The sequence below is a fragment of the Liolophura sinensis genome, chromosome 3 (genome assembly GCF_032854445.1).
Source record: "Liolophura sinensis isolate JHLJ2023 chromosome 3, CUHK_Ljap_v2, whole genome shotgun sequence".
NCBI classification, from domain to species: domain Eukaryota; kingdom Metazoa; phylum Mollusca; class Polyplacophora; order Chitonida; family Chitonidae; genus Liolophura; species Liolophura sinensis.
Genome location: NC_088297.1, coordinates 24,721,150 through 24,967,840, shown reverse-complemented (window position 1 = coordinate 24,967,840; position 246,691 = coordinate 24,721,150). Strand labels below are relative to the sequence as shown.

The window sequence follows — 246,691 nt, the reverse complement described above, 5'->3', positions numbered from 1 at the left end:
TTTTGGCAGTACTGGCAGTACCCCCTCAGGTGTAAGCCAGTACCCCTAAGATATTAGCCAGTACCCCTCAGATGTAAACCAGTACCCTCAGATGTAGGCCAGTACCCTCAGATATTACCCAGTACTCCTCAGAAACTAGCCAGTACTCACCAGATGTAAGGCAGTACCCCTTAGATATTAGCCAGTACCCCTCGGATGTAAACCAGTACCCCTCAGACATTAGCCAGTACCCCTCAGATGTAAGCCTGTATCCTCAGATGTAAGCCAGTACCCCCTTAGATATTAGCCAGAACTCTTCAGACATTAGCCAGTACCCCTCAGATGTAAGCCTGTACCCTCAGATATTAGCCAGCACTCCTCAGATACTAGCCAGTAATCCCCAGATGTAAGCCAGTACCCCTTAGATATTAGCCAGTACTCCTCAGATACTAGCCAGTAATCCCCAGATGTAAGCCAGTACCCCTTAGATATTAGCCAGTACCCCTCAGATGTAAGCCTGTACCCTCAGATGTAAGCCAGTACCCCTTAGATATTAGCCAGTACTCCTCAGATATTACCCAGTACTCTTCAGATATTAGCCAGTACTCTTCAGATATTAGCCAGTACTCATCAGATATAAGCCAGTATTCCTCTGAAATAAGCCAGTACTCCTGTGATATAGGCCAGTACTCCTCAGATAAAATCTGGAAGAGCACAGTACTCCCACAAGAATATGTTTATGTGCAGTGCTGTGAATTTGACGTTGTTTTGTCCTCTTGAAATAAAGTTAACAAATCATGATGAATATTGAACAATTACTCCTTGCACAGTCCTTAATACCAACCTGGCTCAACTAGACTGTAGCTAGTGTATGTGAAACTGTAACATGAGACTGGTCATTTTGCTCCTTTTTTTTTCAGATCATGAAGTCCCGTTTGAAGGATCGCTTATCTCCTTTTTCCTGAAGCCTTCCGCTTTTGTCATAACCGTGTCCATCGTGATAGGATCATTTGGGATGGGATTTCTCGACCCTACCTTAGCTGAACATTTTGTGGAGGTAAAAGGATCTTAAAATTCATTCTGTTATATCCAGATACATGGCTGCATTCAATGAATCTGCTTTAATCCACTCATAGTTAGGGTGTCGGCCTCGAAGTCGGGGAGACCCCGGGATCAAACCCGTGTCAGGTCATATCAAAGACGTTTAAAAAGGCACTTGCTGCTGCTCGCACTCAGCACTAAGTGGTCAGGGCAAGGAAATAGGACTGGTTGGTAAGGGCCTGAAATGTGATTGCTTAGTTGGTCGTCCCACTTTCCCAGTATATTCATCAATGATGTCATTTCCAAATATTTCAGATGGAAAATATACATGAAATAAAGAGGTTATTGAGAAATATAAAATATAATCTTTCTTCACATTTTTTTTGTTTTTGTTTGGTATACCTTTAATCAGGTTCCATAACACCATGCTCTGTCATTCTTTAGTACCTTTTCATGTAATACGGGTTGAATTGGAACAGCTGAGGGGGAAATTTTGTGAAAGTGTTTATGTTGGCTATAGATCTGTCAAATAAATGAACACTTAATATCTGTACATCTGCTTTCAGATGATCTGGTTTTTTCTGTAGTAGACAGTCAACCCTCTCATGGGTCTACTTTCACAAAATTGTGCAGGCTTTCGTGGCAAATAATGCTGCCGTCATTTACCTCAAAAGCTATGACAAATCTGATGCATGCAATTTTTAAAAGAAGTCTCAGTATCCGGTGTAAGAGCGGCGACATCTGGTGACCATATGAGGCAAATCTGATGAAAACATACATGATATTTTAATACTTTCACCTGCTATAGGGATGTTTTTTTTATTTTTAAATACAGTTTAACCTGTCTCCTTTTTGGGTTGGATTGATGTTTTTCCTGGCACCAGCCGTCTACGCCCTGACTGCGCCTGTCTTTGGCTGGATTGGAGACAATAAGGTAAAACCAGAGTTCCAGTAAAAACTTGTGTGCAGTTTAAGTAACTTTTCTTACAGTTGTCACTATGTGCATAGAATGTACAGCTCGTTGCTTGAATTGTTGCACCCTAATGAAACCATGTGTCTTATTACCAGCAGATGTCTGGTTCAATCCCAAGTCAGATCTTACAATAGTCTTTTACTATCCTGGTAGGCCTACTTCCCTGGCTTTGTGCTAAGAAGTGAAGAAGAGGCGTTGTGGCGCTTGGCCAGGTGTCAGTTTATACCCGAAATGACCATGTGTCTTATTACCAGCAGATGTCAGGTTCAATCCCAAGTCAGATCTTACAATAGGCTTTTACTGTCATGGTAGGCCTACTTCCCTGGCTTTGTGCTAAGAAGTGAAGAAGAGGAGTTGTGGCGCTTGGCCAGGTGTCAGTTTATACCCGAAATGACCATGTGTCTTATTACCAGCAGATGTCTGGTTCAATCCCAAGTCAGATCTTACAATAGGCTTTTACTATCCTGGTAGGCCTACTTCCCTGGCTTTGTGCTAAGAAGTGAAGAAGAGGCGTTGTGGCGCTTGGCCAGGTGTCAGTTTATACCCGAAATGACCATGTGTCTTATTACCAGCAGATGTCAGGTTCAATCCCAAGTCAGATCTTACAATAGGCTTTTACTGTCATGGTAGGCCTACTTCCCTGGCTTTGTGCTAAGAAGTGAAGAAGAGGAGTTGTGGCGCTTGGCCAGGTGTCAGTTTATACCCGAAATGACCATGTGTCTTATTACCAGCAGATGTCTGGTTCAATCCCAAGTCAGATCTTACAATAGGCTTTTACTGTCCTGGTAGGCCTACTTCCCTGGCTTTGTGCTAAGAAGTGAAGAAGAGGCGTTGTGGCGCTTGGCCAGGTGTCAGTTTATACCCGAAATGACCATGTGTCTTATTACCAGCAGATGTCTGGTTCAATCCCAAGTCAGATCTTACAATAGACTTTTACTATCCTGGTAGGCCTACTTCCCTGGCTTTGTGCTAAGAAGTGAAGAAGAGGCGTTGTAGCGCTTGGCCAGGTGTCAGTTTATACCCGAAATGACCATGTGTCTTATTACCAGCAGATGTCTGGTTCAATCCCAAGTCAGATCTTACAATAGGCTTTTACTGTCCTGGTAGGCCTACTTCCCTGGCTTTGTGCTAAGAAGTGAAGAAGAGGAGTTGTGGCGCTTGGCCAGGTGTCAGTTTATACCCGAAATGGCCATGATCAAGTTGCTCAGTTCATTTGATTTTAGAAAGATGTTTTGAGAGATGTGTGAAAGGTTAGATGAAATCCTGCCGGGAAAATGTCAATTTTAGCACCAGAAGTAATCTCATGACATTTATTGGTCTCCCAAAATGCTCTTTGGTATTTTGGGGATTTTCAGTTTACTCTAAATGACCTCTAAAGTGCATTTTAAATGTCACAAAATATTATTTTTGATGCTGAAACGTACAATTTTCCAGTAAAATGTCATCTCATGTTCCATGCAAACCTCAAAACATTTTTCTAAGATCACTTTAACTGGGAATCATGAAAAATTGGCTTAAAAAAAGTTTGTCATAAACGAAATATGTGGTCATTTAGGGAATATAAATGACGCAATCGTCATTATCTGCAGCATAAAACACGATTCAGATAAAAGAGTCAGTGTATGTTTATTGTTTAGGGCTACACCATCACAATGATTGTAGGCGGCAACATACTGACAGCCGTTGCTTTTGTTCTCATCGGACCAGCACCTTTTCTTAACATTAAATTGTAAGTACACATATATTAGATACTGATAATATACAGGTATCAGAATTTTTTTCTTTGCCTCATCACCTCTTTCTCCTGCCCACATTCTGTCAATATTTTCTCATCCTCTACGCGGGGGTGGACTGTGGTCTGGTGATAATTCATGTATATCTATATTTTATTGTTTGCCTCATACTTCTGCCCACATCCTGTCTGTATTTTGTCATCTCTTACACAGGGGTGGGTCGTTGTCTGGTGATAATACATGTATATCTATATTTTATTGTTTGCCTCATGCTTCTGCCTACATCCTCTCTGTATTTTGTCATCTCTTACATGAGAGTGGGTCATTGTCTGGTGATAATACATGTATATCTATATTTTATTGTTTGCCTCATACTTCTGCCCACATCCTGTCTGTATTTTGTCATCTCTTACACAGGGGTGGGTCGTTGTCTGGTGATAATACATGTATATCTATATTTTATTGTTTGCCTCATGCTTCTGCCTACATCCTCTCTGTATTTTGTCATCTCTTACATGAGAGTGGGTCATTGTCTGGTGATAATACATGTATATCTATATTTTATTGTTTGCCTCATGCTTCTGCCCACATCCTCTCTGTATTTTGTCATCTCTTACATGAGAGTGGGTCATTGTCTGGTGATAATACATGTATATCTATATTTTATTGTTTGCCTCATGCTTCTGCCCACATCCTGTCTGTATTTTGTCATCTCCTACATGAGAGTGGGTCATTGTCTGGTGATAATACATGTATATCTATATGTTATTGTTTGCCTCATGCTTCTGCCCACATCCTGTCTGTATTTTGTCATCTCCTACATGAGAGTGGGTCATTGTCTGGTGATAATACATGTATATCAATATTTTTTTGTTTGCCTCATACTTCTGCCCACATCCTGTCTGTATTTTGTATTCTCCTACATGAGAGTGGGTCATTGTCTGGTGATAATACATGTATATCTATATTTTATTGTTTCCCTCATGCTTGTGCCTACATCCTGTCTGTATTTTGTCATCTCTTACATGGGGGTGGGTCGTTGTCTGGTGATAATACTTGTATATCTTTATGTTATTGTTTGCCTCATCCTTGTGCCCACATCCTGTCTGTATTTTATCATCTCCTACGTGAGAGTGGGTCATTATCTGGTGATAATACATGTATATCTATATGTTATTGTTTACCTCATACTTGTGCCTACATCCTGTCTGTATTTTGTCATCTCTTACATGAGAGTGGGTCATTGTCTGGTGATAATACTTGTATATCTTTATGTTATTGTTTCCCTCATGCTTGTGCCTACATCCTGTCTGTATTTTGTCATCTCCTACATGAGAGTGGGTCATTGTCTGGTGATAATACATGTATATCTATATGTTATTGTTAACCTCATGCTTCTGCCTACATCCTGTCTGTATTTTGTCATCTCTTACATGAGAGTGGGTCATTGTCTGGTGATAATACATGTATATCTATATTTTATTGTTTCCCTCATGCTTGTGCCTACATCCTGTCTGTATTTTGTCATCTCTTACATGGGGGTGGGTCGTTGTCTGGTGATAATACTTGTATATCTTTATGTTATTGTTTGCCTCATCCTTGTGCCCACATCCTGTCTGTATTTTATCATCTCCTACGTGAGAGTGGGTCATTGTCTGGTGATAATACATGTATATCTATATGTTATTGTTTACCTCATGCTTCTGCCTACATCCTGTCTGTATTTTGTCATCTCTTACATGAGAGTGGGTCATTGTCTGGTGATAATACATGTATATCTATATTTTATTGTTTCCCTCATGCTTGTGCCAACATCCTGTCTGTATTTTGTCATCTCTTACATGGGGGTGGGTCGTTGTCTGGTGATAATACTTGTATATCTTTATGTTATTGTTTGCCTCATCCTTGTGCCCACATCCTGTCTGTATTTTATCATCTCCTACGTGAGAGTGGGTCATTGTCTGGTGATAATACATGTATATATATATGTTATTGTTTACCTCATACTTGTGCCAACATCCTGTCTGTATTTTGTCATCTCTTACATGAGAGTGGGTCATTGTCTGGTGATAATACATGTATATCTATATTTTATTGTTTCCCTCATGCTTGTGCCTACATCTTGCCTGTATTTTGTCATCTCCTACATGAGAGTGGGTCATTGTCTGGTGATAATACATGTATATCTATATGTTATTGTTTACCTCATACTTGCGCCCACATCCTGTCTGTATTTTGTCATCTCTTACATGAGAGTGGGTCATTGTCTGGTGATAATACATGTATATCTATATGTTATTGTTTACCTCATACTTGTGCCTACATCCTGCCTGTATTTTGTCATCTCCTACATGAGAGTGGGTCATTGTCTGGTGATAATACATGTATATCAATATGTTATTGTTTGCCTCATGCTTCTGCCCACATCCTGTCTGTATTTTGTCGTCATCTCCTACATGAGAGTGGGCTGTGGTCTGGTGATAATACATGTATATCAATATGTTATTGTTTGCCTCATGCTTGTGCCCACATCCTGTCTGTATTTTGTCGTCATCTCCTACATGAGAGTGGGCTGTGGTCTGGTGATAATACATGTATATCTATATGTTATTGTTTGCCTCATGCTTCTGCCCACATCCTGTCTGTATTTTGTCGTCATCTCTTACATGAGAGTGGGCTGTGGTCTGGTGATAATACATGTATATCTATATTTTATTGTTTGCCTCATACTTGTGCCCACATCCTGTCTGTATTTTGTCGTCATCTCCTACATGAGAGTGGGTCATTATCTGGTGATAATACATGTATATCTATATGTTATTGTTTGCCTCATGCTTCTGCCCACATCCTGTCTGTATTTTGTCGTCATCTCCTACATGAGAGTGGGCTGTGGTCTGGTGATAATACATGTATATCTAAATGTTATTGTTTGCCTCATGCTTCTGCCCACATCCTGTCTGTATTTTGTCGTCATCTCCTACATGAGAGTGGGTCATTGTCTGGTGATAATACATGTATATCTATATTTTATTGTTTGCCTCATGCTTCTGCCCACATCCTGTCTGTATTTTGTCGTCATCTCCTACATGAGAGTGGGTCATTGTCTGGTGATAATACATGTATATCTAAATGTTATTGTTTGCCTCATGCTTCTGCCCACATCCTGTCTGTATTTTGTCGTCATCTCCTACATGAGAGTGGGTCATTGTCTGGTGATAATACATGTAAATCTCTTTGCTTTCACTACTTGTGGACTTTGGTATCAGTAAGCAGTTGACGACAAGCTGTCACGTGACTGTTTGCACAGTCTAATGTTCACTGACGACAGTTGGACTTCCATCATTAAAGTGTGAATACCTGTACGTCATGCAGGTATGTGGTAAAGTTTGTCAGTGGTTTGACATGGCGATGACACTCTGGTTTCCTCCACATAAAACTCTCCACCTTTGTGTATCTGATAAATGCTTGAGTATGGGATAAAAATGATAAATAAATAAATATGTAAATACATTCCACCCCACAGAGAACTTTGGCTGGAGGTTGTCTCCCTTGTACTGATGGGATTATTCCTAGGGTGCGCTTTGATACCCACCTTCAAGGCACTGTTGGACTCTGCAAGGTTAGTTACCTCCCCTTTTTTGACCTTGTCCTATAGCTTCTGTATTAGTACAAATGAACTCTTTCTGTTTTGTTGGTACAGTGGTAGATGGTGGGGGTGTTGGGTAGTCGGGTATTAAGGTGGTAGGGTGGTGTGGGAGTAGGTGTGATGGGTCACGGCTGACTGACTGCGATGCTTGTCTTTCTGTCAGTAGGATGTACAAGTGTTGCTTAAATCCCATGATTTTTTTCACTCACATTACAATGTATCCAGTATAAACGAAGAGCCTGTTTGCAATGTGCGTGATGTAAACAGATGAAGAATAGCGGGACCACAGCAATAGTATAAGAACTAAATGTTTGTATACATGAAAATGTTTATTAAACTTTGTTGATTTCTGTTTTAGTGCCAATGGTTACCCTGAAAGTTTTGCCACATACGGGATCGTGTCAGGGTTGTTTAATTCAGCTTTCTCTTTCGGGTAGGCGACTGCTTTACATGTAACTAGACATGTGAACTATGAGGATATATTGGTTTGGGAGTCTTCTTCACAATTGACAAATATACGAGTACATTTTCTCATCATTTTTATCCCAACCCATGCTTCAACAAATATCAAGGGATATTAGGTTTGTCGTTCTGTCTTTTTTTTTTTTGTCTGTTTGTTTTTCTGCCCATCAATCATGTTGTGGTTCCTCTGTGAAAATTATACAAAGTATTGCCCGAGTTTGCTGAAATTTTGTGTGCAGGCTCACATGGTGGAAATGTCACAGCAAGTTTGAAAAGCAGCCTATTATGTATGTGGGCTGATTTTTGCGTATGTAGTAAATGCGTTGATTCTGATTTGCAGTCAGATTTTTGTGCCATAACTGCTCCAAATATTCTTTGATGTTGGTAAAATTTATGTAGGCATGTTCAATTTGTGTAACCTCAGATCAAGTTCTAAAACCAGTGGAACCCCTGTTTGAGTTTTGTATATTTAATGATTTCCATTGTTCTAATTTTTGTGTTGGTTTCCATGCAATGACTTTTTCATGTGTTGTCTAATTTGATAAAATCCCTGACCCTAACTCTTCAGTCTTTTCAACTGCCTCGCAGCCAATATTTTGAAACATTCTGAGAGAGCTATAGGTTTTAGGGAACTAATTTGCACAACTTTATGAAGCTTGCATCTTCAGTGACAAAAGTTAATCATTTTGATAATTGTATGCTTAAATTCCACTCAGAAAAAGGGTGTTTAGTGAGTGAATAGGCTGAAGACTTACAGTATAAGGCTTTACACATAGCAGGGCAGTTCAGGGTCTTCAGAGCCTGTTCCGATACCTTGTTTTCATATCACATATATGACATATTACTTTTCAGGTCATTTCTTGGACCTACCACACTGGGTGGTATTGTCAGTGACAAACTTGGTTTCCCTTGGACTGCCTGTATATGTGCTTTATGCTATATCATGGCTGTAAGTTATTTTATTTTTGCATATCAGTACAATTGTATTCTAGCTCTGTAGGTGATAAGGTTTGCTGTGTTAAGAATAGATTACATGTATAAATGTTATATCTGAAGCTGGTTGTAGCTTTTCTAAGTTTGATTGCAGGTCAGATTTGACTCGCACATGTATGGGGGTTTTTTTTATATAGAATGGACATTGTAGCAGCCTGCAACATTTTCTTACCTTCGTTTTCTAAAGAGTTCTCAGAGTTGTTATGAGGTCCTAAAGCAAAGAGAGATAAGCGATGTAAAGATTTCATAAGTCACATTCAACAGACATAAAGATTTATATTAAAATAGTTAATGAAATGTTTTCACAAAAAAAAAATCCTATACAGTAAGAAGAGAATTAAGAATGTTTTTGCAAAGTTTGAAGAGCTTTACAGTTCACCTGTAAGCTGGCTTAATCTTAAATGGACGTTTGATCAACCATTCTCAGCAGTGGAGTGGAATGGTAGTAGTATGCTTGTGGTGAGCAAGTGGCTTGATTTTGGCTTGTGTTGTACCATAGAAACGCTCAATATGTTGGAATGCTGTTGAAATAGCATTCATTGTAATCAGGTGTACTTTTTACTGATTAAAACTCACAATCCAACAATTTTCTTTCCTTGGCAGGGTGTTCTGGTGTTACTGCAAGTGTGTATACAACGGCAACATGCACATGTCAAGAATGAGAAAGGTAGAGCAGATGAACGCACACCTATCCTACAGACACAGTTCAGTCCTACAGACCTGCCTGGTCCTCAAAACTACCAGTGTGTTTGAAATCCAACAACATTTATTGTTCGTGTTATCAGTGTTATTAGTCTTTAGTACATGTAGCTTGTAACTTTTACATGGTTCAAACAGTGAGAGCTTAATTTTCGCTATAGTTCAAGTTATCAGCAGGGTTGTTTTCATTGCAGACAATGAGCCAGTGACCAATATCCAGCTGTCTGTCTGGTTAGACTGTAGCTAAATTGAGAATAAGCTTAGTACAATTTACATTTTTCTGTTGTTTGATTTACGAATCAGTTATGAAAAGATAAAAACAAAAAACAAAACGAATCAATTATTGTACTGTAACATATATATAGATATTAAATATTATTTGTATCTTTGCAGACAATCAATGAAGTTTTGTACACCAAAGAGATTCTGTTCAGAGATCTATAATTTTGAATTTGATATGTTCATGTGACTAACCATCATGGGATTATATCAAGTATTATATCTTTGCTTGCTTTGTTCAAGCTGATTTCAAACAGATTTACATTTATGTTTCATATCAAGTGGAATGTATATTTACATGTTGATTTTTATACAGATGTTTTTATATACGTGGTTTATTTTTATTAGACTGCCCTTTGAGAAATATTCTTAAAATTTGTTAATATTTAATCATACCATTATGTAGAAGTATTTTCTCCTCTTGTATTGTTAGATGTTGTATTATTTTTTAAATCTAATTTTAATACGTACTGGTATATATAGGTGTGGAGAAATGGTTTTTCAATATGTATGTAAAGTATGCTCAAGGAACAGGGTGGTACATCCTGGGAAAAGAGTTTAGTTTATGATAAATCCCTCAAAGTACTTGATTTATTGAGTGGTAAGTGTCATAATGCATTATGTTGGACAATGGATTGATAAATAATCTGGCAACTTAGTAGCCTGAAGAACAGAAGCTAGATCAATAGGGGAGTGAGAGGAACAGAGGCTAGATCAATAGGGGAGTGTGAGGAACAGAAGCTAGATCAATAGAGCAGAGTGTGAGGAACAGAAGCTAGATCAATAGAGGAGAGTCTGAGGAACAGAGGCTAGATCAATAGAGGAGAGCGAGGAACAGAAACTAGATCAATAGGGGAGTCTGAGGAACAGAAACTAGATCAAGAGGGAAGTGTGAGGAACAGAGGCTACATCAATAGGGAAGTGTGAGGAACAGAGGCTAGATCAATAGGGGGAGTCTGAGGAACAGAGGCTAGATCAATAGAGGAGTGTGAGGAACAGAAGCTAGATCAATAGGGGAGTGTGAGGAACAGAGGCTAGATCAATAGGGGAGTGTGAGGAACAGAGGCTAGATCAATAGAGGAGAGTCTGAGGAACAGAGGCTAGATCAATAGAGGAGGCTGAGGAACAGAAGCTAGATCAATAGAGGAGAGTCTGAGGAACAGAGGCTAGATCAATAGAGGAGGCTGAGGAACAGAAGCTATATCAATAGGGAGTGTGAGGAACAGAAACTATATCAATAGGGGAGTGTGAGGAACAGAGGCTAGATCAATAGGGGAGTGTGAGGAACAGAGGCTAGATCAATAGAGCAGAGTGTGAGGAACAGAGGGTAGTTCAATAGAGGAGTGTGAGGAACAGAAGCTAGATCAATAGGGGAGTGTGAGGAACAGAAGCTAGATCAATAGGGGGAGTCTGAGGACTAGAGGCTAGATCAAGAGAGGAGTGCGAGGAACAAGAGCTAGATTAAGAGGGAAGTGTGAGGAATAGAGGCTAGATCAATAGGGGAGTGTGTGGAACAGAGGCTAGATTAAGAGGGGAGTGTGAGGAACAGAAAATATATGAAGACGGGAATCTGAAAAAGAGAAGCTAGATCAAGAGGGAATCTTAAGAAGAGAAGTTAGATCAAGAGGGTTGTGAAAAACAAAGCTAGATCTATAAGAGAATCTGAAGAACAAAAGCTGGATTAGTAAGGGAATCAGAAGAGCAAAAGATAAATTAATAGAGGAGTCTGAAGAACAGCAGGTAGATCAATCGTGAAATCTTAAAACCAAAAACTGGATTAATAAGGAAATCTGAAGTACAGCAGCAGCTAGATCAACAGAGGAGGTTGAAGAACTAAAGCTAGATCAATAGAGGAATCTGAAGAACAGAAGTTAGAAATATAGGGTTCTGAAAAACAGATCTAGATCTGTAAGGGAATCTGAAGAACAAAAGATATATCAATAGGAGAATCTGAAGAACAAAAGATTTATCAATAGGAGAATCTGAAGAACAAAAGCTAGATCAATAGGAGAATCTGAAGAACAAAAGCTAGATCAATAGGAGAATCTGAAGAACAAAAGCTAGATCAATAGGAGAATCTGAAGAACAAAAGCTAGATCAATAGGAGAATCTGAAGAACAAAAGATATATCAATAGGAGAATCTGAAGAACAAAAAGCTAGATCAATAGGAGAATCGGAAGAACAAAAGCTAGATCAATAGGAGAATCGGATGAACAAAAGATATATCAATAGGAGAATCGGAAGAACAAAAGCTAGGTCAATAGGAGAATCTGAAGAACAAAAGATATATCAATAGGAGAATCGGAAGAACAAAAGCTAGATCAATAGGAGAATCTGAAGAACAAAAGCTAGATCAATAGGAGAATCTGAAGAACAAAAGCTAGATCAATAGGAGAATCTGAGGAACAAAAGATATATCAATAGGAGAATCGGAAGAACAAAAGATATATCAATAGGAGAATCTGAGGAACAAAAGATATATCAATAGGAGAATCGGAAGAACAAAAGATATATCAATAGGAGAATCTGAAGAACAAAAGATATATCAATAGGAGAATCGGAAGAACAAAAGATATATCAATAGGAGAATCGGAAGAACAAAAGCTAGATCAATGAAGGAGTCACGAGAACAAAAGATATATCAATAGGAGAATCGGAAGAACAAAAGCTAGATCAATGAAGGAGTCAGGAGAACAAAAGCTAGATTAATAGGGGAATATGAAGATAAATAAAGACAGGTAAATAGTGTAATATGAGAAACAGAAGTTGGATCAGTACGGAACATGTCAGAACTTTGATCAGTGGGGGACTGGGAAACAGAATCTGTTGGCTGATGTAAACTGAAGTTTTATGTAAAATGTTGCACACATATATGATGGTTTAGTGTTCTGTATGTCCCTCTGGTTTATGCAATCGTCAGGTTGTATACGGGCTTTACATGCTTATATATAGGTTTTTGCACATAATTTAACCAATGGGCTTTGGTTAATGAGCATTGTTTAGGCCTACAGTAAGTTCCACACATTCAATGTTTTACTTGAAATTATAGAATTTATTTATATAGAAATTGCAGAATTATAGGTAACAAAATATGCACGGATGCTAATTGCAAAACGTCCCTGGTTTTGAACTACTCCAAATCCATGTATTACACGTGTATATGAGATGTTTTATGATAATATTTACTTTGTTTGATGTTTACAGGATTTGTTCCTATGGAAAATTATAAACCTGGAAACTAACAGGGAGTACTCATACTGCATGGGTGCCTCTGAATATTTGATGTTGTCAAATCTGATCTAATCTAAAATTAATCATGCCTTCTTTTACTCCTCAGCAGGTGTTTGCTGAATCTACTCAGTGCCTGCCTGTATACCCGTGTTTATGTATGTATGCAATAAGACTAAATCATAAACTCCAACAAGTTTTTCATTGTTCAAATATAGATTAATCCAAGACATGGAGACATTAACATGAAGTCTGCCCTGACGTTGGGTAGGATAAAACTCAGACGTGGAATCGTCTCAAATTCTGCATAGATATTTTTTTTATCGTTCCACTAATGCTGTTTATTGTTTGTATTGAATTATGAAATTTCTGAAAACCTGAAACTATTAAAAACGTCGTAGAATGTAATCAGTTAACAATTAAAGCTCATTAATTATTTTTTGAATAAGCCATGCAAATTATCTTAATTCAGTTAATCAGTTGTCATTTTCTGAAATCATTCATCTTGTACTGACCAAGGGCTTTGTTGCAAGGTTGTTGTATATATCTGCGCACAACTTTTTTCTCTCTTATTTTCACAGCTACTTAACTTTTCAAAGCGTTTCTGGTTTGCTGATTGCGATCTTGTGTAAAATCTCAAGTATCTCTCCGTGATTGACGGCCAGTTTTCTCTCATTCATAAGGTTTCTCCTCATTTCCTTCCTGATTAAAGTGTTTCATCTCTCAGTTGTCCTCATGGTTAAAGTGTCTCTCAGTTTTCCTCATGATGAAAATGTCTGCCAATTTTCCACATGGTCAAAGTATTGGCGCATTTTATGGTTAACTTGTCTGTTCATTTCCTTTGTGTTAAGCTGCACTAATCATTCCCCTCATGTTTTTATAGCATATACTAGACTGTCCATTTCCCTCATGTTTTTAAAGCATATACTAGACTGTTCATTTCCCTTTATGCTGATAATATGCAGTTCATTCGCCCATGGGCCACATGTACCAGACTTGCGGGTTCTCGCTTGTGTCGTTTGACTCCCCCCTAATGTGTCGCTCGTTTTTGTGTAGTATTAGTTAGCCTACCTACCTGGTGTTTTACTGTACATCTCATTATCATCGTGTTTCAATACCACGGAATTTCTTCTCATATAAGGCGAAGTGTGTGTGTGTGTTTTTTTTTTCTGCATACAAACCTTTTCTTATTCCATTTTGTCGAGAGCATTTCATCGCCGGCTGCTAACAGTGAATCCCTTTTGATCATTGATTAAATGGTTTTAAGTTGATAAGCCAGATTTTATTTGGCCTATTCATAACCCTTTTTACATTTATGTTGTATGTTGTGTTGTGTTGTTGTTGTTGGGATGCTCATACTTAATTTTACGGTATTTTAACGTTAGCAGCATATTTTATTTCAATGATTTAAATTAAGTTTAAACACTTAATCTTTCCGAACTGTAAATCGAGAGCACGAAATTATCCAGTCATAAGCAGTATTGCTGCAAACAGGTCAACCAGATGTCCCACGCATTGGTTGCAAATGTTCTGTCTTTCTGTGACGTGATGCCACACGCAAATGACCAGTCATAAGCAGAATTGATGCAAATAGGTCAACCAGATGTCCCACGCATTGGTTACAAATATTCTGTTTTTCTGTGACGTGATGTCACACGCAAATGACCAGTCATAAGCAGAATTGATGCAAATAGGTCCGCCAGATGTCCCAGTCATTGGTTACAAATGTTCTGTCTTTCTGTGACGTCATGTCCTCACAATTGCCTTCACTGGGAGTGCAATGAAAAGTAACGTCTCGAGAAGAGGTGTTGTGGGACATCAGATATGTTGGATGCATCCATTTGCGCACAGATGACATAAGCAACTCACGTTATTGTACACAGGAGCTGACATGGCGCATTTCTGTGATGTAAGAAAATTATTATTGAGGTATCCTAAAAATATTATTATGTTACATTTTACAGAAAGTCTCTTGTCTTAGTGATACTAGACTCTATTCTTTTAATGCACCACAATATTCAACATAGTATCCTGTTATTCTAATGGAATGGTTATGTTGAATTAATAGAATGTGTGTGTTATATTTAACAGAATAATCCTCTGCAGTAACAGATGCTGAATATAATCTAGCCTCACTCAGATAACAGACTTTCTGTTAAATTTAGCAGATTAATTTTCTTGAGTGCAGGGCATAAAAGGAACCAAACTGTGTAGAGCACTATTACCACTGTGTGTGTATTGTACCTGTTAAGGATGATAATTATCTGTCAGAATATATTCATTTATGGAAATTTAATACATCAAATTTCATTCTGGATTATAACCTTTGTGCGTGTGTGAAGGGAATCCACATGTTTCATATTTATACCAACAGAAATTGTTACTCCTCCATCTTTGTCTATTTTCTGACCTGTATGGTAATTGGTGTCTGCGAATGGAACGAATGGGCGACTTCATTGTCCTTCAGATGCGTAATCCTCGTATATATGCCAGTGTATTATATACTGTACCCTTAAAAGCATGTATTACAAAACATTCAGTCCGTAGAGGTCGAGTATTGTGTAATATACATGCCTGCACTTTAGACTCCGGTGATTGCTCCGACAAACAGGTTTTATAAGAATTTCATAATGTCACTTCTTTTTATATAAACGGAATTGTGAAAAACTTTTAGTGTTTATGTTAAATGTTTTTTTGCTATAGTGCAAAATCATATTCGACCAATACAATGAACTGATTTCTATTCTGTATTCCATTTACTTTCCACGTTGTTGTTGTTTTTTGAGGAAATGGTCAATACATCTTTGAACCCCGGCAGGAAGACTGCATCAGCCAATTCTTCACCTCTACACTCGAAAAATCAATCTGATAATTTTAAAAGAAAGTCTTTTGTCTGAGTGATGTTAGTATACATAGTGTTATTATAAGACAATATTGTCATATTCAACATAATATCCGCCTAATATAATAGAATCTTTATGTTGAATTAATGGAATATAGTGTGTTTTATTTAATAGAACAATCTGCTGCAAAACAGAATACATTCTATCATCACTCAGACAACAGACTTTCTCTTAAATTTAACACATTAATATTTTGAAGTTCGTCAAAATACCGTCTCAAAGTATATAGCTTGATAAAAGAGCACTTTTTAACAGAGTTTGTACATAGTCGTATTCATGCGAGAACGGGAGTGCCCATAAAGGGGCGAAAAAGTTGCTACTTTTGAAGTGTTTTAATGAAGAGTGTCTGCCAGCAACCTGCGGATGGTCGTGGGTTTCCCCCGGGCTGTGCCCGGTTTCCACCCACCATAATGCTGGCTGCCGTCGTATAAGTGAAATATTCTTGAGTACGGCGTAAAACACCAATCAAATAATAAATAATAAAATTTAATGAAGAGTAGGAGTAAAACCCAGAGTGAATTAAATTGAACGGATTTCACCGTTTACGTGTGGTCATTTGCACTTGCCATGAAGCCCGCGCAAGAAAAAGTATGTGCCGAAAGTATGTGTTTCTCTCATATACGCGAGAATACACGCGAACGGCACATGCATACTCGCTTGCAACATGCACGTGTCAGTTTTTGAACATTCGTGCTTGTACATTATGAGTCGTCTGTGCACGCGATCATGAGAAACGTCCATTTTTGGCTTATCTTAACTAAAACAGTAACAAAACACCATGGATGATAACTGGATTAAATGGGATTTACGGATCAACACGTTCTCTCCACAACCCGCACACGTATGTGTTCGCTTTTGGCAGATCTTATCTTCGTACCAAAGTGAGCTTTAACAATAAATCTCCTAAATAGTTCGTCAAAACAAGCATCCCATAATAGCTGTCATGCAGTAGAAGTCTTTGCCCGGCTCTGAAATTTTCAATCAAAAGTAAGTTTCCGCCCCCTGGAACGAAGATGGCCAATTTAGCGACGCTCAATATCATTGTCAGACCGTCTCGCTTTAATGACGGCTTCATGGCCACAGAAGGATGCGCCTCAAAAGAACCACGTGACCTCCATCCGTCTTTTCAACAACAACAACAATTGCGGGTTAAAGGTCGGGGATAGTATTAAATTCTCCGGGATATCAAAAGATCGGGTGTATCGGGTTTGAAGAGTATTCGGTTAGCTGCAAGTAGATGTCATTGTTCGCCACCTGGTATTGACAGACCTAACCATATTCTCCCCCAGTCATTTGCAGGTCTTCTGAAACCCCTTTTTTTGCACCACTTGTTAAATTTCAACAAATGCGGAGGTCATTCAGAGGCGAAATTCGCGTGAAGGCGTATAAAACGGGGAGGCTACAGGAGTGCCACTCGGTGTGTTGTCACCTTGGGAATATACATTCTTGATTCGACTTCCTCAAGTAAGTACTGTTTTATACATTAAACTATTGTAACAGAGTAACTTTCTGCGTAGAGATAATAAAAAAGGTGACCCACATCACATCTACAGTTCATTTTAGCCATATATACGTTTATTTTTTCTTTGATGCCTTCATTCTTTCACTGTAAAGGTAAGAACCTCAGGACTTTGGTTGTGAAAGTGAAGCATTCTCATCAAACTCTATCTCACTTGGCTGCAGCTTTACGTAAGGCGGTTACACAGGTACCAGACAAGGGGATGTGCATGCTTTGGCCATGTGTCGTTACCATCTTTTGAATATAAAATCTTGACAACGGTGCAAAATACCAATCAAAATAAAATAAATGTTTGGGAATGGATGAAAATGGAAAGAACTATTAACAACGTAAGACAAACTCCATGGCGTATTAATGAAAGGTCTTACATTTCATATTAGGCCGATTTTATAACGGTGAGAGTTGTTCTTCCTGGAATTTTTTTCCATTCCACATGATCATGGATTCTTCAGAAACATCACTTGAACGGAATGAGTTAAAAAGTAAGTCATGACTGGAGATGCCTTGTTATAGAGCGGTTTTACTCCATCGCGATAGGCTTCTTTGCAAGACATGCTGAATACACAGTTTGGCGTATCACTTACTCGTGATTCCAACCGCGATATTGCCATGACTGTCTGCTTACGACCTGATACCAATGTATCTAGCAGTTTGTTGTGAAAATGGAACACGTTTGACTGTTTTGCTTCTACGTGCAACCCGATTGTTTGAAACATTGCAGAATGCGATCAGTGACCATGTATCAGAAAACAATTATTCCCCCCCACCCCCCACCCCCACACACCTCCTGTCCCCTGCCCACCCAAACCAGATTTTAAGAGCCTGATCAGCGGACGTAAGAAGAATCAAATTATGTACTGTCTCAAGTTATATACTGTCTCAAGTTGTGTACGGTGTCAAGTTGTATACTGTCTCAAGTTATGTACTGTCTCAAGTCATATACTGTCTCAGGTTATGTACTGTCTCAAGTTATGTACTGTTTCATAGTATCGGCTCATAGTCACGTCGATAATAATAATGAAGGAAGCAATTAAGATGTAGATGTACAGTTGCCCGTGTCTCCACAACACTCACTGCTGACGTCGTTTTGATACGTGTGTCTGAACTTGACATACTTACCCTGTATTGAAGAGTACAATGTGAAAGTAACGCGATAATCTTCCGGTTCGGTAACATTATGATTAGTGGTCCAGTCGGGGAATGTATATATCTGCATCATCGTCATTTCAAATTGCCTTGTTTCTTGATCACACCTCTTGACCACGCCTCGTGACCACGCCAAGCTAAACTATGATACATCCGATTCCATTTTATTTTCATTTTATCCACAGTCATCAAGGTCACGGTTAGTTTTGTTGCCAAAAAAATAGGTAAACGTAATAAAAGTGTGGCTCAGTCGGTTAGCGCGCTAGCGCAGCGTAATAATACATGTATATCTATATTTTATTGTTTACCTCATACTTCTGCCTAGGGGGCCTCCGTGGCTCAGTTGGTTAGCGCGCTAGCGCACCGTAATGACCCAGGAGTCTCTCACAAATGTGGTCGCTGTGAGTTCAAGTCCAGATCATGCTGGCTTCCTCTCCAGCCCTACGTAAGAAGTTCTGCCAGCAACCTGCGGATGGTCGTTGGTCTCCCCCGGGCTCTGCCGTGTTTCCTCCCAACATAATGCTGGCCGCTGTCGTATAACTGAAATATTCATGAGTACGGTGTAAAACACCAAGCAAGCATGTTAAGGTCTGGCAAAAACCTGCGAATGGTCGTGGGTTTTCCACCACCATAATGCTTGCCGCTGTCATATAAATGAAATATTCTTGAGTACGACGTAAAACACCAATCAAATAAATAAATAAATCAACGTAATAAAAGTAACCAAAAATGAAAGTACAGTTTGGAGAATTTTCATTGGAGGTGCATTGACGGTTTAATTTAACACGCTTTAAGAGTGACGGCTACGCCGTCCGATCCCTAATTACGACTGGAGTGGAAAATTGGGACATTGGTAACATTAGTCCTCTGTGGTTCATGGTTTACAGTTGGTTTTATATTTTGAAGAATGCCATCAGAGAGTAGTAAATTACACTCCTATAAACAATTGTAGAAAAATCTGTTTTTACATAACCATGCTGTATAAACAATGTATGTAAGCAACATCACACATGTCTCACAGAGCTGTACTGTGTAACCTCTTTACCGTTTATTAATGAACTCTAATGTTTAAACAAAATACCAAAAAAAAAAATAGTTTTATGCAAATTCCATACTAGAATTTAAGACGAGTTTTTCAGACGGGAGTATTTAAACCGAGCTGTCGTTTCAATCCAAAGTATGTAAAAGTCTTTGTTGTTTTTTTTTCCCTTTCATAGTTTTCCAGCCAGAACATAGCAGACTAGACTGATATGGCTTCTTCACAGGTTGATTTGCCGAAAGAAAGAACAGAGTATGCTTCAGACAATGACGAGGTATAGAACCATTTTTATGTATTTTAACATGAATTTTAGTTGTTCAGATACTTTTTGTTGGTTCCTTTTTTTCTTCAGTGTAGAAAGCAATATGACAGGGTAACTAAGGTATCGCTTCCTTCACAGAACTGAGAATGACTGAAAATATTATCTTTTTGAAGAATAATGTGTGTACTCTCAATAGTGTTATTTTCCCCTGCTCAGTATGATAAGCCTTTTATCCCCGCCTTATAATTCAGGACAATGGGGAATCGGACGACTTCTCTGAAACAGAACTTGTGATTCGCGAGGATTTCGAAGACGGTCACCCAGTTGTCACGAACTATCTCATAGTTGACCCAGCAAAGCACTCCGCGCCGTCTCACTCAGACGTCAACAAGGCTAAATCCGCAACACAACGCAAGGCACCGGAGGCACATCACGCTGTCGAGAAGAAAAAAGACGATCCCCCAAACCAAAAGAAACAAAACCTTGGTGGCATAGAGGTTTGTTTCTCTGATTTGAACAACGTCGCAGCCCTCGATCCAACATCCAGCAGCACGGAACAAATCGCTCCAGAAGCAGACCGGAAGTCAGACAACCTGCGTCCTGCTTCCGCTGTAAATTTCGCCCCGGAAGAGCGACCTCCACTGAAAGGGGCCCTGAAGAAAGCCACTTTCAAGCTTGAGGGAGAGGATAGCCACGAAAGTACGGAGAGCTATGCAGACAGTAGTGTCAGCGTTTTGGAGGATTCCAACAACAACGCTGACGTCACCTCGGGAAGTCCACGCAGAGACAGTTACGGTGAGTTCATTGCTCTGTAAAAGTTGACACTGGTGTCTCCGAGTACATTGACTATTTGGTTGAGAAATATTTGGATACGTCATAATCATAGCTGCTCCCATCTTGTCAGAGATCCCGCCCTTCGACGTTGTGGTGTCGGCCCGAATAAGCTTATCTCTAGCTGCTCAAATCCACATCTTGGCATCTTACCTGTCAATTACCACACGAAATTCTGTAATGATATTTATTTATTTATTTATTTGATTGTTGTTTTACGCCGTACTCAAGAATATTTCACTTATACGACGTCGGCCAGCATTATGGTGGGTGGAAACCGGGCAGAGCAACCTACCAGTCAGTATACTCAAACCAAGAGGAGGTAAATAAAATATATTTACTTTGTTAATAAAATGTCGAGAAAAGGCCTACAGCGAAATTAATTAGATTTAACCACAGAGTATTTGAAAAACATGACTTTAATTTGCTTGTGAAAAAGACATCTTTGGATAGCTGCATTCAAACTTGCAGCACAAGGCCTTATTTCTTAAACATAAAGTATGACTTATAACATATGGTGGGTTATCCAGTTATCAGCAATACCTCAGAAACAAAGTTTCTTGCGTTCCGCGCCGGCCAAATGTAAAACAATGAGCTTAAGATCAGCTAACAATCGGTGAAAACTCCACGAGCCGTTCGCCAACTTTTAACCTAAGTCAATAAGTTGAGGTATCATGATCAGTGTATCGAAACAACTTATTTTAACATGTTGTCTAACATCGGATATATGATGACTTTGGAAAATAAAGAGGCCTCCGGAATGTGCTAGAGCAGTTTTGCGCACACCAATGAAATCGTCGTTTAACTTCATATATACATGAATTCAGTTCGCGTGTGTTAACGTTTAACGTGATACCTCATCGACACTACGGTAAGGTCATACCATTGACCTCTAGAATTACAGTCAACAACACCATAGTCGGGATGTACACGCCGAATAACTCTCAATTCTGAAGAGGTTTCTTGTTAATTCGATGACGGTCATTGATAGTTGAACTTAAATGGGAATAGAGTTGTGCCTAAGCCAGATCGGATTAAAGGTGGCTGGCTTCTCTTGTACATGGGTGTGTATAGGGTTCCACGAAACCCAAGACTCGACCTGCGGCAGGAATTTCCTCAGGTGAATCAGCATCATGGACTGAACAGGTGATTCGTAATCTAGGCCCAGTGTCTTCAGGACAAGTTTATTTCTTTAATGTTTACTCATTTATTTATCTCGGGGTAAATAGATTTCGATACAATGTTCGATATATAGGGTGTCCAGGAAACAACTCATATTGTTATTGAGGGGCATTATTACTTAAGTATACCTGTCAGCTATCTTGAGCGGGACGCCTGAGAAGACTGAGCCAGCGAGACTCCAGGACTGGTGATTTTAAATTTCACGGTCACATATCTCATCATATACAATTTCACTTTCATTGCCAAATACAGGCGACACTTTCGCTGGCAAGTTATGCACGGATCCATCTTCACTTTGTGAAATTCTGGAAAACCTACTATTTCCTTATAAAACTGACAGGCCAACGGCTACGGCTATGGACGCTTTGCCCGTTGACAAATACGGACAGACCGACACTTGTGACCGTAAATACGGACGGACCTACTCTTTCCTTGACAAATATGGACGGACCGACACTTGTGTCCGTGAATACGGACGGACCGACACTTCCCTTCACAAATAAGGACGGACCGACATCTTCCTTGACAAATACTGACGGACCGACACTTTCTCTGACAGATACGGACGGACCGACACTTCCCTTCACAAATAAGGACGGACCGACACCTTCCTAGACAAATACTGACGGATCGACACTTTCCCTGACAGATACGAACTGAGTGACACTTTCATTGGCAAATACTGACGTACGTACACTTCCGTTGACAAATACGGACAGACCGACACTTGTGACCGTAAATACGGACGGACCTACTCTTTCCTTGACAAATATGGACGGACCGACACTTGTGTCCGTGAATACGGACGGACCGACACTTCCCTTCACAAATAAGGACGGGCCGACATCTTCCTTGACAAATACTGACGGACCGACACTTTCTCTGACAGATACGGACGGACCGACACTTCCCTTCACAAATAAGGACGGACCGACACCTTCCTAGACAAATACTGACGGATCGACACTTTCCCTGACAGATACGAACTGAGTGACACTTTCATTGGCAAATACTGACGTACGTACACTTCCGTTGACCAATGCAGACAGACTGACGCTTGTGTCCGTGAATACGGACGGACCGACACTTCCCTTTACAAACAATGACGGACCGACACCTTCCTAGACAAATACTGGCGGATCGACACTTTCCCTGACAGATACGGACTGAGTGGCACTTTCATTGGCAAATACTGACGTACCTACACTTCCGTTGACAAATACGGCTAGACTGACAACTTCGTTGGCAAGTACGGACGGGCCGACACTTTCATTAGAAAATGCAGATGGACCTACACTTTTGTTAACAAAAATAGACAGACCAGTACTTTCATTGGAAAATACGGACCGGTCAACGTTTTCAATCGTTAAATACAAAGAATACATAAGAAGGGTGTCTGATAAGTACATGGCTAAGTGCTGTTTTGATGAATCCTCATGCGTTAGTCAGAACTGAGAGTTAGTGTAATATCGGATATTACACGGGTAGTAGGTGTCCATGTGTTTGTCAGAACTGAGAACTAGTGTAATATCGGATATAACACGGGTAATAGATGTCCATGTGTTAGTCAGAACTGAGAATTAGTGTAATATCAGATATTACACGGGTAACAGGTGTCCATGTGTTAGTCAGAACTGAGAATTAGTGTAATATTGGGTATTACACGGGTAATAGATGTCCATGTGTTAGTCAGAACTGAGAATTAGTGTAATATCAGATATTACACGGGTAACAGGTGTCCACGTGTTAGAACTCAGAATTAGTGTAATATTGCGTATTACACGGGTAATAGATGTCCATGTGTTAGTCATAACTGAGAATTAGTGTAATATCGGATATTACACGGGTAATAGATGTCCATGTGTTAGTCAGAACTGAGAATTAGTGTAATATCGGATATTACACGGGTAGTAGGTGTCTATGTGTTAGTCAAAACTGAGAATTAGTGTAATATCGGATATTACACGGGTAGTAGGTGTTCATATGTAAGTCATAACTGAGAATTAGTGTAATATCGGATATTACACGGGTAGTAGGTGTCCATGTGTTAGTCAAAACTGAGAATTAGTGTAATATCGGATATTACACGGGTAATAGATTTCCATGTGTTAGTCAAAACTGAGAATTATTGTTATATCGGATATTACACAGGTAGCAGGTGTCCATATGTTGGTCAAAGTAAGGATAAGATGTTTTCGTGACAAAAGTATCATGCGTTAGTCAGAACTGAGGATTCGTCGAATGTCGGATATAACACGGCTAGATGTTGTTATGAGAAACTAGTTTGCTATATTGTTCGGCTAGGTGTTTTCCTAGACGTTTTCCTGACAAAAGTACCATGTCTGAACTTAGGATCAGTCGAATGTCGAATATTGCTGGGCTAGATATGGTTATGATAAACTGGTGTGCTATATTGTTCGGCGAGATGTTTTCCCGATAAAGTAACATGCGTTAGTCAGAACTAAGGATTAGTCGAATGTCGAATATTGCACGGCTAGATATTGTTATGGTAAACTGGTGTGCTATATTGTTCGGTGAGATGTTTTCCTGATAAAGTAACATGTGTTAGTCAGAACTGAAGATTAGTCGAATATCGGATATTACACGGCTAGATTTGGTTATGATAAACTAGTTTGCTATATTGCTCGGCGAGATGTTTTCCTGATAAAGTAACATGCACTGGTCAGTATCCAAACGCGTGCCCGGGATAAAGTCCATCACGTGAAAAACTTAGACCAGAGTGAATTTTCCGGTCAAGCGAGCTTATAAATGTACAATTATCTCTGCCTGCTGAAGAATCAATAAATCTCGAATCAATAAATCTCAGATTTCAATAGTAATAATAAGTAATCAGGATTTTCCACCCTTGAAGTGTCAGTGCCAATGAAACGAACGTCACGGGTCGACGGTTGAGTGTAAATTCATGACTGGTGATTTTTCTGGCACGGTGCAAACGAACTTTCCGTTTGACTGAACACTGAGGCTGTAGTACACAGCGTCAATGAACATCATGAACGGGATGAACAAAACTCAGACCTGGGTCAGCAGACGAAGAAGAGGCCAAGACCGCGCGTGAGATGTGATTGTGTGTTACTAAAGCTGAATATAGATCTACCTGATATATAAGTAGCTCGTGTCAAGCCGGTTAAAAGCCAACAGTGTTTACGATTTCACCCCCCTCCCTATTTGTCGCTAGGCACTCTCCCCAATGGGTACCTCCATGGCCTAATGGTTAGCGTGCTAGCGCAGAACAATGACCATGAGCCTTTCATCAAATGTGGTAGCTGTGAGCTTAATTCCAGCTCCTTTTCCGTCTTACGCGGAAAGGCCTGCCATCAACTGCTCGAGTTCCTCCACCATAATGCTAGTCGCTGTCGTATAAGTGGAATATTCTTGAGTAAGACGTAAAAAATCAATCATTCAAATAAATAACTTTCCCTTGTAGCCGTGTTCCCTACCAGGCATTTTCCACACGAACGTTTTCCCTAGGCCACAGTTTCCCCATGAGGCACGTCACATGCAGCTGTAATTCTCCCTACCAGACATTTTCCACACCAACGTTTTCCGTAGGCCACAGTTTCCCCATGAGGCACGTTACTAGCAGATGTAATTTTCCCTACTAGACATTTTCCACACTAACGTTTTCCGTAGGCAACAGTTTCCCCATGAGGCACGTCACTAGCAGCCGTAATTCTCCCTACTAGACATTTTCCACACTAACGTTTTCCCTAAGCCACAGTTTCCCCATGAGGCACGTCACTAGCAGCCGTAATTCTCCCTACCAGACATTTTCCACACCAACGTTTTCCGTAGGCCACAGTTTCCCCATGAGGCACGTCACTAGCAGATGTAATTTTCCCTACTAGACATTTTCCACACGAACGTTTTCCCTAAGCCACAGTTTCCCCATGAGGCACGTCACTAGCAGCCGTAATTCTCCCTACTAGACATTTTCCACACCAACGTTTTCCGTAGGCCACAGTTTCCCCATGAGGCACGTTACTAGCAGATGTAATTTTCCCTACTAGACATTTTCCACACTAACGTTTTCCGTAGGCAACAGTTTCCCCATGAGGCACGTCACTAGCAGCCGTAATTCTCCCTACTAGACATTTTCCACACTAACGTTTTCCCTAAGCCACAGTTTCCCCATGAGGCACGTCACTAGCAGCCGTAATTCTCCCTACCAGACATTTTCCACACCAACGTTTTCCGTAGGCCACAGTTTCCCCATGAGGCACGTCACTAGCAGCCGTAATTCTCCCTACCAGACATTTTCCACACCAACGTTTTCCGTAGGCCACAGTTTCCCCATGAGGCACGTCACATGCAGCTGTAATTCTCCCTACCAGACATTTTCCACACTAACGTTTTCCCTAAGCCACAGTTTCCCCATGAGGCACGTCACTAGCAGCCGTAATTCTCCCTACCAGACATTTTCCACGCTAACGTTTTCCGTAGGCAACAGTTTCCCCATGAGGCACGTCACTAGCAGCCGTAATTCTCCCTACCAGACATTTTCCACACCAACGTTTTCCGTAGGCAACAGTTTCCCCATGAGGCACGTCACATGCAGCCGTAATTCTCCCTACCAGACATTTTCCACACTAACGTTTTCCCTAGGCCACAGTTTCCCCATGAGGCACGCCACAAGCAGCCGTAGTTCTTAAACCAGAAATATTCTCTATCAATATTTTCGATACACTATATGTTACCTACCAAAAACAATTCTTCCCTCAGCCGTATTTATTTCTCCAGTATAATATTTTCCTCTGGCGACAGTTTTCTAACCAGACACATCACAGCCAGCCGTATTTATTTCTCCACCATAACATTTTCTCCTCGCGACGGTTTTCTAACTAGACACATCACAACCAGCCATATTTATTTCTCAACTATAATAATTTCCTTTCGGACAGTTTTCTAACCAGATACATCACAACCAGCGGTAAGGAATTTTTTTATCAGATGGTGATACTAATTAATTAATAAAACTGGTCTTTGGAAATTTGAACTTGGATACTGTTTATACGACTGACAGCCTATTTGGACACTTCCCAACTATGGAAATTTTCCAATTCGTGAGACAGGCGTATGTTTGGTTTTCCCTAGCACTTAACCAAGGAGGATCGGCAGCAGATTTCAGTATATACATTCCATTATAATAAAAGACTTACAGCATAGAGAGTAAAACCAGAGCGGCGATAACACTATCATAGTTGGAAAATGGTGACACATAACCGGTGGAATACGGCATCTTTGTCAGTTTACCCCAGTCAGTTTTTTACTCTAACTACGTAAAAGGACTACGTAAAAAGACGTAAAAGGAAATCATGTCATTTTCTCTGTTTCTTTGTGTCTTTAGTTCGCATGATCAGCAAAGACTCTGACAGTGTTTTCTCGGCAGAGGATGACTTCAGAATCCAGCAAACCGGAAAACGTCTGGCCTGTACAATAGATGCCCCACTAAGGTGAGTACGTCTCTCGGACATCACAGATTCTGGTTGAAACCACGATGATCACTAGGACATGTCATTGATTGAAACCACGATGATCACAGGGACATCATTGACTGATTGAAACCACGATGATCACAGGGACATCAATGACTGACTGAAACCACAATGATCACTGGGACATAAATGACTGATTGAAGCCAAGATGATCACAGGAACATTTGTGACTGATTGAAACCACGATGATCACTGGGACATTAGTGACTGATTGAAACCACAATGATCACTGGGACATCAATGACTGACTGAAACCACAATGATCACTGGGACATAAATGACTGATTGAAGCCAAGATGATCACAGGAACATTTGTGACTGATTGAAACCACGATGATCACTGGGACATTAGTGACTGACTGAAACCACAATGATCACTGGGACATCAATGACTGACTGAAACCACAATGATCACTGGGACATCAATGACTGACTGAAACCACAATGATCACTGGGACATTTGTGATTGATTGAAGCCAAGATGATCACAGGGACATCAATGACTGATTGAAACCACGATGATCACAGGGACATCAATGACTGATTGAAACCACGATGATCACAGGGACATCATTGACTGATTGAAACCACGATGATCACTGGGACATCATTGACTGATTGAAATCACGATGATCACTGGGACATTTGTGACTGATTGAAACCACGATGATCACAGGGACATCATTGACTGATTGAAACCACGATGATCACAGGGACATCATTGACTGATTGAAACCACAATGATCACTGGGACATAGATGACTGATTGAAGCCAAGATGATCACAGGAACATTTGTGACTGATTGAAACCACGATGATCACTGGGACATTAGTGACTGATTGAAACCACAATGATCACTGGGACATCAATGACTGACTGAAACCACAATGATCACTGGGACATTAGTGACTGATTGAAGCCAAGATGATCACTGGGACGTCAGTGACTGATTGAAATCACGATGATCACTGGGACATCATTGAATGATTGAAACCACGATGATCACTGGGACATCATTGACTGACTGAAACCACAATGATCACTGGGACATTTGTGACTGATTGAAACCACGATGATCACTGGGACATCATTGACTGATTGAAATCATGATGATCACTGGGACATCATTGACTGATTGAAACCACGATGATCACAGGGACATCAATGACTGATTGAAACCACGATGATCACAGGGACATCATTGACTGATTGAAACTACGATGATCACTGGGACATCAGTGACTGATTGAAACCACGATGATCACTGGGACATCATTGACTGATTGAAACCACGATGATCACAGGGACATCATTGACTGATTGAAACCACGATGATCACTGGGACATCATTGACTGATTGAAACCACGATGATCACTGGGACATCAATGACTGACTGAAACCACAATGATCACTGGGACATTAGTGACTGATTGAAGCCAAGATGATCACTGGGACATCAGTGACTGATTGAAACCACGATGATCACTGGGACATCATTGACTGATTGAAACCACGATGATCACTGGGACATCATTGACTGATTGAAACCACGATGATCACTGGGACATCATTGACTGATTGAAATCACGATGATCACTGGGACATTTGTGACTGATTGAAACCACGATGATCACAGGGACATCATTGACTGATTGAAACCACGATGATCACAGGGACATCATTGACTGATTGAAACCACGATGATCACTGAGACATCATTGACTGATTGAAATCACGATGATCACTGGGACATTTGTGACTGATTGAAACCACGATGATCACTGTGACATTAGTGTGATTGAAACCACGATGATCACTGGAACATCAATGATTGACTGAAACCACAATGACACTTGGACATTAGTGTGATTGAAACCACGATGATCACAGGGACATCAATGACTGACTGAAACCACGATGATCACTGGGACATAAATGACTGATTGAAGCCAAGATGATCACAGGGACATCATTGACTGATTGAAGCCACGATGATCATTCAGAAAATTTAGAAAATAAGGCGGCAGAATAACGAAAAACTCAGAGAGAGTAAACCAGAACAGCGACGAGAATGCGATGTGGTTAAACAAACCCATGTTTGAAGAAATGTATTCCACGTGTTTGTTGTATTGTATTTGTATCGTGTTTGTTTCTGTGCGCTGTTCGTATGAACATTTAGAATTTGAGACTGAAATCAAGTGTATGAGCGTGGGAAACCACACACAGCTACCAGAAACCATTGCATGTCTGTATAAGAGTGTGTCTAAGAACCCAGACAGAGCCACTGGAAGCCACCGCGTGTCGCCATGTGTGCATGAGTTTGGGAAACCAGACAGAGCCACCAGAAGCCACTGCGTGTCTCCATTTGTGCATGAGTTTGGGAAACCAGACAGAGCCACCAGAAGCCACCGCATGTCTCCATGTGTGCATGAGTTTGGGAAACCAGACAGAGCCATCAGAAGCCACCGCGTGTCGCCATGTGTGCATGAGTTTGGGAAACCAGACAGAGCCACCAGAAGCCACCGCATGTTTGTATGTGTGCATGAGAGTGGGAAACCAGACAGAGCCACCAGAAGCCACCACGTGTCTCCATGTGTGCATGAGTGTGGGAAACCAGACAGAGTCTCCAGAAGTAACTGCATGTTTGCATGTGTGAATGAGCCTAGGAAGCTAGGAAGAACCACCAGAAACGACCACATGTCTGCTTGTGACTTTTTATATTACTAGGCTGCTGGTGCATGCGAATACAAAGGATTAGAGCAGAGAGATTAAAACCAGAACAGACACGAAATAATGTGATATTTGACAAGAGGTCACATGTAACCGGTGAAACCTGGCCTCTTGTCAGTTTGGCTCAATTAGATATCTGTTTTAACGCTTCATGTAAACACTTAAATAATACCCTTACGCGTCGTCTATTATTATTGACAACTTATATACTAGCATGGTACACGGTTTGAATACTGATTTTGAGATATCTGCTGATAATTCTGGCGGATGCAGTTAAGAATGTGAATCGTCGGACTTTCGGACATGTCGTAACTGGTAACCCTAATATTGTAAATAACGATGATCTACGAAGTCTGCTTGTGAGGGGTTCGAAGTATAAACAGCCGAGAAGCATAAATGTGAGAGCTGATAAGAAAACTGTCGGCGCTTGAAAACATCGCCAAAAAAGGTCTAAACAGAAGACCCTAAAACCTTAAGCCGTTGACATCTGGCTTGAGATGATAAAGAAAATGGTTGGAATTCACCGTATCAGTACTAAATCTCATGTGACTGCCAAACAAGTTCTGAACGGTTCTACTGTGCGAAAGGTACTTTCAGAGAAAATGCGTTGTTCTTATTAATAGGCCAGCTTTAAACAACCCATATGTAGGAAAAGTTGTTAAAGATATTTACCCACCTTCTCTGGATTTAAAAGAAAACCACAAACTCTCCAGATCGTACATCTTTTCTGGTCCTATTTTTGTACAAATATCAAAACAGTTTCTTTTCTTGCAGACTTTACGACAAGAGGAATAGTTTCAATTCTGACATTGTAAATTATCCTTACTGGGACAGCAATATACCAAAGGGTCGTGCATATGGCGTGTACCTATCTCGCCTTCTAGCATTTGTTAGACCCTGCTTGAATAATTACTGCAAAAACTAGTGTGTCAAGGTTATTCCATCAAACTCCCTCACTCAAAGTTTCTAAAGTTAAATGAAGATTAATGTTCAATTGTAAGATCGTGGATAATCTCTGGCACTCTGCTTCATGAATGTGTCTAATTGCGCTTAACCCTAGGCTAGGGACTGTATATTCATTGTGTTGAATTAGACCGCCGCATTGGATATATGGTCTGGTGCAATCAAAGCGCAACTGAGATACATATCATAATAGATTACTTATATACTACCATGGTACACGGTTTAAATAGTGATTTCACTTATACGCCTAAAACATACCTTATGTCTTTCCAACATCAGTGGAAACTGCTGAGTGCTTCTTTTTACATGATTCCGTCCTATTTTCGTGCTTTATATACTTTCTTAATTCTTTGTTAGTTTGTGTTAAACGACGTGTTGGGAATTGGCCTTGTGATTATTGACCGGGAACGCCCACCGTGGTTGACGGCAGGTATACGAATGTCCGTTTAGATGCATAGATTCTAGAACCATGGTTGAAGCAGAACTAGGTAAAGACAATATAGTGATGACACGTGCGAACTATTATGCGCTACTGGTCTAGTATTTCTCTAAATGATATGTCATCATATTTCCATGGAGACAGTGCATATGGACCAGAACCTGAGAACTAGTAGACCAGCAGTTCATGCAATACAAAATACATCAGCATGGAGATCAAACTGTGGTGGTTGGCAAATGGTCAATCAGATCCGAAGAACATTTGACCTACAAAGCTTAGTGAAAGTTGCACTCGTCCTTGCAAACGTAACAAGGTATTTCGGGATTAGATGGACTTATAGAAAGCCAGCAACGAGCATCACGCCCCATTCCCCTCTTCAATTGTCTACCCCCTCCCTAGAGTTGTAGAATTGTCTACTATACCCCTTTCCCTCTTCAGTTATCTATCCCCGCTCTAAACTTGTGGAACGCTACCGTTGTCTACTATACCCCCTTCCCCTCTTCAGTTATCTATCTCAGCTCTAAACTTGTGGAACGCCATCATTGTCTACTATGCCCCTTTCCCTCTTCAGTTGTCTATCCCCACTCTAAACTTGTTGAACGCTATCGTTATCTACTATTCCCCTCTTCAGTTATCTATCATCTCCGTATCGCCAACGTGGTCAATTACGTCCCCTTCTCTTTTTCAATCAGGTCCCCTCTCCCTACACTTCTGGAATGCCAGCAATTGTTTCCTACACCCCCTTCCCCTTTTCTGTTAGCCAGCGTTAGCTCTTCAATTGTCTACCCTCTCCCTAGAGGTGTAGAACGCCACTATTATCTAATACACGTACGTTACCCTCCCCTCTTCAGTTATCTATCCCCGCCCTAAATTTGAGGAACGCTCCCGTTGTCGGCTATGTCCCCTGTCCCTTTTCAGGTATCTGGTCCCGTTCTAAACTCGTGGAACGCAACCGTTGTCTTCTACGTCTCCTTACCCTCTTCAGTCATCTTTCATCTCCTTATCGCCAGCGATGTCCATTACGTCCTCTTCCCTTTTCCAGTAAACTACCCGCTCCTTACACTTGTGGAAGGCCAGCAATATCTATTGAGTCCCATTCCCCGCTTCGTCTAGCTACCCCCTCCCTGCACTTCTGGAACGCCAACAATGCCTGCTACATCTCCTTCCCTTTTCCATTTAGCCTAAAACTCGTGGAACGCCAGCAGTGCATACTGTGTCCCCTTCCCTTCTTCGTCTAGCTACCCCCTCCTTACCCTTTTGGAACGCCAGCAGTGTCTACTGTGTCTCCTTCCCCTCTTCGACTAGCTACCCCCTCCTTACACTTGTGTAACGCCAGCAATGTCTACTGTGTTTCCTTCCCCTCTTCGTCTAGCTACCCCCTCCCTGCACTTGTGGAACGCCAGCAATATCTACTGAGTCCCCTTCCCCTCTTCATCTAGCTACCTTCCCTGCACTTGTGGAACGCCAACAATGTCTGCTACACCTCATCCCTGTCCAGTTAACTTCCCCCTCCCTAACCTTGTGGAATGTCAGCAATGTCTACTGAGTCCCCTTCCACTCTCCAGTTATCTTCCCCCTCCATACACTTGCTGAGCGACACCAATTACTCCTAGGCCCCTATCCGTTTTGACCTAATTTGACAGTAAAGAAACCAGATGAGAGCTGGTCACTGAGACATTAATGATGACTATGAAAAGAGTATTCAAGACTTCTGGCAACCTGTTTTATGATTGCAATTCCTCATTTAGGTCTGTTTTAAGCATTTACATGAACAGCTAGAATAATACCCTAACTATGGAAGTAAATTGACAGGAGGTCGTATTTCACCGGGTGCGGCGACCATTTGCCAGCTATCACACTGTCGTCGCTGCTCTGAGTTTACTGTCTTTGCTGTACGTCTTTAATAATATTGATAGGCTGTATATGCAGTATAAGGGTTGAACGTCATCGATTCTTAAATTTGCATTGTTTTTATGTTATTTTTGTTAAATGTGGCAACACATCATGTCGAGTAATTCTAGACCAGTGTCGTCTAATAAATTACTAGCATCATCTCTGTATGTGTTTTTGCCTATCTCTACTTAAGCCATGGTACTCAAGCCTGAATCAGTTGAAGTAATTTTCTAACCGATATAAATTTACAAGAGGTCGGATTTCAAAGGTTTCGTATGACCATTTTCCAACTATTACACTGTCCTGGCTGCTCTGGTTTCACTAGCAATGCTGTAGGCTCTTATACTATTCTGTGCTTTATGGTCTCGTCCTGACGCTCAGGCTGCCCCAGCCTTTGCTTTTACGGTTTATATATATATATATATATATATATATATATATATATATATATATATATATATATATATATCTATATATATATATATATATATATATATATATATATATATATATATATGTATAGCCCATGGGGATGCTGACAGCCTGATGCTTAAACGAACAATCCGGATGCTTTTAGAGGACTATCGTTATGACCGCATGCCCCATCTGTGATTCTTCTGCTGCCTCACCGTGATGCTTATACTGCCCCACCCTGATGCTTATACTGCCCCACCCTGATGCTATTACTGTCACCACCTCCTTCGCGATTATACAGTCCTCTCTCGGCCCGAATGTTTGCGCAGTGACCCTAGTCATAATGATAGACGATAGGCAATCGCCTTAGACATTGCTTGTCGTCATCCTTGCTAATTGCTTCTTCTTCCATGAATCCGTCTTAATTTTTAACGACACAGCATTTTGAGTAATTCTAGACCAATAATACGTCTACTAAATTTAAATTAAGATCACTCAACATATTTTTGACCTAATACGGCTTAAAGCATGGTGCTAGGGGGCAAATAAGTTGGTACTATTTAAACATTTTTAGAAACAGAATAAACCCTAACCTAGATGAATTGACAGAGGCAGGATCGGCTAAGTGTGACAATTTTTCAACCAGTGTTCCCTCCTCCTCCTCGATGATTTAAATACCCCCCTCCCTTCCACAACCAACACATTCTGATGTTTTAATAATAGACCCCCTCGTCCTCCTCCTTCTCACATGATTATATCTCCTCCCGCTCATATGCTCATATCTCCGCCCACTCAGATGCCCATATCTCCTCCCGCTCAGATGCCCATTTCTCCTCCCACTCAGATGCTCATACCTCCCACTCAGATGCTCATATCTCCTCCCGCTCAGATGCCCATATCTCCTCCCACTCAGATGCTCATATCTCCTCCCGCTCAGATGCTCATATCTCCTCCCGCTCAGACGCTCATATCTCCTCCTGCTCAGATGCTCATATCTCCTCCCGCTCAGATGCTCATATCTCCTCCCCCTCAGCTGCTCATACCTCCTCCCGCTCAGATGCCCATATCTCCTCCCCCTCAGATGCTCATATCTCCTCCCACTCAGATGCTCATACCTCCCACTCAGATGCTCATATCTCCTCCCACTCAGATGCTCATATCTCCTCCCACTCAGATGCTCATATCTCCTCCCGCTCAGATGCTCATATCTCCTCCCGCTCAGATGCTCATATCTCCTCCCACTCAGATGCTCATATCTCCTCCCACTCAGATGCTCATATCTCCTCCCGCTCAGATGCTCATATCTCCTCCCACTCAGATGCTCATATCTCCTCCCACTCAGATGCTCATATCTCCTCCCACTCAGATGCTCATATCTCCTCCCACTCAGATGCTCATATCTCCTCCCACTCAGATGCTCATATCTCCTCCCGCTCAGATGCTCATATCTCCTCCTGCTCAGATGCTCATATCTCCTCCCACTCAGATGCTCATACCTCCCACTCAGATGCTCATATCTCCTCCCACTCAGATGCTCATATCTCCTCCCACTCAGATGTTCATATCTCCTCCCACTCAGATGTTCATATCTCCTCCCACTCAGATGCTCATATCTCCTCCCGCTCAGATGCTCATATCTCCTCCCGCTCAGATGCTCATATCTCCTCCCACTCAGATGCTCATACCTCCCACTCAGATGCTCATATCTCCTCCCGCTCAGATGCTCATATCTCCTCCCACTCAGATGCTCATATCTCCTCCCACTCAGATGTTCATATCTCCTCCCACTCAGATGCTCATATCTCCTCCCACTCAGATGCTCATATCTCCCCCCGCTCAGATGCTCATACCTCCCACTCATATGCTCATACCTCCTCCCACTCAGTTGCTCATACCTCCTCCCGCTCAGATGTTCATATCTCCTCCCACTCAGATGCTCATATCTCCTCCCGCTCAGATGCCCATATCTCCTCCCGCTCAGATGTTCATATCTCCTCCCACTCAGATGCTCATACCTCCTCCCACTCAGATGCTCATACCTCCCACTCAGATGCTCATATCTTCTCCCACTCAGTTGCTCATACCTCCTCCCGCTCAGATGTTCATATCTCCTCCCGCTCAGATGCTCATATCTCCTCCCACTCAGATGCTCATATCTCCTCCCCCTCAGATGCTCATATCTCCTCCCGCTCAGATGCTCATATCTCCTCCCGCTCAGATGCTCATATCTCCTCCCACTCAGGCGCTCATATCTCCTCCTGCTCAGATGTTCATATCTCCAGATGCATATACATCACTATACCGTTGAATATGAGTACTTATTTCTGTAACCCCTGCCAAACCTTCCACTTCCCCCTCCCTGCGATACTATACTCACCCTGCAGTCCTCCTTCCCTTCTGGCCTGATTTCTGAAGAATGCCACCAGACCAGAACATTTTTAACGCTATGTGGTCTGTTGGAACTTACAAATACGGCTTAAAAAGCTATGTCTATATATAGCGGGGAGGAATGTGATAGGACATAATGGTAACCTACATAGAGCCCAAGTATGCATCATTGTCAACGACGATCTATTTGGAGGACATTAAAAAAAAGTACGGCATAAATTTATTTATTTATCTAATTATTTGATTGGTGTTTTACGCCGTACTCAAGGATATTTGGCATATACGACAGCGGTCAGAATTATAGTTGGAGGAAATCGGGCAGATCCCGGATAAAACCCACGACCATCCGCAGGTTGCTGGAAAACCCTCTTACGTAAAAAGCCACAGATGATATGATCTACAAAAAGATATAAAGATGAAAAAGGCCTCCTCCCACAATTTCAAACCTGACTAGTTTTCTTTTAGTTTACCAATGGCATTCTGTAGTGCTGATAATGTTTTGATGTGTAACACGGTTTTATGTCGACTTTCGAGATATATTGTTAAACAAAAAAATGTCAAAATTGTCTTCCCCAGGAATGGGTTGTTTATTGTCCTGAGTGGTATATATGGTATGATCATCGTGGTTCTTGGCGGCGTGCTTCCAATCGCGGAGGTTTTTGAAGGCCCGGAGAACACGTACTATATAGAGGTGAGATTGCCACTTTTTCCAAAGCTATTTTTTTAATTCTTTCAAAAGATAAAGAAAAGTGAATGATTAAAAAATAAAACAAAACAGGTAAGTATATAAATCATGGGGAACAAATAAAAATGACGATAAGCTGATAGAGAAAGAAAGTAAATAAAGTGAAAATGTATGTTAAATACTCGGAATTTGTTGTACTAACAGCTGTTATGAATGCCAAAACAGTACAGACATTTTTTGTGATGGCTTTACTTTGTTTCCCAAATCAGATGTTGTTCAAAACAATAACACTGAAATACTGCTGATTTTTTGGTGCATATTAACTGTGGATTTCAGTAATGTTGATAGTTAAAACGAAATTTAAAAAATGGGTTGATTTTAATTGTGCATTTATCCTTCGTATACATAATCTAGGGCTATTACGTGTTCCTGTATGTGGTCAGCATAGCGTTCATGGGTTATGTCTATCTGTATCTGCTGAGAAGCAAACAGCCGTCAAACTCTTCCTGGATTCCTGGATGGCTGCTGACCTCGGCTTCACAGGCGTCCGCAGCAGCGTTACCGTCACCGGCCAGGCATCGCCGACGCAGAATCTCTGTGGACATCCGCAAAAATAAACAGACCGGAAGTTTTTATCTGCGTCTCGGTGCAGTTGGTGAGTAACTGAGTAAACGTGAAAAATGGACGGGTATGAAACAAAAACATTTGGTAAACAATTATTACTCACGTAAATCAAAAGAGTATGTGAGTTTATATAAAATATTATCAGACTGATAATGTCAGACCATCACATGTATTCTAAGGTCTTTGGAGTCATTACTGCTAGTCATTGCTGCTAAACAACCTTGTCTTTGTTCGGTTGAAATATGACCAATTTCGTACTAACAACATCACCAACATTAGTATCAACAACAACAGCGTTACCATTATCAGCAGCAAGATCATCGGCATCATAATTATCGTCATAACTAGCAACATCATCAGGACCATCACCAAGATTATGAGGGGCATCACCAACATCATCAGCGCCATCACCAACATCATCAGAACCATCACCAACATCATTAGAACCATCACCAACATCATCAGGGCCTTCACCAACATCATCAGGGCCATCATCAGGGCCATCACCAACATCATCAGGACCATCACCAAGATTATCAGCGCCATCACAAACATCATCAGCGCCATCACCAACATCATCAGAACCATCACCAACATCATTAGGGCCATCACCAACATCATCAGGGCCATCACCAACATCATCAGGGCCATCACCAACATCATCAGCGCCATCACCAACAGCATGAGAACCATCACCAACATCATCAGGGCCATCACCAACAGCATCAGGGCCATCACCAACATCATCAGAACCATCACCAACATCATCAGGGCCATCACCAACATCATCAGCGCCATCACCAACAGCATCAGAACCATCACCAACATCATCAGGGCCATCACCAACATCATAAGGGCCATCACCAACATCATCAGGGCCATCACCAACATCATCAGGGCCATCACCAACAGCATCAGAACCATCACCAACATCATCAGCGCCATCACCAACATCATCAGAACCATCACCAACATCATCAGGGCCATCACCAACATCATCAGGGCCATCACCAACATCATCAGCGCCATCACCAACATCATCAGGGCCATCATCAACATCATCAGGACCATCACCAAGATTATCAGCGCCATCACAAACATCATCAGAACCATCACCAAGATTATCAGCGCCATCACCAACAGCATCAGAACCATCACCAACATCATCAGGGCCATCACCAACATCATCAGGGCCATCACCAACAGCATCAGGACCATCACCAACATCGTCATCATCAGCAGCAGCATCACCAGCTGCAACTCTCCACGTGCCTCATCATTCTACACGACATTGTGTTTCTTTGAACTCCATACATTATTTTCTGAACGAAATTTAACACAATAAAAGTACACCAAAGTACCACTTGTTCCCTTTGTAAATTTGTAAATCCAACTCATGCTGTTTTCCTCTTCGGCTGCACATGGGAAGGTCTGCCAGCCTGCAGATGGATGTGGGTTTCCCCCGGGCTCTGCCCGGTTTCCTGCTACTATAACGCTGGCCGCCATCGTATAAGTGAAATATTCTTGACTACGGCGTAAAACACCAATCAAGTAAATAAATAAATCAATCGTTCCCTTTAAAACCCCATCCTTTCCTGTTATAATTAGCCTCCAGCAATCAGTGAGAGAAGTTGACGGTTTTTTTGTGCCCCTCTCCTGGATTTGGAATGGGCAGCACAGTGCACAACAGCGCGACGCTTGGCTACTAGTTCTAGGTGCACAGGTATTCACAAAACCACAAATCAATCAGCTTACTTGTGTCAAGCCTAGTCCGGTTTCAATCTGGTTGTTTCTCCGTTTCACGAGTGGTCAGTCAGTCACCCTACCTGTGATTTGGTTTTAGTAGTTTCACGCCCATCGGTCTCCCAGCCTGTGATTTGATTTCAGTAGTGTCACACCCATCAATCTCCGTGCCTATTATTTGATTTCAGTAGTGTCACACCTATCAGTCTCCGTGCCTGTCATTTGATTTCAGTAGTGTCACACACATCAGTCTCCCTGCCTGTTATTTGATTTCAGTGGTGTCACACCCATCGGTCGTCCTGCCTGTGATTTGATTTCAGTAGTGTCACACACATCGGTCTCCCTGCCTGTGATTTGATTTCAGTAGTGTCACACCCATCATTCTCCCTGCTGACACATGTCAGTCAATCAATCAATCAATCAATGAATCATGTAATCATTCAACCAGTGAATTTACCAGCATGCCAAACAATCAACTAACCGCTTATTCGCGGAATAAATCATTTATTCAGTCAGCCTTTCAGTCAGCCAGATAATTAACTTGTCAATCAATAAGTCAGATCAATCAGTGAGTTCAGTCTGTTTTCGCCCACAGGATTCGGTATCGGCAGCATGATTCACAGCGGTCTTCAGTTCGGCGAATACTTCCAGGTGTTGTCCGGTCCGTCGTTGTGTAGCGGACCTCTGCAGGCTCTCAAACCCATTACCCATCTCATGTTCACCTTTGTCCAGCTCTACTTCATCTTCCTCAACGCCAAGGTGGGAATTTCACTTCGTCATTAAGGTTATTGTTTGCTTATAAACTGATTTAGCAGCCCCTTCCAGGTTCGATGATTCAGGTCATGAAGATAACTTACAACTGCTCTTGCCCCTAGTCCGTAAAGTTTTTTTTTAAAGACAACCCCTGGACTTCGAAGATGAAATGCTTAGATAGTGAAAGCCATTTCGAATGCGTTGACGGCAAACATTTATAACTTTAGTTTTGTCATTACAGACTGGTTTTAGATATGCCTTGGTGAGAGAAAACCATGTAGATGATTTGACGGTAATCATTTCTAACTTTAGTTTTGAGAGAAAGGAATCTATCTATTTCCAGTTTTATGATCGAAATATTTGACTTAAAAGTATTTATGTAAAATGTTTTGTTTTCACAACGCGGTTTCCTCTTCAGATGTGCATCAACAAGTTCCAGACGGTGGCTCGATTCGGTCTGATGCACATGATCGGCACAAACATGTGTGTTTGGTTCCGGAACATAATCGTGGAGACCCTGCACGAGATTCACCAGCACGAGAGCCTTCATAACATCCACGGCGACGCCAACAAACATGACGTCACCGCACATGCCGTCCAGTACCCAAAAACTTATGACGTCAACAAATCTGCACACTCTATACACCATAGATCCGTAACCTATGACACTGCAAGTAAGTATATTTATATGTTGAACGTTGCGCTGTCATCATGTTGGACAGTCCGATCCGATATACCCGCAAGAAAATGTTAGCATGTCTCCTTCGTGGCAGTGGTTAAACCAAATCATGATTATGTTGTGTTCAAACAGTGACTGGAATTAGACATTTTCTGAATTTTTGGACTCTGCTAACGACACCAACAATGAAATAAATAAACTAATTATTAAAAAGATAGACAAATACATAAAATAAATTATGTTTGTTTCCAAGGTACAGACCAGAACCTTAGTCATCACGTCGCGACGAACGGAGACTCTTACCACCTGCCGGAAATCTCGTGTCACTTTAATGACGTCATGGGTCGGGTGGTAGAACAGGCCGGTCCCTATCTTTACCCCTGTACTATCGAGTACAGCCTAATATGCGCAGGTAAAACGTCTGAAAATATCACCTGTTTTAAAGAAATCACCCGGTACCAGGTTCCTTGATGAATCTGATCATGTTTTGGAGACTACTAAGAGTTGTCAAATCCCTATTTTAGATACGTTTTTATTCATTACAGTTTAAAAGTTTTCTGCCCAAAACTACAAGTTTTAATTGCGATACACTCTTCGGTGGGTTTTTTTTTTCATGCCTGTTTAATTAATAAATTTATTTATTTAATCAGGTATTTGATTCGTGTTTCACATCATATAACTTTCTGCCCCAACCCACAGGTTTTAAGTCGGTGATTTTTCTTGCCTGTTGCATTCATTAAGTAACAGTCGTCGATCTGAAGACCCAAATGACTACACAATGCTGTGATGTTCTACATACTCTTGTCACGAAAACTTGGGTTTCCTCCACCCACGGGACTGCAACAATGAATCAATCAATAAAAACGATCGAACAGGTAATGGTTGATAAGAATAGGGAGAATTGGAATCGTTGTGGACTAAGGCAAGTCAAATCCAAGTTATTCGTCTGATGATCGATCCTATCTTTGTCATATGACGTGATTCTTGAACACTCGCGAAAGTCACTTTTGCTGTAAGTTTTCTTGAAAGAAATTCTGCTTGGTTTCGCCCAAGCAGCTGAACCAGAAATGTCCGAACCAGTTAATTGTTCCAGTCGGATGATGGTCATGGTACAGACGCCCAGATTAGCACAATTAACATTACTTTTTTTCGTAGAAATAAATGCTTAAGAATCGGACGTTTCTTTTGCACATGTGTGAATGTTGTGATTTTTTTATGTATATATTTTTTGGCCAGGTATTCTCTACGTCATGTGGCGTAATGTGGGTCGTGACCACTCTCGTCATCTTCCTCCTGCCGTCGACGGGGAAATCGGACTTTACAAACACCGCATGAGCGTGGACTGTTCTAACTCTCACCGAGGCCTCTTTATGGGAATCTTCCTGTTCGTTTTCGCCGTGATCTCAATTATAGCGTTCTTCGTGCTCATCCGGAAAGACGGCATGACCTACACTGCCGTGATTTTCGTGAACTTGTGTGAGATCACCACGTACACCTTAGGGACAGTTGCCACCGTGGTGGCATTTCACCGGATGCGGACGTTGTCTTACGTCATGCGCGGCGGCAACTTGGAAGACAACCTCATTCTGATATCTCTCAGCGGTGTCTACGTCTTTGCCATCTTTAGCATAATCGCCGCCACCAACGACACTGAGATGGACGGTGGAATCTTCTTCGTCTTCGCCGATTTGCTGCTGATGCTACAGTCGACGATTCAAACAATCTTCATGGTCAGCGGTATGAGAATGTACGCCACAAAATCGGTGCAGGAAAGAGAGAAACCCGGCCGAGAGATGGTGACCTTCCTGCTTGTGAGCAATATCGCCATGTGGGGAATGACGACGTTCGAGACGCAGAGGGCAGAACACAATCCAATCCAGCTTCATTTTTACGGATACCTGTCTTGGTCTATACTCACCCATATCTCTGTTCCTCTCGCCATTTTCTTCCGTTTCCATTCGACAGTTTGTCTCTCAAACATTTGGAAACAAGCTTGGAAAAAGCGGGCAGCATTGCTTTAGGTCACTCACCATTTTTATTCTAGTTTATTTTTTATATTCACTTCTCAGTGTCCAATAATTTAAAATTTAAAGCAGAATTTCGTAATAACCATTGCCGCGAAGCTTTCATGATGTTTTGTTATGATAATCTTTTTCTCATACATATAATAATGATGCGATAGACGCCCGTGTCTCAATATTCACGGAAGCCAAATACTCGGAAAGCTATATATTACCCTGAATATGAATGCAGAAATTTGTCATAAAATATTTAATTACTTTTTAAATTTATTTTACAGACCCTACCAAGCATTATATATAATTTTAGTTATAGTTATATTTGACGATGTTAACTATACCTTCATCGCATTGAACTATACGTTATTGTCTAATTCTCAGTTGTCTTTTCATTTATTGTGAAATATACTAAATACACCAATTTTGGGGAAACTGTTTTTAGACATAACTTGGTTAGTTTCTTTTAAAAGTTTGCATCAGAAAGTAGTTTACTCCCTGAGCGAACATTCTCAGAACGTAGGGTATAGACATTACCGCTTTATTTGTCTCGTAGTATCTTACTTTTTCTGTTAAAAATCTAAATGCAAGAAGAAAGAATTTCATGCAAGGGTGACGATTGTATGTCACTAAGTGGCTATTTTTGTTAAATTATGGAAAATAAGTGTTTCTGGATTTTTCCAAATTAAATATCTTGTAGAAGTGTTTTACAAAGATACGTGTAAAACAGGACGCGGCAGTGGTTGAAGACGGACTGAAGTGTATAGCTATCAGAAATTGTGTTTGTATACTCAGAGAAATTATGTTATTCAGTCTTTCATTGTGCATACGCCATCTTGCCATTGCAGTGTTTATCGTCGTTATGGAAATTATATTGATCCCTTTTTTGTGATACATTGCATTTTTATAGAGGTTAGCTGTGATCATAGTACACACACATTGCAGCCTCACAGCAAAGAACTACGTAATTTTTTCTTCTGAGCATGGGACGCATATGTAAGGTTACAGCGTTCCCAGCACTACTAATTTGCCGCCTGTAACACTTCATTCTGCATCATATTTAGTGTGCAATGTGACAATAATAAAAATAATCTAAAGTTAGCAATGGGAATATGTAGACCTGTTTGTGGAAGCAAACGTCTGGTTCATGTTTGCACTATTTGGTTCACAGCAGAATGACTTGGTTCGCACGTTATACTAGTATTCTACACTTACATTTTGTTTGTTACCGTTTCACATTGATTTCACACTCCTGTCTTTGTTGGCTTTTTAATAGGTTTCCTGAAATGAGTAAATTTTCGTGCTAATTTACCAATGAAGTCACTGTTATATAAGAAAATACTTTTTGTAGTATATTTTGTTTCATTATTTCATAATTCCTTGTTCCTTTGTTTTGTTTTATGGCGTCATTGGTCTGTATTAGGAAGTTTACGGTAAAAACATACTGCTTCGCTCAGTTAAAACGTGTACATTGTTTAATAAATCAAATCATTTTATAACAGATTGTAGAATTTATGTGTAAATAAAAGGGTCTGTCTAAAAATAATACGCAAAGAAAATCGTCTTTTTAAATGTTTTACACCGCTGATTAGGTTTACCTATACCTATCTTTACTAGTATTTCAAAAATGGTAAGGAATTATCGGACTGTTTTTTTTGTCCGGTTACACCAGGTCGTGATCGTGTAATACACGTTATGTCTTAACGAAACAAGGGTGCCATCCAACAAAAGTCATACTTCTGGCTTTAAAACTGAAAACTTCGCTTGCTAATACAGTAAGTATTGGTATGCGTGTTGTCATTATACTTATACTGTGGATGCACTCATCATTGTGTCTTCCACATGGTAATTTTGTGAGGTAGCATCGTACATTTATCGCCATTGACATAACCGTCGGGATGTGGACGCGTTGTTTGAGAGCATTTTTATATGCTCCAAACAAATTATATCCGCGCTATGAAAATTGTCGTTCTATAGCTTGAGTGGGTGCACCGTTAAGCCGGAAGTCAGTGATTCCTTCCGGGTGGTCCTTCTTCGATCTTCTGCACCCATTAAGCTGACCGTTGCCAAGTGAGTGAACACTTCATGGTATATGTGGCGCTGAGCACCAGTGAGATGAATACGTCCATGGCTGTGACGCATTCTTAACGTAACTTTCTGGCCCACGAAACCAGTATCATGCACCGTTCTGATGACTGGAGCGCTGGTGTCATTATTAAGGATGTATGTGTGTGTGTGTGTGTGTGTGTGCCTGCGCGTGCGCGTGCGTGGGTGCGTGTATGCGTTCTTGTGGTTTAACGCAAAACACACTAAAAATTAAGTCTGAAAGCACTAGACATGACACCCCACCCAGTCACATTACACTGACACCAGGCTAACCAGTTCTTTTTCCTTGCCCTAACTTGTCAGTGCTGAGCGACAAGCAAGGCTGCAACAATACCATTTTTAAGGTCTTTTCTTATGACCCGACGCGGGTTTAATCCTGGGTTTCCCGACTTCCAGGCGGACGCTCTGTAACGATTAGGACATCGATAGAAGCGGTGGTACCTCTTGGTAATGAGAGCTATTGTTGCCGGTACCCTTGTTTTACTCCCCGAGCTTTTGTAAGCTTGCATTAACCGGGATTTTGCCCGTGGATTCAGCACATGGTCCTCGAGGTCTGATTTGTTAATTTTCTTACTCACGTGATGTTGGATATTACTTATTATGACTACGCTGCTTTTGAGTAATGGACCTATGATATCTAATAAATTGCTATTAATACCACTGCGTATTTTTAGCTTAAGTCCCGCTACTATAGTGATTGTGTAAATTGCTTCTATCTAAGCATTTTACATGAGCAGACAGAATAAATCAATCGTCCGCCATGATAGACGTACCGAACACTCAGATTAGCCGATGGGCGCGTGCATGCATTAAGGCGAGTATCGACAATGCCTTATTAGCCACGTGTACCCTATAACATTCGTCTCTCCCCTTTGTTCTGCCGCCTACCAGGCACGGTTTTGTATCTTTTTGAAGGTGTATGTATGCTCAGCTTTCTTCAGTTACTAGTACACAAAACATCATAATACGTTGATATACTCTGTATAATAATATTTCAAACCCTCCGGATCTAAATATTGAATAGCCATGTACTACAGCTCTAATATTTGCTAAATTAATATTTCTTTATTTCATTAATTTTCAACGGTGAAATCAAAACCTATTTGCACTTATCTGACGGCAGAATTTCAGTGAGGCTACAAAAATATAGCCTCAGAGTATTCGCCCACGGTCGCGTGTCCTGTTTCAGTCATCATTGAAAGTTTAGCATTCTTAGAGAAGGGATCGTTGCAGACATTTGATCTGGTGAATACTGCATGTCAGTGATCCTAGAATATGGCCATACACGTGTTTATAGCTGAAGTCGCTTGCTGCGAGCGTGCACAGCGTTTGAACTATGTTTGAATCTCAGCTTCCGGACAAATGTACCGAGCATTCAGATTAGCTAATGGGCGCGTGCATGCATTAAGGCGAGTTATATTTCATTTTCATTTTTCTTTAAATAGCTATACAATGGCTATGCAAAAACATACAAGCATTTTTACGGCTCCAATAACCACACACAAGTAGGGATTTGTGTAACAGAAAGGGTTTTTGTGTCAGTTTCAGAAATATCAGTTAATCCGCCCATGAAGTTTGTCCCGGAGAAATACGATCCTGCGTATTACAAATGTTAAAGTTTAGTTTCTGTGATACATTTGTATTTGAACGCATTAAAAGACAGTAAGTGGATACCTATACACCGATTTTTAAACCTGAAAGGATCGACGATTTTGACGTTGGCGATATCTGTCAATCTTGTGTAGTGTACGAAAATACAAGGTACATTATTGAGGGACAGGTTTCAAATGTCCAATGCTGTACATGTGAAGAAGTGGGTCACATGAAACAACATGAGACTGAAGAGGATACCATGGGGGAGTGTGGGAGACAGCATTGGGGTATGACTATTTTGAGAGGGGATACCCTGAGGGTTAACTAGAGTGAATCCTCATACTAGGACACGGTTATTCAAAACTTATGCTGGTGAAAACGGGGTTCTTTTTGATATCTGCAAACAATGGTAGAGCCGTGTTATTTAAACCACAGCGACGACGTCTTTATTATTCCCAATGTCTGGCCAAAGCATAGTCATATCAATACAGCTACCGGACATTCCTGCTTTACGTCATGGATTTATTCTCAACAGATTCTCAAATTTATTTGATGAGCTTAATTATTTATTTGACTGTACTTTAAAGCCTTAACGCAGAAGTTGCACCTAAAATGGCTGTCAGTTTGTCCTTGGATGGAGAAAACCGGAGCCTCGTGGGATATTAGTAATTTTCGTTATTTTTTAAACCAATTTTAAAACCGTGTCGTTAATGTTCTTCCCACAACCTTGTCGAATATTATTGGATGAACCGTTTAGGGCTCCCAGTGTTAGAAAGCAGCAAGAATGAAACTAGCATACGTACATGTACTAACCGTGTACTAACTTTTCTTCCAAAGCTTGTTATTTATGTATGGTTTTAATTACGGTTTCCGTCATGCATATCGTTTGTCATTCACTGTATATATACATGGTTATAACTAAATTGCCGTACAGGTATATAATTAAAAAAAAAACAAACTTGGTAATTAAATTCTATCCTGAATGGCCCAGCTAGTGACGTTGTTCATGCTAACATCAGAGGACTGCAACCTCGGCCTCACTAATTTGCAGAGAGAATAGATTGTGGCTGGATGTTCAGAGTGATTTGTTTCCCATATTATACTTGGTAGACGACAGGCTGATTTCGAGTAAATTATGAATATAACTCTCGCAAACTAAGGTAGGTAAATAACGTAATTTTACAGTATTTGCTACATCTGCCTGTGGACTCAACGGCGCCTGTTAGTACCTGTCGTAAAATCACATCTTTAGCCACGGCAGTTTGCGAGAGTCTCCGTTTTCTCTCCCCTAAATTTGCATTAACTTCCGAGACCCGTAAAATGTCGATTGAGCTTATTTCTCTTGAATCATTGTATCGTATTTATGATATGGATGAAAAAAAAAATGATTTCATACGTATCCATTTGGTAAGCTATACCTTCAGACGACGCGATCTTTCCGATGCTATAGTTGCATGAAATATCACATGCCCTATTATCGTACGATTTATCGACTCAACATGCGCGCCGTGCAAACGCGCCCTACAGTACATTCAGGTCCAAGTTGTGTAGTCTATTGGTTATTCCTGCCTCTGCGGAGACGTTTTGTAGGTGAAAACAATGGCCTGTTCCGCATGGACCCGAACCGCCATTACACAGGCACACCATTTAATTATCTTGCATCACACACAAAGACGATATCAGAGCGTCTCGGTATGGGTTTAGGTTAGTAGGTCAGTAGTGAGCAGGGCATTTTAATATGTCAAGGGCACGCAGGGGGACTCGTTTTAAGGCGTATGGGTGGTAAGGATTTTGACCTCGGGATATAAATCATACCCAACTACCCAACAGGTGACAATGTAACACCTATAGACCTATACATGTGTTCTTGAAATCTTGAAATAAAAGAAAGTTTTTTTAAATTTATAAAGAAATTTGATTTTCCTATATTCTTACAAGTCAGGGCTTTGGGAAACCTCCGGCATGAGCCATTGGTTCTCTTGGACAGGTACAAATTTTATCTGCATGTAATTGTATCTTGTGGCAAAATTACGAAACATGAAGATGAAATTCAAAATGTATAGAGACAAATTTGATACATCCATTATCTATGAAATTATATAAACTTGAATTTCTCGTTTAGCCTAGTAGGAATCTGGCAAAGGCAAAAGAATTTGCCCATTACAAAAAAGGCTCTTTTGGATTCGAAAAAATAAAATAACACTTTGCTCAGAATGTTTTCAGCTATACGATGGTTTACGGGTGGAAGAAATCTTACTGCTGGGAACATAACCCTTCGCCATCGCTGGCTTCGGCTTTTTCTTCACCATTCTATCATTGAATAACTTTGCCTCTACATTGACCTTCCGAGAGGAAAGGTGTGTAATGAAGCATATGCCTGTATGTATATACACACATCAAGCCTCCCTCGTTCCAATACGTTAAATCATTGCTCCATATTTTCTGATGATATCCTATCCTTGTCTCGTAAACAGAGCAGAAAGACGCATTCATTACTATTGTACATCATAAGAGTATGTAGGCCAATATGGGACACTGTCCTGTATAGGTACATACAAGCCATGGTTATTTAGGACGGTTCGGTCGGGTTTCAGATGCTTGTGTGGCAGTTTAGACAACGTGTTCATTTCTCCTAGTTACAGCCCGTGGTACCCGTCTCAGTTAACTCTCGGGTTGGATAACCTTGTAACTTTCAGATGACAAGGGTATATTCCTTTACAGGTGACTAAATGTTGAGCTTAAGTAAGACCCTTAGCTCACGTGGTGAGTTTTGTACATGCGCGGGTGTCCACGTGGCCTTTCACGTTGTGCATGGCCAATTTTGTGGATTTTAATGTAGCTATTCGTTATATCCTGAAATTGCAGGTTTCATTTATGCCCGAAAACCCTGCTTCATTGAAACGTTCACCAAGCTAAATTTTAAAGCTGTTAATAGGCTCAACAATTTTACCTTCAGGCGCTGGTCATTTTTATTCTTTTATTTCACTGGTTGTTTACGCCAAAAATATTTCACTTATGCACGTCAGCCAGAAATTGTGGCATGAGAAAACCGGGCAGAGCCCGGGGCAACCTACAAGCATGTCCAAGTTGCTGGAAGACATTCTCACGACGGCCAGAGAGGAAGCCAACGTGAGCTTTACTCGAACTCACAGCGACCGCTCGGCCAATCAAGTCTCTCAATGGCTTTTCAGTGCCTTGCGATATCATTTTTACCTTTGGTGGATTTTTAACAGACATTTGACAATACTCAGCACTAAATCATACTTTCGTGGGAAGAGAGACATTAAACGTGGAATTTTACTATAGCACATGAAACATTCATGTTATAAAAATATTTCAACCGCCGTGAAAATAGAGGATTTGCCTCACCTTAGCAGAACAATGGGCAGTTGGCCATATTTGAGTCCATCTAAGGTAGGCTGGTATAACCTCTGTACATCGGCCATACTCCCAGCGTGGCTACCGGAAGTAGGGGAAAGTGGGGCAAAATGGGACACTTAACTTCATGTACTTGTGTGTAGCTAAACTATAAAGCTGGTGTGTAAAAACAGAGGGTTTGTGATGAAGGGTTATAATATCTTTAATTTTTTAATCATTTTTGGTTTGTATACGCGGACTATTCCAATAGAAAATAAAAATACTTTCTGTTCGGTATGTCCCATATTGCCCCACTGGGTGGGGCAAAATGGACCCACATGTCCCATTTTACCCCAACGTACATGAATTGAAATTTTGGTAGTTGTAGGCCTATGTATTGCCACCTCAAACAAAACACACCGTTCAAGATGATATAGTATTGTTTACAGTTTCATTGGTTAGTTACGCAGTTCGCAAATAAAAGCATCATCGTCATCATCTATGCCAGCGCAAGCTGGGTGTGCCCACAGTAAACATGTTGTACACTGGATCATTCCATCGGTGCCTTTGCTCCACAGTTCAGAACAATAGATACATTCTGTATCGGCTTCATCAGTTTCGAGCGAAGGGTGCGTTACATCTGCAACTTCAGGGGTTTTGGCAACTTTAGACACAATCACTGATTTTGGAAGGTGGTTTCGTGTAGGCCTACGCTTTCCTTTACCTTGGGTTGATGTTTGTGCTTTGCGGACGACTTCATGTCGTGAACTAGATGTTGCCCTGAGAGGCTGTACTTTATCACCAAGAAGTGAGGATTTGTACGGGCTGCTGGTGAGAATAGATGCCTTGCCACGGCGGACATTTGACTTCCGAGTTTGCCTGACGGTGACTCTGGGTGGGGGTGAAATGTCAAATGGTGACATGTAGCCTGGCGGAAGTGAATTACCATCCGAGGACTTACTGGTGGAAGACGACACAGGCGTAGACAGCGGCGGAGAAATAGAACAGGTTGGATTTTCGGACTTTCGGTTTCTGAAGCTTCCGGGATCGTGGGTAGGCCTACATGTAAAATAGTCTCCTCGGCATGTATGCCAGATGTTGACGGCTGCGGCTCAACCAAAGCTTCCTGGATTGCGCTCACGCCTGAAACGGACTCCACTTGTCTGTCAGATGTTGGCTCATCAACAATTGCATCTGTTTGGATGCCATGATCATCTAAATCAATCAATGGGTTGACCGTTTGGGAGTTTGGATTTGGAACATCTGTAGGTTCTGCGGCAGCAAACTCGTGTGGTTGGAAAATATCCAACCACAGCTGTGACTGCTTTGACATAGGCTCGGCCAAAGAGATCAGCAAGTTGGAAGGTGGTAATCACTCGACCGGGGTTGTTTCGCAGCCATTTCTCTAACTCCTGGTCGTAATAGGTTGATTGTGGCTTCATGAAACTCACATCTAATGGTTGCATTTTATGGGAGCAGTGTGGTGGTACACATAGTATTTCCACGCCATTCTCTCTGGCCAAATCAATCACTTGTATGTTTCTAGTGTGAGTTGCATGTCCATCCAGAATGAGTAGAACTCGGTTGTCTTTGGAAGCGCCAGAAGCTCGAATAAAGTGCTGGAACCATGTTGTGAATATATCCTTTGTTTGAAGAACTTACCTAAATATAGTTAGGTTGATGTAGGGTGTAAAGCATCCTTATAAATCCCAAATAAACGTTAAGTATTATAACTTTAATAAAGCCTCGAACTAGTTTGAGTTATACTGTAAAATAATGCAGATTATTATATGGGGCAAAACGGGACACAGTGTGGGGCAAAATGGTCCACATGTCCCATTTTGCCCCATTCCAGTGTGTCCCGTTTTGCCCCCAACTGTTAAAATTGAATCATCGCCATCACGGGCTAAAATTCGTTGCTGAGTTCACATTATTTACTTGTTTGTGGGAGCTAATTATGCAAAGTTTCAAATGGATATGTTTAAGGTAGTATTTCTTAGGATAAGTTATGCTCATACCGAGCTTAAAAACATGCTTACCTTAGATCAAACGGGTCAAAATTCATAAACTCCAGCTAAAATGACTTCATGTCCGCGTGAGCTTTTAATGACGACCTTGTTGTTATAAATCGGCCTCGTTCTGATTCTGGACGCGACATCATAGGTGACAGCACCAGTATTATGCGTTTCTGAGAACTGTCCTATTTTGCCCCAAGGGTCCATTTTGCCCCACTTTCCCCTAGGCAATCTCTCAGGCGGTTAAACTTTCACCACGGTCCAAAATATTTTCACTGTCGACAAATGAATCTTTAACCAACAAGAATGTGTGCTTGCTAATACCATTTTCTGTTGGTTAAGTACGGCAATCGTTTATCACATCGTGTATCTTACCATAATACGGACACCTGGCCAACCAGTCATGTTTTCAATGCTCTAACCTCAGTGCTAAGCTCCAAATGGGACAGCAACATGATCCATTTTCAATGTCTTTGGTTTGAGCTGGGACTATTATATACACACAAGTCAAAGGTACGAGCCCTCTCGGGTTTGATAACAGGCCTCCGATTTCAGGTGGACGCTCAAACCACTCGGCCACCGAAATTATGCTCTGCAAGCCATGTGGACTATATATTGTTTTTATCAGTGGAGTCAAAGCGTCAAGTCGGACATCGTAATGTCTTGAATACTGAAGTTTCTTTCAAAGACGATCATCCAACAAATACTTCGAACAAGCAATTCACTTCTGTTACCCGGAAGATTCTCAACGCCAGTTAATTTTTTAACAACGTTTAACATTTCACTTTGAAATTCAAATCCAACAAGTAATGTTTACATGTTGAAAGAACCTGTAACGGTTTGGCTGAATTCTTTTACAAGATCATTTGTTTACCGTGAATGACATTTGGTCATATGGTAGAGAAGACTTAATGCCGATATACGGCATTTCGTTCCGCGTTAGCGATACAAACTATTCGAGTCCTATCAAAGGGGAGACAACAGTACTCTTGGCTACATGTACTGTAACAGGTCTCGGTACTGCAGGATTCAGGCTGTGCGCCACAAGGTTCAGGTCTGACGTCCACGACAGGTGCCGTCGTATTGCTGGATTGACCTCAACATCCTCATAATTACAATGCTGCCTCACTGAAGAATCTGGGACAGACACCAGACATGACAAAATTTCCAGTTATAAGACATATTTTGCACGCAAAATGCAACACCAGACCTGACACCACCTCAGTCTTGACACCACATTAATAAACTCAAGCCTTAAGCCTTTACTCACTCGTAATTATAATGCTACATTACTGAAGAATCAGGTTAAGCTACAGTCACAAGACTGTGTTCATAGAAGACACCAATATTACACCTCAGACACCACATTCAGTCAAAATGTGTAACACCCACACCAAACACTGTGCCTTCTTTCTCACGCATTCTTCCAAGTCCTACTTATATTATGTGCAAGTCAACAAATTCCACAGGAACACAGAACAAGGTGAGCTTGATAATTCTGATGGTTTATTATGAAGTCCAGTTATAGTTCTGCCCGTGTGGCATGGCTGAGGGGTTAGGCAGCTGACTGGCTCTCTGTGGGCATACTTCTGATAATGTCAGAGTCCCCTGAAATCAAAAATCAAATCACACCTTACTACATGGGTACATCACTTCACGGGTAGGTTAGTTTACAGTTATACTTCACTTACATACAATTAGCACCCAGCTGTAGGAGGGAGATCATCCCTGGTCTCCAGGCTACACACAAGTTGTACAGGGATAATTCCTACAGATGTAGGAGGGAGATCATCCCTGGTCTCCAGGCTACACAGAAGTTGTACAGGGGTAATTCCTACAGATGTAGGAGGGAGATCATCCCTGGTCTCCAGGCTACACACAAGTTGTACAGGGATAATTCCTACAGATGTAGGAGAGAGATCATGCCTGGTCTCCAGGCTACACACAAGTTGTACAGGGATAATTCCTACAGATGTAGGAGAGAGATCATGCCTGGTCTCCAGGCTACACACAAGTTGAACAGGGATAATTCCTACAGATGTAGGAGGGAGATCATCCCTGGTCTCCAGGCTACACACAAGTTGTACAGGGATAATTCCTACAGATGTAGGAGGGAGATCATCCCTGGTCTCCAGGCTACACACAAGTTGTACAGGGATAATTCCTATAGATGTAGGAGGGAGGCCAACATCCCTGGTCTCCAGGCTACACAGAAGTTGTACAGGGATAATTCCTATAGATGTAGGAGGGAGGCCAACATCTCATGTCTCAAAGCTACACACATGTTGTACAGGTATAATTGCTATAGGTGTAGGAGGAAGGCCAAGACCTTTGGTCTCCAGGCTACACACAGGTTGTGCGGGGATAAATGATTTAGATACAGGAGACCAACATCCCTGGTCTCCAGGCTACACACAGGTTGTACAGGGATAATTCCTATAGGTATAGGAGGGAGGCCAACATCCCTGGTCTCCAGGCTACACACAAGTTGAACAGGGATAATTGCTATAACCTAATTAAGTTCCGTGCTCCGCTTTTAAATTAAGTGTAAAGCATTATTAACCCAGTTTAAAATGTTGAAACCGACTAACTCATTTTTTTAACACGGTTGCTGTTTTACAGTATGAAGAGATCAGGTTGACAAGTACTGGTAAATGCCATTAATCACTTTGAGACAAGTGTCAACACTGATGATATTAAAATCTTCTGCCTCATTAAACATCGGCTTCAAAGGCTAAAGCTCACAGAATTTAGTGATTATATTGCACTGCATGCAAGGCAGAAATCTATCCTACTGTGTATGAACTTTACAGTACCTGGGTCAGTAATGCTGAGTGTGCCCACTCTGAAGTACTTCCCGCAGGCTGTCCCCAGCTCAATGTTGTTGCCGTTGTAGTGATGGACACCGGTCTTAGCTAACATAGCGTAGTACTCGATCTCGCTCTTCCTGGACACAAAAAAATCAAACACAAATTAGTTGGAAAAACAGAAAATGTCATCGAGGATTTGTACTACAAAGAAATGTCAGAATTTCACTGGATTCTGAACATTTATGTATTTTTGAGGACTTATATTTACATATATGTATACTGGAAACTGCAGCTGAAATAGACAAATTAAGAAGTTTTTTTTTTTTAATACACTACCATTTAACAGTGGACTCCCGCCCTAACAAAATCTACATACAATTTTTGAAATATTACAGAGACTGATGAATTTAATCTGCACTTAAGACGAGGTCTCAATTTACAATATCAGATAAGAGCTTCTCTACTTTACATCGTGTCGAGGTAATGGGATGACAGAGAGAACTGGTCTGCAGTTTTCGTGAAGTGTTTTTCATTTTTTGGTAAAGGATAAAAAAAAAAAGCCTGTATATAAATAGGTTCTGTTTAATGTATAATGAGGATTTAAGTTTAGAAAACCTGTAATACTTATATCTGAATGTGTTCAGAAAGAGTAAATACACTTTAGCATGTCATCCAAAAAGATCAAAGGTAAAATTTTGCTTGACTCCTTGAAAAGGTCATTATAAATGTCTGATTCCTTGAAAAGGTCATTAGGTCATTATAAATGTCTGATTCCTTGAAAAGGTCATTACAAATGTCTGACTCCTTGAAAAGGTCATAATAAATGCTTGACTCCTTGAAAAGGTCATTATAAATGTTTGACTCCTTGAAAAGGTCATCATAAGAACATAATACAACATTAAGCTTTTAATCACAGTGATAGCTTCAGGCTCATTTGCCAAAACCTCTCTGGACAATCTTACCTTGGCAAACAAAACCATGTTTAACATTGCTTATATTTCCGCAATTACAATCACATTATCACCATGGCAACAACGTGATTCAACCGGCAGACAAACAACTTTGGAAAAAAAAAGAGAGCAAATCCAGACATTAAAATGGTCAAAGACTTCTTCTTTGCCCTGCCTCAAATCATCCTTTTAAATTCCAGGATACATGTACCCAAAGGGCTCCGAAGTCAACATTTCAAGTCTTCCTTCCCACCTTTAATTATGGTATTATTTATGCAAATATCATTTTCTTTAAAATATAAGGAATATGTTATCAAAAATCATACTATAATATTGTTTATAACCAAATAATATTAACCATAAGCATCTTTTCATCTGCGACAATGTATCATGTTGTTTTTGACAAAGAGTAACCCACAAATTACCGCTGGAATAGTTCAATACCTGAGAGGGGGGACATTGTTGGCGATGATCACAAGCTTGGCCTTTCCCTGTCGTAAGGTTTTCAGTGTCTCCTTGTACCCTAGGACACATTTCCCACTCTTCATTACCAGGGCAAGGCGAGAATTGATATTCTCAATCGCCTTTTTCTGTAAAAGGAAACATTTAACAATACATTTTAATTTCAGGCTAAGCAAGTTTTAATTCGTCAGTAAATGTTTGTCGAAGACAATCCGCCCATTTTGGGGCTGTTTACCTCTGCAACTCTCGAGTTACCTCTTCTCTGCAACTAAATTCGTATGCTACACACCTGTGTAAAATTGTGTAAAATTATTTACCATTCATAAATGGGTTTTCATTCACATGTAATTTTACGTTCGCTCTAAGGCAGGTTGATCTTTCTGTTTATCGACAGGCCCCTTCTCAGATGTTCGTGAAAAATGAACTCACGGTCGCTCTACCACAGTACAGCAACCCCAACTTTAAATTCCCCATTTCAGTAGTAAATTTAACATCTAGTTTATGCGATCCAAAAGTACATGAAAATAGGAAATTCTCTGACTTAATGTAGACGAAACAATGTCTAACAAAACCATCGGTATTTTCCTATTTGCATTTGGGTCTTCTGTAGCGTGCCCTTCCCGATATTTTCTCAATCATCAATCCCAATCCTCATACTTGTACCGGATCAAAATCAGCTCAAGTTACAATCAGATCAATTCTTTCTAGTCCACGGCCCACCGAAACTTTGCACTTGACAGCCATGTTTGCCACAACCTTAGCCCAGTGGACTATTCTCCACGATGTGGATTTTTCATTTGTCATGCACAGCGGAAGATTTTTATCTGTTGCCTGGTGAATTGTTTTTTACAACAGTGATGTCAAAAGCGAGGTTTGTGCATAACGTCGCCTGATCGGAGATGACTATTTTCGCCTTGGTCAACTGAATGTGATGGTTAATGTGGCAAACTGTTGAGCAATTTAAACATATTTACAGACTTTACTTTGTGTATCAGAATTCAGAGGGGATACAACAATAATTATCATAGGTTAATCACTGTGTTTTAAATGTTGGATGACCCAAGGCATAAGAAGATAAACAAGACTTTTACCAAACCCAGTCAACTACAGCTATGACATCTTTTCTCTCATAAGCTGCATAAAACGTGGTGAACTGCTTTGCCTTCAACTCTGTAGAAAAGCCACCATTTCCCTAGGCATACACGATCACTTCTTCAAACTCTTTTCATGCTTTCATGGGTGCCGCCATGTTGAATAACCTAATATTCATTAACTAATACGCGAGTAAATAGTTCAGATTCATCCTGGATGTTTCTGATTGAGATACAGGTAGGTGTGTGATTTTCATACCATTGTTAGAAATTGTTAGAAACACAAGGAATCTGACAATACTTATTAAATATCTGATACTTGTCTATCAACAACTATCCCCACATTTTGGACAAAACCACCACACTGATGGTGCTCATCTGCACATGACCCTTGTCTCGGTACCGTAAAAACACATACAAAGGGGCGAGATCTTGAACGCATTGAGAACAGAAATATGGCTGCCATTTCAAACTTTTGCCGTCCTTTTGACCTTAAATGACCAATCTGAGCAAAACAGAAGCCGATTGTGGTCCAACAGAAATGTGATCCCTCTCGTTAGGGGTTACTGATTGAGAAAATGTCAGGAAGGGAACGCTACAGAAGTTCCAAATGTGGATAGGAAAATACCAATGGTTTTGTGAATGGACCACTCACGTTATGGCACTTGTTACGACTAGGATGACCCTGTCAGTCAATGAGCTCCTTCTCAGATGTTCAGTTAAATTCATTGACGTCACTTTACCACATGACACCATCCTAAAGTTTAAAATTTCCGTACACTATTTCGTTGGCATACGTCTAATTCATTAGGCTAGACATCCTCGAACTTCTGGCTACGAGACTGTTTTAACCAAACAAACTTTATTGTATCTACCGATTTGACACACTATTCTTCATCGTATCATATATATTACATAACAGGCAGAAAAATGATGATTTATTGACTTTTAAGCTAAGTTGTGGCTAGTTAAAAAAATAGGAATTACAAGGAATTTCACAATGAAACCTTCATATTTCAGACCCTTTGTTTGGTAGGTCGGTGGAAGTTATGCCAAATGAGCGTATTTATACTGAAAGCCTAACCATTCTTAATCATGTCCTCACCACGTTGTTTGATTAGCTCACACAATGACCAAACACGGCATGTCCATGTGTGTTCTGGGAATGTCAGTAGAGTTCAGACATAAATATATTTAACAAGAATAACTGGTGTTTTCTAGAATAGAATAAAATCATTACTACGTCTGATACAACAGCTACATGACCACGTGGTCTTCACTATCCTTACGGGACCAAAACTGTCCTTACCACTTTCTTTGTAGCAACCATTTTGGAGGTTTGCTTTGCTGATCGACCTGAAATTGTAATAAAAACACAACATAAGATGTTTATTCAACGTAAGAAATGCAGTCCATAACGTAAAACGACTCTGACGCACTCAAAACTGAAGATATTGTAGAGAGTGTTATTCACAACCCACCCGTGTGATCAAGCACGTTATACAAAAAGAGGGCGCTGCTAGTCAGATTTTCCTGAAATCGCAATCTCGCGAGATTTCGAGAGACCTTGACAGCATTCCACACGAAACATGGCGGTAAAGTTCATGGCCTGATAGTAGTCGACGCAGATTCCAGCACGCTTTACAGGACTCATCGAATATATCTCCACATTTCAAGATGTTTGTGTATTTAAGTAAAAAGGTAATGTATGCTTCAGTATTATGTCACTGACTGGCTTGTTCCGAATGTTTAATTTGTCCGTAATTTTCGGCCGTTGCTAATGAAGCCAAATGCGAGTTTCCTACTTTTGACACTTCTCATCCGGGATCTCTTTATTATTTCATTTCGTGCATGTTTTCAGAATTTTCCTGAACGTGAACATTGCTAAAATATAATGAATCAACAGGATTATTGTGACCATTTAGATATATACCGTTATCTACTTACTAATTTAACTGAGTGATACAGACGACCAAATTAAAAATATTTGTTTTTCTCCATATTTCTACACAAGATAAAATACCAGTTGGCATTTACGATCCGTATTATGTGTAAAACACCTATCAATCCACGGCGCAAGAACTAGCCTAATGAATTAGTCAATGTATGCTAACGATGCAGTGTCTGACAGGTCCCTTGCCAAAAGGCTGGGTATCTACCTATCCGCATTTGGAACCTCTAGAATTTTTTACCTTAATCAGCAATCCCGAGGTGAGGGGATTGCACTTTTGTTGGACCAATATTGACTTCTGTTTTGCCCACACTGAACATAAGACTGAAAAGACGGCAAAACATTGAACAGGCAGGCATGTGCCCGTCTTGATTCTTTGCTGAGTATTTTCCGCGATGGAGACTTTTTGTTAAGCACATGGCTGTTTGTCACATATGAAACTCATCTGCTGTGCATCACAGACAAAAAATCCACATCGTGGAGAATAGCCCACTCTGCAAAGGTTAGAAATGGTGAGCATGGCTGCCTATTCCAAGTTTTTATGGGGTCATGAACTAGAAATACTTCATATGATCATAACAGGAGCAGATTGTGGTGTAATTAAAGCTTCGTTTGGCGTACGACGTCTAATTATTAAGCTACACAAGAACCATAGATAATGCAGTAACTTCACTGACCTCTTTCAATAGCATTGAGATTTAGATCAAACTAAGGCGGATCACTGTAGATATCTTAAAAAGATCATGAATGAAAACTTCTATAGGACATAGATGAGGTCTATTTATTTGGTATAGATGCTTATATCATTATTGTTTATTATTATTATCTATACTGAGAAATGTCACTTACAGAATAAATGGAAGTTGCCATCCGTAAAACCATCTGTAAAACGTTAGTGGCCTAATTAACAATCCTTCTTGGAAACACTTAAGCAGCATTCACCGATTCAAGAAATAGATACTGTTGAAGTTTGATACTGGAGGGGTGTATACTGACACCGATGTCCCTTGAGTCAGTGGTGTTTACATTAACCTAATCACAGGGGTAAAGCGCCATATCTTGTTAGGTAAAATTTATCAGGTCAGGAGTGTTGTTCATTACCATCTAATTGCATATGTAGGGAGAACATTTAGCTTACTGAATATGTTCAAAGCCCAGCATTTGTCTAACTCTAGAACACAACAGGATATTCCTTGTGATTACCACTTTGCCAGTTGTGACATTAAGGCATGTCAAAGACTTGGGAAATGATACTTGTCACTGAGAGGCTAGAGCAAGAAAACAGGACTTGTTAGCCCGTTGTGAGTGTTAAGGGACTGGGTGGGATAATGTGTCTGGTGTCTGCAGTATGATACTTTAGTGGCAGCAGCACTTTGGCGACATGGACTCGGTGTGCTACAGAGAATACACAGTACACACACCTAATCACTCTTCTTTGTCACATGACTAAAAAATTGTTAGGTAAAACGTATAAACCCAAACATTCATTCATTAAAGAATGGTAAAGACTCGTCATTTGTTTTGTAGATTGCCATTCCCAATAACACCAGACTGCGATGTGTTTCTTGGAACAAAGATCAAGGATACATAGCCTGCGGTGGAGAAGATGGACTTTTGAAGGTGTTAAAACTGGAGACGCAAACAGGTAATGTACCATGAAGCTTGTCACACACACAGACGAGAGATTGTGTCAGAATGAGATTCATTGATTCGTGTTTAACACTGTCGCTAAGAACATCAAGGTGGATACCTTTCATGGGTGGAGAAAAACTTGAATTCTGGGAGTAAACCTGCGTGACTTTGGCAAGTAACTGACGTAGTTTGCAACGTGTAGAACAAAGATTTGAGCTGTAAAGCTACATGTAGATGTGTACTAGTGGCTGCCAAAAAAGCCGGGGCAGTTTAGTTGCCCAAGGTGTACTGTTAACCATTTATTACTACAAGGTCTCAAGAGCAGTAAAAGTATCATAGGTTTGTTGAGTCAAAATTAAATTTCCTATCTTTATCAGAAACAGATTGCTTATCCCATTTACATGATTACATAAATATGTACAAAATCTGTAGCATGTACATGACTGTAATTTTGAAGTTTAATGGGGACCATGACATGCCTGGCAGCAGTACCTTGACAGCGTTTTATTCAAATGAAGCCTTTTTGTCACAGCTCATCATAATGACTTCACATTAAAGACAGTACGATGTTACAGTTGAAACTGATACATTCTAACAGTAAAGACGCTGTGCTGAAAGCCATTTTGGACATAAATTTAGCTTGAGGTCAGGCTTCACACTAGCGCCACCTCGGGAACGAAATGTATGCTGCCTTCCCACTAACATACTACTCAACCAATTGTAACTTCCCCCAATGTAATTTAGAGTCATGTAAAATATGTTTCAGGAAAAGATGTGAAGGTGAAAGGCCTGGCAGCTCCTAGTAACCTGTCCATGAACCAGACTCTGGAAGGCCACAGTGGTGGGTATATTCTATCTCTTTATTATTGAGTTTAAGAAGTTGATTTGTCTTACAGGTTACATGGAGGTTTTGGTGTTGAGTGGGTGAGTGGGTTGAAGCATGGCTGTTGTTGTCTCTTACACACATGGTATAGTGTTTTACAATACGTGTATGTGTAGCTGGAATGACATGCATATGGCTGAATGGTTGATGTAACATGAGTGTAACAATACAGGTTTTGGGGTTGAGTGGGTGGGTGGGTTGAAGCATGGCTGTTGTTGTCTCTTACACACATGGCATAGTGTTTTACAATACGTGTATGTGTAGCTGGGATGACATGCATATGGCTGAATGGTTGATGTAACATGAGTGTAACAATACAGGTTTTGGGGTTGAGTGGGTGGGTGGGTTGAAGCATGGCTGTTGTTGTCTCTTACACACATGGCATAGTGTTTTACAATATGTGTATGTGTAGCTGGGATGACATGCTTATGGCTGAATTGTTGATGTAACATGAGTGTAACAATACAGGTTTGGGGTTGAGTGGGTGGGTGGGTTGAAGCATGGCTGTTGTTGTCTCTTACATGCATGGTGTAGTGTTTTACAGTACGTGTATGTGTAGCTGGGATGACATGCATATGGCTGAATGGTTGATGTAACATGAGTGTAACAATACAGGTTTTGGGGTTGAGTGGGTGGGTAGGTTGAAGCATGGCTGTTGTTGTCTCTTACATGCATGGTGTAGTGTTTTACAATACGTGTATGTGTAGCTGGGATGACATGCTTATGGCTGAATTGTTGATGTAACATGAGTGTAACAATACAGGTTTTGGGGTTGAGTGGGTGTTTGGGTTGAAGCATGGCCGTTGTTGTCTCTTACACACATGGCATAGTGTTTTACAGTATGTGTATGTGTAGCTGGGATGACATGCATATGGCTGAATGGTTGATGTAACATGAGTGTAACAATACAGGTTTTGGGTTGAGTGGGTGGGTGGGTTGAAGCATGGCCGGTGTTGTCTCTGTAAACAATACAGGTTTTGCAAACTAATATACAGCTGTCTTTGAGTAAGTCTTCTATAAACTGCTTCAGCCATGCAACCTCTCTCTCCAACTTTAGATAAATGGCCAGTCTAAAATGAAAGTAGGCATCAGATCAAATACCATTAAAAACTGTCCAGGAAAATAGTTGGATTTATTTTTTTTTGATTTTTTCCAACCAAGTAAGATTAAAAGATAAAATATCATATTCTACAGTGTAGTGTTATGACCAAGACACTATCAATCACGTCACATCTATCCTTTTTGCCTATCGTTGTCATATGACTGAAAAAGTGTTAAGTACAACGTTAAAACTCACTTTCTTCTTTTGCCTTAAATAATTCATTTCAAGGTCAAATCAGCAAATTATATGTATGTGCATTTTTTGAATTATGAGATGTAGCAGTCTAATGTGTGTTAAGTAGCAAAAACCTTTTGTGACCGCACTGGTCCCATTGCAGTCAGAAAAGGCCACCACAGAATAAAATGTTCCAATGCATTTTGTAAGGTTAAACTGTAAAATTGTAAGAAAAAAACAAAATCCAGCTGTTTTCCAGGACAGTTTTTAATGGTCTTTCACATGATACATACTCCATTTTAAATGTTTTCATTGCCTTTAATAAGGACTGTTTGTGAATATAAAAATGATTCAGTGGGTGACTAAAGTAAATCATTTGTGGCGACACACGCCAACTCACTCCTGTTCCCCATAAACTGATTTTGTGTGTCTTCTAGATGAATGCATTCAGCTGTACACCATTGGTTCACATGTGCTTTGTGTTTGTCAGGTAATGTCCAAGTGGTGACATGGAATGAGAACTACCAGAAGCTGACCACAAGTGACCAATATGGGCTGATCATCGTCTGGATGCTGTACAAGGGTTAGTTCTGATCTCGGCTTGTACCACTGATGAGTTTTACCTAATACATCTGATGATGACAAAGTAAAATTGTGTAATGACCCAGGAGTTTCTCACCAATACGGTCGCTGTGAGCTCAAGTCCAGCTCATGCTGGCTTCCTCTCCGTCCGTATTTGGGAAGGTCGGACAGCAGCCTGCGGATGGTCGTGGGTTTCCCCCGGGCTCTGCCATAATGCTCACCATAATGCTGGCCGCCGTTGTATAAGTGAAATATTCTTGAGTACGGCATAAAACACCCATCAGATAATAAATAAACAAAGTTAAAAGCTGAAGTATTGAGTCCAAGTGAAGTTGTCATTTTTTAAAATTACACCTTTTGTAAGGTTATTTGTGAATGTGGAATTACCCAAAGTAACCATAAATTTGGCCCGTGACTAATTTCCCTATTTTTCCTGATTCTGAGAGTTCTGTTGATTTTAGAAAGGTGTTCTGAGATTTTCTTGGAGCATGGGATGATATTCTACTGGAAAACTATAAGTTTCAGCAAAAAATTATATATTGTGACATTTATTTGCCTCTAAAAATGCGCTTTTGTGAACGAAATTTCAGGCCTTTTGTAAGTTCAGCTGTAGGAGCTATCCCATATTTATTGATTTACTTTGGTTTCCTTCAACTTGAGGAGTGGTTTATTTTCAGGATCCTGGTACGAGGAAATGATCAACAACAGGAACAAGTCTGTCGTCCGCAGCATGAAATGGAATTCTGATGGACAGAAAATCTGTATTGTCTATGAAGATGGTGAGTTGTGGTGACGAGTAAAGAAGTTACCATTTATCTCAAGTCTGTGCCTCAGTATTTAAATTAAACATGTAAAAAATAGCATCTCGAAGACTGTTTCTCAGTGTTTTGATTGAGTCCCCAAAAATTGGCAATGAGGTATTTGAAATTCCATGCTTCAATATTTATCTCAAAAGTTGGACCTTACGATTTAATGGTTTAAATTGAAATGCATTTACTGGATATCAAGCTAATTCTGTTTTTCTGTCTACGCAGGAGCAGTTATTGTGGGATCAGTGGATGGGAACAGAATCTGGGGCAAAGAGCTGAGAGGGCTCCAGCTGGCTCATGTGGAGGTAAGCCTGAATTTTAATACTGTGAACTTCGTGTAACGGACACATGTATGTCTATTCCTCTGATGGAAAATGATGAACTACATGAAGTGATATCAATAAATATATCGTGTAGTAATTTGCTTCTGATATTAGGTTACTTATGTGCTTGAGTCAAGACAAATATGTCATGTAGTAATTTGCTTCAGATATTAGGTTACATATGTGCCTGAGTCAAAACAAATGTGTCATGTGGTAATTTACTTCGGATATTAGGTTACATATGTGCCTGAGTCAAAACAAATGTGTCCTGTAGTAATTTGCTTCGGATATTAGGTTACATATGTGCCTGAGTCAAAACAAATGTGTCATGTAGTAATTTGCTTCGGATATTAGGTTACATATGTGCCTGAGTCAAAACAAATGTGTCATGTAGTAATTTGCTTCGGATATTAGGTTACATATGTGCCTGAGTCAAAACAAATGTGTCATGTAGTAATTTGCTTCGGATATTAGGTTACATATGTGCCTGAGTCAAAACAAATGTGTCATGTAGTAATTTGCTTCGGATATTAGGTTACATTTTTGCCTGAGTCAAAACAAATGTGTCATGTAGTAATTTGCTTCGGATATTAGGTTACATATGTGCCCGAGTCAAAACAAATGTGTCATGTAAATCAAAACGCATTGATAAATGTTTTATGTTTTTATATGGACTATGTATGAATTTTGATTTTTCCATCTTTCATGAATTAAAACCGTACTGCTTGGAGATTCTAACATGGTTTCAGGACAACATGACTGAAAAATTGCTCAAATGGCATAAAGCTATTATCTGATATCATCCTTACAGTTGGCACTTATTGGATGTATATCTACCTTAATGAAACAGGAGACAGTAGATACATTTCTGTAAGATTTGTTTGCTGTGTCTCTTTCAGTGGTCACCTGATGGTAAAATACTCCTGTTTGGAATGACTAATGGCGAGATCCACATCTTTGACAACCTGGGCAATTTTATTGTAAGTTATAAACACATACTATTATCATGATTTGTTTATTTTTGTTTGATTGGTGTTTTACGGCGTACTCAAGAGTATTTCACTTGTATGATGGCTGCCAGCATTATGGTGGGAGGAAACGGGGTCCAGTGTAAACCCCCGACCTTCCAGTTGCTGGAAGACCTTCGCACATAAAGGCCTACTGTTATCATGAGTACACAATATTAAATACTACAGTGTTAGTTGAAGACCATTTGTCTTACTGAGTGGGATATGCATCTGTCTGTAGCATATCTGCCTGGTGGGAAAGTTTATCAGTGACTTGCCAGAGGCTGATGGTTTACTTCTGGCTCATCAGTTTCCTCCACCCAGTAAAGCTGACCACCATTGTATACGTGGCAAATTCTTGAGTAAGGTGTTAACAGATGTGATAACTATGTGGATACATCCAAAAAGCTGTGAAGTTCCTAACGAGGAGTGCTTGTGTACTTTTGGCTTCGTCTGGTTTCTTTTTTCCAACCCCACTGTCATTTAAACTAAAATTTTAAACAAATCAGTATTAACTTAACATCACTTCTTTTAATGCAAAGTAGTTACATCTGAACTTCATTTTCAAGCCACGTCCATATAAGATTTTATAATTACAATGGTAATTCCATTGTTTCATGAATCATACTGCCTTATAATTGGACCATAACCTGATCACCAGCTTACGAGAAATGAAAAAGTGGAAATCTCAGACCAAGGAAACATGATCATTGAATAACATGGATGTCAGAGATAAGAAATACGTTTGATAGAGTCATTTGAACCAGCGCAGGTAAGCTGTGTCATATAAGTGAATTATTTTGGAGCATGATATTTAACACCAATCAGACCAAAATAGTGCACTAAATGACAGCCATGGTTTGTTACAGTCCAAGCTACAGGTGTACTGCCTGGGCAGTGTGTCAGGGTCTTTTCACATCTCAGGACTTGAGTGGTACAATTGTATGCACGCCTACCTGGAGCCTAACTGTCCCTTCTCTATCTGTACTAAATGACGGCTATGGTTTGTTACAGTCCAAGATACAGGTGTACTGTCTGGGCAATGTGTCAGGTTCTATCCACATCTCAGGACTTGAGTGGCACAATGGTATGCACGGCTACCTGGAGCCTAACTGCCCCTCCTTCCTTGTCTGTACTAAATGACAGCCATGGTTTGTTACAGTCCAAGATACAGGTGTACTGTCTGGGCAATGTGTCAGGTTCTATCCACATCTCAGTACTTGAGTGGTACAATGGTATGCACGGCTACCTGGAGCCTAACTGCCCCTCCTTCCTTGTCTGTACTAAATGACAGCCATGGTTTGTTACAGTCCAAGATACAAGTGTACTGTCTGGGCAATGTGTCAGGGTCTATCCACATCTCAGGACTGGAGTAGTACAATGGTATGCACGGCTACCTGGAGCCTAACTGCCCCTCCTTCTCTGTCTGTACTAAATGACAGCCATGGTTTGTTACAGTCCAAGGTACAGGTGTACTGCCTGGGCAATGTGTCAGGGTCTATCCACATCTCAGGACTGGAGTGGTACAATGGTATGCACGGCTACCTGGAGCCTAACTGCCCCTCCCTCTCTATCTGTACTAAATGACAGCCATGGTTTGTTACAGTCCAAGCTACAGGTGTACTGCCTGGGCAGTGTGTCAGGGTCTATCCACATATCAGGACTTGAGTGGTACAATTGTATGCACGCCTACCTGGAGCCTAACTGTCCCTCCCTCTCTGTCTGTACTAAATGACAGCCATGGTTTGTTACAGTCCAAGCTGCAGGTGTACTGCCTGGGCAGTGTGTCAGGGTCTATCCACATCTCAGGACTGGAGTGGTACAATTGTATGCACGGCTACCTGGAGCCTAACTGCCCCTCCCTCTCTGTGTGTACTAAATGACAGCCATGGTTTGTTACAGTCCAAGCTACAGGTGTACTGCCTGGGCAGTGTGTCAGGGTCTATCCACATCTCAGGACTGGAGTGGTACAATGGTATGCACGGCTACCTGGAGCCTAACTGCCCCTCCCTCTCTGTGTGTACTAAATGACAGCCATGGTTTGTTACAGTCCAAGCTACAGGTGTACTGCCTGGGCAATGTGTCAGGGTCTATCCACATCTCAGGACTGGAGTGGTACAATGGTATGCACGGCTACCTGGAGCCTAACTGCCCCTCCCTCTCTATCTGTACTAAATGACAGCCATGGTTTGTTACAGTCCAAGCTACAGGTGTACTGCCTGGGCAGTGTGTCAGGGTCTATCCACATCTCAGGACTGGAGTGGTACAATGGTATGCACGGCTACCTGGAGCCTAACTGCCCCTCCCTCTCTGTCTGCTTCGACAACGGACGATGCCAGATCATGAAGCACGAGAATGATGAAAGTAAGCCACCTTTTTGATCTCATTTGTGAAAAGCATTTGAAATATCTGATCATTTGTATAACTCTGTGTGTCAGTCTATGTGTTGTTTATATTGTTTTCAATTTAATAAATTTCTTTTAATTTTGATTGATCTATGTATTTAATTACATATAATTTGGTTTTAATCACCTGAATTATGATAAATTTATTCATCGATTTTAATGATGTGTCTTTTAAATTCTGAAAGTATCTAAAAAAAATTCCCATCAAAATTCTTTTTGCAACATAAATTTTTTTATTTCTTGACTTACATATCATAATTCTGGGTATTTGTGACAAAGTACTGGACGAAAAAGAAAACGTAATTGCATCCTTGTGCAAATGTTTCAGTGGATTTCAATGGCTGGAGATATTGTATTTAGGAGAATGACCTACAGTAAGCTCTGTCTCATGAAAACCCTCCTGGTGACACAGACAGGCACGATTATAGCACTCCCCACACCTAACCTCAACTGTTTCCCCCCCACAGACCCAATCCTCATAGACACAGGGATGCAGGTGGCACAGACGGGGTGGAATCACTCGGGCTCTGTCTTAGCCGTGGCTGGGTCACAGAAGACCTCAGGGCAGGAGAAGGACGTCAATGTTGTACAGTTTTACACCCCATTTGGAGAGGTAAGATAATATCTGGTCATTCCTTTTGGCTGTTGGCATTGCAGAAGCCTATAATAAAATATCTCAGCCATATGAGTCATGACTGCCTAGCTAGCTACATTGTATTATAATTCTGCCTAACTCCGTTAGTGTTTGCTTAGTCTAGATGTTGAAAACCACTCTTCTTCCTACAGTATAGTGTGCATATCTGATCTGCACATCACGTGAGAAAGTTTATCAGTAACTTGCCAAAAGGTTGGTGGTTTACCCTGGGCATAATTCATCCATTGTACTGACTGCCATTGTACGTGTATGAAGTGAAAAAATTATCGTGTGAGTATTGCATTAAACAACAGCGAAATAAATGAAAAAGCTAGTCATGCCTGAATTGATATTTTGTGAGGTAGCAAGAAGGGTCAAATCCAGCCAAGGGGCTGGCTATTTACTTGCTTGAAGTCCAAAGATTTGTCTGATACCTGTCAAAGGGTGATGATTTATCCTTAACACATTGACAATTCTGACGGACGTCATATCCGTGAAAAATTCATGATTATGGCATTTAACAATAAATTATATCATGGGGTCTCTGTGACAAAGGTGATTAGCATACCAGGGTGGTGCAATGACCCAGGAGCCTCTAACCTGTGAGGTTTCTGTGAATTCAGTCAAGTCCAGCTCATGCTGCCTTCCTCCCTAACCATATGCGGGAAGGTCAGGCAGCAACTTGCAGATGGTTGTGAGTTTCCCTTGGGTTCTGCCTAGTTTCCTCCCACCGTAATGCTGACCGCTGTCGTATAAGTGAAATATTCTTGAGTGCAGCGTAAAAAAAACATCAATCAAAATAAATAAAAAAAAATAAATAAACTAATCTTTATCTTTCCACCAGCACCTGCGGACGCTGAAGGTGCCTGGTAAGCAGATGTTCAGTTGTTCCTGGGAGGGGGGAAGTCTAAGAGTAGCCCTCGCCGTCGACTCCTTCATCTACTTTGCTAACATTCGACCAGACTACAAGGTGCGTACTGTAAGGAAATTGGGCAACCCTCACGACCTTGTGAATCCATTTACATTTTACAAGTCAATTCATTCTCCAGAGCAGCTGTGTCTGAACGTATAAATCCTCTCTAGATTTGGAGAATAACGTATCTAACTTACCCACATGACAGGTAGGATGACAAATTCATTTCTTTGTTTTGTCTACATTATGATGCCTTGGCAATGTTGTTGTAAAAGCGTGTTGTGTGAAAGCATCCCTTAGATCGCATTTCATGTGTCAGTGTTGTAGGACAGCACAGTTTCTGTGGTTTGGCAGTGTAATTTGGACTACCATCAGGAAACTTTCCATGTGTAACATTATTTTGAAAGTTATTTCAATTTTGAAAGGTGTTTCAATTTTGGAAGATATTTCAGTTTTGAAAGTTATTTGGAAAGTTATTTCCAACACCTAAGCAGTAGACAGTGCTGATACGAGAGTTGATGTAGTCTGACATGAAGTTTGTGGGCTTTCACTTTGCTTCCCACTGACATGATGTACTCTAAATGACCATCAGTTTCGTCCATGACTAACTTGGTCATTTTTTTCCTGATTCAGAGAGTTCTGTTGATTCTAGAAAGGCATTTTGAGGTTTTGCCATGAGCATGGGATAATGATGTGATATTTATTTGCCTCTAAAAATGCACCTTTGACAGTCAAATTTTAGATCATTTAGGGTACATGAAGTTGTTTTTGTTATATTGATAATTAGTCAGGTACTTGCAATGGGCACTCTTGTTTCCTAGACCCTTAAAACTGGCTGTATTTGTGTAATACAAAAAGAGTTTGGAATTATACACCAATCAAATTACAGAATGTTTGATTTTGAATTTTACTTCCAGTGGGGTTACTGCTCCAACACTGTGGTGTATTCCTTCACCAAACCTGACAGATCTGAGCACTGCGTCATTTTCTGGGACACAAAAAATGGAGAGGTAAGTTGTCATGTGTTGTACTTTGTGGAATAACAAACTTATCATACGGAAAGTAAAGGGGTTTCAGAATTGATTTCATGTCACGGTCGAATTTCAAGTTTGATTCCAATAAGAAATTATTGTGGCCGAGGTTAGCATGCTAGCATGGCACAATGACCCAGGAGCCGCTCTCCAGTGTGGTCGCTTCACTGGCTTACTCTCCAGCTGTACGTAGGAAAGTATGCCAGCAACCTGCAGATGGTCGTGGGTTCCCCCCCCCCCCCCTTCTACCATAATGCTGGCTGCCGTTGGATAAATGAAATATTCTCAAGTATGCCATAAAACCAATCACATAAATAAGTCAGAAGTTATCTTATGAGTTACATTTGGCTACTGAACTGTAAAGGAAGAAATCTCTCAGTGTGTTTGTTCTCCCTTTGACTTTCTCCACGACCATTCATCCCATTGACTTCATATTGGCCCTAAAGAAAAGCCCACGCATGAATTATTTTCAGTGAGCACTGCACTAGTTATTAATGCAAAAGTGTACTCACGTTCACAGACAAGAACGGAAGAATTTGACATGCAGCTGTAGGTCTCTGCTGCCTTAAAGGATAAAATCATTCTAGTTTTATGTTGAAGTGTCACGTGTCATTGCTGTAAAAATTTAGTGATACATCAAATTTCGTGAAATTTTCTGCTGTATTCGATCTTAAAGGAGAAGAAAATTTTAAAAATGACACCACAGGCTGAAAGACCACATTTTTTTCTATCTGGTGGTGCCTGCTGAATATTTTTGCAAAGCTGGCATAAATCTCTGAGTCCATTGCATCGTCCATCTTTAACACCCTGGAATTTAAACCTGGGGTGTGTTGCCTCTCAGCCAGTGAAAGTCGATAAAACTGCTGGCTTGTTCGTGTAAACTAGGAACCTACACCCAAGATTTTGGTTTCCCGATCGTCAAGCAGAAATCACCAAAGCAATGTGAAGTATGAGCAGTTGGCAGGTCATGCACATTTTCTACTGGAAATGTACTTCGGTGGTTGCCGACAGAAATTCTCCTGCTAACACAGAAGAATTCAGGAATAGTTCTTAGGCAAAATGGAGATGCGCACAGTGGATTTTGGCGCTGACTTTATTTATAATTTATCAGTGTGAAGTACAAATTTTTTTAGAATTTTTTTATGGCATGCATATGTGAGAAAATGCATACTCTTTTGAGTGGTATTTGTTTGATATTAAAATTTTCTTCTCTGTTAAGTTTTGCATTTTGCAGTAAGTGACACATTTTGCATGATTCTGATTGATTTACCCACCTTATGGGGCCATTTAAGAGGTTTTTGTGAAGTTTGATTAATTTCTTTTTGATACAAATCAGGTGTTATCATGAAAATTATCTTTTTAAGGCATTTATGTGAATCTGAAAGAGCAGTGTTACATACCAAGCTTTAGGTGAAATGCAGTAATTGTAACAGTAATATTATTATATGTCAAGCTCTGATAACAAGGAATGGTTTGATTATGAAATCTTCCTGGGACATTCCTGACTCTACATGGTTTTCTGTTGTGAGAAATATGTCAAGCTCTGATAACAAGGAATGGTTTGATTATGAAATCTTCCTGGGACATTCATGACTCTGCATGGTTTTCTGCTCTCAGAAATATGTCAAGCTCAGATAACACCTAATGGTTTGACTATGAAATCTTCCTGGGACATTCCTGACTCTACATGGTTTTCTGTTTTTAGAAATATGTCAAGCTCTGATAACAAGGAATGGTTTGATTATGAAATCTTAAAGGGACATTCCTGACTCTACATGGTTTTCTATTTTCAGAAATATGTCAAGTACGTGAAGAACCTGATCTCTATAACAGCGTGTGGTGATTACTGTTGCCTGGCAACAAAAGCAGATGAACTTCCTGGACAGGTGTGATTTCATCATACTCATTTGTAATTTTTTGCCGTTTTAAAGTGTGGAAAAATTAGTGTTGTGTCTAAAATAAAACAAACTTTTGAATGTGTTGTTTATTACAAAAAATGCTCATATGGTATGTTTAAATGTTAACCGGCTCTTACTGGGACCTGTCAAACCCTCGTCTGCAGGCCCAGGATGCCATTATATTGATGTTAGATGCTCTTTTCTAAACTCGTCATAATAATGTCATTATAAAAGCAACAGAAAAAAACTGACGTATTGTGACACTGCAGACATTGTGCTAGAGTAAAGTTTTGAGGTAACAATGACTTGAGGTGATGCTTCACGCTGATGCCACCTTACAGGGTTACAGAAATTGCATTTCTTTTAAACCAATGCTGAAGCCATGCTGACAGTTGAGATAGGATTTTCGTGGTTAAAGGCTAGTCTCGGTCACACATGGATAAACCAACCCTACCTTATATGGAGCTTAGCCTAGGCATGGATGCCTGTTTCTCACACCAGCCAATCAGCAACTGTATCACTTTGAAATGTAAAGCCAGATTGATGGTAAATGATTTATTTCTCTTTATTGACAGTATGTACTAGTGCTGTGTAACTCAATTGGCACGCCTCTGGACTCTAAGTACATTGAGATTGACCCCGCCTACCTGACGATGACACGGTCGCACATCATCGCAGCGTCAAAAGAAGCCTTTTACACCTGGCAATTCAAAAATCCCAAGAAAATGGTGGCTTTGGAAATGTCCGGCAAACGAAAAACTGGAACAGAGAGGTTAGTGGCGGAGGCTATCATGTACTCTGTTGTGTAGTGTGCTTACTTGTATGTGTGTGTTAGTGTTCCCTTGTGGAGATGCGTTTGTCATTAATCCGTGTGACATTATGGAATGTACAACATTCTCTGAAATTATTCATTCACATGTAAACTGAAATTATCACATTAAAATATCATTGAGCACATAAAGGACTGCATTTTTCATCACGATCAAATATAATGTGCTTATTTTTTTTTTTGCGTTTATAAGTGTGCATGTATGTTTTTTTCTTTATTTATTTATTAAGTTTAACTCTTTAGTTGTTTGTGATCCACATGTGCAATGAGGGAATTGCTTGATTTGACATCGTGACATCCTTTTGTGCCGTGACATTACCACTTATGGCACTTCAGGGGATGCAGGGTCAGCTCACACCTAAGGCCTTAAAAGAGGAAGTTGCAGCTTCCTCGCTAGGCATTCAGGATTAAGGGGGAAGTGCAACGACTGGTTGACCTGTATCAGTATATGGTTGGGGTGGGGCAGCTTACTTGCCTTTGGTAAGTTGTCTCAGTGCGGCAGCACTAGGCAAAAGAGCAGTGGAAATGCAACCTGCAACAAGTAGGCACATTACATGCACTCTAAGCACTCCTTCGTCGTCATATGACTGAGGAATTGTTAAGTACGATGTTAAACCACAATCCCGCACTCACTCACTCACTCACTCAAACTCGAAACTAACCTGTAGGTATACTGTAGTTTTCCTCCTGTTTTAGTCTCTGTCCTCCTTATTTTCCAGGTTATATCACATTGATGACTTGCCCACAGGTGGGCCACAGGATACTATAGATTTCAGCAAAGCCTTTGTGGTGAGTTTAAAGCCAGTTGTTGTTTAAATATGACCCTGATACAGTGTGGTTGTTGTTAGGCAAAGTTTATATATTAGTGGCAACCATTATCGTTTCAAGTCAGGAATAAAAATAAATAAATAAAGGAATATTTTTATTATCATTTCATGCCATGAACAAAAGGAAATATTTTTTATTATCATTTCAATCCATGAACAAAAAATATCGAAATACTTGCAAATGCATAACAAAACAAATTATAGGAGACTGTAAAGATATATTTAATGTTTTCAAGTGACAAGGGTACATGTATGGCCACTGTTTTCAGTATGGATCAGTAACTTTGCATGAGGATTTTTCTTAACTGTAACATTTAACTTATGTCCACCTACCTTCTTATGCATGTAAACCAACAGGTAAATACAAAATCTAATTTGATTCAAAATGATAATATGAAATGGATTTACTGGCTATTGTGCTCTGTCTTTTGATACATGGTTTTTGGTTTTACAGAACACAGAGGATCCAATCTCCTGTATATGTGCCTCTGATAAGGCTCTCATTGTTGTAAGTACCCTAATTCCTCAACATTTTCAACCCCATCTGCCACCAATATTTTGAAACATTCTGAGAGGACTGTGGACTGTAGAGAAACCATTTGCACAGATTAATCAAGCTTGGATCTTTAATAACACAAATTAATCATTTCTTATGGTCATTTTCATAATAAATGTATTCAGAAATTCCACTGAAAAACATGCTTTAGCAATGGAAAAGGTTGAAAATTTACAGTTTATTGTGAGATCTCTCTGTGTAGTCTGCAAGTTTATATGTGAGTTGACCCAAGGCAGTTGCCCTTATTAGAGAAGCTAAGATCATTGATGGAATGCATTAGAATTGGGGAAAACATGACTAAGCTATTCATGTGACAGGTTCGATGACAGAATTTCGTGAAGAGGTATTTCTCTTGTTTTCATGTTTTCATGTTTTGAATGTTACAGTACATGTTTAGTTATCATTTTTGTTCATGAGAGGAAATAGAAAATACGCACCATGTACGGTGCGGTAAATGACCTGTAATTTCACGCATGGTTGAGATGCACGTTGCGTGATTCTGAAAGGTCTGGTGATCTTTGGAACATTTGGAAGGCAGGATTACAACCATGGGAAAAGTGTAGGTTTCAGTATCAAAAGTAATATATTATGGCATTTATTTTTTCACCTAAAATGTAATTTTTGGAGGCAAAATTTTAGGTTATTTGCTGTACTACTTTACAGAAGTGGTTGATGACAACGAAATGCATGTTCAAATACAAGCCTGTACTGGATGGTGATAGTAAACAGTGAATGTGTGGTTTACAGGGTCGTGAATCAGGGACAGTGAATCGCTACGGCTTGCCGATGGTAAATCTGACAAACAAGCATCTGCTGAACTGCCGTCCTCATCAGCTCTCCATCAATTGTAACACCACGTAAGTACAGGCCTTGGGTTGGATACATACTGTATCAGCCAGCCACTAGCTCAGTATTGCAACAGCAGAGCCATGCATGCATTGTACCATCCGTTATTACCATTCATTTAGCCCTCATCCGATGAGGGCAGAAAGATCTTGATGTGGTCATCAACTAAATGTAACGTTGTTGCAGTTTAAGTGTCTTAGAACCGTTCATTCAACGAGTACACCACAGGCAAACCACTGGCAGGCTAGTGGTGGACTGCTAGCTTGTGGAGATGTTGTAAAGGTGTTTGGCTGGTTATGAACCAGCCCTCTGTATCGACATACCATGACAACAGGGCAAGTGGATGGAACTTGATAGTGGTACTGCATGTATTTTGAGGAGGGAATAGAGATTTAAGTAGAGAGGAGTTAGTCTGTTGGTGTCTGGCTGTCTGCTGTCCAAAGGTGAAATTCACTAAGAAAGAAAACTCTTGATTCATTGCAGACTGAAGACTAGTATGAAAAATAATAGTTTCTGTTGTATCATGAATTATTTGTATAAAGAGCACATTGTTGATTAAAACTGTGCCACTGGGATTGATCATTGAACAGAAGAAAAAGAATTAAGCATGAAACTACATGTATGTTCAAAGTTTGAATCTCTACTGGTTTTGTGTTTCAGGCGCCTTGCTATCATCGACATTGCTGGGGTTTTGACGTTCTTTGATCTTGAGTCACGGGTTCATGATGCGGATGGGAAGGAGGTCACCGGGGAACACCTCAAGTTTGAACGCAAAGACGTGTGGGACATGCGCTGGGCAGATGTAAGTGTTGTCTCTAGTTGCCCAATACGTCCCCAGGTTGTAGTCTTCATTGTGAAAACAGGCTGTAGACAAACCAACAAGAGATGGATTTGAACTGGCAACCCTTGAGGTCAAGGGCTGGTGGTCTGGACTGTACACCAACCATGGCCTTTTTCCAGCATGTCATGTTAGGTGGTGATGTGTTGTTGCTGTTGTTGTTGTTGTCGTGTAGAACGACACTATAGCTATTCAGCAAAAACAGGCGTGTAATGAACAACTAAGGTTAAATGCATGCCGTCAGTCTACAAGCTGAAATAATCATGAGTACCGTTCTCATTCAGTTCAACATTATAGGAATAAGAAAGCTCGTGGGTAAATCAGTAAATGTTTATGGTGCTGCTGTTGTTGCAGGATAATGCTGAGCTGTTTGCCATGATGGAGAAGACTAGGATGTACATATTCAGGGGACTGGATCCTGAGGTAAGGGGAAATAACTCCACAAACTTGTATTATATTGTAGAACAAAAATGTTTTGTCATTGGTGATAAATCTCATCCATAACATGCTCTGTGTTATACCTGGAAGATTTAAAAAAAAAAAAAATCTTTTTTGTTACGTTTACCAGTTACATCTGCCAATTAATATGATATTGTAAACAATTGTTAATCTCTTTAACATACTTTCACTGTTTTGGTGACGTTTGCTATCTAAAATAAAAAGAGATACAGCATCCATTCTCATTGGCTGATGTGATAGGCTATGCCTTGCCGAAGTTGAATTTTAGTTGGCAGATTTATGCAAGCTTGACCAAGGCTGCAGGGTTTAACACAGGAAACCCTATTTCTGCTGCCAGCCAGTTATGCAAGCATGACCAAGGCTGCAGGGTTTAACACAGGAAACCCTATTTCTACTGCCAGCCAGTTATGCAAGCTTGACCAAGGCTGCAGGGTTTAACACAGGAAACCCTATTTCTACTGCCAGCCAGTTATGCAAGCTTGACCAAGGCTGCAGGGTTTAACACAGGAAACCCTATTTCTACTGCCAGCCAGTTATTCAAGCATGACCAAGGCTGCAGGGTTTGACACAGGAAACCCTATTTCTACTGCCAGCCAGTTATGCAAGCTTGACCAAGGCTGCAGTGTTTAACACAGGAAACCCTATTTCTACTGCCAGCCAGTTATGCAAGCTTGACCAAGGCTGCAGTGTTTAACACAGGAAACCCTATTTCTACTGCCAGCCAGCTATGCAAGCTTGACCAAGGCTGCAGGGTTTAACACAGGAAACCCTATTTCTACTGCCAGCCAGTTATTCCAGCTTGACCAAGGCTGCAGGGTTTAACACAGGAAACCCTATTTCTACTGCCAGCCAGTTATGCAAGCATGACCAAGGCTGCAGTGTTTAACACAGGAAACCCTATTTCTACTGCCAGCCAGTTATTCCAGCTTGACCAAGGCTGCAGTGTTTAACACAGGAAACCCTATTTCTACTGCCAGCCAGTTATGCAAGCTTGACCAAGGCTGCAGGGTTTAACACAGGAAACCCTATTTCTACTGCCAGCCAGCCAGTCAGCATTGATTCTGTACCCATTTGAGAAAGTATGTGTGAAAGTATGAGACATGTATGTACTTCAATGTTTGACTACTCTTTAAGTTTCCCATAGAAACCCTCAATATTTTGGAATTTTTAACTCAATTTTGACTGGTTAATCTTTGGTTTATTTCAGGAGCCAATTGTCAGCAGCAGTTACATCTGCCAGTTCAATGATCTTCAGATCAAGGCTGTTTTGTTAGATGAGATAATGAAAGACCCAGAGAATCCCACGAAAGAGAACGTCATAGAAATGGAAATTAAGGTGAGTACTTGTGCTTTTATCATGTGTACAAAGAGCAGTCACGCTGATTAAAATTCAATATACACATAAATTATAATGAAGTCTCAGGCTCAGTGTCAAGATTTAATCAAAAATGTGTTTTATTGATGAACTGTCAATGCAGAATTTAGAAGTTATGACAAGAGAGTTGTTGAGTAGTGTGGCGATTTTGCTATAGACAGTATATTATTTCATATAAATGAACGGCAGTTTAGGGGTTAATTTACTGCCTTGTCCATAACGTAGACATGGGTTTTACTTGTAGAGTGTGAATTTTTATGGGTTAGCGATATCCTTAAATTAAATTAGAACAAATACAGAATTTAGAAGTTACGGCATAAGAGTTGTTCTAACACATTTTAGGTTATCCATGATATTGTGTCTGCCTTAAATTCGGGAGACTTGGGATCAAACCCGGGTGGGGTCATAACAAAGACTTCAAAAATGGTACTTGGGCCTGCATCGCTTTGCACTCAGCACTGAGGGGTTAGAGCAAGGAAACAGGACAAATTGGCCCTGTGACTGAGTGAGGTGTCATGTCTGGTGTCTTCAGCATGATACTTCAGTGGTCCCTGAAGCAAGTCCCCTGCCACAAGAACACAAAATATGTGGTAGAAGTAGGAGTTCAGAAAAACTCTTGAATTTTCTACCATAGTTGGCTAATAGATGTATGTAGATGTGGAAAAAATGTCAAAGAGGTGTTCAGCTGTCAACATGGGGATCAGTTAAGACAAAAACGAGGTAAAATGTCTGCTCTTTTGTCCTGGACACCAACTAGATGAATAATAATACCTCAAAATGGTCAGACTTTCTTCTGCAAATTGTCATATACATCAATAATATTAATCAGGCAACAAATATCTCCTAAATCTATCACATGACCTATGGCAGCTTACTGAAAATAAGAAAGTGCATTGAACGAAACACAATTTTTAGGGGCATATATCTCAAAAAATATTGAAGCTATTTATTTTTTCCATATTCTGAAAGCCAGGGTAGTAAATTCCCCGTAGGTAGATTTTCAAACTTCTAGGCGCATTGAATTGGAAGTCATGGTTATCCAAATGCCTCCAGAATGGATATCCTTTGCGACTGTTGAAAATGAACTTTACAGGGTGTTGTTAGATGGTCATATCTCAAAAACCACTTGGAATTTGGGGCTTTAACTTGGGAAACCTTCCTCATATATGTTAAGGAATTTTTAAGAATTCTTTCAGCAAAATCCAAGAGGGTCACCACAAAAAAAAATTTTTTTGGCTGATTTGATGTGGAATGACCCTTTTATATAATGTAGGTAATGGAAAACTGCTAAAAGTGTTTCCCAGTTTAGTAATGGAATGCTTCAGATTGGCTGTTTAGCTCTTTTGTGTAGTTTATCATTCTTTTTGGAGTAGGACTGTGCTCACAAAACACTTTGGGAGTACATATGCACTGCAACTTTATACAAGAAAGCAGTGTGTTTTGTGGGATTTGGACCTCTTCATATAGCCTGTCAGAGCTCTCCATAGCCCTGCTGTGCCATCAACAGAGACGTCACAGCCAGCGCTGTGTGTTTGTAACCATAAACTCTATTCCCTGCTCTGATGTGTTTGTGCTGTGTTCTTGCAGTCATTACGTGACACGCGCGACCTCTTGGACAAAGTGGGTATTCACGATGCTCAGCAGTTCATTGAAGACAACCCTCACCCAAGACTCTGGTGAGTTGTGTGGCTGGCAAACAGAAACCAAAAAGAGATATTGCCAGGTGGGAAGGTACTCATCCCTGATGTGTCCAGTTGGACATCTTAGCCTGATTCCGCAAAGCCAGTTTGGACTTATGTCAAAAATTTAAAATTTGATTTTAGAGCCCTGTAAATGAAAATTTTGATCAGCTCATCAATGTTATATTAAGATATACGTGTCAAAATTTCATCTTCCGTAACTGAAAACTAAACATTGTGACAGTGTTGTAAGTTTTGACTTAAGTCAGAAATGTATTTGTGGAATCGCCCTCTTGGACCCAACCGGGCTTTTGTGCAGTCGGTTTTATGGGTGGAGGTAACCATGGTGCTTGGGGAAAACCACTGGCCTTTGGCAAGTTACTGATCAATTTTCCAGGTGTGAAAAGACCATTTCTTGTAGAATACCAATAGCCATATGTGCACTGTCGTTATTGCTTATTGCTTAGTGATAATTGAAAGCAAGGAAATCTAGAAAATCTCTGTCTTATTGTGCATGTAGCTCTTGATTTTGTAGTTTGGTAATTGAAATGTATGTGTATATTTCTCACAGTGTTTTCACTTTTTTTCACCTGTAGGAGGCTATTAGCAGAGTCTGCTCTAGAACACCTGAATCTCAAGGTGGCTGAGCAAGCTTTTGTCAGGTGCCGAGACTTTCAGGGGATTGAGTTTGTCAAAAGACTGGCCAATTTGCAGGTGAGATTCAAAGACTTTGAAAATGACACTCTGGCTAACAAGGTAAATCAGAAAACAAAAGGATAATTAGTTACTGTAACAACAATACTTGTTACAGTGGCTGTAAAGCTGAAGGGAAATAGGTTGAAAATCTTGTAACATTGTTGGGTTACAGCTGTATACCGTGCAAGATGAACAACACAATGCACATGGTCGCTGAACATCTGACAAGTGACAAGCGGGAGTAGTAATTATGTTGGTAACAGCCAGTTGTATCTGCATACCGTGCAAGATGAACAACACAATGCACATGGTCGCTGAACATCTGACAAGTGACAAGCGGGAGTAGTAATTATGTTGGTAACAGCCAGGTGTATCTGCATACCGTGCAAGATGAACAACACAATGCACATGGTCACTGAACATCTGACAAGTGACAAGGGGGAGTGGTAATTATGTTGGTAACAGCCAGGTGTACCTGCATACCGTGCAAGATGAACAACACAATGCACATGGTCGCTGAACATCTGACAAGTGACAAGGGGGAGTAGTAATTATGTTGGTAACAGCCAGGTGTACCTGTATACCGTGCAAGATGAACAACACAATGCACATGGTCGCTGAACATCTGACAAGTGACAAGGGGGAGTGGTAATTATGCTGGTAACAGCCAGGTGTACCTGTATACCGTGCAAGATGAACAACACAATGCACATGGTCGCTGAACATCTGACAAGTGACAAGGGGGAGTAGTAATTATGCTGGTAACAGCCAGGTGTACCTGTATACCGTGCAAGATGAACAACACAATGCACATGGTCGCTGAACATCTGACAAGTGACAAGGGGGAGTGGTAATTATGTTGGTAACAGCCAGGTGTACCTGTATACCGTGCAAGATGAACAACACAATGCACATGGTCGCTGAACATCTGACAAGTGACAAGGGGGAGTAGTAATTATGCTGGTAACAGCCAGGTGTACCTGCATACCGTGCAAGATGAACAACACAATGCACATGGTCGCTGAACATCTGACAAGTGACAAGGGGGAGTAGTAATTATGCTGGTAACAGCCAGGTGTACCTGCATACCGTGCAAGATGAACAACACAATGCACATGGTCGCTGAACATCTGACAAGTGACAAGGGGGAGTGGTAATTATGCTGGTAACAGCCAGGTGTACCTGCATACCGTGCAAGATGAACAACACAATGCACATGGTCGCTGAACATCTGACAAGTGACAAGGGGGAGTAGTAATTATGCTGGTAACAGCCAGGTGTACCTGTATACCGTGCAAGATGAACAACACAATGCACATGGTCGCTGAACATCTGACAAGTGACAAGGGGGAGTGGTAATTATGTTGGTAACAGCCAGGTGTACCTGTATACCGTGCAAGATGAACAACACAATGCACATGGTCGCTGAACATCTGACAAGTGACAAGGGGGAGTAGTAATTATGCTGGTAACAGCCAGGTGTACCTGCATACCGTGCAAGATGAACAACACAATGCACATGGTCGCTGAACATCTGACAAGTGACAAGGGGGAGTAGTAATTATGCTGGTAACAGCCAGGTGTACCTGCATACCGTGCAAGATGAACAACACAATGCACATGGTCGCTGAACATCTGACAAGTGACAAGGGGGAGTAGTAATTATGTTGGTAACAGCCAGGTGTACCTGTATACCGTGCAAGATGAACAACACAATGCACATGGTCGCTGAACATCTGACAAGTGACAAGGGGGAGTAGTAATTATGTTGGTAACAGCTAGGTGTACCTGCATACTGTGCAAGATGAACAACACAATGCACATGGTCGCTGAACATCTGACAAGTGACAAGCGGGAGTAGTAATTCATGCACATCTTTCACTATAGGAAAACAATTATACTGCCTCCATTCATCTACTGTTTGGACTTTAACCATGTTGTATGGTAGATTGTCACACATACCCTTGTTGAAATATTTACTCTTTATGTGTACATCGTCATCCTTGCAGCTGAGCAAAAGGATTTCGAGGGAGAGGGTCACATTGGTGGGTTCTGTGGACTAAATTTTATTTCCTTCGTCTCCATCAATAAATTTCATCAAATATCATGACCACAAGTCTTAAAAAGAAAGTTTATTCACTTAAATTTACTTCACCACCCTTTAAAACACCTATATAGACTAAAACACTGTAAACCTTGTGGAGCCATCTCTTATATTACTCAATCATGCGTACATGTACACCCTCAGTTGTCTGTTAGTCAACTCTCCCTTTTTTTTTGGATCAAGCAGATTTGACTATAGAATTAGGTATGCATCATTCACAACACCCTCTCTCTTGGAGAAAGCCACTCAGGATTGAAGGTTTGTCTTGGTGCACATACACACATTATATCGTAAACATGAGCCAACCCTCTGTCTTGGAGAAAGCCACTCAGGATTGAAGGTTTGTCTTGGTGCTCATACACACATTATATCGTAAACATGAGCCAACCCTCTCTCTTGGAGAAAGCCACTCAGGATTGAAGGTTTGTCTTTGGTGCACATACACACATTATATCGTAAACATGAGCCAACCCTCTCTCTTGGAGAAAGCCACTCAGGATTGAAGGTTTGTCTTTGGTGCACATACACACATTATATCGTAAACATGAGCCAACCCTCTCTCTTGGAGAAAGCCACTCAGGATTGAAGGTTTGTCTTGGTGCACATACACACATTATATCGTAAACATGAACCAACCCTCTCTCTTGGAGAAAGCCACTCAGGATTGAAGGTTTGTCTTGGTGCACATACACACATTATATCGTAAACATGAGCCAACCCTCTCTCTTGGAGAAAGCCACTCAGGATTGAAGGTTTGTCTTGGTGCACATACACACATTATATCGTAAACATGAGCCAACCCTCTCTCTTGGAGAAAGCCACTCAGGATTGAAGGTTTGTCTTGGTGCACATACACACATTATATCGTAAACATGAGCCAACCCTCTCTCTTGGAGAAAGCCACTCAGGATTGAAGGTTTGTCTTGGTGCACATACACACATTATATCGTAAACATGAGCCAACCCTCTCTCTTGGAGAAAGCCACTCAGGATTGAAGGTTTGTCTTGGTGCACATACACACATTATATCGTAAACATGAGCCACAGTGCAACATAACGGTAGAACAAAAATCCCATGACGGTATTCGTTCATGTTCAGAACAAGGTAGCGCCAGACGAGGATCACAGTGACTGGTGGTTGTAATGTGAGACGTACAACATACATATATTTTACCGGACATCACATTTTTGTAGTCACCATTATTTTGGGGGCTGAGCAAAATTCACAGCATTTATGACGGCTTTTGCCAAATGGCGAGGGCTGGTCTATGGATTTCATTGCTGATAGGCCAAAATGGCCCTTTCCTAAAATCTGCTTAGTGTTAATGTTTGGGGAGATAACCTTGAGGGCAGATATTGACATATTTAATCTAAGTGATGTTGAGAATTTAAAATTAAGTGACTGATGCGAGGGCTTACGGCAGCTTTAAATATGAAATTGTCAACAGTTGCCCCATGTGTGAGTTTTTGGTTCGGTGATGGGATTGATGCTACTAAACCAATCAGACATGATGCTTATTTAGTTCTTTGATTGGTGTTTTACACCGTACTCAAGAAAATTTCACTTATGTGTTGGCAGCCAACATTATGGTGGGAGGAAACTAGGCAGAGCCAGGGTGAAATCCACGATCATACGTGGGAAGGTTTGGCAGTAACCTGCGAAACCAGCAGGAGCTGGACTTGAACTCACAACCACCGCATTGATGAGAGGTTCTTGGGTCGTTAGATATGATTCTTAGGTTGCCTACTATAAACGTAGTTCACCCATGCACACCACTTTCAGAATGAGACGATGAAGCAGGCTGAGGTAGCAGCGTACTTCCGGAGGTTTGAGGAGGCGGAGAGGATGTATTTAGACATGGACAGAAGGTTAGTTCAGACGCTCCACACTCCACAAGTTTGCAGTTTGACCTGACACTACCATACCGTCATTTGGTGTGATTCTCATCATAACCAATCATCACAAGCTTGCAGGCTTCAGTCCCCTTGATCAGCTACTGGATTAAGTCAGAAGATTTTGTCTGTCATTGGACATTATCAAGTAATGATAAAAGAGTCATGAATATGAAAATCAAAAACTGTCAGCCAATCATCAGCTTTCTTTCCGTGGTTTGGTTGTACAAACTGTTGAACCAATCAACTTTGATGTTACTTTAGAGACCTCGCCGTGAGCCTGAGAAAGAAGCTTGGTGATTGGTTCCGTGTGGTTCAGCTTCTGAAGACCGGGGCAGGAGGGGATGACATTCAGCTGGAGGAGGCATGGAATGCCATTGGGGATTACTATGCTGATCGTCAGAAGTGGTGATTTCTCTTGTCACTTTGGTCAGGGGTTTCAAATCTACGCCAGACAGATACTTCATAGACTTTTCATAGTTCTAGTTATCTTGTATGGTGTCTGGTTATAATATGTACTGCGTGTTTTTTGCAATATTTAACCTTTATCCTGCCAGATTATTTAAGAAACATTAACATTTATTTTATTTGATTCTTGTTTTATGCTATGCCCATGAATATTTCACTTTTACAACTGGAGTAAGGATTGTGGTGGGAAGAAATTGGGCAGAGCACAAGAGAAACCACGACCATCTGCGGGGAGCTGCCAGACCTCCTCTTGTACGACAAGAGAAGAAGCCAGTATGAGCAGCGACCACGTTGCAGACAGGCACCTGAGTCTGTGTACTGTGATAGCGAGCTAATTGGGCAGAGCCCGGGAGAAACCACGACCATCTGCGGGGAGCTGCCAGACCTCCTCTTGTACGACAAGAGAAGAAGCCAGTATGAGCAGCGACCACGTTGCAGACAGGCACCTGAGTCAGTGTACTGTGATAGCAAGCTAATTGGGCAGAGCGCAAGAGAAACCACGACCATCTGCGGGGAGCTGCCAGACCTCCTCTTGTACGACAAGAGAAGAAGCCAGTAGGAGTAGCGACCACGTTGCAGACAGGCACCTGAGTCAGTGTACTGTGATAGCAAGCTAATTGGGCAGAGCGCAAGAGAAACCACGACCATCTGCGGGAATCTGCCAGACCTCCTCTTGTACGACAAGAGAAGAAGCCAGTATGAGCAGCGACCACGTTGCAGACAGGCACCTGAGTCAGTGTACTGTGATAGCGAGCTAATTGGGCAGAGCGCAAGAGAAACCACGACCATCTGCGGGGAGCTGCCAGACCTCCTCTTGTACGACAAGAGAAGAAGCCAGTATGAGCAGCGACCACGTTGCAGACAGGCACCTGAGTCAGTGTACTGTGATAGCGAGCTAACCAGTTGGCGATGGATGCCCCTAGGGAACATGTATACAGTAGGGGCAAGCTGACGTGGACATCAAGTCTGTCCATTTACAGGCAGCAGGCACTGACGTACTACGTACAGGGCAGGCATCAGGAGAGGCTGTCAGAGTGTTACTACACTAATGTCTTTTTGTATATCTGTCCATCTACAGACATCAGGCGGTGACACGCTATGTCCAGGGCAAGAATCAGGACAGGCTGTCAGAGTGTTACTACAGGCTGTGTTTCTACACTAATGTCTGTATGTCTGTCCATTTACAGGCAGCAGGCAGTGACATAGCACGTGCATGGCAGGAATCAGGACAGGCTGTCAGAGTGTTACTACACTAATTTCTGTATGTTTGTCCATTTACAGGCAGCAGGCAGTGACGTACTATGTCCAGGGCAGGAATCAGGAGAGACTGTCAGAGTGTTACTACATGCTGGAGGATTACATTGGCCTGGAGAAGATGGTGCAAGCGTTGCCAGAGAACCACAAACTCCTTCCTGTAAGTACCTTACCTTCTCAATAATTTTAGACGATGTTTTGAATAATTATGGCTTTGCACCATCTCAGTTTTATTTGAGCCATATTGTGGTGAGTTTGTAAAGAAAAGAACAGAAAACACTGTTTTGTCAACTTGGTCTTGTTGATCTTTCAGGAGATAGCCGCGATGTTTGTGACAGTGGGCATGTGTGAACAGGCTGTGGATGCCTTCATTAAGGTCAGTCAACAACAACAAATAATGCACAAAAAATGCAGTAGTGAGTTGAATGAAATATGAAATATGTTGATTTGTATAACTTAATGAAAATTTGTAACAATTACTAACCCATCTAGAGCATCGCCATGTGTGGGTCATCAGTCAGATACAAAGTTATTTAGTGGAGTTACTCCACTTCTTCACAAAAGTTCCCTGACTAAATCAAAATTTGATTGAATTTCATTGTAATGGTTAGTGTGTTTGAATGCTCAGATTCCGACGTAGTAGTCTTGGCTTAACATGTGGGCTAGAATCTGATCTTGTAATTATTAAAAATTAGGCATTCGTGTAAATTTTGAGTTGTCACTCATAACTTTTTGTGAAGTATGCCTCAAGTACGGTTTGGTTCATTAAAAAAGGTTTTAGAATTTATCTTGCAAATAACTTATATGTAGTTGCTTAAAATGTGATTGTTTGGTTTATTGATTTGAGTCCTTTTAAATCTCATGAAAATGCTTATTTTTCGGCACTGTAAATTGAAACTTTTATAAGGTTACATTTATAAAGTCCTCTAAATTTTTGGTCCAAGAATGAGGTCTTAAATTGTATTTAAAATGTTCACTGAAGTTAGAAATGGCTTTGTGGAACTGACCCCTTACTAGTCACTTGATTTTCATGTTAAAATTGTCTTTTATTTTCAGTGTAACCGCGTGAAGGCTGCCATTGACTGCTGTGTCCAGTTGAACCAGTGGACAACAGCCATAGAGCTGGCAAAGAGCCACAATGTGAAGGAAATAGATGCCTTGCTGACAAAGTATGCACAGCATCTCTTACAGAAGAAAAAAATCATCAATGCAATAGAGCTCTACAGGAAAGCGGGCAACTTCCTGGAGGCGGCAAAGCTGTTGTTCAAAGTAAGCCTAATGTATTCACTGGCCTTCTCTGAGTTGTTAAACATTTTATGTTCTTAAAATTGGTTAAAAGCATTTTGGGGCAGTTGGTGGTGATCACACTGACTATGAACAGCTAGCAAATGTATTTTTTTCCTACCACTGATTTTACCCTAATTCAACTTTTTCACATATGAAAGAACAACTTTCAGTGGAATTAAGGCACATTTTTAATTAGATTTTACATGCGAATTTACATTTTTGGGATTGGTCAGTTTCAGGGCTTCACAAAAAGTATAATTATCAATCAACACAGAATAATACCTTCACAATATGTTTGAATGAGCACCTTGCAAACTTGTGAAAAGGTTGAAGAATTGCAGTATCACTCAATTATTGTGTATTTTGTTAATGTCACATGTGTTCTGTAGCAAGTGCATGTGGTAGCTACGACTGGCTTTGTGAAGGAAATCAGCTGTACTGGTACGTTGTTGTTGTTGTGACATGTAATCCTCATTCATGTGTATTTTGTTTGGCAGGTGGCAGAGGATCAGGCAAAGCCCGTGCCAAACCCCTGGCGGTGAAAAAACTGTACGTGTTAGCGGGTCTGATGGTTGAAAACTATCACGAGCATATGAAACTGACGTCCAGGTCAAAGGTGAAGGGCAAGAGAGGCGCAGAGGTGAGGGTTTAATGTGGCATACCCATGAAAAGTTGTCTACAACACATCTGAGTAAAATCCAACTCCAAAGGTGATGAGATCAAATTAGACTAAAAGAAAGCAAATCAAGTTTATTTTCAGTGTATCCAAACTGCCATAGAGTGGAATGTCTCACATCCTCACCCTAACCAATCAGCCATAATATAGGACAAGATAGAGAGACCATTTTTGAACTCTTTCTTCTATAAAAGATAACACTATAAAACTGTTCTACTGGACAATGTATATTATTTACTGACGTTGTGTGACAACCTATCACCTTCAACAGAGTAAGGTGTTAAACACAAAGAATTCCTATTCATACAGAAACAAGCATGTACAAGTTTCATGGTGAACATAGGTCACATTCACGGTTAAAGATAGAATGGGTGTATACAAATTTAAAATAATGCGACAACCGGAGCTGGTATATAGCGACAGAATTTGAATATAATACAGTTTTACACGAGTGAACAAATTTCACCATGCTGAGGTACATTTTTTCAATACCTTGTCTCAGGTGTGTGATAAGTTAAACCTGAGTCCTCCAGTGCGGTTGAGAGTGGGATTTTTAACCTTTACGAAAATGGCTTCCTTAACCCCTCTCTCAAAGCAATTGGGCTCCGTAGATAAACTATTTATGTTATCCACATTAAAACTGTGACCTGAAATACATATGTGTTGGAACACAGCAGGATCATAACCACTAGATGCCGGTTTTTGATGTTGTTTAACTCGGTTACTTAGTGGCTGCTGTGTTTCACCAGTATATGAATCCCTGCACGTGTTTTCACCACATTTTAATTCATACACCACATTTTAATTCATACACCACACCACTTGTCTTGCTTTTGATGGGTTGTCCTGGTCGAATAAGAGATGTTCTTAGTTTCTGACATGGTTTTAGGACATTTTTATAGAACGTTCTGCGAAATTCTTTTGATTTTTTTTCCGATAAACCTTGTACATAGGGCAGGAGTTATAGTACTAGTAGTACTTGTTGTTTGTATGTCAGTGGGGGTCTTAGGGACTTGGGGAGATTAGTGTTCAGGGCATTGTGAATGGCCCAGTTTTGATAGGCATTCTTTTTCTTCTAGTTTAATATTAACAGGCAGATTGTGTATTGACCAATGCAACTCTTAATTCAATCAGTCTATGAATTGATTAAACCTAACAATATATATTCCTCATTATTTCGTTCTCTCTCCTCAGGCCTCCTCTGCTCTGGCTGGGCTACTCGAGGAGGACGCAGCATCCATCTCAGACACCAAGCTGATAGACAACGCCTGGAGAGGTGCCGAGGCCTTCTTCCACTTCTACCTGCTTGCTCAAAGACAGCTGCATGCCTGTGAGTAGACTCAGCAAACCAGCTGTTTGGGTCAGCACTGTACATGAGAAGGCTCTGAGAGGCACCAGTGTGACTTATTATGAAAGTTTCTCCTGGTTCCTCAGGCCCTGTCAATTTGAGCTATAACCCTGTATGTTCATCAGTTTAATTAGAGTTTCTTATCAGTTTATTTTACAGGGTTGGTGATGGCTACACAGTTATAATGTTTGTTTTTTAAACTGTTCAGTCACAAGAGTTGCTGTTTCAGTCTCAAAACCAGAAATGGTAATATTCAAGAATCCTGTACCATCTCTGTGCCTTGAGCCTCGGTGGCAATATACGGTCGACCATGCTGGTGAGGCTGCTTAGATGGCCTTACATCCAGTGAGGCTGCTTAGATGGCCTTACATCCAGTGAGGCTGCTTAGAATGGCCTTACATTCAGTGAGGCTGCTTAGATGGCCTTACATTCAGTGAGGCTGCTTAGATGGCCTTACATGCATTGAGGCTGCTTAGATGGCCTTACATTCAGTGAGGCTGCTTAGATGGCCTTACATGCATTGAGGCTGCTTAGATGGCCTTACATGCATTGAGGCTGCTTAGATGACCTTACATCCAGTGAGGCTGCTTAGATGGCCTTACATCCATTAAGGCTGCTTAGATGACCTTACATCCATTGAGGCTGCTTAGATGACCTTACATCCAGTGAGGCTGCTTAGATGGCCTTACATGCATTGAGGCTGCTTAGATGGCCTTACATTCAGTGAGGCTGCTTAGATGGCCTTACATGCATTGAGGCTGCTTAGATGGCCTTACATGCATTGAGGCTGCTTAGATGACCTTACATCCAGTGAGGCTGCTTAGATGGCCTTACGTCCAATGAGGCTGCTTAGATGGCATTACATCCATTAAGGCTGCTTAGATGACCTTACATCCATTGAGGCTGCTTAGATGACCTTACATCCATTGAGGCTGCTTAGGTGGCCTTACATCCAGTGAGGCTGCTTAGATGGCCTTACATTCAGTGAGGCTGCTTAGATGGCCTTACATCCAGTGAGGCTGCTTAGATGGCCTTACATCAGTGAGGCTGCTTAGATGGCCTTACATTCAGTGAGGCTGCTTAGATGGCCTTACATTCAGTGAGGCTGCTGAGATGGCCTTACATTCAGTGAGGCTGCTTAGATGGCCTTACATCCAGTGAGGCTGCTTAGATGGCCTTACATTCAGTGAGGCTGCTTAGATGGCCTTACATGCAGTGAGGCTGCTTAGATGGCCTTACATCCAGTGAGACTGCTTAGATGGCCTCACATTCAGTGAGGGCTGCTTAGATGGCCTTACATTCAGTGAGGCTGCTTAGATGGCCTTACATTCAGTGAGGCTGCTTAGATGGCCTTATACCCAGTGAGGCTGCTTAGATGGCCTTACATTCAGTTTGTTGGAGATCTCTTGACATGTGTACTGAGCTTGTTCTCCTCAGAGGGGAAGTCTCTGCATCACATGTGAGAAAGCTAATAACTCACTTGCCACAGGCAAGTGGTTTATTCTGGTTTGCGCTGCCTGTGAAAGTGAATGCCATCACACAAAACAGAGTACTTTGAACTCAGCACTTAACACCAATGTATAAATCAATCATTCATTCACTCATTCATTCACTCAGTCAGTGAGTACAGTTGTTTCTCCTGCTGCTGTAGGTTACGTGGATGCTGCCATGAAGACTGCTCTTCATCTCCGAGATTACGATGATATTCTCAATCCGGTGGACATTTATTCCCTGTTGGGTGAGTTCCTCAGACATGCAGTGAGACGTGAAATGATAGGGACAGTTGTGTACATGTCAGAGAGATGTGAATTCCAACATTTTGATCCTAGCAATCTTCTCATGTACTAAGTATGCATACCTGGAACATGTGTGTCATAATTGCTCAGAAGTGGGTAGCATCACATGAGAATGTCTGCCTGTCTTAAAGAGCTACTCTAGTTCCCAATTCTTTTAGAGTGTATGAAGGAAGATATACAGAATAAATCTGATGCCATGTTTCTGTAAGGAGATTTTATACAATGGGTAACACAGTTATAGATATAAATAAAATGTCCTCAAATACAAAAGATACATGCGAGGTAAAATGTCAGTAATTAATGTGTGGCATGTTTTTGTTGTTTCAGCCTTGACAGCAGCGGCTAATCGAGCATTCGGCACCTGTTCTAATGCCTTCATCAGGCTGGAGTCCTACGAGCCTCAGCCTCAGGAACAGAAGCAGCAGTTTGAAGAACTGGCCTTGGAAATCTTCACCAAGTAAGAACCAAGCTTTGTGTGGCTAGCAGTAAGAACCAGGCTTAATGTGCTTAGCAGCAAGAACCAGGCTTAGTGTGGCTAGCAGAAGTGGTATAAAGTTTTGCAAGTCTAGCACCATTGGTTATTGGCCCCTAGCCTTTCGTAGAACATGACATTTAGAGAGTAGAATTGAGTTATTTAATCTTTCGATCTTTTACTCCAAACTGCTGTAAAATTTTCCAGACTGCTTGTCAGGTGCATATGTACGACATTTGTTTATGGTTGTCAGATCTTACTGATGACACAAAGCTCAGATGATAAGCTTGATAACTCTTGGCTTTATCAGTTAATTTGCTTTCAAATGACGTGGTTATCTTGTTTTACAAGGTTCATACTATTTATCCAGAAGAGCTTGCTGTCAATTTCTCTCTTCACTCTCGTGAATTTCAGACATAGCCCCAAGGACGGGAGAACCAATATGATGGAATGTAGCGGATGTGGATGTGATTTGCCCGATTGGTAAGCTTTTTGTGAGGGTTTAGAAGGGTTTCATCTTGGTCGCACTGGGATTTGAACTCACATCTCAACATCTTTCACTGGGCATATTTTAACAAAACTTAAACACTTTGTTAGCTTTTCTAAAAAATTTCCGAAACTGACTTTGGCATGGACACTAACGAGAGGATACTTTGGTGTACTTTTAGGCACGTAAAGTTTTTCCACTTCAGGTGTATTAGAGTTAAGTGTTGATTTGGGCCCCTCTTCAGGATATGAATTTCGCTGGGTGCCAAAATTTGTGTCTTTCCTGTCTTAAATATTAAATTTTTTCACCTATAATTAAGCTTTTCATGTACTCTATTTCTCTAATTTCAGGTCAACCGTCTGCCCCAGCTGCGATACAAAGTTTCCCACTTGCATCGTGACAGGAAAACCTTTGCTAGATTACCAGTTCTGGATGTGCGGGACATGTAAACATCGCGCATATGAGGGAGAAATTGGCCAACGACAGACCTGCCCACTATGCCACTCAGCTGTGTAACCAAGGCAGTTGTGAACTTCTGGCTGTTTTTGTTGCACCTGTTCTGTGTTGTTTTGATAACAGTCATGTTGATCTCCGTCCTTGATATGTGATAACAGTCACATTGATATCACACATTTTGTACAATGTCATTTTTATGAAAGCCAAAGTTTCCATGTGGAACAGACTACCTGTCTTGCACTATTGTTACATTTAGTAATTTTGATTGTTGTGGTGTGCAGTTGATATTCCAAGCCGCTGCAAAACAGGATGTTAGAAACTTTTTATGGTAAATAATCCCTTAAAGATGAGTATGTGGTGAATTTTTTCCTGTTGTTTCTGTGACATATCTCACATCTCTTTTATGAGGTAATGTTATGTATGAAAGTGCATGTTTTTGGTACAAATAGGACAGATAGATCTTGACAAGGAAATGCGGAATCAATGAAAAAAAAAAAGACAAATCCCAAGATGTATTTATTTCAGTAAAAAAGTTTTGAAATACTGTTTGCTAGCAGTGATGAGGACACAATGTGTAAATTCCTATACCATATATATTTGCAGATTCTGTTTGATTTGGACACCACCTTAAACTACATGTACATGGACATATAAATGTACCTGGGCATTTGGGACCAAAGTGACCCCTAAATTCCTCACTGTTTATCAAATTATTATTATTACATTAGGTCTAGTTTTTCATTGGAAGTGTTTGATATTTGTGTTTGTGTACGACATAATTTTATATTGCTGAAGATCAATGGGGGAACTCATAAAACGCCATCCCACGTGTATCAAGACGGTCCAAAGCTGTGAACTCATGTGTTCTTTCCTTTATTATGTCACAATTATCGGTGTAAGTGTGCTTATAAAACACATATGAACTGCAAAGTCACTGAAGAAAATAATGCATTCTACTGTCATTTGGACCTTCTGTGTAGCTCATCCTTGAGTGTCCCATTTTCGGAGATAGACATCCATGGCCTGTGATGCTAATGCAGCACAGTGACCCAGGAGCCTCTGAAAAATGCTGGCTTCCTCTCTGGCCGTACACGGGAAGATCTGGCAGCGATCTGCAGATGTTGATGGGTTTCCTGCCACCATAATACTGTCTGCAGTCATATATATGAGGAATATTCTTCATTACAGTGTAAAACACCAATCAAATAAATAAATTCCTGGGGCGGTTACACTTGGGATTTTACCCAAAGGAACATCTGTGAATTGTGAAAAAATGAAGAATATACGTTAAAATGTTGGTTTGATCCACAGATATAATCTCTAGGTGTGTACATGGAAACAGTTCTGTGTAAACCCATTACAGTCCACAGTTCTCTAGCCAGTGTTTTTTGTGAGAACAACCAAAAAGAAGTTGACTTTCCATTAGTTTTAATTTTAGGCTCACAAGGTGTATTTTAAAAAAGTAGAGTTTGACAGTAATTTTTCCAGGTCTTGAAAATCCTGGAAAATATGAATTTTAAGCCTGGAAACATCCTAGAAATTTAAAATCTTGAGATTTATGTAATGGGCTGGATGCACTTCGGTGTAATGGGGTAGTGCATTGGTGGTTTTTCAACCTCTGCTATAGTTGTTGGTGCATCAGTTTGTATATCTGGGAATGCATCATGTACACCTCATTTGAGCATTTTAATTGAGTTGTGCAGAATGAGGATCTATGATTGGTTGTGAAAAACAAGATATTTAACTGTAAGAATCTCTATCTGTCACCATAGTAAATCAGAAACTTGCTATCTGTGTTGTGGATATTATTTGGCAGCATCTTGGCTGTGAAGATCAATTTTGTTGCTTCACATTAGCCTCCCTCCCCTCACACAGCGAAGAAAATTGTCAGAGCTCACCTGGTCATGTGGACCTTCAAAAAAAGCCTAAAAGATATTTGGTATTTACATGTGTTTTGAAATTCTACTGAATGTGCCATGCATTTCTGCAGGGTCTTTCTTTTACTTTGGTCAGATGTATAAGCATTTGGAAAATAACTGCGCCATTTCAGTACAAGCTGAGGTGAATTTCATCCATGTTAGTTAAGTAACGTATCTGTGTTAAAAGTGTATTATCATTATACATATATAATGATATGCAAAAATATAACTATTCTTCTATGTGAAAGGAAAAAGAGTGATGATGAGTGATGTTTTAGCATGTATCTGGATTATTTATTATTGAAATTAGCTTGAAACGCATTGTTTCATAAAAGAAAAAGAAATTAAAATTTCAGTATACAGGTGAAAAGATTACCTGTGTTGTTTTGTGATGTTAACATTCGTTTTTAATGTATGGAAACCTAGGTGTGCAAGTTATTTTTTTTTCTTAATTGTTAGAGTGTGTGTCTTGAAGTCTGAAGAGGTGGGATAAAACCCTAAGCATACATACATAAACCTAGCTGCAGTCATATAAGTGAAAAATTCTCACAGGTGTATGTTTGGCGTGTGTACAGATGTTGCATCTTGCTAGTCCAAGCAATCAAAGTGCTGCTGCCTGAAGTGTCCTATCAAAGACACCAGACATGACACCTCACCCTGTCACACTGTACTGACGCCATTTCCCTTGTCTAACCTCTTGGTGCTGAGCGCCAAGCGAGGCAGCAGCAGGTACCATTTTACAGGTACAAGTCTTTGATATGATCTGACCAGGTATTGCTCTCCGAGGTCTCATGACTTCGAGGCGGACCCTTTAACCATTTGGACACCGTGGTGGCATGTTTCTTTTACCCATAAACCTGACTGCCATTGTAGAAGTGAAAACTTCACGAGTATGATTTTCAACATGAATGAAATAAATAATGAGGGGTATCCAATGGCCACTTATGTGATAACCAATGGCCTATTATGTAATAACTAATGGCCAATTATGTGGTATCCAATGGCCACTTATGTGGTAACCAATGGCCCATTATGTGATAACCAATGGTGAATTACATGGTAACCAATGGCCAGTTATGTGGTACAGTTACCAATGATCAATTAAAAATCCTTTCTTGGTTGAGAGGGTTAGCATGCCAGCACAGTGCAATGTCCCTGAAGCGTCTCGTGTGAGTTATGTCCTCTCCGACCGTACATAGGAAGGCCTGCCAGCAACGTGTGGATGGCTGTGGGTTTTCCATAATGCTGGCTGCTGTTGTATAAGTGAAATAAACTTGAGTACGAAGTAAAACAAGAATCAAATAAATCAATGAATAAAATCTTTCCAACTGTTTTTATTTTGCAGTTATTTACACCTTAGTTATTCTACTGACCTGAACAAGACTTAGGATAAAGGAAGAGTATAAGAAATATAATTTCTCATTCTCATTTTCGGTATGTGATTCATAACTTTCTTTTTTTTTTTTTAACAAATTTATCATTTATTTTTAGCAAATTTTTCATGTGAAGAATGTTGATGTAGTACACCTGCAAACAAAACTAAGTAGCACCCAGACTATAATGTTTCATTCTATAAACAGCGTATTTGACCCATATTGTCATGGATAAGGTTTCAGGATAAGCACAAGATAAAGAAGGTTGATAAATTTACATGCAACACGAGAATCACGGTAATTGACACCTCCACTTGGGACCCTTATAAAAGTCCACGTCGTGCAAACATGCTATTTCAGCGTTTTCCACCAATCAAGGGCGTTGTTACAAGTGTCATCGTCTGTCTCTTCCAACTTCCGGTCTCGTCCGTCCAGGACGAAACTTCGAACATCAACTCTTAAATCAGGAAACTTCGGGAGATTTTTTCCTCCCTGGAATAAATTTGAAGGTAGGACAGGTAAAAGTTGTTTATGATTATTAAAATGCAATCTTTGTCAAAGTTGTGACTATCGCACTTCACACCGAAATCGCTGTCAAAGTGAGCGACCCGGCATTTGTTGGGCCGTTTCATGTGGCTAGTGGCGTGGTGATGTGGCAGTGCAACAACAACCGTGTACAAACTTCTGTTCATCTCAAAGTAATGACTTAATGAATAATTAATGGCTCGTTTTTTTGTGCAAAATTTGATTTTTTACAACGCCGAGAGAACAGCTTGGCTTATGGTTAAAGGTGTGCATAACTACACCCCATTTGAAACACAAAATACGCTGCTCGTGATGCTGTGTGAGAGAGTGAGTGAGACAACTGTATTAGACGGATACAACTGTGGAGACTGAGGAATAGATTTTGCAGTGGTGTGTTTATGCTGGTAAAAGTCTTTGCTAAAAACAATGTTACAATTGTGAATTACGTCCAGATTGTGTTGCATCTGTCTTGTGAAAAGTTACAGGAGCATTACAATGGTATCTGTCAGGTAGAGACCCTGTGTCATTCTCCCATTCTTTTGACCACCATCGTGATGAAACCACATGGAATCGTTCACTCAAAAACATTATCACTGACTCTTAACTCACCTGCAGCAGGCCAAGAGGATAAGGTGTGGAGAAATGACCAACCAAAATTATAGCATGTTAAACAACAGAACAATCTGAATAGGTTAGACAAATTGTGAACATCTCGTGTACTTATGTAGCTGTGGAGCGGAGTTTTGTATTCTTCCATGTTGTTTTGTACAACACAGCACATTTGTTAGCCTTTCAAAATACCCACGACCATAGCAGGAATTGATTTCTTCAATTGGTCACTGTTTCCCAAGCAGGTTAATCACAGCAACTTTCAGTATTATACACATCACAACACACCGAAAGTGAAATCATTATGGGAAGTGACATCTGTCCTCTGATGTCTTCACCTCACAGTACAATTTATGTAAATGCTGTGTGTATGTTTTGACTGAGCTCCTCAATACTGAAGATAAATATGATGTTCAGACTTTGACATGATGAAACATTTTCATGAAAAATGTATTCTGTGAGCATGACATGACTCGGTATCCCCAGGAAGTATTTTGATTAAGGGGACAAAACCACCATGAAGTGCTGCCTACATGTACATCTGCTAGATGAGATTGTCATCATGCTTTCATAGTTTCACTTTATTGTGAATTTTACATTGATTTTGGTGTTTCAAACAGTCATGATTTTAAAATATGCCAAGAAAACATGCGAAAGAAGAAGAAAAAACAAAGAAAAAGAAAGTAGAAAGAAAACATACAGTAGTTCTTCAACCTTTTCACAGGTATTTATTCAAGCATATTCTGAAGGTATTTTTCTTTCTTTTTTGTGAAACCCTGATACTGGTCAGTCCAACCAATGTAGTTTTGTCTCCAAGTTCAAATTAGAAGTGTGCAAAAGTTGCACATTCATATGTGAAAGTGTTTAGGAATTAGGATAAAAATATATAATGAAATTATAATGAAACTAAATTTGCATGGATATTTTTGTTACAGAGGACTTTGAACTGATCAAGAAAGATGAAGACGGCGCCGCACAAAGGCCCTGGCTCATGGCTGTTCAAGATGTCACCAGACAAGCAGGACACGCTGCTTAAGTTGGCCATTCTTACCATGGCTGCTATTCTCTGTGAGTAAACTATAAACTCAACCATTAACCAAGTCTAAGTAAGCTTTGTCTGTTGTAAGGCTCGTCTAGCCCTGCTGACAAATCTGCAGATGACCAAACTTTGATCGACATACAGTGATTAGAATTAAGTAACATCAATCAAGAAATATCTGCTCAACTTCTCCTTCCCAAAGTCATCTCTCCAAAATAGTGAATGATCCAGAAATCTGTGTTTTCTCGCAGCATTTGCGACTCGTCTCTTCTCGGTGTTGAGATTTGAGAGTGTGATCCACGAGTTTGATCCGTACTTCAACTACAGGACAACACGATTCCTCACTGAAGAGGGCTTCTATAACTTCCACAACTGGTTTGATGACAGGGCATGGTACCCCCTGGGCCGTATCATTGGAGGCACCATCTATCCAGGTGAGAAGATTTGGTAACACAACAGTGGTATACGCAGTTTCATGGGGTAAATATATATAAATACATAAAAATTTCTGGAACAGAATTTGGAAGAGAGATACCTGAAAAAACAACTGGACAACAAAAATTTTTTTTTTTTTGTAATGGACCAGCACAATAAAAAATATGCACATTAACTAATTTGACCTGCTCCATATATTTCAATTGCAGGCTTGATGGTGACTTCGGCCACTATTTATCACTTTTTGAGGTTTCTGAACATCACAATAGAGATCCGTAACGTATGTGTGTTCCTCGCCCCACTCTTCTCCAGCCTCACTACGCTTGTTACATACCAGTTCACCAAGGAACTTAAGGTAATTCCCAAAGTGACATAGGTTCTCTCATTACAGTGACACAGGCTTTACAAAGGGAATTTGCGTTCAGTGTTACAGTTAGTGGGGCCTTGTTGATGATGGATAATCTGATGCTTCTGTGGTAGTTAGCACAGTAGTCTTTCACCACCCTGATTTGTATATATATGCATCACACGTGGGGAAAAATGACCCGAGAGTCTCTCACCAGTGTGGTCGCTGTGAGTTCAGATCCAGCTCATCCTGTCTTCTTCTTCTGCTGTATGTGGGGAGATCTACCACCAACCTGCAGATGGTCGTAGGTTCCCCCGGGGCACTGCCCAGTATTCTTCCACCATAAATGTTTTCCCAGGGCACTCCGATTTCCTCTACCTGTAATATTGATTAATTATGCTATAGTTTGTTTAGCCTTTCAACAAAGCCATTCCACAATAAGATCTGTAAACACAAGTAAACAAGTGTGATAGTTGAGTGTGTGTGTTTTCAGGATGCTGGTGCGGGCCTGGTGGCTGCTGCCATGATTTCCATCGTCCCTGGTTACATCTCGCGTTCCGTGGCTGGGTCGTATGATAATGAGGGTATCGCTATATTCTGTATGCTGCTGACCTACATGTTGTGGATCAAGTCCGTGAAGTCCGGCTCCATCTTCTGGGCATCGCTCTGCTCTCTGGCGTACTTCTACATGGTAACAGGATTTAGTCTCATACACTGGTCCCGCTTTACTACATGTCTCAACAGTCAAGAAAATTGCGCATTTGGGAAGGTCTGCCAGCAACCTGCAGATAGTAGTGGGTTTCCCCCGGGTTCTGCATGGTTTCCTCCCACTATAATGCTGGCCGCCGTCGTATAAGTGAAATATTCTTGAGTATGACATAAAACACCAATCAAATAAACAAATAAATCAAGAAAATTGGGTATCAAATAGGTCATTTTCAAAGTTAAAAACTTTATAAAAAACCCCTGTTATGATATTCTGTTACTTAAACTTTATCCCCAGTAAGGATATTTTGGTCCACATTCTCAAAATGTTGTAAATCAAGTTTCTCATGACATTTTTTTGCACACCTCATCATCATAAATTTGACCCAAAACACAATCGTGGCGGCTATATATAAGCATCACATGTGAAGCGGTTTTGGGAAAGTATTTCCTTACAGATATGGCTAACTTTTCCACACCAGTAAAGACAAATTTAATTGTAGTTTGTGAGGTGGGACAAGTTCAATTACTTTACTTTTAGATTTTATAGCTACATATCATGGGAGACTTAATAAAAAAATCACCAATCAATGACTGTTGGCGATTGGTTGAAAATAGCGAGGCTCACGATGAGGTAGATTCATATCTTGATCTATCACAATCACAACCTCGCAACACTAATCTCCATAGCTGGCTCTGAGAATGATTTCATCTCTTTTAGATGTTTTATTCTTGTCAACTTTGGTACATTGTACATTATATCTGGATATTTTGTTATTAAAATATTTTATGACTTCAGCAGAAGCCACATCAGCATTCCAGATAAACAGCAAGGGGCCTGTTTTACACGACGGAATCTGAAGCAGAATGAATCAAATGGAAGCGAACAGCTGATAAAAATGAGCATGGATTTGATTGGATGTAATTCAGAGTCTACCTCCATCAGCCAGGTCACCCTCTTCATTCTTACCTCTCCACAATTTGGCTGAAATATGCCGAAGAGGAGTTCAGCCATAATCATTCATTTATTGCTTATGTGGAATGCTGATGTGGTTTGTTAACGATAGTAGATATGGATTAATGAAAATAAATGATATGGCCTGTGCTTGCCTGAGGTTGTCTCCCTTTACAGTGTCCTCTTCTGTCTGTAGGTGTCGTCCTGGGGAGGTTATGTGTTCCTGATCAACTTGATCCCTCTTCATGTCCTGGCGCTCATGTTCACTGGCCGATTCTCACACAGGGTTTACGTCGCCTACTCAACGGTAGGATCAACTCCTCATATTTAGTTGAATTAAGTTGAAGTTTTCATTTAAAGAGAACCTATTCAGCGAATCATTGGGGGAGAGACTTGGTGAAGGAACGGAATAAAAACATAACTGAAATCCAGATATTTTGTCCAGTCTTAATATTTTTATATTTTCGTGTTGTTCAAAGCTTTCCCATCATGTGAATGTGTGTTCAGTGGAAAACTTGCAGAAAAAGTCCATATTTACCGCAAATTTGACGATTTTTTAAAAAAAATTTTATTTGTATATTTTCCTTTGAGATTGGAAAAAGATTTATTCTGCCCGCAAAACAACAACAACTTAAATTAGCGTGGCCTTGCTTCTGGGTGATATTGTCAAGGTACATGTATGGGGATGAGACATTTTGTTACATGTTATATTGCTCTTTCTTGGGATTTACTTCTCATGTATTTTTCCCTTGTCACTCTCTTTGTGTTTTCAGGTGTACTGCCTGGGTACCATCCTTTCCATGCAGATCTCGTTTGTGGGATTCCAGCCTGTGCAGTCCAGTGAACATATGGCGGTAAGTCCTTACTACCATTAAGGCAAATGACAGTAAATTTTGTCCCAAAAGGTGCACAGTGAAATAATATACGCCGTAAAATACTACCTCTAGTGCTGAAAACTGTCGTCCTAGCTTTCAAACTAATCTTTTAAAATAAGCCTTACTAAGATTAATAAGACACAGAATCCAGCAAAATGTGCCACTTTGTCGTGATCAAAATTTGAGATTTTTCACTGCATACACAGTTACCATTTTCACCAGACCTGCTCTCTCTACGGCTGTTTCTAATTATCAGCTGCAAGGAAAAAACAAATGAACTTCACATCCATCGTTTGAGTGTTTGGTGGTTTCATTCATTTTAACCAAGGCCGAAGCAAACAATTTATGAAAGACTGTCCCCTTAAATCATTATTAAATGGTTGAAGAATAACAGAAATATTTAGATATTGACTATGGGGTATAAAATCTCAACTCATTGAATCAGAAATATCTGAAACATCTGTTGAATCAGTCGTTCACTTGAAGTTATTGTATAAAGACCTATTCACATGTTTTGTTTTGTTATGGTGTGAGTAGAATCTTAGTTGAAAGAAAAATAAAGGCACTTTGCTAACAAGTTTCAGTGAGTTATTAAAACTGTTGCTCAACCTTCACCAACCAATAGCTTTGAAATCACCTTCATGGGACTTGAATTAACCTTCCACTTTCAAATCCTAGCAAATTTATGTTCACCTTCAAGCTGTAAATCCTTGGGGAGATTTTCTAGTGTTTTTATTTGACAAATCAATACAACAAAGTCCTGACAGGATATCTCTTGCTAAAAATCTTTCAGTTTTGGACTAGCTGTGTGTCAAATATGTGATTTCTTTCTTTTTCCTGTCACTATTGTTTAATTCTTGTGGAATGTGTTTGTGTTTTCCCAGGCATTGGGAGTGTTTGGTTTATGTCAGATTCATGCCTTTGTGGACTACGTGCGATCCAAGATGACCTACGAACAGTTCAATGTTCTTTTCCGCACACTTGTGTTCGCTGTTGGGGCTGTTTGCACGGCAACAGCTGCCGTTTTTACTGCAACTGGAAGTATCCTTTTGTGATGCGGAAGAAATTCAGCCAGTCTTCTCATTGTTAATACCATTGTCCTGCACTACATGTAACTGGTAAAAAAAAACATATAGGAATATTTTGAAATGTTAAAAAATGCATCTGAGATGTGCGTTGTTTTACTTTGAATTGAGGGTAATCTTCAATTCACTCTCCTGTAACTTAAGTCACATCAAATTCCTTGGATACAAGTTTCAGTTGACCTTCACATAATCTTGAATAAACCTTCACATAACCATGTATTGACCTTCACCCATCCTTGAATTGACCTTTACCCATACTTGAATTTACCTTCAAATACTCTTGAATTGACCTTCAAACACCTTTGAATTGACCTTAACCTTGTGACGAAATTTCTCCATGGACCGGCCGTTTTTACTCTCTCCTCGATCCGTCTTACGCCAAGAACAACATTCCCATCATCGCATCTGTGTCAGAACATCAGCCCACTACATGGAGTTCATTCTACTTTGATCTTCAGATGCTTGTTTTTATGTTTCCAGGTAAGATGTCCCCATGTGTCTTTCGTACTTGCTTATTATTATTCAATTTTAACAGTGCTGCTAAAGAGTACTGCTGCTTGTATCTATCTATCATATATATATATATATATATATATATATTTCTAAATGATTTTTTTTATTCTTTGCTTGTACTAAGAAGTTGAGAAATTAGAAGATCTCATGTGACATCTGCTTGACCCTAAATTATACCTGATCTGTTTTTGTGTTTTTACAGCTGGCCTTTACTTCTGTTTCAACCGCCTGACAGATGCTAACATATTTATCATAATGTATGGAGTAACCAGTATCTATTTTGCCGTAAGTAAGCTGGTTGTGATGTGTAAAATTAATGATGATATCAGCTTGCCATCAGCTTGATGTGTGTCAGAAACATAGACATTCTACATTGATTGATTCCTTTTGCTATCAGAGGTCATGCTCAATCAGTCTGGCTTGTTTCTTATATCTCTTGAACATGTTTAGCCATATCTCCAAACACTTACGCTTATGTTCGTCATGCACCTGTGCGGGGTGCCGTTAGCTCTTTGTTCTGACCTGTCTGCCATCATACATATTGACAAGTACAAGCTGTGCTGAAGGTAATTGCTTCTCAATAAATTATCAGTGATTGGTTGAGAGTTTGTGCATTGCATCTGCTGATTGGCTGATTTGATCATACGACAGGGAGTGATGGTGCGTCTGATGTTGGTGCTTGCCCCGGTCATGTGCATCCTGTCTGGAATTGGGGTGTCTGCTACACTCAACTCCTACATGAAAAATTTGGACTCGTCCAAGAGAGACAAAAAGTCGAAGAAGGTTGATGGCACTTACCCAATCAAAAACGAGGTGAGTACATGGAATCTGTGATGCAGGTTTGTATCCTTTAAACTGATTTCAGCTTCATTTGCATGTTTGGTAGGAATTCTAGTTCTTTGGTACAGTTTAATTGTACGCAGGTAACATTTAATGATGCAAATCAGGTTTAGTTTGTTACTCTCATTGAGTAATACTGGAGCAAGTAGAGGTTAAGGCAATTGGAAAGTCATTTGTTTTGTTTTGGCTGCATTTCAAGTTTATTGACAGAGAGACAGAGGACAGACAAAGTGCCTTGTTGAGCGGCATGTTACAGCTGACATATTATTTGTGAACATCAAAGGAAAGCTTTGAAATGCTTGAGTAACCAGATAATAATATAAACCAAAGTATCAAAAGAGACACCTGTCTGACAAGCTAGTATTGTGATTCTGTTACCTCTGACACAAGCCTCTGCAGCGAGTACAAACTCTGTGCTGGACTTTTCTCTCAGTCCAGTTCATTATTTCTGCTTGCTACACAAACCTGCCGTCGGCTTTCCGCTCTTACTAGTAGCGTAGGAGGGGGTCATGATTGGCAGAACAAAATGAGTTGTTCACAAATTTCAGCTTTTAAAGGAGAATAAAATTTAATTATCAGTCAGATACCATTGAAAAGAGTATGCTTTTCCTCGCAGGTGCATACCATAAAAAAATTTTAATATGTACCTCAAGTTGACAAACTATAAATAAAGTCAGCGCCAGAATCCGCTGTGGGCGACTCCATTTTGCCTAAGAACTAGTCCTGAATTCTTCTGTGTAAGGAGGAGAATTGCCGTCGGAAACCGCCGAAGAGGAGTTCGTACATTTCCAGCAGAACTCTTCTTCCCAGAAGGTAGTAAACAGTACATTTCATTTTCCGCTTGACGATCAGGAATCCGGAATGTTGGATGTAGGTTCCAAGTTTACAAGAACAAGCCGGCAGTTTTAATGACTCTCATTGGCTGAGAGGCAACACACCCCCCAGCATAACTTACAGGGTGTGAAAGATGGAGGACGCGAAGAACTTGGCGATTTATACCATCTTTGCCATTTTCAGGCTTTACGTGGGGCAAGGAAAAATCGCAAAATTATGCAGCAGGCACCACAAGATAGAAAAAGCGTGCTCTTTTCAGCCTATAGTGTCATGTTTTTAGGTTTTCTTCTACTTTAAACCTGAGAAAACAAGACTTGTGCGTGGTTATCTGAAAAGAAAAAATTTACAGCTATAGTTTTGATTCTGTGAATGCTTTCTGTGTCATTGACAGTTTAATTGATTAAACTGTTGCACCAAACATTTAAGAGTTATGGAAGAGTTATATATATATAACTGTAAACCTTTTGGGTGGAGATTTCTAGGGCTTGGGGGCAACAAATGATAGTTATATACCTTGATCACAAGAACCTTTACACTTCTTTCTTTTTGAAAGGTTGACGCAAGCAAGTACACACTCTGTGTTGGACTTCATTCCATTGTCCATTTCACTTTATCTACTTGCTAGAAGAACCTGCCTTCCTCTTTCTGCTCCCACTGGTCAGTGTGAGAGGAGATCATGATTGGCAGAACAAAATCCCCGAGTACATGCCCCTAGTTCACTTCTAGCAGACCTTTAGCGTGCCACTGGCTCACCACTAGCATACTTGTTGAAGGCTTCTACCATTCTTGTGCCATTCACTGAGCCATTCACCGAGCCTTCGTCTGCTGGGAATATAAAGTAAACACTGTGATCTGTGGATATGGTGCCTAATGCCACTGGCTCACTACCAGCACACTTGTAGCAGGCTTTTACCATTCCACTATCTTCAGCTAATCAATCAGTCCAGTGTGGATTTGAAAAAGAATCTGTTGTCTACCCTCTGCTTGACTCAATAAAGAAGTCCCTGGATCAGATGGGTTTCCATTGGCAATGCTACGAATAGTTAGCTTATACATTGATGTGTAAGTATACTTTGATTTTATCTTTCATTTTGATTGGTTGTTTCAGATAGCTACAGGTGTGGTTGTCATGGTGACCTGTTTCTTGATCACGTACACCTTCCACTGCACCTGGGTGACTTCAGAGGCGTACTCTAGTCCTTCGATCGTCCTCTCTGCACGATCTGGTGATGGAGGCCGAATCATCTTTGATGACTTCAGAGAGGCGTACTATTGGCTTAGACACAACACCCCCGAGGTGAGAAAGTCAGCATTAAACTTAACTCAGCGAACACTGAAAGTGTGTGAATGAAAATGCAACAATTGTGTGAAATTTTATTTAACAGACCGATTAGACCTATGTTCCTATTAATCCGAGATTGCTCTGACATTAGGTTTGACCAGCCACATTTACCCAAAACCAATGCCAGAGCACGCTCTATTCAAAAACCTCATGCAGTTATCTGCCGTTGTCAAATATGTCAAGTCTGTCAGCACAGCCGTTTGCTTTGAGCATCACCAAGGAATCTTGAGCCAACACAGCCTAGGAAATAACCGATTGACAAACTTATGATAAATCAAGAGATGAAAAGATGAGTAACTTAATTGTCCTCAAATATAAGTCTGTGTAGACACATTTAATATTTAATTTATTTCCCAAACACAGTGACAGACTGCTACTGCAACTGCATCAGATTTTTAGATGGAGCATGTTCTGACGTTGGTTTGAGGCCATCGTACACGGCACAAAATATTTGCCAAACCTAATGTCAGAACAATGTCAGACTCATCAGTACGCAATCATTGGTACACAAATGAGGATTAGAGCAAAAATTTGATTGGATGAACAGCAGACAAAAGCTGAAAGTAACTGAGCTCCCAAAAAAATTTGTATTAGTTTAGCTCATGCTTGCTTCCTCTCCAGTCTTACATGAAAAGGTCTTCCAGCAGCCTGTGGAGGGTCGTGGGTTTCCCCCAGGCTCTGCCTGGTGTCCTCTCCTCATAATGCTGGGCGTCGTCATATAAGTGGGAGATGTTTGAGTACAGCATAAGACACCAATCAAATAAGTAAATAAACCCAAGAAAATCTTCAGGGCTGATAATCACTAAATGTGTGACTCAAAGTGTTTGTGCTCAGTCCGGCAATTCCAAAATGATTAGTTTGCCAGGATGTAGTGAATTTTCTACGCAATTGGCGAGTTTGTCTCACAACTGTGAAATAAAGCTAAACTTTCGAAAAGCTAAGAGAGGCCTTTCTTGCATTAATTTTTTTGAAAACCATAGCACGTGTGAAAATTGGAAAAGCAAACCGGAATATATTTTGAATTTGGAAAAAACAAGTGAGAGATATTTACTGGATAATTTTTCTTTTCCTCAGGATGCGAAAGTGATGTCGTGGTGGGATTATGGGTATCAGATAACGGCCATGGCAAATCGGACGATTTTAGTGGACAATAACACATGGAATAATACACACATATCAAGAGTTGGCCAGGTAAGATAGAGGTGACCTACTGGCAGATAAGATAGAGTTGACGTACTGGCAAGTAAGATAGAGGTGAAGTACTGGCAGGTAAGATAGAGGTGACGTACTGGCAGGTAAGATAGAGGTGAAGTATTGGCAGGTAAGATAGAGGTGATGTACTGGCAGGTAAGATAGAAGTGACGTACTGACAGGTAAGATAGAGGTGAAGTACTGGCAGGTAAGATAGAGGTGATGTACTGGCAGGTAAGATAGAAGTGACGTACTGACAGGTAAGATAGAGGTGAAGTACTGGCAGGTAAGATAGAGGTGACATACTGGTAGGTTAGATAGAGGTGATGTACTGGCAGGTAAGATAGAGGTGAAGTACTGGCAGGTAAGATAGAGGTGAAGTATTGGCAGGTAAGATAGGGGTGATGTACAGGTAGGTAAGATAGAGGTGACATACTGGTAGGTTAGACAGAGGTGAAGTATTGGCAGGTAAGATAGAAGTGATATACTGGTAGGTAAGATAGAGGTGAAGTACTGGCAGGTAAGATAGAGGTGACATACTGGTAGGTAAGATAGAGGTGACATACTGGTAGGTAAGATAGGGGTGATGTACTGACAGGTAAGATAGAGGTGAAGTACCGGCAGGTAAGATAGAGGTGAAGTACTGGCAGGTAAGATAGAGGTGACGTACTGACAGGTAAGATAGAGGTGAAGTATTGGCAGGTAAGATAGAGGTGATATACTGGCAGGTAAGATAGAGGTGATGTACTGGTAGGTAAGATAGAGGTGAAGTACTGGTAGGTAAGATAGAGGTGACATACTGGTAGGTAAGATAGAGGTGATGTACTGGTAGGTAAGATAGAGGTGAAGTACTGGTAGGTAAGATAGAGGTGATGTACTGGCAGGTAAGATAGAGGTGAAGTACTGGCAGGTAAGATAGAGGTGACGTACTGACAGGTAAGATAGAGGTGAAGTACTGGTAGGTAAGATAGAGGTGACGTACTGTGGCAGGTAAGATAGAGGTGAAGTACTGGCAGGTAAGATAGAGGTGACGTACTGACAGGTAAGATAGAGGTGAAGTACTGGTAGGTAAGATAGAGGTGATGTACTGACAGGTAAGATAGAGGTGACATACTGGTAGGTAAGATAGAGGTGACATACTGGTAGGTTAGATAGAGGTGAAGTACTGGTAGGTAAGATAGAGGTGACATATTGGCAGGTAAGATAGAGGTGACATACTGGCAGGTAAGATAGAGGTGAAGTACAGGTAGGTTGGTGGTTGCGAGTGGGAAAACGGTTTTGTGTAACAGTACTGTTGTCAGTAGGATTACATTTTCTTAGCAGTGCACAAATTCTAAACATTGGTTGATCAGATGCTGATTCAAAAATATTGAACATTTTCATTCAGTTCTTTTAAAGTCGTTAAGTATGCTCATTTTATGTTGAGTAGGAAGTCTGTCAGAAGTATTAAAACGCTGATTTCGCAGTACTATTATCTCGCCTAAAGCATTTTGATTGATTCTGATTAATTCTGATTGATTCATCCAGCTTTATGTAGCCAGGCTTTTTTGACATTTGATTCATTTTATATCAGAAGAACTGAGATGTGGGCATTTCAAGGTCCTCGTGTGCTTTTGAAAGTGTGTGTTTACTTGCTAACCTTGAAAATCCAGTATTTTACTCAGTTATTCCCCTTTGAAGGAATCTTGCCAAGGAACAGAGGTTTTGGTCAGCTAAACTTCATGGTGTATATTCATGTTGTTGTTGTTTGTAGGCCATGGCGTCACCAGAAGAAAAAGCTTACGAGATAATGCGCGAGTTGGATGTGAATTACGTGCTGGTCATATTTGGTGGTTTAACAGGCTATTCGTCGGATGGTAAGTTACCCATGAAGGACAGCTGGACTGAGCAAAACACAAATAATGGCAGCTTCTAGTCACATTGGCTTATGTGGTATGAACGTACGTTGTAATCTACAGGCATTCTGATGTTCCAGTCCAGACAGCTAGTCTGGAATTTTATTTGACGCAACGGAAAAAAGTTTTAGTCAAATATTTACTTGACATTGGGTAAACTTTGAAGTCTACAGTAAATATATTTTAATGTTGAAATGTTTTCACAAAAAAATTTCCCACTGGAAAGTGTGCATTTTTTACTCTTAAATTTCAGTTTGCTTTATTAGTCAGTTGGGTAAAACGTATGAATTAAGGACAAGATAGGCCTGTTGACAAAGCTGCAATGCAAGCCCACAAAGAACCGGACACCTGTTCGTGTTCGTGATTAATCTTGCTATAGAGATCTCAACATCTGATCTTTCAGATTAGCAAGGGTTGCTAGTTTGATCTAATATGTTGATACAAGTGTTTCACAGAATCCTGTTTGATCACAGCACTTTGCTAAACTCTTCTAGTGGCGTGTTGCGAGGTAACTTTAGTCTTGTGGCCATTAAATGGTAATTTCAGCAGGCCTCCGTAGCCGAGGTGGTTAGCACGTCATCGCGGCATTGCTAACCGAAGCCTCTCACCAGTGCGGTCACACTGGGTTAAATGTCCAGCTCATGATGCTTTCCTCTCCTGCTGTACCTGGGAAGGTCTCCCAGCAACCTGCAGGTGGTGGTGGGTTTACTCCTACCATAATGCTGGCCACCGTTGCACAAGTGAAATATTGTTTAGGACAGCATAAAACACGAATGAAGTAAATAAATAAATAAATACTCTTTTCAGCATGGTTTGAGGGTTGGAATTCTCAGTTCCAAACGTCTTTGAGTAGGGATTGAAATTGATCAAATGACTAAGGTTGAATGCCGTGTTGCAGACATCAACAAGTTCCTGTGGATGGTGCGGATAGGTGGCAGCACAGACCGCGGGCGACATATAAAGGAGCAGGATTACTACACGCCCCAGGGGGAATTTCGGGTAGACAAGGAGGGTTCCCCGGTACTTCTCAACTGTCTGATGTACAAGATGTGTTACTACAGGTTTGGGGCAGTCTACACAGAGCAAGGTAATGACCACATTTACTGTACGAGATCTCCTGGGTATAATTCTGCTATAACCTTATTTGTGAAGCCCGTTGTCAAAAGAAAAAAATATTACCGTACATCTGTCAGTTGAGTCTACTCATGCAAGCCTCTAGTCTGTTATGGTGGCTAAAATGATGTCATGTCCTCACTTCATGAACATTGTTATGTATGTCAAGATGTCGTGTAACCATAGTTTACAAATAAGTGATTTTTCTCTACCTCGAGCATTTGAAAACTGCACACTGTGTGCACTGTGAAATTCTGTCACAGGTGGGCTAAGTTTATAAATTAAGGTGTTAACAATTAAACAGCAGATTCATAAAGCAGGGAAACCTCATATCATATTTCTCTAGCTAGGTCAGCTCCTCAGTTGACTTCCAGCTCATGTGCAGCCCATCTACCCTTGACCTATAATAGCTGGACTCCTGCTTTCACTGGATTGGCTGTAGCTTTCTGTCAGAAAGTTTGTCAGCTATCAGGTGAAGAACAGTTGTTTTCTCGGGGCACTGTCCAGTTTCCCTCGCTTGTAAAATGAAATATTCCAGAGTATATTGTTCATCTCCAATCAGGTAAATAAATTAAACATGCATGAAAAAGCAGCTATGAAAAGAAACAAATTTTTCGTGATTTTCTTGAGTGCAGCAACTTCACTACATTTGTTGTCTTTGTTTTTTCTCCGTAGGTAAGCCGACTGGGTACGACAGAGTTCGTAACACGGAGATTGGTAACAAAGACTTTGAGCTGGACATTTTAGAAGAGGCTTACACAACAGAGCACTGGCTTGTACGCATCTACAAAGTCAAAGATTTAGAGAACCGAGGAATTTAATTCCAGAAAAAAAAAAATATTCTATAATCATGAAATAAATATAGCCATTTTTTTTTAAAACATCATAGTGTAGCATGACATTCCCTGCTGGAAAGGTATGAAATACATTGAATATTAAGATTATTAAGATTGTGATAATTTTGTAAGAATTATCACAGAAATTCAGAGATTTTTGGCTTCTGCCATAAAGAATAACTTTAGATTTCTCAGAGCAGTTAATCTAATATGGCAGTGAATTTAAAAGAGGAATGTATGAATATCATGATTTAAGCTTAAATGACCAGTTTTAAGTGTAAAGCTGTGTTAAATATGGAAGATTGTCAGTATTGTAAATTAGAGATCCATCATCAGTTTTTATCCAGCTGTATAACTTAGCAAAAGCTTATTTCAACTTGGTGTGTGTTAGACCATGGACCAAAACCAGGACATTGTCGCCACTGTGAAGGCATAGATTTCCTTGTGATGTAAAAAGGCCTGGCAACACCTACAATGTATACGTTGATACATACTACAGCGGCTAACAAGTGGAGAACCATTTATAGCGCAGGTTTATTTAGTCCTCATGTCATGCTGAATTTTGTACAGGTAACTGTTAAAAATGACACATAACACATTTCAAATTTGAAAGTATGAGTGGTTATATTGTACACACATCTGTAGTTAACATACATCTGTAGTTGACATCTGCCTACATTTACACTGTGTGGTGTATTTGTGACAGGAATGCCTTCATCAGGATTACTGTATATACTCTATATATGTCTACATGCATATTACTGGTATGGATTTCACATTGGTACTGCTGACTACCCAATAAAAAAAAATGGAAATATAATTCAAGTTTTTTTGTTCTAAATAGAAAATGAGCTGAAAGGTTTTTCTTGTTTTGAGTTGAATAGTTTTTATTAAGTAAACAGTGATATATCTTTGGATGGATTGTGGTTTATAACATGCTTATCTTTGCATCACTAGAACATGAGGATGTTGGTTCAGTCCCATTCTCAGACTGGTGATCCTCAAGCTTCCTCGTGCATAAGGAGGTTTATGTAGTCTTGCATGAAGTTCATTTGGATCACTTCCCTTTCAGCAGTATGGCCTATACCTTGAGCTCTCTCAGAGTGAAAATCTGTGGTTCGCATATGGGAAAGTTCATTAATTCCTTGTCAAAGGCCGATGGATAACAAATGTGTGAAAACTTCTTCAGTAATGGTGTTGAACAGCATACAAATAAATAATGCTCATCAACATGAGGCAGATACATCCAAGGCTCTCAATGTTATTAGGCAGCATTGGTGACCTTATTGCAGCAAGCATATGTCTGGTGTTTGTGTATTAGATCGATGTTTTACTCTATGCTCTGGACTATTTAGTGCCAGAAAGAGGAAACTTCTCTCTAGAAACCTGACATTATTCTGATGTAAAGTCACAGCTGGGCAAGACACCACTGGTCACTGAAATGGGGTGGTCATTTCTTGGGATGATCCATTGGAAAGTTTGACCAACAACGGTTCAGGTCCTGTCTTCCCTGCATGACCAGCTGCGGATTTGAACCAGTGATCTGTACGACCGGAGTCCATCTTTTTAACACTAGACTAAGGGGAAATGCCTTCCAAATAATTTTAAATTGCTTAAACTTACACTGTTGTATTCTATAGTGAAATGAGTTTCCACAACATGTCTGTGTTCAGAAGTATTGAGACAGATGTTACAATTAACACTGTCACAGTGTCAACGTTGCAACTTGGCTCCTCAAAACATGCGACACAGGAAGGTCCTGTTGACAAGACAAGACAAGCATTCCTATGAAGATGGCACAGGCGAATCGCACCAGCAAACTACACCCGACATTGATCGAAACTCTTACACTATGGACTCCCAAGAAGTCCATACCATTTCTTTCAGACAGTATGGTTGACACATGTCAGATAGTACTGCAAGCCCAATAGATTCAGATGCCTCAGCCAAGAGTAAGGGAGGTAAGTCTGTACAGCCATAAGGTTGCTCAGTAATTGAATCTCATCCACCTGGCATTGCTTGGTGATGAGGTTGTGCTGGAGTTCTGCTTCAGGTTTTGGGCAGGTGGACGGGGCACATACATGTACCCTGTCTCCCCCATAGGCACTAGATCTTCTGATTCTAGGGTAGCCTCTGTTCTTCAACCATTTACTTGTCGTTACCATAGCAATCCTGTACAAATGAAGGAATAGTACATTTGTATGCTTGGGTTTTAATGTTAACAGTATGTCAGTTAAATGATGACAAGGAGTTAAATGGTGTGTGTACAAACACTGGGCCTTCTTGAGGCAGGGTGGGGTCCATGCTGCCAAAGTGCTGCTGCAACTGTTGTATCAGGCCAAAGACACCAAACATGACACTCCAACCAGTTACTTTATCCTGACACAAGAGCTACTAGTCCTGTTTATTTGCTCTAACCTCTCAGGACTGAACGCCATGCCAGGCAGCAACAAGTTCCATTTTTAAATCCTTTAGTCTGACTCAACCCTGGTCTGATCCCAGGCTTCCCAACTTTCAGGCAGCCACTGAAGCAGTCCCACGAGTGAACTATGATTGGTGATACATTGAATGTTCACGTCCTCATGCCAGAATGAATCAAGTTGGAAAGTCCGTGATGTTCAAGTGATCTCTCATTTAACTCACCAGTTGCTATGGAAACATTACTCCAATACTGGCAGGACTGTCTCTGTATCCAGAAGTCCTTCCCTATCCTCTCAGCCGTCTGGTGCTTTTGGACTAGAATGACGCACAAATTTCAACACGGACAGAAATTCAGGTCCAGATCTTCTTGACAGAACAACGGTTGTGGAAAACCCAGAAGATTTCATAACCCGAGCAAGATCATCTAGTAAGAACAAAAAATAAAAACACGGCACACCATCGTTAGTTGAAATGTGATAAATATGCATACTACTGAGACGATCAGTGCAATGACAACAAGGCATCTTTGCACATAATTTATTTATAATTATTTGAGTGTTTTATTTCTTCACTCATTTAAGTTGCGTTTTATGTTGTACCAAGCAGTACGAGGAATTTTTATGCTTGTTCAACACCAGTTAGGCTTATTGTTGGAAGAAGGTGGAAGATCACAGCCAAACTGGCAAGAGCTGGATTTGAACTTGCGATCTTGTTCCGGCTCTGATCAGCTGATCCACTGGGAGGTCCACCGAATGAAGAAATGTCATGGTGAACACTATTTAGTTTGTCTTCCAAAAGTTTCAGATAGTAGCACACTGAACACCAACCTTTGTCATTTTCCTTGATGATCAGCAGGTAAAAAGCGCCTCCTGGTGAGAGAAGTTTCAGATAGTAGCACACTGAACACCAACCTTTGTCATTTTCCTTGATGATCAGCAGGTAAAAAGCGCCTCCTGGTGAGAGAAGTTTCAGATAGTAGTACACTGAACACCAACCTTTGTCATTTTCCTTGATGATCAGCAGGTAAAAAGCGCCTCCTGGTGAGAGAAGTTTATTGACATCAGGTAAGAGCCTATCCGTGACTTCTCTCCCTTTGATACCACCAGCCCAGGATGCCTCTATTCCTGTCCCACCCACCTGTAAATATATGTATGTTAACTTCACTAACTGACTGCTATTTGATAAGCAGTTGCATTTGGAAGAGTTCCTTGTCTGAGCAATTTATCACCCAGATATGTCAGAAATATTGCAGATTTGGCAGGAGGCTATAATTATTTATGAGTATCCCAGTATAAGGGAAGGAATCTCTGTGTGTGGATATATGTCGGTTGTTTCATATGAAGGTATTGGCAACTGTTCATCAGATTACATCACTCCCGTAAAATGAGGACCTAAAACACTGAATGGTACCATCTGTACAACATTGTACAGTTTGAAGGCGATATTTCCAACAATGTTGTGCAACAGTTCTTAGGTTTTCTCTGAAGAAACTGAAGAGTGGGTGATTTGGCTGTAACCATCACAGTTCTCTGAAGAAACTGGAGAGTGGGTGATTTGGCTGTAACCATCACAGTTCTCTGAAGAAACTGGAGAGTGGGTGATTTGGCTGTAACCATCACAGTTCTCTGAAGAAACTGGAGAAAGGGTGATTTGGCTGTAACCATCACAGTTCTCTGAAGAAACTGGAGAGTGGGTGATTTGGCTTCAACCATCACAGTTCTCTGAAGAAACTGGAGAGTGGGTGATTTGGCTGTAACCATCACAGTTCTCTGAAGAAACTGGAGAGTGGGTGATTTGCCTGTAACCATCACAGTTCTCTGAAGAAACTGGAGAGTGGGTGATTTGGCTTCAACCATCACAGTTCTCTGAAGAAACTGAAGAGTGGGTGATTTGGCTGTAACCATCACAGTTCTCTGAAGAAACTGAAGAGTGGGTGATTTGGCTGTAACCATCACAGTTCTCTGAAGAAACTGGAGAGTGGGTGATTTGGCTGTAACCATCACAGTTCTCTGAAGAAACTGGAGAGTGGGTGATTTGGCTGTAACCATCACAGTTCTCTGAAGAAACTGGAGAGTGGGTGATTTGGCTGTAACCATCACAGTTCTCTGAAGAAACTGGAGAGTGGGTGATTTGGCTGTAACCATCACAGTTCTCTGAAGAAACTGGAGAAAGGGTGATTTGGCTTCAACCATCACAGTTCTCTGAAGAAACTGGAGAGTGGGTGATTTGGCTGTAACCATCACAGTTCTCTGAAGAAACTGGAGAGTGGGTGATTTGCCTGTAACCATCACAGTTCTCTGAAGAAACTGGAGAGTGGGTGATTTGGCTTCAACCATCACAGTTCTCTGAAGAAACTGAAGAGTGGGTGATTTGGCTGTAACCATCACAGTTCTCTGAAGAAACTGAAGAGTGGGTGATTTGGCTTCAACCATCACAGTTCTCTGAAGAAACTGGAGAGTGGGTGATTTGGCTGTAACCATCACAGTTCTCTGAAGAAACTGGAGAGTGGGTGATTTGGCTGTAACCATCACAGTTCTCTGAAGAAACTGGAGAGTGGGTGATTTGGCTGTAACCATCACAGTTCTCTAAAGAAACTGGAGAGTGGGTGGTTTGGCTTCAACCATCATAGTCCTCTACAGCCATCACAGTTCTCAAAATCAAAGTTCTCAACATAAATCAACATCAATCCTCAAGGTTTGAAACAATGTCAATTCTTATTGAACTAATCAGGAAGTCTGAACTGCACAGTCATCTGGGCCAACAGGGTACCCACTGTGTCACAATACCTCGCCTTACTTCATAACTGAGAGTTGAACACATGCTCTATGATCTCACCTCTTCTGATGGCGTAACGACATAGGGAGGGTTAAATATCATCACATCCACACAGCCATGTAACCGTGGAGACAATGCTGACACCTGTTTGCAGAAATAATGACAAAGTTATCGATGTTAATATTAATTAACGAATAATTACATTATCTTCATGCACTGACAACATAAATCCTGAACAAATTCAAGTAGTAAAGTATAACTTTAGATGGAGATGGAATTCCTTATTGACAAGATTTTGAAGACTAACATGTATAGCCCAGGTAGAGGAACACATGAACTGCACAGAAATAATAAGATAACTTGTCCACATCAGACAATATTCCTTTAATGACACAAGGTTAGAAGCATAGTCCTCCAGGCTGGAGGTAGATAGCTTAGTCTAGGGATGGAGGTGTAGACTGACAATCCTGAGACTGTCGTTTCAAATCCTCAGCTGGTTATCCCGGTGACACAGCTGCAGCAATTCCTACTGGAATTGAACTCTTAACCTTATTGACTATGAGCTAGATGGGTGAACTGAGGCAAACTCAGAGATGACTGGCTCCGAAGACACTTACCAGGTCCGTAACGATAGATTGTACCATTGTAAGCACACTTACCAAGTCAGTAATGACAGGTTGCACCATGTAAGCAAAAGTACCAGGTCAGTAATGACAGGTTGTACCCATGCAGGCATACTTACCAGGTCCATAATGACAGGTTTGTACCGATGCAGGCACACTAAACAGGTCCATAATGAGAGGTTGTACCAATGCAGGCACACTAAACAGGTCCGTAATGACAGGTTGTACCAATGCAGGCACACTTAACAGATCAGTAATGAGAGGTTGTACCGATGCAGGCATACTTACCAGGTCTGTAATGACAGGATGTACCGATGCAGGCAAACTTACCAGGTCCGTAACGACAGGTTGCACTGTTGTAGGCACAATTACCAAGTCAGTAATGACAGGTTGTACCAATGCAGGCACACTTAACAGGTCAGTAATGACAGGTTGCACTGTTGTAGGCACACTTATCAGGTCCGTAATGACAGGTTGTACCGATGCAGGCACACTTATCAGGTCCGTAATGACAGGTTGTACCGATGCAGTCATACTTACCAGGTCCATAATGACAGGTTGTACCATTGCCAGGTCCGTAACGACAGGTTGCACTGTTGTAGGCACACTTACCAGGTCAGCAATGACAGGTTGTACCGATGAGGGTACACTTACCAGGTCAGTGATGACAGGTTGTAAAACTGTAGGCACACTTATCAGGTCTGTGATGACTGGCTGCAGGGACACTTATCAGATTAGTGATGGTTGACCCCGGGACATTTACCAGGTCAGTGATGACTGGCTGCAGGAACACTTACCAGGTCAGTGATAACTGGCTGCAGGGACACTTGCCAAGTCAGTGATGACTGGTTGAACTGCTGTAGGTACACTTATCAGGTCAGTGATGACTGGCTGCAGGAACACTTACCAGGTCAGTGATAACTGGCTGCAGGGACACTTACCAGGTCAGTGATAACTGGCTGCAGGGACACTTGCCAAGTCAGTGATGACTGGTTGAACTGCTGTAGGTACACTTATCAGGTCAGTGATGACTGGCTGCAGGGACACTTACCAGGTCAGTGATGACTGGCTGCAGGGACACTTACCAAGTCAGTGGTGACTGGTTGTACTGCTGTAGGTACACTTATCAGGTCAGTGATGACTGACTGCAGGGACACTTACCAGGTCAGTGATGACTGGCTGCAGGGACACTTACCAAGTCAGTGATGACTGGTTGTACTGCTGTAGGTACACTTATCAGGTCAGTGATGACTGACTGCAGGAACACTTACCAGGTCAGTGATAACTGGCTGCAGGGACACTTACCAGGTCAGTGATGACTGGTTGAACTGCTGTAGGTACACTTATCAGGTCAGTGATGACTGGCTGCAGGGACACTTACCAGGTCAGTGATGACTGGCTGCAGGGACACTTACCAAGTCAGTGATGACTGGTTGTACTGCTGTAGGTACACTTATCAGGTCAGTGATGACTGACTGCAGGAACACTTACCAGGTCAGTGATAACTGGCTGCAGGGACACTTACCAGGTCAGTGATGACTGGCTGCAGGGACACTTACCAGGTCAGTGATGACTGGTTGTACTGCTGTAGGCACACTTATCAGGTCAGTGATGACTGACTGCAGGAACACTTACCAGGTCAGTGATAACTGGCTGCAGGGACACTTACCAGGTCAGTGATGACTGGCTGCAGGGACACTTACCAGGTCAGTGATGACTGGTTGTACTGCTGTAGGTACACTTATCAGGTCAGTGATGACTGACTGCAGGAACACTTACCAGGTCAGTGATAACTGGCTGCAGGGACACTTACCAGGTCAGTGATGACTGGTTGTACTGCTGTAGGCACACTTATCAGGTCAGTGATGACTGGCTGTAGGTACACTTATCAGGTCAGTGATGACCGACTGCAGGGACACTTACCAGGTCAGTGATGACTGGCTCCAGGGACACTCCATTCCTCTGCGCTGTCTGATGACTGACTTTTGCAGCCTGAGGATTAATATCTGTGCCACTGGATCAAGACAAGGTATTTTATATCTTAACATGAGGCATACTACTCCAGGAGGTTTTACTTATGTAAACATGTCTACATTTATGTGTGGGCAAAATGTGGGCTCTGCCCAAAGAAAGTCAATGCTATTGGCTTGGCACCTGACAATTCTTCTGACTTAAAGCTGCAGAAGGTAGAATAACGATGAAGGTTTTTTTATTTATTTATTTGATTGGTGTTTTACACCGTACTCAAGAATATTTCCCTTATACAAAGGCCGCTTGCATTATGATGGGAGGAAGCTGGGCAGAGGGAAAACCCACAACTGTCATCAGGTTGCTGGCGGAGTGAGGTTTTAGCAAACTAACCGACCAAGTTTCACATGTAATAAGTATTACTCTAGCTATCCAACTGGCAATTGGATGGGATTATTTTGTATATATCTGAATTGCACCCAGCCCTGAAACTATGGTGTTTCCTGCCGAATTTGGTCCCATGTGTCTGCACTATATCACATGATAGATCGCGTTTTGTTTTCATCTACAATTTTTTATTCTTTACAAGATGTGCGTTTTCGTCTGAATATCTGCACTGGTATGTCATTGTCCCTGTGTGTATTGCCATCTTAGTTCCTAATCCTCATAGCTGCAAACGCCCTAAAACCAGGATGGCCTACTACTTTGTGAGCATACTGGTACTCGACCTTTCACAAGTATCGATGCTCCACATTATTACTGGTACTCAACTTTTCACAAGCATGGATGCTTCACATTATTACTGGTACTCAACCTTTCACAAGCATCAAGGCTTCACACTATTACTGGTACTCGACCTTTCACAAGCATCAAGGCTTCTCATTATTACTGGTACTCAACTTTTCACAAGCATCAGGGCTCCACATTATTACTGGTACTCGACCTTTCACAAGCATCGATGCTCCACATTATTACTGGTACTCAACCTTTCACAAGCATCAAGGCTTCTCATTATTTCTGGTACTCAACCTTTCAAAAGCATCAGGGCTTCACATTATTACTGGTACTCGACCTTTCACAAGCATCAGGGCTCCACATTATTACTGGTACTCAACCTTTCACAAGCATCAGGGCTTCTCATTATTACTGCTACTCCACCTTTCACAAGCATCAAGGCTTCTCATTATTATTGGTACTCAACCTTTCAAAAGCATCAAGGCTTCTCATTATTTCTGGTACTCAACCTTTCAAAAGCATCAGGGCTTCACATTATTACTGGTACTCGACCTTTCACAAGCATCAGGGCTCCACATTATTACTGGTACTCAACCTTTCACAAGCATCAGGGCTTCACATTATTACTGCTACTCCACCTTTCACAAGCATCAAGGCTTCTCATTATTATTGGTACTCAACCTTTCACAAGCATCAAGGCTTCTCATTATTAAGCATCAAGGCTTCACATTATTACTGCTACTCCACCTTTAACAAGCATCAAGGCTTCTCATTATTATTGGTACTCAACCTTTCACAAGCATCAAGGCTTCTCATTATTACTGGTACTCAACCTTTCACAAGCATCAAGGCTTCTCATTATTTCTGGTACTCAACCTTTCACAAGCATCGATGCTCCACATTATTACTGGTACTCGACCTTTCACAAGCATCGATGCTCCACATTATTACTGGTACTCAACCTTTCACAAGCATCAAGGCTTCACATTATTACTGGTAATCAACCTTTCACAAGCATCAGGGCTTCACATTATTACTGGTACTCGACCTTTCACAAGCATCAAGGCTTCTCATTATTACTGGTACTCAACCTTTCACAAGCATCAGGGCTTCACATTGTTACTGCTACTCCACCTTTCACAAGCATCAAGGCTTCTCATTATTATTGGTACTCAACCTTTCACAAGCATCAAGGCTTCTCATTATTAAGCATCAAGGCTTCACATTATTACTACTACTCCACCTTTCACAAGCATCAAGGCTTCTCATTATTATTGGTACTCAACCTTTCACAAGCATCATGGCTTCTCATTATTACTGGTACTCAACCTTTCACAAGCATCAAGGCTTCTCATTATTACTGGTACTCAACCTTTCACAAGCATCGATGCTCCACATTATTACTGGTACTCAACCTTTCACAAGCATAGATGCTTCACATTATTACTGGTAATCAACCTTTCACAAGCATCAAGGCTTCTCATTATTACTAGTACTCAACCTTTCGCAAGCATCGATGCTCCACAAAAGTAACAATGTTTCTGTATTATTATGATGACTGCGTTCGTGTACAAGTAACAATGTTTCTGTATTATTATGATGACTGCATTTGTGTACAAGTAACTATGTTTCTGTATTATTATGATGACTGCGTTTGTTGTTGACTTTCAAATGTTCATTTCCAATGAACTGCTGTCACTCTACCATGTGACATCACCCCATACTTTGCAACTTTCCAGGTCCATCATACCACATCTCCCATGTACTTACACATACAGACAGCCGCTACCCAAGAGTTGTCCCAGAAATGTGACGCAGATGCCTGATCCTAGACCCACCTCCAGGCACACTGAAGGCCTGAAAAGATTCATGCTCATTGACAGAAATATAACAAAAAGAAAAAAGCTGACAGAATTCCTAGTTGTTATTGTACTATGGGTAATGAGTTTTATTTGTCTTAATCTTTTTTCATTTCTGTTAGCGTATTACACTGGAACTTGGACTTTTGCAGTCACAAAAGAGTGGTGTTTTCTGTACAGTGAACAAGGATTACACAGACCCCAATATTCGACACCGAGTTCGGTGATATTACCCGAGATTTTTCAAGTACTCGGCCTCCTTTTCAAGCGCATCCAACAACACAAAGGAATCTTCAGCAGGTTCATAAACATTCTGATAATCTGCAGATGCCAAATGACTGATGTCTGGCGTTGGCAACATTGCGACGACACAGCGAATCACCAAAAACACCCTTTCCTATCTTTTTACCAAGAAGACTTCTGCCAAGAAAGACTACTCACGTTTTCCAACAATGTTAAAGTTTCGAGTTAGGGTAAAGTTCTTATAAATTCTTTCAAGATTCATACCTGAATAGTTGTGCAAATTGATTTTTTCTCTGTCAAAGTATTCACTTGAAATTAAACAAGCACAATTTCTATGTCTGGATTACGAAACAGAGCGCAGTGCGAGGTTGCCCCCCTTCTCGGCACTAGATGGCACTGTGAAACTAAAATGGCGATGCAGACGAATTTTGTTTTTCGCTAAGGTGAAACTACTTAAAACATGTGTGGTTAAGAGAAGCATTCCTCTGGTAAGCAACTGTGGTCGGATAAAGTTGTAAGAAGAGTTTAGAAATTTAACTGTTATATATTTTTTTCAGCAGAAATTGCTGGTTTGTCTGTTTGAAATCTAATCTCATCTCTCAAATATATTTACGTGAACCTGCGAAGTGAAAAAGCATCTTAGAAAGTCACCCGTACGAATGTAGTAATCAAGGTCGCTGTCATCTTGTGATCACCTTGACTGCACCTTCATGGAGAGTCTCTGGTTTGACTTGGGACGTCTTAACATTCAGAATTTGTTAACTGTTGAAACATTTGAAATGCAAGGGAGTGCTTTTTTGTTATCTGTTTTATGGCCATGCATGCTACTTATTTATTTTGTGTTCTCCTCTATGGTAATTAGGCATGTCGTTGATGTCATCACAGGGCATGAGAATATTCTTCTGCTTGGCAACTTTTTTGTTTAAAATTCGACAACACAAAAACTGTTGATTTTGTCTTCACAGGTGATTGCTAATGTATTTTGGAGGTAGGGTGAGGTATTTTCAGACCTTTTTCTGGCCATCAGTTCCTGTGCCTGCATCAGCACTAATAGGGCGTACTCATTAGGATTCCAAAATGCAAGATAAAATTAAGGGCTTGTAAACAATGTGAGCATTGTTTTGTAGAGAGAGCAAAGTAGAAAGTGTGTAAAAGTTGACAGAATCGTTTTATTTGACCTACAAAATAATGACAGCTTGTGCCAAAAGATAGTGAAATATTACATGTAAAGAATGGCATTTCTGGAGTATGTGAGATCTAGTCATTGTGATATGCCTGCCCTGACCTTTTATTTACAATTGATGATACTGTAATTCTTAAATCTTTTAGCATGTTTGCAATGGTTTATTTAAGCATATTCTGTGTTGACTGAGAAAATTATATTTTTTGTGACGCCCTAAACCTGACCAATCCATCCAGTGTAGTCTTGTCTCCAAAATCAGATGAAAGATGTACATATATGACAGTGTAAGCTTCTCTTTCGTATGCGAAAATGTTGGGGAAATGGGTATTCAAAAATTACTTAAACTGTGAAATAATATTAATTAAATTTACTGTATTAAAAATATTGAGTGGAATGTTCAAGTTTTTGTTATTTACTAAGAAAATTATTGCTATCAAAATGAAACAAAGGTTTATGTGTGAATTAATTATGTTATTGATACTTTGCAATCTTTCGTGTTCCAAAATAATAAAAGTTATCAAATTTAACCACAGTTTGGGTAAAGAGAGTTATTCCCCTTACATATTTGAACTGATTTTTTTGGAGTGTACTGGAAATTTGAATGATAATTGATTTTAACTTTCTTTAGTAATTGTTAATTTTTGCTCATTATATTGTATTAAGTTTTAGGAACTGTCTGGTGAAGAAGAAACACTGATTGTGGAAAAGAAGTACATGTATGGGTGACTTGAATAAGTGCAGAGTGTACTGTCTGTTGAAGAAGGAACACTGATTGTGGAAAAGAAGTACATGTATGGGTGACTGGAATAAGCGCAGAGTGTACTGTCTGGTGAAGAAGAAACACTGATTGTGGAAAAGAAGTACATGTATGGGTGACTTGAATAAGTGCAGAGTGTACTGTCTGTTGAAGAAGGAACACTGATTGTGGAAAAGAAGTACATGTATGGGTGACTTGAATAAGCGCAAAGTGTACTGTCTGGTGAAGAAAGAACACTGATTGTGGAAAAGAAGTACATGTATGGGTGACTTGAATAAGCGCAGAGTGTACTGTCTGTTGAAGAAGGAACACTGATTGTGGAAAAGAAGTACATGTATGGGTGACTTGAATAAGTGCAGAGTGTACTGTCTGGTGAAGAAGAAACACTGATTGTGGAAAAGAAGTACATGTATGGGTGACTTGAATAAGCGCAGAGTGTACTGTCTGGTGAAGAAGAAACACAGATTGTGGAAAAGAAGTACATGTATGGGTGACTTGAATAAGTGCAGAGTGTACTGTCTGTTGAAGAAGGAACACTGATTGTGAAAAAGAAGTACATGTATGGGTGACTTGAATAAGCGCAGAGTGTACTGTCTGGTGAAGAAGAAACACAGATTGTGGAAAAGAAGTACATGTATGGGTGACTTGAATAAGTGCAGAGTGTACTGTCTGTTGAAGAAGGAACACTGATTGTGAAAAAGAAGTACATGTATGGGTGACTTGAATAAGCGCAAAGTGTACTGTCTGGTGAAGAAAGAACACTGATTGTGGAAAAGAAGTACATGTATGGGTGACTTGAATAAGCGCAGAGTGTACTGTCTGGTGAAGAAGGAACACTGATTGTGGAAAAGAAGTACATGTATGGGTGACTGGAATAAGTGCAGAGTGTACTGTCTGGTGAAGAAGGAACACTGATTGTGGAAAAGAAGTACATGTATGGGTGATTTGAATAAGCGCAGAGTGTACACATTGTACTATGATCACTGTTAATGGTATCATAAACTGGCAATGCCAAAAGCAAAAACATTCTACATGTACTTCATTTCTGCAGTTTAATAAATGCTTCAAAAAGAGAAAGTGTTTACACACAGCATGATTTTAAACACAGGTACCAAGGCATAGATAAATATGCAAGTGTGCAGAAACAGTTGGAGCAAAATGAATATTTAAAACAAGAAAGAAAAGGTATTAATAAAGTGCAAGTATTTACCAGTTTAATTTTATGGAAACTCATGCAGGATATGGGTATACATGTATTAAGAGATCTACTTACAAAAATTTTTGTTAGAATTTGGGCTGAAGATACTAAAAAAAAAAGAATTGTATTGTTTTCGTTTTTTTTTTTTGACCTTCAAAACGGTCAGTATGATAGACTTAGAATTCCTTAAACAGCCAGTTCTTCATTGGTGTTCTGTTGATGGTGGTGTTCTGTTGATGGTGTCCTGTTGATAGATCAGTCACTGTAACGGGGCCCTTGCCGTTTCCTTGGAAGTGTTGTTCTCACCATACCCCAAATGTTCAGGTTTTTTGATTTATTTATTCATTTATTTGATTGGTGAGGGGCCTCCGTGGCCGAGGGGGTTAGCACGCCAGGTAGGCACAATGACCCAGAAGCCTCCCACCAATGCTGTCGCTGTGAGTTCAAGTCCAGCTCGTGCTGGCTTCCTCTCCGGCCGTACGTGGGTAGGTCTTCTAGCAGCCTGCAGATGGTCATGGGTTTCCCAGGGTTTTGCCCAGTTTCCTCCCACCCTGATGCTGGCCGATGTAGTGTAAGTTAAATATTCTTGAGTACGGTGTAAAACACCAATCAAATAAATAAATAAATAAATAAATAAATAGATAAATTTGATTGGTGTTTTACGCCATACTCATGAATATGGTTTAATCTAGATTATTGATGCTGATTGTTTCATTGATTTTTTCTACGGGTTTGTAATGTGAACAACTTTTAGTTGAGGTGGAAGAATTCACCGGTTACTTAGTTGGAAGAAGAATTTTCTCTTTCTATCTTCAGGAATGGTGATTTGTACCTAGACAGAGCCCTTATTCATGTGCTCCTGGGTTCCCGTGACAAGTTTGGCTACTGCTATGTTGTGATCCTCAATGGCTGTGAGATTTAAACAAGGTTAGATAATAATACATTGGAAATGAAAGGGTTTCCAGTTTCCAGCTGTGACAGCAATGCTTTTGAAAGACCTTATGTTTGAACATGTTGTGAAGAACGGCAGAAAGTTAACTGATTGCTGAGCTTAACCTAGATTGTTGTGAGTATAAAATTTAAATATGTGCTGTCTGTACATGAAATTGTTACAGTGTAAGGGAATGATGTTTGATGTACTTATCCTTTGCACCTGTCATTATGTAGGTAAAATACCTGACAATCCTCTTATTCTGAAACCCAGCTGATTCAACCAGATGGTCACATTGTTGAATGGCTTACCTAGTTCTTCAACTTTATCACGTATGAAAGAACAACTTTCAGAGCAATTTATGCTCATTTTATTTGTTACAGTGTAAGGGAATGATGTTTGATGTACTTATCCTTTGCACCTGTCATTATGTAGGTAAAATACCTGACAATCCTCTTATTCTGAAACCTAGCTGATTCAACCAGATGGTCACATTGTTGAATGGCTTACCTAGTTCTTCAACTTTATCACGTATGAAAGAACAACTTTCAGAGCAATTTATGCTCATTTTAAATCTGATTTTGAAGACAAAACTATGTTCGGATTCGTTCGTTTCAGGGCTTCACAAAATGTAGAATTATATCAGTGTGTACAGAATATTCAGATTGTGCTGAATAAACCTTGCAAACAAGCAAAATATTGAAGAATTACAGTCGCCCTTTTCCTGGGTAGAAACATTTGATGTCACTTTAAAACTATGGTACATGTGTTGTAGATAAACTGCTTGTCAGGTGTGATCACACAACTGTATGGACCAAGTGCTATGTAACCTAAATAGCTGTTTCTGGTGATGGTAGAAATTGTTTTTTCGTTTTCTTATAAACAGGGTGAAAGCTGGAGGTGCAAAGGGGATACAATGGCTCGTAGTAGCTTGATGGATGGTTCAGTGCTGGAGGATAAGGGGAGACAAGCCAGCACAAGTCATGGGTTTGGGCGGCCTGCGAGTTTTCCTCGCAGTGGTGACCCTCGAGAGTTTGCCTGTGGGTGGGGGGCTGCTCTTATTAACATCACAGTGACTTTCCCGATCAACAAGACCATGTTTCGTCAGCAGTTGTATGGAGTGCGCGCCCACACGGCCATCAGTCAACTGAAGAAAGAGGGGCTGTCACAGCTGTACCGAGGACTCCTCCCTCCACTTCTGCAGAAGACTACCTGCATGTCGATAATGTTTGGGATGTACGACTTCTTCCGCGGCACGATAAACACACACTACCCACAGCTCCGTCCAACAACCAATCAGGCGGTGGCCGCTGTTTTGGCAGGATTCACAGAGGCCATTTTGACCCCGTTCGAGCGAGTTCAGACGTTGATGCTGGATAGAAACTACCAACACAGATTCAATAACACTCTCCATGCATTCAGGGATATTAGGCTATATGGCTACCGAGAATTTTATCGTGGCGTCACGCCTATTTTATTTCGGAACGGGGTCAGTAACATGATGTTTTTCGTTGGGCGGGAAAGAATTCAGTTGGCACTGCCTCACTACCGATCCAATTCAGCGATGTATCTCCAGCATTTCATCAGTGGTGCTTTACTGGGTGCTTTTATAAGCACCGTATTCTACCCAGTTAACGTGGTGAAGACTAAAATGCAGTCACATCTGGGAGGGAAATATCACGGATCCTTCCGAACATTTTGGTACATCATGAAGCATCGGAACTACAGTGTTAAGAAACTGTTTCGAGGTGTCCATCTGAACTACACGCGCGCCTTTATCTCCTGGGGAATCGTCAACGCTTCGTATGAACTACTCAGAAGTATTTTATACGGCGAGAACAGGGTCAAGTGAAGGGAATTTGTTGTAAATAGGATTTTGTGGGGATTTAGCTAGAGTAGTTAGCAGCTTCTAAATTCCCAGATGTATAATTTCCACTGCATGGCACTGTACAGCTACTGCAGTGAGCAAAGCTGAAAAGTCACCTGCACAGTACCACAGAGTTTTCAGCCTACCACAGCTGCTATACAGTACTGTGCGGCAGGTAAAGAACCGTGTTGAATCTTCTATGTTGTCATTGATTTTTGCTTGCTTTGAATCTTAAAATGAATTCCTGTTTAAGATGCCTTGCCTATATAAATTTACCTACTTCCCTGTGGAAATCATGGTAAAACTGTTAATGGAATATTTTTTTGATCTAATACGTTTTGATTTCTTTCTTTTAAAACTAAACATTTCTGTATCCCTGGGAACAATATCACTCCCCTGGCCTTGTAAAATGGCCCTCAAATTGTGCCAATAATACTGTCTTGCCCTGACTTTACTTTCTGGTGCATCAGCAAAACAGAGTTGGAATTTATCTGCTTCTAAATTGAGATAACCATGATGTTAAGTTAGCATACAACCACAACCTGTTAAATTAAGAAAGAGACAATAGTAATTGGGTAACAGTAGAGATGGGTGATTGTAGGTTAAACTAGTGCATCTAGATGGATTTGATGCGCTGTTTTAAATTTCTGACAATGATTGTAACATGGTTACGATGAATGTCAGCATGTGAAAATATCACGCAGGTCAAACGTTAAATTTTTGCCATGGTAACAACTGATTGTGCGGAAGTAAAGCTGTGTACTGATTTTGATTTATATAATCCAAACTTGCAGTTCATCTTGGCCTGGCCTCATCCAGACAATCTGTTAAATCTTAAAGGACCCATGAAATGCCTTTTTTTTTTTTTTTTTTTTTTCTTATAACGTCCTTCATGATGTGGCCTAACATGTACGATTTCCAAAAAAGCTGACTCCTGGGTAAGCAGCCTCCTGTGGTGGCATTAACAATCATAGCTGTCTATTCAGCTGTCCAAAACTGCAAAACAACTTTGTTGATGGGAGAGCCCAATGAAGAGGGGGGGGGGGGGGGTGCTAAGGTTGTCCTGCTTTCATGTATTCTGTGATAGGCAGGAGTTTTCCCAATGATTACACATACTTATGATACATATATATTTTAAATCCATGTGCAGTATATGTATTCATATATTTGTTCAAAATGTTCGCTCCATATTGTGTGGACATTGCGGCGTGTGAATCATCCACAACAAACTGGCACAAGTTTATTGTGACTAGCCTCTCACCTAGGCAGTCGATGTGAGTTCAAGTCCAGCTCATGCTGGCTTCCTCTCCGGCCGTACATGGGAAGGTCTGCCAGCAACCTGCAGATGGTCGTGGGTTTCTCCGGGCTCTGCCGGCTTTCCTCCCACCATAATGCTGGTCGCCGTCGTATAGGTGAAATGTTCTTGAGTATGGCGTAAAACACTAGTCAAATAAATAAATGAATAAATAAATATTGTGCCAGGTACATATATCTGGTTTTGAGGCTTTTTGTTTTAACAGGCTGTGAATTACAAATGGATAAAGATTGCAATCCCACAGAAATGATACACGTGCATAGTAAACACATATGTAGTAAAGTATTATTAGTCGACTACTATTTAAATAATCTTTAAAACAGACTGAGCTGTGGGATCATCTTTATACGACTACAGTTATACAGTACTTAAACAGGAATCATAATGGACTCTACCCTTTGCTGTCCAAGCGGTGTATGATTCCTTGCTTGAGACAGGTACACCCTGAACAGAGATGTCACAAGGATGAATCCAGGTCTGGCTGGCATGGCTGTAGTTTTACGTCAGGAGGTACATCAGGTGTGTGTTTTGGTGCTGTGGTTTTTTCCAGGCTGGACTGTGTTTCCTCTAACCATGACCTATACAGACCACCATAATACCTGTGATTAACATAGATGTCTATTTTAGCCCCATATCATACTCGTGTATAGGTGTATCATACCTGCGAGTGTACAGCTTATAGCACAAATCAGATTGATAACCATTAGTAACCATGGCAATCTTTAGTATCTCGCATCCATGTATGAATCAAGTACCTGTTAATACCTTTTGTAAATAATAGGAATTCGAAGTTGTGAATACACAGATCCATAATGTATTTCTATAGTTTCATTGGTACAACTGTTGTAAGGGATGTACTTTCTGGAAGTTCACAGATTTATGGTCAGACATACATGTGCATGTTATGGTGTATGATGATGAGTGGTGTTCATTTTCCTTTTGCACACTGATTTCACCACTAGTGCTGTCACCATTATGCAGTATTAACGATTCTCTATTTCTTTAGTGCCATATTTTCATTTTTGTAAGGTGTGCCATATAATGACATGTGTAACTGTGGTCACACACATGCATTGCTCTGTGAGTTTGTGAAAGAACTCTTGTTGACTTTGTTTATGACACCAAGTTTGCTTGTAAAGCTACAGATTCCTCTTACAGAATTAATGAGTGAATCATTTGCATGGTGTTGGTTTTTTTTTTGTATCTGCTTCTTGTTTTTTCCCTACCGAGCACAATCTTCATAGTCAGATACATTGTGGTGATTATGTCTTGTTATGGTGATCTTTCTTTTTACAATGAGGGAGGAACAACAACTCTGTAAAAACAATGTTATCGCCATTAAATGGCTTATATGAAATACCTTCTTTCACCAGAAGAAAAGCCCAAATCTTGTGAATCCATCCCTAAACTTTCTGGAAGCATCAGGTATTGACTAGCCTGTTTGCTGGCACATGAACTGATGCTCAGCCTTCTAGTTCTCAAATACACAGAAAAATTTGTACTACATGGTAGTGCTACTTCAGAATTATCATCAGGTATATACCAGAGCATTATTCCACAAGTTTATGTCTTGTGGCACAGCACCGCTGTTGTTATCAGCCTCATAACTGTAGCGTTATTGCATGGTACTTCACAGCTGCCTAGCACTGTGTGGTTTTGCATAATACCAGGCATGTGTTTTTTTCCCTCTTCAGTACTGCTGGGTCACTGACATGAAGTTGTCTGATCCACGACTGCCTCTCGGTTCAACCACTGTTAGGGCGCTGTGCAGTTCAGGACCTCCTACAACAATGATGTCAGTTCTGCTATGTAATGTTTGTCACTAGAGACTGAGTGCTATACTGTGTACACCTCTTCTTTGTCCACCTCATGTTCTGGGGAAAATTAGGGTTCGGATTTATAAGGGAAAAAATTATGAGCACAATTTGTAGTTGAGCAAAAATGAAGAGTGGAATGGTGTCACAGAAACCTGTTTCTGCATTACTCTTAATTCCTCAACCTTTTCGCATATGAAAATAGCAACTGTCAGTGCAATTTATGCACATTTTTAATTTGATTTTTGAGAGAAAAGTACATTTTTTTTTGGACTGGCCAGTTTCGGGGCTTCACAAAAAGACTAATATCATAAGTCACAGAATGATACCTTCCTAATATGCTTGAATAAACACCTGGCAATTATGCGAGAAGGTTGAAGAATTACTGTAAGTACGGGGTGCGAATTTTGGCTGTGGTTACCGTGTGATTTGACGTGGCGAAACAAGGAATTCAGAAATATCTCCCATGTGTGAACGGTGATTTATTTGTGGGGGGAAATTTGCCAGCTTTAAGCTGAAATCCAACAAGTTTGTGCTACATCTCAACGTGACCTCGGGAATAATCAAACTATAATATCAGCATCATGTGCCAAACAAAACTTCTGTCAAGGACAAAATGGTCGTTGTCTGCTTTTACTTTTTATCTCAACTTAACCATCAAATCTCTGATGTTCTTGTCTTGACTTAACAAATAGTTGGCTTTAGAAAGTTCGTACCTTTGTCAGAGTATGTCTTAGCAGACGTTTATTAGAGTGGCACTTCCTCTCTCTCATTTACATCATCAACTCACGTGCAGGAAGTCAACTACTACATGTGTGAGATGGGCTAAATTTCTTAATTTACATATATCGTGCTGAATTACTCGTTTTCCTCGTGTACATTTACATTTATTGTTAGGTTGCTGTTTAAACCTAGATGTATTAAACTTAAGTGTGTTAAGTTGTTATTTTCGCCCCATTTACGTCCACTATCGGGTTATTCTCTTTAAGGCCATTGAAATTAAGAAGTTTGGAATGTGTTGTAATCGTAAAGCTGCCCATTTATACTGTCTGGTAGCTTTTGGAACCTTTTGGCATCAAGAAATGTTAACTGTATGTAAGTGTAGAATTTTTCTAGGGTATCTACGGCCAGGCTACTTTTTAAACCTAGTTAAATCCCAAAATTGGAATATGCCAGTTTGTGAAGTTTTCTACTTTCATTTACTGTCAAGATACTCTTCAACCTCAATGGAGTGGGGAAATGTGAAATGTGAAATATGATTTTTATTTTTTATGGCTTTATTTTTCCGAAAAGAGGTTGTAATAATCTAGTTAATGAACATAAACTTCCACTTTTATATTGAACATCAGGCCCCCAACACGCTTAATAATTATACCATTAACGAATAAGTATTTCTACTTTGTGGACAGGTTGTCATTTGTCATTTTGTGCAAGAACTTGGGAATTTTTTAAATATTACGTTAGTTGATGTTTTTCGTACTTTTGGTTGCCGCTAGTAGTCACTGGCCTGTCTGTGAGGTCTGTCGTCCAAAGGACAGTGGCGCGCACAGAACCAGTGATTTCTTTATTTTTACGTTATCAGATGTATTTCGTTCTTTGAGTTGCCGCTAGTAGTCACTGGCCTGTTTGTGAGGTCCGTCGTCCAAAGGACAGTGGCGCGCACAGAACTGGTGATTTCTTTTAAGTTTACCTTAGCAGATGTTTTTCTACTTGGGTTGGCAACTAGTAGTCACTGGCCTGTCTGTGAGGTCTGTCGTCCAAAGGACATTGGCGCGCACCATGGCGACTCGGTATTAAACTGACTGGACCGTTGCTCTCTTGCAGTCACTGAGTCGGTATACTACGTTACCAGTTTGACCACTAAACGCCATCTGAAAGGCAGGAATGAACCGCAGACTACGTGTCATAGGCAAGGGTTACTTTGTGGGCGGGAAATATTAATCCCTATAATGGCTGTCAATTTTGTGTCTGTGAGCCATAATCTTCGGTTTCAGTTTCACTTAGTATTGTTGGTTATGGTTCTGCGCTTCGTTTTCCCAGATTCCATCGTTTTGGTGGTTTCCATGGAGAAGTCAGTTGCTGTTATAAGCTTATAAATGCTTGTGTCCACACTTCTGTCCGATAATATTGTTGAATTTGTTGCAACCAGAACCTGGAATTATACATGTACGCGCGCAAATCTGTCAGGTAATCCTGTCGGATAATACAAGTCTTGGAACAGAGCTGGATTTGTATTATTTTGATTAGATGCGTCAATAGGTCGCATCTGCATGATTGTTTGTTTTACAAATTCATCACATTCAGTTTTTTAAGGAATCGGCCTGTATTGTATGACCTGCCCGTTACAACCCTGCTAACCTAGACCTCGGCGTGGGAACGTCAGCTCTGTTTTAATAATTTACGTCCAGGTTATACTCCACTACTCTTAAGGACACAGTTTTATAATAAGGAATTTGAAATGAATTTAGCCCAAAGAGGTATTTGGTGATTTATCGTGGCAGTTTATACAGTCACGAAGAACTTCAAAATAAGTATAGATTTCATGTCAGACTATTTGTTACAGAATGTTTGGTTAGATGGGGAATGGGTGGAGTATCCACCAGGATGGAATATGTGAACTCAAGGATGTTTTAGGGGGAAAAACTTGTTAAAGAGATTCTTGTATGGAGAATTCTTTTATGTTTATATCTCTGGTTTTGTTTTCTGTTGGCGGAACTTCAGAAAAAGAAGATCTAATTTGTTGTAAAATAGGAAATGGTTTATTTTATATAGAATTGGAATCAAAGAGCTGTGAGCTAGTCAGGGTAAATACTCCCAAACATGTTAAATGCATGCACAAGAATGGACAGCGACGTGTAAATCTGGTGGTAATTGCGTTAATTATGCCACTGGTATAAAGAAGACGGAAACGTAAGCCTGTAATTAATTACAGACAAATTACGAAGGAATCACGTTCAAAGTTCTTATGTTGGGCAGATAGGTATACGTCTATAAAGAAGATTTCACAGACTGTTACCAAGATTTCTTTGTTTTTTTATCTGGTGTATATGTTTTTCATAATGAGCTACTGGATTTATAAATTCAAGCCTTTTAAAAGTTGGACACGGTTATATGTTCATATACTATGTGTTGTTTAAAAAAAAACAGAAATCAAGTTTCTCACATACTCTGATATAGAATACAAAGTCGCTTTGCATGCAGGACTATCGGGCAGTGAGTGCATGCAAACTGCCATCGGTTTTGGAAATGGTACACTTGAAAAGATGTAGAGATTATGCATTTGCGTGTAATAAAATTGTACACGTCACACGCTTGTTTTTGTGTTCTGTGATTGAGTTCGTGTGGTTTTGTAACATACTGAGACTATAACGTCATCGCGCATAACAACGGAGTCCATACATCAGGTTTTGTAACATACTGAGACTATAACGTCATCGCGCATAACAACGGAGTCCATACATCAGGTTTTGTAACCTACTGGGACAATGACGTCATCGGGCATAATAACGCAGTCCCTGCATGGGGTTTTGTAACCTACTGGGACAATGACGTCATCGCGCATAACAACGCAGTCCATGCATCAGGTTTTGTAACCTACTGGGACAATGACGTCATCGCGCATAACAACGCAGTCCATGCATGGGGTTTTGTAACCTACTGGGACAATGACGTCATCAGGTATAATAACGCAGTCCCTGCATCAGGTTTTGTAACCTACTGGAACAATGACGTCATCGCGCATAACAACGCAGTCCATGCATGGGGTTTTGTAACCTACTGGGACAATGACGTCATCGCGCATAACAACGCAGTCCATGCATCAGGTTTTGTAACCTACTGGAACAATGACGTCATCGCGCATAACAACGCAGTCCATGCATCAGGTTTTGTAACCTACTGGGACAATGACGTCATCGGGCATAACAACACAGTCCATGCTTGGGGTTTTGTAACCTACTAGGACAATGACGTCATCGGGCATAATAACGCAGTCCCTGCATGGGGTTTTGTAACCTACTGGGACAATGACGTCATCGGGCATAACAACACAGTCCATGCATGGGGTTTTGTAACCTACTAGGACAATGACTTCATCGGGCATAACAACACAGTCCATGCATGGGGTTTTGTAACCTACTAGGACAATGACGTCATCGGGCATAATAACGCAGTCCATTCATAGGGTTTTGTAACCTACTGAGACAATGACGTCATCGGGCATAATAACGCAGTCCCTGCATGGGGTTTTGTAACCTACTGGGACAATGACGTCATCGCGCATAACAACACAGTCCATGCTTGGGGTTTTGTAACCTACTAGGACAATGACGTCATCGGGCATAATAACGCAGTCCATGCATGGGGTTTTGTAACCTACTGGGACTATAACGTCATCGCGCATAACAACACAGTCCATGCATCAGGTTTTGTAACCTACTGGGACAATGACGTCATCGGGCATAATAACGCAGTCCATGCATGGGGTTTTGTAACCTACTGGGACAATGACGTCATCGGGCATAACAACACAGTCCATGCTTGGGGTTTTGTAACCTACTAGGACAATGACGTCATCGGGCATAATTACACAGTCCCTGCATGGGGTTTTGTAACCTACTAGGACAATGACGTCATCGGGCATAATAACGCAGTCCCTGCATGGGGTTTTGTAACCTACTGGGACAATGACGTCATCGCGCATAACAACACAGTCCATGCATGGGGTTTTGTAACCTACTAGGACAATGACTTCATCGGGCATAACAACACAGTCCATGCATGGGGTTTTGTAACCTACTAGGACAATGACGTCATCGGGCATAATAACGCAGTCCATTCATAGGGTTTTGTAACCTACTGAGACAATGACGTCATCGGGCATAATAACGCAGTCCCTGCATGGGGTTTTGTAACCTACTGGGACAATGACGTCATCGCGCATAACAACACAGTCCATGCTTGGGGTTTTGTAACCTACTAGGACAATGACGTCATCGGGCATAATAACGCAGTCCATGCATGGGGTTTTGTAACCTACTAGGACAATGACGTCATCGGGCATAATAACGCAGTCCCTGCATGGGGTTTTGTAACCTACTGGGACAATGACGTCATCGGGCATAACAACACAGTCCATGCATGGGGTTTTGTAACCTACTGGGACAATGACGTCATCGCGCATAACAACGCAGTCCATGCATCAGGTTTTGTAACCTACTGGAACAATGACGTCATGGCGCATAAGAAAACAGTCCATGCATGGGGGTTTTGTAACCTACTGGGACGATGACGTCATCGCGCATAACAACGCAGTCCATGCATCAGGTTTTGTAACCTACTGGGACAATGACGTCATCGGGCATAATAACGCAGTCCCTGCATGGGGTTTTGTAACCTACTGGGACAATGACTTCATCGGGCATAACAACACAGTCCATGCATGGGGTTTTGTAACCTACTAGGACAATGACGTCATCGGGCATAATAACGCAGTCCATTCATAGGGTTTTGTAACCTACTGGGACAATGACGTCATCGGGCATAACAACGCAGTCCATGCATCAGGTTTTGTAACCTACTGGGACAATGACGTCATCGGGCATAACAACACAGTTCATGCATGGGGTTTTGTAACCTACTAGGACAATGACGTCATCGGGCATAATAACGCAGTCCCTGCATGGGGTTTTGTAACCTACTGGGACAATGACGTCATCGGGCATAACAACACAGTCCATGCATGGGGTTTTGTAACCTACTAGGACAATGACGTCATCGGGCATAATAACGCAGTCCCTGCATGGGGTTTTGTAACCTACTGGGACAATGACGTCATCGGGCATAACAACACAGTCCATGCATGGGGTTTTGTAACCTACTAGGACAATGACTTCATCGGGCATAACAACACAGTCCATGCATGGGGTTTTGTAACCTACTAGGACAATGACGTCATCGGGCATAATAACGCAGTCCATTCATAGGGTTTTGTAACCTACTGGGACTATAACGTCATCGCGCATAACAATGGAGTCCATGCATCCGGTTTTGTAACCTACTGGGACAAAGACGTCATCGGGCATAATAACGCAGTCCATGCATAGGGTTTTGTAACCTACTGGGACAATGACGTCATCGCGCATAACAACGCAGTCCATGCATAAGGTTTTGTAACCTACTGGGACAATGACGTCATCGCGCATAACAACGCAGTCCATGCATGGGGTTTTGTAACCTACTGGGAAAATGACGTCATCGGGCATAATAACGCAGTCCATGCATGGGGTTTTGTAACCTACTGGGACAATGACGTCATCAGGTATAATAACGCAGTCCCTGCATGGGGTTTTGTAACCTACTGGGACAATGACGTCATCGGGCATAACAACACAGTCCATGCATGGGGTTTTGTAACCTACTAGGACAATGACGTCATCGGGCATAATAACGCAGTCCATGCATGGGGTTTTGCAACCTACTGAGACTATAACGTCATCGCGCATAACAACGCAGTCCATGCATCAGGTTTTGTAACCTACTGGGACAAAGACGTCATCGGGCATAACAACACAGTCCCTGCATGGGGTTTTGTAACCTACTGGGACAATGACGTCATCGGGCATAACAACGCAGTCCATGCATGGGGGTTTTGTAACCTACTGGGACAAAGACGTCATCGGGCTTAACAACGCAGTCCATGCGTCAGGTTTTGTAACCTACTGGGACTATGACGTCATCGGGCATAACAACGCAGTCCATGCATCAGGTTTTGTAACCTACTGGGACAATGACGTCATCGCGCATAACAACGCAGTCCATGCATCAGGTTTTGTAACCTACTGGGACAATGACGTCATCGGGCATAACAACGCAGTCCATGCATGGGGTTTTGTAACCTACTGGGACAATGACGTCATCAGGTATAATAACGCAGTCCCTGCATCAGGTTTTGTAACCTACTGGGAGAATGACGTCATCGGGCATAACAACACAGTCCATGCATGGGGTTTTGTAACTTACTAGGACAATGACGTCATCGGGCATAATAACGCAGTCCATGCATAGGGTTTTGTAACCTACTGGGACAATGACGTCATCGCGCATAACAACGCAGTCCATGCATCAGGTTTTGTAACCTACTGGGACAATGACGTCATCGGGCATAATAACGCAGTCCCTGCATGGGGTTTTGTAACCTACTGGGAGAATGACGTCATCGGGCATAACAACACAGTCCATGCATAGGGTTTTGTAACTTACTAGGACAATGACGTCATCGGGCATAACAACGCAGTCCATGCATAGGGTCTTGTAACCTACTGGGACTATAACGTCATCGGGCATAATAACGCAGTCCATGCATAGGGTTTTGTAACTTACTAGGACAATGACTTCATCGCGCATAACAACGCAGTCCATGCATCAGGTTTTGTAATCTACTGGGACAATGACGTCATCGGGCATAATAACGCAGTCCATGCATGGGGTTTTGTAACCTACTGGGACAATGACGTCATCGCGCATAACAACGCAGTCCATGCATCAGGTTTTGTAACCTACTGGGACAATGACGTCATCGCGCATAACAACGCAGTCCATGCATCAGGTTTTGTAACCTACTGGGACAATGACGTCATCGCGCATAACAACGCAGTCCATGCATAAGGTTTTGTAACCTACTGGGACTATAACGTCATCGCGCATAACAACACAGTCCATGCGTCAGGTTTTGTAACCTACTGGGACAATGACGTCATCGGGCATAATAACGCAGTCCATGCATGGGGTTTTGTAACCTACTGGGACAATGACGTCATCGGGCATAACAACACAGTCCATGCTTGGGGTTTTGTAACCTACTGGGACAATGACGTCATCGGGCATAATAACGCAGTCCCTGCATGGGGTTTTGTAACCTACTGGGACAATGACGTCATCGCGCATAACAACACAGTCCATGCTTGGGGTTTTGTAACCTACTAGGACAATGACGTCATCGGGCATAATAACGCAGTCCATGCATGGGGTTTTGTAACCTACTGGGACTATAACGTCATCGCGCATAACAACACAGTCCATGCATCAGGTTTTGTAACCTACTGGGACAATGACGTCATCGGGCATAATAACGCAGTCCATGCATGGGGTTTTGTAACCTACTGGGACAATGACGTCATCGGGCATAACAACACAGTCCATGCTTGGGGTTTTGTAACCTACTAGGACAATGACGTCATCGGGCATAATAACGCAGTCCATGCATAGGGTTTTGTAACCTACTGGGATTATAACGTCATCGCGCATAACAACGCAGTCCATGCATCAGGTTTTGTAACCTACTGGGACAAAGACGTCATCAGGCATAACAACACAGTCCATGCATGGGGTTTTGTAACCTACTAGGACAATGACGTCATCGGGCATAATAACGCAGTCCCTGCATGGGGTTTTGTAACCTACTGGGACTATGACGTCATCGCGCATAACAACGCGGTCCATGCGTCAGGTTTTGTAATCTACTGGGAAAATGACGTCATCGGGTATAATAACGCAGTCCCTGCATGGGGTTTTGTAACCTACTGGGACAATGACGTCATCAGGCATAACAACACAGTCCATGCATGGGGTTTTGTAACCTACTAGGACAATGACGTCATCGGGCATAATAACGCAGTCCATGCATAGGGTTTTGTAACCTACTGGGATTATAACGTCATCGCGCATAACAACGCAGTCCATGCATCAGGTTTTGTAACCTACTGGGACAATGACGTCATCGGGCATAATAACGCAGTCCCTGCATGGGGTTTTGTAACCTACTGGGACAATGACGTCATCGGGCATAACAACACAGTCCATGCATGGGGTTTTGTAACCTACTAGGACAATGACTTCATCGGGCATAACAACACAGTCCATGCATGGGGTTTTGTAACCTACTAGGACAATGACGTCATCGGGCATAATAACGCAGTCCATTCATAGGGTTTTGTAACCTACTGGGACTATAACGTCATCGCGCATAACAATGCAGTCCATGCATCCGGTTTTGTAACCTACTGGGACAAAGACGTCATCAGGCATAATAACGCAGTCCATGCATAAGGTTTTGTAACCTACTGGGACAATGACGTCATCGCGCATAACAACGCAGTCCATGCATGGGGTTTTGTAACCTACTGGGACTATAACGTCATCGCGCATAACAATGGAGTCCATGCATCAGGTTTTGTAACCTACTGGGACAAAGACGTCATCGGGCATAATAACGCAGTCCATGCATAGGGTTTGTAACCTACTGGGACAATGACGTCATCGCGCATAACAACGCAGTCCATGCATCAGGTTTTGTAACCTACTGGGACAATGACGTCATCGCGCATAACAACGCAGTCCATGCATGGGGTTTTGTAACCTACTGGGACAATGACGTCATCGGGCATAATAACGCAGTCCATGCATGGGGTTTTGTAACCTACTGGGACAATGACGTCATCAGGTATAATAACGCAGTCCCTGCATGGGGTTTTGTAACCTACTGGGACAATGACGTCATCGGGCATAACAACACAGTCCATGCATGGGGTTTTGTAACCTACTAGGACAATGACGTCATCGGGCATAATAACGCAGTCCATGCATGGGGTTTTGCAACCTACTGAGACTATAACGTCATCGCGCATAACAACGCAGTCCATGCATCAGGTTTTGTAACCTACTGGGACAAAGACGTCATCGGGCATAACAACACAGTCCCTGCATGGGGTTTTGTAACCTACTGGGACAATGACGTCATCGGGCATAACAACGCAGTCCATGCATGGGGGTTTTGTAACCTACTGGGACAAAGACGTCATCGGGCTTAACAACGCAGTCCATGCGTCAGGTTTTGTAACCTACTGGGACTATGACATCATCGGGCATAACAACGCAGTCCATGCATCAGGTTTTGTAACCTACTGGGACAATGACGTCATCGCGCATAACAACGCAGTCCATGCATCAGGTTTTGTAACCTACTGGGAGAATGACGTCATCGGGCATAACAACACAGTCCATGCATGGGGTTTTGTAACTTACTAGGACAATGACGTCATCGGGCATAATAACGCAGTCCATGCATGGGGTTTTGTAACCTACTGGGACAATGACGTCATCGCGCATAACAACGCAGTCCATGCATCAGGTTTTGTAACCTACTGGGACAATGACGTCATCGGGCATAATAACGCAGTCCCTGCATGGGGTTTTGTAACCTACTGGGAGAATGACGTCATCGGGCATAACAACACAGTCCATGCATAGGGTTTTGTAACTTACTAGGACAATGACGTCATCGGGCATAACAACGCAGTCCATGCATAGGGTCTTGTAACCTACTGGGACTATAACGTCATCGGGCATAATAACGCAGTCCATGCATAGGGTTTTGTAACTTACTAGGACAATGACTTCATCGCGCATAACAACGCAGTCCATGCATCAGGTTTTGTAACCTACTGGGACAATGACGTCATCGGGCATAATAACGCAGTCCATGCATGGGGTTTTGTAACCTACTGGGACAATGACGTCATCGCGCATAACAACGCAGTCCATGCATCAGGTTTTGTAACCTACTGGGACAATGACGTCATCGCGCATAACAACGCAGTCCATGCATAAGGTTTTGTAACCTACTGGGACTATAACGTCATCGCGCATAACAACACAGTCCATGCATCAGGTTTTGTAACCTACTGGGACAATGACGTCATCGGGCATAATAACGCAGTCCATGCATGGGGTTTTGTAACCTACTGGGACAATGACGTCATCGGGCATAACAACACAGTCCATGCATGGGGTTTTGTAACCTACTAGGACAATGACGTCATCGGGCATAATAATGCAGTCCATGCATAGGGTCTTGTAACCTACTAGGACTATAACGTCATCGCGCATAACAACGGAGTCCATGCATCAGGTTTTGTAACCTACTGGGACAAAGACGTCATCGGGCATAATAACGCAGTCCATGCATAGGGTTTTGTAACCTACTGGGACAATGACTTCATCGCGCATAACAACGCAGTCCATGCATCAGGTTTTGTAACCTACTGGGACAATGACGTCATCGGGCATAATAACGCAGTCCCTGCATGGGGTTTTGTAACCTACTGGGACAATGACGTCATCGGGCATAACAACGCAGTCCATGCATCAGGTTTTGTAACCTACTGGGACAATGACGTCATCAGGCATAACAACACAGTCCATGCATGGGGTTTTGTAACCTACTGGGACAATGACGTCATCGAGCATAACAACGCAGTCCATGCATGGGGGTTTTGTAACCTACTGGGACAAAGACGTCATCGGGCTTAACAACGCAGTCCATGCGTCAGGTTTTGTAACCTACTGGGACTATGACGTCATCGCGCATAAGAACACAGTCCATGCATCAGGTTTTGTAACCTACTGGGACTATGACGTCATCGCGCATAACAACGCGGTCCATGCGTCAGGTTTTGTAACCTACTGGGACTATGACGTCATCGCGCATAAGAACACAGTCCATGCATGGGGGTTTTGTAACCTACTGGGACTATGACGTCATCGCGCATAACAACGCGGTCCATGCGTTAGGTTTTGTAATCTACTGGGAAAATGACGTCATCGGGTATAATAACGCAGTCCCTGCATGGGGTTTTGTAACCTACTGGGACAATGACGTCATCGGGCATAACAACACAGTCCATGCATGGGGTTTTGTAACCTACTAGGACAATGACGTCATCGGGTATAATAACGCAGTCCATGCATAGGGTTTTGTAACCTACTGGGATTATAACGTCATCGCGCATAACAACGCAGTCCATGCATCAGGTTTTGTAACCTACTGGGACAAAGACGTCATCGGGCATAACAACACAGTCCATGCATGGGGTTTTGTAACCTACTGGGACAATGACGTCATCGGGCATAACAACGCAGTCCATGCATGGGGGTTTTGTAACCTACTGGGACAAAGACGTCATCGGGCTTAACAACGCAGTCCATGCGTCAGGTTTTGTAACCTACTGGGACTATGACGTCATCGCGCATAACAACGCGGTCCATGCGTCAGGTTTTGTAACCTACTGGGACTATGGCGTCATCGCGCATAACAACACAGTCCATGCATCAGGTTTTGTAACCTACTGGGACTATGACGTCATCGCGCATAACAACGCGGTCCATGCGTCAGGTTTTGTAACCTACTGGGACTATGACGTCATCTCGCATAAGAACACAGTCCATGCATCAGGTTTTGTAACCTACTGGGACTATGACGTCATCGCGCATAACAACGCGGTCCATGCGTCAGGTTTTGTAACCTACTGGGACTGACGTCATCGCGCATAAGAACACAGTCCATGCATCAGGTTTTGTAACCTACTGGGACTATGACGTCATGGCGCATAAGAACACAGTCCATGCATCAGGTTTTGTAACCTATTGGGACAAAGACGTCATCGCGCATAACAACGCGGTCCATGCGTCAGGTTTTGTAACCTAATGGGACTATGACGTCATTGCGCATAAGAACACAGTCCATGCATAAGGTTTTGTAACCTACTGGGACTATGACGTCATTGCGCATAACAACGGAGTCCATGCATCAGGTTTTGTAACCTACTGGGACTATGACATTATCGTGCATAACAACGCAGTCCATGCATCAGGTTTTGTAACCTACTGGGACTATGACGTCATCGTGCATAACAACGCAGTTCATGCGGCAGGTTTTGTAACCTACTTGGACTACGGCGTCATCGCGCATAACAACGTGGTCCATGCATGGGGTTTTGTAACCTACTGGGTCTACGACGTCATCGCGCATAACCACGCGGTCCATGCGTTAGGTTTTGTAACTTACTGGGACTACGACGTCATCGCATATAACAATGTGGTCCATGCGTCTGCTTTTGAAACAGACTGGGACTATGACGTCATCGCGCATAAGAACACAGTCCATGCATCAGGTTTTGTAACCTACTGGGACTATGACGTCATCGCGCATAACAACGCGGTCCATGCGTCAGGTTTTGTAACCTACTGGGACTGACGTCATCGCGCATAAGAACACAGTCCATGCATCAGGTTTTGTAACCTACTGGGACTGACGTCATCGCGCATAAGAACACAGTCCATGCATCAGGTTTTGTAACCTACTGGGACTACGATGTCATCGCGCATATCAACGCAGTCCATGCATCAGGTTTTGTAACCTACTGGGACTACGACGTCATCATGCATAACAACACTGTCCAAGCGTTAGGTTTTGGAACCTACTGGGACTACGACGACATCGCGCATAACAACGCAGTCCATGCATCAGGTTTTGTAACCTACTGGGACTATGACGTCGCGCATAACAACGCGGTCTATGCGTCAGGTTTTGTAACCTACTGGGACTATGACGTCATCGCGCATAAGAACACAGTCCATGCATCAGGTTTTGTAACTTACTGGGACTTTGACGTCATCGAGCATAATAACTCAGTCCATGCATCAGGTCCTGGAAAAAAAAACACCTCGTGCTGACTGACTATGTTATCATTTAATATACTTGGAAAAGGCTATAAACAACTCGACTATCTGTTTTACCATTTTATACATGGAAAAGATCGTAAACAGCTCTTGTTGACTGGCTCTGTCACCATTTAATACTTGGAAAATACTGTAAACGGTTTGTGCTGACTGGCTCTATCAACTTGTAATACATGTACTTGGAAATCACCTTAAACGGTCCTTATTCAGTGGCACTAATATTGACACCTGGAAATGGCCAATGCTTACTGACTGACTGTGAAAGCATTTAATACTTGAAAAAGGCTGTACACAATGTCTGCTGACAATATGTAATACTATTTTCATTTGGACACTACCAGTAGAGTACAAGAGTACTATTTTGTTTAAGGACTAGGAGATTACCAAATGCACGAACCTGAACTGTGAGCAGTTAAAAGAGCTGCATTTTGTTTAAGGGCTAGGAATTTATCAAAAACTAGGAGGTAAATTGCGCATATCCAGGAGCTCTATTTCCAAATTCTTACTCCGAGACAAATCTACGAAAGTCAATTCCCTTAACAGCATCAGGCGACAGTCTTTTAGATCGACTTGGAAAACGTCATTGAATTTTGTTTTGTTAAAAACTAGCCTTTCTGTCGTCTTCCAGTTATTACTGCTGGCTTTTTGGCAAAACGAGCTCACTTTTGGCAACATGGACTTTAAAAGATCGACCTCTTCTTGGAAATCGTTTCTTTCAGCTTGAAGTTTCTCATTCAAACGATTGGTGAAGTAATCATAAAGCATATTATCGGCCAATGAAAAGTCTCTGTGATACTTCATTTCGTCTGCTGAGAAATGTACACTGTCCTTCTGATCGTTTTTGTTTCTCGTAATATATAATACATCTTTCAACTGCCAGCACATCAGTCGCTTTAGAAGTACCAGAGATTCGGAGAATTTCTCCACGACCAAAACTAGATCCATTTCCGAGTCGAGCTGGAAGAGAAACTTCTTAATGGCTGCTTCATCGTGGAATGACTTCTGCGGTAATCCAAAATCATACGACATGCGGTTGTTTGTATAAGACATTGACGCCTGCTTAGGCTCGTACATTGCCCTGTGCTGCAAATACTCCCGAAGTTTCTCTTTGCCTGGTACATTTTTGTACAATCCGTAATTTCTGTGGTAATACTCAAATGCCGAGATGCTCAGCATCAAAGGCTCACGAATGATCCCGATATATTTGGTGTCAGCGGGCAAGACACTGGCAAATAGTTTCCGGTCGTAGTGGTCCACATGAGTGATCAGCATGTCAAAGGGGGAATTTTTCGGGCGAGGTACAATGTTTGAAAATCCATAATGCAAAATGTTGGCTTTTTGTGGCAGAGCCAGCAGGAGATTTCTCTTGTAGGCAAATCTCTCCAGAATGTTCATTACGGTCGTAGATCCTGCCTTGTGCACCTTCACAAACGCCAAGTGCCTCACTTCTGGACCGCACGGAGATGTCTTCATGTTGTTTTCGTTATCCTGATCGTAAATTTTCACTGTGTCATTCTCCGATACGGTGTCTCCGGCGCCAGTGCTGTTGTTGTTGCACTTGCAGCCGTGGTTGTTGTGAGAACCGTTGTTGTTGCTGAGGACCTTGATGTTGTTGCTACGGTTTGTCTGTCTGATGTCCAGGACGTTATGCCGAATTCTTGGCAGCTCCATCGGGGTTATAATGTAGATTTCTCTCCAGATTCCGAACCCAAAGAATGCGATGCATGTCGACACAAAAATGCAAACTTGCCTGATAAAAAAACAAACAAACAAAGCCATCAATGCGGTCGGTGTCAGTTCAAGGCCAGCTCATGCTGGCTTCCTCTCCGGCTGTACGTGGGAAGGTCTTTCAGCAACCTGCGGATGGTCGTGGGTTTCCACCGGGCTCTTCCCGGTTTCCTTCCGCCATAATGCTGGCCGCCGTCGTATAAGTGAAATATTCTTAACGTCGTAAAACACCAATCAAATAAAAAAAATCAAATACAACTAAAGCTAGTATACAAAAACACAGCAGATAGAGTAAACCAGAGCAGCGACAACATTGTGATAGCTGACAAATGAAAGCCGGCCTGTTGTCAATTTACCTAAGTTAATTAGGGTTTTCTTCAAACTCTCTTGTAAATGGTTAAATGGTAGCAGCTTAGACACATCCGGAAACTATGGCTTAAATAGAATTACATTTAGGTGAAGACAGTGATATTAATTGCATTTTTGTTAGAAATCACTGGTCAGGAATGACTTGAAATGCTGTGTTGTTATCGCATTTATTTATCTCCGCCAGATCATTTATTTTTAGTTGTAAATTTCAGAAGTTAATTACATGAAGGCCTACTTTTTACCGCTAAATATTTTCTATCTTCCTTTAAATTCAATACTCCCTTTCCCCTTTACACATATTGTAAATATTTGTCGTACATTTGAGTTTTGCGGGCCTGTGAGGATTACCGGGCATTGTACTGAAGCTTGCAGCGTCTGATGTCTTTTAGCCATCGATTCTCTGCAGCTGTCGTTAAGTCATGCGCAATCATTGCGTGAAACGTGAACTGCATCTTTTTTGTTAAACATAGATGTTTGACAACGGTACAAACAGCTGAATGACTAAAAAGCATATGCTTTCGCCCTGACTTTTATCGGCGCTTTTTAAGTTTAAGTTTATTACATATTTATCTTCATTTACCTCTAAACATTTTATCTCCTTCTTTCTATTCAATATTTCCTTTTCACATGTTATAAATATTTATCCTTCAATATCCCAAATGGGGATATTTATCGTGCTGGTTCAATGGAGCGACATGCCGAAGACACCAGACGTGACGTCCCATCCAGTAACATTATACTGACACCAGCCCCATACTGCAGTACTTGGCCTATTTCTCTCTTGTCGAACGGCAATCAAGGTAGTGCCAAGATAACTGATACCTAAAATCTTAGGTATAACTTGATTTTGGATTGAAGCTCGGATCTACCGTGTAGGAGGCAGACGCTCTGTCTACTACGCCATCCCGGCCGGTACTCCTGTTTGAAAATGCCACACAATTAAAATTATAACGAAGACAAATATTTAATTAGCTCTCCTGTCACGCGATACAAGCATATAAAATTGTGCAGTAAACGCCGTTTTAACATACGAATGTACGTTAGCCACTTTGATGTAGCACAGGCATGTAGTTTTGTTAACCAGTGTAAAGTTCGTTGGAAAACTGCCCAACAGTGAAGGTGAAGGAGTACCGGGTAGTCTCACTCCTCTGGGACAGGTAACATTCAGAGATAACAATTGTCTCACTGTTGCAGTGTTTCGGGTACAAAACAATTTGTCAAGAACATTTGTTCATGACATCTTTCCTCTTTTACTGAGTTAGAATCTGAAAAAAATAATCTGTTAAATTTTTAACAGAAAATTCTGTGGTTTGAATGATGCTCAAATTTTGTTTGTTATTAGGAGACAGTTCTGTGTTATATTCTACAAAATCTCCTGTTAGTGTAGTACAATTTTTAAATTAATAGAATATGTGTGCTATATTTAACAGAGTAATGTGCGACAATAACAGAATACATATAGCTTCATTCAGAAACTCTCTGTTTAATTTAAAAGCTTATCTTATTTTTTTAGAGAAACATGCAGAAATCTATAAATTTTATCGATTTATTGATTTTTTATGTATTTGTTTGATTGTTTATAGTATTCAGTTAAGTGAGTTGTACTAGACTGATTCGGTTATATATATATATATATATATATATATATATATATATATATATATATATATTCTTACAAGAACAGAATCGGTCTCTCTCTCTCTCTCTCTCTCTCTCTCTCTCTCTCTCTCATGAAAATTACCTTTATGTTACAAACATTTACACTGGGTGTTACACGGAAGAAATGTAGGTGGGGTGGCTATTGAAGACAGGCTGTTTTGCTCTGAGCAGTTTGATTCTGTCTTCTCACAAACCTACTCTCTATAAACTACTGTGTACTAGTGTGGCAAAAATGCCCATCCACATAAGTTTGTGTACCAGCAGTACACAGATTGTGTAATCTATACACAAGCGTTTTACAGAGTAATCGTCTGCCATTGTATAACTTTTGAAAACAATATGGCTTTAACTTAAAACGTGCCAAATAAATAAATAAAGAAATAATGTTCACGGATTTCTGATGGTCACAGCATGGTCAAAGAGAAACAATCTATAAATTTTCAAGATAATCAAAACGGACAAGCGTCAAGAGAAATTTCCCCCAAAACTATGAATTCCGCTGGGCGAAAGATTTGTTGACTGAACAACAACATAAAGGTTATTTACTTAGCAAATCTAAACCATGGACTTAGGCAACTGATAATAGTTTATGACGTATTGGCTCAATCTGTCATCTGATGTAGCTTAAGTTAGAATGGAGTTTCTTGGCAAATCCAGCCTGGAACACTCGTACATTTCGGTTTACTTCACTTATTGTAAACGAATAAAAAACGGGTCGGAGCTCAATTAAGAAAATATTAAAACCCGTATTAAAACTTATTGAGAAGATCTTACCGTCGTCCAACATTTTGACAGCACATTTTTACGCCGAAAAGCCAGCGGGCTAGCTCTGTATGCTCCCTCTGACGAGTCTAGTGTTAACTCTTTTATTGTTGGAAAGATGTATGACGTGTTAATATTTACACCTGACCAAACTGACCTTGATATAGATTCTACCATGACTATGACCTTCAAATACCACGAGGGTCCACATTAGGTACGGCGTGCAATATGGCCAGCCTTGACTAGGTGTATATCGAGCACACACACATGCTGACATACAAATCAGTGCGGAAGAGGTGTGTGGAGAGGTGGGGCTGGAATAGGAGGTGGTGGTGGGGGAGGGGGCGATGCGTTATGCGTCAACATGCCTTAAGACTTTGTGAGATCGAAGGAGTCTTCATGTAGCATTGCACAGTACACCAGGTACACACACGCACATGGACATATCGACCACACTACGGCCATTATCACGCTATATACACGATATAATACATTATACGTACGCTATTTACACATGAGTGGAAGGGACAATGCATGCTGCTATGACTTGACTTACTTAATGTGTGATCGCTTTATATTTTCATCGCTTCGTTCAGTTCTTCTCATTGTAGGATATGATAGGGCATGATTTTGGTGGAATCAGTGCCTTCGATGTGGGCATTCATGGGGGGAAATGATTTAACCTGTTCAGGGCTACCAGCTGGTTAGTTCAGTACAGGCCGGTTAATAGGTGTGGGAAATCTGAACAATTCTGGCGTCCCGGGCCCCCCGTTCGACTATAAAGTAATTATAGGCTTAGTCAATTGTTGTTACCAGGGCGACACATGTTACAGTCTTGTTATTTACGACCAACTTAACCTACGATTGCTTTAAAGTCGGCCAGTGCATGGCTGATTCCACAAAGCCAGTCAAAAAGTTAAACTATTAACTTTAAATTTTGCGAGTTAAAATTTTGAATAGTAGGAAAGGGTTATGATAAGACAAACATAATCGTATTTGAACCACAGCGACCATACATTATGCATTATATTAAGGTTTTAATTTTTGAATCCAGTGAAAAATCTTTTCGTGGAATCGATATAAGGTTTAACGAAGAGTTCGCAGTGTTACATGAACGTAATTACCTTAGCACCCAATAATAAAGGCAAAACGTCCAGATTGTAAATAGCTCTACGAGGACTTAACTATTATAGTAAGGTACTCGGTATCGAAGGCAAAACGTGACCATGTAATGTGCTTGTTGCGTGTCGACTGATGAAATTATACTTTTGATGAAACTTTGAAAATGGCCGACACAATCATTGCAATTTCCAGGATCAAAGTAAAAAGGCACGTATATCAGTAACACTTTTCATTTCTGAAAAGGTTGAAGAATTTTAGGTTGCTGAAAGAGAAAAATGTGATTTACAAACCTGTAATCCGTCATGTCGTAGATACTGACGTGCGTTCAATGACCACCGCTGATGTCAGGTTTAATCTTCACCGGAGTATACACGGTGCATATGAAAATACTTCTTACTGCGCATCTGCCGATCTCTACACTCGCTTTACATCACTGCTACCTCTAGACAAGCTTGGTATTTGTATCCTCTACAAGGCACATATGCCTGTTTACGAAATGAACCACTTAAATTGAACAGAAAGGCTGAGTGATGCTGTTATATCTCATATTCAACATTATATCATATTAGTCTAATAGAATGGTTATGTTGAATTGATAGAATATGTGTGTTACATTAGTTACAGAATAATCTGCTGCAATAATAGAAACCTACAACATTCTAGCATCACTCAAATAACTGGTTAATTTAACAGATTTATTTTTTTGAGAGTAGGCTTTGTATTACCAATGATGTTGTTTGGTGTGTTTGTTAGAATCATGTTTTGTATATCTTAGATAAAGATAACACCTGTATTATTGATTGAGACCGAGTGATTGTGTTGTCTGACATTACTTCCGGCATTATAGCCCTGACCCCAGTGATCTGGGCATTGTTCAAGAGTTCTGTACCAAATGTGGTACTGGTGGCAGTGATGTAAAATGAACGTAGAAAACGACGCATGCGCGGTAAGGAGTATGGCATGTGACATCCAAATGCACCGGAAGTCACGCCAAATCGCGTGATCTAAGACGCTATGCAAATCTAGGCCTCTCAACAGACGATAACCAAAGCACGCCTGTGCCAACCATAGGCCATAAGGGACGTTCCTGGTCAATGGGCACAAGATCAATTTACAAAACAACAGGCAACCAAAGAACTAAGAAAGAATATAAAGTAAGATGTTATAGGACGGAGTCATGAATACTAAAGAGAATCAGTCACCAGTTTTCAGTGATGTCGGAGAGACTGGAAGAATGTTTCAAACTTCCTCCTCAAATTACCTTTAATCAGTATCTAAATCGTGCGGCATTGTATAGTTTATCGTTAATAAAGAAATATGTGTGTCATTTGTGCTATGATTAAACATGATAACCTCATGGCGGTGTTAGTCTATACGATGTAATCCTGCCTCTGATCAGAACAGACGACTATCCCGTTATGGGCCCTGGCTAATTTCTATTAAGCAACTTAAATTGTAAATGCTTTAAAAGACAAACTCAGATAAGGAAAGAACTAAAACTGTGGTTGGTACATTGTTTTGCACTAAAGAATCGGTGTACAAATTTTAAACTTCCTAAAAGCAATATACTTTAATTGCAGCTGTATTTGAGTTTTTTAAATCATGGGAAGGTTGAAAATATGACGACTACCGCCGTGATGGCTAGGCTTATATCGACCGTTTTGTAATCACCGAATAAAGAGATTATATTGATTTTAAAAACGTTGTTATCGACGATAGACTGAATACTGGAGCACACTGTAAGAGCAGTGGGTCCACAAAATGACGAAAAGAATGTGCAATCAAACGACAGTGTTTTACAATTTGACAACATTGTTGTACAGCCAGACTATATGGTTTGCAAAAGAATGAACCCTAAACAATCAAGCCATGAACGATAATGTGATACAAACGAAGGACAACCTTACACAATTCGACGGTTATTTTATTCAAACTGTAAGCCCTAAACCTCACATTCAAGGCCAATGATGTTAGACAAACGAACGATAATGTCACACAAACGAGTTATAATGGTATACAAATCGGCAATAATTTAACACAAACGACTGTAATGATAGTGTACAGACAGACTACAATGGTATAGAAACGGACTACAGTGGTGTACAAGTGAACTACAATTGTATACAAACGGACTACAGTGATATACAGACTACAGTGGTGTACAAACGGACTACAATGGTATACAAACGGACTACAATGATATACAAACGGACTACAGCGGTGTACAAACGGACTATAATGGTATACAAATGAACTACAATGGTGTACAAACGGACTACAGTGGTGTACAAACGGACTACAATGGTATAAAGACGGACTACAGTCGTACACAAACGGACTACAATGGTATACAAACGGACTACAATGGTGTACAAACGGACTACAATGGTATACAAACGGACTACAGTGGTATTCAAACGGACTACAATGGTATACAGACGGGGTGGGAATGCATACAAACGAACTATAATGGTATCTAAGGGAGTGATAACTCAATACAGAAGGGCAATAATGTTCACACTAGACTTTTCGTGGTGAGATCAAGTCCAGTTCATGCTGGCTTCCTCTCCGGCCGTACGTGGGAAAGTTTTGTCAGCAACTTGCGGATGGTCGTTGGTTTCCACTGGGCTCTGCCCGGTTTCCTCCCACCACAACGCTGGCCGACGTCGTATGAGTGAAATATTCTTGAGTACGGCGTACTCCAAAACACCAAACAAATAAATATTTAAATAAATAGACTTTTTGTGTTAATGATGTGGTAACTTTCAACCAAAAACATGGTAACTTTTTATAAAACTGATGCTGCCTGTTGTCACTTATACCGTAAAGAAGACAATTCACGCTCGCTGACACATACTGGGTCGACAGTTGGTACAATATCTGTTCATTATAATGTTATTTTGCATTATCGATGGAAACTTCCCATATTTATTCGTTATTCTGCTGGACTTGTAGGTGTAGGGCCTGCCACGTTATGTGTTGTAACACTGGGCTGTAACTCCTCAGTCTCAAACGGAGACGGTTCTGGCATATTGCATGAGATCCCTATATCAGATGGTTATGAGAGCAATAAATCACTCCGAGCACAAACATTGTCAAATACATCCTGCGGTAAAATTTATGACAGAGATAGTGTTTCACTTCGGACAATGGGCTTTTATTTTTAACCGGTGATGATTGCAAATTATATGGGTCATGCTCATGGTCAGCACAGACCTTAGACTGTTAAGTCATAAAACATTTCCCTTATACTTATCAAACTCACGTGAGACCCAGATGTTGACATTGGTCTCATTCATGGCTCGAAATTAATAAGCAACTCAAAGGAGAAGAAAATTTAAATATCAATGAAACACCTATGAAAAGAGTATGCATTTCCTCGCAAGTGTATACCATAAACATTCTAATATGTACCTCAAGTTGATAAATTATAAATAAAGTCAGCGCAAAAATCTGCTGAGGGCAACTCCATTTTGCCTTAAAACTAGTCTTGAAATCTTCTGTGATAGGAGGAGAATTACCGTCGAAAACCGCCGAAGTGCAGTTCGTACATTTCTGGTAGAACACTTCTTCCCAGAGGGTAGCGAACAGTACAGTTTGTTTTCCCCTTGACAATCGGGACACCGGAATGTTGGACGTAGGTTCCGAGTTTACACGAACAAGCCGGCAGTTTTAACGACTCTCATTGGCTGAGAGGCAACACATCCTCAGCATAAATTACAGGGTGTTAAAGATGGAGAAAGCGATGAACTCCGCGATGTATGTCAGCTTTTCCGTATTCAGGCTTTACCTTATCTATACCCACATTCTATATACATTTAACCATTTTACTGTTAACCTGATTTCAATACTTCTTTTGTCAACAAATTTTATAAGCCAGGTAAATCTCCATATACCCTCAGCCTTTGAAATCCCAGAAAAAAGTTAAACTTGGATCAGATCATATTTGTAAGCGTGTCATTAATGTCTTAATATTTGGACTGTAGTCTTGGGAAAACTTAATTCCAAAATAAACAGTCTACTTAACAAGTGGAAACCAACACTTGCTTGAAAACTTGAATTTACTATTTATTCTCATAAGGTAAGTTTTTTGAGTGTTTTGAGCGCGAGATCGCTTATGTTTTCAGTACTCTTATAAAAATCTATTGCGGAGTTAGTGTTGAGTCATCTGCAAAATAAAGAAATAAAAAAACCTTTCACAATGTCCTCGTATATCCTTTTCCCTTCAATTTGTGTCATATGAGTTCTTCTTGTTTCGCTTCGACTGTGATTCTTATAGCCCTTCGTTTGCAAACCGCGCCAAAACGAAAATGGGAAAGAAAATATCGTCTTTTTTGTCTTACTTATACACAGTACTTCAATTTATGTATATTTTAAAGCTAGTTTAACAATTGCCATCAGGGTTCTGCCAGTTGGGTTGCTGCAGAGCGGCCACATAGTCTGCTATGGTAAGTCGGCCATGGTAAGTCGGCTAAGCTCTGGACAGTTTTACTTTTGTGAATTGTTAAACGGGTTCTTGTGCTACAAGAAAAGACTGAGCTTTATGAAAGAAAAAATATAAAAAAGCTTAACAAAGGCGGTTTGGGGAAATTTGCCTACCGTTTTTTAGAAATCCCCTTCATGCTATTCCCTGTAAGCTGTGAGTCACAAACCTCTCCACCTGGACGTTACAATGGCGATCTGACAGTCACCACCCCACCCCCACCCCCCCACAAACCCCACCTTCTTTATCGAACCTTCCAATAAATCTCCCACCAAGCGGTTAGATCTTCTCTGTTGATAGACACAATGATGTGACAGCTTGTAAGAGACAGAGGCAGCTAGAGACCTGACTAGAGAGGTGATGCACGCCACGTCTAATGAACTGCAGCTAAAATCACCACAATATTCTTATTTACTTGATTCATCTTAGGGGGCGTCTAATTTGCTACTATTTACGCATTTGTGTATGAGCGGTTAGAATAAAACCCAAACTGCATGCTGTACATTGGTATATTTTATTTGATTGGTGTTTTATGCCGTGCTCAAGAATATTTTACTTGTATGATTGCGGCCAGCAATATGGTGGAAGGAAACCGAGCCAAACCCGGGGGAAACCCACGACCATCCGTAGGTTGCGGAAAGTTGACAAGGCAGTATTTCGTTGTCATTTATCACACTTTCGTCACTGCTCTGACTAATCTCTGAAGTGTCGGTCAGTTATGCTGTATCACACTGTCGTCACTGCTCTGACCTTACTCTCCGAGGTGTCAGTCAGTTATGCTGTATCACACTGTCGTCACTGCTCTGACCTTACTCTCCGAGGTGTCGGTCAGTTATGCTGTATCACACTGTCGTCACTGCTCTGACTTTAATCTCCGAGGTGTCGGTCAGTTATGCTGTATCACACTGTCGTCACTGCTGTAACTTTACTCTCCGATGTGTCGGTCAGTTATACTGTATCAGTCTGTCGTCACTGCTCTGACTTTAATCTCCGATGTGTCGGTCAGTTATGCTGTATCACACTGTCGTCACTGCTGTAACTTTACTCTCCGATGTGTCGGTCAGTTATACTGTATCAGTCTGTCGTCACTGCTCTGACTTTAATCTCCGAGGTGTCAGTCAGTTATGCTGTATCACACTGTTGTCACAGCTCTGACCTTACTCTCCGAGGTGTCGGTCAGTTATACTGTATCAGTCTGTCGTCACTGCTCTGACTTTACTCTCCGAGGTGTCAGTCAGTTATGCTGCATCACACTGTCGTCACTGCTCTGACTTTACTCTCCGAGGTGTCGGTCAGTTATGCTGTATCACACTGTTGTCACTGCCACTGTTGTCACTGCTGTGACTTTACTCTCCGCGGTGTCGGTCAGTTATGCTGTATCACACTGTTGTCACTGCTGTGACTTTACTCTCCGAGGTGTCGGTCATTTATGCTGTATCACACTGTTGTCACTGCTCTGACTTTACTCTCCGAGGTGTCAGTCAGTTATGCTGTATCACACTGTTGTCACAGCTCTGACTTTACTGTCCGAGGTGTCAGTCAGTTATACTGTATCGCACTGTCGTCACTGCTGTGACTTTACTCTCCGAGGTGTCAGTCAGTTATGCTGTATCAGACTGTTGTCACTGCTGTGACTTTACTCTCCGAGGTGTCAGTCAGTTATACTGTATCAGACTGTCGTCACTGCTCTGACTTTACCCTCCGCGGTGTCGGTCAGTTATGCTGTATCAGTCTGTCGTCACTGCTCTGACTTTAATCTCCGAGGTGTCAGTCAGTTATGCTGCATCACACTGTCGTCACTGCTCTGACTTTACTCTCCGAGGTGTCGGTCAGTTATGCTGTATCACACTGTTGTCACTGCCACTGTTGTCACTGCTGTGACTTTACTCTCCGAGGTGTCGGTCAGTTATGCTGTATCACACTGTTGTCACTGCTGTGACTTTACTCTCCGCGGTGTCGGTCATTTATGCTGTATCACACTGTTGTCACTGCTCTGACTTTACTCTCCGAGGTGTCTGTCAGTTATACTGTATCAGACTGTCGTCACTGCTCTGACTTTAATCTCCGAGGTGTCAGTCAGTTATGCTGTATCACACTGTTGTCACAGCTCTGACTTTACTCTCCGAGGTGTCGGTCAGTCATGCTGTATCACACTGTTGTCACTGCCACTGTTGTCACTGCTGTGACTTTACTCTCCGAGGTGTCGGTCAGTTATGCTGTATCACACTGTTGTCACTGCTGTGACTTTACTCTCCGAGGTGTCAGTCAGTTATACTGTATCAGACTGTCGTCACTGCTCTGACTTTACTCTCCGAGGTGTCAGTCAGTTATGCTGTATCACACTGTTGTCACAGCTCTGACTTTACTGTCCGAGGTGTCGGTCAGTTATGCTGTATCGCACTGTCGTCACTGCTGTGACTTTACTCTCCGAGGTGTCGGTCAGTTATGCTGTATCAGACTGTTGTCACTGCTGTGACTTTACTCTCCGAGGTGTCGGTCAGTTATACTGTATCAGACTGTCGTCACTGCTCTGACTTTACCCTCCGCGGTGTCGGTCAGTTATGCTGTATCAGACTGTCGTCACTGCTGTGACTTTACTCTCCGAGGTGTCGGTCAGTTATGCTGTATCAGACTGTTGTCACTGCTGTGACTTTACTCTCCGAGGTGTCGTTCAGTTATGCTGTATCACACTGTTGTCACGGCTGTGACTTTACTCTCTGAGCTGTCAGTGAGTTATGCCGCATCACACAGAAGAAGCTTATGGAATTATCCACTGGCTACTCCCATAAGAAATTAAAGATCAAACCTTGTACATTAACTAGAAGTTTAACCCTTTGAGCTAGTACGAAACTCCCGTTCTTTTATTGATTTTTTTATTTATGGAGAAGTATGTATATACGCGGAAGAAGATTTCGGGGACATCATACAAGAATATTGTTTTGGTCTCTTTCAACGTCACGCAGGTCGCATAAACCACTTAAAGCACTCTAACAAGCACAAGTCAACTTAAATTGGTACACGCACAACATACCTTAGTTTACAGACTTATCCGGTATATCCACAAGTACAAATGGTCGCACAGATCTGTAGTTTTTGTTAATTTAGCTCTCTAACACTTACATTTGCACAGTTGTTGAGTTTTGTAACCCAGAAAGCGGCGTACAGACACCATGCACCTGACATGTTCTTTTATGCATGTTGGCATATTGCCAAGACTAGCTACCTTTGATGAGACGTTGGAATCGTCCAAAACAAGGTTGGAAAGGTTAAGGTTACATGTAACTATCGTCTGTTTCAATGAAAACCTAAACAAATCACACACAGTTCTCGAAGAGGGCCTTGAGATCATTGAACAAGATCATGTCAAATTCCATTGAAAAGTACAGTTCGGATATTTAAAGAAAACATTCTAATTAGTCGAAAGGTTGTCTCCCCTATTGTGTTCAAATTAGAATCGCCCGAGCCCACATTCGCTATACATATGAAGTTGGTGTGTACTTCATGTGTATGGGGATGAAAACTGTGCGGTGCAACAAAATAATACAATTTTGGTGAAATCTGTTAAAACCTCGTTCATCAAACAGCGTGTGCATCCATTTCACCGGCATCTGTCTCACGCAATACACAGCAAAAAAGCAAACCATTATATCTTAATTTAGATTCATTGATAACTAAGGTTTTATTTCAGCCTCTCATATATACCAACTTCATATTTGTCATTTACAAAATAAATGGTTTCTTATGCCCTTGTATAAATATATATCCAACGTTGACAAAGGTGGGAAAGTTAACTGAGACTACAGACTTCTGTTCATTTACAAACTATCACCACAAATATATAGCCAAACATATATTATTATACAGAAATTTTCTAGGAACAACATCCTAATCAAATTTCCAACTCGCTGTCGGTTGATATTATCTAGATTAAATGCAGATATAGGTATGCCTTTACCCTTTGACTGCAACTGTTCATTAAAGGGATACAGAATCGATGCTGATTGGCTGACAGTGGAGATAGTATTCCGTGGGTTAAACCCAGCAGCCTTGGTCACACTTGAATAAATCTGCCATACCTAAAATTCACCTTACGCCAGGTATAGCCAGGACTTGCATGTCTGTAACATCAGCCAATCAGAATCGATTCTGTAGCCTTTTGAAGAACCACGCTGATATAATAAAGATGGGTACTTATACATCCCTTTACCCCTGGTTGAACGGAATTAGAAATCAAGACTGCACGTCTTACATACATAAGCACAGAAAAGAGTATGCCACGAAAAAGCTCACTAAAATTAATGTTGAAAATTATAACCTCGAGATACATTCGAAAAAGGAAATGATAGTTCTAGGATTTGCAAACTTTGTTATTCCTATTTTAGACCGAAGTCAAGGGCACTCCTCAGTTTTAATTTAGTCAGATATATAGTAGCCTCACTGTTCATGTTGCCATGGTAACAACGTGCTGTTGACGGTATGTGCGTGCATGGTGTGATGTTCGTTGAAGACAACTTGTCTGCCACCTACATGGCGACCAAGTCGGTACGCCACAAGTGAAAAACTTCGTCAGTAAAAAAAGTGGCTTAACTGGGAAACTCCGGCTTGATCAAGCAATAAAACTGAAAGCTATTGTGTAGGTGACAACAACCAAATGCATAATTTGGCCTAGTTTTGTAACTTAGTTCTGTCGTGTACAGGGTAATTCAGTTAAACTTAAATGGAAATAATTTTGAAAAATGTTGTATGAGAATATATCCTTTTTTGTCTCATTCACCAAGTGTAGCTTGTTAACGCCGTCGAAATTGCCATCGGTAGAAGGTCTTGTTAGTACATAGATCAAGATCTTTCAACATAAAGTCACAGAATTACGCAAAACCATTCAAGTGGGGGATTATATGGGCTACATGTGAGCAACATTACCTGTCCTATAAGCGATATGATATTTTGTCAGAATTGTGTTTGTGTTGTGAAATTGAGAATAGTGTCATGGCCATATTGGAATAAATCCTAAGTTCATCTGACCAGCGTTCAGCCATTCCTTACGCATCGATACATAGGACACAACCAAACTTGTTTCGGTAGTCATCCATTTCATGTTCTCGTCCAAGAGTCTTTAAAGCGTAACCGTTCAATCTGTGTTCTTGGTCAAATGTGCTAGCCTACTGTGCTTCAAAGCGTAACCGTTCATTTCACCGTCCTGGTCAAGTGTGTTACTGCACTTGAAATCGTAACCATCCATTTCACGTTCTTAATCAAGTGTTTTACTGCGCTTCAAATAGTATCCGTCCATTTCACGTCTTTGGACAAGTGTGTCACTGCGCTTCAAAGCATAACCGTCCATTTCACGCTCTCGGTGAAGTTCCTTACTTACTTGGAAAAGCATAACCGTCCATTCCACGTACATGAGAGAGGCATCAAAGAACACATCAGATAAATAACAGATTTTACTAGAGGGTGAGAGCTTTTTTTCAACGATGTTGTCACAATTCTCATCTCCATGAATGGAGATAGCACTGTGTTTCTTAACTCTGTATCCATTAAGGATTGAACAACTCCACTGTACATTATAACTTATCCCGGTGCTGAGAATGATATATGGGGACATAAACCCGGAGTAAAAATTTCAGCCCTGAGGGTTAATTCCCCTACTCAAAGCGCAGATAACGATTTTGTCCCTGCAATATTTATCAACTAGAAAGTTAGCCTCGCGTATATGTAAAACTTAACTAAGAAAACTCATGGTTACTTTGTTGACTGCAGACAGCGCTGGTATAGAGACGTGACATGGAATGTAGCGCCATAAAGAAAAATGAGGCCAGCTTAAGCAGCAATTTAATGATGCATGGTATAAATTTAGCGTACCAAGGAAAAATGACGTCTCATGTCAGGTGATGCTGTACTTTAACGTACCTACGTAAATAGCTGTAAATTTAAAGTCAAAAAGGGCGTTGTTTTACTCTGCAGATAAATACAAGTTGTTACTAGACTGTCTCAAACCTATGGGTGGAGGAAACCTGAATGTCTGAAGTAAACCACTGCTCTACGCCAGTCTCCTGACAAACATCCCAAGATAAAATCTCAACGAAGTCAGCTAAAGCTGAATTAGGGCCTGTGACCTCATCGATCAGAGGTCGATTGACTGTGGTGAAAATACGAACTTTAGCCAGCTGAATCAAGTTTCTGGTTTTAAGGAGGCAATATAAAGATCGAAACTACCCACGTTTATTTCATATGGTGAAGAAGATAGATATTGCACGTATTGCTTGGTTTACCATCTGTGACTGTTTAAAGAAAATCACAGGGGCCTCAATCTGTGCTTATGGTTGTTATGATAAGTGGTCAGAAGCGGCGGCTTTATTTTTGCGAAAATCAATGGAATAAATTAAAGAACGCAATCTCCTTCTAAGTTTTTGTGGAAAGGTTTTGTTACAAAAATACGAAGAGTCACGGGTAACGACTTATAAACTATATCTCTGTGTATGTGTTCTGCTGGAGTCAAGTGACTAACACCTCCATTGTTATACCTATAGTTGGGGAATGTCTTGGCCAGTATGAGAGTTACGCGTTCGAACTCTTTTGTCACTGGAGATAAAAAATAGTCCTTTTGTAGCCTGTAATCTGTCAAAATATTAGTATAACCTAAGCGCCTGAAGAAAGGCTTCGCTTTAAGGTAATTACAGCAGACGACGAAGAAAACTGACAAGCTGAATGTTTAATGGTGACCTGAAGATGTTCCTGATGGAAAGAGGTGTCACTTGTGTCTCTGGAACACGGTGAGACAGCTTACCGGTATATTTAATATCGACAGTTGCCAGTCACATGATACAGTGACGTTTTTATCTTCAGCGACAAAAGAGTTTGAACTTCACTTACCCCCTTACAGGAAGTGAAGAAAGAAAGCCGCTTCGCCGGACAGATCTTTCTTTTCAAAGGTGCTGAGGCCATAAATATCGACTTTACAAATGATGTTGTTGTGCTCATTAGGCGATACAAAATATGTCAAACTTACAGGAGCATATTTATACGTGAAATTTAGAGAACTAGCCTCTGTCAAGTAATCCCTAGCTCATACACCTTACAGCGTAAGTACCGCTTTCTACGCTCAATTTACACCGCTGCCACTATCAGACAAGTCTGACCTTTAGAGCATGTGCTTAGCTTCACCACTGGTGTCCTCGCGCGGAACTATTTAATCATCATTCATATACAAAAGTGATTTGGGTGCTGGTTAGAATCACCTTGTGCATGCTTTAGATGAAGAGAATTGGTGTGTATACGGTATTATTACACCCAAATGTTGAGAGAAAATTCTATTGGTTTCTGGCATCACTTCCTACGTCATCACCTGACCCCAGTGACCTCGGCGTTGTTCAAGATTTCTGTTCAAAATTTGCTAGTGGTGGCAGTAATGTAAAACGAATGTAGAAAGCGGTCCCTGCGCTGTAAGAAATATGACCCCAGCCTTCGTTTGTTTCTGTCCAACCAGACAGAATGTCCTAATTAAGGCTGCCAAGGTGAGGCAATAATAGTTCACTTTAGTAATAAGAGGTTGTACCTGAGATTTTTGACCTTATTCGCTAGCCAAATCAAATTTTCGGTATCCCCCAAAGATAGATCAAATTATTGCCTTTCAGTAAATATTAAACTCGTACCTTTTTAGCTGTGGTGTTAAAATGACTCTACTGTTTGAAAAAAATTTTAATGTGACCAGCTTGATAAATTTTAGGAAGTTTATCACCAATTTTGAACTGTAACTCGTGCAGAGATGAGGCTAATACGTTGTGACAGGTAAAAAAAAAAAAAAAAAAAAAAAAAAAAAAAAAAAAAACAAAAACAAATCACGCTGAGGTTGTTTTATACGCAACACTTTCTTTGATCCCGTGACTGCATAACTGACTGTAGATCTAAATTCAAAAGAAAGCGGTATACATACAGGAAACAGTATTATAGCTCACAATTCATTCATATTTTACTGCAAAAATATACTGTTTGTTATTTTACAGCATACGTCAACAAATTTTTGATGAGCTATTAACATTCACTTATGTGAGATACGTTTCGCATCCCTGTCAAAATGTACTTTAGTCAGTGTATTTGTTTGCCATATCATGTCAAAATGTACGTTAGCCGGTATGTTTGTTTGTCATATGATGTCAAAATGTACGTTAGCCAGTGTATTTGTTTGCCACATTATATGTCAAAATGTACGTTAAACAGTTTGTTTGTTTGACACATCATGTTAAAATGTAGGTTAGCCGGCTTGTGTGTTTGCCATATCATGTCAAAATGTACGTTAGCCAGTGTGTTTGTTTGCCATATCATGTCAAAAAGTACGTTAGCCGGTTTGTTTGTATGCCATATCACGTAAAACTGCACATTCGCCGGTTTGTTTGTTTGCCATATCATGTGAAAATGTGCGTTAGCCAGTGTGTTGTTTGCAATATCATGTCATAATGTACGTTAGCCAGTGTGTTTGTTTGCCATATTATGTGAAAATGTACGTCAACCCGTTTGTTTGTTTGCCATATCACATAAAACTGCACATTCGCCGGTTTCTTCGTTTGCCATATCATGTCAAAATGTACGTTAGCCTTTTTGTTTGTTTGCCATATCATGTGAAAATGTGCGTTAGCCGGTTTGTTTGTTTGCTATATCATGTGAAAATGCACGTTAGCTTGTGTGTTTGTTTGCCACATCATGTCAAAAAGTGTGTTACCCAGTTTGCTTGGTTGCCATATCAAGTCAAAATATTCGTTAGCCTGTGTGTTTGTTTGCCATATGAGGTCAAAATGTACGTTAATCGCTTTGTTTGTTTTCCATATCATGTCAAAAAGTGTGTTACCCAGTTTGCTTGGTTGCCATGTCGTGTTAAAATATTCGTTAGCCAGTGTGTTTGTTTGCCATATTATGTGAAAATGTACATTAGCCTGTGTATTTGTTTGCCATATCATGTGAAAATGTACCCTAGCCGGTTTGTTTGTTTGCCATATGATATCAAAATGTACGTTAGCCATTGTGTGTGTTTGCCATATCATGTCAAAATGTACGTTAGCCATGTGTGTGTTTAACATATTATGTCAAAATGTACGTTAGCCAGTGTGTGTGTTTGCCATATCATGTCAAAATGTACGTTAGCCAGTGTGTGTGTTTGCCATATCATGTCAAAATGTACGTTAGCCAGTGTGTTTGTTTGCCATATCATGTCAAAATGTACGTTAGCCAGTGTGTGTGTTTGCCATATCATGTCAAAATGTACGTTAGCCAGTGTGTGTGTTTGCCATATCATGTCAAAATGTACGTTAGCCAGTGATTTGTTTGCCATATCATGTCAAAATGTACGTTAGCCAGTGTGTGTGTTTGTCACATCATGTCAAAATGTACGTTAGCCAGTGTGTGTGTTTGCCATATCATGTCAAAATGTACGTTAGCCAGTGTGTGTGTTTGCCATATCATGTCAAAATGTACGTTTGCCATTGTGTGTGTTTGCCATATCATGTCAAAATGTTGGTTAGCTGGTGTGTTTGTTTGCCATATCATGTCAAAATGTGCGTTAGCCGGTTTGTTTGTTTGCCATATCATGTCAAAATGTGCGTTAGCCGGTTTGTTTGCTTGTCATATCATGTGAAAATGTGCGTTAGCCGGTTTGTTTGTTTGCCATGTCATGTGAAAATGTGCGTTAGCCGGTTTGTTTGTTTGTCATATCATGTGAAAATATTCGTTAGCCATTGTGTTTGTTTGCTGTATTACGTCAAAATGTACGTTAATCGCTGTGTTTGTTTGCCATATCATGTCAAAAAGTGTGTTACCCAGTTTGCTTGCTTGCCATATCAAGTCAAAATATTCGTTAGCCAGTGTGTTTGTTTGCTATATCATGTCAAAGAGGCTAATCGATATCCATGGAACTTGGTGGAAAATCGAACCAACGACACAGAAGCGAGACATTAATATCCCCGTGCACATGAAGCTGTTCTCTTAGTGAACAGGAATTTTGTGAGAATCTGGCAAACGGAGGTAATTTCTGCTTAAAAGATACATTTGTGCTGCTATTTTAAACGTCATCTACATAATGTTAAGACTTCCAGAGGTCTATTGGCATGTGTCTAGCTTTGACTGGACAGTCGAATGTTCAGTTTTATCCGTGGACCAGTCACTCCAGTCATTATATTTAGAAACATGGCCGATGATCGACTTTGGGTTACCGCCCCTTGAAGTGTAGACACTGGAGACATTCAGCGAAATTCAAGTGTCAAAGATGGCACTGTGTTGTAATTATGCAGCCTACCTTGTAACTTTGCGAATTACGAATACTTTATAATACATGGTCGATAGAAATGAAGATTGTATTTGGTTTACCAGACTTGTAATTCGCTTTCAATTTTTGTTTACATGTACGATCCACAAAAGTAGTAAACTAAATTGCAAACGTGTAGGATTGCGGCGATGTTATTGAGCGAAGCAAGTTATCCGCCAAAACGGAGCAATGGTTGGCACGTATGTTCCCGCACGAAGGTAGTAGAGGTTTGCGCTGGTGAAAGTCCAAGTGTCCGGCTTGTAGAGTTGGGTGTTGAGCTTTTGCAGGCTAAAACGGACCAATGGGTGGTTTGAATTTTGCGGATCAGATTTCGTTGGCGTCTGCACAGCAGGACGAAGCATTGGGCGACGGGTGAGCGAAATGTCGCTTTGTAAAGTTGCGTTGAGCAGTTCACAAAAATGACCACCAGACGACGAGCAAATAAGAAACACAAACGCTGGGGGAAAAATCGTCTCGGACTTGGCGCTGGCGCTCTAATTTTGTTGACGTCCGTGCTGACGGCATAAATAGAGGGTTGAGGGATAGGGGGGATCGTCAGGTTTGAGCCGTAAACAACCGCCTCAGAACTATCTAGGGGGGATCACGTTTACTGTACAGCCGTTTGAAATCTCTGAACAACCGGCGAACATCATGCCGAGAGCTGGTCTGATAAAACTTAACGGCCTTACCTTGCAAACTTTCTTTGAAGCACCTTAACCTATCTCGATCGGACGACTTGTATCGATTAGCCGCAGTCTCAAACTGAAAAATAAAGGTAGCCCACTCACTAGCCTCACCACTAAAAGATGCTTACGACAACTGTCTGAACGTCTAAACGTACTCGCCCTGGAGCGACTCCTGTACCTAGGCACGGTCTCCGGCAGTCTAATTTGGCGAGTAATTAAACGTTTCCCTACCACTACCAGAGCCACCGAGCCGGGGTCCCCACTCACAGCCCCGACTACTAAAACTCTGGGGTCGTAACGTAGGCTTATGTATCTTACTCCCTTTAACCTCAGTCCCATCCTGGGAACAGCTGCTATCTCTTAAACCTACACCTGCACTAGGGAACGAGCTTGCCATAGACGCCAGCCAAGCCCGATCGTCGACACCACGGTCTGTTTCCTAATCAACAGATCGTCCAACCCCCTGTCTGACTTCCTGACTAAGTCTGTTAAAACTCTGCTCAAAACGATCCGCTACCTTATCCACAAGACGATCCACAAACTCATCAATTCACAATGGCGGCCGCGCATCAACGTAATCCGAATTATCCCCTGAAGTAGCCATGCTAACAAGAAAACAACTATCACTATCAAGTAACTAACCAAGCCACGTAGTTCCATTGGCTTAATATACATATGACTCAGCATACATCCCTGAACTATAATTACCAGCTAAGCTAGGGTGGTTATGACTAGAGAGGACAAGGGGCCGACAATACCGGACAACGTGCATACATTGACGGGCATAACAGAGACGACCGCCGTAACACTATTGCAACACCACATGAGCTATCACCCATACAATGAATAGCTCAGCCCGAAAGTCACCGAAACAACCTACCGTATGTACAACACTATTGCCCTGAAGCACATAGCCCTCTCAAATACCATAACCAAACCAAACCAAACTACAACACAACGCATCTACAGCTGCATAAGCATAAACCAATACAAACAGTGCTATAATACACAAATTATTAAGCATACAAGGATTATATGTTGTACGCAAAAAACAGCACAAAAAAAGAAATAGTCTGAATTTCTCCCTATGTATATAGAGCTAGGACCAAAGGCCATTGCCACTTCAATCAGTAGTACTGCACCACCCTTAGCATTACACACAAAAATGCAGTCAGAATTTCACAGCCCCAAGCACGGACACAGAAGAAAGTCTAATGTAAGGGAGCGGGACACATGTAATAAGTAACCATAACAATTTTGGAAAATATCTTCAGAAATATTTACATTAAACCAGGCTAACTGAATGCAAGCTAGGTCCATTCAGGCAGACGAAAATCACCACGAGGTAGCACGTACACAAATTTACCCTTAATTTTTTTCTTTTTATGAGTTACGCCAAACTAACAACAATAACAAACTACTCACCAACTAGAACTACGCAACAATAATATTCACTTCAAACCAGCGCAAAGAAACTATGTACATGATACAGCAGATTACGACATGAGCTAAACGCAGAACTGAACGCACGCGCTTTCAGAGCAGAGACAGTCGCGGGGGGGTCCGAAAGGGAAGATAAAGCAGTAGCCAATGCTGGGAGTAACCGCTCAGCTCGCCCAGGGCGGCCAAAGAGAATTTAGACAAACGTTACGTTGTTGGACATAGCACTACCACCGCTCTCCCCTATCGAAAAGCAAAAAGAAAAACACACCAAGTTATAGAGTTCGAAATGCTACACTTCTGACACCAGTGTTGTGCAAGATGACCGAACGACTGCAGGCCTTACCAGAGGTTCATCGGGCGGAATTCCTCGCTCCGATGCTCCTGGCTCTAGAGCTTGCTTGTTCGCTCTGCTGTCTTGCTCGATCTCCTCTGGTGGTGGGGGGGGGGGGGGGAGGGATTAATTTGTAATGGCGTTTCCTCATCAAGGTTGAATGATGCACGCCAATAACGGAACGCTGAATAAATTATTTTCCCAAGAGAACTAAGCCTTTACACAGCTGTCGTAAAGAACACCGATGGTATAAGGATACACGCGTGGACAGTAAAGAGGGGGAATGTTAACACATTGAGTCCACAGAAAATGCTAGGGTTTGACCCTTGACAAATTACGCATGTTCAAACAACGATAGATAACATTTCAAGACATGCTTGGGTACACCGTTAAGTACACATTTTAGGTGTTAGAATCTGTAGCAGCGAGTGAGAAAATTGGCAACAGCCTGAAAAACTTTGTTGTGATTTCTCCCCGGTTTTAAAACCGTGTCTTCTGACAGGTTCCTACAACCCACACGAGTTAATTCTGCCTAAAATACGCGCCTGGCTTCAATATGAGGTCTACAACGAAAAAGAACATGCGCAACAGTATCTTCTACAAAACATTCCTCACAATGACCCGTGTCATGGAGATTGCATTTATGCAAATAGCTGTTTGCTTTAATGTGACCAGACAAGAGTCTAAATACGAGTATTTCGTCACAGCGACAGTTGAGAGAGAGATTGTAGCTTACGGAGATTTGAGGGTTGTGAGAATAAAAGAATCTTCATGTAACAGAGTTATCCCATTCATTTTGCCATACTGGTATAAATTTCGGTCTGACGTAACTAATAGCTTCTTGTACAGCCTCTGGTCTTCAGTGATGGCAGAACTAGATATAAGGGCGCGGAAGGATATTGGTTGTGACGAAGTGCCGCCCGGCACTACAGCATCATAAAAACTTTTCAATGGCGGACACCATGTTTTAGGATAACTTTCTCTAGCAATTTAAGCTAAAACTGGAACGAGCAGACACAGTATTTTGGGAGGCAGTTGATGTGTTCAAGTTTGAGCGTCTGAAAGTACAGTCTCTTTGTCTTGATCTAGAAGCAAAAGGCGGTTGGGTCATCGCGAATGGTACCTTGCTTTTCCCGGAAACAAAATTCAGCGAGATTTTTGTGGTGAATGCCGAAGACTGTAAGCTTGTGCTAATGTGGGAAATACCACTCGAAAATAAGTCAAGGGAGAGACAGAAAGCAATGCTTACAGAGAAATGAGCAGGAGATCCGGAACTTAGAAACAGAAAGACAATAAAAATAATAATAATAATAATGACTTTATTTCCGGCTTATTTATTGCAAGAGCAATTCCTTGAATAATTATGCAAATTGTATGAAAAATGTTGTTGTTAAAAGAGCATTCATTTATTTATTGATTTATTGAATTTGCTTATTTAGCTTTTATATTCTTGGGAACAACGTAAAACATCAATAAATAAAATAAATAAATTTAGCAAAAATAAGTATTATTTCTTTCGACCGGTGTTTGACCTTGTAAAAGTTTCACGAATTTTTCTCTTATACGCCGACAATGAGGTTTGAGGGTTAAGGAAACACGACTACCTGAGATCAACCACTGCACTGGTACCATAACAAACCTCCTCACTGAAAATGATACAGAATCGTTACTAACTGGTTGAATGAGAGATAGGCAATTAGGTAGGGCAGATTTTTGCAAACGTGACTAAAGCTGGAAGGCTTAACCCAGGAAACACGTGTCAGCCATTCAGTGTAGTTTCAGTATCACTTTATTGCCTCAATCGATCGTCCGATCGGCTGGGGCGAGAATAACAGTTTTAACAAATAAGCCAAGAAGGCCCCATAAATCAATACAACCAGACCACCGCTTGTTTAAAAGACAAGGGGACGACATGAAAGCCAGAATGTGCCATTACTGTATATTAGTTGTCCTCAAGGTCTTCACATCTTTTGGACATTGTAACGAGTACGTTTCCCTTTCCCATTTGTCAACAAATCGAGATGGTAAAGGTAGGCGAAACAAAACGCCATAAGGAAGTGGATAAAAAATGGGCAAACGGCCAGAAGGCTGCATGGTTTCTGCGATGCAAGTTGAATGTTCTTTAAAAGAAAGGAATTAAAAAGAAAACGCCGGAGGTGAATTCTGTTACTATGCAAAAATGATAGCCTTAAGAACATAACTTTATGCGCAAAGCCTTTGCGTAACATAAGAAAAAGAAAGTGAGAGACTAACCAGGCATATCTCTTTTAATCATGACAGCGTTTTAGCGAACAGGTCAGATTTTTGGGGATCAAATCTTTCGGGAATTGCCCACAAACATGGCTGTACAGCGCCGGTAAAGTCACACGTATTAGAATCATGGTTATGACACTCATCCCCTCCTGATCTAACATTTGTTCTTAAAACAAGCCTGTCAAGCGAATTATTCGAAGGTGTATTCAGATAACTGCTGTATATTGTGTACTGGCCAACGAGATACGGAGAATCTTTCTTTTTCGAAATTATCCCCTACCTGAAGAAAGAAAAGTCTCATTTACATTTCGGGGGGCTGTCACAGTTGTTACCCGTCATGGTTGTGTTACTCGCCATGATTCACCCAGGCCTACATGTACATGTCCTTTACATGTGTCAAACCCAAAAAGGATTCCCGTCTCTGTGTAAACTAAGCGCACTCTCCGAGTATATGTATTATAGCACAGTAATGCTTCTGACAGGAGAATTCTCAAGCGATGGCGCTCTCCGCAGCGGTTTAAACTTTTAAACTCAGCATGACTGCGTTGAGAATATCTCAGCCAATGAAACAACGGGAAGTTATGCTGTTTGAACAGGCGAGGTAACGTGGGTTCAGGTACTGGAATAACCGGAAACCGAGGGCTACCCTTGCTCGATAGAAGTGTGTCTGATCTCCACTGGTCTATAAGGCCTCCTAACCCGCCTCACGAGCGTTTTCTACCACTTATCACCTCCAAGGCCTAGAGAACAGTGTGTCTTGGGGAAGCTCGATTACGAGACTTATTTATTTGATGGCTGTTTAACGCGGCAGGCTGCCGAAGAATTATTCTACTTTCACGATGTTGGCCAGTTTTACGGATACAGGGAATGCAAGGTGTAACCCACCTACCTGGGTAAAGATACTGGTAGGTTTTCTCATATGTTAACCAACAGATCTGGGCCCGCTTGTACAAACATATTGTAGCTAGAATCGATTGTATACCCTACAACTGAGTTTTTACAATTGGTTGTAAAAATTAAAAGAAATGCACAAATGAATTGTAAGGCGATTGCAATTTTTTCGTCCGTGGTCAAATTTTTCGTACATAAAGGCTAAATGGTCGCTGTTAATGGTCGCTAACTTCAGTCCAGCAAAGGTGGCCTGTGTAAACAGACAATGTACCAGTCAATAACTGTCCTTGCCTTCATTTTCTACACCATACTGATTCAGCAGTTATCAACAAGATGTGAAAGAAATACTCGTAACATATTTATTATGACAAGTACATTGCACATCTTGGCAAATCGAGTCCTTAAGTACTAACTAACAGTCTACCTAGGGCAAGTATTTGTACTTAATGTTAATTTTGGGGCGATTGTAAGTATTTACTGCCAGGTCTACCTGATGGTAATTTCTGATTCTAAGTTACAACTATCGTGGCTTATAATCCTTTCGTGCAAGATGGTGTCAGTTGTAATCCAGGGCTATACTATTCAGATCTTAGTGATTTACAATCAACTTAGGCCTTCGATCCTTTTGTGCAAGCGGCCCCAGGGCGTCAAAACGACATTCGTACACCATCCGTCAACCAAAATGAACGTTCCGGGTCAATAACTGCATGGCCAGTTCTCAAAACAACTAAGAAAATATGTATAAAGTACAAAATTAGGACGGAATCATGCAAGGGGGAGTTTCAGGGATATAAGGAAATTGTACAAAACTATAGATCGCATAAGAGCTATATTTTATAAAAAAAACTAAATTTTGGTTATTTTAGATGCCTTTAAAAGCAGCTAAAACAACAGCTGTCCTCTAATATAAGAGAGATATAAAAACTCTCCGTAGTTTTGGAACGTACTATTCTCTTGATGGCTGACCATTTAACTCTATCGATTTGAAGCTCTATCGAAAGACACCTGGCCGGATTTCTGATTCGAGTAAAAAGTCACATAACCGGTGTTACGTGCGACTATTTTACCGTGTTATATGTTCAGCTATATTAAATTGAGTCTTCTGTCCTAGGTGTTGAAGTTATGTAGCTTGTTATATACATTAGGTATAAATAGCGTTTGGACGGTTCTGCCACCTATGGTTTCACGCAAGCTTTTTAAATCTACCACTGGCGTTGATAATAAACCAGGGCGTCTCAAAGCCAACGTACTGCTTCGCGTAAAACGATCAGAACCTTAGGGAATATACAACATTTTCATATGGGTTGACGGAGAAAATTTGTAAAACATGTTTCTTATGATAGAAATGTGCCTAACACCAGACCTCCGCGGACTGGAGAACCGTTCGATAGTTTCTGTACACACCTAAGGGATACATCTAAAAGCTGCGAATTAGTGACGTAACTGACCGAATTATTGTGAGTGTCGCTAGTGATCAGATCAGGGGAAGTGATTTTACTCTGCAGAAAGCAGTTGACATTTGCAAAGGACTTCAGGTCAGTAATGCGCCAGCCCAAGGATTAGCCGTTATAGCTGACAGTTTTGATTCCCAACAGTTTCGCCCTAAGAAACAGCAAACTAAGGCATTGTCATCAAAACAGAAGAAATCTGCGCGCTATCAGACAACACAACAATCTTAAAAAGATAAGCCACGTGATGGTTACTATTTTTGTGGACACCAATACCATGAGAGTAAAAAGTGTCCAGTACGTCATGCAGCTTGTGACTATTGCCGTGAAAAGGGACATTACTTTTTCAGTTTGCCTGTCAAAACAGAAGACAGGCAAGACCGTTTAATGTTTACAGGGAAAAGCGTTAACTGATGCATATTTCGGCTCTGTGCGTGCAACTTATTATGGACATGGCGTCATTGTTGTTGGACAGTACACAGAGATGGCTCACAGTCTGTGTCCACGCTCGTGCGGATGTGTCAGTGATTTCACATCAACTGTAACAGAAACATTTCACAAAACACTGAACACACCGATGCGTTCTCCATGGGACCCTGATCAGGAACCCTTGGATATTGTGGGGATGTTTCCTGCAACACGTCAGAAAAACACAGCGCTCTAACACAGAACAGATCTATATAATCAGAAAGATGTGTACCTCGATACTTACGCAGGCGGAGTGCCCGGAGTAGCTCAACGCTGTTTGTTGGAGGTTTCGTCTCACACATTCACGGTATAGGCCTGCTGATGCTCGACCTTTAGCCTCACCCATTCACGGTATACTGACACCAGACTTTCACTCCACCCATTCACGATATACTGACACCAGACGTTGTGCCTTACCCTTCATGGTATACTGACACCAGACGTTTCGCTCCACCCATTCACAGTATACTGGCACCTGACGTTGCGCCACACCATTCACGGTATACTGGCACCAGACGTTTCGCTCCACCATTCACGGTATACTGGCACCAGACGTTGCGCCACACCATTCACGGTATACTGGCACCAGACGTTTCGCTCCACCTCTCACGGCATACTGGCACCAGACGTTGCGTCACACCCATTCAACCATTCACGGTATACTGGCACCAGACGTTTCGCCTCACCCATTCACGGTATACTGGCACCAGACGTTTCGCTCCACCACTCACGGTATACTGGCACCAGACGTTGCGTCACACCCATTCACACTATACTGACATCAGACGTTTCGCCTCACCCATTCAACCATTCACTGTATACTGGCACCAGACTTTCGCCTCACCCATTCACGGTATACTGGCACCAGGCGTTTCGCTCCACCATTCACGGTATACTGGCACCTGACGTTGCTCCACACCATTCACGGTATACTGGCACCAAACGTTTCGCTCCACCACTCACGGTATACTGGCACCTGACGTTGCGTCACACCCATTCACACTATACTGACATCAGACGTTTCGCCTCACCCATTCAACCATTCACGGTATACTGGCACCAGACGTTTCGCCTCACCCATTCACGGTATACTGGCACCAGACGTTTCGCTCCACCATTCACGGTATACTGGCACCAGGCGTTGCGTCACACCCATTCACGGTATACTGGCACCAGGCGTTTCGCTCCACCATTCACGGTATACTGGCACCAGACGTTGCGTCACACCCATTCACACTATACTGACATCAGACGTTTCGCCTCACCCATTCAACCATTCACGGTATACTGGCACCAGACGTTTCGCCTCACCCATTCACGGTATACTGGCACCAGGCGTTTCGCTCCACCATTCACGGTATACTGGCACCAGGCGTTGCGTCACACCATTCACGGTATACTGGAACCAGACGTTTCGCCTCACCCATTCACGGTATACTGGCACCAGACGTTTCGCTCCACCCATTCACGGTATACTGGAACCAGACGTTTCGCTCTACCATTCACGGTATACTGGCACCAGATGTTTCGCTCCACCATTCACGGTATACTGGCACCAGGCGTTGCGTCACACCCATTCACACTATACTGACATCAGACGTTTCGCCTCACCCATTCAATCATTCACGGTATACTGGCACCAGACGTTTCCCTTTCCCTTTCCCATTTATGATATGATCAGGGCTTCTGACGACGAAACAAGCTTACCCGACATGGGACTAACTGAGAAGGTAGAAAAATTACAGAATTCTGATTAAGTCTAGAAGTTATATTAGCGTGTTGCGTCGGTATACGGCCTGATATTTCTTCGAGATGATCAATATTTTCACGAAGCCCGAAGAAACGGATAATATTTCTTGAAATAATACTGGAACTTCAGGCTGAGGCTGACTACACGGCTAGCGCGATGACAAGAGCTCCCGCCCTGCTCGGAAACCTGACAACGTGTAAAAATGTATCTGTTCATTTCGAAAATTTGAGGTTACGTGCACTTTGTGATACGGACCCCTAAGGTCCATAACTATCAAATGTCTTAATACTTAAGTCAAAACTTCAATCATAGCTACTCGGGAGTTTAATTTTTTTACACTGATTCTTTACTGCAAAACAATGTACTAAGCAAAGTTTGAGCGGTTTCCTGTTCTAAGTCTGTTTTTAGGCACTTTTTTAGGCACGGGACACAGTTTACAAGTTTCAGTTCATTGCTTGAACACGATATTAACAATTCCAGTAGAACAGTTGTGAAAAATTGGGCCTCGGTTTTAGGTAGTTGACTGTACTAGTCGGGAATCATTGTGTACTGTGTGACAGGGCGGCTGACTAGAAAGGCATTCAAAGTCACAGAATAGCTGCCCTATCAGGCCAGAAGCATATGCCGGCTGTGGTTAGCATTTAGATGACCTACCTGCGGGAAAAACAGGTCTGACCTGTTCATTTACAATGGAGTTCTGAACATGTTCCGGTGTACGTTGTTAAGCAACGACGATGTAAGAGTCAGACGACAAACCAACACAGTTCTATAAAACAGCTCCACCCATTTCCAACTTCTCGCCTGGGAATACCTGTTGATACACGGACAGGACTGTACAGATTTATGACCATTTATTGCCATAATCTGTGCTGAGGAAAAATAGGCCTGACCAGAGAGTGTGTGATCCCGGTTGATCGAATGCTGTGGTTGGTGTACAACTGGGATAGACCACATTTTGTACTTAGGACACTCATGAATTTGCCCATGGGATTTATTCCCTTTGACCGGTTTTCAAACCACACTTCCTTATTGTGAAGGACACTAGCTTGGAGATACTGCCAAAGGCGCTCACAGCTTGGATGCACCTTCTGCGTGTATTTCACAAAGGATTTCACAGGGCCAAATTCAGAGTCTGGAATTTCTGGCATAAATGCGGAGAAATTTCCATAATGACAACGTTGTCAACAGTGAAAGTGTTTTTCGTCATGGTATGCGTATTTTCACAGCCTCGACAGCAAAAATACAGCCGGATATCAAATTGACTTTTATTTTGCCAATCCACTCAGTGTGTTTGGACACATGTGCAAAGATGAATACAGTTTATATCTGTCATCATCTGTGACGCGAAGGTGGTTAGCTTTGGCGCCCATTCCCATGGACTTCACGATTTTAAAACACTTATTGGCTTCGTGGAACTCCCTGTCCTTTACTATATCAGACAGTTTTAAGTGTGGTGGCAAGTTTCAATACATGTTTAAGGAATGACAAAAATGTTCGATTGTGGACACTTTATACCGCTGCCCATCATCCTTCCTGACATCATACCGCTGCCCATCACCCTTCCTGGCATCATACCTCTGCCCATCATTCTTCCTGACATCATACCGCTGCCCATCACTCTTCCTAACATCATACCGCTGTCCATCACCCTTCCTGACATCATACCGCTGCCCATCACCCTTTCTCTGGCATCATAGCGCTGCCCATCACTCTTCCTAACATCATACCTCTGCCCATCACCCTTCCTGACATCATACCGCTGTCCATAACCCTTCCTCACATCATACCGCTGCCCATCACTCTTTCTCTGGCATCATACCGCTGCCCATCACTCTTCCTAACATCATACCGCTGTCCATCACCCTTCCTGACATCATACCGCTGTCCATCACCCTTCCTGACATCATACCGCTGTCCATCACCCTCCTGACATCATACCGCTGTCCATCACCCTTCCTGACATCATACCGCTGTCCATCACCCTTCCTGACATCATACCGCTGCCCATCACCCTCCTGACATCATACTGCTGCCCATCACCCTTTCTCTGGCATCACCCTTCCTGACATCATACCGCTGCCCATCACTCTTCCTAACATCATACCGCTGCCCATCATTCTTCCTAACATCATACCGCTGCCCATCACTCTTCCTAACATCATACCGCTGTCCATCACCCTTCCTGACATCATACCGCTGCCCATCACCCTTTCTCTGGCATCATACCGCTGCCTATCACCCTTCCTGACATCATACCGCTGTCCATAACCCTTCCTCACATCATACCGCTGCCCATCACTCTTTCTCTGGCATCATACCGCTGCCCATCACTCTTCCTAACATCATACCGCTGTCCATCACCCTTCCTGACATCATACCGCTGCCCATCACCCTCCTGACATCATACCGCTGTCCATCACCCTTCCTGACATCATACCGCTGTCCATAACCCTTCCTGACATCATACCGCTGCCCATCACCCTCCTGACATCATACCACTGTCCATCACCCTTCGTGACATCATACCGCTGTCCATCACTCTTCCTAACATCATACCGCTGTCCATCACCCTTCCTGACATCATACCGCTGTCCATAACCCTTCCTGGCATCATACCGCTGCCCATCACCCTTTCTCTGGCATCACCCTTCCTGACATCATACCGCTGCCCATCACCCTTCCTGACATCATACCGCTGCCCATCACCCTTCCTCACATCATACCGCTGTCCATAACCCTTCCTGACATCATACCGCTGTCCATAACCCTTCCTGGCATCATACCGCTGCCCATCACCCTTCCTGACATCATACCGCTGCCCATCACTCTTCCTAACATCATACCGCTGCCCATCACTCTTCCTAACATCATACCTCTGCCCATCACCCTTCCTGACATCATACCGCTGTCCATAACCCTTCCTAACATCATACCGCTGCCCATCACCCTTTCTGACATCATACCGCTGTCCATCACTCTTCCTAACATCATACCGCTGTCCATCACCCTTCCTGACATCATACCACTGCCCGTCACCTTTCCTGGTATCATATCGCTGTCCATCACCCTTCCTGGCATCCACATAGAGGTGACACAGCACTTCACATAGTTGTTCAGAAGAAAAGTTGGAAAACTCCTGGTCCTATCCTTTTTTTCCGTAAGTACTCTTTTAACATGTTTGATGCATTCTCGTTGGCTTTCTAAGCATTTTTGGGGAACTACACTAGCCCGGTATTCGATAATTTCGATAAATTGTGACTCACCAAACGTTTTCTACCTGTCGTCGACGCCATGTTTATTGTTGATAATTTTTTTAGGAAAACAGCGTTGCTGCTGACCGGCGGGTGATTTCCTATACTACAAGAAAACGTAAATTTAATAAAATTTACTAATTGTGGTGCAAATATTGCATATCTTGAAGATTTATTTGCCACAATGTGCTTTGTTTGTCAAACTTAAACATGGGGAGTACAGGTAAACGAATACTGAATATATTATATGCTATGTTCAGTTGTGTTAAAGGACAGTGTTTCATACAGATTTAGCAAACATTTACAATGAATTTTAGTTATATTCATATTATTTCACACTAATTCATCCAATATTGTGAAGGCTGCAACTTCACAAAGTTTTAACAATAGTAGTATGTCAAAGCAAATATATTACATTGTATTTTATATGTGCTACGCAGATATGTAAATGTAACCATTTCATGTGCAAATGTTTACCATGCAATGATAGCCACTTGACACTGAATATCAATAATTACCAAGAAACCAATATCACCCTAAATATTTCCACAAAATCTCGAAATATTTGCAGTGAATGAAAGTGGTTGTTTATATTAGTCCATGATACTCATGCATTTGCAACTGTTATTAAGACCAAATGTTTTAGATGTACGTGTTTTTGTTTTGAAAATGTAGCAAAGCAAATGTAATAAAACTGTATTCCTTTGCAAATATTTACTAAACCTTTTGGATTAAATTGAATACATGTCTTTTATTTCATAGCATTTAACCTAGTGCGCGAAGTTCTGGTCATGAAAAGGAAGGTTTTGATAATATTTGTCATATCTGTATAGTGAAACTAGATATAATTGTTATATTTCGGAACTTTAAATCTGCTGGCTAAAACAGTTGCATCTGGCTGACCATTTTGCAAATATTTCACATAATGCTTGAATAAAAGCTTAGATTTGAGGCATATTTAAATGTATTTAAGCTTACTTGGTGATGTATCACATCCTGTTTTGCACACATTCATTTCCGATATACGCATAATAAAACCGCACGAATCTGTTATATTTACAAGTATATAAACTTCTCACAGAAGAAAAAAAAATAAATCTAACAGTTTTACACACATTTCATTTCGGTGTCGGTCAGGCTTGTATATGTAATTGCAACACTTTGTATATGGTATGGAACGTCGATGACTACAAACATTTTCAGAGGTGGTTAGAGAGCTCGCCCTGCGCAATGACCTAGGAGGCTCTCACCAATGCCCTACGTGGGAAGGTCTTTTAGCAGCCTTTGGATGGTCGTAGGTTTTCCAATCCCCCCCAACCCCCACCACCACTACCCCACCAACTTATGGTGGTCGCCGACATGTAAGTGAAGTATTCTTGAGTACGGCGTAAAACAACAGTCATATAAATAAATAAGCAAAGGCTGGTGGGAAAACGCACGTGCTAAATAACCTTTGCCTAAATATTAACTTTATGAAGCATTTAATCACCACAGCAACTTTTAACGAAATAAACTGTGCACTTTTGGAGTGCGTCTATTGTACATGAGAGCACGTGGTGATAAACGTATGGCAGCTGAGCTAGTTATACACAGATGATCGAGACAATCTTGAAGTCTTAAAGTTAGACATACAGAGTTAAAACTCGTTCTTCAACTGAAAGGGCAAATACACATTGTACATTCTTACTTCCTCAACAGTCGAACCGTATCAATAAAAAGTCTGATGGTGAATCTGTGTTTATAGTCCCGACTTTTTACAGTTAATCAGTTTGAAAATAATCAGTGTAACTATCAAAATTCAAAAACAAGATGAAGACGGTAATAATTTTGTTGAAAATGGAAGACACGGCACAGTAAAGGCCTGTAGTAAGTTCCAATTCAACACGATGAACTGTTTTGAAAAAGAGTCTGGGAAACTGTTGAAGTCCACAACTGGACAAAAGCGTGCGTAATTTTGTAGAAATTGGACTAAAGGGTCCAAACTGGAAATTGGTTTGTAATTGTTACGAGTAAGGCATGTACCAAGTTTCAATTCAAATAATGAATTGTGTTAAAATCAGTCTGGAGAAAAATTACAGACAGCCGTAATTTTGTCTAATTTAGACATAGAGGTCCGAAAATTATACTTGATCTACAGCTTATTATCGTATTACCATGTACCAGGTTTCAGGCAATTAAGAGGCCTCCGTGGCTCAGTTGGTTAGCGCGCTAGCGGAGCGTGACCCACAAGCCTCTTGCCAATGCGGTCGCTCCAACACATGCTGGCTTCCTGTCGGATCGTACGTGGGAAGATCTGCTAGCCATCTTCGGATGGTCCTGGGTTTCTCCCGGCCTTTGGCCGGTTTTCTCCCACCATAATGCGAGTACGGTTTGAGTACGGCGTAAAACACCGATCAAATAAATAAAGTAAATAAATCAGGGGACTAAAAAACTATATAGTCGGTGAGTGAATTGGTAGAGCATTGCGTTCTTGCTGTGGGAATGTGGTGCGCATTTTTGTACGTCAAAAAAACCTTAATCACTAAGGGGTGCCCAGCAGGCCATTGATCAGGAGTTAAAGAAAGCCACTTCCCGACCCACCAGTGAATTAAGAAAAGTTTTAGTAAAACACAAAACCTATCATACCTCTGGTAACTATGTACATTCCTAACAACAGATTTTCCCATTGTCATTCATACTTTACCCAAATTGAATAATAGTGGTAGACTGAACTATTATAATCCAAGTCATTTATTGTCGATAGCCCCTGTAACTTTTCTTCTGATAATCCGTGTAAGGCACACGTCACGATATCTAACAATTAAACCAAGAGCTCGGGTCCAAATCGTGATAGATGTTAAAGAAATTGTATTTATTGAACTACACAAGCCTTTTTATTAAATGGAAATCACTTTCCTTAATTCGTGTTTAGCAGATACAAATTTATACCGGGGTTTTTTAGACCTGTTTATCAAACTAAACAACTGTCCTTGTATGTGCTACATTATAAGGATTATTTAATCTCTGCATTGTGAGATTGTTGTACTAGACCGATCTGATTTTGTGTTTATGTTGTTGATGTCAAATAAATGCCTACCTTACTTTTCAAAATCATTCATTTACACTATTAGTACTTCATATCTCTGAGAAGAACGAAAGTTCGAAACTGGTGTTGGAATACAATGATGTAGAAATCCAGGCTTTCTTTTTATTAAGCCCATATACAATACTCCAACCAAGGCAACATAAAAGCAATGTCTGATACTAGTGTGTTTCTTTTTAAAATTCCAGGTAAGATATCTGGTTACTTATACAGTCAAAACGATTAAAACGGATATCAAGTTATACACCCTGAAACGCTCTGGAATTTGATGTATATTATGTATACAACGATTTAGACACGTTAACATTAGTAGCGCAAAACCCTCAAAATTCATTACTTTTACTTCGTTTAACCTAGAAATAAATGCAAATTCGAACATCCGGGTGTCTCTGCGCGAGTCTACCAAACGATACTATCGACAAGGTCCGCGCTTACCGAATAAATAGGGCGTCTTATAGACACTCCATTTATATGATTTCGCAGAATGAACCGGATGGACGAAGTGCCGAACACACACGAGGACGGTGCACTTGGAGGGAAAGCACGGATCTGTATTGTACAGTTTGAGGCTTAAAGCGATGAACTTCGAGCATCTTATGTCGAACACCGGATATGTGGATTTGGAATAAGTGGGATCCTTCAACTTCCGACTATTCCAGAAGCATGCTCGGGCCAGGTAAGATTTAATTTATTTACTTATTTGAATGGTGTTTTACTCCTTACTCAAGAATATTTCACTGATATGACGGCGGTTAGCATCATGGTGGGAGGAAACAGGGGTAAACCCGGGGAAACCCACTGCCAGATCAGATTTAAAGAAAGAATTTTAGACTATTGAATCTTACCGAATGTTGAGGCATGGTTATAAAGAACACATACGTAAGGCATTATTAAATAAGTTGCATTTAAATATATATCACTTACAGTTTGTAATGATTTACTATGTGAAAACACTGGATTCGTACATCTAGTAGGTAAAACTATGTAAACACAGGAGTACAGCCACGTGACTATAGTACACGAAATATTATCAAGTGAAATTTGTTTACCACCTAAAATCATGTACACTGGAGGTCAGTGTATATGAAGGATATTGTATACAACAATGAAGGGTTTGAATATAACTGTACTTTAAAATGACCTGTGACATAACTACCATATTGAAAGATAACATATTTGAAGATTTTGTACATGCATGTGAAATGTTTCTTAGGATATGAAGTAAAAGCCACAATACAACGAATTTGTATTTACTACTAACTTTCACAGGACTACATTACATTTACCCGGCAAAGTACCAGCAATGTATTGGTATGCAATGGTGTACAATAAAGAGTAAATGCATGGGCATTTGACGATTTGTATGTGGCATGTCATCTGTAGCAATTTGTTAGTGTTAATTCCGTAGGTTACAGAAAACTCATTTTAACCTGAGCTTTCCAAATAAGTTTACAAACTTAAAATCTGTCTTAATGTTAGTTCTTTAACTAGCAAGTCGCTTTACCTCTTGAACTTATCCATTGTCTATCCGTTGCTTATCCCTAAAAACGCACCTTTTAAACGTGAGAGTGACCTCAAGGGAGGTAATTCGGTGCAACCCTGATGGTTTTGAGAGAAAACCACCAGCCTTTTGGTATTTTGCAGGAGATTAATGTAACATATAACGCCATTTTTAGACGCCCAAAAGACTTCAATCCTATATATTCAGAAACAGATCAACCTAAAGACAATCAATTTGTTTCACATCAAACATGTCTCAGCACACCGCTTTCGGTACCTTAAATTAGTGAAATAAAAATAAAATAATTATAAATGTACGAGATGAGCCTATTTTAACATTAGAAAACACTTAAACAGCGTAAGGATTATTTGGGTTCCAGCTCTGCTGACCAAGGGACAATACATTTTTGGTGTGTCCGCTAGCGGTTGAAAATCGATCCCCATCAACACCTTAATTTACTGGATCCATCATCAGCACGAGACCAATCTGCGCATAAAATTTCATTCAAATGCCTACATAACTATTCCTGTAAACTTACAGATCGAGAGACGGACGGACGGACGGGCGGACGGAGGGACGGAGGGACGGAGGGACGGAGGGACGGAGGGACGGAGGGATGGACGGACGGACGGACGGACGACGGCATAAATATAACCTCCTTAGCGTTGGTCACCACCCAAGTGATCCTCTAAACTCGTGTGTTCGATCCATCTCTGGCTTTTTCTGTCGAAGCTATAAGTCAAGAAAGTTGTCAAGCATGAAGTAATGGAAAACGGCAATCCTGTCTCCCCCACCCATAAATACGACTGCCGGTGCCATAAATGAAAAATTCAGAAGAATGGCGTTAAACACTAATGAAATAAGCAAATAATTCAATTAATCTAAAGAAATGGACATTCTTCTTTAAAAAAATGAAAAACACACAAAACAGGGACAGAAAATGATCGATATGTTCGAAAACTGGGTAACTGGTGACGATGAACTCCCCCTTTTATACCTGTGTTTCTGTTAATACAGAAGAAAATAAAAAGTCGTTATTGTCTTGTACACTCCCATATCACAAGCTATGAAAATAGCAATTAGGGTTTTGTTGAACTATATTTGAACAGGTGTTACGGTCAATGTGGATGAGACGGCGGCGATAAAGAATTGTCGTGATCAATATTATAATCCTGGGAGAAACCTACGACTATCCGTAGGCTGCTGGGAGACCTACCCACATACGGCTGGGGAGGAGGCCAGCATGAGCTTTTACTTGAACTCAGATCGACTGCATTGGTGAGAGGCTCCCGGGTCACTCCGTCGCGCTGGCGTGGTAACCACCTCGGCCACGGGGGATCCCCCCCGAAGAAATTCATGAATTCTATGGAATGTTTAAACTGTAGAAGAGAACAGGTCGTTTGGCGGCCATATTGAACAGATACTTGTATTTACTTGGCGTCCAAGCTGAAAGCTGGACACTGGACCTTTCCGAACTGTCAAGCAAGAACATGCATTTGGCCATTCATAATCAATATTGTTGCAAGCAGGTTAACCGGATTTCCCGCACATAGGTTACAAATGTTCAATCTTTCTGTAATATCCTAACGTCACAATGGGAACCTGTCCTACACCCGGCAGCAGGACCTTGACGTCATTTCATTGACGTCAAATGTTCCTTTCCCAGCTCCTCACTATGGAGTTACATTACAGACAATACGATATTACAACAGAAACTGATACATTGTAACCGTGTAGACGTTCGCTACAATCCATTTTTGACGTAACAATGGCTCGAGATCCTGTTTCACATTAGAGCCGCCTCACGGGATTAAAAAAAATATACCGATTCACTTGGAATGGAAAAAAAATGTAACGTTGTAACGAGAAATTGTTTAGTGACAATGTCTTTTGTGGGTTTTTTTCTAGAAAACTGTAGATTGCGGCTGTTGAAAGATGGTAGCAAAATTCTCGAACATGTTGTCTTGAAATTTGTTCGTCTGTTCATAATTCTTCGCCAGCCCTGCCATCGTAGCATCTTGCAAAAGCCTGCGCTGCACAGCTTCTCCATCATTCGGTTCGCTTCAGTAGGACCCTGACTAAATTAAACACTCCAGGTAGTCGCACCCAGTTACAGGTTCGTGCCCCAGGTCTTCCAATGAAATCTCTTCGGTCACATGTTGAGTGATCACGTGACCTGAGGTGGGCGGTATACACACAATACGGACCTCGGCGGTGGCCTAATGATTAGATCCGGATCCGGTCATACCAGACTTTAAAAATGATACTTGTTGGTGCCTTACCTAGTGCTCCGCACTGAGAGGCGAAAGGAAGTAAACAAGTACAATGTGACTGAGAGGGGTGTCATGTATGGTGTCTCCGGCATGATACTGGTGGCATCACTTTGGTGGCATGGACGCGCCTTGTCACAAGAAGACACAGTATATATATACACACCTAATGACTCCTCGTTGCCATATGACTATATAATTGTTAAGTACGACGTAAAACGCCCAGTATGCATATGTGCACTTAATACGGGCACTCAGTACGGGCACTTGGTCAGCAGTCCCTCCCCTGTGACACTTCATTGATCGAAGCACTACATGTATTTCAACTTCACTGGAATTACCCACCAAAGAAGCCTGCAGATTCAACAAGGAATTAAAAAAAAAAACTCAAGAGATGAATGGATGGCCACTGGTGTAACGAATTCATCCAAACAAATCATCCTGTTTCGAGACAATGTCTGACTGACAAATTGACTGTATTGTCTTCATATCTGTCGCCACACACACATCGATCGATATACATACAAACGTCCATATTTGAATGTCAGCATTTTATTATTTGTTCTTTGCAATCAATACTTTGTAACAATATTGAGCCAACGTCTTAAAAATCCATCGCACCTAACAATGACCAGGAGCATACATAGAGAAGCGACATGTACGGCTACACAGCCAGTGCGCAGACTGTATACTCTTTACCTAATTATACCGACTTTTACACGTTGGCGCGTGGCTTTTCATGTGGTGATTCAAAGTTCACTTTTTACAGTGTATACGACGACATTGGATTTCTCTAAACGAGTCTGCTGTGTACAGAGGAGAAGGCAGTTATTCGGAGAACAAAGAGGATGGAAAAGATAACTATATCAAGGTAAGACGAGCAAGATTTTTGTTTTAATTTAGCTCGGCGAATTACAAATAATATTTAATTATTTATTTCATTGTTGTTTAAAACAAGGCTGAAGTATGTTTCAGTTGAAGGTCATTTTATAAAAAGAACGAGAATGCCTGGCGGAAACCACGGACGTTTGGCAAGTGATTGACGAACTTCTCTACCTCTGGCATACAGATATACACATCATAATGGGGAAAGACAAGCGATCTTTAACGAAAGTTAGAGTGCGCAAACGGTCAAGTGAGCATCGTCAACCTCTTTTTTGTTGTCACTAACACAGTGAGATTGGGGGCGAATGATAAAGGTAGATCGACGACAAAATGCGCTAAACGAGGAGGTGTATAAGGAAAAATAAAGTAGAAAGAAAGAAAAAATGTGTACAAATTAGCTTGTAACGTTTAAACTTACAGGGTGTGTGTAATGCTGGATTTTACGTGAAATCGTGTGCATGTTCCTTTTGCCACTATGCTGTGCTGACACGAATCGTATGCACAATATGGTTTTTATCCTAAGGCACGCTATAGTCGGACGCCATTTGCCGAGAGCTGAGCGACATTTTCCACAATAACAGTTTGTAGCCCGCATTTTGATATCCTAATCCCAAACGGCGTGAGATAATTTTCAGTGCAGTACTTTAAGCCTTTTAATATATATTCTGGGGGTTTTGTTAAAGGTTATCCCGCTAACATTTTGACATGCGTTCTTCTCACAGGCACCTAAAGTCAAGCTTGTCTAGTAGTGGCAGTGGTGTAAAGCAAGCGTACAGGGAACGGTAAATTTTCTGTATGTGTGAATGCTGGGGGGTTTACGTCGTGCTTAACAATTTTTCATTCATATGACGACGAGAAGTGATTTTGTGTTTGAACATATGCAATGTGTTCTTTTGGCAAGGCGAGTTCATTCCGCCAAAGTGCTTTCATCATGCCGAAGACACCAAACATGACACCCCAGCCAGTCACATTATACTGAACCGCCCCAACCAGTCCCTGTTCCTTGATCGAACCTATCAGTGCATAACGCCAATCTAAATATAAACAACTACACGTTTTTGGTATGACCGGACCCGGATTTGATCCAGGGCCTCCAGGCTTTGAGGCCATTAGGTCACAGAAGGGGTCACGTGCTAAAGATCTATCTAAGTCTATCGATCTGGTTAACCTGTCATATGACCTTCGTGCTAAGACAGTATTCCTGCCATAGTGGCAACTTTTATTTATTTATTTGATTGGTGTTTTACGCCATAGAGGAACATTTTAGTTATACGACGGTGGCTAGCATTATGGTGGGAGGAAACCACGACCATCCGTAGATCTGGGAGAAATCGCACAGTCTACATGGGGAAACCAGATGACCATTAACGCGCCAACAGTAAAAAAGCTTTGTTCCTTAAAAATGTCAGAATTTTTCTTTACGAATATATTTTCAGAACTATTATGTTTGTATTCAGCCTGACTTTAATTATTTTGTTTTGTTTTTCTTGTCTTCAGTAGAACCACATTTATTGGTCTTGCAACTGCCACTGTTGCATGTGTTCTACTCTACTCTCAAGATTTTCTTCCCTTACAACGGGCACATATAACGTGGCAGAATGTGTTTAAGGGCCAGAAGCAACAACAACACCTCCAAGCTCCACCATCTCGTGCATCTCATACAAAATGCACGCTTGCGCACACCAGCCTAGCGTTTCTCAAGGTGCACAAAGCCGGGTCCACTACCATCATGAACATCCTACAAAGATTTGCATGGGACAATAACCTGTTGGTAGCCCTGCCTTCTCCTAGCCACATAATACACAGTAACTTTAAGAATTTGCTGTTCCTTCCAAAGGGACGCAACTCGTACGACATGCTGTTCAACCACGTGCATCACTATGACCGGAAGAAGTTCGCTAAACTTTTACCAGCGGACGCAAAGTACATCGGCATCGTTAGAGAGCCGCTTTCGCTGACGATATCGGCGTTCGAGTATTACAGAGTGGTTTGGCGTTTGAAGCGTTATACCAAGATTCCAGGAAATGATAAGTTAAGAGAATATTTACGTCACCGGGAAAAGTACGACAATTCACCTGGATCCTTCACCAATAATCGCATGGCTTTTGATTTCGGGTTACCTGGTCGCATGTTCCGTAATCGAACTTTTATCACTAAATATCTAAAAAAACTGGACTCGGAATTTGACCTGGTGATGATATTGGAATATTTCGCCGAATCTCTGATTTTCCTCAAACGCTTGATGTGTTGGAAGCTCAAAGACGTGCTCTACATCAAAAGGAACGCCATGAAAAATAAGAGACCCCATATTGTTTTCAGCAAAGAGGAATTGTCGTATCATAAAAACTTTTCAATGGCGGACACCATGTTGTACGACCACTTCCTGAGTCGATTCAAGCTAAGACTAACACAAGAGAACAGGGAATTTTGGGAGGAAGTTAGTGTCTTTAAGGGTATGTTGGGGAAAACAGAATCATATTGTCTTAGTGTAAAAAACAATGGCACGGACACTCATGCCAACAGCTCTTTGTTATTCCAAGAAACAAAATTCAACGATGTTTTCGCAATAAATAGAAATGACTGCAGCCTCATGCTTATTTCGGAGATACCATTTGTGAGAAAATCACGATGGAAACATGCCCAAATGCTTTCCGACGCAAACAAGAAAACTTTCACCGGTTAAAGTTGCAGTTTACGTGAAATTAAAGGTGTGAATACCACCATTATTGACGTCATCGTTTTGAACCTCCGTTATTGTCTTTATACTGCCAGACTGTTCGCTGAACCTCATGTGACGCAATACAAACGGAAATCTCATTGTGAGACTAGCCTACTATAAAGAAATCCTGGTTCATACGTGACCTTTGTGACCATGTGCACGTACGAGGCATGGCCCAGCGTTGTGTTTTCCAGTACCATCTACATATTCCCTGTAAAACTTCTCTGGTACTAAAATACTGTATTCATCTTTTCAACTTTTTGGTATTAGTTTTCATGTGATTCACGAATAACTGTTGAACAGACTTCTGCTGTAAGTTATTCCTTTGAGATCCTAACTTAATGTGCGAAGTTTTTGTATATCAAAGGAAAATATTTAAATCCGCCAGGTAAGTATACTTATTCAAATCTGTGGGCCGACATTATAGGAAAAATGATGACGTGTAGAGGACATTCTTACTAACACATCTTATTTAGCCGCTGCTACAAAGAAATGTTATTTTCTTCGGTTCCAGGGCCCGGTTGTTCAAACTGGTTTAATATTTAATACCAGATTTACCTATAAGCCAAGCCTTCAATTTTGTACTTAGCTGAAAAAAATTGTATAACAGTATATTAAATATGAACTAAAGCTGCTGTTGTGTTACTTTGACTTTGCAGAGCTGCGTCGGCTGCTGAGCTTAGTTAAAATTTAAATTATAGAATATAGCTAAATACCAGTATTGTCTGATACACTTTCAAACAACTGGGCCTAGAACACGAAAAACTTTTTGCTTTACCTGACGCGTTTAAAGACTGTTTGTATATTCTTAGCACTCAGGGGCCGGTTTCATTAAGTTTAACGGTTCACTTAAGTGAGGTTTATGAAATCGGCCCCTGGCATATTGTCAAAAAATTATAGTTGTGATGGCATCAGTAAGTTTTATCAACTCTCTCATCTTTTTATTAAATTTCTATCCCTGTTCAAACTTTAATAAACTTGGTTTTAATGGGATTGAGATAAAGGTGAAAATAAGTAATAATGTTATGCTTACAAATACAACTGCCTATAGAGTACAAAAACAAAATATTTGTAGACTAAGCCCCCATTTTAAGTAAGTACAGATTAAGGTTCCTTTTGTAAGCAGATAAATAGGGGCATACTTTAAGGCTTTGAGGAAATTAATTCCATTGGTGGGGTGGGGGGGGGGGGGTGGGGGGGGGGAGGGTTGGGGATCATTGGCACACAAGAAAAAAAAAGACTTGTTCTGTTAGATGGCCAAAATGTTTTGAATCCTGTCAAATATCGAGGGGAAATTTACAGGTAGTAGATATGGGTCATAAAAGTATTCATGCACAAGTAGGAGTAAAAGAAAATCATTTATTGACTGAAACATTTGCATGGTTTTAACATTCATCAGTAGGAATATATCAAGGAATAATACAAGATATGCAGGGTTTTAACATTCACCAGTAAAGATATATCAAGGGGTAATACAAGATATGCAGGGTTTTCATATTCACCAGTAAGGTTATATCAGGGAATAATGCAAGAAATGCAAGGTTTTCATATTCACCGGTAAGAATATATCAAGGAATAATACAAGAAATGCAAGGTTTTCATATTCACCAGTAAGAATATATCAAGGAATAATACAAAATATGCAGGGTTTTCATACTCATTAGTAAAAATATATTAAAAAATAATACAGTAGATGAAGGGTTCTTATAATCAGCAGCAAGGAAAAATTAAGGAATAATACAAGAAATGCAGTGTTTTAACATTCACCAGTAAGGATATATGAAGAAAAAATACAAGAAATGCAGTGTTTTGACATTCACCAGTAAGGATATATCAAGGAATAATACAAAATATGCAGGGTTTTCATATTCATCGGTAATGATATATCAAGGAATTATACAAGATATGCATGGTTTTCTTATTTAGCAGTAAGGAGATATTAAGGAATAATACAAGAGATGCAGGGTTTTAACATTCACCAGTATGGATACATCAAGGAATAATGCAAGATGTAAAGGGTTTTAACATTTACCAGTAAGGATATATCAAGGAATAATACAAGATTTGCAGGGTTTTAACATTCACCAGTAAGGATATATCAGGGAATAATACAAAATATGCAGGGTTTTAAAATTCATTAGTAAGAATATATATTAAGGATTAATAAAATATATGCAGGGTTTTAACATTCACCAGTAAGGATATATCAAGGAATAATACAAGATACACAGGGGTTTCATATTCACCAGTAAGGACATATTAAGGAATAATACAAGAAAAGCAGTGTTCTAACACTCACCAGTAAGGATATACCAAGGAATAATACAAGATATGCAGGGTTTTAACATTCACCAGTGAGGATATATCAAAGAATAATACAAGAAATGCAAGGTTTTCATATTCACCAGTAAGGACATATCAAGAAATAATACAATAATTGCAAGGTTTTAACATTCACCAGTAAGGATATATCAAGGAATAATACAAGATATGAAGGGTTTTAGCATTTACCAGTAAGGATATATCAAGGAATAATACAAGATATGCAAGGTTTTAACATTCACCAGTAAAGACATATCAAAGAATAATACAAGAAATGCAGGGTTTTAACATTTACCAGTAAGGATGTATCAAAGAATAATACAAGGTATGCAGGGTTTTAACATTTACCAGTGAGGATATATCAAGGAATAATACAAGATATGAAGTATTTTAACATTCACCAGTAAGGATATATCAAGGAATAATTCAAGATATGCAGGGTTTGAACATTCACCAGGAAGGACCTATGAAGGAATAATATAGGAGATGCAGGGTTTTAACATTCACCAGTAAGGACATATCAAAGAATAATACAAAAGATGCAGGGTTTTAACATTCACCAGTAAAGATATATCAAGGAATATTACAAGATTTGCAGGGTTTTAGCATTTACCAGTAAGGATATATTAAGGAATAATACAAGATATGCAGGGTTTTAACATTTACCAGTAAGGATATATCAAGGAATAATACAAGACGTGCAGGGTGTTTATATTCACCAGTAAGGATATATCAAGGAATAGTACAAGATATACAGGGTTTTCATATTGACCAGTAAGTATATATCAAGGAATAATACAAGATATGCATGATTCTCATATGGAGACTTTCTTTAATTTGTTAAAAGCTGATGTTTCTCGAAATTGTTTTTGAAATTTCTTTAATTTGTCTAGTTCAATTTAATTTGTCATTAAGATATACGCCAAAAAAATTATAATTGCTGACTCCTTCCAACAATTTGTCCGATATGTAAAAGGTTACACATTTTTCAGATTAGGAACCTTATTTACCATTTCTGTTTGCGTGCATGGCTCAAAAACAAAACCTGACCTGAATGGTTCTGGGAGATAGCCCTAAAAGCTTTTACTGGGCTGAGGTAAACTATGATCCAGTGTTAGAGCTGTATTTGAGAAGTGATCATTTAAGCCATCAGCTGTTGTTTGGGATTCTGACGTTATACGATTGGTAAAGTATTAGATCACTTACTTGATTTGGGGGGCCTCCGTGGCGCAGTCGGAAGCGCACTAGCGCAGCGTAATGACCCAGGAGCCTCTCACCAATGCGGTCGCTGTGATTTCAAGTCCAGCTCATGCTGGCTCCCTCTCCGGTCGTAAGTGGGAAGGTCGAAAGCAACCTGCGGATGGTCGTGGGTTTCCCCTGGGCTGTGCCCGGTTTCCTCCTACCATAATGCTGGCCGCCGTCGTATAAGTAAAATATTCTTGAGTACGGCATAAAACACCAATCAAATAAATAAATAAATAAACTTGATTTGGTTTTGTTCATGAGTTTATTAACTATTTTCCAAGTACCTTATATATTATTATTGGCTTTAATCAGTTGTTCTTCGAAGTATTTTATTTTTCCTATAAGCAGGGTATTATTCTATTTGTTTCTTTACTTTTTAGGCTGAACAGTTTGTATTGATGATTTCATTTGATATATGTAATCTATATATAGCCTTTTATTTGTATAGAGGTGAGACTGGAAACTGAGGACTTGGTAATTGTAGCTTTTTTTGATTGCTATTTTGATAAGGGGTTGACATTCATGACATGTATTTGTGAAATCGAGGCCTAAAGAGTCTAGAGCGTTATTTACATCCACTATTTCTGAGAAATGAGTCCAGAGTTTCTCAGATCTTTAACAACCTGTAATATTGATTCGTGAGTTACCCTCCTATACATAATATCGCACCACCTCCGTGGGATAGGGATATTTTAGTGGTCAATACGGAAAAGCGGAAATGATCGGTCACGTGCGATACATAATATCGCACCACCTCCGTGGGGTGGGATTATTTTGGTGGTCAGTATGGCAGACGGAAAAATGATCGGTTACATGCGATACATACTATCGCACCCCCTCCGTGGGGTGGGGTTATTTTGGTGGTCAGTATGGCAGACGGAAAAATGATCGGTTACATGCGATACATAATATCGCACCCCTCCGTGGGGTGGGATATTTTGGTGGTCAATACGGAAAATGGAAAAGTGATTGGTAACATGTGATAGATAATATCGCACCCCTCCGTGGGGTGGGGATATTTTGGTGGTCAATACGGAAAATGGAAAAGTGATCGGTAACATGTGATAGGTAATATCGCACCCCTCCGTGGGGTGGGGATATTTTGGTGGTCAATACGGAAAATGGAAAAGTGATCGGTAACATGTGATAGATAATATTGCACCCCTCCATTGGGTGGGGATATTTTGGTGGTCAATACAGAAAATGGAAAAGGGATCGGTAATATGTGGTACATAATATCCCACCCCTCCGTGGGTCAATACGGAAAAACGGAAAATGGAAAAGGGATCGGTAATATGTGGTACATAATATCCCACCCCTCCGTGGGGTGGGGATATTTTGGTGGTCAATACGGAAAATGGAAAAGGGATCGGTAACATGTGGTACATAATATCGCAGCCCCCTCCGTTGGGTTGGGATGTTTTGGTGGTCAGTTCGGAAACGGAAAAATGATCGGTTACATGGGATACATAATCTCGCTTTCCCTCCAAGTGGTGGGGATAATTTGGTGGTCAATACGGAAAACGGGTAAATGATCGTTTACATGAGATACATAATCTCGCCCCCCCCCCCCTCCCCGTGGGATAAGGATATTTTGGTGGTCAATACGGAAAACGGGTAAATGATCGTTAACATGAGATACATAATCTCGCCCCCCCCCTCCCCGTGGGATAAGGATATTTTGGTGGTCAATACGGAAAACGGGTAAATGACCGTTTACATGAGATACATAATCTCGCCCCCCCTCCCCGTGGGATAAGGATATTTTGGTGGTCAATACGGAAAACGGTTAAATGATCGTTTACATGAGATACATAATCTCGCCCCCCCCTCCCCGTGGGATAAGGATATTTTGGTGGTCAATACGGAAAACGGGTAAATGATCGTTAACATGAGATACATAATCTCGCCCCCCCTCCCCGTGGGATAAGGATATTTTGGTGGTCAATACGGAAAACGGGTAAATGACCGTTTACATGAGATACATAATCTCGCCCCCCCCTCCCCGTGGGATAAGGATATTTTGGTGGTCAATACGGAAAACGGGTAAATGACCGTTTACATGAGATACATAATCTCGCCCCCCCTCCCCGTGGGATAAGGATATTTTGGTGGTCAATACGGAAAACGGGTAAATGATCGTTTACATGAGATACATAATCTCGCCCCCCCCCCCCTCCCCGTGGGATAAGGATATTTTGGTGGTCAATACGGAAAACAGGTAAATGATCGTTTACATGAGATACATAATCTCGCCCCCCCCCCCCCTCCCCGTGGGATAAGGATATTTTGGTGGTCAATATGGAAAACGTGAAAATGATCGGTTACATGCGATACATAATATAGCACCCCCTCAGTGAGGTGGGGATATTTTGACGGTCAATTTGGAAAACGGGAAAATGATCGGTTACATCTGGGAGAATTCCTGACAAGATGTTGGTTTCGGGAAAGTTGGTAAAAATATTGCCAATTAAGGTGGCACTATTAGATTTGATTCTGGTCGGTTTTGCAATTTGGGGGAAATAATAATAGGATTTGATAGTTTCTAGAAACTGTTTAGATGGGCGGTGGGTGCCGGTTTTGAATAGGTCGATATTAAAGTTTTCTATGATCACACTTTGTCATTTTTAGGTGCGAATGTGTTAATTTCAAGTTCAGGTGTTAAAATGGCCAATGCGTTGGGAAAGAAAAAATCAATAATACACCCTTAAAAAACACAGTCCCCATCGTAAAACTAAGTCCGTCTTTGCCTACATATATTCACAAGATCACCCAGGTTTGGGGGTGTGGATAGGGGGCAAGGTTGTTCCCCCTGGCCGAATGGTTAACGTGCAAGCGCAACACAATGTTAGTTTTCCAGAGCCCTCACCTTCCGATTGTCTCGTCCACAGCTGCGTGATGTGGTTTAAGGTAAACCTTCGTGGCAGACGACATGGAAGACGTAAACACTAAATTTCCCACGTGTTAGATTTGGAGTTACAGGGCTTCAAGTAAAGTTGATTTTTCACCTAGGATTCCGCATTGACGTGTTTATATATACTCAACAAAAATATTAACGCACGGAGCAATGTTATATTGTTTTCTCTCAGTATTAAATAATGCGTTTACTCAACAATTAGGGTAGGTAATCATTATGGATTGTGGCTTCAATTTCCACCAGATTTTCACATTTTAGGGCAATAATCCAGGAGCTATAGCAGCGTGAAAACTGTGGTTAGCGTTAGGGAGTGATCGCTAACCACAGTTCACGCTCTTCGTGACGCTAACGGTGGGCACTCTCGGTACTGAGTGCTGAACTGTGACTATCGACCACTCTTTTTTTCAAGCTGCCGTATCTCCTGGAATGTATTTACAGTGTCCTTAAATTCATCGTTTCTGAGTGCTGCATATAATATTATTATACACCTAAGTGTCCAGCGCCTACTATATTATGTAGTAAACACAACTGTCCAATATTTTTAATATATTGGACAATTGTAACTGTGACGTCACGCGTGCGGACTACTTTTTGTTTGTCAACAAGCGCACGACACAACAAGCATGGCTGCCGATCAATCAGATTCTGACCCTTTTGATCTCACCGACGCTGAAATTTGCATGCTACTTGATCCATTTGATGACCCAGAGCTGGGCAACATTTAGAAGCAACACCAAGTACCAGTAGAGATGAAGTAGTAAATGATGTAAATGCCTTTATTGATTCGCAACAGAAGAAAAACACAGTTGTGAGCACAAATCGCGATGTTAAAAATGTGCAGAGATGGTTGTGGCAAACAAATCTCAAACCTGATGCAGCTGTGTGGTATTACTCCACTCCAATGGGAGAGCATCGTTTGGGACAGCTAATGAAGAGGGCAGCCGAGGCTGCTGGACTGAAAGGCCGGAAAACTAATCACTCGGTCCGAAAAACAACCGTTCAAACCCTTGTAAAATCTGGCGTCGCTCCACATAAAATTATGCAAGTCACGGGACACAAATCCCTTGCTAGCATCCAGGAGTATGATTCTAAATTAGATCACGTAGAGCAGAAGCAAATGTCGCGCCTTCAGTCAATCATCTCCCGCGCTGGCCGGTCAGTTTAAGTGCACACAAAGGAAGTTTTCACGACTCCCGCGCTGGCCAAGTCAGCAAACTCTACTTCTCTTTCGTCCTCATCCTGTAAAGATTACACTAGTCTGTTCGGTGGCGCAGTTTTCAATAACTGCACTTTTAATTTTCACTGAAACGTCTACATTCCTTTTCTTTACACTTCTGTATGTAAAATACCGCTTCGGCCACGTGCGTCTGGCCCAGTTTTCCGTCAGCCGATGAAAGTGCTCCATTCAGTATTCCATATTCATCCGCAACCGGCTGTCCGCTATTGTTACGCGATATGAAATAATTAGCACGGTTTTACCCAATTTGTTTAGCGTTCGAGTTTATTTACTTACGTTTTTGACAAGTGGGCACCGGAAAGGGACGAGCTGGGCTCCCAGGACTCGTCCATACAGGACCATACAATCCAATAACCTATAAATATAATTATTTCTTTTACCGTGTGATGTGTTATGCGACCTCGTGCATATTCAGTATAGTTTGTAAACTGGAAATAAAGTTGTTGGCGTGTAGGGCCTACCTCATGGCGGCCGGGTTGTCAAGCCTGTGTGGAGACATTACATACCCACAGATGCCGCTTCTTCTAGAAACGGCGTCAAGAAAATGCGTCAGTGCTGATGCACGTTATGGTCTGAAAAAAACTTCTTTTCAGACCATAACATGGTGTACAAAGCCCATGTATATGAGAAATCCACATTAAGCGCCAATCCGATCAAGGGAGATAAAAGGCAAATTTATTTTGATACTTTAGAGTTCTCTCCCTTGGTTGCGTACTTTCTGTTTTTATTTTAAAGTTTTATCAACAGCCTTGCGTACGGGTAAACCATGAGTCGCTGCAACCAGTAAGTATATGTGACTACGAGGGGTTGTGTAAGAAATTTCGTAGATACTTCTTTAATTGATTGATTCTTTGATTTGTGTTTAACGTCGTGCTCAAGTATTTTTCACTTGTGACGGCGGTTTGATGGCCCCTGGCGCGCTACGGGAGAGCCCTCAACTTAAACTCACAACAACTGGCTGTTTTTGGTCAACGGCCTGATAATCAGAGCGACATACTGCTGTAAGATGTGCACTAGGACACACCAGCAAACTGTGTAGGACAAATTAAACACGGTTCCTGGGCTCAGCACCATCCTAAGTGCTAAGTCCGAGTACACTGACTGTTGGTTGAAGAATATTTGGATGTGCCACATTCATTGCTCGATCTATAGTCAGGGACCAGCAATGTCTCAATGGTGGGACACAGGTGATGGCGCAAAAACTGCAAAACCCGTTTTTGTGCACGTTCCCAAAATTGCATTCACCCATTTTAAATACATGGCGGATGTCCTGAAAACTCGACGGTCCCACATGGCCGGGAGGAATTTTACTCGTGAAATGATAGTTTATACGATTATCATTACAAAATTTGGTGTGGGAATTGGAAAGGACGGCACGTTATGATGTGGATTTGACCAGCTAGAGGTTAGTGGAGTGGTTATTCAGGCCGCTACCTGTTTCCCACCCGTGAGACAACATTGCTGGTTTCTGACCGTAGGTTGAACAGCCATGAATATCGCGTATCCAAATACTCCTCAAATAACAGTAAGTGTGCGCGGACTAAGAATTCCTAAGATTTCACTGTTTCTTTTGTTCTCAGGGCCTTGGTGGCAATTAGCCATCAATGCTTATCTTTAGTGTAGTCTTATCTGAAGTTGGCTAGAGGTCACTTGTCTTCAACCAGTATGAATCCGCCATTTTAACTTGCCAAAGGCCGATGGTTTACTCCAGTCACTCCGGGTTTCCTCCACCCATAACACATTCTTGTTTCCTCCACCCATAACATATTCAGGTTTTCTCCACCCATAACATATTCAGGTTTTCTCCACCCATAACATATTCGGGTTCCCTCCACCGTTGACATATTCGGGTTCCCTCCACCCATAACATATTCGGGTTTACTCCACCGTTGATATATTCGGGTTCCCTCCACCCATAACATATTCGGGTTTACTCCACTCATAACTTATTCGAGTTCCCTCCATCCATACCATATTCGGGTTCCCTCCACCGTTGACATATTCGGGTTCCCTCCACCCATAACATATTCGGGTTTACTCCACTGTTAACTTATTCGGGTTCCCTCCACCCATAACACATTCGGGTTTACTCCACTCATAACTTATTCGGGTTCCCTCCATCCATACCATATTCGGGTTCCCTCCACCCATAACATATTCGGGTTTACTCCACTCTTAACTTATTCGGGTTCCCTCCACCCATAACATATTCGGGTTTACTCCACTCATAACTTATTCGGGTTCCCTCCATCCATACCATATTCGGGTTCCTTCCACCGTTGACATATTCGGGTTCCCTCCACCCATAACATATTCGGGTTTCTTCCACCGTTGCCAAATTTGAATGTCCTCCACCATTGACATATTCGGGTTTCTGAATGTTCTCGACATATTCGGGTTTCTGAATGTTCTTTGACATGGTATCATACCTGTCATTCATAAAACCAAGACGTGTTAAAATCGAGCTTCTGATGTACGAGTTATACGTCAGCACGAGAAGAACGCCTATCGTATATTCTCTAAAAACTGATCTATTAAATTTTCATAATACTGTGTTTCTCTAATTGATGGCAGAAATGATTATGTCATTGCTACAAACTATTATGTATTAAATGATAGATTTGTTGGGTTATTTCATCCGAATACTTTTGTCGGACCCATGGCCGATATGCGTGAATATATGATTCTACCTCACTAAAACACGTTCCGATAGCACAGTTGGTGGAGTGTCCGCTTCGGGCGAGTCGAGACCTAAAAAGAAGAAGTTGTAACTTCCTCCCTAGGCGTTCAGCATGAACGGAAGAGTTCACTCTAATTATTCCTTCGTCGTCATATGATTGAAAAATTAAGTACGATATTAAACCCAAAGCACTTACTCGCTCACTCACTAAAACACCACCTCACTAAAGATGACGCGTACCCCACCCAGTCACATCTAGATCACATTATCCGCCTGGGCAGGACGTCAAGCGAGTAAATACCGAGTTGTCAGTTTTAAATTTCAAATGACTTTGTCCAGAATGGATTTTCACAGAATACCAGTAGAACAGTCATCGATTTATTCAGATCGGTGTTTTACACCGTGCTCAAGAATATCTTACTTATACGACGGCGGCCCATTAGAACATTATGTGTTAAAATATTGCTTGAAATGGGTTTCTTGTAATGCATTTATTTCGATCATGAAATGCAACTTTTGAATCCGCCATTTTATGAGCGAAAATAGCCGTCGTGTTATATTCCTTTATAGGCCTATAGATTAGGCATCATGAGTCAAATGGCCAGATTAAAGACGTGAAATAACTTACACTGATTTTATCGACGGAGACAATGAATTGAGATTATTCAAGTATAGAGTGTTCCCTGTCAGAGCTGTGTAAAGTTTAAACATTGCTCTACGCCCGTTAAGCTCTACGGTCTAGTACTTCGAATGTTAGACAGACCCAAACGCTTGATGACACTTTATCAATAATTATCAGCCGTCTAGCGTGGGAGAAACTGGGGTAAGGTAGAAGCGAAGAAAGACGCAAATAACGTGAAAAAGGGGTCATGGCAACCGTCCCCATGGCAACATCTCGCACCAGAATCTCGTGTTTGATGATACGACGTCATTCGCCGTGTATGTCATCGTCCGTTGTGTTTTCGGGGACGAGAGGAAAACAGATTTCCTGTTGATATGTCTCCCATCCATTTTTTCATACAGGTGATCACTTACCTCATGAATGATGTTGCATTATAACATGATGCGTCATGCTTTACGAGCAAGGTTATGAAAAATTGGAAAGGAAAGTTTTGTGAAATGATATGTATAGACCATGAATTTTAAGTAGTTAAGCAACTTACCAGCCCAAATACTAAATACACAAATAGGTGATAGCAGGGTTTGAATGCGATTCGGAAATTAACAGATGGGTGTTTATATAGCTTCTTGTAAAAGTAATAATAAAGCCAACGGCTAGCGATAAGAAATGGTATATCCTTAATTATTATATCTTATGAAAGTTTCTTTTCCTCTCATTGGAGAAATTCGCGCTACCCAATGCAATGACGTCGACTGCGTGACAAATCCAATTTATTTTTGATGGCGTCTTGTGTCGTCCTGGTTTGCCAACAACCTACGAATGGCCGTTCGTTTCCGGTGATAAGTTAAACATTTTTGAGTACGGCGTAAAACACCAAGCAAATACGATCAAGAGCCTATTAATTAGTTAAAAGCTATATATGCATTGTACATTGCCGTGTTTTTATGCTATCTTAATTACATTTGTATGTATGTACAATACAGGATAATAAAACAGATATCAAAATATGTAAATTACTCATTTACTCGCGAGGGCTAATCCAAGTCCTTGAAGAACTAAAACTGAGTAAAGCCTGCTATTACTGAATGCCCATCTCCACTGAACATGGTTTGTTTAGGATTTCTATATACAACCGTTACGAGAGCTTCTATTCAATATTTTGTCAGTTCATTTTAAAGCTATCAAGGTCTTTTAGGAATTGGAAACAATTCGCCCGTCACAAATGAACATAAGTGAATGAATACATTATTTGGTTACGAAAAAGTGAAAAGTAATCAAATGTGCTGTGTGCGCAAACATAAGCGGAGCTACATCTAAGTGTAGTCAAAGGAGGGTGTAAAACATTCACAGAAGTACTAGAGAAGCACAAAGATACTCTTTCATCTTTTTCATCTGTAGTAATTTATAAGTAGGTTCCTTGTCTAAATAGATAGTAAAGATCCGGTCTGCGGCAGATGGCATATGTTTGTTTCTTACCCGTGCGAATGCAAACGATGGGCATGAAACTTTGCATGTATAGTTTTTAGAGCGAAAAAAAAAATAGCACAGAAATAAACGCTTACTTGATTACAGGTAATTGTGACATTTAATCAGCGCTGTTCAGGTGTATAGCCTACACGTACAGTGGCAATCTGCTGAGGCTGCCGAGTGTGACAACATTCTTTTGATGTGTACTCCCAGGTATATAGGCAACCTCTGATTCATACCTGTGAAGCAGAGCGCTGCAGTACCGTCAGCGAATCGATCGTGTTTGCCACGCCTGTACAGAGGAACCGGGTTTCTGTCCGCGCTAGAACATCGTACTGCAATCAACGGGTAATTTCCATCGCTTATTTCTCTTAGGCCGATTCCATACACAAGGCATTATACATTGTAATTTTGTGACACGGACCTGAGCAGATCACAGGGTGCTGCATATAGACTTGATTACCCAGGGCACAGGCAAACAGCACAAACAACTCAGACGCACCTGAGAGGTTTTTTACCTGGCCGATACAAGAAGGCTTTCAGGTAAGACAGAGAGTGTGTGTTTATGCTGTGTAAGATGGCCATGTTTATTGAATCCTGAGATCGCGTACATGTTTATATGTGTATGTGTGTATAACGTTAACGTTTTGTGTATCTTTACACGTTTTGTGTATCTTTACTCGTTTTCTGTACTGCTGTAATGCGGTCGTGTACACGTAGAACAATGGACGTTTCTAGACCATTATTCGTGTACACTGACAATATCTGTGTTCTTATACGATAGAATCGTAAGTACCGACGTAAAATTCCGTGCATACACGTAAATGAAAACTACTCATACCTTGTACCAACAGAATATGGGTAACGAAGTGTAATTCTGTACGCGTAGAATATATATAAACTGCATGTATAAAAGGAGAGACTTGTGGAGTGTTTCTGAATTTCGTGTACACGATTTAGCCTCTGCTTGGGGTTTCACGTCGTTCTTAACAAATTTTCAGTCATATGACGACGAAGGAATCCTTAGAGTGCATGTTATGTGCCTCCTTGTTGCAGAACGGATTTCCATCCCTCTTTTATATAGTGGTGCTTCACCGAGACGCCTTAACGGAGGCAAGTAAGCCGCCTGCCCCGGTCAACCAATTGTCGCACTATCCCTTTCATGCTGCATTATCCCCTTCATGCTTAACGCCAAGCGAGGAAGTTATGACTTCTTCTTCTCAGGTGTGGCTCGACACAGGACCGACCCTGGATCTACCGCTCCCGAATCGGTCGCTCTACCAACTGTGCTACTTTGGCCGGTCCCATGTTTAAGCTTGGGCAGTACTTAAGGCTACATTCATATCAAGTGCCCATTTTCTCTTGAAGCCACAGACAGAACTAGTCCTATATACACATGACGTGCTTCGCGCAAACCAGCATCCCTACTAATGCCGGTGCTGCCATAGAAAACCTACAAACCAGGTCCAATCTTCGATCACGCATCGCTCTTCAAGCTTGTCATTTACCACAAAGGTTTTCCAAAATGAACCGCGCGGTAGGTTCGTGTAGCGAGATGCTTCTATATGATCGGTCAATGACCAGCGGCTTTCTTACGCCCTCGTGTTGTTGTAGTAAAAGCGTTGAATTAGTCTTCACAGAGGCCAGCAAACTCCTAATGTGACACTCTAGCTACAATCTGGGGTTAAATATACGCTTGGCATGTTGTATGTTCAATGTGTTTATTAACCGAACTTCTGTGCTTCTCCAAAAGGAGTAAAACACGAAAGTCCCATCGACTGGCAATTATCACATTGTTAACTGTTGACTGAAGACCTGTACTTATACAGAACGTCATCAGTGAGTAAAACTGTAGACCAACACTTATACAGAACGTTATCAGTGAGTAAAACTGTAGACCAACACTTATACAGAACGTTATCAGTGAGTAAAACTGTAGACCAACACTTATACAGAACGTTATCAGTGATTAAAACTGTAGACCAACACTTATACAGAACGTTATCAGTGAGTAAAACTGTAGACCAACACTTATACAGAACGTTATCAGTGAATAAAACTGTAGACCAACACTTATACAGAACATAAACTGTAGACAAGAGACCAACACTTATACAGAACGTTATCAGTGAGTAAAACTGTAAAGAGACCCACACTTATACAGAACATAAACTGTAGACAAAAGACCAACACTTATACAGAACGTAAACTGTAGACGAGAGACCAACACTTTTACAGAACATAAACTGTAGACAAGAGACCAATACTTATACAGAACATAAACTGTAGACAAGAGACCAACACTTATACAGAACATAAACTGTAGACAAAAGACCAACACTTATACAGAACGTAAACTGTAGACGAGAGACCAACACTTATACAGAACGTAAACTGTAGACGAGAGACCAACACTTATTACAGAACATAAACTGTAGACGAGAGACCAACATTTATACAGAACATAAACTGTAGACAAGAGACCAATACTTATACAGAACATAAACTGTAGACAAGAGACCAACACTTATACAGAACATAAACTGTGGACAAAAGACCAACACTTATACAGAGCGTAAACTGTAGACGAGAGACCAACACTTATACAGAATATAAACTGTAGACGAGAGACCAACATTTATACAGAACATAAACTGTATACAAAAGACCAACACTTATACAGAACACAAACTGTAGACGAGAGACCAACGCTTATACAGAACATAAACTGTAGACGAGAGATCAACACTTATACAGAACATAAACTGTAGACAAGAGACCAACACTTATACAGAACATAAACTGTGGACAAAAGACCAACACTTATACAGAACGTAAACTGTAGACAAGAGACCAACACTTATGCAGATCATAAACTGTAGACAACAGACCTACACTTAAACAGAAGATAAATTGTAGGCAAGAGACAAACACTTAAACAGATTTTATTTTATTTATTATTTGATTAGAGTTTTGCTCCGTACTCAAGAATATTTCACTTCTACGACGGCGGCCAGCATTATGGTGGGAGGAAACCGGGCAGAGCCACGACCATTCGCTAAGAGACCTTCCCACTTAGCTTGACTTGAACTCATATTGACCACACTGGGCAGAGGCTTCAACGCTGCGCTAGCCCGCTAACCAACTGAACCACGGAGGCCCCCTTTTAAAAAGAATGTAAGCTGTAGACAACAGACCAACAGTTAAACAGATCGTAAACTATAAACAAGACCTACACTTATATGTAAACTGTGGGCAACAGAACGTATACGGTTAACAACAGAAAAACCCTGAACCGAAAAGTGTACGGTGGACAGAACAACGCCCGCTAAACAGAACGTAAACGGTGAATTTCTAATACGCACGTGAAGATTTCTGAGAGGAAAATGCCCTGCCATTCTTCACACAAGTGCTTTGCGACACTCACCACATGCGTTGTACATTGTATCTTTTAAGACTATCTTCGGGAGATACAATTGTGTAAAAACAGAGCAATATATAAACAGAACTTAAACCTCTGAGCAACAGCAAAACATTTAGCCACAGCGAAATTGGTGAATTTGTAACGCGCACTTGAAGATTTCTTATGCTTGCTTATGGGTTTCACGTATTATCACCTTTCCCTAGATAAAATTGTGTGCCATTATAAATTATCGTCAGTGTGGACCGTGTTTTGTAAATCACGTAGGTCTTCACGACAAAAGCATGTGACCTTAATGATTTGCTATGGTATACAGAGATGTATGTTGGAAATCGTGTCAAAAATGTGATTCTAGACTGCATAAAGTCTTAAGTACAGCCACCCTTTCCAGATAAAGCAGCACCATGACTTCAAATAAGATCACATTATGTAAACACTTGTCTAAACACTTAAACAGTGGATTAGTATTGAACACGTGCATTCGGAAACCTCTAAGGTTTACATCGCATGGAGTTATACAACAGCTTATGACAGGTTGTTTACTGAGAGAAATGAAGTTACGCTGAGAAAACACTGTGATAAGTTACGATATAATGAGTTGTAAATATTGTCGTCTGTATCCATAAACACGGCAGAAAGGACGACCTAGTTACATCGGCAGAGCAATCACCCCTGAACCCTAGTCTGTATGCCTCACTGGTAAAACTCAGACACAGATGCGCCGAGCAAAATGAGTCAAGCCCAAACTGGACTCCTTTATTATCACGTGGTAATATAGCCTAACTGGGTCGGACAACGTTCCACGTGACTAACTCGCTGCGATATATGTGTGATAAGATAGTTGTGTGGACGGGGTTTAGGGTCAAGGGTTTGTCTTGTCGAAAATTAATGAATGGTTGAAAAAATCAGCTATAACAGTGTTTGAGACGTTCACATGGGCTGCAAGCTAAAAGCTGGTGTCATTCCCGGGAACCTGCGAACAGTGGAGCTAAAATGCCTCCATAATGTGTCAAGACCCGTTTCGGGTTTACCTGCAGGCGTAAGCTAATCAAGCTGCCGTAAGAGATTAGCGCCTCATCAGATTTCACATGTTTTTAAAAAGCTTTAATATTATTCTGTGTTAAATGTGATGATAATACAGCACCAGTTACGTCCTGTAAATTGCATTTGTTACCTAATTCTGCGTGTAATTTTCGACTTTTAAGCATTTACATGAATAGTTAGAATGAAACCCTTAGTGACCTAAATTTACAAGAGGCCATGTTTCACCGGTTAGGTATGACCATTTGCCAGCTATCACACTCCCGTCGCTGCTCTGGTTTTATCCTCTTTGTTGTAGCCATGTTTCACCGGTTAGGTGTGACCATTTGCCAGCTATCACACTCCCGTCGCTGCTCTGGTTTTATCCTCTTTGTTGTAACCATGTTTCACCGGTTAGGTGTGACCATTTGCCAGCTATCACACTGTCGTCGCTGCTCTGGTTTTATCCTCTTTGCTGTGGCCATGTTTCACCGGTTAGGTGTGACCATTTGCCAGCTATCACACTGTCGTCGCTGCTCTGGTTTTATCCTCTTTGCTGTAGCCATGTTTCACCGGTTAGGTGTGACCATTTGCCAGCTATCACACTGTCGTCGCTGCTCTGGTTTTATCCTCTTTGTTGTAGCCATGTTTCACCGGTTAGGTGTGACCATTTGCCAGCTATCACACTCCCGTCGCTGCTCTGGTTTTATCCTCTTTGTTGTAGCCATGTTTCACCGGTTAGGTGTGACCATTTGCCAGCTATCACACTGTCGTCGCTGCTCTGGTTTTATCCTCTTTGCTGTAGCCATGTTTCACCGGTTAGGTGTGACCATTTGCCAGCTATCACACTCCCGTCGCTGCTCTGGTTTTATCCTCTTTGCTGTGGCCATGTTTCACCGGTTAGGTGTGACCATTTGCCAGCTATCACACTGTCGTCGCTGCTCTGGTTTTATCCTCTTTGCTGTAGCCATGTTTCACCGGTTAGGTGTGACCATTTGCCAGCTATCACACTGTCGTCGCTGCTCTGGTTTTATCCTCTTTGTTGTAGCCATGTTTCACCGGTTAGGTGTGACCATTTGCCAGCTATCACACTCCCGTCGCTGCTCTGGTTTTATCCTCTTTGTTGTAGCCATGTTTCACCGGTTAGGTGTGACCATTTGCCAGCTATCACACTGTCGTCGCTGCTCTGGTTTTATTCTCTTTGTTGTAGCCATGTTTCACCGGTTAGGTGTGACCATTTGCCAGCTATCACACTCCCGTCGCTGCTCTGGTTTTATCCTCTTTGTTGTAGCCATGTTTCACCGGTTAGGTGTGACCATTTGCCAGCTATCACACTGTCGTCGCTGCTCTGGTTTTATCCTCTTTGCTGTAGTCATGTTTCACCGGTTAGGTGTGACCATTTGCCAGCTATCACACTGTCGTCGCTGCTCTGGTTTTATCCTCTTTGCTGTAGCCATGTTTCACCGGTTAGGTGTGACCATTTGCCAGCTATCACACTGTCGTCGCTGCTCTGGTTTTATCCTCTTTGCTGTAGTCATGTTTCACCGGTTAGGTGTGACCATTTGCCAGCTATCACACTGTCGTCGCTGCTCTGGTTTTATCCTCTTTGCTGTAGTCATGTTTCACCGGTTATGTGTGACCATTTGCCACCTACCACACTGTCGTCGCTGCTCTGGTTTACTCTCTATTCTGTAGCCGTATTTTATTATGTTATACACCATCAGCTGAACTAGTATTTTACGTTTATCTAAAAGGGAAATATATATATTTTCACTATTTTAACGTCATAATGTTTTGTGTTTTGGTTTTGCACCTGTGTTAGGTCTGATGTAAACAGCAGATTTTTATAGTTTAAGTGGCCTAGAGCTTCGCTAAAACCGCTAACACTGCTTCAGACTGATACAAGAGCATTACTAATATGTCCACCGAGACTAAAATGTCCGGAGAAGGTCTGACCGGCGGATTGTCCTGGGTTTCCCTCAACCTTTGCCCGGTTTCCTTCCACCATAATGCCGGCCGATGTTGTGTAAGTGAAGTATTCTTAAGTGATCGGACATAAATCCTCGACATCTTCGTTTTTTATCTGTTTATACCAATCGGATACGATTTCCTTGGTGTACACTTCTGTTACTTACATTGATAACCAAATTTATATGATGTATGATTTGGATTATTATGTGTGAGGTATCAGTGTCAATACAGGATCCAACTGAACTGCGGCAGTTTTAAACCCAGTATATGTAATGGACAGTAAAAGTGAAAAGTAAAACATGAAGAGTACCAAGGAGTTATCAACTGATAATCTAGCAGAATCCAAACGTGACTCGTCCAGGTTACACATAAAAAATCACAAATCAATAAATCGATGAATTAACCTAGAAGGACAAGCGTCTAGAGCAATTATGAAAACGCCATTATTCCATTAATATTGATTCGTTGATTGACTACTGATTAACGAGATACTCAATTAAGAATTCTATTAAATACTGAAAGTCAATTACAGGAGACATGGAAATAATAGGGCACCGACGGGCTGATTTCTTTATTACGGCAGGGGCTCCATGTAGTTTATACCTCATATACATGCTTTAGGGATTTCAATAGCTTTACCTGGAATGTATACAGGTAGACTCTTGATTACAATACAGCACTGAGCAATTCTAGACCACTGACATCTAATAAATTGTAATTAAGATCACTGCATTCCCATTTTTTGGTTTCCTAATTCTGGCTAAGCCATTATGTTAAGGATCATTGTGTTATTACTTCTTAAGCAATTACATGAATTGTTAGAACAAAATCCTAAATTAGGTAAACTGACAAGAGGCCGAATTTCACAGGTTTGTGTGCCAGACATCACACTCTCGTCGCTGTTGTAATCGTTTGTATTATGTATCACAGTACCTCACCGGCTTCCTAAACACCCTAGTGTAACGGGGTTGACTATCGTGACGTAACTACCATCGAAACGTCTTGTGAATGAATGAATGAATGATTGATTATGACTTAACACCACATCCAGTCATATCGTGGCGAGAAACGTTGCGTAGCCTAATGTAACTACCATAGTAGCGCTCCGTACATGTATCTACCATAGTAACGTTGTGTAATGTAACTACCATCGCAACGTTATTTAATGTAACTACCATCGCAACGTTATGTGCATATAACTACCATCATAACGTTACGTGCCTGTAACTACCATCATAACGTTATGTAATGTAACTAACATAGTAACGCTATGTAATGTAACTACCATCGCAACGTTATGTGCATGTAACTACCATCATAACGTTACATGTCTGTAACTACCATGGTAACGTTATGTAATGTAACTAGCATAGTAACGTTATGTAATGTAACTACCATCCTAACGTTAGGTACATGTAACTACCATCGTAACTTTATATGCATGTAAGTACCAATGTAACTACGTACATGTATAGGAGTCATACTGGCAGTACTCATCTTACTAGTATTCTATGATAAATCTTACATAATTCAGGCTTTTACAATATCACTTGTAAAGATGTCGTAGACTGAATTAATTGAACTGTTACACTCCATGTAACATGTGTAATATTTGTTATTTGTGTAACATCACTATACTCAGGAATTTCTCACTTTTATGTTAGTTCTATGGGTGGAGGAAATCGTATTACAACTATGACGTATCCGATCAGATCAATATTAGACCCGCAGTTAGTGCTTGGTGTGTGGGTGGAGCGGGGATGGTGGGGTGGGGGGTGGGGGGGTGGTGGAAGTAAGTATGGTATGTACATATGGTAACAGCCCGAACAAATATCTACATATGAGGGTTGGAAAATTATTTAAACATCACAAGCATGGAGCTAATCAGCATCATCCCCTGGAACACGACACGAATCTGATGATACGATCAGTTTCAGTATTGCCATTGGCCTTAAAGCTACGCCCTGGTAGGTATAGCTTACACCAGCAAATCTGGTGTATTGACACCACAGAGTAAGCTATTCTTTCATTATGCATATCACCGCTTATTACAGGAATAACGGTATATCATGGTTTTGTGTATGCAAACCAACTGTGTTTATACGTTCAGGGGATAATCCACAACCCCCTTATTCCGCTTTTTTGCATTTGTGCCTCGGGCGTTTAATGAAACAAATATTATTTCTGCTAATTTTTCCGATCATTTGTAATTTTTTTTGTAATTGCTCGCCAACATCTAGAGGTTAAATAGATGTGGGCGAGCAAAAAAACGAAACACAAAAAAACAAAACAAAAAAAAACAACAACAACACAACAACAACATGTAACTCTGACCATTTAAAAATGAAGGTCAAGTAAAACTAATAAAGTTAACCGAATACATTAATACTCTTTATAGCAATGTATACACCGGTGACCTACTTTTTTGTCTTATCGTTAAAAAAAGAAAACAATTAAAAAAAAGGCAGACCTAGGTCAGTATTTGCCAAAGTGGTGTTGAGTGTTACAAAGCACAGAGGAGTCGCCCTTTAAACTAATATATGTATGTATGTACAGAGCACAGCTGGTGGATAGGAAGCTCATGTATGAATAATCATGGGGAGCTGCTGATATAGGTCAATGCCAGTTCACCTTTTTGCGTACGAATAGCAAAGCGGGCCCTGGTCGAGTGGTTAAGGGGCAATCATCAAATCACAAGAATGTTAAGTTTTCGAATTTTAGGGCAAAGTGATCTGTAGTTTTTCAGTGTTCCGCGGTGTCATTAAGGCAGCAAGTAGTCGACAGGTGTGTATTTTGTGGGCTTATGTGAACTCCACGGGAGATCGCTTGATTTCCAGCCCCAGGAGTCACAGGTGAGAGAGTTCACCAGTAACTCGCCAGTGGTTTATTACAAGTACTTTTAATAAAATTGATCACTATCGTATAAGTGAAAAAGTGAAAAAGTCTTGGCGGGTTTGGGGTTAAGCAACAATCAAACAAATAAATAAAATTTTGCGTTTTTCTGAAATTTGCACTTTTACACCTGTAAACCCATGAAACAGACAAGCATCGCTCATGCGAAAGTGCCAAATATATGTATATTGTATTGTGGTGCTGAGCGTGTTAGCGCGGTGCAATACATGACCCAGGAGCTTCTCACCAACGCGATCGCTGTGAGTTCAAGTCGAGTTCATGTTGGCTTCCTCTGTGGCCGTACGTGGGAATGTTTGCAGCAACCTGCGGATGGTTATTGGCTTCTCCCGGGCTCTGCCCGGTTTCCTCTCGCCATAGTGCTGGCCACAGTCGTAGAAGTGAAAAATTCTTAAGTACGTCACAAAACGCTAAATAAATAAAAAACCGTGAGTTTGCACCTATAGGAAAATAAGATTTTTCACCGTTGTATAAAAAATAATATGTATATTTCCCCATATCCCGTGAGAGTAAAGGATAACACAATCCTGCAGTCTAGATTCCATTGCAGAAATTACTTTTAAAGTTTTCTTTAAAGTGTTATCCAGTCATTAGGGCAGACCGAGACTGGCTTTACACCTGAAAGACACAAGTAAATAAACCGTGTACGTGATACGTTGTGGAGTCCGTTTAACAAAGAATGTATAACGTTACGCGGACGTATAATTACCGTTACGTTACGACGTAATACTTAACTATTCCTAACCTCCGTACTTAAACAAAACGTCGCAAATCTATTCTCTCTTTTTGTTTTTCTTTCTTCTTTGTTTTATACTGTATGTCAGCACACCTGAGCCCCTGGGTAAACAAAGAGTGGATAATTTAAACGTCAAGTCTTAACATAATTCCACCTGCATTTACCCTGGGAATGCATGTAACCTGAGCACTAGTTATGGGCTTTGATGTGAGGAGGGAACAATGGATGTCAAATCCAACAATGTATAGGGCATAAGCCGTGTGCCAGACACAAACAATTTGTTTGTATTCGTTTCAAAGCCACATTCAAGAATTATTAATTTGAAAGACCATATGGATCAAAAGGTGTACTCTGAGTGGCATAGAAGGTTTTTCAGCTTTTTAATGGCAGTGGAGGAACTTAGCTGTAGGTTAAATTTAAACAAGATATACAAACATCAAGTCTAATATTTAATGCCCTGGTCTCTGAAGCGTTTTTGTATATCGCAAAAGCCTGTAGGCAAGTACGACGTAAAAGTTGTGATACTTATACAAAATGCCTAGCCCCAGGGGAAGGGGGAAAGCCTTAGAGCAGCAGTTAAGTGTTTGGTGTGGCTATAACAAGTAGGTTTACCTAGACGTTATGCTTGGTTTGTGTTGTGCCTGATTTGTGAATGTTCAGGTCGTGATAAAGTAGCTCCTCAACAACCACCCAAGCACTCACTCACTCACTCACTCACTCAGCAACAAAATAGTTCTTCTCTTCCCTTATTTATTGTAACGTGTGTTTTATGAGATTCATGAGACAAACAATTATTCCGATCGAAAGAAAAATGTTGACAACTTGCAAAACGCCTCGTATTAAGGTTATTTTTTTAGCGAAGAGCTCAATGGTTAGAGCCTTATTGCTGTTGTTGTTTTTGTTGTTTGGGACGGTGTACTTTATCTTCGTGGGCTGCATATCATTTTGTGACTTGCATGCGTTGCCGCCGTATGAAGTTAAGCAATATCATGCATGTCATGGGGGTAAGAAATGCTGTAGAAATTCGCTGTTTCATATGCTAGAAATGCTGAACGTGGCTTTGCTGATGTTTGCATGTTCCCTATCATCGGTAAACACACATTTCAGATCATGGCAGAAAAACGTCTGTACAGTCACCTCTATCTTACTTAATTACCTTGCTTTTTTATAAGACGGAGTGGGTGTTGAGTCAAGTCTATATTCAGTTTTCGCGGTGATATCAGACAGAACGTGCGTCAAACCGGTTAGGAAACCTCTGGAACTGAACGCAGATAATAAAGTAATGCTTGATCTAGAAAACCGTTAAAAAAATCCCGAATAAAAATCTTCTCGGTTTCAACGTCCGCCATTTTGGATATTGGCGATGTAGTTATCTCGTGGAACGGAAGTAGGTCATCACGCTACATGTCTCTTTTTTTGACCGGTAGAAATAATACCTGGGCTAAAACAAATCCAGTTGAGGCCTAAGGTGCATGTAAAGCCAACCAGTTCATGGACTCATTTACAAATGAAAACGATAACAAAGACGACGACACATCTAACGTCTAGATTCCAGGCGTACATGTGAAGTCATATTTTGTAGCATAGCAAAACCTGCGGACTCATTTTCCGCCATTCTGCAGCTATAGGAAGGCACACAACCATCGCGAAAAGTTGATTTATTTATTTATTTCATTGTCGTTTTATGCCATACTCAAGACGTTTTCACCTATACGATGTTAGTTTTATGGTGAGCTTGAGGAAACGGGAATGCCCTTCAAAAACCATTGACCTAACGAACATTCCCAAGTATGAAGTACAGATATGTACACCATTTTTGATGGAAGACTTGGCCCCGGAATAACGAAGCAATCTTAAACTTAAGTCAAACTTTCAAATGACTTTGAAATTCGTGTAATAATAAATAATTTTTCTGATGTAAGAAGGTCAAAACATTGCTTGGCAACGTAAATTCAGGGTAAGTTTTTGTACAACAAATTTCAGTTAAAATAAAAGAAAGGACCCTGCCGAATTTAATGATTAAAGTCATTAAAAGTCCAAAGTCGCCTCGTGGGGTCAGTGGTGTTCAGCGAACCCAAGGTTGCCCAAATGGCGACGTGAGCGTCAGCGGTCACTTTATGTTCCCAGCGAACCCAAGGTTGCCCAAATGGCGACGTGAGCGTCAGCGACCACTTTATGTTCCCAGGATGCCTCGAGCACCTTTAATGACTGGTTTATAGACGAAAATAAAAAAGATCATTTTTCTGTTTGTGTTAAGAACCTCCACAGCTCCGGCTTAGCAGGTGTACGCCATACCGTCCTTCTGGTACAGACACAAAAACACCAGGATGTCACACCTGAGGTGATGTAAATTCCTTCCCTACATGTCCCTTTCCGGCCGTCACCCCTGAAGTGATCTTTATTCCATGCTTATATGTCCCTTTCCGGCCGTCACACCTGAAGTCATCTAAATTCCTTACCTACATGTCCCTTTCCGGAGGTTACACCTGAAGTAATCTAATGTCCTTCCTAACTTGCACAAATAATAATAATAACTTAATTACTCAAAAACAACAACAACAAAAAAACAACAACAACAACAACAAAAAAAAAACAACAAAAAAAAAACAAAGAAAAAAACCATCAACAACAAAAACTTCCTGTTTCTGATTGCGAAATATATATCGCGTAATCGGATTGTAATATATCTCCCTATCTAATCATTCTGGTATTTAATTTGTACAGGGGCCGATTCCGCAAAGCTCTTTCTGTCTTAAGTCTAAATTTAAAAACTCTGTATGATTCTTAGTTTTGGGACCTCGCTGTCAGTTCAAGTCCCTCCCTCCCTGGCTCCCTCCCCGGCCATACGTGAGAAGGTCTGCAGCAACCTGCGGATGGTGCTAGGTTTTTCCCGTGCCTTGCCCGGTTTCCTCCCACCATTTTGCTTGCCGCCGTCGTATAAGTGAAATATTCTTGAGTACGGCGCAAAACACCAATCAAATAAATAAATAAATAAATTCTTAGTTTACGTCACTGGAAGTTTTTCAAATTTTGACTTAAACCAGAAATGTTTTTTTTTGAATCGGTGCCCGATCCACCTGCATTGTTTTCTTATTCATTTATTTATTTGATTGGTATTTTATGCCGTAGTCAAGGATATTTCACGTATACGACGGCAACCTGTGTTATGGTGAGGGGAAACCGGGCATAGTCCGAGGGGAAACTCCCGACCATGCGCAGGTTGCTGAAGACTGTACGAAGTACGACTGGAGAAGAAGCCAGCATGAACCGGACTTGAACTTGCACCGACTGTATTGATGAGAGGCTCCTGGCTAGTGTAATAGATTAGCACGCAATTGCTAACCACTAGCCCTTGTGATGTGTAGGTCTATATTTAACACTTTGGAGGTCAACAAGAGAAAATTTAATTAAAATTCTTAGCACAGGCTACTTTTTATGTTTATTTGGAAGGGGAACAATATCACTGAGATGCGAAAAAAGAACTCACCAATATATAGGTCATTGACCTCTCTGTGTTTCCTTTTATTTATTTATCCTCTACAATTCAGATCTAGACTAAGGTTACTTTTGTGTGCACTTTGTGCAGAATCCATGTGAATCCAGGGGGTGGGCGTCGACGAGAGCATCCGTGGTTAGGAGGGCGTTAACCTGTGCAGTTCGCCCCTCTCTCAGGTTAAGTTTTGATATGGTTCGGGAACCTATCCGTTTCGTTTTTCATTTTTGGGGAGTGGGAAGAGAGATTTGTTTGGGAGAAGGGAGAATGTATATTTTTTTGTAAATATTCACCCGAGGCATATCATCACTCCTGGAGTGTAGATTTTATCTGTTATTTATTATTATTATGGCGGGCTGCAAAGCAGTCGAATACCTGTCATAGATGACAGAGAGTCACAGCTTTTTCGCGCGAGACTTGGGGTCATCAGAGCGAGACGTGTAGAGGGCGTGTCGATACAGATAATGACTCGTCCGCTCCCACATTCTCTGAGCACTGCGCTACGTGCTCTGAAAAGTCAGGAGAAATAACACACAGTGACGTGTGACCCAAATACCGGAAGTCACAATCGGAGGGAAACAAAGAAACGATTTTGTATTTCAGTACAAAATAATAAAAAGCATTATAAACGCCCCATTTTACCCAAATCTTCACATGCGCGGAGACCCAAAATCCTGGTCAAACCATTCTAATGACTGGTTCGTTATTTGTGTATGAGTACACAGTGGCTGGGAGGGGCACCAGATTAAAATACACCACAACACTGTCAGGATATGACCCCAAACTGTGCTGAAAGCGACATTAATCTGTAACAAAAACTAACAAAAATTGAAAACCTCAGGCCTTTATATGCGTGTGTTATCATTCATGTACTTCATTCGCGCAAATGTCGTTGAGCATTGTCGTCATATTTGAGAAAACGTTACAGCGGTCAGGTTTACAGTTGAGAATTCCAGACAGAGTGTGAAGAAAAACAACACATCTCGCTAGGTAGGCCTGTACCTGACTATTTGTTTTTTAATTTGATTGGTGTTTTAGGCCGTATTCAAGAATATTTCACTTAAAAGCCGGCAGCCAGCATTATGGTGGGAGGAAACCGAGCAAAGCCGAAGGAAATCCACGACCCTCCGTGTGGCCGGAGAAGAACTCACAGCGACTGCATTGTTGTGGGCCATTGCGCCGCGCTGGTACACTGAACCCTGCGACCGCATTGGTGTGGGCTATTGTGCCGCGCCGGTATATTGAACCCCGCACATTGGTGTGGTCCATTGCGCCGCGCTGGTACACTGAACCCTGCGACCGCATTGGTGTTGGCCATAGCGCCGCGCTGGTACACTGAACCCCGCAACTGTATTGCTGTGGGCCATTGCGCCGCGCTAGTACCCTGACCCCTGCGACCGCATTGGTGTAAGCCATTACGCCGAACTGGTACACTGAACCCCGCGACCGCATTGGTGTGGGCCATTTTGCGCCGCGCTAGTACACTGAACTCCGCGACCGCATTGGTGTGGGCCAGTGCTCCGCGGCGGTACATTGAACCCCGCACATTGATGTTGGCCATTGCGCCGCGCTGGTACATTGACCCGTGCGACCGCATTGATGTGGGCCATAGCCACGCGCTCGTACACTGACCCCTGCGACCGCATTGGTGCGGGCCATTGCCCCGCGCTGGTACACTGAGCCCCGCGACCACATTAGTGTGGGCCATTGCGCCGCGCCGGTACATTGAACCCCGCACATTGGTGTTGGCCATAGAGCCGCGCCGGTATATTGAACCCCGCACATTGGTGTGGTCCATTGCGCCGCGCTGGTACACTGAACCCTGCGACCGCATTGGTGTTGGCCATAGCGCCGCGCTGGTACACTGAACCCCGCAACTGTATTGCTGTGGGCCATTGCGCCGCGCTAGTACCCTGACCCCTGCGACCGCATTGGTGTAAGCCATTACGCCGAACTGGTACACTGAACCCCGCGACCGCATTGGTGTGGACCATTTTGCGCCGCGCTAGTACACTGAACTCCGCGACCGCATTGGTGTGGGCCAGTGCGCCGCGGCGGTACATTGAACCCCGCACATTGGTGTTGGCCATTGCGCCGCGCTGGTACATTGACCCGTGCGACCGCATTGATGTGGGCCATAGCCACGCGCTCGTACACTGACCCCTGCGACCGCATTGGTGTGGGCCATTGCCCCGCGCTGGTACACTGACCCCCGCGACCGCCATTGGTGTGGGCCATTGTCCCGCGCTGGTACTCTGAGCCCCGCGACCACATTAGTGTGGGCCATTGCGCCGCGCCGGTACATTGAACCCCGCACATTGGTGTTGGCCATAGAGCCGGGCCGGTACACTGAACCCCGCGACCGCATTGGCGTGGGCCATTGCCCCGCACCGGTACACTGACCCGCTCCCTTATCCTAATTTTCAGTGTTCTAAGGCATATTAATATAAAAATATTAAAGTAAAAAGTCCCTGGAATAAGTCACAGTACTAGATCAGTAAACTGTTTTGAATTAAGGATTAAGTCCATCTTAACACTGCGATAGTTTCTTGATCACTGTAGTAAGCCTACTGTACACCGCAGGGTGCCTTCCTTGGCAATTTAAGTAGAATTTAAAAGATATATTTTCATGGGTTCCGTGGAGGTAAATTTCGGCAATTCACGACATAACCCGATGAGGCATATTTCTGACATCTCATATTTTAGTTATTAATAATTAAGTTTAGATCAAATATAGTTTTAACCGGTGGCAAATTAACTTCCTGAAACTTTACCATGTTATTTTGTTTTTCTGTTGGCTGTTTTTTTTTTTCATATTTAACCCCGACTGCAATAAAACTATAAACTTACCCATCTGAACATTTCGGTGAAGAGCTCCAGGGGACAAAAAAAATTAATGTTAAAGTTATTAACTTGAGGGTAAGCGTATTTCGTCTAATTAAATGGGGGGGGGGGGGGGGTGGGGGTGGGCTCCGTGGCTGAGTTGGTTAGCGCGCTAGCGCAGCGTGTTTGACCCAGGAGCCTCTTAAAAAGGCGGTCGCTGTCAGTTCGAGTCCAGCTCATGCTTGCCTCCCTCTCCAGCCTTACGTTGGAAGATCTGACAGCAACCTGCGGATGGTCGTGGGTTTCCACCGGGTTGTGCCAAGTTTCCTCCCACCACCGTATAAGCGAAATATTCTTTAGTACGGCGTAAAACACCAATCAAATAAATAAACAAATCTAATTAAATGACATTTTATAATTAGCAATTGCTTATTTATAACGGCGTCAGACTGTGTGTGTCAGCATGGAAATTATGTTTATTAAATACCCAATAATAATATGTGTACAGTCAAATGATATTAAAGGGTACGGGGGAGGGGTCCGTGGCTCAGTTGGTTAGCGCGCTAGGGCAGCGTAATGACCTAGGAGCCCCTTACCAATGCGGTCGCTGTGACTTCGAATCCAACTCATGCTGGCTGCCTCTCTTGCCTTACGTGGGAAGGTCAGCCAGTAACCTGCGAATGGTTGTGGGTTTTCTCCGGGCTCTGCCCGGTTTCCGCCCACTACAATGCTGGCCGCCGTCGTATAAGTGAAATATTCTTGAGTACGGCGTAAAACACGTCAAATAAATAAATAAATAAATGTTAAAGGACACGTGAAACATTTGGTTGTGATTTCTTAATATGGAGTTATGTGGCATAATATATAAAAGCACCGAAAAGCTTCTCAGTTTTCTTCTTGGGCGTAAATATATCTTATCCCAACGGTCAGTTCGAACATTACATAGCCTGCTTTAGTTCACACGTGTAATTAACTTAGGAGGGAGAGTCCGAACTGAGGATGCGAGTTTCAATTATGTTCATCGATGACGTCATTTCCGTTTAAGTCTGGTATTCTATTTAAGAGGGAGGAGAAAGTTTCTCACATGTTTTGCCTGGTTCACTAATTTCAGAAGCAGGAATTCTGTATAACACAATCCAGAACCGATGGTTTTCCGATGGAGTCCGTGTTACATGATCACAAAGCTCATGTTCGAATCCAGCTCTCGCTATAGCGTGTATCCGGATTTTACATTATTATGTAGAACAGTATTGTATAGCTAAATAATACAATACTCACTTGGAATTCAAACCGGCTGAAGTAAGGAAATTCTTTGGATGAGGCAAACAAACATACAGACTTCTCAGTTGTGCCACGACTGTTGCATGTACCAACCGCATTTTGATCTGGAGTCAAAAGTAACAAAAGTTAGCAATTAGCTTTCCGTTAGCATCACGGGCGAACTGCATATTTGCGTTTGCCTGGGAGATTGCGGAGTGATGGGTTTATTTGACTGCTTTATTTCTGTCTATCTGCTGTGAGTCTGCGTGTATGTCCGTATGCTTGTCTCTCTGCATGCCTGTATGCTTGTCTGTATGCCTGTCTGTCTGTCCGTGTGCTTGTCTGTCTGTCTGTAAGCTTGTATGTCTGTATGCCTATATGCCTCTATACCTGTCTGTCTCTCTGTATGCCTCTCTGTCTGCATGTCTGTCTGTATACTTGTCTGTCTGTATGCCTGTCTCTCTGTAAGTGTGCTTGTCTGTCTGTCTGTCTCTAAGCTTGTATGCCTGTATGTCTGTATGCCTGTATGCCTGTATGCCTGTCTGTCTCTCCGTATGCCGCTCTGCCTGCATGTCTGTCTGCCTGCATGCCTATCTGTCTGCATGCCTGTTTGTTTGTTTGTCTCCGATTTTGTCAACGACTTCAGATGAAAGGTTATGAAGGGATTTTGTTGAAATTTTTTGAAAGTAAGTTATTGAAGGAGCAATCACTTAAATTTTGTTGGTGATTCGGATCTGAATGTGGATTCACTAACAGACTGGGCAGATATTCAGATATTGTAGTGTGGGAATTTGTAGATTTGACGGAGGACTACGCCCCCAGAGTACAAGTACTTTTTAGTCTTGGTTTATGTGGAAATGCTGGATCTTTCTAATTAAATACGTGTCTGATTTCTGGTAGGACACAAATCGTATTTATTTCTTTGGTGTTCATGGAACATTACCGATTAACGTTAAAATCCTACGACGCCGGTTAGCTGTACAAGAGGAGCTGCATTCGCACCTAATCATACGACTCCGGTTAGCTGTACAAGAGGAGCTGCATTCGCACCTAATCATACGACGCCGGTTAACTGTACAAGAAGAGCTGCATTCGCACCTAATCATACGACGTCGGTTAGCTGTACAAGAGGAGCTGCATTCGCACCTAATCATACGACGCCGGTTAGCTGTACAAGAGGAGCTGCATTCGCACCTAATCATACGACGTCGGTTAGCTGTACAAGAGGAGCTGCATTCGCACCTAATCATACGACGCCGGTTAGCTGTACAAGAGGAGCTGCATTCGCACCTAATCATACGACGCCGGTTAGCTGTACAAGAAGAGCTGCATCCGAACGTAATCCTACAGCGACAGGTCTTCAGACAGCGTCTGTAGCACTGCATATGTCAAAAGCTGGTACATTTAAACGAATTAAAGGAAAAGGCCTCTAAAAATCGAAGTATTTATCACTAAATAAACTACTTCAAACTATGCACAAATATACTTTCATTTAATTTTTTTGATCTTTGTGAAAAGAGTTAAGGGTGTTTAAACATTTGAATTCTAAGTTGGGCTTTATGGACCGTGTTGTCAAGCTTTAAGAATTTTGATGTCACAGAAAGTCTTTCCAGCTCAATTCACGACATCAGGAAAGAAAGGTGATGTGACGTCAGAGTTCCTAGATACCGTCAGTATGGTGAAATATTTGAATGCTTTTCAGCAGTCTTAAAAAAATCTGAAAAAAATGAAAGTATTTTTACGCATAGTTTTTAGTTGTCTGTACGATGATCCTTACTTCATACTTTAGATTTCTTTTACTTTAATCTTGATTGCTTGTTTTAGAGGTTAATGACATCATGTTCTATTTTTTCATCTTTTAGGACAAGTCTGATACATCACCATGGGGAACTCTCTGATGACGTTCTTCAAGTACTTGTTTGTCTTTCTCAACATACTCTTAATTGTAAGTATACTCCTGGTCCCGGGATCACAAGCAATCTTTTTTCTTACGTAACATGGGCACAATATTGCATGACAGCATAAATTCTGGATAAGTTCTTGCTCAACAAATTTCAGCTAACAGAAAAGAAGATACCAAGTTTAATGATTGAAATTTTGACCTAAGTCTAAGATTACTTTGTGCTCCCGGAACCAGTTCCCTTATTTCACTGTCATATTTACCATACATTCGTACTTTCTTCGTCACCACGGTGTAACTGCGATAGTGTTCATCAAGCGTAAAGCTATGCACTATCATTCATGCGTGTATTCATACCTTCATTCATTACTTTCATTGGTTCCTTCATTCCTTCCTTTATTTATTCATTCATTCATTCCAGTTCAAAGTTAATATTCTACATTAGTCATCGTTTTTATTATTTCTTTAAGAGTAACTTCTAATTTCACAAGGGGAAATGATCACAAGCAATACACTCGAGGCACCGAGTCTGTTTGGATGTTTCGAAATTAAAGTTTCTTAGAATTATCTCACAGCACCTTCTCCTTCATCATTCAGATTTTAGCACACAGTTCCCTTTCTAATAAGGTGTTTTCATCGTTAAAGCATACATCTGGAAGATAGACTTTTATAATCTGCCTAGTGTTTTCGTAACTGTTGATGACAAACATTGACGTGCAGTAAACGGTAATGCTCTCCATGGAGTTTGGAATATCTACTAAAAGGTAGCCCCGGATGAATCTTCTGAGAAGTCGTGTAATTCACTGCTGTTCACTGAATGGTTTTTGTACCGAGACATGCCTTCTCCCTGGAGCTCAAAGCCTATGCTGCAAGCAACCTGCGGATGGTCGTGGGTATCCCCCTGACTCTGACAGGTTTCCTCCCACCATAATGCTGGCCGCCGTCGTATAAGTGAAGTATTCTTGAGTACGGCGTAAAACACCGATCAAATAAATAAATAAATCAAAGCCTATGGGATATTCACTAACCAAGGTTTCCAGCATCACGAGAATAAAAGTCAACATATGAAATGCTTTATCCCCAAGACTGGTTGTCTCCAAGCTCTTAGGCATATGCTTAGCTCTTTACTACCAGGTGTTTCACCCTTGATGTTCAATAATAGTCGAGAACTAATTTGTTTCGACCTTAGAAAAGTATATAGCCTGACGTAACATATATGGCTAGTTTCTTCTTGTTTGCGTTCACCGTGAAAACACCGCATTAGCGCTTTAGGGCTGAGGCGATACAAATTAAAGATAGCAATGCCTAATCACAGTAAGTTAAGTGCTCTGTATTTGCTGAGTACGGGTGGACAGCTTGGAAAATATCACTTGAAAAGCATAACATCTGAAAACGTTGAGCTCTGAAAACGTCAGATTTGCTCTCTGCTCTTAATAAAATAGAAATTGCTTTTCGTAAATGTAAGATGGAACAGTTTATGAGCTCAATGAGAGCTCAGTGAGAAGTCTTAGAGCTCAATGAGAAGCACTACACTGTGCTGTCCGAAATGTTAGAAGATTAAGAGTAATCTAGACCCGGTGACAGATATCTGTACACCAGTCATCAATCGTAATGGACGTTTTCAGATCAATGATCGCAAATCCAATTTCCAGATCAACGTTCAACACACAGCACCATGGAACTACTAGACTGTATACAGGTATGGTAAAGAATCAGGTCGGATTCTAGTGAGGAGAAGCCATCAACATTTCTGGATGACGTAAGAGGCGTAAAATTTCTGGATGACGTAAGGGGCGTAAATCTAACAATTGTTTAAATTGTGTACCATACTAGTTCACGAGTCTCCGTTAACCGCAGACATTGTATCTCAGCAGTGCTCTGACGGCATATGTTCTTATATCCAACTAAACGTTTTTTTATCATCTTTTTTTTTGTTTTTCCTTGTTCAGTTGGCGGGTGTAGCATCTCTGGCTGGAGGGATATACCTAGCAGCGGCTCCCCAGCACTATTTAAGACTTACAGAGCTAGGTGCGATAGGACTGGGTCAGGTGGGACTTGTCAGAACATGCGGTTATCTCCTCATTGCGGCAGGGGGCACTGCCATACTCATAGCCTTCGTAGGATTGGCTGCTGCGAAGACCGAAAACGGCTGCTTGTACATTCTGGTAAGTGTCTGTAACTTAGCATTTAAAGGTATTGTTATAATGCAGAAACCTGGGGAATAAGGGCATTATAACGGGAGTCAAGTACATCGGAGGTCAAGTACACCTGAAGTCAAGTACACCGGAGGTCAAGTAGACCATTTATTTCATATTTTACCACAGTTGATTTTATTCTGACTGTTTTTGACGAAGTTTTAATTTCATCATTCCGAGCCCTAAATTTAGCGCATGCGTTTATAGGCGAATTAAGTAGAAACACGGTACGTAAAATAGCCACATTTTCAAGTAGCAGCTGACATTATCTGCATATAAATCTCATCCTTTACTTGATCATATTGACGGAAAGAAAATGTTCCTCTGATGTCAGTCACACTGATCAGGGTTTAAAGGGCGGGATTTTCAGTGAAAGTCCGACAAATGACTGTATAAAATGGTGTATTTTTATTTCTTCTTCAGTACGCCACAATTTTGATGGTTATTCTGGGAGCTGAGTTAGCCGCTTTGATCCTGGGGATCTTATACAAGGAAGAGGTGAGTAATTTGGTTTTGTGGGAAAATAGCTCCAGAACCATGGAGAGGGTAAGCATGTCCCGTGTTCCCTGTAAGGTTCCAATTTTCAAATGTTAGATAATTGAAGAAAAATATGCATAAAATTGTGGGGTTTTGTTTCAGATATTTAAATTATGACTCAAAAGTGAACATTTACAAAATACCATAACTTTCTTCATTTGCTTTAAAACCATATCCTGATTTTAGAGTTCCTTTACACACGAATATTTCAGGGGTAACCGTTAGCAAGCCAGCTCTAGTGGTTCACATGGTTTGAGCACAAATCACATGCAAACGTATAATTAGTCTAGATCTGAATGGTAGATGATAAGGAAACACGGAGAGGCCTAAGACTAATACATTTTTTTCACACGGGTGGTGAAAAAACGCTACAGCCTTCAGCCAGGTCAGTGAGATTGCCCGCCTTTAAAATGGACGTAACATAAAACGTAGATTGTGCTAAGGATTTTAATTAACTTTTCTCTTGCTGCCATCCAAAATGTTAAACATAGACCTACATGTCACAAGGGCTAGTGGTTAGCAATAGCGAGCTAATGTGTCACTCTGACCCAGGAGTTCTGATCCTGGCTTCCTCTCCTGTGTTATGTGGGAAGGTCCTACAGCAACCCGTGGATGGTCATGAGTTTCCCCATGCTCTCTGCTCTCTCCACGATAATGCTGGCCGCCGTCGTATAAATGAAATGTATACGGCGTAAAAACACTAATAAAATAAATAAACAAGAATATTATTATTAATATTTATAATAATTAATATTAATAAGATGAAAGCCTTACGGATGGAGGGAAGTCCGAGCAGGCTCCGGGATCACGAAGAGGACTTAAGTCGAAACTCCACATCACTTTAAGATTGTTATTTCTTACGTAACAAGGTCAAAATATTGCTTGACAACGTAAATTCTGGTTATGTCTTTGTGAAACATACCAATTTTAATGATTTAAATTTTGACCTAAGTCTAAGATCGTTTCGTGATCCCGGGGACAGACTCTCAAGAAAAAAAAAACACCGCTCTTCACAAGGCACCTGACTAGATACCTGACGAAATGCCGTGGCCCGGCCAGTATAGAGTTTGATTATAAAACGAAGATTTATTAACTTAAGTCTTGGAAGTCTGAATAGACATCGGGATAAACCAATCAGACGGCCCAATCAGCCATGCTTAGCCCGAGATTGAACTAATGATGCGGTTGTTGTGTAACATGATATATTTATATATCAGTCGTAGCTCAGCGCAGATACAATCCCTGGATCGATGAAGCTGTGGTACTGTTAGACACGTGCGTATAAAGTCTTACTGTGAACTCATTGCTGATGCAAGGCTTGATGTAGCAGGTATATGTGTGTACATGAGTGTACATACATGCCCGTTCCGTATATTGAACGGCACCGTTCATAATTTTATTGTGCGAACCCGTTACATTTGTTGCTTTTATATGGTGTAAATTGTTACCATCTCTGTAATAAGGAACATTACGTACAAGTCACAGAGAATGAATTAAATTTTATTTATTTACTTGCTTGTTTTTAAGGCTAGTCTCTAGATTTTTCACTTATATGATGGCGGTAAGTTTCGTGAGTGATGGAAACCGAAGCACCCTGTGTAAACGAACCACCTTTGGTCAGTTCTTGAATAAAATATAAAAGAAATAAATAAATTACATAGCAGTAAAATAAATTATGATTCTGTCTCACTGTTCATTCTTCAGAACTGCTGTATTATACATGTATTTCAGTAAATTTGACGATTAAATAATATCTTGCAATAATTGTTTTCAATGCAAATTAGTTTTATCCACATTTCAGTGGATCATACGCCTGAGAAATTCATTGGAGAGCCAGATTTCCACACGGTTTGACGGCAAACTGGACTCACCGGACATCGTCACAGCCGCCATTAACAAAATCCACCAAGAGGTATACCTAAATAATCTGTCATTAGTGACTGTAATTACCTTTTAGTGATTTTATATTTTTTTTCATTTCTTTTTTTGCCTTTAGTCAGTTATTGCTGTGAACGTAAATTCGCCATAAAGTGAATGGGTTATATTAAAGTTGAATGATGAAAAATGTTAATTAAGATAAATACAATTGTATTGTATGCATTGAGTTATATACTTCAGTGTATGTACTCACAATTAATGCCTGTGTTCGCAGCTTAGACCCAAGACAATCGTTTGTTAAAGTTCATTTCCGTCTCTTGCGCAACTTTAAGTGTTTTCAAGGTTACGTTTGCAAAATTAGTCATTTGAAGGTAAATAAAGTGGAAGTTTATTAAAAAGGGTACAATACCTTACGAGTTGTGGGACGAGTTATTGTGGATGTTTTGGGAATCTCTTCTGTCACGTTTGGTTAGCCGTACTTTTGTGTGTGGAGTGTATTTTTTATTGTTATCAATGAGCAGTTAAAATGCTGATATCACTGCTTTGTGTGACAAGACAGCTCATTAAAACAAGCTCAAAGACAACTTTGAGCTTGTAGACTCAAAGGCAAGTCTACTTGCTGTGAAACAAGAAGTGAAAGACTACGTTGTTCTTATAACTGGTGCATCATGAAATGAAATTTTAACAATTCGTTACTGTGGTGTCATTCTTGAGTAATAATTCGTTAGTTCTTTCAAAAGAAAAAGAAAGAAAGAAAAGAAAAAAAAACATAATTTAACTGGTAAATAAATAGCAATACAAAAAGTTTGTATTACCCCACACTGGAAAACTAATTACGTAAATAAATCACGGATTTGTTTTCCGTTTCAGTTTGATTGTTGTGGAGTACACAACTACAGTGACTTCGATATGGCTACCAAATGGAATAGGACGACGGCTATGGGAGACGAAATGCAGATACCGCCATCTTGTTGTTCTAACTACAAGGCAAACAAAACTTGCGTCACCATGCCCACGCCACAAAACTCTTACATCGATACGGTAAATTTACATTAAAGGTCACCGACAACTCTCCATGCTTTAGCGTTGCATTTTTGAATGCTAATCGATCATTTTTTTGTTTATATTATGTATATTTATAATGACGCCTTCGGTAAGTTGTCTCATTGAAGCACCACAAGATAAAACTTTGAGTGCACATGACATACACTCTTAGGATTCTTTCGTCGTCGTATGACTGAAAAGTTGTTAAACTCTCAGCGCTCACACACTCCTTGGCGTTTATTTTGCGTACATCTCCAGGACAGCTTTCTGATTAGAGCGAATTGAAGTAAATAAATAAATAAATAAATTCCGTTTGTCAGTCTATCACACAGACGACCTGTCTGAAATCCAACCTATTAATCGTTTAATAGATCCAGTGTGGGATTCTATTTCATCTGGCTAAAGCTGACGAGTGTCATTCTGGGGATGAATAATTGAAAACTACTGGTGGTTGTCGTGGCAACGCACAGAGACAAACTCCAGCGAAGGGAGACAACTTCATCCAGAAAACAGCTATAAACAATAATAACAGGATAAATATAGCATGCATCGTCGTAAAATAATAATCCCAACCATGTAAATTATCTGGTTGATTGCCAGCCCATTTGTCCCTTTGTCCGTATATCCTTTGTCTATGGCTTCCTGTTATACAAATAGACTTATACTTTTTTCAATGCAGTCCAATGGAAACTCAAATATCGTACATACACACAGCTTGCCAAGGACATGTCATTTTTTATACACTGCGATGCGTATAGCGTTGACCACTTCAGGGTTCCTTGAGCACGAGAAAATGAATGAATGAATGCTTGGGGTTTAGCGCCTCACTTAGCAATGTTTCAGTCATATGACGACGAGGTGTGTGTCGTCACGTGTGTGGACATATACTGTGTCTTCTTGTGGCAGGGTGAGTGCATGCCGCTAAAGTGCTGAACCCACTGAAATGTCTTGTAAAAGACACCAGACTTTACATTTTTTCAAAGTCTTTGGTATGACCTAACCCGGGTTTGATCTCGAATCTCCCGACTTCGAGGCCGTCGCTCTAACCATTCCCGACTTCGAGGCCGTCGCTCTAACCATTAGGCCACCAAAGTAATTTAAGTTATGAAACGTTACAATGAAAAGAGAGACGATTTGGGTTTCTCCTATCAACATGCTTGTTTTATAACTAGTGTCGAGACGTCTTGGAATCGTAACTAAACAGTAACGATTGAGGGCATTATGCACCTTAAAGCTCATGGAAAATTGTATCTAAAAACATTTGTACTAATATTTTTGCCACTTTTTATGGAGAAAAATGTTAAATGTTCAGGTTGTTTAATGTTTATGGCTCATGCTATACTGACTCTTTCTCATTATATCGTGATCATTTATTTGACTTGTGTTTTACGTCGTACTACAAACATTTCACTCTGTTGTTGTAATTTGTGTACAAGACTAAATATATAATATTAGGCTACGCATGAACAGATTCTTATCAAAAATCTTTATCACAAGTCAAAAATAGTTTGTAACTTTTGCTGACATTGGCAAAACGCTTGGAGTTTGGGAACGGGGGAGTTTCTAGTTTGAACTCTTTTGGTGTTAAAGGTAAACACAGTACTACTGTATCATGTGAGTTGCGGAAAATATCAGACAAGCTTTATTGACATTAATTTAACTGTCACCTGTTTCACCTTGATCCAGGCATAAATGTCACCTCTTGACCTTAGCAGCTTCTCATGTTCATAAATGCTCAGCTCTTCAATTATCTCCATGATTCATGCATTGTAAATGACAAATAGTGAAGGCCTACTTAACGTCGTGGTGAGGCCTTTGACGACGAGGGGTTAGCGTGCTAGCGCAGTGCAATGAACCAAGAGCCTCTCACCAATGCGGTCACAGTGAGTTCAAGTCCAGCTCATGCTGGCTTCCGCTCAAGCCCTACGTGCCGGCCACCTGCAGATGATTGTCGGTTTCCTCCGGGATCTGCCCGATTTCCTCCCACCACAATACTATCCACTATCATATTAAATGAAATATTTTTGGATAGGTCCCAACGGAGTAAACCGCCAATCAAATAATTCATTTATATAAACGTCGTTGTAGTGAGGCAGACAATGTGTGCTGGGAGTAATCACTGTAAAAAAATGTAATCACTGTGTGCCCAGTGTATGTGCTCGCTGCACATTTCAATCTAAACTCTCCGACTATTTTGTTACTCCATTTGAGATCTATCTTTTCTTCGCCAGGGTTGTTGGTCGTCGATTGAGAGCCTCATGGAGCAGTACACGTTGATAATGATTATCATAGCCGCAATCACGTTCATTTTGGAGGTAAGATTTAAAAGTCTCCATTTTTTAGTAGAAAACATTTATTTGACTAGATAGAGCTCTTTAGCTTTCCTACTGGTAATTTGATGAATGGAAAGCTCTTAAGATTGATCCACAAAACTAACGAAGTTGGGTCCGGTAGATAACCTTACTCGCTGTGACACGAATCCTTGAGTAAGCATTACTGATAAAAGTTCATTAAAAACGCCTGTTTAAAAAGCAAGATGTGTTGCGCTGCCTTTCCACCGCTTACTTATGCTGATAATATTCATCCTCCAAGTCCGCCATATTGCCTCGTTTTCGATTTTGTCAGCCGCGGGAGTTAGCTGCCCCATTTCTCCTAGTTCTTACTCTGTAGCTCTCCGTCCATCCGGTTATCAGTAAGAAAGCGTCGATCTTTATTGAATCTACCATTTGAGCAGCTTTGGCTGATCAGTCATGGAAGAAGTGTGACAGAAAATTCAACCTGATTGATATAAGGGTTTATGATGCTTACATCTTCAAAGGGAAGCAACTTGTGCCCTACAAAGTCAAGTAATTATAGTACTTACGGAACAACACACATCAGTCTATCGTATTGAAAATTATTTATCACATTTAAGTTTCTGTGTTTATGTGAAAAGTTGTTTAAAAATATTCGAATACTATTGTTGAACGGATTATTCAGAGAGTTGCTGCCCTTTGTTGATGGTGAAATTTGCAATCCATTTCCAGATTCAAAATTTCCCCATTTATTTAAACTTGACAGCTTTTCCTTACCAAAACTTTTGGTTTAGAGGAGTGAAGAAAACATTTTTGTGAAATATAATAATGTCCAAATGAGAGGAAGACAAAGCCCCAACCCCCACCCTCATAAGTTATACATATGCGTGGGCTTCCAGGACATTTCTAAAAATGCGCTTATTTTTCTTTTTGTAGGTTTTCTTGATCGTATTCAGTATGTGCCTCGTTGGGAAAATCCGGTCTGGTTACAGCTTAGAAAAATGATGAGGGTTGTGTTAAGTTTAGAACTGCTGGTACACGTTTCCGGGGCTGTTATTTTGTGGCCTGATGACGACGACTTGAGAGTTCTAAAGAAGGGAGACAACGATTTTGTGTCCTGATGACGACGACTAGAGACTTCTAAAGAAAGGAGACAACAATGGGCGACAGTTCTGCGTTTAGCAAACAGTTAGTACAGATTCATGCGCAGTCGTCCGAGAGGAAACTTTGTGAAGCTAAGGATAAAAAATCACTTAAATGTGGCCATATGTATGAGATGAAATTCCGTATATGTACTTTTATAAATTATGAAATTAGCTAAGTATTGTATAAATAAGCAAGAACGTCACACAAAAAAATGTTCGTGACATTTAGTCTAATAAAACGTTAATTAGGTGCTAACACATTCGCTTTGGCAGGTTCTTTAGGTTGCATCGTTTAGAAAATGAATGTAATTTACCACTGTAAAGATATATGAAAAAACGATGTTGTAATGAGGGTCGATACGAAAAAATATCCTGTTGTGTGATAATGAGCAATTGTTAGCTGTGCCAGTGTCTGTTGTAAAGGGAACTGAGGATAATACTTGCGAGTATCAATTTTGAACGTTTTTTTGTGAGTGGGATAGTTATATTTGTCTATTGTTTTCTTTGCCCTGTAAACGCCATGTTCATATGCATTTGCTACAAAATTCATTCATCATCACTTGGTTTTAGTCAAACGTTTCTGTAAATATTCAGAAGTTAAAAAGGTTAAACACCTATCGCCTTTAGGCAGCGATGCACTGCTTATTGACAGCAAGGTGTGCTAAGGCCAGTGATATGTTTGAACACATTTTTCAAAAACAACGCAAAAAGTGCGTAATCTGTAGATTATTTTGCGAGGTGAGATTAGTAAGATATTAGTTTGTTGAGTACATTTAGCGTCTAATTGTTTATGCAATGTAGAGACATAATCTTTTGTTTCATTTTTATGCCTTTCCCTTTTTTTCATCCATGCGTAAACTAGGTTGCCAGGCAACGTAGACGTGCTGTATGATATAATAATAAGTAATTTGTATAAGAAACATGTTTTGCTTTGTCTTGTTGTGTAAGTTCTCACATCAAAGTGCTATTTGTATGTTTTGGGTTCATCATACGTCAAAATAAATAATGCAGTACTGGTTGCTATGCAACAAAATGTTGATGCTGAAATATTGTGTAAAATTTGTGCGTTTTTTTATCAGTACATATTATGAAAACGATGCAGTGATGTCGATCCTATGGAAATCCAGCGAACTTGTTCCGGCGAACGCATGTAGAGTTGAGCACAGATAGTTGTCATGACAATGAGGCAAATAAAGTACTAGTTGTCATGGTAATCGAGTCCGCGTAGCAACTCGTTGGATTTATGAAAAGAGGCCTAGTCCCATGGGAATCCGTTTTGCCAAAGATTTACCTATATAGTCAATTTCAAAATGATCATTCCATAGATATTTCTGTCCCATCAAGGTTCTTCTGTTGCTCAGAGCTTGACCTTTAAGGCGGCTGCTTTGTAATAAAGGACATGTTTACTATAAAAGGCATTTTTGCATAGGTGGCACTTTATTAAGTTTTCATTGTTGCCTTTTGTGTCCGTGACTTCAAAAACAACTACATGTTAGAAAACGCTGATAGATAGGACTTTTCTAGAATAAAATGCCCTATTAATTGTTTCCCTTTGCCCTTTGGTGCCCGATTTCTATAAAGTACATGTCGTTATCAAAGTCATGCTCATTTGTTTCCTGTAGGAGTTTAAGAGTCATTTAATAGGGTATTCAAAATTTACAATATCCGTTGCTCGAGTTGGCTGTAAATGTCTGTTTCCCAGAAACTGAGTCCACAAGAAATAACTTTTTCCAGAAAAGTGTGTTTTGTTTTAGTGGCGTTTTATTGGCAAAACGTCTTGTTTTAGAGGCGAAACGCCTTGTTTTAGTGAAACGTCTTGTTCTTGTGGCAAAACGCCTTGTTTTAGTCGCAAAAGTTGATAACCATTTCTTGCCAAATTGGAAGACGGATTATATGGCTTATCGCTGCCTGGATAAGCTAAAAAGCCTAAATGATTCCCCTTTAATGTCGATAGTACATCTAAGTCTGCCCGACGTAGTGGTCCATCAGACGGACCAAATGTTAACCATAATTGGACTTTCAAGCATTTAGATCGCGTTTTAAGTCAATAAGTTCTTATATGTCATTAAGATGAGGTACCTTTGTTCAATGCGTGCTGTCAGATGTGTTTGTTTGCAAGAACTGACCTGAAACCCTACACAGTTCTATAGCCAAATGATATTAACCAGTTTGCTGTGGATATTGTCAAACCATGCAGTGAATAAAATAAAGCATTTTTCTGTACGACGTGTTTTTGTGGTATTCTGTGTGTGGAGCGTTACAGGGTGAAAAAATACTTCTGATAACAAATGGTTGGTTACGAAAGGACTTAGTCAATGGTTAATTAGCCTTCTGTTTGCATATAAGCGGTTGATCTTCATGGCTGCCTACAATCTGATAGCTCTGGCTCAATGGCTTGACGGGATACAGAATGGAAGATGCCTGGATTAAACTGTGCAACTTTGGTCACGGTTGTATAAATCTTCCATACCTAAAATTCAGCTGTGGCTAGGAATAGTTTGGACACGCTTATCTCTCACACCAGCCAATCAGAATCGATTCTGTATCCCTTTAAAGCGCTGTTTCGCTGGTTCCTGACCAATGAGAATGCTTGCTCGAGTCTTGGCAGCTGTCGTTGTTTTGGCTGCGTCATTTAATCAGGAATTTTGGCTGATACCTGACGAAAGGCAGTGATTTATACTCCCTCCACACCCGGCACTGCGAGATCTCCGACATCTCTGACCACACCCGGCACTACGGGATCTCCGGACACTCCGGCCAATCCGGACATTCCGGTTTCCTCCGCCTTTAAACCTGACCGCCATTATGTAACAGAAAAAAATTCTTTCCGTTCTTTTTCTAAACACAAATGGAATAAATAACATGAATAAATAAATGAAAAAATAAATAACACGAATAAACAAATAAATAACATGAACAATAAATAAATAAATGAGTAAATCGTGTGTGGTTGTTTGCACAGTCTAACATTCGTTAAAATCACTTGTCTTCCACCGATATGGTGTGCATACAGTGTCTGTGCGTCACACGTGGGAAATATTGTCAGTAACCTGCCGAAAGTCGAGGGTTTAACTCACGTTTCCTTCACGTAAGAAAGCGACCACCTTTAAGTATAAGTAAATAAGCACTGAGTAAGATTAAACAGCAATCAGATAAATACATAAATAAAATGTACGGCTTGCGGTACACAATTGCAATTAATTTCATTTTATATAAGGTACAATGTTTCCCCCACAAAGGACGAGTGTAGCCGGAAAATGTCGAAGTTAGAATAATGGGAGGCTAATGTCTGTCACTTATACACGTTGTGGAGATATCTGACACGGGGTACCACTTAGCACGTGGGCTAAAAATAGACCCGCAATCAACGAGAAATTACCTTTCTAAACAATACTAGCCCAAATGTCAGAGAAATGCGGCCACTTAGCTGTGCACATGCTTGTCGGAAAACGAGGGCGAGCCGATTTTTCACAGAGGTAAAACTGGCAGGTCGCGAAAACTATTCCAAAAAGGAAAGGAAAAAAAAATAAACCAACTGTTTGACTATAATTATTAATGATGTCATTTAATACTAATATTTTAGATAAGCATGTACGCTACCGAGGACATTACACAGTAACAACATTTTTGTTGTTATTGAGGCATAAACTCGGGTCTCTTTGTAGCATGCGGTACCTCAGTATTTACATATTTGTGTTCAAGCTATGCAAATGTTCGGTCTTTTACTTCATTCTTAAGATTATTTCATCTTTGTTCCTATCCATACCGGCATCCAGGTGGATAGTAGAGGACAAATGTTCGACAACAACAAATGGTCAGCGTCCATTAAACTTAACCAACGATGTTTAAGCCGAAAACTGGCACGAGGCTTAATATAAAGGTTAATCAGTTAAACCGTTATTACATCGCACGACAAGTTATAATACCGGACGTATTACATTAGACAACAAGTTATAAGACGCTTCAAGAGAAAAAAGGGGCCTCCGTGGCTCAGTTGGTTAGCGCGCTAGCACAGCGTATTGACCCAGGAGACTCTCACCAATGCGGTTGCTGGCCTCTCCGGCTGTACGTTGGAATGTCAGCCAGCAACCTAGTGATGGTCCTGGGTTTACTCCGGGCTTCGCCTAGTTTCCTCCAACCATAATGCTGGCCGCTGTCGTATAAGTGAAATATTCTTAAGTACGGCGTAAAACACCAATCAAATAAATAAATAAATAAATCAAGAGAAAAGAAGATAAAAATTAAATTACTCTAACAAGAGCGAAAAAATATACTAGCAGCGCTAAGCGATATTTCAGTGGCTTCTTCCCTCCCATTCCTTCTCATTCCCTCCCATTCCCTTTCGTCTATTCATCAGTCATTTTGGCAATCCCAGTCGTCTGCTCTGACCGTATCTTTGCACTCATGATGCACTCCACCCCCGCTATATATTCACTTAATCTAAACTAACCACACTATGCAACTCAAGTCTTCAGCCAGTATCCATTTCCATTCTTCACTTAGCCCTCCAGTCATTAACCTACAAACCTTCAAACAAGTTAAGAATTTCTTCACTGTTTCACGACAATTCCACATGGTATCCTTTCATCACGAGAGTTTAAATAAGTGGGAACTCTAATTAAGTAAAATTGTCCATTGGATACATACTCATCATCTGTATCAACCATCATTCAGTCTTTCTCACTCATTCAGCTGATTAACCGGTGAATACGTCCTAACCCCTCAATCAATCGATCATTCGATCAATCAATCAGTCCGACGTTGCGCTCACATCAGTCCGGCAGTCCTTTTTTTATTTGAAACATTGCCCTCATGTATACATGAGTTGACTTCTTTGTTATAGAAGAGAAAATACAAAGATTGTTATTGTTTTTCTTGTTTTTGTTTTTCTTTCCTAATTCCTGCGTTCATGTTAGCCCCACTCGTTTATAATGAAACGTGTTACCCGCGAAGATAGAGATAAATGCATAGCAATAAGACACCTAAAGAAAAACAAAGGAAAAAAAAGAAAAGAAAAACCTCGGCGTGAGCTAGTCACCTTGACGTACGCCGCGTTTGGGTTGTATGTGTAATAGCGTATCAGTCAAGCGTAAAGTAACCCGAGTTGGCCGCCCATAATCAAGTCGGTGCGCATTCCACCTGTGCTACTCCGAACGTATCTCGCAGTCACATCACGTCAGAGTTTTACTTCAAGGGTAGACGAATTGACCGTTCACAGTACTGAATTTACCCACCTTCCCGATTGATGGCTAACCGACCGTTTTGTAAGTATGTGGGTTTTTTTTCTTCCGCACTGTTTTGTTTGCATTTTTCTCACCTTGCCTATAACTTTGACCTGGTTTATAAGCCCTTAGCGTGTAAAGTTATGGTGTTACCTGTTTCTAACAGGTGCGCTGTATTTACCTTCTGTAAATGATACTACACGTTTCCTGGAATGTTTACTCCGGCTTGCCATGTAATATAAAAGCGATGGCTAATTTCAGTGGGGACGTCACGTTTGAAGTTTGAGAATTATTACACATTGCACAGCCACATCTGGTTGCTTTCTTAATACACAGACGACACGCATTTCAATTGTGAGTAAAACACACGCCAGCCTGTTGTGCTGTAAATTGAGCGTGGGTGTTCTCGGTGCACCGTGTAAGTTTTCAATCATTTACTATTCACATTTTGTCTGTATTACATTTTCACGCGATGTCTTTGGCTGAGAGCTTATTCGAAATCTGCATTGTGTTTAATGTTATACATGCAGTACAGACAAAAAGTAGTTCATGTTGCAGAAGCGGTTCGTTAGCACGACAACTTTTCATATGGTCACACCCATGTTTAGTGAACCCGTCATTATGCCCATACACGACATTGCGTAGGCCGTCAAATGCTATACGAAGTAATCCACTAGAATGTGTTTACAGCTTTGTCGGAAAACAAGTCATCAGTACATAATACTAGGTTTTGCACATGTCAGCATTCAATAGACGTCCAAGAATGCCCAAACATGTACATCTACAATTCCATATTAGGTGAAGTTATCTGTAACAAATTCTACACATGTGTTCGACTCATTCAGAGAAATCGCCCTCTTTTGCCTCTAACTTGTCATGCATGTTTTTTTTTTTAAAGCATGTACCCGTGCCTGGGTGTATGATAGATCTTAATCCCTGCCCTGTTAGCAGCCATATTTGTTGTCATCTTTCAGCCATTACCTTTGAACGGACACCTTTAAGCAGACAAAAGTAACCCGCTGTGATAACAATCGAACTTTCGTAAAAGATAACGTGATAGGTTAAGAGATAATGATTAGAAACTTTTCAAAGGTTTGACTCATAAATCTTTTTTGTTTTCGTGAATCAAATTGTAGGAAAGCTATGCCGGAAATTGACGAAGATGCCGAATGACCCAATGTATAATATAGCATCTTAAACGACCTCTTTCTTCAATCGGTGAACATGCTTCAGCCTAGCACATGAACAATAGACTAAAGTCACGGAAACTGGTTAAACTGGATATCCTGTAATGTCTAACTACTTGACCAGATTGCCCTGCATTGTATGAAAAAGCCTAAAAGGTTGTCGTTGATACGAAGATGTATTGCTTCTGTTGGAGGAAGAAGTGGGTGGCTTCGCTGATTTAGAGGGCAAATGGGGCAGTATAAATAGATACACACTCGCAAATACATGTATTTAAGGGCTTATTTTAACAGAGAAAAATGTCAACATATAAATATAATATAAAAGACTACGTCGTAGATAGTAAAACCAGGGCACCCACGACAGTGTGATATATAAGTACTGTTGGCAAATAGTCACACGTAACCTGTCAAATCTGGTCTTTTGTCAGTTTACCTATGTTAGGTGTTATATGTTCATATTAATGCTTAAATAGCAGCAATTTAAACTCCCCCAAAACGTTAGACGTTCTCATAGTTTTGATTTGAATAAAAAATGTGGGTTGTCAAAAGTAGTATTCCAAATAATCTTTCCCTACAAAAACATATTAGAAAACAACCACTGTTGCTTGTAATGATGACACTACAGTCGGAATGGACATTTACCGATTCAAAACTGTACCGCGTCACAACATCTTGTGTTATTACATAGTCTGTTTAGTGGTATTTTGTGTTATTTTTTCTGTACGACGCGAAAGCATCGCCATTTATAAAACTTTTCCCTTACATAATTCTACAGTCTCTGTAGAAATGTTTGCTGCTATGGAAATGCCAATGGGCACTTTATCCTGACATATTCTAAACATCGGTAACGCTTTATCACTCACTGGACAAATCTCGTTCAAGGTGTTTATTCTGATCTTATCATCGATCACCTTTACGATCAACTGTTCAAGACCTAGTTATCGGCACCAATGCTCTTGGTTGTGTTTACCATCAATCATCAATTAGGTCACGTACTCAAGACAAGATCATCACCATCACCATCATCACCATCACCATCATCACCATCACCACATCATCATCATCATCATCATCATCATCATCAACATCATCATCATCATGTGTTTGCTTTAGTTTACAATCGATCACCAATAAGTGTTCGTTATTAATGTTTTTTCTTGAGTTCATACTCAAGTTTGGGTGTTTCTTTTTTTTCCCCTCAGCTTTGTGGGTGAGGTGGGACTTTGAACTTTCTCTTTGGCGATTTTGTGAATCTGTTCCACGTCTTTCCTCTGCGTGTTTTGGACGCTTTGTCTGTTCCGTTATGTATCAGGGTAGATTTAACGCCATGGATGAAGGCGGGCCATTCTCAACAATGTTCTGTCGGAGTTAGAGTTTATAAATCACTCCATTTGATGGTGTTGATATATATTAAGTTTCACAAAGTGTTATAATACAATGGGCATGTCACAGCCTTGTTGAACCAGTTTATACGGTTGACTATCAGGGTATACAATTAGGAATGATTCATCGGTTTGTACAAAGACCCATTCTCCCCCTCACAAAATCTTACTGTCGCGAGGCAAAGTTAGGCGGGAAACTACGGTTCAGCACTTCTGCCATATAGCAAGCTAATCAAATGAAGTCAAGCTGAAACCAAGTTAATTCTTTCAGAACCTCATTTTGTGGTATTTTCAAGCAGCCGGTGTAGAGTTCCGTAAGCTGATTGCTGCTTGGATTATGGCCATTGAGTCATTGTAGTAATATAACGAATGATTTCTAGGCGTCACAAGAGATATCTATACAGCAGTTGTCACCCATAATGAGAGCTTCTGTGGCCCGTTTCACAAAACGCATGCAGCGTTAAGTGCACGTGCGTCTGCATGACGACTGGTACTGTGGGCATTACGTCGCCATGGTAGTTACGTGGACGTACTGCTACGTGCGCAATATGATGCTGGCCCCAGGCCAATAATCACTAAACTAACTTGCAAATAAACAAATCACCCAAAAAACGAAGAACGTATGTAAAATAAGAAACTAGGAGGCTGTCGTATAAAAGAAATCCACAGTTTTTAGCGATGCCTGGACTCTATGCGTCGAAGTAGATATATACCAGCTGAGATTCCAAATGGACATCCCCCGTCAATACTGGCACGGCCATATTCCATAATGACATGACGCTCAACTTACACTACTTAAGAACTAAGAAAGTTCATAAATACGAAATTAGCAAGGATTTATGCAAAGAAAAGCAGTCAGCAGTTTACAATGATGCTGAAAGGGCGCAAGAAATGATCTGCGTGAGTGAATGCAGTCAGTTTCCACATCGTGTACAAGTATATAATTACATAATGAAACATAATGCTAGTATATAATTACATAATGCAACATAATGCTAGTATATAATTACATAATGCAACATAATGCTAGTATATAATTACATAATGCAACATAATGCCAGTATATAATTACATAATGCAACATAATGTTAGTATATGATTACATAATGCAACATAATGCTAGTATATAATTACATAATGCAACATAATGCTAGTATATAATTACATAGTGAAACATAATGCTATTGTATAATTTGTCGGAAAGACAGAAAATTTTCTAAGCCCGTAAATTTGATCATTATCAAACACAACTACCAAGCAATATGGCATTACGTCAACAACAACGTTACTTGTTATTCCTGTGACAAATCCACATATTCCGTATCAGTTCACCAAAACAAACCAAATATCGCTGTTGTTGTTGTTTCAGAGTCCATCACGCACAGTCTGACCATGGGTGGCCGCACAGACGCTGTCCGCTATATCCTGTCGTTCATCAACGCTCTTTTTTTGGTGAGAAAAAAAGTATCTTACCTCAATCTGCTTACTGACCAGCATAACAAAGAATGGAACACAATACAGGTTGACCAGGCTTATAAAGCTGGCTTCAGACAAGCATCCAGCCGTCGAATCCGTCTCTGTAATTTGTTTACGGCTATGTATTGGATTTTTGGTTCTGCGCGATCCGATTCTATTCCTTGTCTTTGATGGACTTAAGACCTTAGTCCTCTGGCGTCAATTGAGTTTTGTCGAGTTCCCCAAACTTTAGACACTTATTCCTCTGGCGTCCACTGAGTTTTGTCGAGTTTTGCTAAACTTTAGACACTTATTCCTCTGGCGTCAATTAAGTTTTGTCGAGTTCCCCGAACTTTAGACACTTATTCCTCTGGCGTCAATTAAGTTTTGTCGAGTTCCCCAAACTTTAGACACTTATTCCTCTGGCGTCAATTAAGTTTTGTCGAGTTCCCCAAACTTTAGACACTTATTCCTCTGGCGTCAATTGAGTTTTGTCGAGTTTTGCTAAACTTTAGACACTTATTCCTCTGGCGTCAATTGAGTTTTGTCGAGTTTTGCTAAACTTTAGACACTTATTCCTCTGGCGTCAATTGAGTTTTGTCGAGTTCCCCAAACTTTTGACACTTATTCCTCTGGCGTCAATTGAGTTTTGTCGAGTTCCCCAAACTTTAGACACTTATTCCTCTGGCGTCCACTGAGTTTTGTCGAGTTCCCCAAACTTTAGACACTTATTCCTCTGGCGTCAATTGAGTTTTGTTGAGTTCCCCAAACTTTAGACACTTATTCCTCTGGCGTCAATTGAGTTTTGTGGAGTTCCCCAAACTTTAGACACTTATTCCTCTGGCGTCCACTGAGTTTTGTGGAGTTTTGCTAAACTTTAGACACTTATTCCTCTGGCGTCCACTGAGTTTTGTTGAGTTCCCCAAACTTTAGACACTTATTCCTCTGGCGTCCACTGAGTTTTGTGGAGTTTTGCTAAACTTTAGACACTTATTCCTCTGGCGTCCACTGAGTTTTGTCGAGTTTTGCTAAACTTTAGACACTTATTCCTCTGGCGTCAATTGAGTTTTGTCGAGTTTTGCTAAACTTTAGACACTTATTCCTCTGGCGTCAATTGAGTTTTGTGGAGTTCCCCAAACTTTAGACACTTATTCCTCTGGCGTCCACTGAGTTTTGTGGAGTTTTGCTAAACTTTAGACACTTATTCCTCTGGCGTCCACTGAGTTTTGTCGAGTTTTGCTAAACTTTAGACACTTATTCCTCTGAGTTTCCCCAAAGTTCAGGACCGGCCCTGATAGCACAGTTGATAGAGCCTCCGCTTCAGGAGGCTTTAGATCCAGGGTCAATCCTGGGTCACACCTAAGACCTTAAAAAGGAGAAGTGCTAACTTCCTCGCTTGGCGTTGAACATTAAGGGGATAGTACAACGACTGGCTGACCCGTATAAAGGCTTCGGGCGGTACTGCTTACTTGCCTTTGGGTAAGTCGTTTCAGTGAAGCAGCACTAGAAAAGAGAGCGGTGCAAATCTGCCCTGCAACAAGGAGACACGTTACATGCACACTAAGGACTCTTTCGTCATCATATGACTGAAAAATTGTTAAAGTACGAGGTTAAACCCCAAGCACTCACTCACTAAATCAAACTTAAGACACTTATTCATCTTGTGTCCATTGAGACTGGTCGAGTTCCCCCAAACTTTAGACCTCTATGGCTCTGGTGTTCCTTGGGTTTTAATGGTTTTCCTCAGTCTTTAGACCTTATTGCATTTGTGACCCCTGCGTTTTGTCAGATATTACTTTGTTACCCCTTGTTTTTCCCCAAGCTGATCCTTTAAGTTTATCTCCAAATTCTTCAAGCTTGTCCGTTGAGTTCATCTCCAGATTTCCCGCCTTTAGATTTATTTATTTATTTATTTATTTGATTGGTGTTTTATGCCGTACTCAAGAATATTTCACTCACACGACGGCGGCCAGCATTATGTTGGGTGGAAAGCGGGCTGAGCCCCAGGGAAACCCACGACCATCGGCAGGTTGCTGACAAACCTTCCCACGTACGGCCGGAGAGGAAGTCAGCATGAGCACTCCTGGGTCATTACGCTGCGCTAGGGCGCTAACCAACCGACCCACAGAGCCCCCCACCCACCTCCCCTCCCGCCTTTAGAGAAATGTAGTACCCTTAACAATATCTTGAATGATACACGGTGTAAAGCGAAATAACAGAAAAAACGAGGATTTAGTATCAGGTCTTGACCGATGAGGTCACAAGCTCGAAACCAGCTGTCGCTGTTTAAGCTCTTGCTGTTTCAGCTGAGGTTTTAAGTCAGAAGGTTTGTCAGGCACCAGGCGAAGGTCAGTGATTTAATCCGGGGATCGGTTACTTTCAACCACTATACTGCTTGTATGAGTGCCAAATTCGGGTATTTCACGCGAATCAAACAGCAACTTAATGCAAATTAATCAGTCAGTTAATGCCAAACTCAAATTACAATGGGTTCCTTTTCAGCTGGCGGGACTTGCTACCGTCGCCGTGGGACTATGGCTCTTTTTCACCATGCACGACATCTGGATGTTCGGAGATGTCGCCGAATACTCGGAGAGTCAGAGTCTGCGCAACTTCTGGATTGCGGACGTCATCTTCTTCTCTGCAGGGGTCGCTGTTGTCGTCTTCGGCTTCACCGGCATATGCGGCGTCTGCGTCCGGAACTCCTGTATGTGGGCTTTTGTAAGTGGTTTATTGGAATTGATGATTATGGCTTGACGTGACGTCACTCCTAAATCCAGGCTAAGAGTTTGTTTACGTTCGGAAGACTGATCAAGTTGACCGTATATTAATGGGACACTGTAAATTCGTGTATTCCATGCAAATCGTAACGCTGCCTTATTGGAAGCCGTGTAATAAGGTTGGGCATATCTTAGACAGCGTCACGTTCAATCCAGGCTCCTGACGTATTAATAATGTTTGTACCTTGAAATAACTGTCTTTAATCTTTCTTACACTTTTCTTTTAACTAAATGAGTTCAAGTGCTCAGATTTGAGAGGGTTTAATGATCGTTAACGTCTAGCAGACAAGGAAATGTTGATTTAATGTCACAGACTCGCATCACACACATCAAAGACTCACGTCTTCGGCTCTACACCAGGACAACTTTGATAACACTGAAGTTTAGGGTCTAGGGGTATATACCCTTAGGCCAAAATATCAACCTTTACTCTTCTTCATTGTATTAAACCGCATATAACTATTTTTACTTCCTGGATCCAACCATAAACAACCGATTCACCGACTCTCTTGTTCATGAATATTTAAAGAGAAGAAAACATAAAGACGATGACAAAATCAGCCGACAGAGAGTGAAAACTTGCAAAATAAAATGGCTTTAATATTTTTTTTCGATACTTCCGTTCAGGAGAAAAAGGTATTTGAAAACAGTTTTGTATGGTGGATATTTGGGATCACCTCTTACTACAGTACTGCCCCATTGTAATAAATACTGTCCTACGCGGATCTTACGTGGATCTTGATTAATTAATACTATCAGTCCCACTAATTTCCTTTAACAATGTAATTCATGAATTATAAATTAAAGGATTTTTAGAAAAATTAAAATTCTTAGCAGATAAATTAAAAGTATTTTCCAAATAGTTATTTGAACTAACAAGAAAAACAGTACCCTAGGTGAAAATCTGCGAAAATCTGTTCTGCTAAAGTAATTTACATTTCATGTTCATGTTCCTTCATACACTCGTAAAACAACCGTCTAGCTTCTTTCGGAAGTAGTGTGAAATCTTTAAACTCAGTGCAGTATATCCACAGGTTCACGGACGTTTGAATCAGAATCTGTGATTATGATAAGATTCTTTTCTGCTTTTGTGTTTTTTCTTCAGCAAGCTGTCTGCTTCCTCTTGGTGATTGGTGTACACATTGCCGCCTTGATATTCGCCGTGGACTCCTTCGCACAGGTTTGTGTCAATCCTGGTTTAATCGGATGAATTCTATTCGATTAATGTCACAGTCTGACACTCTAAAAATAATTTCTTAATTTTATCAGAAAGTCTGCTCTCTGAGTGATGGTAGAAGGTATTATACCAGTATTATTGTTTCATAACACTGTGTGGCATTCAACATAACATCCTGTTAGTCTAATATAATGTTGAATTTATTGATCATGTGTGCTATATATAACAGGGTAATCTACTATGTATAACAGGATAATCTGGTATATATAACAGGATAATCTGCTATGTATAACAGGATAATCTGCTATATATAACAGGATAATGTGCAATATATAACAGGATAATCAGCTATATATAACAGGATAATCTGCTATGTATAACAGGATAATCTGTTATGTATAACAAGATAATCTACTATGTATAACAGGATAATCTGTTATATATAACAGGATAATGTGCAATATATAACAGGATAATCAGCTATATATAACAGGATAATCTGCTATGTATAACAGGATAATCAGCTATATATAACAGGATAATCTGCTATATATAACAGGATAATGTGCTATATATAACAGGATAATGTGCTATGTATCACAGGATGGTCGGCTATATATAACAGGATAATGTGCTATATATAACAGGATAATCAGCTATATATAACAGGATAATCTGCTATATATAACAGGATAATCTGCTATATATAACAGGATAATCTGTTATGTATAACAAGATAATCTGCTATATATAACAGGATAATCAGCTATATATAACAGGATAATGTGCTATATATAACAGGATAATGTGTTATGTATAACAGGATAATCAGCTAAATATAACAGGATAATCTGCTATATATAACAGGATAATCTGCTATGTATAACAGGAAAATCAGCTATATATAACAGGATAATGTGCTATATATAACAGGATAATGTTCTATGTATAACAGGATAATGTGCTATGTATAACAGGATAATGTGCTATGTATCACAGGGTAATCTGCTATATATAACAGGATAATCTGCTATATATAACAGGATAATCAGCTATATATAACAGGATAATCTGCTATATATAACAAGATAATGTGCTATGTATAACAGGATAATCAGCTAAATATAACAGGATAATGTGCTATATATAACAGGATAATCTGGTATGTATAACAGGAAAATCAGCTATATATAACAGGATAATGTGCTATATATAACAGGATAATGTGCTATGTATTACAGGATAGTCGGCTATGTATATCAGGATAATCAGCTATATATAACAGGATAATGTGCTATATATAACAGGATAATGTGCTATGTATTACAGGATAGTCGGCTATGTATATCAGGATAATCAGCTATATATAACAGGATAATGTGCTATATATAACATGATAATCTGCTATGTATAACAGGATAATCTGCTATGTATAACAGGATAATCTTCTATATTTAACAGGATAATCTGCTGAATATAACATTATATTCTGCTGCAAAAACTGAATACATGCTAGCATCACTCAGACTAGAGGCTTAAGAGTACATTTAACACAAAAAGCCTAGTTCTCTTTTCTAAAACAAAAACGCATGTAGTGAGATGTGGGATGAAAAGGGGGAAGGAGGTGACTATTTCCTTCCGTATTTTTTACTTTTTACTTATTATGGAATAATAACAGCTCGATTGATTGCTCTCTTGCTACCAATTGTGAAAAGATGAAATATCCTTAAAATAGTAACTAGCCCGTAATCATCAGACTGCACAAATCCATTAAAGAGATTTTTTGTTGGAAAAGAGGAAATTTGTTACAACAGCTGTATATGGAAAAATCGTAACAGGAAAATGTAGCGGTCTTTCAACTCAAAAGGAAATAGTGAACAATGAAGGTGCTAACTTTAACAAGAAAACCACGACAACTTGTTGGAGAAATATGGAATTTGCAATTGCATCAGGAACTTGTAACTCAGATAAATGTTTTTGTCTGTAGCTTGAAGAATTCTCCAGATTTTATAACTGCGATCATTGATATTATTGTAGCACGAAAAGTCGTCATCGGCGATGAGAAATGAGCTCCGTCAGAGATACGATGGGGTGGGAGTCAACGTGTACAGCCAGAGGTTTGGTCAGCTCCAAGAGAGTGTAAGTGGTTATGCTATCCCTACGGCAGCACGCGCCTCACTGGCTCAGTGGTCTAAAGTGTTCCTCTCGTAGCAAACGATCATAAATTCTGACCAGTGAGACCGTTGACTCGATCGGGGTTCTCGCTGTTTCGATTGCGTATTTAAGACACGACATTTGTACCTGGTTTAAGGCTCCTGGCACTGAACCTTGGTTTTCTCCATTCATAAATTTAAAATACCGGTAAACATCGTGTTCAATAGAAGTGGTTTACTCTCCTGTCAAATCTGTCTCAATTACGAGACCATGGTTACAATAGTGTGACGCCACAACTGTTTTGCCAGGTGGGAGCTGTAGTATTTTAACGCATTGGAGACCAATGGATTTGCCGAACTGAGGTTGACGCAAGATCCTTCTATCTGTTTGTGGAATCCAGATAAGCAATTGTCAGATTTGTCAAACTAGACTAAACTAGGCGTCTCTCTGACAACGGCTCGCAAGCTCTAACCTTTTGACCATTCTGTGGTTCTCCTAATTTAGTTATCATTTACTAGAATATTTCGCTTAATATCAGAGTTTATTGCCTAAGGACATGCCTATTTGCGCTCAGACTTTGCAAACTAGAAATGATTTATCTATTTATTTGAGCATCATACTCAAGAGGTTTACACATACACGACTTCAGCCAGGTTTGCCAGTGGATGAAACCTGAGTGATCAGAGGAAACAGGGGCGGGGGCGGGGAGGGGCGGGGAGGGGCGGGGACGGGGGCAGGGTCCATGGACTCGTGGTTAGCGCGCGCTAGTGCAGACTCAGGGGCCTCTCACCAATGCAGTCACTGTGAGTTCGTGCTGGCTTCCTCTCCGGCTTTACGTGGGAACGTCTTCCAGCAACCTGCAGATGGCCATCGGTTTCTCTCCACCATAATGCTTTTCGCCTTCGATCATATAAGTGAAATATTCTTGCGTACGTCGTATAACATTAATCAAATAAATAAATAAATATCCGAAGCAAACCTCCTGACTTAAAGAGAAGCATCAAGCGATGCGTGCAAATGACGTCATTGGTCAGTGGGTCGATAGTCGCGGCAAATTACCTCATCATTTTAACTGATATTTGTTTTACCGTAACTTACCCAGAATTTACTTTGTTAGGCAATATGTTGTCCTTGTTACGTGAGTGAAGTGATTTTAAATTTTGGCTTAAGTCTGGGATCGCTTCGTGGTCCGGGCTCTGGTATCATGGCGTTATCTTGCAACAGCTAAAACTTCCTCCGAAATTGTAAGCTATATTTGTACTGTGAAGAAACCAAGAGTTGGTACATTTTGTCTTTGGAACTCATTTGAAAGATGTTACATTGCACATGTACACATTAGCTTATATGTAGATGAGGTAACGTAGCCACAGGTGATGACACGAGCAAATGCAGTTGACATCACCTGTCGCCATATCTGCCGAATTTTACGCCACGCTCCGAATTTGTCCACAACTCATCTGGCAAATGGTATGTACACGAGCGTTGTGAATCTGTAACAGTAGGGCATGTTTTTCCTCCCACAGTATGAGTGTTGCGGCGTGAACGGGGTCACGGACTACACGGCCGAGTTAGAGGCGTTTGAACGTTACAATGCTAACCTCGGGACTTTACGGAGCTTTCCGCCAAGAAGCTGTCTCGGCGCCGACGACGAAGTTTCCTCTCAGGTACGATTAGCAGACGTGTTCCAGACGTGTTGGCTACTTGCATCTAAAACGTGACTACGTAACGAATGAGCTCTTGTGATCAGTGGATCAGTCTGATGACTACTAAACCACAGTGTTCCGGATAGGCAAAATGAAGTCGACTCAACACATGGGATCCATTTTGATAAAATCTCAGTGGTCATTTTCCAGACGGCTTCCAATACAGGGAGAAAGTATAAGTAGTTTTCACTTTCAAGGCGTTTGACTGGCCGCCGTGAACCATAAAAGGATAAGAATCGACGCTGATTGCTCAGTGAAATTCCAATTATGCTGTAGTGTATGACGGAATGTCGCAAACTCATTGTAGAAGAAAACACTAGATGTTGGGCGGATGGAGGTAATGAAGTGGTGTGATACAAAAATAAACAGTGGAGGTAGGATGAGACTGAACCAACCGTTTGTGAGTGATTAAGAGAGTGCTTGGGATTTAACGTCATACTTACCAATTTTTCAGTCATATGACGACGAAGGAATTGAAACTATGTAATGTGCCTCCTTTGAGACAGCTCATCGAAGGCAAGTGAGCCGCCCCACCCGAACCATTACGGGTTGCGTTACACTATCCCCTTCATGCTGAACGCCAAGCGAGGAAGTTAC

General features: G+C 40.9%; 12 protein-coding genes and 2 long non-coding RNA genes across 18 annotated transcripts in view; 10 read left to right on the top strand and 4 right to left on the bottom strand.

The window, feature by feature from the left end:
• Positions 1 to 10,948, top strand: part of LOC135463498 (MFS-type transporter SLC18B1-like) — a 20,828-nt gene extending 9,880 nt beyond the window's left edge. Inside the window, exons 6-13 of the mRNA XM_064740756.1 lie at positions 10 to 31; positions 900 to 1,036; positions 1,856 to 1,954; positions 3,631 to 3,722; positions 7,250 to 7,345; positions 7,731 to 7,805; positions 8,687 to 8,783; positions 9,431 to 10,948. Of these exons, the coding sequence (XP_064596826.1) occupies positions 10 to 31; positions 900 to 1,036; positions 1,856 to 1,954; positions 3,631 to 3,722; positions 7,250 to 7,345; positions 7,731 to 7,805; positions 8,687 to 8,783; positions 9,431 to 9,580 (768 nt within the window). The 3' untranslated portion in view covers positions 9,581 to 10,948. The remainder of the gene's footprint in view (positions 1 to 9; positions 32 to 899; positions 1,037 to 1,855; positions 1,955 to 3,630; positions 3,723 to 7,249; positions 7,346 to 7,730; positions 7,806 to 8,686; positions 8,784 to 9,430) is intronic.
• Positions 10,949 to 16,950: 6,002 nt separating this feature from the next.
• LOC135463497 (proton channel OtopLc-like) lies at positions 16,951 to 44,294 on the top strand. Its single transcript, XM_064740755.1, has 9 exons — positions 16,951 to 17,085; positions 20,155 to 20,698; positions 27,282 to 27,387; positions 36,835 to 36,949; positions 37,358 to 37,598; positions 39,906 to 40,069; positions 40,482 to 40,737; positions 40,996 to 41,154; positions 41,979 to 44,294. Exons 1-9 carry the CDS (start codon positions 16,951 to 16,953, stop codon positions 42,761 to 42,763), a joined length of 2,505 nt encoding a protein of 834 aa, XP_064596825.1. The 3' UTR covers positions 42,764 to 44,294.
• Positions 44,295 to 53,316: 9,022 nt separating this feature from the next.
• LOC135463792 (large ribosomal subunit protein eL30-like) lies at positions 53,317 to 58,526 on the bottom strand. Its single transcript, XM_064741230.1, has 4 exons — positions 58,451 to 58,526; positions 56,033 to 56,178; positions 54,645 to 54,775; positions 53,317 to 53,436 (listed from the first exon to the last, which is right to left on the bottom strand). The coding sequence occupies exons 1-4, from the start codon at positions 58,469 to 58,471 to the stop codon at positions 53,384 to 53,386; spliced, it is 351 nt and encodes a 116-aa protein (XP_064597300.1). The 5' UTR covers positions 58,472 to 58,526; the 3' UTR covers positions 53,317 to 53,383.
• A 197-nt stretch (positions 58,527 to 58,723) lies between these two features.
• On the top strand, positions 58,724 to 95,178 carry LOC135464177 (WD repeat-containing protein 35-like). The gene is given in 33 exon segments (XM_064741677.1): positions 58,724 to 58,842; positions 60,620 to 60,737; positions 61,491 to 61,565; positions 63,374 to 63,466; positions 64,143 to 64,244; positions 64,500 to 64,579; positions 65,497 to 65,577; positions 67,803 to 67,968; positions 68,477 to 68,622; positions 69,488 to 69,613; positions 70,474 to 70,566; positions 72,381 to 72,473; positions 73,061 to 73,257; positions 74,034 to 74,103; positions 74,596 to 74,649; positions 75,445 to 75,554; positions 76,204 to 76,345; positions 76,736 to 76,804; positions 78,048 to 78,176; positions 79,803 to 79,891; positions 80,491 to 80,608; positions 84,478 to 84,563; positions 84,852 to 84,995; positions 86,337 to 86,469; positions 86,623 to 86,685; positions 87,366 to 87,578; positions 88,094 to 88,106; positions 88,109 to 88,236; positions 89,467 to 89,602; positions 91,272 to 91,358; positions 91,744 to 91,873; positions 92,303 to 92,371; positions 92,726 to 95,178. Coding segments are annotated over 33 exon segments (3,543 nt in total). The 5' UTR covers positions 58,724 to 58,818; the 3' UTR covers positions 92,892 to 95,178.
• A 1,365-nt stretch (positions 95,179 to 96,543) lies between these two features.
• LOC135464176 (dolichyl-diphosphooligosaccharide--protein glycosyltransferase subunit STT3A-like) lies at positions 96,544 to 113,456 on the top strand. Its single transcript, XM_064741675.1, has 16 exons — positions 96,544 to 96,632; positions 98,193 to 98,325; positions 98,548 to 98,730; positions 98,941 to 99,086; positions 99,571 to 99,768; positions 100,934 to 101,044; positions 101,511 to 101,591; positions 102,497 to 102,653; positions 103,025 to 103,177; positions 103,413 to 103,495; positions 103,862 to 104,023; positions 105,993 to 106,181; positions 107,301 to 107,417; positions 109,171 to 109,273; positions 110,211 to 110,399; positions 111,101 to 113,456. Exons 2-16 carry the CDS (start codon positions 98,217 to 98,219, stop codon positions 111,244 to 111,246), a joined length of 2,127 nt encoding a protein of 708 aa, XP_064597745.1. The 5' UTR covers positions 96,544 to 96,632; positions 98,193 to 98,216; the 3' UTR covers positions 111,247 to 113,456.
• Positions 113,457 to 113,675: 219 nt separating this feature from the next.
• LOC135464084 (methyltransferase N6AMT1-like) lies at positions 113,676 to 122,039 on the bottom strand. 3 transcript variants are annotated; one of them, XM_064741572.1, is made up of 7 exons: positions 121,876 to 122,039; positions 121,554 to 121,640; positions 119,004 to 119,094; positions 116,518 to 116,601; positions 114,678 to 114,819; positions 114,510 to 114,635; positions 113,676 to 114,106 (listed from the first exon to the last, which is right to left on the bottom strand). In XM_064741572.1, exons 1-7 carry the CDS (start codon positions 122,001 to 122,003, stop codon positions 113,976 to 113,978), a joined length of 789 nt encoding a protein of 262 aa, XP_064597642.1. In that variant the 5' UTR covers positions 122,004 to 122,039; the 3' UTR covers positions 113,676 to 113,975. The 3 variants fall into 3 exon arrangements, with proteins under 3 accessions (XP_064597642.1, XP_064597641.1, XP_064597643.1); XM_064741571.1 differs by having other exon boundaries at positions 114,510 to 114,819; XM_064741573.1 differs by lacking the exon at positions 114,510 to 114,635.
• A 249-nt stretch (positions 122,040 to 122,288) lies between these two features.
• LOC135463990 (mitochondrial nicotinamide adenine dinucleotide transporter SLC25A51-like) lies at positions 122,289 to 128,732 on the top strand. Of its 2 annotated transcripts, XM_064741461.1 has the most exons (3): positions 122,289 to 122,373; positions 125,840 to 125,950; positions 126,841 to 128,732. In XM_064741461.1, exon 3 carries the CDS (start codon positions 126,871 to 126,873, stop codon positions 127,804 to 127,806), a length of 936 nt encoding a protein of 311 aa, XP_064597531.1. In that variant the 5' UTR covers positions 122,289 to 122,373; positions 125,840 to 125,950; positions 126,841 to 126,870; the 3' UTR covers positions 127,807 to 128,732. The 2 variants fall into 2 exon arrangements, with proteins under 2 accessions (XP_064597531.1, XP_064597532.1); XM_064741462.1 differs by lacking the exon at positions 125,840 to 125,950 and having other exon boundaries at positions 122,296 to 122,373.
• A 15,838-nt stretch (positions 128,733 to 144,570) lies between these two features.
• On the bottom strand, positions 144,571 to 154,826 carry LOC135464143 (galactose-3-O-sulfotransferase 2-like). 2 transcript variants are annotated; one of them, XM_064741639.1, is made up of 2 exons: positions 154,765 to 154,826; positions 144,571 to 146,275 (listed from the first exon to the last, which is right to left on the bottom strand). In XM_064741639.1, the coding sequence occupies exons 1-2, from the start codon at positions 154,785 to 154,787 to the stop codon at positions 144,976 to 144,978; spliced, it is 1,323 nt and encodes a 440-aa protein (XP_064597709.1). In that variant the 5' UTR covers positions 154,788 to 154,826; the 3' UTR covers positions 144,571 to 144,975. The 2 variants fall into 2 exon arrangements, with proteins under 2 accessions (XP_064597709.1, XP_064597708.1); XM_064741638.1 differs by lacking the exon at positions 154,765 to 154,826 and adding an exon at positions 149,056 to 149,184.
• Positions 154,827 to 176,685: 21,859 nt separating this feature from the next.
• LOC135463496 (ribosome-binding protein 1-like) lies at positions 176,686 to 177,502 on the bottom strand. The gene is made up of 2 exons (XM_064740754.1): positions 177,487 to 177,502; positions 176,686 to 177,308 (listed from the first exon to the last, which is right to left on the bottom strand). The coding sequence occupies exons 1-2, from the start codon at positions 177,500 to 177,502 to the stop codon at positions 176,686 to 176,688; spliced, it is 639 nt and encodes a 212-aa protein (XP_064596824.1).
• Positions 177,503 to 181,171: 3,669 nt separating this feature from the next.
• On the top strand, positions 181,172 to 188,351 carry LOC135464183 (galactose-3-O-sulfotransferase 3-like). Its single transcript, XM_064741687.1, has 3 exons — positions 181,172 to 181,218; positions 185,083 to 185,184; positions 186,696 to 188,351. Exons 2-3 carry the CDS (start codon positions 185,162 to 185,164, stop codon positions 187,879 to 187,881), a joined length of 1,209 nt encoding a protein of 402 aa, XP_064597757.1. The 5' UTR covers positions 181,172 to 181,218; positions 185,083 to 185,161; the 3' UTR covers positions 187,882 to 188,351.
• Positions 188,352 to 200,825: 12,474 nt separating this feature from the next.
• Positions 200,826 to 222,027, top strand: LOC135463714 (uncharacterized). The gene is made up of 3 exons (XR_010443581.1): positions 200,826 to 200,950; positions 219,904 to 219,986; positions 221,891 to 222,027. It is a non-coding gene; the product is annotated as an uncharacterized LOC135463714 (long non-coding RNA).
• Positions 222,028 to 222,065: 38 nt separating this feature from the next.
• On the top strand, positions 222,066 to 229,084 carry LOC135464196 (tetraspanin-18-like). Its single transcript, XM_064741701.1, has 6 exons — positions 222,066 to 222,106; positions 222,560 to 222,634; positions 224,475 to 224,585; positions 225,422 to 225,592; positions 227,827 to 227,910; positions 228,826 to 229,084. The coding sequence occupies exons 2-6, from the start codon at positions 222,575 to 222,577 to the stop codon at positions 228,892 to 228,894; spliced, it is 495 nt and encodes a 164-aa protein (XP_064597771.1). The 5' UTR covers positions 222,066 to 222,106; positions 222,560 to 222,574; the 3' UTR covers positions 228,895 to 229,084.
• A 5,106-nt stretch (positions 229,085 to 234,190) lies between these two features.
• Positions 234,191 to 240,873, top strand: LOC135463681 (uncharacterized). The gene is made up of 3 exons (XR_010443576.1): positions 234,191 to 234,298; positions 238,195 to 238,277; positions 240,783 to 240,873. It is a non-coding gene; the product is annotated as an uncharacterized LOC135463681 (long non-coding RNA).
• Positions 240,874 to 241,651: 778 nt separating this feature from the next.
• The window catches only part of LOC135463495 (uncharacterized), an 11,853-nt gene continuing 6,813 nt past the window's right edge, over positions 241,652 to 246,691 (top strand). The window contains exons 1-4 of the mRNA XM_064740752.1: positions 241,652 to 241,696; positions 242,166 to 242,240; positions 244,275 to 244,376; positions 245,915 to 246,055. Coding sequence (XP_064596822.1) covers positions 241,652 to 241,696; positions 242,166 to 242,240; positions 244,275 to 244,376; positions 245,915 to 246,055 — 363 coding nt within the window. The remainder of the gene's footprint in view (positions 241,697 to 242,165; positions 242,241 to 244,274; positions 244,377 to 245,914; positions 246,056 to 246,691) is intronic.

Coding starts and splice junctions, on each gene's coding strand:
- LOC135463497 (XM_064740755.1), top strand. CDS start 16,951: ATGGCCAATTTAGCGACGCTCAATATCATTGTCAGACCGTCTCGCTTT. Junction 27,388..36,834: donor ACAATAGATGCCCCACTAAG/GTGAGTACGTCT, acceptor TGTCTTCCCCAG/GAATGGGTTGTTTATTGTCC. Junction 40,738..40,995: donor CGTAACCTATGACACTGCAA/GTAAGTATATTT, acceptor TTTGTTTCCAAG/GTACAGACCAGAACCTTAGT.
- LOC135463792 (XM_064741230.1), bottom strand. CDS start 58,471: ATGGTTGCTACAAAGAAAGTG. Junction 56,179..58,450: donor TGGTTGCTACAAAGAAAGTG/GTAAGGACAGTT, acceptor TTCCTTTTACAG/AAAAAGGCGATTGAGAATAT. Junction 54,776..56,032: donor AACAATGTCCCCCCTCTCAG/GTATTGAACTAT, acceptor TTTTGTGTCCAG/GAAGAGCGAGATCGAGTACT.
- LOC135464176 (XM_064741675.1), top strand. CDS start 98,217: ATGAAGACGGCGCCGCACAAAGGCCCTGGCTCATGGCTGTTCAAGATG. Junction 102,654..103,024: donor CGTTTTTACTGCAACTGGAA/GTATCCTTTTGT, acceptor AACCTTGTGACG/AAATTTCTCCATGGACCGGC. Junction 109,274..110,210: donor AACAGGCTATTCGTCGGATG/GTAAGTTACCCA, acceptor GCCGTGTTGCAG/ACATCAACAAGTTCCTGTGG.
- LOC135464084 (XM_064741571.1), bottom strand. CDS start 122,003: ATGTTGCCAACGCCAGACATCAGTCATTTGGCATCTGCAGATTATCAG. Junction 116,602..119,003: donor AGCCAGTCATCACTGACCTG/GTAAGTGTCCCT, acceptor TTCTGCAAACAG/GTGTCAGCATTGTCTCCACG. Junction 114,820..116,517: donor TCGTTACGCCATCAGAAGAG/GTGAGATCATAG, acceptor ATATATTTACAG/GTGGGTGGGACAGGAATAGA.
- LOC135463990 (XM_064741461.1), top strand. CDS start 126,871: ATGGCTCGTAGTAGCTTGATGGATGGTTCAGTGCTGGAGGATAAGGGG.
- LOC135464143 (XM_064741638.1), bottom strand. CDS start 149,081: ATGTGCTGTCAAAATGTTGGACGACG. Junction 146,276..149,055: donor TGTCAAAATGTTGGACGACG/GTAAGATCTTCT, acceptor TTTTTTTATCAG/GCAAGTTTGCATTTTTGTGT.
- LOC135464183 (XM_064741687.1), top strand. CDS start 185,162: ATGGAAAAGATAACTATATCAAG. Junction 185,185..186,695: donor GAAAAGATAACTATATCAAG/GTAAGACGAGCA, acceptor TCTTGTCTTCAG/TAGAACCACATTTATTGGTC.
- LOC135464196 (XM_064741701.1), top strand. CDS start 222,575: ATGGTTATTCTGGGAGCTGAGTTAGCCGCTTTGATCCTGGGGATCTTA. Junction 222,635..224,474: donor GGATCTTATACAAGGAAGAG/GTGAGTAATTTG, acceptor TCCACATTTCAG/TGGATCATACGCCTGAGAAA. Junction 227,911..228,825: donor CAATCACGTTCATTTTGGAG/GTAAGATTTAAA, acceptor TTCTTTTTGTAG/GTTTTCTTGATCGTATTCAG.